The sequence below is a fragment of the Macrotis lagotis genome, chromosome 5 (genome assembly GCF_037893015.1).
Source record: "Macrotis lagotis isolate mMagLag1 chromosome 5, bilby.v1.9.chrom.fasta, whole genome shotgun sequence".
NCBI classification, from domain to species: domain Eukaryota; kingdom Metazoa; phylum Chordata; class Mammalia; order Peramelemorphia; family Peramelidae; genus Macrotis; species Macrotis lagotis.
In genome coordinates, this window is record NC_133662.1 from 2,501,374 (window position 1) to 2,738,794 (window position 237,421).

The 237,421-nt window shown below is 36.4% G+C and overlaps 1 protein-coding gene across 8 annotated transcripts; it reads left to right on the forward strand.

Annotated features, from left to right (window-relative positions):
• Nucleotides 1-6,721: 6,721 nt before the first annotated feature.
• FKBP5 (FKBP prolyl isomerase 5) lies at nucleotides 6,722-216,410 on the forward strand. Of its 8 annotated transcripts, none has more exons than XM_074236453.1 (13): nucleotides 44,581-44,677; nucleotides 45,276-45,368; nucleotides 94,647-94,674; nucleotides 122,438-122,563; nucleotides 127,967-128,111; nucleotides 160,575-160,717; nucleotides 165,427-165,541; nucleotides 191,613-191,769; nucleotides 193,594-193,684; nucleotides 195,157-195,240; nucleotides 208,193-208,378; nucleotides 209,723-209,962; nucleotides 211,228-216,410. In XM_074236453.1, exons 4-13 carry the CDS (start codon nucleotides 122,459-122,461, stop codon nucleotides 211,339-211,341), a joined length of 1,380 nt encoding a protein of 459 aa, XP_074092554.1. In that variant the 5' UTR covers nucleotides 44,581-44,677; nucleotides 45,276-45,368; nucleotides 94,647-94,674; nucleotides 122,438-122,458; the 3' UTR covers nucleotides 211,342-216,410. The 8 variants fall into 8 exon arrangements, with proteins under 8 accessions (XP_074092557.1, XP_074092551.1, XP_074092554.1 ...); XM_074236454.1 differs by lacking the exon at nucleotides 94,647-94,674 and adding an exon at nucleotides 102,592-102,644; XM_074236450.1 differs by lacking the exons at nucleotides 44,581-44,677; nucleotides 94,647-94,674 and adding an exon at nucleotides 6,723-6,937.
• Nucleotides 216,411-237,421: the final 21,011 nt, after the last annotated feature.

Here is a 237,421-nt window from a genome sequence, read left to right on the forward strand (position 1 = left end):
AAGACACATCATATATGTCTAGAACTCTTGGGTCCATATCAATCTTAAGTCTAGGGGACTTCCAGGATTTAGGGGAATGTCAGGTCTGTAGCTGCTTTAGGATTATGTTTTGTCTTTTATGTTATTTATATACTATTTACTTTTTTTGATTCTATACTGAGGAAAACACTATAAGGAACCATTAAGGATGTGTATTTCCTTTGGGGAACTAATTTCATTATGTTAAGGTCATGTGACTAGTCCTAATGAAAGTGTGGTCAAAAGGAGATAGAGTTGGCTAAATGGCTGGAAATCTGGAATTAAATTCTAATTGGTAGATTCTTAAATACACACAGCCCTCGATGACAAATGGTACCACTCTGAAGAGAAATGCCAGAAATGAAGATAGAAAGTCTCAGAGGACTTTCTAATAACCATGAAGAAGGAAACACTTAGCAATTCTTCTATAAAGACAAGCTTGAATCTCCACCTGCCTTTCAGACATCTTGAACTGAACTTAAACTCAATACACAACTGAACTAATTATCTTTTCCCCTAAACCCTATCCCCTGCTACCTTCCCTACTATTGTAGTAGGGAAGGTCCACTCACCTTCCAACCTGGGAGTCATCCTTAACTCCTCCTAATCTCTCATCATCATCCCTCATATCCAATATGTTGTCAAAGTCTGCCAGTCTCACCTTGACAACACCTCTGAACAAACCTCTTTCTTTCCTCTAACAATGCCACCATTCTGGTTCAAGCCCTCATCATCTCACTTCTGTCACAACTTAAATTGCCTGTTGGTGGGTCTGCTTTCCTACAGTCTCTCCCTACTCCAATCTATTCAACCACTAAAGTTCAGATTTGGACTAGTCACCCCTCCTGCTCAATCAACTTCATTGGCTCCCTATTGCTTCCAGGATCAAAATACAAAATTCTCTGTCATTCAAAGCCTTTCATAACCTAGGCCCAAACTACCTTTCCAGCCTTCTCCTCTTGACATATACTTTTCAATCCTGTGCATTGACTTCCTGGCAATTTTACAAACACTCCATCTTTCAGTTCCAGGCATTTTCTCTGCCTATCCCCTATAACTAGAATATAATATCTTTCCCTCCCCCACTTAGACTACAACATCTCTGGTTTTCTTTAAGTCAAAGCTAAAATTCTATTTTCTACAGGAAACTTCTCTCTGATCATTATCCTGTATATAAATTGGTTGCTATATATTCATTTGAGGGTTAGATTATAAGCTCCTTGAGGGCAAGTACTATCTTTTGCCTCTTTTAGTATCCCAAGCACCTAGCAAAATTCCTGGTTTATAGTAGGTGCCCAATAAATGCTTATTGATTGATTGATATACAAACTGCTGGGGGTGAGCATATGATCCCCCACCAAGTAGCCAGCAATACCAACAGGATATTAAACAAACCTGCTAAGAAATTGCCAAAAAGTCCTAGAGAAAGGGGAGTGAAGTTGAGAATTGGAGATTATCTCTGACTTTAAGTTTCCTGATTTGTAAAAAGAAAGTTTGGGGTTAGATGATCTTTAAGCAAAAAAGAACAATAGAGGGGCAGCTAGGTGGCTAAGAAGATAGAGTACTGGTCCTAGAGTCAGGAAGACCTGAGTTCAAATCCAGCCTCAGATACTTGATACTTATTAGCTATGTGACCTCGGACAAGTCACTTAAGTCCATTGCCTTGCCAAAAAAAAAAACAACACAAAACAATGGAGTCAGAGAAGTTCATTGGAACCACAACTCTGCCTGCTGCTGGCTCTCGAGAGATCATAAACAAATCATCTTCTTTGAATTTCATCTGTTAAAAGAAGACATAGGGCTAGATTTGTCTCTGAAGTCCCATCCAACCTGAATAAAAGGACTTTTACAATCCTAAATCTGTGAAAAACATCTGTGATTATTGTGTGTGGAGAGAGGGTCAGAGGAAAAAAAAGGGAGAGATAGTCACATATTTCTATGCTGTCCATTCAGGGTTTGATACCCAGATCAAATATAATTACCATCCTTGCTGAGGAGGAGGAGGGGGGAGGGAGAACACAGTACATAGCCAGGCTCAGGGGCCAAAGGTGAGATAAAGCCTTTCCATAGTCTCTGAAAATTGTCCTTCCTCCAGTCCCACCCTTTGAGGCCCACAAACAAGGCAGCACCTTTCCTGGAACTCAGGGAGCCCCTCCCTATCCAGCCTTGGCACCTCGCTGGGTACAGCATGTCCCCTGGGGCACCCTGCAGACACCCTAGCAGGTCTAGGTGTATCATAGGGCAGTTTCTTCCTCCTTATCCTTCTGTCTGCCTATGTGTGTCCTTGGCCTTGCCTTTGGCAGCTGAAAGGTTCCTCTCTAGTAGCTTCTTACCCCCTTGTTATGTTCAAAATGGTTCTGTCCTCCTGCCAGACCACAGAGAACTCCAGGGGCTGAGGGTGAGGGGAGGAGGGAAGTAACAATATGAATGTCCTTTGGGGTGTCACAATTCTTAGGCTCTTCATGCGCCTTTGCAAGGGACCATGGACAAGTCAAAATAGTAGTGTCTGAGTTCTACAACACTCTTTCTCCCCTCAAGAAGAATCCACAAACTACGGGGCCCTGAGGAAGGGCAGACATTCTAAGCCAAGTGTATTCAGAAGACTGGAAGAGTGGGGAGATAGAGACGCAGTCTCCTGCAGCTGGGATTCTTGCCCTTTTCTTTAAAAAGCATTAAGCACAATCCCACCCAACCGACCATACCATTCCCATGCCATTACCCGGAGAAACCCTTCTTTGTTGCCCTACATCTACCTCTTTTTCTTTTCCCAAAAGAGTGAACTGTGTGTTCCTCTCCTCCCAGGCTCTGTGATTCTGCCCACTACCCACTATTAACCTCTCCAGGCAAACCCAGCCCAACTCTAATTGATTCAAGGAGACCCCCCCAATACCATTTCGGCCTTGGGGTCCCAAAGCTGCGGATGGGCTGGGCTAGTCCGCAGGAGAGGTGAGGAGCGGTGTGGGGGGGAGCTCGAGCGGGGAGTGGGGGACCATGGCCTGCTTTTCTCTGCTTTCCAGCTGGGTGTGGGCGCTTCTCCTCTCAGGTAGGGAGTACTGTACATGCCTGAGGTATGGTAGGTACATACTCTTCTAGCGGAGAATGTGGGCGGGGGCGGGGAAGGAGCTGTCCCGGAGGCGTGGAGCGAGCCCGGGTGGGGAGGGAGAGACGAGCCCCGGCGGGGCGGGAGCGGGGGGCCCGGCAGTGCCGGCCCGGAGCGCAGGGCGGAGGCTCCGGGGGGCTCAGGATCCGGTCCCCGCCGGCTCCGCCCGGGAGTGCTGGGCGAGGGCTGGGTCTGCGAGCCGACTGACCGCAGGCTGCAGGAGCGGTTTATCTGGTGAGCGAGCACCCCCGCTTCCCCAGCTGCTGAGTCAGGCTGTTCTAGCACTCGCTCCCGGCTCGGGACATTGTGTTCCAGCCCTGGCTCCCTGGCCCCGAGCCCAGCTGCTCACATCAGCTTCTCACTTGTTTGTGTTCGCAGCTTGCACTGGGCCTGGCTCAGAGTACAGCCGCCCCCACTGCACGGAGCCCCGGCGGGGGGAGGGGGAGGGGAGGAGTGGCGGGAGACAGGAGAGGGGAGCCTGGGCGCTGGGCCCACAAGGAAACTCTAACCCTGGCAGAGCAGTCCTGCCAGCCTTGTCCCAGCGCCAGTTTGGGGAGGGGTAGATGAGAATTCCAGGAGGGTGCCCCACTTCTCTCCTACCCCTTTGACCTCAAGTTCTAGACTCTCTGGGAGATTCCCTTCCCCCCAACTCCTTTCCTACTCTCAGGTGGCTAGTGGGGGCCAAACGCCTGTTTGTATTAGATTAACGCTGTCTGTAGGCTGTGAGCGTAGCTTGGGGCAAGAACAGATGGGCCACAGCAGACCCACGGAGGGAGGAAGACTGGGGTGTAGGGGCTTCGCTTCTAAGCCTGGCTCCCCTTGTTTGCAATTAATCTGCATTGACCATGGATCTTTGCTTCTGGGCCTCAGTTTCCTCATCTGTAATACACAAGGGTTGTGATAGATCAGTGGTTCTTAACCTTTTTTTGACCCACTGACCTCTGGCAGTCTGGTGAAACCTATGGACTCCTCAGAATAATACTTAAATGTGTTTTTTAAAAATACATAGGATTACAAAGGAAATTAATTACTTAAAAAAATGTCAAATTCTTTTTAAAAAAGAAAGAAAAACAATTTCACAGACAGCAGGTTAAGAACCCTTAACCTTAGATATCTTTCAGGTCCATTTCAGCTTTATTATTCCCTGAATCTATAAAGGCTGCTTCCTTCCACTCATTCCCAACTCTCCCTTATGAATATGGGGAAGGCATTGGAGAGGTTGGGGGAAGGGGAGGACTATTGGGAGTTCTTCAGCTCTGGGCTGAGGAGCTCTGGAATAATAGGGCACAACAATATGACATGATAAGTCAGACTGGGCAGAAATAGAGGGTAGAATGATCCATCTCTAGACCTCTAATTTCTTTCATTACCATTCCTAAAATTCCCTTCTATAGGGTCAATGTCTTCAGTACAAATCAAAATCTTGGGTTTCACATGGGCAGAAGTTTGGAGAAGTGTCTGGCAGTCCAGATTCAGGTCCCTTTAGAAAGATTTAGGGACACTCCCTCTCCTCTATCACTGGTCAGAAAAACTGGCAATTTTCATGGCTATAGAAAGGCTACTGTAAATACAGCTATGCTACTTACAATAGTCCCCACGTCCACATACACTACTACCCCCAACCTCCCCACCACCACCACCACTCAATGCCTCCAGTTCACATGGGCATTCCTAAAAACCAAGATAAATCCATGGAGAGATGCAGGACCAAGTTTTTTCCGCTTTCCCTAGGCTCTGAGCCAGAAAGTCTGTGGCAGAGGCAGGGAGGAGGGAGAAGATGGTGTTGAACAAGAACTCAGTAATTAGGGGAAGAGTGCCCAGGACTTGGACCTCTTCAGAGTTCATTTGTTCCAAACCAAGAAAATAAATCGGTATCAATTAAACCCCAAACCATGTGACCACCATTGCATAAGATAATGTGGGGATGCAGATTCAGGGTTCCTGCCTTCAGGAAGTTCATGGTCTACTGGAAGAGAGAAACATATATGTAAAAAGAGAAGGGGATACCAGATAGGTTTATAGAAGCACAAAAGAGGTAGGTCAGAAAAGGCTTCTGAGAAAAGATGAGCTAGATCATGAAAAAGATAGGATGGATTCAGTTAGGTTGAATGATTCCAGTGACTAGCCCCACAGATTTCAGCTCAAGCACCTACTTGGAGCCTCTATCCTGCTTCCTGCACTATATATTCACAGTAGATAGCATTGCCCCATGTGTCTAGATTACCCAAATCTAGGTTTTTCTGACTCTAAGGGACCTTAGAAATCATCTAATTGAATCCTAATTTCACAGAAAAAGAAACTGGAACCCCCAAAGGGAAAGTAATTTGGCTAAAGTTACATATAGCACATGGTAAAGGCAGAATTCAAACAATTCTTTTTGGAACAGTTCCCCTTAACTCTGGTGTGGGAAAGACCCCCTTACTCTGACTCTGAAGACAGGGGAGCTCTCATTTTTCTCCTATTTGCTCAGTATTCCCAGTACCTTCCAGGGTACTATGGCTATATATTAGTTTTTGGCATCATGATATTTTAAGGAAGAAAGAAAAAAATAAACATGTAATAAATTCTTGCCAATATGCCAGGCATTTTACAAATTTGATCTCATTTGATCCTTACAACTTTGGAAGGTGCCATTATTATCTTTCTTTTAGAGTTAAGAAAACTGAGGCAAACGATAGTTAAGTGGCATAGCTGGTAAGCATCTAAGACCAGATTTGAGTCCAAGTCCAGTGCTCTATTCAGTCTAATCTAACTCATTGTCAAATAAGAAGTCCCTCTGCATTATCCCTGAAAAGTGGTCATCAAAACTGATCAAACACATCCAGTAACTGAGAATAAATCAATCAGTCAACAGCTATTAAGAACCTACTATATAAATAGACACTATGCAAAGAGTGAAACAATCTTTTCTTTCAAGAAGCTTACATTTTAATGACTGAGACAGGTGCATATTTAAATATATTCAATAGAAATATAAGGAAAATAAAAATAAGCATCTACAAAGTAATTACATACAAGATAATTTGGGGTGGAGAATTGGCAGTTGGGAGGATCAAAAAAAGCTTCATGTAGAAAGCAGTACATGAACTTGAGTTTCTCTGTTATTTGATTTTGGTTGTTTGTCCATTCTCAAAAGGAATAGTTACAACAGGGAGGTGATGTCAAGACATGCAAGTGAATTGGTTTAAGTGGGGGAGGGGTGCAAAGTCACAAGCCTCACTTTCTCCTCTGGAGCCATCTGGGTCCAGTGACCAAATATGGGTCATGACTACTGGAGATGGCCCTGGAAGTAGTAGGAGACCTTTTTAAGCTAAGGTCTTTCCCAACTCTCAGTTTGAGGCAACGCCCTTTCTGTGTCTAGGCTAGGTAAGAAAGAAATGAGGGAAAGAATGGTCTCTTTTACCTAGTCAAAGAAAAAAGATTCACCTGGGATTGGCCAAAATAGAAACAATTGTTATTTACTTTCAAGAAAGATTTTATTGATTTTGAGTTTTACAATTTTCCCCCCATTCTTGCTTCCCTCCCCCCCACCCCCCACGGAAGGTTAGTGTTTACATTGTTTCCATGTTATACATGCTATTTACTTTCACTCTGAGTCAATGAGGGTAAAGGAATAGAGACTTCGAGGCAGAGGTAAGGAAGGCAGAGGAGAAAAATTAGGGTACCTGTTCTCAGTTAGTAAATCGACATAATACACCAGAGTAAGGGGGATTAATCTAAGATTTGGGTAAGAGTTAAGGCTAGCCAATACAAAGCCTGTGCAAGAGGCTGATCTGACAAATAAACCCAGCCCGATCTGCTTTTGGACAGCTCTCGTTAGTAAGTATTTTGAATTTCATTGGCCCTTGATGCTATTTCCTCGCTTTTCCCTTTCTCCATGAAGCACGAGTCTGCCTCCACCACCTAGTTCGTGATTTGTATGAATGCTGTAGGGAACCTCAGGAGCCCGAATATTCGAGAGTGAACTAGGGGAATGAGGGAAGAAGGAGAAGCGAACACATTTTCCGTGCTTCAGAAAGGAACAGAAAAAAGAACTGCTTGCTCTGCCTAGACCTGGGGGGGGGGGGGGGGCGGGGAGAGAAGTCTCAAGCCATCCTAGCAAGAACCCCTGCTCACCGGCCACCCTGATCCAGTCCTCCCAGCCCTGGAAAAGACTGGTACAGTTTGTTATGCTGGGGCCGGAATGTACTTTGTGTTTCATATGGCGCCTGTCCAGTGCTGTGCCGGCCTCTTTATATTTATCCTTTCCCAGCTCTAGACTCCATGGCATCCTGCTGTCAATCAGTTAAACTTTCATCTGCCTACTATGGACCTGAGTCCCAAGCCTAAAACAGGCAGGAATAGCTATTCATTTCTCATGATTCTCCATTCTCAGTAGCAGTGAAGTATAGGAAAAGGCTGCCAAAGTGGGTGCACTTCCTCACTCTCCCCCATCCCTCTCTACTTCCAACCTAGGAGTCCAGCTTCAAAAGTTCACAAAATCTGGAACCTTTTCTCACTACCTACCTTGTATAGAACCAGCTTCTGGACTATCCCTAAACCACCTAAAGATTACTCTGGGCTTTTGGGAGTGGCATCTCCAGCAAGTAGAGTGTTTGGACTAGGAAATGGGAAGACTTGAGTTTAAATTCTATCTCAGATTTATCTAAATAAGCCACTTAACCTCCCAGCCTCAGTTTCCCCATCTGTAAAATAAAGGTGAGAATAGCAGCTACTTCAAACAGTTGTTATAAAAATCAGATGAGATGTTATATAAAGCTCTATACTAGCTATAACAACTATGATCATTACTGTTCTTTTTCAATGAATATAACATTTTATTTTGAATGTGATTTTATGGCAGGTAGAAATAATTTTACATCTGAGAAGGCAGAGAGTAGTGACAAGAAATCTAGAAAAGGTAGCATCACAGAGATTTATAGAAAAGTGGCAAAAGGGAGGGGTAGCTAGGTGGCACAGTGGATAAAGCACCAGCCCTGGAGTCTGGAGTACCTGGGTTCAAATCCGGTCTCAGACACTTAATAATTACCTAGCTGTGTGGCCTTGGGCAAGCCACTTAACCCCATTAGCCTTGCAAAAAAAAAAAAAACTAAAGAAAAAAGTGGCAAAAGGTAGGAGCAGAGTTGTTTTTAGCACTGAGGGGGGAGGTGAAGAAGGAGGAAATGGGTAGGAGGTTGGGGGGAGATAGGAATCCAAGCTATCTGAGTCATGAGACTTCCCATTAGAATGGAAACTCCTTGGGGGCAGGTATTGCTTTTGTTTGTATTTCTATCAGCAATTAGAAATGGGTCTGCCACCTACTGAGCCCTTAATAAATTCTTCTTACTTGAATGATTATAGAGTACTGATTCCACCCATGGTGACCAATGTCCTCACATTTTAACCTTCAAAGTACACAAGTCCCAGCTATCACTATCACCCCTAAAGTCTCCCGTGTTGGAACATCTCTTTCCCTTATTTTGCATTGTCTTTTTCCAAGCCAAGATCACCTAAATCGAACTGAATTTGCCCAAAGCACAGTTATGCTGTCTCTTATGTCTTTTAGCTCAGATGTGTTGTCTCTTAGGTCTCTTAGCTCATTTTCTAGCCCTTCTTAGGGGCTGGAAGTACCTGGACCAACCCTAGACAAAGAATACAGAAGCTTAAGCAAGCATTATTTAAATCACCCCTGAAAGTGATTTAAAAGTCACTGTACCTGGGAAACCAGGTAAGATCTACTCATCCCAAGTGCAGTCACATATTCATTCCAGTTTGTGGTCTGAAAGCTGATTCAGCTACATTTGTAATGCTTTTATAAATTACGCCCTGCTGCTATCTCTAGAAGTTTGTGTTTATTCTTGACCAGATCAGGTAGATATTCACAAATGGATGAATTTCTTCTCCTGCTTTTACTACCAAATCTGGGAGTAGAGAGCACCTCATGTTCATTTTCCAGGACCAAAAGATTAATTTTTCCCTTATTTCACCCTACTCAACCTCTAATTTCCACAGGATCTTTTTTTCCAGGAATTTTTTTTTCTATATCAGCAAAAAGAGAAGGGAGGTGAATAGTCATTTGCCCATCATCCCATTTCACATCTTAAGAGTATGAGGTCTGTAGTAATTAAATAACCCATATTCACAGTGCCAGTGGTAGAACTACTCTGTTCTGGCCTTTTAAGTATCTTTACCCAAGTTGGCCTTTGTTCTAATCCCAGATAGCTTGGATTCCTATCTCCCCCCAACCTCCTACCCATTTCCTCCTTCTTCACCTCCCCCCTTACCTCTCACCCAGAAACAAACTTTGCCTCCCTCATGATATTGATCTAGGACTGTGATGCCAGAAATCTGATGTACGTGGGTGGGGAGGCTAAGCCTGTTCACAGTGCCACATTCACAAGCTTGTCGGTAGCTCCAGAGTTACAGGGACATCCAGGCGCATGAGAGTGAAAGTAATATTATCAAATAGTTCTTAAATTTATATAACACTTTATATTTCTCTTTTTTTTCAGGATTAAAAATATATATACAGAGGTAGCAAAGTGGCAGAGTAGATAGAGTACCAGCCCTAGAGTCAGAAGGACCTGGGTATAAATCTTGCCTCAGGCACTTACTACTTGCTTAGCTGTGTGACCTTGGGCAAGTCACTTATCCCTATTGCCTTGCAAAACCTCAAAAACATATATATATATATGTATATATATGTACATATGTGTCATTGTTGAAAACATATACATATATGTTGCTGATACAGAAACTGAGGTAAATAGGATAAAGTGATTTACTCAGGGTTATATAGTCAAAGGTCAGATTAGAACTCAGGATGAGTCTTCCAGACTCCAGGACCAGTACTCTATCCATTGGACTACCTACCTGCCCTCATTTCTGTATTTGTGTGAGTTTACATATACATGTGCATGTGTATATATGTATATGTCTACGTATATAATATGTATATACATATATATTTATAGAATATTTTTAGCTTTTACATAACCTTCATTTCCAAATAAGAGGCTATTCTCTGCCTTATTTCTTGACTAATCTTAATCACTGAATGGGATTGCCTAAATCAAACTGAAACCTATTAAAGACCTTAGTTTAAAAAGATCTCCCAATCATGCAGGGTCATCTCCAGTCATCCTGATCTATATTTGATCAGTGGACCCATATCTCCAGAGGAAAAGTGAGACTGGTGAATTTGCAGTCTTCCCTCACTTAAATCCAATTAACTTGCATGTCATGGCATCACCTCCCTGAGGTCTTCTTTGAGAACAAACAACAGCATTTCCAAATATGTCCTTTTTCCTCTCTTGCCAAAAGAGCTACTGCACCTTGAGACAAAGATTAAGAAAGGAAGAAAGAGAAAAAAATCAGTTCAGCAAAACTAATAAATCTAATAACTCAACCGAATCTGACAATATTTATTTTTTTCTGCATCCAAGGCATACAAAGAAGAGAAGATCTTCTCATCTCTTCTTTCGGATCAATGCTGGTGATTTAAAATAATGAAGCATTCAGTTTTTATTTTGTTTTTTCATTCTTTCCATTTACATTTCTGTAGTCATATACTATCTTCCTGAATCTGCTTATTTCACTCAGTATCAATTCATATTTCTTCTCAGGCTTATAAGCATTCTTCATATTCATTATTTCTATGGAAGACACAGTAATATTCCATCACAAATTTGTTTAGTAATGCCTCTTAAAAGAGCATCTACTTTATTTCTGTTTCTTTGCTACTACAAAAGCACTTTATGCTTTTCCTATTTATATTCATAATCTCATTTGATCCTCATAATATCCCTCTAGTTGGGGTAGATTCAAAGGATCACATATCTAGAACTGGAAGGGACCTCACAGGTTATTTAATCATCCAACTTCTCATTTAAAAAAAAAGAAGAAACTGGAGTGGCAGCTTACCTAGCTGTGAGATCTTGGGTAAGCCACTTAACCCCTTTGCCATGTTAAAAAAAAAAAAACAAAAAGAAACTGAGGTTCAGTGAGTTTTCCAAAACAATTTATATAATAAGTATCAGGGGAGGATTTTAACTCAGTACCTCTAACTCTAGAGAGGGCAATAAGGTGATACAGTGGCTAGAATGCAGGGCCTGGGGTTGAGAAGACTCATTTTCCTATGATATAAAAATCCAGCCTCAGACACCTACTAGCTGTATGATCCTGGACAAGTCACTTAACCTGTTTCCCTCAGTTTCTTCATCTGTAAAATGAGCTGGAAAAGGAAATGGCAAAGCACACCAATATCTTTGGTACCAAAACTCCAAAACAGGTCACAAAGAGATGGACACTACTTAAAAATGACTGAACACCACCAAAACTCTTAGAGTAAATCTCTTTTCCATTGGATCATTCCTGCCTCCTACTCTTCTAAACTAAACTTAAACTTAACCACACCAAGAGGATATGGAGTAAGGTCAGTAGACATCCTGTATTAGGCAAGACAGACCTAGATTTTAATTTCCTGTCCTTCTAAGTCTTTCATTTTGTCCCCACTGAGATATGGTTCCTTTCCCTCTCTTCTTTTTTCCCTATTTCCTCCTCTCAGCTGGTAATGTTTTTGTATCTTGTTTCTCCCCTTCCATTTTTCAGTCTTTTTTAGTTTCTAGAGAAATTGCCAATTGTACCAATCAGTTAATAGTTTTTCTATAGAAAGAACATGTGCCTTCTAGCAATGCAATTAAGAACATGCTTTCAATGTATATATAGTCTTAGAGAGTTGCCAAGGCCATTAAGAGCTCATGTGACCTAAAGAGTTAGTTTTTGTTGGAGGACATATACTAACTTTCTGGCAAGACTATGAGTCTAGCTGCCTCTATGTCATATGATAATAGGCCTCTCTATCCACCATCCAACCTTAGTAAAACTAACCTTGACAATTAATCTGTAGGAAACAATTCAAACCCTAAAGTCCAGCTTCTGGCTCCAGGTACATCATGTTTATCTCCAGTATCTTACACTGGCCCCTGAAACTTGGTCACTTTGATGGTCATTAGGCTACAAAATATGTAAAAACAAGTCCCTTCCTTTCATGGGACTTCATATGTAAGATGATGGGGCTGAATAAAGTATGTGCTTTCTATTGCAAAATGGCTGAAAAAATTATAAGAATATAATGGATTAGTATTGTATAATAGGAATGAAGAATATGAGGAATTCAGAGGTTTTGCATGAACTGATGCAAACTGTTCTTATGCAAAGCAGAACAAAGAGAATAATCTATATAGTGACTACATCAATACAATTGAAAAGATTACCAAAAAAGGAAGTAAAACTGAGTTATAAAAACCTAACAAAAATGCTGGAGAAGATATAATGAAGCATCTATTCTTTTTTCATGGGAGAGAAATGAGGCATTACTGGAACAGAATATTGTCTACATTGTTAAACAAGGTAGCTGTTCAATTGGCATTTCAAACTGGGTCTCAGGGTGGAAAATGGCTGATGTGACGTTCAAAGAAATCAGTAAAATGAATTTTTTAAAAAAGAAAACAAAATAAGCAGGCATGGGCTGAATCATTGGTTTTGATGGAAGTTGTTCTATTCTTTTTACTTGCTTGGTGCCCTCCCAAATAGATAATTTCCATTATATGAAATTTAAAAACACTAGCAAAATCCATGCAACTAGAAAAAGAAAGGAGGAAGTTGATTGGGAAAAGACATTTGTATCAAATATCCTTATTAAGACATCTAAGATATCTGTGTGTGTGTGTGTGTGTGTGTGTGTGTGTGTGTGTGTGTGTATATGTATCTATATGTGTATACCCATATCTAAGATGTATGCAGCATAAGATGTATGTAGACATACAGTATAAGAAATATACAAGTCGTTACCCAAAAGATGTGATCAAAAGAATTACAAGCTATTAACAACCAAATTAAAGACTGTTTTAAATCATAAATAAGATGAAAAATGTATATCAAAACAACTTTTAAATTTCGCATCACATTCAACAAATTGGCAAAAAATGATAAAAGATGGGAATAATCAATATTTGAGGAGTTATGGAAAGACAATAATTAATCCATTATTGGTAGAATTTAGGCTAACCATTATAGAAAACAATTTGAAATTATGATAGAAAGGGACTAAAATGCCTGAGTCCATTAATTATCATATTCAGTGTCCAAAATAAACATACAGGTGGACCAACTATATAAATTATATAGCCATTCCATTTTATTGGTAAAGGAACTGAATTTGGGATTTTATTAGCATAAGGAACTGTGAGGTAAGGAAAGTCCATCTGCCAATTGTAGGCAAGGACCTTCTTTACAATTGTTTTTGTTTTGTTTTGCAAGGCAAAACCTTGTCCAAGGTCATATTGCCAGGTAATTATTAAGTGTCTGAGGCTGAATTTGAACTCAAGTCCTCCTGACTCCAAGGCCAGTGCTCTCTCTATACACTGTGCCACTTAGCTGCCCCCAATATTTTTTTTAGTTTTTGCAAGGCAATGGGGGTTAAGTGACTTGCCCAAGTTCATACAGCTAAGTAAATATTAACTATCTGAGATTGGATTTGAACTCAGGTCCTCCTGACTTCAGGGCCCATGCTCTATCCACTGCACCATCTAGCTACCCCACAATTTAATCTTACAATTCCAAAAGACTCATGATAAAAAATGCTATTCACATCCAAAGAAAGAAATGATGGAGTCTAAATAAAGATCAAAAGAATAATATTTTCACTTTATTTTTTCATTTTTTTCTTTCCTTTTTCTTTTTTTTATAACATTACTAATAGGGAAATATTCTACATGATTGCATATATACATACATACATAAATACATATATAAATATATATAAAACTTTACATCAAATTACATACCATCTTTGGGAGGACGGAGGGGAGAGAGGAAGAAAATTTGGAACTCAAAATTTTAATAAAAGAATGTTTTTTTACATGTAATTGGAAGGGGCGGCTAGGTGGCACAGTGAATAGAGCACCAGCCTTGGAGTCAGGAGGACCTGGGTTCAAATCCGAACTCAGACTCTTAATAATTAGCTAGCCATGTGGCCTTGGGCAAGCTACTTAACCCCATTGCCTTGAAAAATCTAAAAAAAAAATTTCCTCTACATGTAATTGGAAAAAATAAAATACTATTTAATAGAAAAACAAATTTATTGTCCTAGAGTACTTAGAGGATAAGTGACTAGGATCACACAACCAGTATTTGTTGGAGGCAGGACTTGAATTTAGATCTTACTGGCTTTGAGGTCAGGCTTACCATCCAGTCTGTCAGTCAGTAAACAAGTTATCTACTTAAGTACCAATAGATGTGCAAACTGTCTTTCAACTCATATAATACAATAGACATTCTTCATCCATTTGACTTTTCAGTGTAATAATGTAGGTTCAAAAACATGATGTCCCTAGGATCATGCAGATTTTATGAAGCAGTTTCAGAATTTAGAAGCACACATTTGGAAGGAAACTTAAAGGTCACCAAGTTGTTTATTTTACAAGTAAGAAAAATGAGGCCCAAAGAAGTAAAGTGACTTGTCCAAGGTTATATAAGTAGGATTTGAACCTAGGGGTTCTTATTCTAAATTCATTTTCCTTTTACTGTAACCCCATATCTTTTTGCTCAAGATAATAGTGGTCACACAATGGGGACAGCTACTTTCAATGTAATCTGGCTGTGGTGCTTCGAGCATAGTGTTTGACATGTTGGTTTTTTGTTTTTGTTTTTTTACTTTTTACAAGGCAGTGGGGATTAAGTGACTTGCCCAAGGTCATACAGCTAGACAATTATTATGTGTCTAAGATGGGATTTGAACTCAGGTCCTCAGGGTGGAGCCAAGATGGCAACAAGAGAGGATCCTGTTTTAGGCACTCTCTCATAAAATTTATAAAATAAGGACTCTAACTAAATTTTCGCAAGACAGAACTCACAGAGGGACCTAATGAGGCAGTTCTCCTACTCAAGGTAACCTAGAAAAGAGCAGAAAGGCTCTGCTCCCCGGGGTTGGAGGGGCGGCCTGCCAGAGGGGTGGCCTGCCAGAGGGGTGGCCTGCCAGAGCAAAAGAACTTCAGCCTCCCGGAGGCAGTCCCAGGGTACTGGGAGCTATGGCTCACAGCAGCAGGGGAGTTACCTGACCTATGCCCTGGGGAGCACCGGGAACAAATTGGGGGAACAGCTGGGGGACCTCTGCCAGAGTGAACACGTGGAGCCCAGCCCTCAGAGCACACAGCCAGCAGCATGGTCAAGGCAGTCCAGATCCAGGAACCAGAAGCAGGCAGAGCCCCCAGGGCATGAACCCATTGAACCTAGGGAGACAAGTGAAGAGAGAGAGAGACTGCAGAGCTCTGCCCCTGGAACAGGACTCTGGGATTCTGACTACATTCAGATCTTGATCGCAGTCTAGGCCCCCCCCATAGAACAGCAGCCCCCCCCCAACTCAGCCCCATGGCAGAGGGGGGTGCTTATGGTCATTCACAGACCAGGAGGGAGCACAAAGCCTCATACACTGAGACCCTTGTGGAAGTGTCCCAAAAGCTCAGGAAGCACCCCCAAAACAGGCTTAGGCTGGGGAAATGAGCAAGCAGAGAAAAAAGAGGAATGCCATTGAGAAATATTTTGCCTGTGAGCCCAAGAAGGATCAAAACACTCAGTCTGAAGATGAGGAAGCACAAGCTCCTGCATCTAAAGACTCCAAGAAAAACAGAAATTGGGCTCAGGCTATGACAGAGCTCAAAAAAAGACTTTGAAAATCAAATGAGGGTGTTAGAATAAAAACGGGGAAATGAAATGAGAGAGATGCAGGAAAAACATGAAAATGAAGTCAGCAGCTTAGTCAAGGAGATCCAAAAAATGCTGAAAAAATAGCATGCTAAAAACCAGCTGAGGTCAAATGGCTAAGACAGTTCAAAAAGTTATTGAGGAAAAGAATGCTTTAAAAAGCAGAATTGGCCAGATGGAAAAAGAGATAAGAAAGCTCTCTGAGGAAAACAAATCCTTCAGACAAAAAACAGAACTCAGGGAGATTGCTGAAATTATGAGAAATCAGGACTCATTACTTCAAAACCAAAAGAATGAAAAATTAGAAGAAGATATGAAACATCTCATTGAAAAAATAAGTGATATGGAAAACATATTTAGGAAAGATAACTTAAAAATTATTGGAATACCTGAAAGTCATTACCAGGAAATGAGCCTTGACATCATTTTCAAAGAATTACTACAAGAAAACTGCCCTGATATCCTAAAAGGAGAGGGCAAAAATAGAAATTGAGAGAATCCGCCAATCTCCCCAAGAAAGAGATAAAAAAAAACAACCCCCAGGAATATCATAGTCAAGTTCCAGAACTCCCAAGTCAAAGAGAAAATATTACAAGCAGCCAGAAGGACACAGTTCAAATATCGTGGAGCTGCAGTCAGGATCACACAGGACTTAGCAGCAACTACATTGGAAGCTCGCAGGGCTTGGAATACAATATACCAGAAGGCAAAAGAGCTTGGAATGCAACCGAGAATCAACTACCCTGCAAGGCTGAATGTCCTCTTCCAGGGAAAAAAGATGGACTTTCAATGAACCAGGGGAATTTCAAATGTTCCTTATGGAATGGCCAGAGCTGAACAGAAGGTTTGATCTTCAAATACAGGACTCAGGTGAAGCATAGAGACTGGAGGAGAAGGGGAAAATATGAGGGACTTAATGATGATGAACTGCATGTATTCCCATATGGAAAAATGACACTGATAATACTCATATGAACCTTCTCAATTAACAGAGCAGGTAGAAGGAGCTTTTATAGATGAAGCACAGGAGAGAGCTGAATTTGAAGATAAAATATGGTGTAAAAATGGAGTCAATAGAAAAAAAAGGAAATGTAATGGGAGAAAGATATTTCATATAATAAGACTTTTCTTTATTACAATGAGCTATTGCTCATTCAAAGGGGGGAAGGCAAGGGGGAATGAGGGAATCTTTGCTCTCATCAGAGGTGGCTAGGAGAGAAAACAGCATAGATATTCAATGGGGTATAGACATCTGGAGTAAGGAGAGAAGGGGGAAGGGGTGGAGATGTGAATAAAGGAGGAGAGGATGGACCATGGGGGGAGAGTGGTTAGATATAACACATTTTCTTTTTTACTTCTTGCAAGGGGCTGGGATTGGATGGCCTATCCAGGATCATAGGGCCAGGTGGAAGCTGGGCCTAAGGGGTGGTATGGGGGCTCAGGGCCTCTTGGCCCCAGGGCCAGGGATCTGTCTACTGCGCCACTCAGCTACCCTACAACAGAGTCAGTGAGAGAGAAAATATAGTACATGGTAATGGAGAAATATAAATGGAGGGAGTTGCAATCAGCAATGGCAATGGTGGAAAAATATGGAAGTAACTTTTGTGATGGACTTATCATAAAGAATGTGATCCACCCACAACAGAGTTGTTGGTGTTGGAACACAGACTGAAGCACATTTTTTATTATTATTATTATTATTTTGGGGGGGGTGCAGGGCAAATGGGGCTGAGTGGTCTGCCTGGGGCCACGTAGCAGGGTGATTGTTGGGTGTCTGAGGCCGGATTTGGACCTCGGTGCTCCTGGCTCAAGGGCCAGTGCTCTGTCCGCCACCCAGCCACCCCTACTATTATTACTATTTTATTTCATTTTAGGTCTTTTTTTTTCTTTTTATGGTTTTTGCAGGGCAGTGGGGTTGGGGTGGCTTGCATGTCACACAGCTGGGTGATTGGCCAGATATGGGCTCAGGTGCTCCTGGCTCCAGGGCTGGTGCTCTGTCCACTGTACCACCTGGCCATACCTACAATTATTACTATTATTTTTTTTTTAATTTTAATTTTAATTTTTTTCTGTCCCCTTTATTTTATCACTCAAGCAAGTCTATATGTTTGGTGGCGAGAGGCTATTTTCTTTACTCTGAACTCAGGTCCTCCTTACTCCAGGGCAGGTGCTCTATCCGCTGCATCACTTAGCTGCCCCCTGTGATAGCATACTTGCATGGGTTCTGAATAATGGACAATGCTTTCAAGCCTTTCCAGTCACCAAGGGAATGAAGGGCTATGTGCTTTTTCCCATACTTTTTAGCACGTCAGATGACAACACGCGTTCAATGAGATGAAAACAGTATCGAGGTCAGTTATCACACTGACACTAAGTTATTTAACTTGAAAAGGCTATAAGCCAAGACTAAAGTGAAGGGAAAGTTGGTACATGATTCTTTGTTTGCAGATGATTATATATTCAATGTGACTTCTGAGTTTGAAAGGCAAGGGAGTATGGATTGATTCTCTATGACTTGTCCTAATTTTGGCCTATCAATTAACACTAAAAGACCCAGATTCTCCATCAACCAAGTATCACACCATCTATACATGGAACCTTTGGGGATAGCAAATGGAGAAATATTGAATGCTGTAAATGAGTTCATTTTCCTTGGCAGTTCAATTTCACAATTCATTTTCATTTGAATTGTCTTAGAAAGATTCTGATGACCTGGCAAGATACAGTACTAGACACTGAGGTCCTTTCTCAATCTGAAGTGCCAAGCATTCAAACTCTAATGCAGAAAGTGCAATTCCAGTGGGTTGGTCCTATTTCTCGTCTCCCACACTTTTTTTCAGAGCCTCCCAAACTAGTTCTGGTAACATGTGGATCAACTTCATAATCTATGTAGTCATGCTGTTTGAATGCCAAATGTACATTTTTCTAAGAGATTTACAAAGAACTCACACAAGGCAGATGCTTACATGGAGGTCAAAAGCAGCAATAAAAAGGCACTCTCAAAGTCTTTCTGAAGAACTTTGGAACTGATTGCATGACATATTAGACACTGGCACAGGACTGCCCAGGATGGTGTGCCCACATCAAAAAAAGTGATGACTATGAGTGAAGCAGCTCAAAAGAAATGTGAGTTTTGCAAGTTGTGCACCACTCCGAAAAATAGTCATATAGTCACATAGACTATTTTTGCCCAACCTTTGATAAAGTCTCAAGCTGACATTGGTCTGATCAGTCAGGGTCAAACACATTGTACCTTGACTCCAAATAATTATATCATTTTGGTCCCCTTCAAGAATGAAAGACAACAGTCATCTTGTCCCTTCTCTTCCTTTTTTTCTCTTCTTTCCTTCCTTCTTTAATTCTTTTCCCCCTGCTTCTTTCCTTCTTGTTATTAATGAAGAGTCCCAGACAGACTATATGTATTCATGCATCATCAGAGGTAGTCAGGGTGCCAATTACATCTATGTTGCTGGGGCTAGCCATCTCTTTGGTATGCTGAATCACACATCTAGAGCTCCAGGGCTCTATTTACCCTACTTGAACAGTTTTGTCTTTTTTTTTCCCAGTCTTTTTTTAATTTGGTGCTAGCTAAATATTTATTGGATTGAATGGGCTTAAACTGGTTCAGGCAATAAATTCAGAGGAGAGAAAGATCACAGTGAGTAGCTATAGTTAAATAGGTCTCCTCCCTTTTTTCCCCTTCCTTGTCCTTCCTCCCTCCCTCTCCCTTTCTGTCATCTTGTTCAGTATGAATCATATTTACATGTTGAATTATTTTCCTTACATTTCCAATTTCCAGGAAAATTTCTTAGCTGTCTTGCCTGCCCCTCCAAAGGAAGGACCTCACAATCTGGTTGAAGGAGATATACACACTTAAGAAGGGACTCAATAATACATAGTTGTGTATGAAAAGCTGGTCCAGAAAGAGTAGGGCTGAAGTCCCTGTGGGCTGAAGTCATCAGCAATGGTTTCATGGAAGAAGTGGGAAGACTCATGGAGATGGACACTCTCTCCACTTCTTTCCCCCTCAGTTAGCTCTCCTCTAGGAGACAGAGATCCCCCTCCCCATTCTGGCCCCTGCCCCCACAACTGCTAGAGCTTCCTGAATGGAACTCCTCCCACAACCCACATGATCCTGAGACACACCCAGGATAGCCAGCTGCCCTATCTAGAGTGACTGTAGTAGAGACCCACCCCCACCGTACTTTGGATTTCTATATATCCCATTCACTTCCTACCCTTTTCCCTCCTCCCTTCCCTTCCTCTCCTCCAACTGCTGAATTGCTTTTAGATTTAAAGAAAAACATCTGAGCCTCTCTTCCTCCTCCTTTCATTGCAGCTCTAGCAACTCTGTTGTTGCTGCTGTGACTGCTGCCTGGAGCTATTTTTAGCTGGGATGCAAAGGAGGCACATTTCTTTTTAACTTTCACTGGGGACACCAGCCCTAAGAGCCAAGACTCAGCTGGAGAAGCAAGGCCATAGACTATCCTCTCCTTCTTCCCCCCTATATATCCAGCCTCTCAGATAGGCGAGCTGGGTTGGTTTGTTTTCTGCTCTAGAAACAATTTAATTTAGACCTTATTGATTAGAAATTACCATTCCACCATCAGAAGGTTCCAGAATGAGGCTCTGACCCCTAATCACTACACCCTTACCTTCCTGAGATTAAATCTCTCCCTAGAGAAAGGATAGGTCTCTGTGAATCATAGGGGTGCTCAAAATATAGCACAAGACTCACTTCAGGTGGTATAGTGCCATATAAAGAGGACTGGCTGGGGAGGTAGAAGGACATGGATCTGAATTCTGAGCAGTTTAAACTCTGGCAAAGCATCCAACTTCCTGGGATCTTAGTTCTTCCCTTAGCTTTTCCCCAGAGCTAGCTCGGTCACAAAGAGTAGGGAATATATTCAGATATGATTCCATTTCCTTAAGGAAAGAAGAGGGGTCAGTCACAGGGACAGAAGAAGCTGCTGGGTTTTCCCCCTCCTTCTGGGCTGTTGCAAGTTTTACCTGCCTCTGGACCCTCTCTGCTAGGTTCTAGAGATTGACAGGTTTGTGAAGGTTGTCAGGAAGACTTGAACCTAGAACCTTGAACCTAGAACTAGCACCTCTTTTGTGTTAGAAGAGTGTTTACTCCTAGCATTTGAAGACCTCCCCCAATGGAATGGGAAGAAGTGAATAATTTGTTCCAATGTCATGAAGATGACTGAAACAGATGCCCCGGTGCACTTAGAGCTTGGTTACAAAGTTGAAGATGCCAAGGTCATCATCCATTGATCATCCTAGTTCCTCACTGTTGTTTTGATTGTGTCTTGACACTGGACTCCAGTGACTGGAAGAGAAAGTGAGGCTAATGACTTCAGGTAAGTCTGTCTCACTCATATCTAATTAACACAAGAATCAAGACATAGCCCTGTGATGTCACTGATCCTTTTAAAAAACAAAGTACAAATAACAACAAACAGATCAATTCAGTTTAGTTCAATTACATTTCACAAATGCTTATTCAGTACCTACTGTGTTTGAGGAATTAGATCGGATTCTGCAGGAGAAATTATAAACATAAATCAGTCATGAATTTAAAGATGGAAGGGACCTCACAGTTCTAAATTCCTCATTTTTCAGATGAGGAAAATGAAGGAGAACTCTGCTGTCAAAGAGCTTCAGTTTCAGGTCTATGGTTTTATCTACTAACAGATAGTCACTTGTCTGTAACTTATGTTCTTAGAAGAATTATGTGGGCTACTGAGAGATTAAATGACTTGACTGGGGGCACACAGTTCCTTTACTGTCAGAGGCAAGACTTCATTAAACTTAGTTCTTCCTGATTTCAAGATTGGCTTTTAGAATCCACTCTACCTGGATTGCTTCTAATATAAACTAGTGTATAATAAATGCATAAGAGAGTATGAATAAAGCTCTCTCAGGGGTCTAAAGGTCACTAAGGGAAAGATGGAAGGTAAGGAAGTAGAACAGGAGCAGCCCCACCAACCTGCTCTCAGTCAGAATGAAGAGTCAAAGAAACTCATCTAATCAATTCCCCAGAGAAGGTACTCACCACAAAGCCAGGGACTTCATACATATTCACAAGTTTACTCACTTATTCAACCAATAACTATTTTCCATGTACCAGACACTATGCTATACACTGGATACTAAAAGAAGCAAAAGACAGTCCCAGTCCCCAAGGAGCTCCCAGTCTAATGGGGGAGACAACAAACATAAAAATATGTACAAACAAGCAATGTATAGAATTAATAGGAAATAATTATCAGAGGGAAGGTACTGTTGAAGAAAGCTTTCTATTGGAAGTGGAATTTTAACAGGGACTTAAAGGAAACCAGGAAAGTTAGGAGGTGGAGATGAGGAGAAAATTCCAGGCTTGGAGGATGGCCAGAGAAAGTGCCTGTAGCTGGGTGACTGGAGGGTCTTGTTTTGGGGAACAGCCTGGAAATCAGTGTCACTGAATTGAAAAATATGTGGCAGGAAATGAGGTGCAAGAAGACTGGAAAGATAGGAGGGGGTCCATTTATGAAAGGCTTTGAATGCCAAACAAAGCATTTTGTGTTTAATCCTGGATACAATAGGAAGTCATTGGAGTTTATTGACACCTATTAGTAGGACCTGGTAGCACCATCCCTAACCCTTAAACACTTAAAACAGTGCACTCTAAATACTTAAAAATGCCTAAGCTACTCACCTCCATATTTTCCATGTCCATATCTACTCTTGTTCCTCCCCACCCCAACTCTTCCCATACTTTGATGTAGCTGTGGGGCCTTTCCTTTGGCTTCAAGACTAGATCAGTTTTACTCTCACTCTCTAGTATGGCCCAGTCCCGTCATAAGCAGAGAGGCAAAAGGAGAGAGTTAGGGTGGGTAGGGCAGGCAGGTGAACTGAGGACGCTGTCTCAGCTACTGGCTTCCTGGCTCCTCAAGCTTTGCGTCAAAGCTGGGCTTTTTGTATTAATTTCCTTTGCTAATGGCCCCACGGGAAGGAGAGAAAGCCCTGAAAGATCTGCTGGTAGCTGGTCAGGCACTGTATATTCTCCTTGCTATAGCTAGCTGGCAGGCAGGAAGGGGTGGGGATATTCAGGGAGACTATAGGGTGGGGCACAATAAGGTAGGGGAACAGGATGGGGATTCCATTGGCCCCTTGGGGGGATAATGTTTCCAAGGAATTACCATGTTAATAGAACCTCTAGATAGGGACTATTCCTGTCTGCATCTGAGTTGTCAACCCCTACTCCACCTCCCCCAGTAGCCACAAGAATCTCATTTCCCTTCCTTCATTCTTGGCACAGGAAGTAAAGAGTAGAAGAAATCATTCTCAAGGGACCATAGGGCAAAAATTCGGTAGGTGACTAGAAATAATGGGCAGCCTGACTCTGCTGAGATAGCTATTTTGACTCCTGGCCTGGGAGAGTATAAAGGAATGGTTGAGAGCAGTGACTTGATCTACTTGTTGGAAAAAGACCCAGTCAGTCAAGAGATCTAGTTCTAGGCCTATCCTATAGAAGATATGTGGGCACTGGATAAATAGTTGGTACCTAGGTCCTCAGTTTCTCTATATCTCACAAATTTTTTCACTCCCTATTCTTATGATCTCTTTTCCTCTACTTCCCCCTTTCCAACCTCAATCTAATCATAGATTATTAGAGCCAAGAGGGAAGGGTTCTCTTGGGCATGGGGGTCTTCCCCCCAAAATATCTGAATCTAGGGAATGCTCAGTGCAAGCATCCCTTTTTTTTTAAATTCTGTGATTCAGAAGGGGAACTAAAGATGTTGTATGCTTTAAGGTCAAAATTAGTCAGTAGCTTCACTTGTCAGTTTTCACTTCTTCACCTGGCTCAGTAGTTGTAACCGAAAAGAAAGGGTCTCTTTACTAGATCAGAAATTTCATTTTTTCATTCATTCTCTTTAGTTTTCATGATCTTTTCTTTTATGCCATTCTATCTGCCCCATTCTCCTCCTCATTTAATAATAAATTCTTAGAGCCAAGAGTTGAAGGAGAATTTCTTGGGTGTGGGGGTCTTCATGTCATTGGAGATCATTTTGTTTAACACCTCATTTCATTTTTATTTTTAAAGAGTTTAATCAAAGATTTTTTAAAATTATCACAATTTTCTCTGTTCCGTACTACTACCACTGATTAAACCAAACCCTTCCTCATAACAAAATAATTAAGAAAAAAAAAGTAACAGAATCTGATAACATGCAACCTTCTACACCCATTGATAGGTGTACCTCTCTATTGAGAAGAGGGGTTTGATCTTTTTTTTTCTGAGACCAAGATTTAACCCCTTTATTTTAAAAGTCAGGTTCTAGGAGAGAAATTACCTATTCAAGGTCACAAAGAAATTAATGGTATATTAAGGAAACCTAGGTCTCCTGACTCCTAGTGTATTTACAACTATTTGTTATTCTATTATTTATTTATTTAACTTTTTTTATTCCTCAGCCCAAGACAACTTGAGAATATAACTATTGTAAATTTTTTTTCCCCACTGCTTAAGCTTCCTGTGAGTTTTACCTGTGAATTTAGAAAAGTACATAATATATAGAGTTGCCCTGTCTGCCATGGTCATGGGTCCTAGTTTTGTGCTGGTGAACTTAGGGAGATCTGAGATTCCATATAAGGGCTATTTTAATCTATCTGTAGAGACATGAGAGGAGAGAACTAGTCTCCACAGAGAAATACTAAATTGTGACCAAATGGCAATTAGGAATAAGTGTTGGGCTAGGCAAGTTAGTTTGGGTCCCCTAGGTACCTTTTTTTTTGTTTTAATTTTCCTGATCATAGGTGACTAAACATTGATCCTAAAGTGAACATGACTAGTCTTGGAGGCCACCACATTAGTCTGAGAGGTTAGAGATCCTGAGTCTGTCAGTAGGAGTTGACAGAAAGCAAGGAGAGTTGTTGCATAAGAAAATGAACATTAACAGGATGAGCTCAGACTCTAGTCTGGCTTGTGAGAAGTCTTTTATCTTAAGGGAATTGTTTAGACCATATGCAGAAGTGAGGTGAAATTTAAAAAAAAAGTGAAAAAAGTTTATTCAGCAGTTCCATTAAATGCTTTAAGTTTTTATGGTTTTAATTCTCAACCTTCTAGAAGACTATATAGCTATTAGTTTGTTCTTGCTACCTATCTGTCAGCTCCTAATAGTGACATTGCTATCAGAATATCTGCTCTGTGGACAAAAATGGTTATGGAACCCTAGTATAAAGAATACTACTGAAGAATAATATAAGCAGAAAAAGAAATTGACAGTCATGTACCACAAGGTTGGAATAACCTGTAATCAGAGAGTGTACTCTACTGGGTAGATTTCCTGTGCAGTACTTACAGGAGAATTTGACAAGAGCAAGCTAGATGGAGAAGATAGACCTGGAAGGGAATTTAGAAGTCATTGAAGTACAACCCCATCTTTTTACAAATCAGGAGACTGGGTTCCCAAAACTTGTCTAAGGTTACACAGTAAGTGGCAAAAAGCAGGACTGAAATCCAAGTCTTCTGCTTCCAAATCTAGTGGTCTTTTCTTTTTTTTTACAACTTTTTTTTAGGTTTTTGAAAGGCAAATGGGGTTAAGTGGCTTGCCCAAGACCACACAGCTAGATAATTATTAAGTGTCTGAGACTGGATTTGAACCCAGGTACTCCTGACTCCAAGGCCGGTGCTTTATCCACTCCGCCACCTAGCCTCCCCCCTAGTGGTCTTTTCATTGCACTACACTGGACCTGCATCTTTAGAGGGATTACCCACATGAATGAGAATACAATGAATCTGAATTCATCAAACTATCCAAGAATTCATTAATATTTTTGTCATTTTCAATAATATTAACTTTATCTAGCATGAATCTTTTCCCCCAACTTGGCTAATTCATCACTTAACACTTTACCTGAACTCTAATTATATCCCTAACTTTAAATATTAACCAACAAATATTTATATTTATTCTGGTTAAGTCACTTAACCCTGTTTAGCTCAGTTTCCTCAAGTGAAAAATAACCTGGAGAAGGAAATGGCAAAATATTCCAGTATTCTTTACCAAGAAAACCCCAAATGGGCTCATAAAGTCAGACACAACCAAAAATGACTGAACAACAACAATATTAATTTTGATACAATACTAATAACCTATATTTAAATAGTTTACTATTTTAAAAGGGTTTCCTCCTAACAACCCTGTGAATAAGGTAATATAAATATTACTATTCCCAATTTACAGATAAGGGACCTCAGAGCAGTGACGTGACTGACTCTTTGCTAGCAAACAGAATAAAAGCAAGTGCTTAGGATATGGTACACCATTTCACCACCACAGCCAGCTGCTCTGTTATGTCCTTAATCCTATGAATCGAGGTCCTTGAGACCAAGGCGGTATGTCTTACAGTTCCTTTTATGTCACTTGATCTTGTGCCTTGGTCAAAATAACTGCCTCATATAGTCTAAATATGAGCCTTAGTTTTAAATTTTTAATTTTATTTTAAAATAAACTCATTCTCACAGATGCTGCATCAGGACAGACCTTTCTAGAGAACCAGGGGGAAAATCTTACCAAGGAGAGCTGCTTTCCTTCCAATGGGGCTTTGTTGGTTAGAGGCTCATCAGGAATTCAATCCATTGTGTCCATGGGACTAAACAAGCAGCTACATCATTTCTCTTCCCTAATTCCTTCCCTGCCCCTCCACTCCCATCCCTATTCCCTCCTGGGCCACTAACACCACAGCTTGCAAAGATCGGGTAATCAAATAATTAATTGTTGGTTATCACAAGAGGGGAAATAGTCAGGAGATATTCTGAAAGATAACTCCTCTTTGGACAAAAATCTGTTCCATTAAAACAGAGTTGTCAAACATGCCACCAAACAAGCAACATATTGCCAGTAAACTCCCACTCAAATCAGATTAAAATGTAATTGGGAAATATTTAAGGAAATAAATTAAAATACAGTAAAACACAGGTAATGTTAATATGTGGTTTCCTATTGACTTAGATATGTGGTTTAGTGGTCCTGGCTTCTACTTGAGTTTGATACCACTGCCTTACCACAAAGGAACACTTCTGTAGAGTTTTTATCTTGCAAAAGAATAAATCTGAATTCTTATCCCTTCTTTATTAATAATTGGTTTTGTTCTTGGGTAAAATCATAGCTCTAGAAATGGAAGGGCCCTTAGAGACCATTTAGTCCAACATACTCATTTTACAGATGAAGAAACTGAGGAAGGTTGCAACTTGTCCAAGGTATTGTAGATAGGCATAGGTAGAATTTTAACTCTATACGTATTAAGCAGAAAAAGTGAGGTTTTAAAGGATTTTTTTTTGGGGGGGGGAGGAAAACTCAGTACTCCATTTACTTCTTTTATTGTCTTAACTTCATCCTTTCTACTTGCAGATCTGTAGTCCCTTCCTCAGATTCTCTTCTCCAATTCGTTTCAGTGTATCAAAGAATCCTAACCTTATCCATATGGATAGTGTTTCCATTATTTTATAACATGCTAGAAAAGTTGGAGAGGAAAGGTCCTCATGACAAGTTGAGTCTGTCTGAATAAGCAATCTACCTGAATATAGAGAGGCTGGTCACTAGTAAGTCAGGTACTAAGTGATTTTATTTTTGTCCTTGGAAAAATTCTGTCTTTATCAAAATCTTACTTCAAAGGGGTGGCTAAGGTGGTACAGTCGATAGAGCACCAGCCCTGGAGTCAGGAGTACCTGAGTTCAAATCCAACCTCAGACACTTGATACTTACTAGCTGTGTGACCCTGGGCAAGTCACTTAACCCCATTGCCTAGCAAAAACCTAAAAAAAAAAATCTTACTTCAGATCTCTCATTTATATTACCGTGCAAATGACAGCTAAAAGCTATTTTTACTATTCCCAGGGGGATATTTACATTTTAGTTAGTCAAATAATAATTCCTTTAACTAAAAGAATGAATGTTTGAAATAGAATTTTAAATTTCTTTCAGAGAATAGGGATTCTTTTAGGCATGAGTCTTTTCTGATGTGTTCCAAATCACACCACCTATATTTAAAGATGAAATTATACCTATCTTTAATTACTTTTGACTCATTTCAGAGCTTGGAGAGTTAATTGATCTCCTGCGGTTATGTTTATGTTTTAAATTTAATTTTAAAAATTTCATTTTTAGTTCCAAATTCTTTCCTTCCCTCTTATATCCCCCACCTATTGAAAAAGCAAGAAAAAACCCCCATTATATATATATATATATATATATGGACATTCATGCAAAACAAAATTTTACATTAGCCATGTTTTAAAAACCAAAAAAAGAAAATATGCTTCAGTTTGCATTATCCATCAGTCTAGAGTTGGATAGTATGTTTCTTCATAAGTTGTTTGGAATTCTGGTTGATCATGATGTAGTTCAGGGTTGCTAAATGTTTTGATCAGAGTTGCTAAATCTTTCAAAGTTTATTATCTTTACAATATTGCTATTATCATACAAGTTGTTCTCCTTGTTTTGTTCACTTCATTTTGCATCAATTAATAAGTCTTCCCAAATTTTTCTGAAACCATCCTCTTCATCAATTTTTATATATAGCACAATAGTATTCCATCACATTTATAAATAACTTGTTCACTCATTCTCCAAATGATGAACATCCTATTGATTTCCATTTCTTTGCTACCACAAAAAGAGCTACTATAAATAGTTTTGTTCATTCTTCTTTCTTTTATCTCTTGGGTTATAGGCCTAATGCTGCTAACAAGGGGTCAAAGAATGTACAATTTGATACCTTTTTGGGCATGGTTACAAATTGCTTTCCAGAATAGTTAGACCAGTTCATAGTTCCTCCCACAATGCATTAGAGTACCTCTTTTCCCATAGCCCCTCCAGAATTTATCATTTTTTTTTGTCAATTTAGCTAAACTGATGTGAATGAGGGAGTATCTTAGAACTCTTTTGTTATTTCTCTAGTTATTAGTGATTTGGAGCATTTTTTTCATATCTATCAATAGCTTGGGTTTCTTCCTTTGAAAACTACCTGTTTATATCCTTAGAGTATTTGTCATTGAGGCCTGAATTTTATTCTTATAAATTTGATCCAGTTCCCTGTATGAGTTTTATCAGAAAAACATACTGTAAATATACGCCCCACCCAAATTTTTTGCCTCTAAGGGCCCTTCCAATTTTAATTATATTGATTTTACTTGTATAAAAACTTCTTAATTTTCTATAATCAAAATGGTCAATTTTATCACCTCATTGACTTTTCCATTTCTTCTTTGCTCATGAATTTTGAGCTTTTCTTAGCATATAGTATAAAATTAGTCTTTACCTCATTTCTGTTCATTTTACTTTCCAATTTTCCTAACAGTTTTTGCCAAAGAATAAGCTTTTGTTGCAATAGATGTCATTTTGGGGTTTATCAAACACTAGGCTACTATGTGCATTTACTTCTATATATTTATAAAAAGGGCTGCTAGGTGGCTTAGTGGACAGAATTTGCATTTAGGAAGACCTGAGTTCAAATTTGCCTCAGATACTTATTAGTTGGGTGACCCTGACCATGTCTTTTAACCCTATTTGCTTCAGTTTCCTCTATCAAATGAGCTGAAGGAGGAAATGGCAAACCACTCCAGGATCTTTGTCAAGGAAACTTCAAATTGAGTCATGAAGAATTGGACATTTTTGAAACAATTGAACAACAATAAATAATGTATAACTAATATGTTCCAATGATTAACTGTTTATTACCCAGTACTAAACTGTTTTGATGATTATCATTTTAGCCTGAAATCTTGTTCTACTAGGCCCCCTTACCTTCTCTGCTCCTTTTTATTGATCCCCTTGATATTCTTGACTTTTTCTTTAATTTTATTAAACATTTATTTTCTTATTTTTTCTATCTCTATAAAGTAATCCTTTAGTAGTTTGATTGGTATGGCATGGAGTGAACAAATTAATTTAGGTATTATTATTAGTTTTGTTATATTTTCTTGGCCTACCAACTGTTATTTCTCCAATTCTTTAGATCAGTTTTAGTGTGAAGAATGTTTTATCATTATGTTCATATAGTTCCCTTGAGAATGTCTTGGCACACACAGACTCCTAAGTATTTTACGTTGTTCATAGTTATTCTGAATGGTAATTCTTATCTCTTTCTGCTGAATTTTGTTAGTAATAAATAAAAATGCTGAGATTTATATGGGTTTATTATTTCATATTATGCAACTATGCTGAAGTTTTAAATTGCTTTGAATTTTTTTTTTAGCTAACTCTCTAGGATTCTCTAAGTAAACTTTGTCATCTGCAAAAAAAAATGATTGTTTTGTTTCCTCTTTGCCTCTGCTTATTCCATCAATTTCTTTTTTTCTTCATGCTATAGCTATCATTTCTAATATAATAGTGAATTGTAATGGTAATAATGGACATAGTTGTTTCATTCCTGATTTGTTAAAAAGACTTCTAGCTTATACTCATAATAGATAATTTAAGCTCTTGATTTTATACATTATTTTATGGAAACTGTACTTTCAAGTGTTTTTTTATATTTAATATTTATTTATTCTCATTTTGTACAAATAATGTCTTTCATACATTAATAAAATATTCTTGTTTAAGAGTAAACAGAATACCCCCTCCCCACAAAAAATATAGACTCGCTTGAGCGATAAAGAGGAGAGAAAAAAATTAAAATTAAAAAAATAATAGTAATAATTGTAGGTATGGCCAGGTGGCACAATGGATGGAGCATCAGCCCTGGAGCCAGGAGCACCTGAGCCCATATCTGGCCCCATACACCAAACAATCATCCAGCTGTGTGACATGCAAGCCACCCCAACCCCACTGCCCTGCAAAAAACCAAAAAAAAGAAAAGAAAAAAAAGACCCAAAATAAAATAAAATAGTAATAATAGTAGGGGTGGCTGGGTAGCGGACAGAGCATTGGCCCTTGAGGCAGCACCCGGGTCCAAATCCAGCCTCAGACACCCAACATCACCCTGCTATGCAGCCCCAGGCAGACCACTCAGCCCCATTTGCCCTGCACCCCCTCAAAATAATAATAATAATAATAATAATAAATGTGCTTCAGTCTTTGTTCCAACACCAAAAACTCTGTTGTGGGTGGATCACATTCTTTATGATAAGTCCATCGCAAAAGTTACTTCCATATTTTTCCACCGTTGCTTTTGCTGATCACAACTCCCTCCATTTGTATTTCTCCACTACCATGTACTATCTTTTCTCTCTCCTTTCACTCTGACTCTGCTGTAGGGTAGCTGAGTGGCCCAGCAGACAGTTCCCTGGCCCTGGGGCCAAGAGGCCCCGAGCTCCCCTACCACCCCTTAGGCCCAGCATCCACCTGGCCCTATGGTCCCAGACAGGCCATCCAATCCCAGCCCCTTGCAATAGGGTAAAAAAGAAAATGTGTTATATCTGACCACTCTCCCCACCATAGTCCATCCTCTCCTCCATCACTCACATCCTTCCCCCTGTCCCCCTTCCTCTCAGTCTTACTCCAGATGTCTATACCCCATTGAGTATATATGCTGTTTCCTCTCCTAGCCACCTCTGATGAGATCGAAGATTCCCTCATTCCCCCTCGCCTTTCCCTCTTCCATATCATTGCAATAGCTCATTGTAATAAAGGAAAAAATCTTATTATATGAGATATCTTGGCCTATTCCCCCTCTCCTTTTTCTTTGTCCCATTACATTTCCCTTTTTTCTATTGACTCCATTTTTACACCATATTTTATCTTCAAATTCAGCTTTCTCCTGTGCTTCAACTATAAAAGCTCCCTCTACCTGCTCTATTAACTGAGAAGGTTCAGTATGAGTATTATCAGTGTCATTTTTCTATACAGGAATACATGCAGTTCATCATCAAGTGCCTCATATTTTCCACTTCTCCTGAGTCCTGTATCTGAAGATCAAACCTGTTCAGCTCTGGCCATTCCAACAGGAACAATTGAAATTCCCCTGGTTCATTGAAAGTCCATCTTTTTCCCTGGAAGGGGACATTCAGTTTTGCTAGGTAGTTGATTCTCAGTTGCATTCCAAGCGCTTTTGCCTTCCAGTATATTGTATTCCAAGCCCTCTGAGTTTTTAATGTAGTTGCTGCTAAGTCCTGTGTGATCCTGACTGCAACTCCACGATATTTGAATTGTGTCCTTCTGGCTGCTTGTAATATTTTCTCTTTGACTTGGGAGCTCTGGAACTTGGCTATAATATTCCTAATGGGTTGGTTTTTTGGGATCTCTTTCTCGGGGGGATGGGTGGATTCTCTCCATTTCTATTTTGCCCTCTGCTTCTAGGATATCAGGGCAATTTTCCTGTAGTAATTCTTTGAAAATGATGTCAAGGCTCTTTTCCTGATCATGACTTTCAGGTATTCCAATAATTTTTAAATTATCTTTCTTAAGTCTGTTTTCCATATCAATTGTTTTTTCAATGAGATTTTTCACATTTTATTCTAATTTTTCATTTTTTTTTGTTTTGAAGTATTGATTCCTGATTTCTGGTAAATTCATCAATCTCCTGGAGTTCCATTCTTTGTCTGAAGGATTTGTTCTCCTCAAAGAGTTTTCTTATCTCTTTCCAACTGGCCAATTTTGCTTTTTAAAGCATTATTCTCCTCAATAACTTTTTGAACTATTTTATCCATTTGACCTAAAGCTGGTTTTTAGCATGATATTTTCTTCAGCATTTTTTTGGATCTCCTTGACTAGGCTGCTGACTTCATTTTCATGTTTTTCCTGCATCTCTCTCCTTTATTTCCCCAGTTTTTCTTCTAACTCCCTCATTTGATTTTCCAAGTCTTTTTTGAGCTCTGTCATAGCCTGAGCCCAATTTCTATTTTTTCTTGGAGTCTTTAGATGCAGGAGCTTGTGCTTCCTCATCTTCAGACTGAGTATATTGATCCTTCCTCGGTTCATAGATAATGTATTTCTCAATGGTGTTCCTCTTGTTTCTCTGCTTGCTCATTTTCCCAGCCTAAGCCTGTTTTGGGGGTGCTTCCTGAGCTTTTGGGACACTCCCACAAGGATCTCAGTGTGTGAGGCTCTGTCCTCCCTCCTGGTCTGTTAATGACCACAAACTCCGCTCTCTGCCATGGGGCTGAGGTGGGAGTTGGCCCTGCTGTTCTATGGGGGGCTTAGACTGTTGACAGGATCTGTATGTGTTCAGAGCCCCAGAGTCCTGTTCCAGGGGCAGAGCTCTGCAGTCTCTCTCTCTTCACTCCCCTCCCTAGGTTCAATGGGCTCATGCCCTGGGGGCTCCTGCTTATGGGCACCACCTGCTTCTGGTGTTCTGCAGGGTGTAGGTCAGGAAACTGCTCCCGCTGCTGTGAGCTGTGGCTCCCAGCACCCTGGGGCTGCTTCTGGGTGGCTGAAGTTCTTTCACTCTGGCGAGTCACCCCTCTGGTGGGCCCTCCAACCCCGGGGAGCAGAGCCTTTCTGCTCTTTTGCAGGTTACCTTGAGTAGGAGAACTGCCTCACTGGGTACCTCTGTGGGTTCTGTCTCTGGAAAATTTAGTTAGAGTCCTTAGTTTCAAAGATTTATGAGAGAGGGCCTAGGACAGGATTCACTCTTGTTGCCATCTTGGCTCCCCCAAGTGTTTTTTTTTTTAGATAGGAATGGATATTGTATTTTGTTGAAAGTCTTTTCTATATCTATTAAAACAATCATGTTTTTTTATTTTTGCTATTAATATGGTTATTCATGTTTATAGTTTGCTAAAAATTGAATTAGTCTTCATTCCTGGTATAAATACAACCTAGTCAGAGTGTATGATTTGTTTGATATATGACTGTAGTTTTCTTACGAATACTTTATTTAAAATTTTGCACTAATATTCATTAAGGAAATTGGTCTACAGTTTTCTTTCAGTTTTTTTCTGTGTTTTTATTCTTCCTGATTTAGTTATCAAGACCATATTTGTGTCAAAGAAGTCATTTGGTGGAACTCCTTATACCCATTTTGTCAAACAGTTTTTTGCAGTATTGGATAGATTGTTCTTAAATTTTAAATGGAAAAAAAAATTTTTTTTAGGTTTTTGCATGGCTAATGGGGTTAAGTGGCTTGCCCAAGGCCACACAGCTAGGTAATTATTAAGTGTCTGAAGTCAGATTCGAACTCAGGTACACCTGACTCCAGGACTAGTACTCTGTCCATTGCGCCATCTAGCAGCCCCAATAGATTGTTCTTAAATATTTGGTAGAATTTGCTTGTAAATCCATCTGGTCCTGATTTTTTGCTTTTTTTGTTTTATTAATTAGCTCATTTATGACATTCAATTCTTTTTTTTTATAAAGTAGGATTATTTAAGTATTCTATTTCTTGTTCTTTTAGTCTGGGTAATTTATATTTTTCTAAATAGTCATCCATTTAATTTAGATTGTCAGTTTCATTAGCATAGAGTTAGGCAAAATAGCTCCTAATAATATAGTTTCATCCCACAAATTATGTTGTCATTGCCTTTAATGTCAATGCCTTTAATGAAACTACTGAATATTTCTATATAGTTTTCCTTTGACTTGCCCATTCTTTAGGATTAAGTTATGTAGTTTTTCATCTTTATTTCAAAGGTCCTTTCTATTTTTGTGTACAAAATAATGTTAGACTCTGATTTCTAATTATTTCTACTATCTTCTGTTTTAGGAGTAAGTATATTCCATTAATAGTCACAATTACTATGTGTTTTCCTCTATCCTATTCTTTTAAATTTTTCTTTTATTTCCCGCTCTGTTCCCATTTTGGCTTCTGAATAATGTCTTCCTCAATCTACCCTCCTTTTCTGTTGCCTTTTCCTTTAATTCTTTTATCTCCTATTTTTCTTCTTGGGTAAGAAGTATTTTTGTAACCAGTTCTGCATGTATATTCATTGCACCACTTAGCCACCCCACTTCTAGACTCTTTGACTAAATAGTCTTCCTCATAACTTCTAATGATGATAGAGTTATAGAGACTATATGTGTCATCTTCTCATGTAAGAATATAAATAATAGGGCAGCTAAATGATGCAGTAGGTAAAGCACTGGCCCTGGAGACAGGAGGACCTGAGTTTGAATCTGACCTCAGACACTGAATAAATACCTAGCTGTGGGACCTTGTGTAAATCACTTAACCCCACTGCCTTGCAAAAACAACAAAAAAAATGTAAATGGTTTAACTTTGCTTAGTCCCAAATGCTTTCTTATTTGTGCTTGTCTTTTGATACTTCTCTTGACTCCCATATTTGAATGTCAGATTTTCTACTTGGCTCTGGTCTTTTCATCAGAGCTACTTGGAAGTCTTCTATTTCATTATTAATTTCTTTTCCCTGTAAGATTATACTTAGTTTTACTGGGTAGATTATTTTTAGCTGTAAGCTTAGGGCCTTTACCTTCTGGAATATCATATTCCAAGTTTTTTGTTCTTTTAAAATGGTGACTTCTAAATCTTGTGTGATCTTAACTGTGGCTGCTCCATATTTGAATGTTTTCTTTCTGGCTGCTTACTTACAGAATATTTTCCCTTAACCTCAGAGCTCTGGATTTTGGCTATAATATTCCTAGAAGTTTTCTTTTTTTTTAAACCTTAAATGGTGAATAGAGGATTCTTTCTTTCAATTTCTATGTGTTTCTAAGATATAATGGCTAGTTCTTTTTTATGATTTTTTTAGATTTTTTGATGTCTAGGATCCCTTTTTTTATGACTTTCAGGTAGTAAAATGATTTTTATATTATTTCTCCATGATTGTTTCCCAAGTTAGTTGTTGTTTCAAAGAGATATTTCACTTTTTCTTCTATTTTTCAGTCTTTTGTCTTTATTATTTCTTGATACCTCATGGAGTCATTAGCTTCTATTTATCCCTTTCTAATTTTCAATTTATTTTCTTTGGTAAGATTTTCTTATCTCATTTTTCTAAGCTGTTAATTTTCTTTTCATATTTTTCTTCCTTAGCTTTCACTTCTTTGTCCAATTTTCTTCTATCATTCTCATTTGATTTTTAAAATAAATTTTTAGCCTAAACATACAAATACACACACACACACATACCCCAAACTCTTCTTTTTACTCTTTTAGGAATTCTTATTGGACTTGTGTTCAAGCTGCATTTTTCTTTTTTTGCAAGGCAAATGGGGTTAAGTGGCTTGCCCAAGGCCACACAGCTAGGTAATTATTAAGTGTCTGAGAACAGATTTGAACCCAGGTACTCCTGACTCCAGGGCCTGTGCTTTATCCACTGTGCCACCTAGCTACCCCTAAAGCTGCATTTTTCTTTGAATTTGTAGATGTTCTCTATTTATTCTCTTTTAGGACTTATAAAATGCTTATTTATTTTTAGTTTTTCTACCCCAGCAACATGCAAAAATGAATTTCAACATTTACTTATAAAACCTTGATTTCCAAATTCTCTCTCTTCATCCCACCTCATTCCTCCTAAGAAAGCAAGTTACTTGCTATAGGTCAAAAATGTGTAGTCATGAAAAACATTATTACAGGGGCAGCTAGGTGGCCCAGTGGATAGAGCCCTGGCCCTGGAGTCAGGAGGACCTGAGTTCAAACCTGAACTCAGATTCTTAATGCTTACTTAGCTGTGTGTGACCTTGGGCAAGTCACAACCCCAATGTTTTACAAAACAAAATAGAAAAAAAGAAAAACATTATTATAATAGTCATGTCATAAAAGCAAACACAATCCCTCCACAAAAAGAAAAAAGAAAAAAACAAAGTGGGGAAAAATGTATGCTTCAATCTGAATTTAGTCACTATCAGTTGTCTTTGGAATGGATAGCATTCTTTATCATAAGTCTTTCAGAGTTCTCTTAAGTCACAGCATTGCATTATTCTCCTCTTTTATATTTATATCTTGAGTTTTCCTATTGCTATGAACCCTTTATGGTTTATTCTTTTTTAATTGCTAATTCTTCCAGCCTTCTTCTTGACTTTAAGACTTTGTTAGTGCTAGGCTTCTTGCACTTCTGGGAGATGTGAGGCATGAGCTGCTATTCTCTTATATTCTTCTGCTTCTTTCACACAGCTTATTATAGAAACCTTCAAGTTTTCAGTGCTCCCAAAGTGGTATGATCTACTGTGAAGTCTGTTCTCTGCACTTCTAGTCTTGGTTTTCTTAACATTTAGTAGCAAATGCTTTCTAAATGAATAATTATATAAAAAGCACTAGCAGGTTCTGGTTGAGTTTTGACATTTAGTAGCAAATGCTTTCTGTTCCATCAAAAAACGTAAAAGAATAACCTAGCATCTAACTTACACATTCAAGTATGTTGTTTTGAAGAATGTAATCCCAAGGAGAAGCATAAAGGTGTTGAGCTGACTGCCACTAACATTTCTCTTGGACCTGCAATGAATCTTCATGTCTAATTCAACTCACATGTTTGTAGAGGGCAATTGTCAGTGAATCTTCAGCAGCAGTTCTCTTCAGTAGAATGAATTTTCCACAGAGTGATTTGAAGCTGAGTTTTCTTATTTATCAGATTTTTTAACTTCAATCTGGCCTCAAAGGTTTAGGGTACAGACCAGGATACATGTTGCTGAACTCGTGTATATAATCTTTCTGAACTCATGATTGAATTTTTCAGCTGTTCACACTCGGCATAAATTCAACACTCTCATTGATCTTAGACACAGGTAACTATTATGTAGATGGAAAGCTTGTACTGGACAGTTTTTCTTTCTTTTTTTTTTTTTTTGGCAAGGCAATGGGGTTAAGTGACTTGCCCAAGGCCACACAGCTAGGTTATTATTAAGTGCCTGAGGCTGGATTTGAACTGAGGTCCTCCTGACTCCAGGACCAGTGCTTTATCTACTGTGCCACCTAGCTGCCCCTTGGACAGTTTTTCATAATTAGCCTAAAAATGCTACAAATCCAATAAATTTTGGCAGTGGTTGTGATCTCAAGGAGGGAAATTTATAAGTGCAAGTTCTAATGATTCTTGGGAATGACCTTGGAAGAAGTTATTATCTAAGGGGAAAGAGGAAAGAATCTAAAGCCAATATAGTAATGCTTCTTGCAAATGAAATGTTACAAAGAGGAGGAAAAAGAAATCTCTCAAACTTATCAGTCAAGCTAATGGATTTACAAATAGTTATGATCTACTTCAAGGAAACTTTATTTCAACATAAGCAGAAAAAGTTACATTTAATACAAGTATTTCTTCTACTTAGGAAAGTATGTTTCCAAAAGGGGATTAGAGTAATAGTTTCAATTCACAAAAGGTTATGTCTGGATCCAATCCTACACAAGGACTTGATCCATCTCTTAGCCTTACTTTTAGAAATTAATATATCAATGACACTTCAAATAGAGAATTGGGTCACAACATGAACTGACCAATAAAAAAACTACCCAGAATGTCATTCTAGGTTTCTTGTTTTTTTCATTTTTAATATGGAGACAATAATCAATGTGGTAAAGCCTGAAGTCAAAAGAATGGATCAGGTCCAGGTGTTCCTCAGAAGAAGAAAAATCTAGGTGTCATTAGTTCCCAGGCAGTGAAAAAAAAAGAGCCACACATTGTGGTTCACCCTAACATCTGGTTAAGAGATTAATGTTTGCAAGATATTTCTTGTCCTAAAAAATTTTTATTCACTACAAGAAATGAAAAGATGATACTGCATATCAAACTTGAAGATAAGCAAGCATATATTATATCACAAACATATACTATCACATTCTGATTTCTCATTCATCCAGAGAGCACAGATAAAAGTAATTCTTTATTATTTTCCTAGTCAGAATTATTTGATCTAGTCAAATGGTGGAACTTATTTTTAAATTTTTGTTAATGTCTTTTTAATAATGCTGCCTTCTCCTACTTAACTTCTTTTAATGAAGAAAAAGTTAATTGATCCTGTTTGGTAAAATAGGCAACATTCTATGTTCATTTGTGCACACGCACACCTCATAGGAAGAGAAGTATATATATATATATATATATATATATATATATATATATATTTTAGGTTTTTGCAAGGCAAATGGGGTTAAGTGGCTTGCCCAAGGCCACACAGCTAGGTAATTATTAAGTGTCTGAGACCAGATTTGAACCCAGGTACTTCTGACTCCAGGGCTCGTGCTTTATCCACTGTGCCACCTAGCCGCCCCAAGAAGGGAAGTATATTTTAATCATCTTTTCATGTAAGTGGTTATTTGCAAGTCCAAATGAAGTACACATGTAAAACTTTGTTTTGCAAAGCTTCCAAGAAGTGACAAAACACATTAAAGGTATAAATTATTTGTATTGCTCAATAAGATACCTAGCTATATATCAGTTAATAACAACAAAAAATTACCACAGGCAGTTTCTGAACTAAGTCTTGTAAATAACACATTGTAATCCTCAGTTGAATGATAAAATTTCATAGGGCTTCAATAATCCTAAGTGGTTCTATTGCCTCTAGATCCTTGAGATTTTCAAAAGCCTAAGTAGTTTCCAAGTAGTTGCTAATAATTGTAAGTATTTATGGACTTAATATCAGGCAGAATGGACTACAGTGATCAGAGGAACAGAGGGACTCATAGGTTTAGCCTTTCCTTCTTTCTTGGAGACACAGGGAGGGGTCAGGAAATCTTTTTATTTAGTTATAGCCCAGGCTAGGGTAGGGTTCTTCAGCATATGCAGGGACAAGCAATCAAAGAAAACATATTCGGTAGAAAAGTATAGGTCACCCTACCCCTCTACCAAGTATGATGGAAAAAAAGAGGAACATTCCAACATTGTGGTGTGTACAACTAGAAAACAGCAACAAAAGCAGCAGGCAAGAATTTCTGGTGTGCATTTGACAAAGATCTCAAAATCTTTGACCTAGAATGGATATGAGAGAACCTTTTGATTTTACAAGTGAAGAGCAACTATATAGTAGAGTGGCTAAAGTGGCTAAAGTTCGAGACTGAAGTTTGAGTTGAAAAGACCTGAGTTTAAATGCTATCTCAGTCACTGAATAGTTGGGTTATCTTGAATAAGTCTCCATCTTAATTTCCTCATCTCTAACAAGAAGGGTAAGACCTGATGGCCTCTGCAGTCCTTTTCAATTTTAAATCTATGATCATATGACCCAGAGATTCCAAATGACTTCTCCAAAGTTTTATGGCTAGGTAGTAGTAGAATTGGAACCTGGGTCTCCTAGTTCCTATCCTGCTGTTCTGAAGAGACCATTTATAAAATAATGGTTTCTGGCTGTGGCAAGTAAGAAGTGATGGTTGTTTAACTGTGTGAGGTTTTGCAAACAGCAATTGTAGCTACAGTTCAAAGAACAGCCTTTCCATACATGTAAAGGATTGCTCATCACACATTGGTTTTTCTTTAGCTATAATCACATGTCACTTACTGGGTTGCGGACAATAGTGGATATTACAAATACATGTGTTCAGATGCAGCTGTGGGTGGTGTAGTAGTCAGGATTATTGTCTGCATATGCTGCCATTGGGCTTGCCCCATTCTTTTTCACAGAAAATGTCTCAGCAAAACTTGTTTGTGCCTGGAGGGTCTGCCTTGTGGCCCAATCTCCAAATGGTTGAATGTGCATTTATTTCCTGAGCTTTCCCAGATGTTCCTTTGAATTCTTGGGTTCCTTCCATTTTATAGGTTCTGTACCTTCTCAACAAGTAATCATTCAACTCACTTTGAAAACCTTCAGGGGACAGGGAACCAACTCCATTTGAGACTGACCCTCAGCTTATGATTTGGCAATATATTTCCAAAGACCTTATTTTGTCCTTAATGAATCCAAAACAGAACCTATCATCTACCCTTTCCTCCTATTCCAAATTTTCTCCTCTATATTATAATTTATTGTATTTCTTCTATCCCTAGTAGGGTGTATATTACCTTAAGGTCAGGAATTGTTCTAGTTTGCCTTTATATTTCCAACACCTAGCACAGTGCTTGGCACATATTAATAAGTGTTTGTGCAATTATATGAAATCCCTAACTTCCCTGTTCCTGTCAAGAACACCACCTTTTTTTTTTAAGTCACTGAGGCTTGAAAGATCAATGTCATTCTTGTCTTCTCTCTCTTTCTCATTATTATCATCCAAACAGATGCCAAGTCCTGTCAAGGCTTTCAATAGAATATGTGTTTTATTCTTCCCAATCTGTGCCCTTTTTTCCACAGCCACCACCCTAGATCAGTCCTTCATTCTTCCTTTTTAAATTTTCCTTAGCTCTAAGTTTTCTCCATTGTAGTTCATACTGCACACCATTTGTAGATTATTCATAAGATTTAGCTGGAAGGGATCTTAGAGTCATACAGCTAATGCCCCCATGTTATAATTAAGGAGGTTCTAGAGAGTTTAACAGAGAAGTTAGGAATTTTTATTTAATTGCACAATTACACAAGTAGCAAGTAGCAGAGTCAATATTTGAACCCAAGTGTTCTGATTCCAAAATTATACTATGCTAGATATAATGAGAATAACAGATTTGGACTCAGAGGACTCAGGTTCAAATCTCATTTCTGCCATTTACTACATGTGTAACATTGGGCAAGTCACTTAACTTCTGAAATCGCCAGGCTCTGATCTGTAAAATATACTGGCTGAACTAGGTGGCTTCTAAGGTCTCTTCCAGATCTGGGTCCAGGATCAATGATCCCATGTCCTTTTCCATCTTCCTTATAGCAGCAACTTTGAAATTTTCTCATATGACCTTAAAAATGAAAGGGTTCTCTTAAGGCAAGCTCCTGCCCTAATATAGATATCCTTTTTATAACCTTCCCAAGATGTGGTTATGCACCTTATTTATTATTACATACATGTCTAGGACCTGAACTCAAGTCTCTCCCTTGATATTTATTAGCAAATTCTAATGACCTGTGTTGATTCTGACCTAGTCACTAAACCTAAATGACTCTCAGTTTCCTTATCTATAAAATGAGAAATCACCAGGATTGTTGTGACAAAAGCACCCTCAGAAACCTTGAGGAGTTCCCTCATGTCTTCTGAATTAAGTTTAATCTCCATCCAGGACTTGGTCTTTGAGATCACTTGCTGTCCATCTTTCCAGCTTTTTCAATACTCTTTTTCATGTCCCCTACTCAAGAGCCAAAGTAGCCATGACATCAGTATCATCAACTAATTCACTCATTGAGCATTTATTAAGTGCCTGATCTTATATATCAGGCATTGTACTAGGTCCTAGGGATACAAAGACAGTTCCTACCCTCAAGGATTGTTTCTCAATTTTCTCATCTGAAAATGAAGAGGTTGGACTGCATGACCTGTAAGGTCCTCTCTAGCTCTAAATTGATTCCATGATCCATATGTGTATATCAACACATCAAAATATGTACAAAGTAAATAGAAAATGATTTGTGAATGGGGGAAACTCCAGTAACTAGGGCAACAGGTCTCTTGGAGGAAGAGGCATCTGAGGGCAGTTGTGAAGGAAGCTTGGAAATCTAAAGGGGGAGCAGGGTAGGTAATGAGAAAGAGTTCATTCTAGGTCAACCATGGCAAAGGCGTGTAGATTGACAGTCGTTTTGACTGGACCATGGGGGATGTGAAGGGAAGTAATGTGCAATAAAGTTGTAAATTTAACCTAGAGCCAGGTTGTGAAGACTTTTAAATAAATATTGAAGGTGTTTACATTATATCCTAGATGAAACAGGGAACTACTGGAGTTTCTGGATCAGAGAGTGACCTGGTGCTTTAGGAATCTCAATTTGTCAGCAGTGTGGAAAATGGATTGGAAACAAGAGATTGGGGGCAGGGGCAGTAATTAGCAAGTTAAAGCAATAGTTCAGGTGAGAGGTGAATAAGGGTGGTGTCCACATCTGTTCCTTTGTGATATTTCTAATGCCTAGAACATCTTCCTTATCTTGGGCAGATTCCTTTTAAATAACCTTTCCTTCAAGGTCAACTCAAATATGATCTTCCTCCATGAATCCTTAGCAAAACATCTTTATGTGGAAAACTGGCTAGCTGTCAGGCCTAGATTTAGGAAGAGTTTATATTTTCCAGAGTTTATATCTGGCCTCAGACATTTACTAGTTTTGTAAATTATGTTTGCCTTGGTTTCCTCATCTGTAAAATGAGCTGGAGAAGAAAAATGGGAAATCGCTTCAGTATCTTTGACAAGAAACCCCAAATAGAGTCATGAAGAGTGGAACATGACTGAACAACAGCAAATGTCTTTAGCCAGAAGAAATCAATAATCAATTATTAAGCATCTACTACATGCTAGACATTGAACACTTAGGATACCAAAAGAGGCCCTCCATGAACTCAGAATTCAATACAATTCTTTCATCTTCCCCTTATGGCCCTTGGGGCATGCCTCTTTTATGAATTGATCACATTTCATTTTCTCTTCTATTTATTGCTATAAATTCCTTCATATGACTGTGGTAGAGTAGCAATTGTGTAGAACTAGGGGAATCAAGAAATTCAGGTTCTAATCCCAGGTCTACCTTATTCTACCTTATCACATTCATCTTTGCTACATGCAGGGTCAATTCTCACTGGAGATTGAATTTAAAACTTTTTTCATGTTTTCAGCCTGTAATCTCTCTTAGACATATTAACTTCCCAAGTTTACAATTTATTTTATAAAGGAGGACTTCCTTTTACTGGCTAAACCTATCTCTTTCAAGCTTTTAATTCTTAGATGTGGGTATCTGAACAACTTCATGTAATTTTATGGACTTTGATCTTGTGCTCCCTTATCTCCTATCTTTTTACTCTGGTGAATCCTAATTCTTTCCTAATTCTCATGTGAAAGTTTTTGCGGCAGTTACTCAGTGGTAAAGTGCGAAATTCCTGGAGAGCAAAGATCTTCCTGGTTTCTTACTTCTCGCGTCCCTTCCAAGATTGTAGTAATCTCCCTCGCGTGTGTCAGCTGCTCCAATAAATACCTGTTGTTTGATTGACAGGCTGTGGCAGAAACAAGCAGGGAGCTTTCCTAGGGTCCGAAGAGGTGGCTTCGAGTGTCTGCTGCAACCTGGATGCCATTTCTTGTTTGATTTGGGGCCAACCGTTGAAGGTCGTTAGGTTTCATGGTCTCGGTGCGGCCTGGGGCTAGTCCTTCCTTCTACTCTCTGCCGGGACCGCCGGGCGGAAGGCAGGTCCGGTGCCCGCGGGCTGCGTTTGGCGGGGTCACAAAGCTCAGCAGAAAGTTCTTGGCAGTCATGGGCGGATAAGGTCCTTGCTGCTGGGCCGGCCCGATCCAGTTACCCAGGGATTTGCAGAGCGCCCGCCGGCCCGGCTCCGGGAGGCAGAGGGCGGCTTCTCCGCCCTGACTCTCCGGAGTGGCCGTCTCGGGGCGGACCAGTCCTTCCGAGCCTGCCCCAGCCCTCCCGTCCGCCGGGCAGCTCTCGGAGCCTGCAGGGGCTGAAGGAGGGAGGGCCACCCCGCGGGGACACGGTGCGCGGCGTGCAGCCGAGCCCCCCGGGGGGCCGGGGGCGTCCAGGGCTGCCGCCTCCTCCCTGCGCTGCTGGGGGTGGCGGCGGGGTCCGGAGGAGAAGACACGTGGGCTGCAGGGGCTTGGGCGAGGGGAGAGTCCGGGGAGGGAGCGGGAGAAGGGGAGGAGGCGGCGCCTTATTTGCATGGGCCGCGCACCGGCCGCCAATCGGAAGAGGCGGGGCGGTGGCCCGCGCGCCTTTCGGGAGGAGACTGACGGCTCAGCGGACCTCTCCGCGTCCGGTCCTGCGGCTGCTGGGGGCGGGGCATCTCCCCGCGCGGCCCGGGCTGAGTGGGGGGGGAGGGGGGAGGAGGTGGGAGGGGTGAGGGACTCGGGCCGGCTCTCGGGCTCTGCCAGTCAACGGCGGCGGCGCACCGGCGCGCGGGCTAGCGGTTGGGTACGGGGGCGAGCGGGCGAGCGAGAAGGAAAGAGCGCCGCGGCAGGTAGCGCCCCTGGGCCGGAGGCGTGGGGATGGGCCCGCGGGAGGCGGTGGAGGCGGCAGCTGCGGCCGCGGCGGAGCTTGGGGCCGGGGCCGGGCACCGCCTCCCGTGCCCCCCCCATGCCGCCTCTCTGCGGGCCCGGGGGAGGAAAGCGGGTCGTGCCGCGTGGAGCCGGGGCTGGGAGCTGGGCGCGCCGCGTGTGAGTGTCGGTACACCTCGTGCGCGCGCGCGCGCGCGTGTGTGTGTTGTATGTGTGTGTTGTACATGTGTGTGTGTGCACGCGCGCGTGCCCTGCCTTGCTCCCCTGCGCCTGGCGCCCGGGTGGCCCTGGGCGGGCTGGAGGAGCCTGGGACCCCGCGCGCCCTGAGGCCAGCACCTTGGGAAGCCCTGGCCCCCGCCTCGCATCTCCCTGGTGCACGGCCCTGCGCCCTTCCCAAAGGCGGTTTTTTTATTCGGGGGACACTTGGGGGGACTCACTCTGCCCTTTTCTTCCCCCCCCCCCAAGCCAATGACAGGTTGCTCCAGTTTGATTCTTTCTGCCTTTTGTGTCTTCCTCTCCTTCGGTTCCAAGCGTGTCTTTCTTCTCTTCCCCCCGTTGCAGGAATTTGCCTCTTCTGGAGGACCAATGTCCAGTGTTGTTGTCTGTCCAGTCAGAGGCTGGGGGAAGGATATTATCAGATCAAAACTCCGAGAGGTAATGTGTCTGAAGTTCGAGCGTAAGACTTATTATCTCTTCCCGAAGCTGGAAAAGAAAACTCCACTTTCCTGTTTAATTGCGCTTGAGAGACAAGAAAAGTTGGGGACTTTAGCCTGGAATTGAGAAATATACTGGTAACTAGTGACAACTATAATTTAGGATTTCCTCACCTTCATTGATTTCTTCTACTGTGTCAGTGTTCGAGTAATTTTCTTGAAGTTAGCCAAGAGCTTTGAGCTCTCAGTCCTACATCTGCTCCTTGTCTCTCTTTTGTCTCCGTAGCCTAACAAGGATCCCTTTTGGTTTAGAGTTTCCATAGAATGTGAGGTAGCTTTTTTAATTATTATTTCACCTGTCTTTGGTAAATGCTACCACCCTTTTTTAACAGTGATGGAAAAAATCAATGCTGTTTGAATGTTTAAATGATGTTGAAAAGTGCTGCACTCATGTTTTTAGTACTCTAATAATGGTAGAAGAGAATTGAGAAATGACTGCACTGCACTACTATATTACAATAGTAGTTTAAAGATGTTCTAAGGTTACTCAGTCTGAAATAAAATTATACAAAAAACCTCTATTTTTAATTGGGCAATGGCAATTTAGCCTTTAATTGTGTGAAGGGTTATATAATACGCCTTTTGGAAAATCGAACATAACCAGAACTTAAAGTTCTATCCTCTGTAAGTAGATCTAATCAGGGAACATTTAGCTGGGAGGTCTACTTTTTAGGAGAATGCTTGTAACTAAATCATTCTATTTCTTGAAGATTGATTTAAAGAGGAAATGCTGTGGGAAATCATTTTGTATTTGGGACAAGTTCCTATGTATATTTTGTGACTTTAGCAAAATAAAAAGCATTTAGCTTTTAATTGAATTCTATTTCATGTTTTCAGCAGAACTTGGAATTTTTTCTCAATTTTGGGTTTTCAGAATGTTCAAATTATTTGCATTGAAGAACCCCCCCCCCCCCCCATCTGATTAGGTTGCTTTGCTTCTTTAAGGGAAGACCTACAAGAATCATTATTATACTTAACTTCCAAAAATTCTTCTTGAAGTAATATAGTACTTTGCCCTTTTTAAAAATCTTGATATGGATTATTACAAAGAAACCAGTATAGCTGTTTAAGAGTGGTATGGCATAGAAAGGAATGGTGGGGGTAGGGTTAAGACAAAGTATCTAGAAAATAACATTATATTGATGAGAAACCAGTTACTGTTTCTATATTTTGTCTTGTTGAACAGTATACTATACCATATGTAAGTATGCATGAAAAATTAAGTATATGTGTGGAAATAGTAAGAGATTAAAAAATCTTTGGGAAGTAATAGGGTGAATTTTATTTAAATTACTTATCAAGAAGACCTGAATGTATTCACATTTCTTAAAACTGCCTTGTTTACATATATGTTCCTTAGTCAGATATGTTTCAATTTTAGAAAGGATACTTTGAAAGTAGTTTTTAATTTTGATCTTTTTTCTGTTTAAAATATAACTTATGTCACACAATTGGATGAGTATTTAATTTCCCCCCCCTTAACTTGAATTGGTCATTTACAAAGTAATGAGATAGTTTTAAAATAGCCCGAGTTTTTGAAGGATCCTTGTGAATAATCATTCAAAGTAAATATATTTTTCCAGCTTTCTCTTATTTAAACATTATGCTTCTCTGTTATGATTCTTTTCTTTTATCCAGAAAATCAGTCATTTAAAAAATTCAAATATATCTCTATTTGAATTTTTTCTCTATCTTGGTTATATATTAGGGATTTAAAAAATAAATATACTATTTCAGCCAGACCAATTTAAGAAACTCAAAATAATGTGATTATTTATGCACTAATCCATTTATTCATAGACTGCTTTCTTTTTCCTTTGCAAGATACCAAGGTCACACAACTGATGTGTCAGTTGTCTGAGTTGAGATTTGAACTCAGGTCCTTCTGAGTCCAGGGCGAATAATCTTATCCACTACACCATCTACCTGCTTTTTTAATTTTTTTAAATAACCCATAAGGAACCTATGGGAGCCTCATCATCTTAGGCCATTAATATTGTCCATTGTTTTCCATTTGTATTTTCTTGATTTTTTTCCCACCTTGTTAGTATATCATATATAGTTATCAATCATATATCAAATTCAAAATTAAGTACATGTTTAATTATTTTAACATCACATATTTCATAAACATTTCTAATTTTAAATAAATTAATTTTTAACCAATATTCTTTTTGAACTTGTCTCTACTTTTTTTTGAGTTATTGGTCAGCAACCTTTCATTTCATCTGTATCTTTTTATTCATTTTTTAATTTTTTTTTGCAAGGCAGTGGGTTTAAGTGACTTGCCCAAGATCACACAGCTAGGTAATTATTAATGCTGGATTTGAACTCAGGTCCTTCTGACTCCAGGGCTGGTGCTCGTTCTGCTGTGCCACCTAGCTGCCTCTTCATCTATATCTCTCTCTCTCTCTCTCTCTCTTTTTTTTTTTTTTAGGTTTTTGCAAGGCAAATGGGGTTAAGTGGCTTGCCCAAGGCCACACAGCTAGGTAATTATTAAATGTCTGAGACCAGATTTGAACCCAGGTACTCCTGACTCCAAGGCCGGTGCTTTATCCACTATGCCACCTAGCCGCCCCATCTATATCTCTTAAGGAAATTCCACAGGTAGTTTTGCATTGGATTGTCTTAATAAAGTTGTAGCTCAGAGAGATTAAGGGTCATACAGTTTACTTCAGAGGTGACACTTGAAAACCCAGAGATTCTCAAATTCTACTACAAAATGCTGCCCTTAAAGATAGAAATATATGCTAGAAAATAAGATCTTATAGTGAAGATGCTAAATAAGGGATAAAAAACAATTATTGTCTGTTAGATGATTCTTAAGAGCAGGAACCATATCTTATTTATCTTTATATCTCTAGGAGCTTCATTGGAAAATTAGAATAATATAATTTTAGTTTTAGAGTTTAGGGATACTATGGTGGCCATTTAGTCTAATCTCCTTGTTTTACTCATGAGGACACTGAAGCCTACCCAGTGGGACATACATGTTGAACCCTTCCTATAAGTCCCTTCAACATAAATTTTATTATTTCTAAAAAGATGTACTTTTATTACTTAACTGCTTACTTATAAAAACAATTTATCAGGAAATAATTTAATCTTTTGAGTTTATGATACTACAGAAATTGTATACATTTTATAATCTAACTGAATTTTATATTTGTAATATTGGTTATGTTTGGCTTTCTTATGTTGTGATAAGTTTTTAGTATATATCCAAATTGAAGAGTATAAATTAGTAACAGGCCAAAAATTCTTAAGTCTAGTGCTTAGTTGATTTGCTTATTCTGTGCTGAAATTATTTTTCCAGACATCATATTTATAAAAGCATAAGGAAACTTAAATTTTTTATAGGGAGAGGTCATTGACTTGTAAATTGTTATAACTATATAAGAACACAAGTCCTATTCAGACTTTTCTCCTATCAAAGGTCAATGTCATTTACAGAGAGAACAATTTTTAAAACTTTTCAGAAGTGTAAGACCAGTCCTGCCCAAATGATATAGGCTATATAATTCACAGCATTATAACTTGTCTTTTTTTTTTTTTTTACGAAGCCCTAGGGGATAGTCTGCTTATTTAAAGCAGTGTTTGTATAAAATTCAAGTACTACAAAAGAATTTAAATTGATTCTAACTCAAATTTAATTGCAATCTATTTCATAATACATTTAGGCTTTTAACTTTCAGGTTTTTTTTTTAAACTGAAACCTCATTCTTCTGTTGTAATTTGTGATCAGTTAGGTTAAAAACAATAGAAGATGAAAATTTTTTTCCATAATTTTTTTTTGTCTTTTCCAAAAATATCTAGCCTTCTGAATACTTTTGATCAGAATATAGGACCACAAGGGGGAGTTTATATAACTGCAGGTTTTATGTCTACTTTTTTATAATTGAGATAGAGGGGGAGGAAAAGGTTTTAAAAAATAGTAATAGAAATTGAATTCAGTATTTTAAGGAAAGAAAGAAGAAAATAATGAAGAGTTAGAAATTGTTCTGACTCCTTTTGAGCTATGGAGTGAAATATTGAGTTATAAGGAAGCAATCATACATGTGCAAGTTTGTTAAGCGACACAAAAGGGCTTAGATTATGTTGAGTCCAAGAATGTATAGCCAGATGAAATTGTGGCTTAATTTTCTTAAGTTTCCCAAATTATTCATCAATAGAGAATAAACAAAGAACATATTTGGGTTTTTTTAAATGAACATAAATTTCTAAAGGAAAGATGATAAACTTCTAGACTTATGGGTAACATTCTGTTTCAGGTCTTACAATTAGCATTTATTAAGCACTTGCTGTGTCCCTGGCTCTTTGCTTAGTAAGACAGACAAAAATGAAATAAATTCCTACTTTCAAGCTACTCACATTCTGTCAAAGCAACATGTATATTTAATATATACAAGGTATTAGATAGTAATTAGAAAGTAGTTGGGAGAGAAATTAGTAACAGCTGGGATGTTAAAGAAAGGCATAGATGACTCCTGATCTAAATTCTAAAAATCCCAAGGAGTTCTAAGAGGTGAGGAGGAGGTGCATTTTAGGAGAGAGGAATAGCTAATGCAAAAGCATTTAGACAGGAGCTAGAATTTCATTTCATTTCAACAGCATGAAGGCAAGTTTATCAGAAGCATAGAGTACATGGGGTGGCTAGGTGGCACAGTGGATAAAGCACCAGCCCTGGAGTCAGGAGTACCTGAGTTCAAATCCAGGTCTCAGATACTTAATAATTACCTAGCTGTGTGGCCTTGGGCAAGCCACATAACCCCATTTGCCTTGCAAAAACCTTAAAAAAAAAAGTATAGAGTACATGGACAGGAATTATGTATAATGAGCCTTGGAAAAGTAGTTTGAAACCAAATCTGAAAGGACTCTTAAATGCCTAATAGAGGAGTTAACAATTCATGAGAAAGATAGAGAAAAGACCACTCCCTTTTTCCTGGAAATGGTCAAAACTGGGCTGAATTTTTCAAATTAATCTACTTCCAAAATTATATATCTGCTTTTATTTATCCATCTGTGCATAATAGAAAGCCAGTTGAGATATAAGCTCAAAATTAAAGACTGAAAGTGTTTCTGCTTCAAGTTTTAAAATATTGTTACTGTTGGGAAGGGGGAGTCCCAAAGATTATTGATGCTTTTAGCATCAGGTATGTGCTAAGTGAGGATGGAATGTTCTTTTATGTATGTTAAATATTAAGCAATAAAATGATTTCCATGTTTAACTTTTAAAATAAGACACAACAAAAGCGTATTATATTTTAACATACAACATTGGCTTGTAATTTTTGGCTCCAATTCAGAAAATCACTCATGCACTAGGATGGCAGTAATTCATTGATAAATGTTGAAATTTTTCTTGAAGGGAGTCAGCATGATGTGGTGTAAAGAGATCTGGACTTGGGAGGAAGGAGAATTGGACACTAGTCTCACTGTACCACTGACTGTGTGGCCTGGGACAGATCACCACACCTCTCTGGACCTGAGTTTGCTCATCTGAACTGTTCAAGAAGAGGGCTAGGCTAGATAATGATGTTCAAGATCATAGTCAGCTCTCTTCAACATATGGTGCTATGGTTTTGTGAATTGTACATTTTATCAAAGCAGATCTGGGGAAATTACCTGAGGAAAAACTTTGTTGTATAGAAATACATTAGGAATTGCCCATGTACTACGTGTAAGATTATCTTTTCCAACATTCTTTAAGGTTGAAAAACCTTACTTTTCAAGTGAAAAATAGAACATTGATACATACAGGAGTTAAAAAAATAAAGTCCCTGATGTGGCTAGCTAGGTGGTGCTGTGGATAGATCACTTGCCCTGTAGGCAGGAGAACCTGAGTTCAAATTTGACCTTAGACACTTACCAGCCATGTGACTGGGCAAATCACTTAATCTCAATTGTCTACAAAGACCACAAACCAAAACCTAAACAAGACTCTCTAAATTCTGAAATGAAAAAAGAATGATACTCTTCTATCAGATGCTAACCTGTCTTTCTGGACTCTTTGTCCCCACTCCTTAGCTGTTTGTAGTTATGCCACTTTGCTTTGAAATTTGATGGAAAATTTTTTGGCTAGGAATATAGTTTGACCCAAGGCAGAATTGACCCAAGGCAGAACTGACAGATAAACTCTTTTTTCTCTCTTTCAAATCCTAGTTATGTCATCTGGGAAATGAGATTGCTATCTGGCACCAGCTTTCTGGGAATTGAAAGTGATTATTACTTATAAATAATTATGCACCTACAGTGTGTATTAAGTGCAGTACAAGCATGAACAGTCCCTTCTGTCATGAATCTTCCAGACAAAAGAGATCAGATAAATATGTCACTAGTTGAATTTTCTGGGTGGTTCTGTTTATCCTGCTTCAGTTGGAAAAGTTGGTACTTGTAAACTATATTGATTTAGGGCAGTACTAAAGTAATAATTATGGCAGTCTAATTTTGTTTATGCATAAGAACAGAGGAATATTCTTGCTTAGATATCTGAGATCATTTAATTATGGTTCACCCCATGGTCTAAAGTAGAGTAAATAAATTTCATTGTACAACTTAGAAAAAATTACATCATAAAAGAAATAACTAAACAGAGAGCATTAAATTTAATATATTTTTCTAAACAAGTTAAGTTCTTGATATTCTTTACAACCGAAGCAAAATAATTTATTTAATTTTTCAGATTAATTTTGCAGCTATCTTAAAAACTAATTTGGTTATTGATATACCACTATAAATTAGAGTATATGTTGTTGAAGTTATTGGAAAGACAATTGTCCTTAATTAAACAGATTAATCAAGGTTACTTGGGAAATGTTTTTTTCCACCTATATTGATTGGAAGAGCTTCATAGATCTATAAAACTGCTTTATTTGGGATTTATTTCTTCAGTACTTCGATTGGTCAGTAACTATAGATTCTATGAACAACTCAATAGAGTAAAGTGATAATTTATACTTCAATCTGTAACAGAAAAGATTACATGCTGTGCAGATTTTTAATTTGGTCAGCTTGAATCTACTACAATGACTCTCTTAAGTCTTTAAATGAGAATTTAATGATTAATGTACACATAACCCAAAATTATTATACTTATAACTCAAGATAATACACAATTACATATATGAGTTATAACCCAAAATTAATATACTTTTAACCCCAAAGGTATACTATTATAAATATTCATGTATATTAAGAAAAACATCAGAATAAATAAAATGAAAGATGAGCAATATTCTGGCTGGCTGGGAAAGTCTAGTCACAACACAGCTTCCAAGGTCTTGATTGGAAAAGTCCCTTTGATAGAGTGTCTTCACCGAAGAGGGTGACTTCCAAAGCCCACATTCCCAAGTAAGATATTTATAGAATTCACACAAAAATGGCACATGTCTAAGGGTTTACAAGACTAACCTCAGTGAACAATGAGTTGTCTCAATCCAACTCAATGATCCATAAGTTTTGGCCAAAACACCCTCAGATCCTGAGTACAGTCACTTTTTCCAATTGTCTTGAAGTAAAACACCCAGGGAAGGGCCAAGTCCCCAGGTTTGGACCCCAAAATATGTTTACTAGGAATGTTCCCCCAGCACTCTGTGCTGTGCAACATGCTTTGGTCAACATGCTTCAGTTCAGTGTGCTTAGGAAGTTCTCCTTGGACCAAGAGGGCTGATAGGGAAGATCTCAACCCTTCACCCTTCACGGAAAAAGAGATTGTTTTACTTTGTTTTAGACAGTGTGTGTGTGTGTGTGTGTGTGTGTGTATATATATATATATATATATGTATATATACACTGCTTTAAGATCATTGACCGTTTTTTCCCCCACATATGACAATAACATTTGTAATTTGAATGTTAAACTCTTTTTTTTTAGGTTTTTTCAAGGCAAATGGGGTTAAGTGGCTTGCCCAAGGCCACACAGCTAGGTAATTATTAAGTGTCTGAGACCAGATTTGAACCCAGGTACTCCTGACTCCAGGGCCGGTGCTTTATCCACTGCACCACCTAGCCGCCCCTTGAATCTTAAACTCTTAGAAGCATTGTATAAGTTGAATTATTATCCTTATTACTTCACAAAAAAGCAAATTTCATGAGATCTAGCCAAATCCATTTGAAATATTTGTATTTATAATTATTTTGTTAAGATGCAGACTTGAATCCAACAATACATATCTTTGTTTGCTTTAGTATTGATAGCATTAAGATAACTTGTGCAGATAGCTAATCGAAACATTTCACTTTGGTCAAATATTGGGCATTACTGCTACTTGTTTTCAACTTCTTCCTCTTAATTCATATCCTGAAAAAAAAATTTTTGCTTACTTATTTTATAATTAATTATTTATTGCAAAGAATTTAGAGAAAGAACAGTTGCTTTTGAAAGCTTTTTTTTTTCAGTAGTGACTGGGTGTTTAAACTTTCACTAGTTTAAGATCATAGAATCATGGATTTAGAATTGAAAGGTATTTTAGAGGTCATTGAATCCAATCTCATGAGGCTCAGGGAGGTTGTCCTAGTAAATGTCTATGCAGGATTTGACCTCAGGTCTTAGTAGATTACACTGCATTTCACATTTTTTTGTGCTTAAAATTCTACTGTAGTGCTTCATGATGGTATAGAAATGAGCCTAGATTTTAAAAGACTGTATTATAAGAGTGTAAGACCTAGAAGATCCTACCAAACAAGAATAACTTTGAGAACAAGTACTGACTGATAGCTCTATCTTCATGTGTTCATTGCCTGAGAACCAGACTAAGTTGAGTTGAGAAAGGCTTTTATATAGAAGATTGGCCACTTGATGATAGTTTTTCTTTTCAACCAGGGCATCTAATAAAGACCATTTGATAAAGTATCTGTTGACTGGAGTACCAAAGTAATGATTCTTGAAATACTGAAATACATTTCATCAGAAAACAACCAGCTTATTTAAAAAATGCTTTTGTAATTGTATGCCTTCCTTGTAAAGGATCTGTAATGTCTCTCTTGGCCTGTTGATAATATAGTAGTTAAGTTTCTCATAGTTGTTTGAAGAGAAAAATAAAGTAATTTGTCTAAGGTCATATAAGTTTAATGTTAGAAACTTGAATTGAATTCTGAACTTCCTAATTCTAAGTCTAACATTGACCAGTACCCCAGCTGCTTCTATAACTTGCAACATAATCAGTTAGTAAATAAGCACTTAGCAAATGTTTGTTTAATTGAATTGTTGAAAAAATAGCTGGTAAACCTTATTTTGAAGGAATTATTGAAGGATGCTTTTGATGTAGCTATAAGCTTGCTTCTAGCAATTTAAAGATTTTTCTCTGATACCCTTCTTTTTTTAAATGGATTTTTATTTGTATCTTTTGTTTTATATCACTCAGATTCCATGTGTCTCTGATCCTAAGCATTCCTAGAAAACCTAAGAATATAGCAAAAGTTTTTTTTAAGAGGAAGAAAAGAAAAAAATCAGCAAAATCAATCAACATTCAGAAAAAAAAATATGATACTATATGAAAGTTCCATGCAGGTGGATCCCCACCTTTGCAGAAAAGGAGAGCTGTTTTCTCACATCTCTCCATAGAGGCCAAACTTGATCTTTATATTTTTCAACATTCAGTTTTGACTGTGTTGTGGTTGTTGTTTCTTTCACTTTTATTCTTTTATCATGTTTGTTGTTTTTTCTGGCTGTGCTTATTTTATCAAGCTTCCATAAGTTTCTTTTCAGTATTTTCATTGATCATTTATCATATTTATCATTCCTTCAGCACAGTAATATTCCATTTCATCCATGTGCCTCAGTTTGCTTAGTTAACTTCCAATGGTTCATCAGCTATTTTGTTTCTAGTTTGCTTATACAAAAAGTTTTGTTGTTGATCTCTATAATCCTTTCTGTTTGTTGCCTACCTTGATGTATATACCTTGCAGTGTTATATCTCTGACTTATGGATATTGTAATCACATTATTTGCCTAATTCCAAATGGTTGTCCCAAATACACAACTCCTCTTCCATCTGTAGATTAGTATGTCTCATTTCAACTCTTCCAACTCTGACTATTCCTGCTTTTTGTAATCTTTGCTGATTTGCTGGATGTGAGAAGAAACCTCAGACTTGTTTGATTTCTATTTATCTTATTATATAGCCTTAGAACATTGTTTTATATGATTGTTATTAATTTGCATTTCAGATTTTGAGAACTGTTCACACCTCCTGATTATTACTGAAATGACATTTTATATATCCTGCATTAATTTGTTGTTAACATTTTTTAATTTCATGCACTCAGAATTTCTATTTTATTTTTATTTATTTATTTTGTTTAGATTTTTCAAGGCAGTGGGGTTAAGTGGCTTGCCCAAGGCCACACAGCTACGCAATTATTAAGTGTCTGAGGCCGGATTTGAACTCAGGTACTCCTGACTCCAAGGCCGGTGCTCTATCCACTGCGCCACCTAGCCACCCCTATTTTATCTTTTGTTATTTTCTCTATTCCTTGTTTGATAAGTCATACCTCACTTAAATCCAATTCACTGGCAGGTCATGGCATCATCTTCTTGATATCATAGTCCTTTTAGAGAATGAAGGGCAAATAACATCCTTAATCCTAACTCTGAAAGATAGATGATCTGCTTCACTTCTAACATTTTGAGGCTAGATCTTTAATATTTGAGTCACCTATACATTTTGAATCTATTGTGGAATGGAAAAAGATTTGTTCTTATTTTTAAGGTACAGAGAATAATCTTATTTTGGGGTATTCAACTGTCACTTCTATGAAGATACTAAATCTATAGCTAGAATATTGATGATTTTTAAACTTCAAGTCTCAATTTTCTAATTGACATTTCTAAGCCAAATTCTGCTAGCACCTCAAATTAAATGAGTTTGAACCTGTTTATCTCTCCTCCCATTTCCCTCCTCCAGAATTAAGAAGGAATTTGGTTCTTTTGGTTCTCATTTCTCTGTATCAGTGACACTATTATTCCCCTAATTTCTCAGGTTTGAGACCTTTGTTATCTTTTACTTTTTCCTTACCTCCTAGATCTAGCCAATCCCCAATGAATTTTATATATACATATATATATATATATATATCCTATTTCCATTTTAATGTCATTATTCTGCTTCATGTATTTATATCCAGAAGATTTTCACAGATCACCATTATATTTTTGAACTTTTATATAAGACAACATTATGAAATCAAGATGCTTTTGGGGGTGGCTAGGTGGCGCAGTAAATAGAGCACCAGCCCTGGAGTCAGTAGTATCTGAATTCAAATCCAGCCTCAGACACTTAATAATTGCGTAGCTGTGTGGCCTTGGGCAAGCCACTTAACGCCATTGCCTTGCAAAAACCTTTAAAAAAAAAGATACTTATGGCATAGTGGGAAAAAGCATTGGAGATAATATAAAAAAGTGATTCAGCTATATAAGAAGAGCTGAGCAATTCCCTAACAGAAAAATGGTCAAAGGCAATGAATAGTTTTTAGAGGAAGAAATCTAAATTATCAAATGAGGAAAAAAAAACTATCCCAAATCACCTTTAATTAGAGAAATGCAAAACCACCCTGCTATTCCACCTCATGCCCATCAAATTGGCAAAGATGACAGAAGAGGAAAATGACCATTGGAAGGATACTAGAGCTATAAATTGAAACAGTCATTCCACAAAACAATTTGAAACTATGCCTCAAAATAACTAAACAAATAATATACAAAATAAGATATATATATGTATATGATAAATTGAAGATAACTAAGATTTTATTTGGAATTTAAAGGAAACCAGGAATACTATGAGAAAATATTGGACAGCTAGAGAAAAGAAATGTCCAGAGTGAAGAAATGAAGTGTCTTGTTTGTGGAATAGCCTGGAGGTCAGTGTCACCAAATTGAAGGGTATATTTTGGAGATTAAGGTATAAGATGTCTGGAAAGGTAGGAGGGGGCTAGATTTTAAAGATCTTGGAATGCCAAACAGAACATTTTGTTTTATCTGCTCTGCTTTTGTAGACATCTTCATGATTCAACTATTTATTTGAACATATTGTTGATCAACTTTGAAAGATTTGAGTGGCAGCTAGGTGGTACAATGGATAGAGCACTGGCCTTTGAAGTCAGGAGGACCTGAGTTCAAATATGGCCTCACACACTTAACCTAGTTGTGTTGGGCAAGTCTCTGAACCTCATTGTCTTGCCAAAAAAAAAAAAAGAAAAAGACTTGAGAACTGATCAATGTAGTAACCAAGCATTTATTCTATTCAGAGATAGCCACTTTCAGTTACATTTGACAGACCTATTGGCATATTGTTTTTGAAGGATTTTACTATAGCTTTTTGAAGGGGATGTCTTCTTGTTCTAGAAGTAGTTTGATTTTTTTTGTCGGAGTTAAATGATTTGCCCAAGGTCACACAACTAATAAGTGAATTTAAAACTCAGTTTTTCCTGACTCCAAGGCCAGTGTTCTATTCTTTTGGACTAGCTGCCCCTGTATTTCAGAAGTTTTTAACCTTTTCATCATGTACTCTGAGAATACCTATCAATCATCATCTACAGAGAACCTTTCATAAATCTTTAATCTGGTGCCTTCTCTCTGTTATTTCCTATTTACTTTCTGTATAAATTCCATGATCATAGTTGTTCCTATGGTTTCTCCTTTTTGAGGGGGGAAGTATCTTTCGCCTTTCTTTGTATCCCTAGTGCTAAACATAGTGTCTGCCATATAATAGGAGTTTTAAAAATGCTTATTAATCTTTCCTATGGTTGTTTTGGGTTGGTGACTCTGCAATAGTATTCTATGGGGATTTGTTTGGATGTTTTCTAAGTTTATTTTCATCTTTATTGCATGTAATTAAAGTGGCAAAGCTTAGGTGTTAAATATTTGAATAGGTTCTTCCCAGTAAGCTTTGACTTCAGAATGCCATTAAGTCTTTTGATATATAGAGCCACAGCTTTCTTCTGGATAGCATCTTCCTGAATTTAAATCTGGCCTCAGACATAAGTGTGTGACCCTGGGCAAGTCACTTTACCCTGTTTGCTTCAGTTTCTTCATCTGTATAATAAACTGGAGAAGAAACTGCAAACCATTCCTGTGTCTTTGCCAAGAAAACCCCAAATAATGTCATGGAGCGTCAGACATGACCAAAAAATTATTGAAGAACAAAAAAAGTGATTAGTTCTATAGAGGACACTGAAAGCAGTATTGCTTTATTTTGATTTTCTTCTAAATGTTCATGTTTTTCTTCTCAAACTCAACCACTACTCCCAAATTTCCAGAAATTTAGTACCTTTAATCTTCAAGGGATAAAGTAAGCTAACAGTTTTTTGTTTGTTTTAATAAATTCCTCTAAAGAAATATTTTTTCAGCATCTAGAGACTATATACTTTCCCCCACCTCTACCAGCTATTTTTTTATACTGCTGATTTACTGAAATATACCATGTGGAGGGTGCAAGGTTTCCTCATTTGTAAACTGAGAGTACTAATAGCAAAAGAATGAAGGCAATGTTATTTGACCTTTACCAATTCATCTGTAGTATAACCTGACTTTTTTTTCTTTACCTCTTTGTAAGTCTTCTATTTAGTAACCTGGTAGCCAGATAATATTAGTATAAAGTTGCTAGAGGGTTATTATTTACTGTTCTTGGTGGGGGGGGGGGAGTTTGCTTTTTACCTCTCAAGTTATTTTGCATACCATGGTTTTAGGAGGAAAAAATGGTGGAGGAAATAGAGAAATACCTGGGTGTTGAGAATTAGCTCAATTTTTGGCACTGTGCCAGGAACCTGGATAACAAAGCTTGGACTGTACTTGCCCTGTCAATTTCATGGGATTATGTTGATGGAGAAAAGCATAATAATTATTTGATAAAGGAAAAATACAGTATGAATCATAATACAGTTACCATTACCATTAAGGACAAATTCCTATAATAGTTATATGTATTTCTTTAGTGAAATCAGTATTTACAAAGTGTTTTTATTGATATAATTTGTTTTCATATAATTTTATTTCTAAATGTATCTCCTTCTTAGCCTAATGAGTCATCCCTGATAAAAAAGATAAAATTGAAAAAAAGTGAATAAAACCATGTCTAATATTCTGTATGTAACATGTCAAGCCTGACAGTTTATACAGTGTTCTATATTCATAGTCCCAGAGGGAATGCATTTTTCTCAACTCTTCTCTGAGGCTATGCTTGACCTTTATAATTACATAACATTGTTTTGTCTTTTTTAAAAATTTAAAAATGGGCAGCTAGGTGGCACAGTGGATAGAGCACCAGCCTTGGAGTCAGGAGTACCTGGGTTCAAATCTGACCTCAGACACTTAATAATTACCTAGCCATGTGGCCTTGGGCATGCCACTTAACCCCAATTGCCTTGCAAAATCTTAAAAAAAATTTTTTTTAAAAAGATAAAAATTTAAAAATTTTATTTCCATGTACATTGTGGTAGTTACTGTATATATTTTCCTGATTCTGCTTATTTTATTTTCCATATTATGCAAAGTTCTTCCTTTGCTCAGAATTCTTCGTAGTAATTATTTTTTGCAGCACAATAATTTTCTATTACCTTCAAATACTGCTATTTGTTAAGTTATTCCCTAGTTGATGAGCATCTACAGTTCTTTTATTGTGAAAGTAGGGCTGGCTTCTGTCTGAAGCTATTTTTCTTTAGGTATGCAAATTTACTAAGGGCTTGGAAATGTCTGGGAGAGAGGAAGCTGACAACATGGTTCAAGGACCTGGGAGCTGGGGACAGAAGCAAGAACAGGAAGAGAGACACATGGGGCAGACCCAGTCTGAGAAGAAGAAAACTCAGTGGGGCAGACATATGAAAGTTGGATAAGGACACAGGCCAGAGAGGATAGGCGACTCATGGGCACCAGGGACAGGTGTGTAGTACTTGAGTTGTAGATGGATGAAAAACAGGAAGACACAAGGAAGCAAACACACAAGCATGGTAGGTTGCAAACCAAGTCGTTTTCATTTGAAGGGCTGTTTTCTTTTTTTTCTTTTGAGAGAGAAAAATGAAGGAGCACAATACTTTTTAGTGAAGTTAACATGGGTGTTTTTTTGATAGGTGAATTTCTTTTAGAATTTTTTATGCAAAGTTAAATTTGCATAACAGGAGAACTGTTGGTCTGTACTTTGCAATTATTTACTGGGACAAAAAATTGTTTCTGTGAATATTTTGGTGAATTATGGTACTTTTCTTTCTTTGGCTTTTTTGAGGTATAGGTATAAGGGTAGGGATATTTAGTTTCTTAGGTTTTTAATAGGTCTTAAAATTTCTTTACAGAGTGGTTATACTAATTCATAGTCCATGCTGTCATGAATTAAACTGAGGAAACAAAGATTTGAACTTCGGAGCAAAACAGTTTATTAGCCAGGCAAGCAGTTGCCAATCAGTCAGGTCTAAGACCTCCTCAGAGGGTACAAAGGATACCATTTGACAGTTAATAAGGCTTTCTGATAGTCAATAATAAAGAACCAATCAATTTACCAATCTTGAATAACATGGACAGTCTCTCTTTCTGATTGGCCAGCATTTTACAGATCTTGTGGTTATTTCAAGAATATCCTGGTACATTCTGTGGTTATTATAAAAACATACCACAAGATGTACGGAACATCTTGTGGTCAGCACCTACTACCCCAATTTCCCAGAATTATATCAACATCTCAATTTCCTCATAATCATATGATTTACAGCAAAGCAAGGACCAACTCACAAAATGGAAGTCAATCACAAAATGGAAAAAACTAAATGAAATGGAATTAGTTTTGGATTCAACTGTGTATTAGTGTGCTTTTCTTTAAGAAATCTTCCAGCATTGATTATTTACATCCTTTGTCAACCTTGTCAATTGGCTGGCTTTTTGAAGCAAACCCCAGAGTTATTTTGATTTACATTTCTCTTTTTACTGGTTTGGAGCCATCTTTCATATGTTAATTGTTTCTATTCTATTTTTGGAAATTATAATTTCAAGTTGTTCTTGTCTTGTGGTCACTTACCTATTGGGGAATGGCTCTTGATCTGGTATTTTTCTGTTCTTTATCCATCTTGGATTAAGAAACTTTACACAGAAATTTGAAGCAGATTTTTTCCAGTTTTTTCTTTTCTTGGGTATACCAATTTTGTTAGCACAAAAGCTTTTCAATTTCATGTAATCAAGGTTACTTATTTTGTGATTATTACATTCCTTTGATTAATAACCATACCTATGAAAGATATTTGATCTCATTTTCTTTTAATTGTTAAAAATGATGTGACATTCAAATCACATTCATTTTGAGGTAGTTGAGTTCCAAAGTGGAATGTGAAGGTCTAAACCTAATTTTAGCCACTGGCTTTCCAGTTTTCTAAACAATGTGAACATTGGGTTATTGAGTTTCATTATTTCTGATTCTTCAGTTCTTCCTTGTTTAATGTGTATCTCTGATTTGCTTTAAAAAATTTTAACTCTTCTGTTTTCTATCTTTTAAAAAATTTTATTTATTTACGACAATGGGGTTAAGTGACTTGGCCAAGGTCACGCAGCTAGGCAATTATTAAGTGTCTCAGTCCGGATTTGAATTTAGGTTCTCCTGACTCCAGGGCTGGTCCTCTATTCACTGCACTACCTAGCTGCCCCCTAGAGAATAATAATCTTAACACGGAGTTGTTGTAAGGATCATATGAAATAACATGTATAGCACTTTATAAAGTGTTTTACAACCACTATTATATGCCAAATTACTTTGATAATTATTGCAATATATTATAATTTCAGGTCAGTAAGTGCTATTTTGCCTTTATTACTACTTGTTTTCATTATTTTCTTTCTGATTCTGGACCATATATTTTTTCAAATGAATTTTGTTTTATGCAGCTCTGTAAAGTGCTACTTCCTTGGTAGTTTGATTGGTATAGTACTAAATCTTTAATTTAATTTAGGTAGCTTTATAATATATATATATATATATAATGTCAGCCATAAGCAAAGAATATTACTAAATTGCTGTCTTTAATATTTTAAAAATGTATTCTAATTGTATCCATGTGAAGCTTAAAATATGCCTTGATAGACTGAGTCCTAGCTATTATATGCATTTGTTGTATTTCTCTTTTTATTATTTTCTTTCAGATTTTGTTACTGCTATATAGTAAAGCTTTTGATTTTGTAGATTCATTTTCTGTCTTGCTATTTTTTTAAAACTATTGTTTAAATTAGTTTCTTTTTTTCTCAGTTTCTTTATTTGCTGATGTTTTCTAAGTAAACCATCATGTCATCAACTATTAGGAATGACTTTTCTTTGTTAATATTATCACTTTATTTCTTATCTTACTGCTATTAACTTTTCTAGAACTATGTTTGGTAGAGGGAACTTTTTTGATTTATTCCTGAATTTATTGGAAAAACTTTTGGTGTTTCTCTGTTGCAAATAATGCTCGTTCTTTGTTTTAGATACACATTTTTATCATATTAGAAATGACCCTTCAATACTATGCTTTGAAGATTTTTTACTTTTTATTTTATTTTGGCATGAATGAATATTGTGCTTTTTCTGATCTTTGGATATAATATGTTTTTTGGATATTTGTTCATTCATTCATTCATTTGGCTTTTTTTTAAGGCAGTGGATTAAGTTATATGCCCAAGATCACACAAATTGGTAATTATTAAGTGTCTGAGGCCATATTTGAACTGAGGTCCTCCTGACTCCAGGGCTGGTGCTCTATCTACTTGCCACCTAGCTGCCCCTGGATATTTAAAAAAAATGGTTAAATGTTCATTGTTTTCCTGATTTTTAGTTATCACTTGCAGAAATCTAATTTGATCATAGTGCATAATTTTTTTACTGTGTTATTGAAATCTTAGAATTTCTGGAAAATTTGATACAGATTTACATTATTCCTTCTTGACTTTCTTTTCATTTTTTTCTGTAGGGCTTGTACCCACCAATAGAGTTGGTCTATAGCTGCCTCACTTTCTAAGTGAAAAACCTCCAGCAAAAGGACAGCTTCCCTTTTATAGGTTTTGGGGAGTACAGTACCCAAAGAGCAGAACAGGGTAGGTGAGGAAATAATAAAAGTGATTTTTGGTTTGGTGATACTATGGGATTGAAGACAAAATGACTGAGGTGTGAAAAGCAATATGATTGGTTGGAAGTTGAGAATAAGGGACTACCAACAATACCTTCTTTCTCTTTTATGACTCATTGTTTGAGTTCACCTGCAAGGTCAGAGTTGGTGGGCCATATATCCTTGAAGAATAGTTTGGTGGTGTATAGATACTAAGCAGAGTCCCTGGTGGTAACTTTCATTCCCCCAAAGATAAATGATTTCCTTGAGGTAATAATAATCAACAGAACTGGATTTCTAAACTTAACTCATTACAGGCCCACTGAACTTTTTCACCAAGTTTTACAGAGACTGATGACTGTCCTTTGTTCTCGAAGAAGACCATGACATCAGAGAGGTGATGGCTATGACAAGTATATGAATTGAATTTGAGTGAGGTGGTGCTGTGCTAAGTCATCAGTCTTGCTTTCTCCTCTTAGATCTAGTGGCCAGATATGAATCAGGATGACTGGAGATGGTCCTGGATGTAGGACAGTCAGGGTTGAGAGACTTGCACAGAGTCACACAACTGGTTTCATGTCATATGTCTGAGGCTGGATTCAAATTCTCATCCTCCTGACTGGCGCAGTGGGTAGAGCACTGGCTGTGGAGTCAGGAGGTTCAGAGACTAAGTCAGAGACAAAATCAATTAACTTAAATGATCCATAAAAAAGTTACAGATTCAATGTAAGTTTTTCAGTATTCCCTGTCCCCCTATTTTTTATTGTACATTAGGAAATATTTTTCTTTTGAGGTCCTTTAACTGTTTTCTAAAATTCACAATTTACAATGGTTTTATTTGATACTAATTCAGTGATTTGCTTTTTGATTCATTGATTACTCAAGATACCATTATTAAGTTTTCTTTTAGATATGCATATTTTGCTTATTACTTTTACTTGAGCTAATTTGACATTTCATTCTCCTTTATTCCCTTCTCTACTAAACACAAATAAAAAGTAGGCTTCTAGATCAAGTTCAAGCTTTGCTCAAAATTACGTGTAATTTTGCTTCCCTTAATATTTTTATTATGAAGGACAATTCACAGTATCTTGTAACATAGTGAATTGGTTATTTTGTCATCAAATTTAAACATTTTTTAATATGTTAAATGTACTGTATGTGTTTTTGTGCTTGTGTATGCTAAATTGAGGAGGTTCCCTGGTACTTGCCTGTGTGCTTTGTACTGATTGCATATTTTATTGTCTTTAAAGGATATTTTTAATATTTCTGCTTTTTTATATTTAGTTGTAATTTCTCTGAGACTTAGCATATAATCATTTTTGAAAAGATATCTTAAATATGATGCAGAAGTCCTAAATAAAATACTAACAAGGAGACTACAACAATATAGCACAAAGATTACATATTGTGACTAAGTGATGTTTATACCAGAAATGCAGGAAAACCATATCAATAACAAAAATAATTGATTATGTCAATAGATGCAGAAAAAGCTTTTGGTTAACTGCAATATTCTAGAATTTAAAAACACTTAAAAGCATAGGTATAAACAAATTTTCCCTAAAATGGTAAGAAGCAGCTACCTAAAACCATTAATAAGCATTATTTCTTGTTGTTTTAATTTTATTTTTTCCAATCACATGCAAAGATAGTTTTCGCCATTTATCCTTTTGTGAGTTCCACATTTCTCTATCACCCTCTCTTGCCCCCTCCCTATGTCAGCAAGTAATATATGGTCATATTTAAATATTTCCATATCATATTGTAAAAGAAGAATTAGAACTAACAGGGGAAAAGCCCATGAGACATAAAAAACATTAAAAGTGAACATAGTATGCTTTGCTCTGCATTCAGACTCCATATTTTTTTTCCCCATGACAAGTCTTTTGAGATTGTCTCTAATCACTGAATTGCTCAGAGGAATTGTATCCACCATAGTTGCTCATCTCACAGTGTCTTCTGAGATGCTGTTATTGTATACACTGTTCTCAGTTCACTCAGCATCAGTTCATGCAAGTTGTTCCAGGTTTTTCTGAAATCAGGTCACTTGCAATTTTCTTACAGAAAAATAGTGTTCCCTTAGCATTCATATACCATAATTTGTTCAGGCATTCCCCAATTGATGGGCATCCCTTCAAATTCCAGCTCTTTAGTTGGAGCTGCTATAAATATTTTTGAACCTGTGAGTTTTCCCCCTTTTTTATTATCTCTTTGGGATATAGACCTAGTAGTGATATTACTGGAATATTGACATAACTCAAAGATTATGCCCTTTAAGCAGAGTTCCAAATTATTCTCTAGAAGGGTTAGATCAGTTCACAACTAAATAGTGGCCCAGCTTTCTCACATCCTCTCCAACATTGATCATTTTCCATTTTTGTCATTTTAGTCAACCTGATAGGTGTGAGGTGGTACCTCAGAGTTGTTTTAATTTGAATTTCTCTAATCAGTAATGATTTGGAGCATTTTTTCAGATAACTAAAAATGGCTTTAATATATTCATCTGAAAACTGCCTGTTCATATCCTTTGACCATTTGTCATTTGGAGAATAACTTGTATCCTTCTAATTTGTTTCAATTCTCTATCTATTTTAGAAATTAGTCCTTTATCAGAAATACTAGCTGTGAAAATTGTTTCCCAGCTTTCTGCATTCCTTCTAATCTCCGTTGTATTGGTTTTATTTGAGTAAAACTTTTTTCTTTTTATTTTAATATTTATTTATTCTCTTTTTGTACAAATAATTTTTTATACATTAATAAAATATTCTTGTTTAAGAGTAAACAGAATACCCCTGCCCCCCAAAATATAGACTCGCTTGAGCGATAAAGTAAAGGGGAGAGAAAAAAATTAAAATTAAAAAAATAATAGTAATAATTGTAGGTATGTCCAGGTGGCGCAATGGACGGAGCCCCAGCCCTGGAGCCAGGAGCACCCGAGCCCATATCCAGCGCCATGCACCCAACAATCATCCAGCTGTGTGACATACAAGCCACCCCAACCTCACTACCCTGCTAAAACCGAAAAAAGAATAAAAAAGACCCCAAATAAAATAAAATAGTAATAATAGTGGGGGTGGCTGGGTGGCGGACAGAGCATTGGCCCTTGAGCCAGGAGCACCCGGGTCCAAATTCGTCCTCAGACACCCAAAGATCACCGTGCTATGCAGCCCCAGGCAGGCCACACAGCCCCATTTGCCCTGTACCCCCCCCCAAATAATAATGATAAAAAATGTGCTTCAGTCTTTGTTCCAACACCAACAACTCTGTCGCAGGTAGATCACATTCTTTATGGTAAGTCCATCACAAAAGTTACTTTCATATTTTTCCACCATTGCCATTGCTGATCACAACTCCCTCCTTTCATATTTCTCCACTACCATGTATTATATTTTTACTCTCCTTTCACTCTGACTCTGCTGTAGGGTATCTGAGTGGCACAACAGACAGATCCCTGGTCCTGGGGCCAAGAGGCCCTGAGTCCCCATACCACCCCTTAGGCCCAGAGTCCACCTGGCCCTATGGTCCTGGACAGGCCATCCAATCTCAGCCCCTTGCAAGAAGTAAAAAGGAAAATGTGTTATATCTGACCACTCTCCCCCCATGGTCCATCCTCTCTTCCATCACTCACATCCCCCCCTTCCCCCCTGTCACCCCCCCTTCTTACTCCAGATGCCTGTACCCCATTGAGTATATATGCTGTTTCCTCTCCTAGCCACCTCTGATGAGAGCAAAGACTCCCTCATTTCCCCTTGTCGGCTCCCCTTCCATATCATTGCAATAGCTCATTGTAATAAAGAATAAACTTATTATATGAGATATCTTGGTCTATTCCCCCCTCTCCTTTTTCTTTCTCCCATTACATTTCCCTTTTTTTCTATTGACTCCATATTTACACCATATTTTATCTTCAAATTCAGCTTTCTCCTGTGCTTCAACTATAAAAGCTCCTTCTACCTGCTCTATTAACTGAGAAGGTTCATATGAGTATTATCAGTGTCATTTTTCTATGCAGGAATACATGCAGTTCATCAAGTCCCTCATATTTCCCCCCTCTCCTTCAATCTCCATGATTCACCTGAGTCTTGTATCTGAAGATCAAACCTTCTGTTCAGCTCTGGCCATTCTAACAGGAACATTTGAAATTCCCCTGGTTCATTGAAAGTCCATCTTTTTCCCTGGAAGAGGACAGACATTCAGCCTTGCTGGGTAGTTGATTCTTGGTTGCATTCTAAGCTCTTTTGCCTTCCAGTATATTATATTCTAAGACCTATGAACTTCCAATGTAGTTGCTGCTAAGTCCTGTGTGATCCTGACTGCAGCTCCACAATATTTGAACTGTGTCCTTCTGGCTGCTTGTAATATTTTCTCTTTGACTTGGGAGTTCTGGAACTTGGCTATAATATTCCTAGGGGTTGGTTTTTTGGGATCTCTTTCTCGGGGGGATTGGTGGATTCTCTCCATTTCTATTTTGCCCTCTGCTTCTAAAATATCACGACAATTTTCCTGTAGTAATTCTTTGAAAATGATGTCAAGGCTCTTTTCCTGATCATGACTTTCAGGTATTCCAATAATTTTTAAATTATCTTTCTTAAGTCTGTTTTCCATATCAATTGTTTTTTCAATGAGATTTTTCACATTTTATTCTAATTTTTCATTTTTTTTTTTTGTTTTGAAGTATTGATTCCTGATTTCTGGTAAATTCATCAATCTCCCGGAGTTCCATTCTTTGTCTGAAGGATTTGTTCTCCTCAGAGAGTTTTCTTATCTCTTTTTCCATCTGGCCAATTTTGCTTTTTAAAGCATTTTTCTCCTCAATAACTTTTTGAACTGTTTTATCCATTTGACCTAAGCTGGTTTTTAGCATGCTATTTTTTTCAGCGTTTTTTTGGATTTCCCTGACTAAGCTGCTGACTTCATTTTCATGTTTTTCCTGCATCTCTTTCATTTCTTTTCCCAGTTTTTCTTCTATCTCCCTCATTTGATTTTCAGTCTTTTTTGAGCTCTGTCATAGCCTGAGCCCAAATTCTGTTTTTCTTGGGGTCTTTAGATGCAGGAGCTTTTGCTTCCTCATCTTCAGACTGAGTATTTTGATCTTTCTTGGGGTCATGAGCCTGGTTTTGGGGTGCTTCCTGAGCTTTTGGGACACTCACACAAGGGTCTCAGTGTGTGAGGCTCTGTCCTCCCTCCTGGTCTGTGAATGACCATAAGAGCCCCCCCTCTATCACGGGGCTGAGGTGGGGGGGCTGCTGTTCTGTGGGGGGGCCTAGACTGTGATCAGGATCTGAATGTGCTCAGAGCCCCAGAGTCCTGTTCCAGGGGCAGAGGGCAGAGCTCTGCAGTCTCTCTCTCTTCACTCCCCTCCCTAGGTTCAATGGGCTCATGCCCTGGGGGCTCCTGCTTACTGCTCTGCCTGCTTCTGTTCCTGGATCTGGGCTGCCGAAAGACCATGTTGCTCGCTGTGTGCCCTGAGGGCTGGGCTCCATGTGCTTGCTCTGGCAGAGGTTCCCCCCCCCCCGTTCCCCAAATTTGTGCCTGGTGCTCCTCAGGGTGTAGCTCAGGAAACTCCCCTGCTGCTGTGAGCCCAGGCTCCCAGCACCCTGGGGCTGCCTCCGGGAGGCTGAAGTTCTTTTGCTCTGATGGGCCACCCCTCTGATGGGCTGCCCCTCCGACCCCAGGGAGCAGAGCTTTTCTGCTCTTTTCCAGGTTACCTTGAGTATGAGAACTGCCTCACTGGGTCCCTCTGTGGGTTCTGTCTCTCAAAAGTTTAGTTAGAGTCCTTAGTATGGAAGTTTTATGAGAGAGCTTCTAAGAGCTGTTGCTCTCTTGTGGCCATCTTTGTTCTGCCTCTGAGTAAAACTTTTTAAATTTGATTTGTAAAAATTAACTATTTTGCAATTTATAATCTTCTCTCTCTTGTTTGGTCATAAACTCTTGCCCTCTCCATAAATCAGACAGATTTGTTCTCCTAATTGACTTATGGTATCACCCTTTATGTCTAAATACTCTACTCCTTTCAATCTTATCTTCGTATAAGGGTATGGTCTATGCCTAATTTCTGCCATACCATTTTCCAGTTTTCTCAGAAGTTTTTGTTAAATAATGAGTTCTTATCCCAGAAGCTTGAGTCTTTCTCTGCTTCTTAGCCATTTTCAGACAGTTTCGATGAGTGCTACTTTATATTATAGTTTTAGATCTGGGATGGCTAGATCACTTTCCTTTGTTTTTTTTTTTCATTAATTCCTTTAATATTCTTGACCTTTTGTTAGCAGTGCATTATTTGTTTCTTAGCAGGCTTGGCAAAACCTTTCCAGTACGTAAGGAATAGAGCAAGGATTCCCACTATCACCAGTGTTATTCAATATTGTATTAGAAAAGACATTCACTTAATTTCCAATTTTTTTGCTACCACAAACAGGGGTGCTATAAATCTGTACGAGTGATGTTTTTACCCTTTTTCATCATCTCTTCAGGGTATAGACCCAGAAGTGGTATTGCTGTGTTAAAGGGTATCCACATTTTTGTTGCCCTTTGAACATAATCCCAAATTGCTCTCCAGAAAGGTTGGATGAGTTCACAGCTCCACCAACAATGTATTAGTGTCCCAGATTTCCCATATCCCTTCCAACATTGATCATTGTCTTTTCTGGTCATATTGGCCAGTCTGAGAGGTGTGAGGTGATATCTCAGAGATGTTTTAATTTGCACTTCTCTAATAAGTAATGATTTGGAGCAATTTTTCATATGACTGTGGATCACTTTGATTTCCTCATCTGTAAATTGCCTTTGCATATCCTTTGACCATTTGTCAGTTGGGAAATGGCTTCCTTTTTTTTTTTTGAAAATTTGATTCAGTCCTCTGTATGTTTTACAAATGAGTCCTTTGTCAGAAATACTAGTTGCAATAATTATTTCCCAATTTACTACATTTCTTTTAATCTTGGTTACAGTGATTTTTGTCTGTGCAAAAGCTTTTTTAATTTATTGTAGTCAAAATTATCTAGTTTGTTTTGAATGATGTTCTCTATCTCTTCCTTGGTCATAAACTGTTTCCCTTTCCATAGATCTGACAGGTAAACTACTCCTTGATCTTCTAGTTTGCTTATAATATTGTTTTTTAAGTCAAAATCCTGTATCCATTTGGATCTTTTCTTGGTATAGGTGTTGGTCTTATCTAAGTCTCTTCCATGCTACCTTCCAATTTTTCTAGCAGTTTTTATTGAAGAGAGAGTTTTTATCCTAATAGCTGGACTCTTTGGATTTATCAAACAGCAGATTATTATTATCATTTCCTGCTATTGCACCTAGTCTATTCCACTGATCCATGACTCTGTTTCTTAGCCAATACCAGGCAGTTTTGAGGACTGATGCTTTATAATATAATTTTAGATCTGAATATAATTTTAGATCTGGTAAGACTAAACCGCCTTCTTTTGTACTTTTTTTCAATGAATCCCTGGAAATTCTTGACTTTTTATTTCTCCATATAAATTTACTTAAACTTTTTTCTAACTCATTAATGTAATTTTTGGGAATTTTGATTGGTAGGGCACTAAACAAGTCATTTAGTTGGTAGAATTGTCATGTTTATTATATTAGCTTGACTTATCCATGAACAGTTGATGTTTGCCCAGGTATTTAAATCTGATTCTATTTGCATGAGAAGAGTTTTGTAATTTTTTTCAAAAAGTTTTTGAGTCTGCCTTGGCAGGTAGAGTCCCAGGTATTTTATTTTGTCTAAGGTTAACTTTTTTTTTTTAGGTTTTTGCAAGGCAAATGGGGTTAAGTGGCTTGCCCAAGGTCACACAGCTAGGTAATTATTAAGTGTCTGAGACTGGATTTGAACCCAGGTACTCCTGACTCCAAGGCCGATGCTTTATCCACTACTCTACCTAGCCGCCCCCTGAGGTTAACTTTCAATGGGATTTCTCTTTCTAGCTCTTTCTGCTATATCTTGCTAGTCATATATAGAAATGTTGAGGATTTATGAGGGTTTATTTTATATCCTGTTGCTCTGCTAGAGTTGTTAATTATTTCTAGTAGTTTTTTAGGTGACTTTTTGGGATTCTCTAGGTATACCATCATGTCATCTGCAAAGAGAGTTTTGTTTCCTCCTTCCCTATTTTAATTCCTTCAATTGCTTTTTCTTCTCTTATTGCTGAAGCTAATATTTCTAATACAATATTGAATAGTAGTGGTGATAATGAACCTCCTTGTTTCACCCCTGATTTTACTGGGCATGCCTCAAGCCTATCCCCATTGCATATAAGGCTTGTTGATGGTTTCAAATAGATACTGCTTATTATTCTAAGGAACAGCCCATTCATTCCTATACTCTCTAGTGTTTTTAGTAGGAATGGGTGCTGTGTTTTGTCAGAAGCTTTTTCAGCATCTATTGATATGATCATATGATTTCTGGTAGGTATGTTATTGATATAATTAATTATACTAATAGTTTTCCTAATATTGAACCAACCCTGCATTCCTGGGATAAATCCTACTTGATCACAATGTATTATCCTAGTGATAACTTGTTGTAATCATTTTGCTAAGATTTTATTTTATTTAAGATTTTTGCATCTATATTCATCAGGGAGATAGGTCTATAATTTTCTTTTTCTGGTTTAGGTATCATCACCATATTGATGTCATAGAAAGAGTTAGGCAGAGTTCCATCTTCACCTATTTTTCCAAAGAGTTTATATAGAATTGGAACCAATTGTTCCTTACATGTTAGAATTTGCTTGTGAATTCATCTGGCCCTGGAGATTTTTTCTTAGGGAGTTCAGTAATGACTTGTTGAATTTCTTTTTCTGAGATAGGATTATTTAGGTTTTTAATTTCCTCTTCATTTAATCTAGGCAACTTATATTTTTGTAAATATTTGTCCCTTTCACTTGGATTGTCAAATTTATTGGCATAGAGTTGGGCAAAATAATTCCAAATGATTACTTTAATTTTTTTCCTCATTGGTGGTGAAGGAACCCATTTATTTTAAATAACATTTTCCTCCAGTGACATGTAAAAACAATTTAGCACTTTTTATACAAATGTAGTTATTTAAATGATGGCTGTCCAACCTTACTTTTAAGTATTTATATCGAAACAATAGACAATATATTTTGATTTGCCATTTTAGTGAGAGCTTTGCAGCAACTTGACTTCATTCACTAAAACATTTAGAAAACTCATAATGCATAAAATCGCACGCTAGTTATATTTGGACAGTTCTGATTTAAATAATTGGACAAATACTAATTGTTTATGAATAGACAGAACCAATATAACAAAAATGACAATCCTAGACTTTCAATTTTATTTATTTCCTACCATCCCTATTAAGTTACCAAAAACATTTTATTGAACTTGAAAAAATAATAATAAAATTCATTAGGAAGAGCAAAAGTTCAAGAATACCAAAGGAATTTTAATGGAAAAAAACATAAAGGAAGGAGGTTTAGCAGTACCAAATTTTATAGTAGGTTATGAGGCAATAATTATCAAATCTATCGGGTACTGGCTAAGAAGTAGTAAGGTGGAATAGAGTAGACTTATAGTTCACAGTAGAAAATGATTATAGTATACATGTGTTTAATAAATGTAAAACTTTGGGGGTAAAGCATTCACTAGTTAGGGCAGCTAGGTGGCATAGTGGATAAAGCACCGGCCCTGGAGTCAGGAGTACCTGGGTTCAGATCCGGTCTCAGACACTTAATAATTACCTAGTTGTGTGGCCTTGGGCAAGCCACTTAACCCCGTTTGCCTTGCAAAAAAAAAAAAAGAATTCACTAGTTAGTAAAAAAGTGTTGGGAAAACTGAAATGCAGTCTGGCCAAAATTGGGTATAGACCAATATCTTATACCATTTACCAAGATAAAGTCCAAATGTTATATAGCCTAGATATAAAGGAAAACCCAAATAAATTAGAAAAATATATTACCTATCAGTCTTATGGATAGGAGATGAATATAGGAATAAACAAGAGATGGAGAACATTTTGAGATGTGAAATAGATACTTTAGTTACATCAATTAAAATATTTTTTGTTCAAATAAAAGCAATGTAAATAAAATTAGAAGCAAAGTAGAATGATGAGCAGGTTGATTTTAGAAAACATGGAAAGACCAAATAATGAAGAATGAAAATGAGTAGAAATGAGAATGTTGTATACATTATTCTGATTATTATAATTATTCAAATCAACTTCAAAGGATGATGGAGGAAGATGAAATTCATTCCAAAGAAAGAAGTATGCATAGTATGATTTTACATTGTGTGTGTGTGTGTGTGTGTGTGTGTGTGTGTGTGTGTGTGTGTGTGTTTTCAGTGATGGCTTCTTGACTATAAGATTGAGGGAGAAAGTTCAGAACTTGTAATAAAAAAATAAACAAAAGGAAAGGTATATCTTACAGAAAATATATATATTTTTCCTCTTCAGGAAATGCCATAAATATTTCAACTTTAAAGTTCTCCAGTGTTTTGCTCAGTTTTATATTTTCTTCTTTGATTATCTTTCTGTGAGATATGTTCATCTCTGAGAGAGGAAATGTTAAAATCTATAGTTGTTATTTTATCTTTTTGTATTTGGGTATTTTGTTTTGTTTCCCTTATGTATGTTTCCCTGTTTATGTCATTTGATTATATGAATTTTTATTTTTTATTTGATAGCATGATTGCCTCTCTAGACGTTTTGCATAAGTTCGTACCATCTATTTTCATCTTGTATGAGTTTTGGGGGTTTTTTTTTTTTAGGTTTTTGCTAGGCAATGGGCTTAAGTGGCTTGTCCAAGGCCACACAGCTAGGTAATTATTAAGTGTCTGAGGCCAGATTTGAACTCAAGTACTCCTGACTCCAGGGTCAGTGCTCTATCCATTGTGCCACCTAGCCTCCCCCATTGTTGAGTTTTTTAAAAGATTTTTCTTTCATATAACAGGTTTATAGGGTTTTATTTTCTTATCTCTTTTGCTATGGACTCAATCCTTTTCTAAAATCATCATAAGGAAAGAAAAGTCTAACAAAAGATAGATTCTCCAGTATTAAAATTTCAGAACTCAGTTTTTAAATTTTGAAAAGACAAATTACCAGGGAGTCAGGGTCTTAACTTCCTTGAAGACATTTCATTCCCCTTTATTCCTTTCTTATGAAAAACCAATAAAAAGTAAGTTTGTATGATAAGATTTAAGCTTTATTATAAATTATATTTTATCTTCCATTTATATTTTTGTTATAAAGCACAATTCAAATTAGCTTATAGCCTAATGGATTTTTTTTGTTATTAGTAAATATCTATTAATATGTTTGGTATTTTGTATATTTGTGTTTGTGCATGCTAAGATGAGGAGATATACTTGGTTCCTTAGTGACTGTCTTTTAAGGGGCTTATGGTCCAGCTTAGGAGCTTGACTTATACTTAAAAAAATAAATGACAATTTAAGGTAGTTATAGCAGCTATCACTTACATCACACATGATATATTTCTTTAAATCTTTTTTTATTTTTATAAAAAGGTGACTTAAGTGACTTGCCCAAAGTCACCCAGCTAGGCAATTATTAAGTGTCTGAGGCTGGATTTGAATTCAGGTCCTCCTGACTCCATGGCAGCTCTAGCTGCCCCTTGCATGATTCTTTTCAAACATGATCTTATTTGATCGTCATTTACATTGTAATAAGTACTAGTAAGCAATACAGAACTGAAATGTCACTTGACTTTGAAGGAGGAAAAGATTGCTTTGATTTCAAACAACTGGAAAAGGCTTTTGGGAGGACCTTGAAGGATATAGAACTAATATAGATATGTGTGGATTGCCTATTCCAGGCATAGGGAAGAGGTGGGAAAATTAAGATGAAAACAAAAGAAGAAGAAAGCAACAAGAAATTTTCATGTAGTGACGTTGATGGAAATTAGAGTTGGGTTACATTGTGGAATGCCTTGAATATAAAACTAAAGATTTTGGACTTTATATGTCATGTAAAGACAGAAGGTTTATTCTGAGGGTGGGAGTAAATGTGCACTTATTAAAAAAGTACAATATAAATTGTACACAAATTATTTCTAAATTTGTATTTCTAGCCTTGATTACTTAACTGGTTCTTTCCCCATTTCTCTACTTGATTTGAACATCTCCCTTAGGAACACTTAGGAATTTTACCTAAGCAATTTGCTCTTTTCCATGAGGGCATCAGAAGACCTGGTTAAGACCCAGCTCTCACTGTTTGGTAAATAAATCACTCAGCAGACACATGCTTTGCTTTTCTTGACCCCAGTTTTCTCATTTGTAAAAATTAAGGGGGGTTGTACTCAGTGATAACTTGTTGCCCTGACCTTCTGCCCATCATCAAATTCTCAAGGTTTGTAACCTTCGAGTTCAGTTTTATTCCTTGCTCTTTTTTGACCTTCACTATATCCTGTTGATTATAGCTTTGTGGAAGAAAGAATGCTTTTTTGCCATCAGGGGTTTTGGGTTCTAATTCTTGCTCTACTATGTACAAACTATGATTTTGTACAAATCTCTTTAATCTCTTTGGATCTGAGATTGTGTATATTAAGTATTCTGTAAACACTAGTGCAAAGCATAAATGTGAATTTCTAATTCTAGTATCACTACTTTTTCTCTTCAGCAAATTTTTTAGGAGCCAATTATGAACAGACCACCATGCTAGAGGATACAGAGATAAGAGGGAAAATGGTCCTTTCAAGAAGCTTGTATTCTACTTGAGTTGTTGTTCATCCTTTGTTCTTGAAGAGACCAATGATATGTCCCTTGGGAAGTATTCCTGATAGAGAAATAAGAGGTAACTTGGACAGAGGCAATTCTTAGGAGGGAGAACCTAATCTTGGAAGGAGGTTAAGGATCCTAAGAGGCTGAACTGAGAAGGAAGTGCATTCCAGGCATAAGGGACAGCCTGTTCTAAGGAACAGAGATGAGATGGAATGCTGAGTTTTAAGGAACAACTCATGGACCAGTTTGGCTGGAACATAAAGTTCTTAGGCAATAATATGAAATAGGAAAGGTAAGTTAGAACCAGATTGTGGTGAGTCTTAAATAAGTTTCTGTTTTATCTTAGAGTCTTTTAAGAAGTCTCTGAAAGTTTTGTTTTTTTTTTAATGGGGAACTGGGATGGTTTGGCCTATGCCTTATGATTATTATTTTGGCACCAGTGTGGAGAGCAGATTAGAGAAAGGGAAGAATGAAAACAGGAAAGTTAATTGAGACTATTATAACAACATGGACATAAGATTTGTGGGATCTGAGTGACTATATAAAGAAAGAGATAAGAGATGGAGGTATGAGTGACAACACTTAGCAACTGATTAATAAAGGGAAGAGATTGATAGAAGGAAGTCAGTGATAAATGACTGGATGTACCTTCTGTAGAAATGGAGATTAGAGGAGGGATAGGTTTAAGAAAGAAGTGAATTCAGTTTCTTATATATGTTGAATATTGAGGTGTTAATTTGCCAAGGTTCAGCAGGCATTTGGAAATCTAAAATTAGGCTTGAAAATGGGAAATATCTGTCTAGAAATAATTGAATGCATGAGGAAAACATGAGCGAGGTGGTAGAGAGCAGAGGACCCAGGAAAGAGCCTTGAAGCTTACATGTTGGGAGGGAGATGGAGGATGGTCAAGAGAAGTAGTTTGAGAAGGAGAAATAGGAGAAAACAGTATGAGGGCAGATATTGAGGGGCTGGATTGGATTTAGCAATTAATAGATTATTTGTAACTATGGAGATAATGTTTTATGCTACATCTCACATCTTTGCTTTATTATTTGTGTCCCATAATTTTTTATCTTTATGTTGTCTGTTTTCTTTTATTCCCTCTTCTAAAAATCTTTTAATATAAAAGGCAATAACCACATCAAAGATAGTTAAATGAATTTGCATCTGTAAGGAATAAAATTATCCATGAAACCTCTAGTATTTAATCACTTTATCCTTGACATTTTGAAGTCCTACCTTTGACTTTGTTGTTTTTTAAAAAGTATGGTACAGTTCATGTTTATACACTTCTGATTTTCTTGATCTTGATTTCTATTACTTTTTATGGATTTGTGTCATAGTTTAATATAGGTACATCCTCAAAGAATCTGTCATTTCTTCAGGGTTAACTGGGAATTCCCTTCACCCACTCATAATGCAGTGGTCTGTGATTTGCTGTAAACTAGTTTGTCATTTAATTAGCATTTAGTTTCCCTTGTTGTTGATGATAACAAAATCAACAATAACAACAACACCCCCCCCCGGCAGATTTTAATTTTTAAAATTCAATTTCATTTTTATTTTCAGTTCCAAATCAACTAGCATTTGTTATGTGCCAGGCACAAAGTGAAGTACTGAGGTTACAAAGAAAGACAAGAGGCAGTCTTTGATCTCAGAGAGCCCCCAACCTAATGGTTGCAGACAACTATGTACAAGCAAGATCTAGACAGATAATGAACAGAGTGTTCCTGAGGAGCACATGGAGATTAAATGACTCGTGTAGTTTTTTCTTTTTATCCTATATATTTTATGTATTCAAAAACATTCTATTTTTGAATATTTTATTTTTTCCCAGTTATATATAAAAACAATTTTTATCATTCATTTATTAAAATTTTGAGTACAAATTCTTCCTCTTCCTCCCTCTTCCCCTTCCTGAGACAGTAAGCAATTTGATATAGATTATATATGTGCAGTCATTCAAAATATATTTCTATATTAGTCATGTTGCCAAAGAAAAAACTGACTGAAAAAATTCCACAAAAAAAAATAAAGTGATAAATAGTATGTCTGGATTTCCATTCAGACTTGATCAGTTCTTTCTCTGAATGTAAGTAGCATTTATCATCATGAATCCTTTGGAATTGTCTTGGATCATTGTATTACAGAGGATAACTTAAGACATTCACGGTTGATCATACAATATTGCTATTAATGTGTACAATGTTCTCTTGATTCTGCTCACTTCACTTTCCATTAGTTTATGTAAGTCTTTCAGGTTTTTCTGAAATCATTCTGCTTATTTCTTATAAAACAATAGTATTTCTTCTATTCAGATATATATATATATATATATATGAATGTATATATGTATGTATATGTGTGTAATGGTAGCCATCTCTAGGGTGGGGGTCTGGAAGAGGAAAAAAATTTACTTGATAATTTATATATATATATATATATATATATATATAAAAGGAATAGCAAGTTGTGCACAGAAGATTTGCAGATTCATATACCATCATCTTTTTTATTATACTATGTTAATAGAAATTCTTGTTTTATTCCATAAATTAAAAATAAAGTATTCCTTTATAATCATAGTGCCACAGCTTGTTTACCACTCTTCAATTGTAAGGCATTTCCTTAGTTTCCAATTACTTGCCACCACAAAAAGAGTTGCTATAAATATTTTTATACATGTAAGTCCTTTTCTCTTTTAAAAAAATCTCTTTGGGATACAAAACCTAGTAGTGGTATTGCTGGATCAAAGAGTACAATCAAGTTTTATAGACCTTTGGCTATAGTTCAAAAAATGCCCTTTTTAATGGTTGATTCAGTTCACAACTTCAGCATTAATATTCTAATTTTTCCATATCTCTAATATTGATCATTTTCCTTTTTTTGTCCTATTGGCCAATCTGATAGGTGTGAGGTGATACTTCAGATGGTGCTTTGTTTTAATTTGCATTTCTTTAATCAGTGATTTAAAACATTTTTCATGTGACTATGAATAGCTTTAATTTCTTCATCTGAAACTTGCCTATACTCATATACCTTGATTATTATCAATTGGGGAATGAATTATATTCTTATAAATTTAACTGAGTTCTCTATATATTTTAGAAACAGGGCCTTTATCAGAGATATTTGCTATAAAAGTTGTTTCCCATCAAACTGCTTTCTTTTTTCTTTTTGGTGGAAGGTATCTTTTATTTAATTTAATTTAATTTTTTTAAAATTTTTTGCAAGGCAGTGGAGTTAAGTGGCTTGCCCAAGGCCACACAGCTAGGTAATTAAGTGTGTGAGGCGGATTTGAACTCAGGTACTGCTGACTCCAGGGTTGGTGCTCTATCCACTGTACCACCTAGCGGCCCCAATTTAATTTTTTTTATTAAAGATTTTATTTATTTTGAGTTTTACAATTTTCCCCCCAATCTTATTTCCCTCTCCCCATCCCCCTCCACAGAAAGCAATTTGTCAATCTTTACTTTGTTTCCATGTTGTATATTGATCCAAATTGAGTGTGATGAGAGAGAAATCATATCCTTAAGGAAGAAACAAAAAGTATAAGAGATAACAAGATCAGACAATAAGATATCTGTTTTTTTTTTTTCTAAAGGGAATAGTCCTTGAACTTTGTTTGATCTTCATTGGTTCTTTATCTAGATACAGATGGTATTCTCCATTGCAGAGAGCTCAAAATTGTCCCTGATTGTTGTACTGATGGAATGAGCATGACCATCAAGGTTGATCATCACCCCCATGTTGCTGTTAGGGTGTACAGTGTTTTTCTGGTTCTGTTCATCTCACTCAGCATCAGTTCATGCAATTCCCTCCAGGCTTCCCTGAATTCCCATCCCTCCTGGTTTCTAATAGAACAAAAGTGTTCCATGACATACATATACCACAATTTGCTAAGCCATTCCCCAATTGAAGGACATTTATTTGATTTCCAGTTCTTTGCCACCACAAACAGGGCTGCTATGAATATTTTTGTACAAGTGATGTTTTTACCCTTTTTCATCATCTCTTCAGGGTATAGACCCAGTATTGGTATTGCTGGATCAAAGGGTATGCATATTTTTGTTGCTCTTTGGGTGTCGTTCCAAATTGCTCTCCAGAAAGGTTGGATGAGCTCACAGCTCCACCAACAGTATAATAGTGTCCCAGATTTCCCACATCCCTTCCAACAATGATCATTATGCTTTCTGGTCATATTGGTCAGTCTGAGAGGTGTGAGGTGGTACCTCAGAGAAGCTTTAATTTGCATTTCTCTAATAATTAATGATTTAGAGCAATTTTTCATATGACTATGGATTGCTTTGATCTCATCTGTAAATTGCCTTTGCATATCCTTTCACCATTTGTCAACTGGGGAATGGCTTTTTTTTTAAATATGACTCAGTTCTCTGTATATTTTAGAAATGAGTCCTTTGTCAGAATCATTAGTTGTAAAGATTGTTTCCCAGTTTACTACATTTCTTTTCATCTTGGTTACAGTGGTTTTGTCTGTGTAAAAGCTTTTTAATTTAATGTAATCGAAATCATCTAGTTTGTTTTTGGTGATGCTCTCCATCTCTTCCTTAGTCATAAACTGCTCCCCTTTCCATAGATCTGACTGGTAAACTAGTCCTTGATCTTCTAATTTGCTTATAGTATTGTTTTTTATGTCTAAATCCTGTATCCATTTGGATTATCTTGGTAAAGGGTGTGAGGTGTTGGTCTAATCTAAGTTTCTTCCATAATTGGTTTTCATTTTTTCATACTTTCCATTAAAATTCACAGTTAAACTGTACATTTAAGGATGATATTTTCCCTTAATACAATGAGCATTTTTTTTACTAACATCATTATTAAAATTAACCATTTTAATTTCCTTTAACTTGTTTTTTGGTATAATTCCCACAAAAATCACTCTTTTTTTTTTGCAAGGCAAATGGGGTTAAGTGGCTTGCCCAAGGCCACACAGCTAGTCAATTATTAAGTGTCTGAGGTCGGATTTGAACTCAGGTACTCCTGACTCCAGGGCCGGTGCTCTATCCACTGCGCCACCTAGCCACCCCCAAAAGTCACTCTTGGAGAATAAAATTATAAACATTGTCCTCCTTTTCAGAATATTTCCCCCAATTTACCCAGCTACCAGTTTTGAAACAACACTATTTACAAACCTAGTTACTTGTATATATTTTGACTTTTTATTATCTAGTTTCTAAGTGATAATTTAATGATAACCATTTTATTATTTTCATCTATTGATAAACTGAATACTGTATATATTTTTACATATCTTTCTTTTGTTATAAAAATTTGTTTTGGTACATTTCTTTTCCTCATTTTAAAAATATGGATTTTATATACCTATAACTAGAATGTGTTTTTTGCTACTTTATTTCCTAATATGAGTTCCTTCTCGTACTGTTCTATTCATTTACTCTTTTCATTAAAGTTTCCCATTTTTCTCTTGTCAAGTCTTAATTTTTTATAGCCTAAAAATTGATATTTACTTGGTACTATTTCTTATATACTGTTATAAAGATGTATAAAATTTGATTTGTCCAAATATATTTTCCATTCTGATTCTAAATGTATTATGTTTTTCTTTTGAAACAACTTTGTCAAATCGGTTAACTATAGTAATTATCAATTAGGTAATTATCAAAAAATTGATCCTTTTATTCCTAATATGTCTGATTTATAGTTTTCCATTTTGAGCCTTGTAAAATTGGTTATTTATTTAAAATTATAAATGGGATCAATTGGCTGATAAGGAAAACTCTTTATAAAGGGAGAAAATAAAACTTGAGAGCTTAAGTGTCCCTTATACCTGCTTAAATTGGGCTAACAGATTACTTTATGGTTATATGAGTAAGGCTGTTTAAATCGCTGATTATTTTAATGTCCTTTGTTTTCCCTTATTTGTATGCAGATTTCAACTTTTGTTTTCCCTTTAAGTATATCATGATCATATTACTGTAGTATTACTTATAAACTGAAGTGTAGTGGTATTTGACAGTTTTGCCTATTCATTGATAATGCAATGGCAGAAATACTATGAAATACCATGATGTGTCTGTTTATGCATTACTCTAGAGATTGTGACCACTGACCAATGGGAAACTGAAAGCTAAAAGTTCAGGAAATGTATTTCAACTGTGAAGGGAAATAAACTTATGTACATATCTCTTTCTCTAATTCTCCACACAAAAATCACAAATAGATGTATATTTATAGATATAGCTGTACATGTTTACATGTATTCGTGTGTACATACTTTATATGATAGTAAATTCTGCCATCTATGGATATTGAAGACTTCAGTTTTTGTAGGTAGTCAGGAAATTAAAAGGTTAAAGATTCTTATAGTTACATTTATTTTTCAGATGCTTAAATATAATACCTTAATAGATTCAGTATGTGTAATGTAGGCCAGGAAAATTGAGCAATAGTTTAAAAAATGCTGCACATTACTGTATGTGTTCAGATGCCCTGCTTTCAAGAAATAAAACAGCTAGCATCTAAACTAAGTTGCCCAAAGATTTTTTCTTATTTTAATAGTCATTAAATTAAATGGTGATTATATAGGCCAATTCCTTCTGTAACATCTGTGACTAGTGATCATTTAGTCTCTTCTTGAATATTTCCAGTGATGGTGAGCTCACTACTTTATAAGGCAGCGCATTCCATTGTTGGGCATCTGTGATTGTTAGAATTCTTCCTTCTGTGGAACTAAGTGTACTTAACTGTTGATGTTGGAGAGAGGTTGCAGGGGAATAGAGAAAAATTAAAATGTTTGCTCAAAGTGTTAATGGCATTTTAAAAAAATTATCTATTTTAAGGTAATGGGGTTAAGAGTGACTTGCCCAAGGTCACACTGCTAGGCAATTGTTAAGTGTCTGAGGCTGCAGTTGAACTCGGGTCCTCCTGACTCCAGGGCTGATGCTCTTTCCACTGCACCACCTAGCTGCCCCAAGCTAATGGCATTTTAAATTAGTATGTGGTAAAACTCTTACCATAAATGTTAATTTTTCTAGTTTTTAAATTTTTTTATTTTACTAAACGGGATACTGTATAGGTCTAATGTATAGGCATATGAGTTCCAGCTCTTTTTATGCTTAAATCTTTTAACAGTTTATAGTTAGTATAGGTTTAAAATTTGCATTTAAATGTTTTATAAACATGTTGTTGGTATCAAATGAAATATTATGTAAAGAGTTTAGTAAATCTTGAAGCACCACATAAACACTATGTCTACTATCCACTTGAAATTTAGTAGGTAACAGAATTATTATACATTATGCTTTGTGAACCTTCAAGTGCTAAAGATAGCAACTAAACCTGTGACTTCATTTATATAAACAATGCTTAGGTAGGGAAGCTTCCCTCACCAAGGAAGGCTGGCACCTTTTCAGCAACTTTTAAGTCTTAGAGAATTGGCTACAACAGAGCCATAATATTCCTGTATGTGGAGCAGCAAAAGATGAGTCTGCTGGAACCAGATTGAAATGTAATTGGAAAATGTTTAACAATAAATGAAAATATAATATCATAAAATATTGTGTTAATTTGTCATATTCTATATGAAAATGCAGCTTGCATTCCATTGTAAATGGGATAAGTTGACTCTTTATACAAGGGGAGAAAATAAAACTTGAGAGCTTAAGTGACCCCTTGTACATCCTTAAATTGGGCTAACAGATTACTTTATGCTTATATAAATGAGACTGTTTAAATCGCTTATTATTTTAATGTTCTTTGTTCTCATTATTTGTATGCAGACTTATTTTGACATCATTGGTTTATGGTACTGAGAGGTAAATCTTAAAGTGTATATCATTCTTTTCTGTGGGAAAATGAGTGTAAGAATTAGTCTGTTTTCTTTAATGGCAGCCAGGTGCTACCATCAACAGAACTCTCCATCTGTCTTTTGAATTTGATAGCAATAATGAGGACCTAGACTTGGAACATAGAGTAAGTAGCATTATCTTTAGGGTAGTTAAATGGAGGTCAAGCAAAGGCTTAGAGCTGTAAGTTTTACAGTTACATGTCCCCTCTGAAAGTGACTGAACTTCTCATCTCAGTGTAGAAATCTCATCCTGAGATGCTCCCACAACTCCTGTAGTTTTAGAGAATTGCCTGAAGTAGAGTGACTTAGTCATGGTCATACAACTAGTATGTTTGAGTCAGAGGCAGGACTTGAAACCAGATCTCTTGGACTTCAAGGCTTGACCTTCTTATGTGCTATGCTAGAAGGTGGCAATACATTTAATTATATGTGAGATAGTTGAATACTGGATTTAGAATCACAAAGATTTGGATTCAGATTCCATTATTGGGGACAGCTAGGTGGTGCAGTAGATCAGGAGTACCTGGGTCCAAATCAAGTCTCATAATTACCTAGCTGTGTGGCCTTGGACAAGCCACTTAACCCCATTGGCCTTGCAAAAAAAAAAAAGAAACCCAAATTCCATTATTGACATGAAGAATAGGGCAAGACTAATTGACTAAACAACAACAAATGTAATAAGCATTGTACTAAATATTGAATACAAAGACAAAAATGAAACAACTTCTCAAGGAGCTTTCATTCTGTTGAATATGCATACATAAATGATTACTCAAATTATTAGTAGATGAGCCTTAGCAGTGAGCTTTTGTGTTGGAAAGTGTGGGATGAAGTGTGTAGGAGAAGGAAGAGGGACCAGACTATAATATTACAAAACAAAGAGCTGTCAGAGTAGTAAAAGGACAAGCTCAGAAGAAATAAAAATTAGAAAGTAACTATAGGACATCCAGTGTAAATGGGAAATGGGACTGTCATGTAACATTAAGATGCAAAAATGCTCTTTTGAGGTAAATGGAAAAAGAAAAGGGAAGGTAGAGATAAATGATAAACTGTATAACCAGGGAAGTGGAGGGAAGATGGGGACCAATGTCTTCTCCTACACTTGCAGGAATTGCTAGCCTTCCTCCAACTTGCAGAGGATGGCATATTGTTTTTATTGGATGTCTAAAGTGATAAAAATGGAAAAGGAAACATGACTGGAGTTTGGCACCAGTGCTCATTCTATATGTTGCATTCCTTGGCAGACTTAAGTAAACTGGAAGTGGAATTTGGGAGCAAGTGGTGTAGGCAATTATCAAGTAACAGTGTAAGACTTTCCAGTCAAAAATATCTCCTCCATAAATTCCACTGAGTGGAGAATATTTTATTTGAGCTGAGTTTTTCTTTTTTATGTTTTTTTTTTGCAAAGCAATGGGGTTAAATGGCTTGCCCAAGGCCACACAGCTAGGTAATTATTAAGTGTCTGAGGCTGGATTTGAACTCAGGTACTCCTGACTCCAGGACCAGTGCTCTATCCACTGCACCACCTAGCTACCCCAAGACCAAGTTCCTTTTAAAAGAACTCAGCTAGGGACAGGTGGCCCTGGAGTCAGAAGTACCTGAGTTCAAATCTGAACTCAGACACTAGCTGTGTGACCTTGGGCAAGCCATTTAACCCCATTGCCTAGCAAAAACCTAAAAAAAAGGAATTTGGGCCTATTCCCTTCCTTAATAGATTAATCAGATTATTAGGGAGACAGTACAGCATGAAGATCTGTGTATAGATCCCTGCCTCTGAGGCTGTGTTACCTTTGACAAGTCACTTAACCTCTCTGATCCTGTTTCCTTATCTGTAAAAATGGGGTATTGGACTAGATGACTCTAAATTTGATTTGTTTTTGTTTTTTTGTCTTGTCTTTTGCTAGACAGTGGGTTAAGTGACTTGCCCAAGGTCATACAGCTAGGTAATTATTAAGTGCCTGAGGTCAAATTTGAACTTAGGTCCTCCTGACTCCAGGGATGATACTCTATCCACTGCACCACCTAGCTGCCCCTAAATATGATCTTAAGATCCTATGTTTAGATGGCTTCTGAAATTTCTTCCAGCCCTATAATCTTATGATCTTCAGTCATCTAATGTGAACTAATAAAATAAAATAAAACAAGGGGGTCTAGGTGGCGTAGTGGATAAAGCACCGGCCTTGGAGTCAGGAGTACCTGGGTTCAAATCCGGTCTCAGACACTTAATAATTACCTAGCTATGTGGCCTTGGGCAAGCCACTTTAACTCCATTTGCCTTGCAAAAACCTAAAAAGAATAAAATATATATATATATATATATATATATATATATATATATATATATATATATTTCTCTTCCTATGAGGTGTGCACAAATGAACATAGAATGTTGCCTATTTTACCAAACAGGATCAATTAACTAATAAAAAAATAAAATAAAATAAAACTAATAAAAGTTTTGAAAGGGACAATGTGATATTGTACGTGTATAATAACCTGTATCAAATTACTAGCTATCATGGGAGGGAGGAGAGAAGGGAGAGTGGCAGAAAGATGTGGAACTCAAAATCGTACCAAAAAATCAATGATGAAAACCATCTTTACATATAACTTGAAGAAATACATACATACATACATACATATAAATGTGTGTATGTACATATACATAGTGCCTGGGGAATTTAGAAGAAGGAGGTAGAAGGTAAATATATGCACAAAACCACTGGAAGATTGAAGTGATAAGTTATTTTTCATCTTGAGCAGTAGGTTGATACTTGATTCCTAGGCCAGACAAGAAGTTAAAGATGTGAAAACTAAAGAGGGTATAAATTTTAGTTTCTTCAAGATCCAAATTATTGTGTCTCCATCTAGTCCTTGTCCTTTTCCAATAGGTGAAAAAAAAGGAGTCATTGTCTTTCCCCCCCCTTCTGTTATTATAATAGGTACATATTTGTCATTGTATAAAATCAAGCTATGATGGTATTCCTGGTACTCTTTCATATACATTATCCTCCTTGTCCTTTTATTGATATTGTTGATGGCATTCATTGAACTCCCTAAGAAAAAATCTCCAGGGCCTGATGGATTCACAAGTGAATTCTACCAAACATTTAAGGAACAACTGGTTCCAATTCTATATAAACTCTGGAAAAATAGGGAAAGATGGAACTCTGCCTAACTCTTTCTATGACACCAATATGGTGCTGATACCTAAACCAGGAAGAGTTAAAACTGAGAAAGAAAATTATAGACCTATCTTCCTGATGAATATAGATGCAAAAATCTTAAACAAAATCTTAGCAAAACGATTACAAGTTATCACTAGGATAATACATTCTGACCAAGTAGTATTTATCCCAGGAATTGGGGGTTGGTTCAATATTAGGAAAATTTTTAGTATAATTAATTATATCAACAACAAACCTATCAAATTATATGATTATGTCAATAGATGCTGAAAAAACACAGTACCCATTCCTACTAAAAACACTAGAGAATGGAGGAATGAATGGACTGTTCCTTAGACTAATAAGCAGTATCTATCTGAAACCATCAACAAACATATTCAACGGGGGGGGGGGGGGGGGAGGCTAGAGGCATTTCCAGAAAGATCAGGGGTGAAACAAGGATGCCCATTATCACCACTACTATTCAATATTGAAATAGAAATGTTAGCTTCAGCAAATAAGAGAACAAAAAGAAATTGAAGGACTTAGAATTGGGAAGGAAGAGACAAAACTCTCTTTGCAGATGACATGATGGTATACCTAGAGAATCTCAAGAAATCATCCAAAATACTACTGGAAACAATTAGCAACTTTAGCAAAGTTGCAGGATATAAAATAAATCCTCAGCTTTTCTATATATGAGTAGCAGATACAGCAGGAAGAGCTAGAAAGAGAAATCCCATTCAAAGTAACCTCAGGGGGCGCTAGATGGCACAGTGGATAGAGTATCAGCCCTGGAGTCAGGTGTACCCGAGTTCAAAAGCAGTCTCAGACACTTAATAATTTTACCTAGCTGTGTGGCCTTGGGCAAGCCACTTAACCCTAAAAAAAAAAGTAACCTCAGACAATATAAAATACCTGGGAATCTACCTGCTAAGGCAGACTCAGAAACTTTTAGAAAACAATTACAAAACTCACACAAATAAAATCAGATTTAACTAACTGGGCAAACATCAACTGCTCATGGATATTGTTGATGGCATTGACTTTCTTGAAACTTGCTACTTATTTGATTGTGATAATTTTTTCCCCTCTGGCTGCCCTATATCTAACCTCTCTCTTGTCTTCACTGTCTTTTTATTTTTCTTCCATCCTGTAGTTCTTGGCTTTCATTCTTTTCTCTGTTTATTTCTTTGTAGAGGTATGCATGTATATTATCTGAATACTTTCCTTTTGAGCCATTTAAGGTTTTGATATTAATTTCTTTTTAAAAAAATTTTGAAATCGATATTTTATTTAATTTTTCCAATTACATGTTATGAAAGTTTTTCAACATTCATCCATTTGAATTTTTTAATTTTCACTTTTAATATTTAATATTTATTCTCATTTTGTACAAATAATTTTTTATACATTAATAAAATATTCTTGTTTAAGAGTAAACAAAATACCCCCTCCCCTCTAAAAATATAGACTCACTTGAGTGATAAAGGGGAGAGAAAAAATTAAAATAAAAAAATAGTAATAATTGTAGGTATGGCCAGGTGGCGCAGTGGACGGAGCACCAGCCCTGGAGCCAGGAGCACCTGAATGCATATCCAGCCCCATGCACCCAACAATCATCCAGCTGTGTGACATGCAAGCCACCCCAACCCCACTGCCTTGCAAAAACCAAAAAAAAAGAAAAAAGAAAAAAACACCCAAAATAAAATAAAGTAGTAATAATAGTAGGGGTGGCTGGGTGGCGGACAGAGCATTGGCCCTTGAGCCAGAACCCGGGTCCAAATCTGGCCTCAGACACCCAACGATCACCATGCTATGCGGTCCCAGGCAGGTCACCCAGCCCCATTTGCCCTACCCCCCCCCCCAAAAAAAAATAATAATATAAAATGTGCTTCAGTCTGTGTTCCAACACCACCAACTCTGTCATGGGTGGATCACATTCTTTATGGTAAGTCCATCACAAAAGTTATTTCCATATTTTTCCACCATTGCCATTGCTGATCGCAACACCCTCCTTTCATATTTCTCCACTACCATGTATTATATTTTCTCTCTCCTTTCACTCTGACTCTGCTGTAGGGTAGCTGAGTGGTACAGCAGACAGATCCCGAGCCCCCTACCACCCCTTAGGCCCAGCTTCCACCTGGCCCTATGGTCCTGGATAGGCCACCCAATCCCAGCCCCTTGCAAGGAGTAAAAAAAAATGTGTTATATCTGACCACTCTCCCCCCATGGTCCATCCTGTCCTCCATCACTCACATCCCCCCCTTCCCCCTGTCCCCCGCTTCTTACTCCAGATGCCTGTACCCCATTGAGTATATATGCTGTTTCCTCTCCTAGCCACCTCTGATGAGAGCAAAGACTCTCTCATTCCCCCTTGTCATCTCCCCTTCCATATCATTGCAATAGCTCATTGTAATAAAGAAAAATCTTATTATATGAAATATCTTGGCCTATTCCCCCTCTCCTTTTACTTTCTCCCATGACATTTCCCTTTTTTCGTATTGACTCCCATTTTTATACCATATTTTATCTTCAAATTCAGCTTTCTCCTCTGCTTCAACTATAAAAGCTCCTTCTACCTGCTGTATTAACTGAGAAGGTTCATATGAGTATTGTCAGTGTCATTTTTCTATGCAGAAATACATGCAGTTCATCATCATTAAGTCCCTCCTATTTTCCCCTTCTTCTCCAATCTTTATGCTTCACCTCAGTCCTGTATTTGAAGATCAAATCTTCTGTTCAGCTCTGGCCATTTCAACAGGAACATTTGAAATTCCCCTGGTTCATTGAAAGTCCATCTTTTTCCCTGGAAGAGGACATTCAGCCTTGCTGGGTGGTTCATTCTTGGCTATATTCTAAGTTCTTTTGCCTTCCAGTATATTATATTCCAAGCCCTCTGATCTTTTAATGTAGTTGCTGCTAAGTCCTGTGAGATCCTGACTGCAGCTCCATGATATTTGAATTGTGTCCTTCTAGCTGCTGGTAATATTTTCTCTTTGACTTGGGAGTTCTAGAACTTGGCTATAATATTCCTAGGGGTTGGTTTTTTGGGATCTCTTTCTCGGGGGGATTGGTGGATTCTCTCCATTTCTATTTTGCCCTCTGCTTCAGGCAATTTTCCTGTAGTAATTCTTTGAAAATGATGTCAAGGCTTTTTTCCTGATCATGACTTTCAGGTATTCCAATAACTTTTAAATTATCTTTCCTAAATCTGTTTTTCTATAGCAGTTGTTTTTTCAATGAGATTTTTCACATTTTCTTCTAATTTTTCATTTTTTTGGTTTTGAAGTAATGAGTCCTGATTTCTCATAAATTCATCAATCTCCTTGAGTTCTATTCTTTGTCTGAAGGATTTGTTTTCCTCAGAGAGTTTTCTTATCTCTTTTTCCATCTGGCCAATTTTGCTTTTTAAAGCATTCTTCTCCTCAATAACTTTTTGAACTGTTCAATCCATTTGACCTAAGCTGGTTTTTAGCATGCTATTTTCTTCAGTATTTTTTTGGATTTCCTTGACTAGGCTGCTGACTTCATTTTTATGTTTTTCCTGCATATCTCTCATTTCTTTTCCCAGTTTTTCTTCTAACTCCCTCATTTGATTTTCCAAGTCTTTTTTGAGCTCTGTCATAGCCTGATCCCAATTTCTGTTTTTCTTGGAGTCTTTAGATGCAGGAGCTTTTGCTTCCTCATCTTCAGACTGAGTATATTGATCCTTCTTGGGATCATAAATAATGTATTTCTCAATGGTGTTCTTTTTTCTCTGCTTGCTCATTTTCCCAGCCTAAGTCTGTTTTGGGGGTGCTTCCTGAGCTTTTGGGACACTCCCACAAGGGTCTCAGTGTGTGAGGCTCTGTCCTCCCTCCTGGTCTGTGAAAGACCACATGCACCCCCCTCTGCTATGGAGCTGAGGTGGAGGGGGCCCCTGCTGTTCTATGAGGGGGGCCTAGACTGTGATCAGGATCTGAATGTGGTCAGAGCCCCAGAGTCCTGTTCCATGGGCAGAGGACAGAGCTGGGCAGTCTCTCTTCACTCCCCTCCCTCAGCTCAATGGGCTTATGCCCTTGGGGGCTCCTGTTTACCAGCTCTACCTACTTATGTTTCCTGGATCTTGAATGCATGGCCATGCTGCTCCCAGTGCCCTGGGGCTGCCTCCAGGAGGCTGAAGTTCTTCAGCAGGGCCACCCCCTCCACCCCCATGGAGCAGAGCCTTTCTGCTCTTTTCCAGGTTACCTTGAATAGGAGAACTGCCTCACTGGGTCCCTCTGTTCTGTCTCTCAAAAATGTAGTTAAAGTCCTTAGTTTAGAACATTTATGAGAGAGTGCCTAAGACATGATCCGCTCTTGTCACCATCTTGGCTCCGCCCCCCTCCACTTGAACTTTTATAAGTTATATATTTTTTTTACCACCCTACCTTCCTACCTCCTTCCACTTAACAGGGAAGTCTGGTGAAATTTGCACATTTTATATTTTAGTCATTTTGTGTATGAGGAATTAGGACTAAGGAAAAAGAAAGAAAACCCTAATTTAGGAAGGAAAAACATAAGAGAAAAGTGAACATGATATCCTGATTCTGTGGTGTTTTTTCCTCTCTGGATGTGAATGGTATTGTCTGTAACTGGTCTCACAGGGTTGTCCCAGATCTCTGAACTGTTGAAAGGAGTTTCATCCATCCTAGATGATCAACTCACAAGCTTGTTAATGTGTACAATGTTCTCTTGGCTTTACTCCCTTAGCTCAGCATCTGTTTGTGTAATTTTTCCATACTTCTCTAAAGTCTATCCATTCATGGTTACTTAAAGAACAATAGTACTCCATAATATTCACATATCCATTTTATTTATTTATTTATCTGCTTGCCGGCTCATTTAATTATTTATTTGTTTGTTTGTTTGTTTATTTATTTATTTTAGGTTTTTGCAAGGCAAATGGGGTTAAGTGGCTTGCCCAAAGCCACACAGCTAGGTAATTATTAAGTGTCTGAGACTGGATTTGAACCCAGGTACTCCTGACTCCAGGGCCAGTGCTTTATCCACTACGCCACCTAGTTGCCCCCATAATATTCATATATCAAAACTTGTTTAGCTGTTCCTCCATTGATGGACATCCCCTCAATTTCCAATTCTTTGCCACTACAAAAATTGCTGCTACAAATATTTTTGGACATTTTCTCATTTTTTATTATTTCTTTTGCTTTTAGGCATAGTATTGGTATTGGTGAATCAAAGGGGTATGATCAGTTTTATTGCTTTTTGGGCATTGTTTTAGAGACATTAATTTCTAAGTTTGCATCTCTGACACTCATCTAACATGCTAGTCTTTTTTTTTTCTCTTCCATGTATCTTCTAAGATGATTCCCAGTGGTTATCTTGCTATTAATTCATTCTCTGAATTCTTTTTCTTTAGATGTTACTGAAAACATGAGTTTACTAAAATCCTTTTGTATATTATTCATTGAGGCAGTGTGTCTATTAATTCTCCCTACCAAGCTTCCTTTCACTATTTGTTCACTACATTCAGGTAATCTAGGTTTGAAACATTGTTTTCTTTGTTAGTTCTTTCACTTCTCTTTCTAACTTGCTTGTTTCTGTGGAAGGCACCACCATCCTTTCTAAATCACTGAGGTCTGTGATGTTTGAGTCAATCACTCTTTCTCATCTTCCTCCTATTCCAGTCAGTTGCCTTAGTTTTGTCAGTTTGTCCTTCACATCTTACATCCATCCCCCTTCTCTTCTTGTAGGACCACCATGACTTTCTGTCACTTCTCCCTTGGATTACTGGAATAATCTCTGATCTTGTTTGCAGTCTTCTTTTTCTAATCTATCTTTCACACAGCAACCAAAATGATATTTCTGAAGCACAGTCCTTAACATTTTACTCCTCTATTCAAGATATTCCATTATCTTCTAATAACCTCTGGGACCAAATTTTTTTCTCTTCCATGTATCTTCTAAGATGATTCCCAGTGGTTATCTTGCTATTAATTCATTCTCTGAATTCTTTTTCTTTAGATGTTACTGAAAACATGAGTTTACTAAAATCCTTTTGTATATTATTCATTGAGGCAGTGTGTCTATTAATTCTCCCTACCAAGCTTCCTTTCACTATTTGTTCACTACATTCAGGTAATCTAGGTTTGAAACATTGTTTTCTTTGTTAGTTCTTTCACTTCTCTTTCTAACTTGCTTGTTTCTGTGGAAGGCACCACCATCCTTTCTAAATCACTGAGGTCTGTGATGTTTGAGTCAATCACTCTTTCTCATCTTCCTCCTATTCCAGTCAGTTGCCTTAGTTTTGTCAGTTTGTCCTTCACATCTTACATCCATCCCCCTTCTCTTCTTGTAGGACCACCATGACTTTCTGTCACTTCTCCCTTGGATTACTGGAATAATCTCTGATCTTGTTTGCAGTCTTCTTTTTCTAATCTATCTTTCACACAGCAACCAAAATGATATTTCTGAAGCACAGTCCTTAACATTTTACTCCTCTATTCAAGATATTCCATTATCTTCTAATAACCTCTGGGACCAAATACAGAGTTCTCTTTTGGACCTTTAAACCCTTTACATTCTTGTTCTAGTCAGCTTTTCAAATCTTGGTCCACATTAAATCCCTTCATGAATTCTATATACTCTTGCTTGTCTGAAAGATTTCGTCTCCTATCTCTGTGCCTTTTTTTCCCAGACTGTTGCCCATTTCTGGAATGTATTCCTTCTTTACATCTGCATCTTAAAGTCCCTAGGTCCCTATAGATAATTCCCTATAGATTCCCTTTATATAGCATCTCTTTGAAACCTTTCCTGATCTCTCTAGCAATTAATTGTATTGTATTTATCTTGTATATGCTTTATATTTACTTAAATTCATTTTTCCTTGATAAAATGTTAGCTTCTTGAGAACAAGATATTTTTTCTTTTGTTTTTATGTCCCCCTTATCAAGTACATTGCCTGGCACATAGTAGGCACTTCATCAGTATTCCTTGATTGATTCATCTTGTAATAGGTGACCTTTGTAATCTGTTCTTCTTCATTTCTGTAATCATCTCTCTGGTTTAGGCCATGTCACCAGTATCTGTTTTTACAGTATCTCCTTTCTTGGTTAGTATCGCTATGCTCATTTCCTCCCCAACTTAGTTTCTTTTGCCCACATATGCCAGATCAAACTTCTAAAATCAACTTTGGTCATAAACTTTCCTGGCAATCCAAACAAGTTTTTGTGGGTAAAACTTCTGGAAGGTGCCCATTACCTCTATTACAAAACATCAAGTCACTTCAAGACAGGACTTAGCAAACCACCACAGAATTTTCTAGGTTCAAACTATTCAAGCCTGAAATGTCAAGATGAATGGATGAGGTGGCTGGCAAAATCTTCATAATTTGCATGCCATAATTTTTAACCTTATCTCTATTAGCAAAGATTCAGTTTTTAAAAATAATTCTATGTTTTATTTTCAGGACTTTATTTTGGAATTGCACATGGAAGGTGAGGAAAATACCTATATTATTTGATTTTCCCTCATTCAATTTTCTTTCTTAGGAACCCATTTCTCTAAAGGTAACAAATCTCTTGGGGTTGGGGGAGGTTTATGAATAAGTTGATGTCTATGTTTAGCACCTATACAAACAACTCCTTTATTTCCTTTGCTCCTCTCTCTTTTTCCATTTTTGCCTGGTCCTAATCTATCTCATTTTTTTTTTCCTCTTAAAGATTTTATTTCCTTTGAGTTTTACAATTTTTCCCCTAATCTTAGGGAACTCCCCCCACCCCCCCACAGAAGGCAGTTTGCCAATCTTTACACTGTTTCCATGGTATACGTTGTCTATCTCATTTTTTACTTTATAGCTATTGTAGGAATTTGTGTAAAGTTTTAAATTAAAGTACAAGAATTCTGGGGTGGCTAGGTGGCACAGTGGATAGAGCACCAGCCCTTGAGTCAGGAGTACCTGAGTTCAAATCCGACCTCAGACACTTAATAATTACCTAGCTGTGTGGCCTGGGGCAAGTCACTTAACCCCATTTCCTTGCAAAAAAATAAATAAATAAAGTACAAGAATTCAAAGTTCATAAAGTTGCTGTGAACTTAGAATCAATACTGGTGCTGGAATAGAGGTCAGGGAACCTAAAATCTTTAAGCAGGAACTTCTTTTAAAATAGTGAATTGAGGAGTGGCTAGGTGAGGCAGTGGATAAAGCACCGGCCCTGGAGTCAGGAGTACTTGGGTTCAAATCTGGTCTTAGACACTTAATGATTACCTAGCTGTGTGGCCTTGGGCAAGCCACTTAACCCCATTTGACTTGCAAAATAAACCCTAAAAAAAAATAGTGAATTGAGAAAGGCAGAAAAACATGAATTCTATATGTTCAATCTTTGTTATTCCTGTTCTCTAAGGTCATACTTGAACTCAGGTTCTCCTGAAATCCATGGCCAGTGCCCTCTATACACTGGGTCACCTAACTAATCCTATCTTAAAATCTTTTTTTTAATAAGGCAGTGAGGTTAAGTGACTTGCCCAAGGTCAACATAGCTAGGTAATTATTAAGTGTCTGGGGTCAAATATGAACTGAGGTCCTCCTGACTCCAGTGCCCTATCTACTGCACCACCTAGCTGCCCCCCACCCCAAGACAATTTTGATGATGGCTTTGCTGATATGACATTATGAATTTGATAATTGAATAATTCCAAGGAATCTAAGGAAGTTTCTGATTGTCAGAGTTTTTCTGTTAAATTATAATTGTCTTTTTGAGATGTGAAATCATGTAATTTTAATAAATTTTTCCCCCATAAGGCTTAATAAAAGCTTATCTAATATAGAAGGACAAATTGTACATGGCTATACAATTTATACAGAATTATTATTTTTTTTTTAAAAATGAGGGTTATTCAGCTGTTAGCTCTGATTTGAATAGAATCTTAGGAACACTAAACTTTGAAATTGCTAAACCTCAAAGCCCTTTAAAATGTGAATTGTTATTTGTACATTTTCAACTAGAATGATGCTTATTATTCCAGTAGAGTATCAAATATAGTTTTTTTGTGCAACTACTGTATTTTTCTAGTAAATATGAGTTAGAATCTCTTAGCTTGTCCAAGTCAAAGTTTTTCAGTAGTCTATTTTACCAAAACTGGAAAAATAATGGGAGCTCCACTTGAATTTTCATTACTTAATCAACATACAAGAACTTAATTGCATTATGCCCTACTGCTGTTAATTAATTCATATAGTCATACCTTGAAATGACTCATGGAAGTTAATCTGAATAAAATTTGTATATAAGAAATAAGATTAACGGTTTTGAATTCTTTTAATCAGTTTTGAGGGATATCTGCATTAATTCATCTGCTAGAAGCCAAGTTTCTTTATAGTGAAGTAATTAGAAAAATCACCTGAAATTTTGACAAGAGGTAATTTATTATTATTATTATTATTATTATTATTATTTTATTATTGGCTATAGCAGCTCAGAAAGAGAATCTCTTAAAGTATAGTGGGAGTACAATCCTTATCTTTGGAAGGAGTCCCTATTAAATCACATTTTCTTGAAGTACTGCTTTAAGTGTAGAAAAAAAACTTCTATGTTCCTATAAATCAGGTAGAGTGGGGGTGTAATGCAAGTCTTTTCTATATTACAAAAATAAATTAGTCTACTACATTTAATTGTTTATATATAGCAGAGGTAAGCTAGTTTTACAGGACAAAATTGTATTTTCTCTCCTCTTTCTGGGACCTTTTTGTTTGTTTGTTTGTTTGTTTTTGCAAGGCAATGAACTCAGGTCCTTCTGACTCCAGGACTGGTCCTCTAGCCACTGTACCACCTAGCAACCCCTTTCTGGGACCTTTTAATCTTCTCCCTCCTAGGTGCCAAATGCTTTATATTTTACTGTTCTTCAGCTTTCCTTTCAAAGAAATCATGTCATTTATAGGTGTGATTAATTAGTTAATTATAGAATTTAAAATTGTGATACTAAAAGGAAACTAGTGTTTTCAGAGAGAAATGGATTTAACCTACCAAATACTTATATTTTAAATGTTAGCTGGAGTTGTGGAATGAAAAGTTTTATGCTTACAAAATAAATTCAGGCATCAGCAAGTCTTAATTAAAGGTAAACTTGATGTAATCATTATAGTATGACTGGGCATGAGGTAAAAAGGACACTCCTGCTTTGCCTGAAATAGTTAGTTGTTGATGAAGCCTGGGAGCTAGTTGGGGCAAAGAAATTGGTTGGGTGGTTGTTATTTTTCATTACAAAACTGACATTACTATGTTACTGTCAAAGAACACAGACCAATATTAGCTTAGAAGGCTTTACATAATTGGGCACAAATAGTCCATGTGGACATTTGGAATAGAGTGTCTCTAAATTTGTGCATCTCATGTTTCTTTTGAGCTACTGCAATTCTGCTTTGCCCACGGAGCATAGCACATTTTTGATGAGGGCATGCCATGCTGGGCAGTCCTGTGCCAGTGTCTCCTACTTCTTATAATTGATTTCAAAGTTCTTCTGAGAAACCTTGAGTGTCTTTGTATCATTTCTTCTGACCTCCATGTGAGCACTTCCCTTATGTAAGTTTTTCATTAAAATAGTCTTTTAGTCAAACATACATATGGCATTCAAACAATGTGGCCAGCCCATTGGAGTTGTGCTGTGTATACATAGATGCTCACACCTCTTTAAAGAATTGATACTGGCTTAATTATAGCAGTCATGGTAATTAAACTTTTACTAAGGCACAATTAGTGATCCTTAAAGAGCAATTAGATTTTATCAAAGATTTACTATTGTGATAAGTGAAATTATATTCTGGAGTTCTGGAGAATGATGTTCCTATGATCCTGAGACAATGAATGCTCCTGAAGTAGTTTCTGAATCATCAAAGATAGAGGGTAAATTATTTTGGGGAGCAATGTAAGAGTATGATGTAATGAAAAACCACTGAGTCTTAGTCCTGCTAATGCCAGCATATGCTATGTGGGGTAGCTGTTTCATCTTTTTGGACATTAATTTCAATTTCTCTAAAGTGAAGAAGTAGCAGAATTCTCAGACACCTGAGAACACTAAATACAACATTGTTTTCCAATATGAATTATTCAGAATATGAACTTGAAACTTGAAATAAGTGTTTTGTATATTTTTCATTAACTAGAAAATTTGGTTAATAAGGATATCTCATTTGTCTTGTTCTGCTGAATGATAACTTAGGATTTGTACTTACGTGAGTTTCAGAAGAAATAAGTAATTCAAATAATACCTTTTCATATTAACTTGGACATGATATATTTTTTAAAACAGTGATTTGGTTATTTTGTTGCTTCGGTGTTTAAATTATCTTTCCTTTAATCTTTAAATCAACATAGGTCAAAACCATTCAAAATCTTATTTAAATGGGCTTCTGTGAATTGTGTGGCCAAAAAGAAAATTAATCTCTAGCGGTCAACTTTAGGCATGGCCTCAGATGACAGATATAATCTACTTTCTCTGTTCAAGACTCTTAAAAATTTGGTAGGAGCTAACAAATTACACTTTTCAGGTATGCCTTTTGAAAACTCAAGTCATTTCCATGTCATTGTAAACACTTGAGCATTGACTTCATTTACCCAAATTAAATTAAATAAATACAAGATATCATCAATTTACAAATATATACTAATTTTAAAATTATTATTAATTGGAATTTGAAAATGTATATTCTTGTTCTAAATGATAATCTTAGGCTAACCCACAAAGTCTGTTAAAGTCAGTTGAAGTATATACTTACAATGAAAAAAAATCATAGAATGAAATTATTGTAATATTAGCAATTAAAGAAAAAGAAATCATTGACTCATTTAAATAAACAGGTAAATTACAGCAGAATTAAGTGGTAGGGGGAGAGATTGTTTAGATCTCTGAATGTTTTGGATGTTTTAGGGGTTTTTTGGTTTGTTTTTGGTTTTTTTAGATTTTTTTCAAGGCAGTGGGGTTAAGTGGCTTGCCCAAGGCCACATGGCTAGGTAATTATTAAGTGTCTGAGGTCGGATTTGAACCCAGGTATTCCTGACTCCAAGGCCGGTGCTCTATTCACTGCGCCACCTAGCCGCCCTGGATGTTTTAGTTTTAAATATAATATTGATTGTTTTCATAAGTTTGAACCATATTTTCGTCAATCCTGCTTGTGGTCATAATGAATAATTTTTTTGACAGGATTTTGTTTAAAAATTTTTGAGTCAATATTCCTAAATGATGTTAGCTAATAGTCTTCTTTTCTTTTGTTTTTAAAAAATTATTTATTTATTTTTCCAAATACATGCAAAGATAGTTTCAACAACCATTTTTTAAAGGTTTTTTCCTTTCATCTTTTTTCCCTTTTTCCTTTCCCAAGCAATCAATATAGGTAATATGTGTATAACTATGTTAAAAATATCCATATTTATCAAATTTTAAAAAAAAAAAGGAAAAACCATAATGCATAATACAAATTATAAAAATTGAAAATAGTAAGTAGTAAGCTTTGGTCTGCATTCGGATTCCATAGTTCCTTCTCTGGATCTGAATTATCTTTGACTATGGTACTGCTGAGATAAGCAAGTCCATCATAGTTGATCATCACAGTGTTGCAGTTAGTGTGTTCTGGTTCTGTTTCACTTCAGTCAGCATAAGTTCATGCAAATCTTTCCAGGCTTTTCTGAAGCCCCATTCCTCTTGATTTCTTATAGAACAATAGTACTCCATCATACTGATATACCACAGTTTGTTCAGTTATTCCCAATGGACATCCCCTTAATTCAATTCTTGAACACTATGAAAAGAACTGCTATAAATATTTTTATACGTGAACTTTTTGTGATCTCTTTTGGGATACAGACCTCAGACTAATATTGCTGGATCAAAGGGAATGCACTGTTTTGTTACCTATTGGGCAAAGTTCTCAAAAGGCTGAATCAGTGAACAACTCCACCAACAATGCATTAATGTCCCAATTTTACCACATCCCATCCAGTATTGGCCATTTTCCTTTTTTTGTGTTATTGGCCAATCTGATAGGTGTGAGGTGATAACTTAGAATTATTTTAATTTGCATTTATCTAATCAATAATGATCTAGAGAATTTTTTCCTATGACTACAAATATCTTTAGTTTTCTTTATCTGAGAACTGCCTGTACATATCCTTTGGCCATTTGTCAATTTAGGAATGACTTTTTTCATATAAATTTGACTCCATTCTCTATATATTTTAGAAATGGGTCCTTTATAAAAAACATTGGGTATAAAATGTGTTCCCCAATCTACTGCATTCTTTTTAACCTTAGTTGCATTGGTTTTATTTGTTCAAAACCTTTTCAATTTAGTGAAATCAAAATTATCCATTTTGCATTTTATAATGTTCTTTCTTCTTTCATCATAAATCGCTCCCCATTTCATGGAGCTGACAGATAAACTATTCCTTGTTCTCCTAATTGGCTTACAGCATCTTTTTTTATGTCTAAATCCTGTACCAATTTTGACTTTGTTATATTATACTATACTGTATTATACTATACTATATACTTACTATAATTTGGTGTAGTGTGTGAAATATTGGTCTATACCTCATTTCTGCCAAACTATCTTCCAGTTTTCACAGCAGTTTTTAATTAGAGTGTGTTCTTATCCCAGAGGCTGGAGTCTTTGGGTTTATCAAATAGTAGATTAATATAGTCATTCTCTGATATTTCTTTTAAATCTAATCTATTCCACTGATCTGCCACTCTATTTCTTAGCCAGTACCAAGCAGTTTTGATGACTGTTGCTTTAATAATATAATTTTAGATTTGGTATAGCTAAGCCACCTTCCTTTGCATTTTTTTCATTAGTTCCTTTGATTTTCTTGACCTTTTGTTCTTCCATATGATTTTAGTTACTATTTTTTTCTAGCTCAATAAAGTAATTTTTTTGGTAGTTTGATTGTTATGGAACTGAATAATTAAGTTAATTTAGGTAGAATTGTCATTTTTACTCTATTAGCTCAGTCTACCCATGATTTTATTTGTGTGAAAAGTGTTTTATAATTGTTTTCACATAGTTTCTGATTTGTCTTGGCATGTAGATTTCCAAGTATTTTATGTGTTCTATAGGTACTTTATCTCTTGCTGCTGGGCTTTATTGGTAGAATATAGGAATGCTGATGATTTAATGTGGGTTTGTTTATATCCTGCAACTTTGCTCCAGTTGTTAATTGTTTCAAGAAAGCTTTTTTGGTTGATTTTCTAGGATTCTCTAAGTATGCCATCATATCATCTGCAAAGAACGAGAGTTTTGCTTCTTTGTTACATATTCTTATTCTAATTTCTTTTTCTTTTCTTATTGCTTAAACTAACATTTTTAATACAATATTGAATAATAGTGGTGATAGTGGGCATCCTTGTTTTACATCTGATTTTATTGAGAATGCTTCTAGCTTATCCCCATTACATATAATGCTTTTTGATGGTTTTAGATAAATACTATATCCTTTTAAGGAAAATTCAATTTATTCCTATGTTTTCTCATATTTTTAATAGGAATGGATGCTGTATTTTGTCAAAAATTGTCTCAGCATCTATTGAAATAATCATATGATTTCTGCTGGTTTTCTTCAATTATGCTGATATTTTCCTAATATTTGAACCAACCCTGCATTCCTGGTATGAATGCTACCTGATCATAATGTATTATCCTAGGAATGATTTACTGTAATCCCCTTTGCTAATTTTTTATTTAAAATCTTTGCATCAATATTCATTAGGGAAATTTGTTTATAATTTTCTTTCTCTGTTTTGCCTCTTCCTGGTCTAGGTATCAATACCATATTGGTGTGATAGAAGGATTTTGGCAGAACTCCTTCATCTATTTTTTTAATAGTTTACATAGAATTGGAATTAATTATTCTTTGAATTTTAATAGAATTCACTTGTGAATCCATCTGACCCTGGAGTTTTTTCTTTAGGGAGTTCATTGATGGCTTGTTCAATTTCTTTTTCTGAAATGGAGTTATTTCCTCTTCTGTTCATCTGGGCAATTTATATTATTTGTAAATATTCATTTCACTAGGATTGTCAACTGTATTGGCATACAGTTAGGCAAAAGAACTTCAATTTATTACTTTAGTTTCTTCCTCATTGGTAGTGAATTCATCTTTTTAATTTTTGATATTGGTAATTTTTCATTTTCCTGTTTTTAATCAAATTAACTAAAGGTTTATTTTATTGGGGGTTTTTTCCATAACAACCAACCCTAGTTTTATTTATTGGCTCAATAGTTTTCTTACTTTTTATTTTATTAATCTCCTTTGCTTTTCAGTATTTCTAACTTAATATTTAATTGAGGATATTAAGTTTGATCTTTCTCTAGTTTGTTTAGTTGGATGCCCAATTCATTAATGTTTTTCTCTGTTTTTATACAGGTAAACTTTTGGAGATATAAAAATCCCCTAATAGCTACTTTGACTAAATTTTGGTATGTTGTCTTCTTCTTGTCATTGTCTTAGATGAAATTATAAATTATCTCTCCTATTTGTTGTTTGATTCACTAATTCTTTAAAATTGGGTTATTTAGTTTCCAATTTTTAGTCTATCAACAGTCTTCTTTCCATGTATTATTTTACTCTAGCTTAGTAGTTTATGGGCTATTAGTTTTCACTATCTTAGTCTAGTTTAGGTATTATATTAGCTATATTAGACTTATAAAAAAAATTCTAGTAAAGCGTTTTCTTATTCTATTTTTAAGAATAATTTTTGTAATGTGGATGCCAGTTGTTTGGTGTATTAATTCCCCAGAGAATCCATCATCAGGACTGGGTAGTTTTTTTCCCCCCCATTTGATAGTTTACAGCTAGATATATTTCTTTTTCTGAGGTTGAGTTATTTTAAATTTCTGTCTGGTCTTCTGATAGTTTGAGTATTTTATATTTTTGAAGATATACCTCAGTTTCTTAAAAGAATTGCTTAAAATAAATGTTCTTGATTGTGAATTGTGTGCATAAGATAACCTGATTATTCTTTTTTATTTCTACAGGTTTTGTTATTATTTTACCTTGTTAATCTGTTAATTTTATTTTTATTGATTTGATTTTTCTGCTTTTTAATCAGATTACCTAATGAATTATCAATTTTGTTAACTTTTTCAGAGAATTAGTTTTTAGTTTAATATTTCAATTCCGTGGATATTTTTGTTTTAAATTTATTTCTTCTCTAATTTTTAATATTTCTTGTTTTGGGCTTATTATATTTACTGTGCTTATTAATTAATTATCTTTGTAATTTAAAAAAATCAATTAATCCTCTTTTTTCTGTTTTGTTGATGTATATTTGTAGAGGTATAATTTTTCCTCTGAGGACTGCTTTCACTGTCTGCTAGAAATTTTGCTATATGTTTTATCATTTTCTTTTACATAGTTATTATTTCACTGATTTGTTCCTTGACCCACTCACTATTTCTGATTTAATTTTTTAAGTCTGCATTTTGGTCTCTCTTTGTTTGTGGTCCCTGAACCCATGAATGTTTTTATTGCAATTTGATCTGCAAATGATATATTTTATGTTTCTGCCTTTTTAACTAACCTTTGTTTGCAGTATCTCTAAGATGTAGGGCCTGGTCAGTTTTTGTTACCCTTCCATATGGTACTAGAAAATATACTTACATTTTTTATATTTCTTAATTTTTTTTCTTGCTTTCTTGCTTTTTCTTTCTTTTCTTTCCTTTCTCTTTTTTGGGCAGCTAGATGATGTAGTGGATAGACTACCAGCCCTGTGGTGGGAGGACCTGAGTTCAAATATGGCCACAGATTCTTAATAATTACCTGGCTATGTGACCTTGGACAAGTCACTTAACACCATGGCCTTGCAAAAAAAAATAAAGGAAAAGATGCCTTAGGTTTTTTAATTTTTAACTTTTTAAAAGTTAATGTTTTTCTAGAAATTTGTTCAGTTCAATATTTCCCCTTTACTTATTGTTCTTTGTTGTTTTATTGTTTTACTGACATATCCCAAACTGAGAGAGGGATATTGAAGTTTCTTGTTACTATCTGTGTCTTCTTGTAGCTCAGATAATGTTTCCTTTATGAATTTGGATGCACAGGTATTTGGAGTGTAAAAGTTTATTATTTGATGTTGTTTTATTGTCTGTGGTTCTTTCAGTATAATGTAGTTATGTTACTTGTGCCTTTTTATATTTTGAATGTTTATTTTTTCTTTGTCAGATAGCATGATTGCCATTTCTTTTTTTTTTTAACAAGGCAATGGTGTTAAGTGACTTGCCCAAGGTCACACAATTAGGTAATTATTATGTGTCTGAGACCATATTTGAACTCGAAGTCCTCCTGACTCCAGGGTCAGTGCTTTATCCACTACCCTACCTAGCTGCCCCCATTCCTTTATAGTCACTTGATGCATAGTAATTTTTTTATTCCTTCCTTTTTTAAAATGTATGTCTGTTTTTTAAATATGCTCCTTGTAAACAACATTTTGTTTACTTATCCAATCTGTCACTCTTTCATTTTGTGTTGCTTAGTTCATTCACATTTAAAGTTATCAGAATTAGGTTTGTATTTTCTTCTTCCAACTTTGAATTTTTTTCAAGTTATAATGTTTTCCCCTTCTGCTGTAAACTCAGTATTATGTTCCTTCAGTTACTTCACCTTTATCTTTTTGAAGGAGGTCCTGTTCCCAACTGGCTCTCTTTCCCTCCCCCTATCCCTTTTCTCTTTGTTACCCTTTTCCTTTTGGTTATTGGCTCCTTTTTCCTCTCTTGTTTTTATCTAGTTATCTAATTTTTTCCCCTTCCATCTCTGTTTTCTCTTCTCAGTCAAGTAGATTCCTTCTTTTTCTCCTCTGCTTCAGCTAGCATATTACCTGTTATGATATTGATAAGATTGTTCTGAAAAGGTTAAAGATATATTATTTCAAATATAGTGAAATTAAATATTAGAATTCTTATTCTAGTATTAATCACTTTGAGATTGAATGTATTTTAAATTAATTCTTTGCTTTTTATATTTAAAAGAAATAAAAATTAATTTTCCTTTATCTCTTATAATAAAGTAACAGTTTTTTCTTTAAGATTTTGTTTTGTTTAATACTGAATTAAAAGTAAAAGTTAAATTTATTTCAAAAGACTACTATGTTTATAGTTAAACTTGATCTATCCATGAATCTTAAATAGACTAATAGGATTATTTCTTTTGGAGACATTGTTATTGCCTCATTACTTAAAATATACAAAATGGCTTTTTCATGGCTGTTATATTTTTTCCTCACATGAAGTCCTATATTTTCACAATTACAAATATGTAACAGAAGCATTTTATGAAGTCAACCTATCATTTAGTATGCTAGGAACAATAAATTAAAAATTGATAAAGCCTCATTTCTTTGAAAGGGAATATATTTTTCAATGTCTTTTTAAAGCATCCTCTATCCTATGCCCTTCTTTTGGCTTAACAAATTTCACATTCATGTTTAGAGCTGTTTTTGATCCCATTAATGTACTGTCTACATGTATTTAACCATCATTATATTCTTTGCCACTGAAATCTTTAGCTTTTTGTTAATCTCTAAGTTTAAAAACAATTCTTCGGTGATTGAGAAGATATAAGCATGCCTTTGTAATGTCTAATAATGGGAAAGTACAAGCATTCTGTCAGATTTTTTTTATAGAGGTCAAGGGCTTTGCTAGAATGACTCATATATTTTGGTGGTTCCTTGTGTCTAATCAGAGCTTCAAGAGCATTTTCATATCAAGGCATCATGGGAATTGAAAAGAAAACCAAGAAGGATGTGTAGCGAGGTATACACCCATTCTCTGAGGTAGGGAAGACAGAACAGAGTTACCTGATCCCAAAAGGAATCAGGACTAGAGACCCTTTTTGGAGAAAACTATCTCACAGCAACTGCTCTTTGAGACCACCTAAAGAAAGCTATGACAAATTGGAAGAATATGAAGAATAGTGTCTTAGACATATGGCTCTGGTGATCCCTGAAAATACTATTTCTTAAATAATATTAACGATAACTTTGAGGAATGTAGTCTGGAAAGTCGGAATCAAAAGAACACTTAAGAGATAAATTAAGAACTTCATGGGAGGCAATGCAGAAGCTGAGACAGGGAGTGGCTTTGCGACAAGTAACAGCTGTGGAGGCAGAGCTCAAGAGACATTTGGTTTTTGGTAGAGAAGAGGTAGTAAAGCAGTAAGACTGTAGAAGTAGTACTATCAGTTGATTGACAGCAAGAGGAAATAGTCTCATCATCTAGTGACAGCTGAGGAGATAAAGAAGGAATTGCCTGGTAAATTGCTGAAAAAACAGGGAGCCCTTTCCTGTCTTTGGATTGTGACTTTCCCCCCCTTTTGCCCCTCTTCTCCACTGCTGCAAAAGTTTTTGGAAAAACTTATTTTTATTGGTGTATGAGGGTTTAAAAATGATTTTATTGCATGAGTTTTCTTGTGTCTTGTTAATATGGTGCAATTAAATGCTTTGTCATTGGTTTCTTATGATTTGCCTTTTTTTAGTAGAATCTTCACCTTATTCCCCTTTTTTTTTCATATTGAACCCAAAGGTTTCCCCAGGTTAGGTTAGGAGAACCTGCTAAAATTTTTAGCCTATATATTGAATTTGAATCAGAATGTGGGAAGGGCAGTGAGGAAGAAAAAAATTCCAAAGAGCTTACAAGATTCAGAAAACATGAATTTTTACCCTGCCTTGACTTTAAATTATTAATGCAATTTGGACTAGATGATCTTCTGAGATGCCTTCCAGCTTTAAGGTTCTATTTTATATTTTATACTCATTTATTAGGGAATAAATCATTTTATGGTTCCTTAAGTCTCAAACTCTATTTTTAAATTGAAGTAGTATATGATGTGTCAGGTGATAGCATTTAGATGATATCATTGCCTACTAGATGGGATGTAAATATAGATGATATCATTGCCTACTAGATAGATGTAAATATAAAAACAAAACTAGAAGGAAGGAGAATTATTGGTGTTGTGTGAAAGAGAAATCTGGTGAATATTCTTAGGCATCAAAGAAATCCATAATCATGCAAGGTAAATGGAAAACTGATGTCATAGTATAGAAAATAGTTCCTAATATACTACCATGATGAAATGTACTATGTACTTTAACTCTTAACATTGTGGGGTTGGTCATCATTTTATCTTCTTCTAAAGAACTGACCCAATTGAATTTTCTTCTTTGAATATAATTTACTGTAAATTTTTATAATAGATAGAGGTGAAAAAATAGAACTTGCTTTATAAAACTTTGCTTTATGACCAACTTTTTTAGTTCTATATCTTTTTTTTCTATAAGGAAGAAGGATTCCTATATTCACCCAATTGTATATTCAAGTAATTAGAATAGCAATGGTGATAAAGATGAGAAAGAATCATAGTGATAATTTGTGCAAACTACTTTATTTTATAAATGAGAAAATTGAGGGTAGAGAGGGGAAGTGACATGTTTATGGTCACATAATTGATGGCAGAACCAGATCTAAATTTTTGGCTTAATACCCTTTCTACTATATCAGATTCTTATTGCATAGGAGACCATCTATTTAAAAGGTTACATTTCATCAGCTTTACCATAAAATAAATTTACATGTTTAATCAAAAGCTAAAATAATTAACTTTATAATCGATTTCCATAACTTTATATTTTGATGATATTGCATTGATGTGGGTACATCTTTAATAGATTTTAAATTCCTTAAGGGCAGGGACTGTTTCATTTTTATCTTTTATCCTTAGCACCTAATGCAGGGCCTGGTATAGGAGGCACTTAATAAATAAATACATGTTGAATGATGATTCCCTTAACTTTGGCAATATGGTACTAATCATGACTATTTTACTTAAATAGTTTTGTTGCCTCTTAGTTTTGAATTTAGTAACTTTATTGTTGTATACATTGTTTATATTATTAATTTGGCTTTAACTTCATTCAAGTGATTTCCTCAAATTTTTCATATTCCTCATTCCTCCTGATAAAAATTAATTACATTCACATACTATAATTTCTTCAGTCATTTCTTACTCTTTGTTCACATATGTTGCAAATAATATTGTTTAGAACAGTGTTCATTTTCTTTTAGAGAATAACTTTCTTGGAATTGAATTCTGAGTTCCAAGAATTGAATCTCTGAGTCAAAGGGTCTGAACAGCTTAGTAATGTGAATAATTCCAATCGTTCAAGACTAAATAAGAATGAGAAGCAATAAAAACAGTAATCTAGTGTTGAATAAATTTTAGGTATAATTTATTGTGAGAAGAACATCTTACTTGACAAGAACTTCTGGGAAAACTGTAAAGCAATTGGGCAGAAATTAGGATTAGATCAGCATTTTAGACTATGCACTATAAGTGCATATGTATTCTGAATATAAAAAATCAAGTTAAAATAAGGAAATTAAAGTCACCATCTTTTTTTTCCCTTAGGTTTTTGCAAGGCAAACGGGGTTAAGTGGCTTGCCCAAAGCCACACAGCTAGGTAATCTTTAAGTATCTGAGACCGGATTTGAACCCAGGTACTCCTAACTCCATGGCCGGTGCTTTATCCACTGTGCCACCTAGCCGCCCCTTAAAGTCACACTCTTTCACAAATTGGTTAGGAAGATAATTTTTAAAAAAATATTGATAGGTTTTCATTGTAGATTACCTTCATTTTCCAATATCTCCTTTCTCTCCATCCAGAGAACCAGTCCTTCTAACAAATAATAATAAAGAAAGAAAAAGTTAGTTAATTGACATTACATCTAATCTGATGGGACAGGTAGTAGACTATATCTATTGTCTCCCACCTTTTCATAGGTGGGATGGAAGTATATTTTCATATCTTTTCTTCAAGGTAAAATTATGCAGTATCAAGTCAAATCAATTCAACATTCCTTTTTTTTTTTAAGGTTTTTGCAAGGCAAATGGGGTTAAATGGCTTGCCCAAGGCCACAGAGCTAGGTAATTATTAAGTGTCTGAGTATGGATTTGAACTCAGGTACTCCTGACTCCAGGGCTGGTGCTCTATCCACTGGGCCACCTAGCTGCCCCAAGTCATATCAAGTCAAAAAGAATGTATTAATTGCTTGCTATATTCCAAGGTCTGTACTGGAAATACAAATATGAGCAAAAAAGATAGTCAAAGAACTTATATTCAAATGGGAAAGATAGCATATAAAAAGGAAGTTGAAAAGTTAGGAATGATGGTGGAAGGATCATGGTAGAGAGTTCTAAAGGAGTCAGTTAAAAAAACAGGAATGGAGCCCAGAGAGTAATAAAGGAGTGAATATAGCTGACCTCAATACTTCTAAAATGATGGGCCCAGAAGGAACTGAATAATAAGAAAGTGACACAAGGAAGGAGCCATTTTTAGGGTAAGGAAGGTTGTTAGATCATGATGGAGAAAGAATTCTGGAAAACAAGGAGCAGAGCCAAGAAGGATAGCAATTGGCATCTACTTTGTTTCTTATTTTTTGTTACTTCAAAAAGTGCTACTTCGAATATTTTTGGTGTATTTTGGACCTTCCTTTGACTTCCTTTTTTATGCCTAGCATTTGGATTTCTGGGGCAAAGGGAAATGAACATTTAATCTTTTTCTTGGCACAATTCCAAATTGCTTTCCAGAATAGTTGCATCAAATTTACAATTCCACCAGCTGTGTATTTGTGAGCTTGTTTTTCTACAACCACTCAAACATTGACTCTTACCTTTTTGTCTTCTTTGCCAGTTTCATAGATGTGAGGTATAACTTAAGAGTTATTTTCATTTACATTTCTCTCATTAATAATTTAGAGGATTCTCTCATATAGTCATTAATAATTTGGTCTGTGATTTTCTTATTCAGCTTTGTTTCTCTTTGGTTTCAGCTCAATGTTAGTTGATCAACAAGTATTAAGTTCTTACTGAGTTCTAGGCACTGTGCTAAGTGCTAGGGATATAATGAAAAAGTGAAGACATCTATTGTACTTGAGAAACTTATTCTGAAGAGAAAGATAACATACATAAATAAGAATATACTAGATATAGTCTAGATTGAAGGTAAACTTAAGAGGGGGTGGTATTAGTAGTTGGGCAGTTATTTTAGTCTCAAAGAGAAGGGTTTGTAAGTTGTATCATCAAAGCTAATCTTTCCTCAAATATTTGATATAATTTATTTGTAAATTCATCTCAACCAAAGGTTCTTTTTGAGTTATTATTTAAACATCTTTACCTTTCTTAAATTTCTTTTGTCAAATTTACTTCAAAGACTGCCCAATTCTAATTTTCTCAAGTAGTGCTTTGAAGTCTTCCGTTCTGGTAAAATTTCTTTTTGTTCCCTCAATTTTCATGATGTCATTCCAATCTTTTCCTTTCTCACTACTAGTTCTTCTGTGATTCTGATTGAAGTTCTTAGAATGTAATCTCTCTTCATTTGACTGCTTGAAGTATTATTTTGTTTTTGGGGCCTGGAGCTTGACAATCACATTTCTGGATAAGTTAAATCTGAACTTACATACAGAAAATTCTGTGACAGCTGGGTAGTGCACTGGCCTTGGAGTCAGGGCAATAGTTTAAATCTGGCCTCAGATACTTGACACTTGCTAGTTGTGTGACCTTGGGCAAGTCATGCAACCCTGATTACCTCTCATCTAGGGCCATCTCCAGTCACCCTGATTTCATATCAAGTTAGTTACTGGATCCAGATGGCTCTGGAGAATAAAGTAAGACGCAGTACCCCCCTCACTCATATTTAAGTCATGTGTTTGTCATTATATCCCTGATATCATGGTCTTCTTAGAGAAGAAAGGACAAACATCATTATAGGATCATAGATTTAGATCTAGAAAGTAATATAAGAGTTAGTTTTCCAATAGGATTCCAATTTTCCAATTTCCTCATTTTACAGGAGTAGAAATTAAAGTCCAAGAAATTTTGATATTCAAATGCTAAATTCAAATGCTAAAAATTAAAATTAAAAAATAAATATCAAATTTAACTAAATTTAAAAATAAAAGAAAGGGGTAATAGCTCAAAATACTTCTAATACATTCAGATTTAATTAGTTGTAACAGTAGAAATGGGATTACTGTTATACAAAACTTCCACAAGAGTATGCTATGCACACCTGTTTTCCAAGCCCTTCCTTCTATTCTCTCAATACTGCCTAATTATTTGTCTTCCCTTTGATTCAATCTTTGTAGTAGGGCTGATAAGTTTGAACATAGGTGATAAACAAGGCAGCTAAAATCTATCATATCATTGTGACAACTTACTGATGCCATATCTGGTGGAGGATTTATTGTTTTTTCTATGTTTTCGTGCATTTTACCAACCCCCTCTATTCACTGATTAATAATAAGCTTAAATTCTGCCTTCTGTTCTTCTGTTAGGTTTTTATCATTGCAATGTTTTTTTTAACTTTTATGTATACTTATATTCAGTCAGCAAAAACTGCCTCATGTCCCTCTCATAACTGTACCCCCGTTAGAGACTGAAAGAAAAATAAAAGCCTTATAAAAACTTGTATAATCAAGTGTAAAAAAATTTTTATTGACTGTCTCATTCTGTACATCAAATCCTTCACCTAATAGAATGTAAGTAACATGTTAAATCATTAGACTTCAAGAGTATAATGGTGTAGAACACCATGTATTCTCCACTGTTGCCCCTTGTTATAGTCATTGCTTAGAACTTCAAGAAAGGCATATCTATCTACTATTACCTTTTGTAATTTTATGTATGTGTGTGTATGTGTATGTATGTTATAAATGATTTGCATCATTTCAGTAAACGTTGGTCTATATTTACCCAATATTCATGTTTATTCTTTATATCAGCATAATAAATAGGACCTGGAATGGTGATTTTATTAGGCTAAGGAAGTTTTGGAAGAGTAAATTCAACTATAAGTAAGATTAGCATCTTTTCTATAATTTATAGTCTTAGTTGCCTAGTGCATTGGGAGGTTAAATGACTTGTCTAAAGTCATACAACCAGAATATTTTAGAGGTAGAACTAGAACACAAGTTTTTTCTTGCTCTCAGTTCAGCTCTTTAGCCACCACACCATTATATTATTTGACTTTGGTTTCCTTGACCATTTCTCAACCCTTGGGCATTGGTAGGTTTTGTGTGTGTGTGTGTGTGTGTGTCTGTGTCTGTGTGTCTGTGTGTCTGTGTGTCTGTGTGTGTGTCTGTGTGTGTGTACACAGACACATATACTTATATATGACAAATACTAGCTTACAGGTAGATATTCTGTCTTTTTAATTATTTCCTTGGAACAAAGTTTCAGTAAGTGTAATTACTGTGTCAGATTATTTGACCATCTTTATGGCTTTTGTTGCTTAATACAAAAGTTCTCCCCCAAAGATTACAAGTTTTCACTGTCAATAGCAGCAGATGAGTTCTTTACAAAATGTCGAGTTTAGTTTTTGTTTTATTTTTGATACTCTAATGGGTAGAAGATAGAAATTTGCATATCTTTAATTTATGAAAATTAGATTTTTTATCATGTTTGCATTATTTGTTATTTGTGTTATTATATGTTGTGTTGCTTCTCTTTCTAAATTGCCCATTCACATTCTTTGATAATTTGTCTTTCAGAGACTATTTAGGCCCCTAATAATCCCTGCCACATCTAGGTAAGAATCAGTTTATCAAATGAATGGTCATCTTAGAAATGAAGGAAGAAATTTTACTCTGAAGGCATATGTATTAACAATCACTGTAATTTGAGTAAATAATGGCAGAATGATCAAGGAGGCAGAAATTGGGTGCAGAGCAGATTGAATGGTTTCAGTAAACTGATATGAAACAATGAAAACAAACACTCAGCACTCAATTTATACTTCAGTATTTCATCTTTTCTCTCCAGATCTTTCAAATTTGGGGGTTCCTAGGGCTCAGCATCTACATCCCCCCAATTCATTGGTTAAGTTCAGGAAGTCTTGGATGTGTATATGTAGATAGATAGATAGATAAATAGATAGATAGATATGTACAGTGGGAGTGACTACAAATATTTTTGACATATGAGTCTCTTCCCTTAATGGTACTCTCACTGTCTGTGGGGGATAGCTGGATTTCTACCACTTAGCTTAACCATGAAAATAAGGTTGTAAAATGGTATTATCTCATTGTGTTCAAATGTGCAGATTGCTCAAATTTACAGTGAGAGGGAAAAAAGTAGATTCAAATATTGACTGTCTTTTCTGCTTCTTAAAATTACCATATTTGTCAATGAACTAAATAATTATTAACAGCTGCTTTGGAGCCAGGAAGACCTGAGGTTATAGCTGGCCACAGATACTTCCTAGCTATATGTGAACCTAGGCAACTCACAGAACTTCTGTGTGCTTCAGTTTTCTCTGCTGTCAACACCTATATCTTATTATAAGGATTCACTGAGATAATACTTAGCACACAGTACCTGCCATATAATATGCACTTATATAAATGCTTGTTTTCTTCCTTATAGCCCTCTTTTCCTTTCTTCTTCCTTCTTTCCTTTCTTCTTTCCTCCCTTCTCCCTTTCTTCCTTGTACTTTAACATATATATATATATATATATATATATATACATATATATGTATATATATATATTTAATTTGTCTTTTAAGAACAACTTTTGAAGTAGGTAGTTCAAGGTACTCTAGGGATACAAAGAAAGGAAAACTGTACTTACTCTTTTTGTTTGTTTTGTGCAAGGCAATGGAGTTAAGTGACTTGCCCATGGCCACACAGCTGAATAAATTTTAAGTGTCTGAGACTAGATTTGAACTCAGGTCCTGGCTGCCTGGGTACTTACTCTTAAGGAGTTCATATTCTATTGGAAGAGATAGCATGCAAATAACTGTACATTATGTGTGTACATGTATACATATATGTACACACACAACATACAGTGTAAATTATATATATGTGTGTGTATATATATATATATATATATATATATATATATATGCACAGACACTAAGAGAAATGAGAGATAATCTCAGGAGGAAGGCACTAAGAGTTAGTGGCTTGTGCATGGTAGAAGTTAAATGGAGTATTGAAGGAAGCCAGAGAGGCTAGAAGGCATGATGAACAGGCACTGTTCATAGCAGATGAACACTCACACAGAAATGGAATGTCTTGTTGGGAGATGAAGTGTTATGCTCAAGGAATAATAAGAAAGTCAGTGGGTTCTGGATGTAAAATTCTCAAAAGGAGTAAAATATAAGAAACTAGGAAAGGTAGGAAGGAGTCAGATTGTAAGGTCTTTAAAAACCAGAGGATTTTATATTTGATCTTGGTGGTAAATAAGGTATCACAGTTTGTTGAGTAAGGAAATTTATATGCTTATACCTGTGCTTTAGGGAAATCACTTTTCATAGTTAAGTAGAAGATGAACTGGAAGTAGGAAAGAGACTTGAGACAAGAAGACTAAACAGCAGACTTTTATAATCAGGTATGAGGTGATGCGAACCTCAATAGCATGATGGCTTCAGTAGTGGAAAGAAGGGGATGTATGAAAAATATTGTGAACCTAGAAACAACAAGATTGGGCAATGGATGATAGACACTTTACACTAGTTGAAAATATGAGAAAAGTGGTGGTTTAAGGTAAGAGGAAGATAATGAGTTCTGGTTTGACATGTTGAGTTTGAGTTGCCTTTAGAATATCAGTTCAAATGTTCCAGTAGGCCATTAGTACAAGACTGGATGTCAGGAGAGGAATTAGGTATGGGTATATAGATCCAAGAATCATCTGACTACAGATATATATTGATTCAGGTAGTTTGATTTTTGTTTTACAGGTAAGGAAATAAAGGCTTAGAGAGGTAGTAATTTGTCTAGGGTCATATAACTTGTAAGTGACAGGATCATACAGATCTTTTGACCACAGGTATAATGCATTTACCAAACTCTATCACAAATAAACTGAGGTAAATATTCCATAATGGAAATGGGACCAAAATGTAATAACAATACAAAGGAAAATAATTATATTGATTTAAAAAAGATTTAAGGTATTTTTGGTTGGCAAATTCATTTTAAAGGAAACTTCCAGAGCACAGTTGATGAAATTTGAAGAAAATTTTATTTTTCTGTTTTATTTCAGGTGTTTGTTGACCATTACTTTGGAGAATTTGTACTTCCCTGGCACTTAGTATAACAGAACTGTGTGTTCCCTTTCTGTTCTTGGGGTAGCCTATTTTTTCATTTCCTGTGACGTCTTAGCTCAGAAAGCTTTATTGTAGGATTAATATCCATAGCTACATATTGACCAGAATCAAGCTTAGAGTAGGAGGAAAAAGAAGAAAACTTTCCTGCAGATGGTGATTTTTTTCCCCCTGGATGGATTGTAGGTGTTTATATATACTTTTTTGTCTGCTTTTATTCATGCTCTTTAAACACTAGAAGAAGAAAACTCATGGCTTTAATAAAAATCTAGCAGTTCTGAGTTACATGAATTAATTTTGGAGGAAAAAAGTATTCTGTATTTATTAAGCTTGAATCATTTTTCACTTGTTTTTCATTCTTTCAGGAGTTATTTTTTTCATTCTTTCAGGAATTATATTTTCTTTAGTGTTTATTTTAGTGTATATTAGTTTTGCTAATCAACTTTGGCCCAGGTATTTATATTTATCTGAAAACAGAAAGTTCATAAACTCTATGAAAGCTTGTAAGTTTTTTATTTTTTGTAAATTAGCTTTATCACTTAAAATATTTTTAAATTGTCTATGTATTCTTTATTTTAATTTTTTTATTTTATTTTTTCCCAGTTATATATAAAGATAATTTTCAACACTAATTTTTGTAAGATTTTTAAGTTCTCCTTTTTCCAACCTTTTCTGCCTCCCTCCATTCCAGCAAATAATCTGAAATGGGTTATACACTATATATTCTTCATACATAATATTATATATTATACATTTAGCACCTTCTCTGCAATACTTCCCCAACTTGTACACACATTCATAATACTATTCAACTCCAAAGAAAGAACAAAAGAGTCTAAATGTAGATTGAAACTTCCTTTTGCCTTTTTTTCTTTTTTTTGGGGGGGGGGTCTATGTTTTCTTTTGCATTATGGCTAATATGGAAATTTATTTTGCTTGACTGTATATGTATAATCTATATATCAAAGTGCTGCCTTCTCAAAGAATAGGGAAGGGATGGGGGAGGGAATTTAGAACTCAAAAATGATTTTTAAAAAGAATGTTAACACTGATTTTACATGTAACAGAAAAAAATTAAAATAGCCAGTAAATGCTTAGTTTAATGAAGTATTATTCTAAAAACATTTACCAAATATCCCTCATCAATATCTGGTGTGCATTTTTACATAACTTCATATATTATTCATGGGAAGACTATTGTGGTAGTGAAAACCATGTAAGATAAATGCATGGCAAAACCAACCCATAAATACTGTGTAGAGCCTGAAATTTCTTTATTTCATTGTAGTTTCCTCACTCAGCTTCCTTTGGATGTATCACTGAGGTGATGATGGCTATTCATGTTGGTTTCTAGGGTTTGCTCATCTCCATAGCTCAACTCTCATGTCACTGAGGCTAGCTTTCTCTTAACCATGGATTTAGTAAGTCCATTGCTAGTTCACTCATCTGCTGTAAGGTATCCCATTCTTGAAGCTGCTTCCTTCTTTGAATGATTTTTTGTTTCTGGACAAGTTATTGCTAAATCTTATGGGGAGGGGCGGCTAGGTGGCATGGTGGATAAAGCACCAGCCTTGGAGTCAGGAGTACCTGAGTTCAAACCCAGTCTCAGACACTTATTTACCTAGCTGTGTGGCCTTGGGCAAGCCACTTAAGCCTATTTGCCTTGCAAAAAAAAAAAAAACAACTAAATCTTATGGGGAAGGAGAGAGAGAAATCCTCCTTCAGAGAGCTCCATAAATCATTTCTGAGCCAGAATTCCTTCAAACTCTGTAGAGTTTGAACTTTCAAGTTCATGGCTAATTCATTTGTTAAACGAAGGTTTTTTTTTCTTTCTTATTTCCTCTGGCTCAGAGAAGTGTTCATACTTTTTTTTAGTTTTTTGCAAGGCAATGGGGTTAAGTAGCTAGGTAATTATTGCATGCGCAGCTCTTAGGTGAGTGTCTTATAGTGCTCAGCCTCAGTTTCCCCATCTTTATTTTTTATTTTTATTTTTTTAGGTTTTTGCACATGCTTACTACATTACTTAGCCATTCTTTACTTTCTATAAACAACATCATGAGTTCATAAGAAAAGATCATGTCTATTCTCCCACATTTACAAGTATATGTACATATACCTGCCTATTTACACAAACACATATGTGTATATGTATATGGAGGTAATTATTTAAATTACAAAAAAGATTCTTGACCTTATTCATTTTGGATTCCTTTAAAAGAGGAAGACATCATGGTGAGCAAAACAATATTATTTATATTTGGAAGTCCCATTTTGCAAGCATGTGACTCATAAATCTTAAAATCAGCATCATTTCTTTAATAAAATCTAATTTAAATACATACATTTTTAGAGGAACCATATTTGTGATATAAAATGAATTACAATAATACTTTATTTGCTTGGAAATCACTTGCCCAGCAACTCAATTATATTTCAAAATAATAAAAAATAAAATTATATATATTTATATTATACTTCTTTCCAGTTTACAAGTTAACCTTTTTCACAACTGTGAAAATAAGAAAAAAGAAAACAAGCAAAATAAATTTTGCAACATTCAGACACTAAAATTTTTGTATACTTTGCTTCCAGAAGACAGCATTTTACATGTAGATTTAATCATTTAATCTTAAAAAAAAGAAGCAAATCAGAAAGGTAGGGGGTGGTATTTGGGGGGTTCTTAGCAACAGACCTAGCAACAGTAATAAGGTGATAGCCTTATTAGGTGGAAGCCTGATTGTGAGGGAGGGTATGAAAATACTATAAAAATTAGGTACAAGAATTCATAAAATACTACAGCAGTATGAAACTACATAGTGTCAAGAATAGAGGGGAAAAAATATACATTATCTTAATAAAACATAAGAGCCTAACTATTAGAATACAGAATTAATTAATATAATGATAATTCTGAATCATCAATAATAAGTTAAATTATCCTTTAAGAAAGCATCTTATGAGGGGCGGCTAGGTGGCGCAGTGGATAAAGCACCGGCCTTGGAGTCAGGAGTACCCGAGTTCAAATACAGCCTCAGACTCTTAATAATGACCTAGCCGTGTGGCCTTGGGCAAGCCACTTAACCCCACTGCCTTGCAAAAACTTAAAAAAAAAAAAGATTAAGTTATCAAGAAGATGCCAGCCTTTACTGGTATAGGGAATTTTATCATCTATGAATTCTTTTACCTTTGAAATTACAAATCTAGTCCTAGTCTCTGTTCCCTTAGAAGTAACATAAGAATTATTTATTCTTCAAATGTTTGATAGAATTCAGTTAGGAATCCATTGGGGGGAGGCGGCAGCTAGGTGGTGCAGTTGATAGAGCACCGGCCCTGGTGTCAGGAGTACCTGGGTTCAAATCTGGTCTCAGACACTTAATAATTACCTAACTGTGTGGACTTGGGCAAGCCACTTAACCCCATTGCCCTGCAAAAACTTAAAAAAAAACATAAACAAAAGAAATCCATTTGGATTAGAAATTTTTTTCTTTTAGAACTCATTTATGAAGAAAAAGTATATATTCAATTTTCTAGGTAAAATTTGGATATTATATGTCTGTACTCACCATTTTCACTTAAGTTTTGTTTTGTTGACAATTTTTTTCACTCTTTTGTTGTGAATTTTTTCCTGTTTTTGTAATTTTATATCCCTCTTTGTTTATAATATTAGTAATGATTTGTTGATTTTGCTTGCCCTTTTTAAAAAAACTTCTTATTGGGTGGCTAGGTGACTCAGTGGATAGAGCATTAGCCCTGGAGTCAGGAATACCCGAGTTCAAATCTGGCCTCAAACACTTAATAATTACCTAGCTGTGGCCTTAAACATCCACTTAACCCCATTGCCTTGCAAAAAACAAACAAACAAACAAACAAACCTAAAATAACCCTCTTATTTATCTTTGTATAAAAATTGAGACTGAAGATAGAACAATTCTCTTCTCCTTTTCTGTCCAAGATATATAGCAGTGCATCTGTGAATTTTCCCTAGTTCCTATCATATCTCTATCTAAAAGTTATTTGTTCATTCCTCTCCCATGAAATGTTAATTCATAAAGACTGTAGTAAATATTGTAATCTAAAATAAATTTAATACTTTTCCTTTCCTCACGTCCCATCATTTGAACTCTTTGCTCCTTTAAAGTTGCAAAGCTATTTTCTTTTAATAAACTGCAAACAAGTTTGTGAATTTTAGAAAGCAAGATTTGTCTAGTCTAAGAAGCTTGTAAACATTTTTATTCTTTGTCTTCTTTTTGTTGTGTATATTCATTTATTTCTCTTATGTTACTTTAGTTTGAGTTTGTTTATCAAAGCTTCTGTTCCCTTTAGTTTCTTTAAAGAACAACTTAAATTATTCTGTTTTGCTAAAAGTAAATCTTTCAGGGCAGCTAGGTGGTACAGTGAATAAAATATTGGCCTTGGAATAAGAAGGACCTGAGTTCAAAGCCCACTTGAGATTCTTAATTCTTACTGTGTGACCCTGGAAAAGTCACTTGACCCTACTTGCTTCACCAATAACAACAACAAAAACAACAATAATAATATTAACAATTGCACCTTACATTTTTTATTAAGTTCAATTTTAAGAAGATATTTTATTTGGGGTCGGAAATCATCTCATTTCCTTTTGGATAAGTCCTTTATGTAACAAGAAAAACAGTCCAAATTATCCAATATGATTAATATGATTACCTGTAATAGTTGTTTAGCATTGAAATTCTGAAACTTGATTATGGTATTTCTTTTTTTTGATTATGATATTTCTTGATAAATGTGGGGTTTCTTTATTAGCCTATTGTAAATTCCATTAATCTTTATTTTGCCCTTTGCTTCAGATACTTCTAGAATTTCCTAGAGTATGATATTCAGACATTCTAGAAATTTTACTTTTCTAGATAACATGTGAATCTGTATCTTTTATTCTTTCTTTAAGCTCAGCTTTGTCTTGACTAGTAGAGTTTTCATGTATTCTTCCAGTCTTGTTCATCTTTTATTTTATTCTCTAAATTTTTCCTCCACTTCTATCTACACTTTAAAATTCTAAATCTGACATCTTTTTTTCTAGAAGATTTACTGTCTTTGAAAAAAAGTCTTTTCTTCTAAATTCTATACTCGGCTTTTTACCTAGTTTCCATCCTTTTTTTCCCCTTTTGTTTCCCTTGTTGCACTTTAGAGCTATTCTAGGTTCTTGTAATTATTCCATTTTAGTTTCTGGCGTTCCACTAAAGAATTATTATGCTATTTTTCATTAGAGATTTTCAAATCAATTTCTTTCACTATAGCATTTATTATTTGTAATTGAACCTTTTTGGTTTTTGGAATTTTATTTAAGGCAATGGGGTTAAGTGACTTGCCCAAGGTCACACAGCTAGGTAATTATCTGACCTTTTTATTGGTTGTGTACTTCTCTCTTTTAAAAAAAAATCAATCTTTCTATTCATTATTTTGAAAGGTTTTTCCTCTGATGCATTTTTTCCTTTCTTCTCTTTACTTTTTAAAAAATTGCATTTTATTCTGTTTTGAGATGATTGAGAGGTGCTGGCTTTAAATATTACCTTTCATGAAATCATCTTTCCAGAAGTCTTTCCTTGCAAAATTCTAGAATATGTTATTTAATAGATAGTATGCAACTATCCAGAAAGATGTATTGGTAAAAACCCAAGTGCCATTCGGTGTGATTTTATCAAGGACAAGTTATGCCAGTTTTACAAGTTACTAGATTAACATTACTTATTAGAGAAATGCAAATTAAAGCATCTCTGAGATACCAAATCATGCCTCTCAGACTGGCCAATATGACCAGAAAGGACAATGATCAATGTTGGAAGGGACATGGGAAATCTGGGACACTAATACATTATTGGTGGAGCTCTGAACTCATCCAACCGTTCTGGAGAGCAATGGATTATGCCCAGAGGGCAACAAATATGTGCATACCCTTTGACCCAGCAATACCACTACTGGGTCTATACCCAGAAGAGAACATGAAAGAAGGGTACATCACTGTTACAAAAATATTCATAGAAGGACAATTTTAGAATATCTGTAATGGAGAATACCATCTGTATCCAGAGAAAGAATTATGGACTTTGAACAAAGACCAAAGATTATTACCTTCAAATTAGGGGGAAAAAAGTTATTATTATGCAATTTTACTATCTCATACTTTATTTTCCTTCCTTAAGGATATGATTTCTCTGTCATCACATTCAACTGAGATCAATGTATAACATAGAACCAATGTAAAGAATACCTTCTGTGGGGAGTGGGGGAAGGGAAGCAAGAATGGGGGGAAAATTGTAAAACAAAATAAAATCTTTCTTAAAAAAACACATTACTAGATTGAGATGTGGGCAGTGCTGTAGATAAACTTCACCTGAACATTTGATAAAATCTATTATGTTATCCTTATAAGTAAGATAGAGTGATAAACTCTATACTATAATGATCATATACATTAACTCAGAACTATTTGGATGATTAGTCCCAAAGAATAGAAAATACTAACTTTTTTTTTTTTGCAAATTTTCAAATGGGGTTAAGTGGCTTGCCCAAGGCCACACAGCTAGGTAATTATTATTATTATTATTTTATTTTATTTTATTTATTTTATTTTATTTTTTTTAGGTTTTTGCTAGGCAGTGGGGTTAAGGGGCTTGCCTAAGGCCAAACAGCTAGGTAATTATTAAGTGTCTGAGGCTGGATTTGAACTCAGGTACTCCTGACTCCAGGGCCAGTGCTCTATCCACTGTGCCATCTAGCCACCCCAAATAATAACTTTTTGATGTTAACTTGGACTAAAATCTCTAGCGGAATGCCTTGCATAAAGATAAGCATTTAATAAATATTTGTTGATCTTTATTATGTATACCTGAGATATTTCCCTGACCTTTTGTTTATAGAGTATAGTAGAGGGAATTTTTAATTAAATATATTTTGGATTGGATGACCTGAGATAAGTTTTGATTATGTAGTAAAGACTAGTTAGCATGTCTCAGTGAAGAGTCAAGTATTGTCTAGAAACAGGTGAAATGAGTTCATATTTCAGAATTATTTCTGAGCTAAACAATGAAGTAAATGGTTCTTCTAGCTCAAAATATGTTTGTTTCTTCTTAATAGGGATTCTCCTTATAAAAGACAATGACTACTGACGAGACTACCAAGAATGATGGAGACAATCCAGCAATTGCTCTAGCTGAACAGGGAGAAGACATTACTTCCAAAAAAGATCGGGGTGTCCTAAAGGTAAGTCTATACAGAAAAATGTTGGGGGGGGGGAATTGTGTTTTATGTAGCATTTGAGTATGTTTTCCTTAGCCATTTTTATTTGCAAGAAAAGAGTATCCATGGGAACAGGGGAGACATCAGAAAATGTTTATGGTGTTTGCTTTTTTTAAAAAGCACCAGTGAATTTTTTTTAATTATCTAATCACATTTCATATTTTTTGTCTCCCACAAAAATAAAATTTTCTTAAGATTTTTCCTTGGGAAGCAAAAGTTATTATCCCCTTTGAGAATTATATAAGCTTAACAAAGTTATTAAAAAACACAAGTTTCAAACAAAATTTATTTTAAAAGGAAAAAAAATTAGCCAAATTCAAAATCAGTGAACTTCAATATTTCCACATGTTATGTTCCTCTGTGGAATGAGTTCTTGATATTCTATCAAATAATCAACTTTGATTGCCTTCTCCCATTCCACCCTATATTTATCATCCTAACTTATATTTAATATTATCTGATCTTCTACAGTTCTTTTAGGTTTTTTTTGCAAGGCAAATGGGGTTAAGTGGCTTGCCCAAGGCCACACGGCTAGGTAATTATTAAGTGTCTGAGACTGCATTTGAACCCAGGTACTCCAAGGCCGGTGCTCTATCCACTCCGCCACCTAGCCGCCCCTACAGTGTTTTGTAATTTAAAAATTTTTGTACATAATCCCATTTGAAACTCACAATAGCAGTTTGCTGTAGATATTATCTTCATCTTATAGACAAGAAACTGAGGGGACATAAGAACTTTTTATGATTATATGATTAAAATATTGTTAACAGTGGTGAAGCTGCATTTAGAATATAGTCTTTTACCTAGGTAATTTTCTGTCTAGTACTCCACTGTTATGTAGTTACTTCACTTCACAAAATTGAATTGATTTTCTCATTTATTTTGCTGATAATTAGCCTCTACTTCATTCACTTGGTTAAAGCTTGATTTTCTTGTCTTCAGTCATAGCAAATGGAGATCTTTCTGAACAAATTTTGTCCAGTTTTATTAATTTCTTAACTCTCTTCCCAGATATACATACATATATATATATATATATATGTATATGTGTGTGTATTTGTGTATGTGTATGTATGTGTGTGAATGTGAGTGCGTGTGTGGGTGTGCATTTGTGTATTGCAATTAATTTGGGCAAAAACAAATTTTGGAGATTGATAAGGACTGTATGTGGATAAAGGCTAAATGCCCAGACTTTTGTCAATATTATCTTTCTGGGGCAGTTAGGTGGCGCAGTGGATAGAGCACCAGCCAGGAGTATTTGAATTCAAATCTGGCCTCAGACACTTAATAATTACCTAGCCGTGTGGCCTTGGGCAAGCCATTTAACCCCATTTGCCTTGCAAAAACCTAAAAAAAAAGGTTAGCTTCAACAATAAGAGAAGAAAAAGAAATTGAAGGAATCAGAATTGGGAAGGAAGAGACAAAACTCACTCTGCAGATGAAATAATGGTATACAAAGAGAATCCCAAAAAATCATCTAAAAAACTACTAGAAACAATTAGCAACTTTAGCAAAGTTGCAGTATATAGAATAGACCCTTATAAATCCTCAGCATTTTTATATATGACTAGTAAAATACAGCAGAATGAGCTAGAAAGAGAAATCCCATTCATCTTCAGATAATATAAAATACCTAGGCATCTACCTGCTAAGGCAGACTCAGAAACTTTTTGAAAGTAGTTGCAAAACACTTCTCGCACAAATAAAATCAGATTTAAATAACTGGGCAAATATCAACTGCTCATGGATAGGTTGAGCTAATATAATAAAAATGACAATTCTAGCTAAATTAACTACTTATTTAATGCCCTCCCAATCAAAATTCCAAAAATTTACTTTAATGAGTTAGAAAAAATTACAATAAAATTCATATAGAGAAATAAAAAGTAAAGAATTTCCAGGGATTTAATGGAAAAAAAAGGTAAAAGAAAGTGGCTTAGCCTTACCAGATTTAAAATTATATTATAAAGCATCAGTCATCAAAACTGTCTGGTATTGCCTAAGAAATAGAGCAGTGGACCAGTGGAATAGATTAAGTGCAATAGCAGGAAATGATTATAGTAATCTGCTGTTTGATAAACCCAAAGAGTCCAGCTTTCGGGATAAAAAGCTCTATCTTCAATAAAAGCTTTTGGGAAAATGGAAGTTATTATGGCAGAAACTTAGATTAGACCAACACCTTACACCCTATATCAAGATAAGGTCAAAATGGATACAGGATTTAGACATAAAAGACAATATTATAAGCAAACTTAGGAGATCAAGGAATAGTTTACCTGTCAATCTATGGAAAGAGAAGCAGTTTATGACCAAGGAAGAGATGGAGAACATCATTAAAAATAAACTAGATGATTTTGATCACATTAAATTAAAAAGCTTTTGCACAGACAAAATCATTCTAACCAAGATCAAAAGAAATGTAGCAAATTGGAAAGCAATTTATACAACTAGTATTTCTGACAAAGGACTAATTTCTAAAATATACAGATAACTGAGTCAAATTTTTTAAAAAGAAGCCATTCCCTAATTGACAAATGGTCAAGGGATATGCAAAGGCAATTTACATTTGAGGAAATGAAAGCAATCCATAGTCATATGAAAAATTGCCCCCAAATCACTACTGATTAGAGAAATGCAAATTAAAGCATCTTTGAGGTACCACCTCACACTTCTCAGACTGGCCAATGTGACCAGAAAGGACAATAAATGTTGGAAGGGATGTGGGAAATCTGAGACACTAATACATTGTTGGTGGAGCTATGAACTCACCCAACCTCATCCAACTCATCCAATCCATAGATTATGCCCAAAGAGCAACAAAAATGTACATATCCTTTGACCCAGCAATACCACTACTGGGTCTATACCCTGAAGAGAACATGAAAAAGGGTACATCACTGATACAAAAATATTCATAGGAGCCCTTGTTTGTAGTGGCAAAGAATTGGAAATTGAGTGAATGTCCATTGGTTGGGGAATGGCTGAACAAATTGGTATATGTGTGTTGTGGAACACTATTGTTCTATTAGAAACCAGGAGGGATGGGAATTCAGAGAAGCCTGGAAGAATTTGTATGAACTGATGCGGAGCAAGATGATCAGAACCAGAAGAACATTGTACACTATAAGAGCAACATGGGGGTGATGTGATGATCAACCTTAATGGACTTGCTCATTCCATCAGTGCAACAATCAGGCACAATTTTGGGATATCTGTGATGGAGAATATCATCTGTATCCAGAGAAAGAATTGTGGAATTTGAACAAAGACCAAAGACTATTACCTTTAATTTTGAAAAAAAAAAAAACCTTATCTTATTATGTAATTTTGCTATCTCTTATACTTTATTTGTTTTCCTTAAGAATATGATTTCTCAGGGGCAGCTAGGTGGCGCAGTGGATAGAGCACCGGCCTTGGAGTCAGGATTACCTGGGTTCAAATCCGACCTCAGACACTTAGTAATTACCTAGCCATGTGGCCTTGGGCAAGCCACTTAACCCCATTGCCTTAAAAAATTAAAAAAAAAAAAGAATATGATTTCTCTCTCATCACATTCAACTTAGATCAGTGTACACCATGGAAACAATGTAAAGACTGCCTTCTGTTGGAGGTGGGAGAAGAGAAGTGAGATTAGGGGGGAAAATTGTAAAATTAAAGTACAAAAATTAAATTAAAAAATTTGAAGTTTCAGATTAGGAATACTTATTTATCCTGCTGCTTCATAATCCACAATTATGTAGAGTTTCAAATTCAAATAGGAACAGGACTTCTAAACTCGTTCATAAGGATCCCGGCTGGTTGCATATTGACTTAAAAAAAAAAACAAGTATTAACATTATCCAGTCTTTTATATTTTTAATTTATTTTGTTAAATATTTCCCAATTATATTTTACCTGAATTTGCTCTCTACTTCAAAGTTTTTGACACACCTCTGCTATTGATAACTAGGTATAGGATCATATGGTCATAAACTTAGAGATTCAAATACTCCCAGGATAACATTTAACTGACATTAAATATTTAAGATTATATCAAATTTTTCCTTCTGAATTGTAAGTCTTTGTACATGATGAGTAGATTGGGCAGGTTAATACGATGATGTTTTTCCCCATAAATTCTCCTTCCAGAATCTTAAAGATCTTGAACTGGGAAATTTGCAGATCAGAGTCTTCTGTTCTTGCTTCAGAAAAAAAAATAATTAAAGCTATATCACTAAATTAACAGATAATTCTACTTCTCAGAAAAGATATGATAAAAAAAAGATATGAGCCAATGTGTTATCTTCATTATCTTCAGTTATTTTTCAGTCATGTTTGATTCTTTATGATCCCATTTGGAGTTTTCTTAGCAAAGACACTATAATAGTTCTCAATTTCCTTTTTCTGACATTTTCCAGATTAGAAAACTAAAGCAAACAAGATAATGATTGATGATGGATAATAATGATATTTTACATGGGATCACATAGCTAATAAAAGTCTGAGACCAGGTTCCAACATAGGACTGATTTAAGACCTAGTGCTCTATCTACCTTGCCACATAAGGTGTCCTATAAAGTGTTCTCAATTATAGAATAATTAATTTTGCATACATGATTGAAAGAAGAAGCTATACTACCAACAGCTGGAATTGAATTTTTTCCCCAAAACTGACCCAAAACATTAGCAGTCTCTTCTACCAAATACGAAACAAATAAACACATGGATTTTATGATTACTAATATTTTTTGAGTCCTTTTGGCATTTCTTTTACTAGAAAACAAGTTGTTCAGTTCTGTTAATCTTTTGTACACTTTATGTGTGTATTATTCAAATAATGTGAAGTATAACCAGGTGTACCAGGAAATAGTATTTTCTGAAATTTTAAACCTACTGGAAGAATCTTCAGTCAAAAACTTTTGTGTTTGGGCTGGTGGAAGATGTAAAGAGAAGTAAGTATGCAATAAGACTTTTTTTTAGGTATTTCTTGGAAGTTCTTGAACCGAGCTTTATGGCTCAGATTTTATAGAAACCAACTCTCTAGTCCTTTGATTTGAGGGGGATTTTATTTTGAGAAAGGAGGAAATGAGTCCAGTAGAGCTTGAAGGATTGATGATTTTTCTTTGAAATAATAGTATAAGCTAAATAAGCTAAAACTGAAACATAAGGATTTAAATTGACTATAAGGAAGAATTTCCTGATAGCCAGGATTGTTTGGCAAGGTTGTGGTAAAAGCTATTAAAAATAGGACAGATACTCATCTCTGATGTGGTTTAATTATAATTTTCTATAAAGGATGAAAAAAGAACAAGGTTATCTTTCTTTCTAACCCTTATTAATGACTAGAAATAGAAAAACTTATTATTTCTTGATGTCTATATTTTATAGATTGTCAAAAGAGTGGGGAATAATGAGGAAACACCGATGATTGGAGACAAGGTTTATGTCCATTACAAAGGAAAATTGTCCAATGGAAAAAAGTTTGATTCCAGTCATGATAGAAATGAACCATTTGTCTTCAGTCTTGGCAAAGGTAAGAGGTCATTCATCTGAATCAATTTTTTGCTGATGATTTGGGGAGAAGGAGGAATAGAGAGAGAGAGAGATTAATCTTATTTAAAGCAGGATTATTTTAGGATCTTGGACACGATAGTTATTGTTTTCTCTTCAGATACCTTAATGTAATCAATTGATGAATTCTCATTTTTCTTCCCACAAGAAGAGGGAAAACTTCATAGAGTAAGGCTAGCTTTCCTTTTAGTAAAGCTAGTGTTCTATTGATATTATTTTTATTATTTTGATTCCTTCTTTCTATAGGCTGAACTAGTTGTTTTTCCCCTAAGAAGTCCATTGAACTTATTTCCCAGATCCGGTGTGGTAGGGGGAAAAAAAGAATTCTCATAGCTACCATCATTTCATTATTGAGTTTCATTATTGCCCTTCATTCCCCTAAGTACCTAGAATTTGTATTTTAAGGACTTCATCACAAGAATAGCTAAACTCCAGGCTGAGTATTGAGATAACCTAATCTTACCTAAAGAATAAATTTCTAAATAAAAAACTGATCGATTGAAACCCTCGCTGGCACCAGGAAGCATAGTCTTGTGACTTCTTCCATCTCCAGGCTAATTCTTCCCTTCTAATTGCCTTTGATAAATCTTTTTGCACTTTCTATATCTTGTGCTTTTATTGCCTTCTGTTTGTAGAATTGGGTGCTTCATAAGTGCTTCTTGTGAGATTAATCTTTTTGTTATGTACTTATGCCTGAATGACATGTCAGCCAAGGTGTAATAAAAAAGAGTGACTGATTGCTTATTTAATTTAACAGGTTTTTCTTAGGAAAAGAAAATAATAATATATTCTTATATGTTTAGCATAGTTATACATGTATGGCTTAGATTGCTTTCTGTTGGGGGTGGAGAGAAGGGAACAGAGGGAGGGAGAAAAATGTAAAATTCAAAACCTTGCAAAAAATGATTGTTGAAAACTAGGTAATTGTATGTAGTTGAAAAAATGAATATCCTTTTCAGAAATTTTATTACAATATATTCAATTTCTACTTACTAACTACAATTATCAAATTTATATCTTGTTTCATTTTGCTTCTTGTAAACATGGATATGTTTCTTAATTTATAGAACCATAAACTTTTATCATAAAGTCTTATCTTTTTGTGTTTTGTTTCTGTGTATCTCTTCTTTCCATAGAACTTGTTTCTTCAGGGAGGTAAACATAATTAAAGTAGTTATATCACAGGACCATTGGGATTAAAGCTTAAAGTCAAGAGGCACTTTAATGGTCATCTTGGTCAGTCCATTTACTTTGCAGATGAGGAAATTGAGGATCAACAAGGAGTGATGAATTCATCAAAGTTATGCAGGTAGTAAGTGTCAGAGCCAGAATTTGAAGCTAAGTTCTCTTGTCTCCAAATACAGAATTTTTCTACTTTAGAAGTTCCTTTTAATGGCTAAAGTCTTAACAAGTAAAGTACATAAATTCTATTTTCTTTCTTTCCTTTCCATATTCCCCAAGAAAATGCTATACATTTACTAATAAAGATAATCCCTTATCTCTAAAGATTTAACAAATGGAATTATTTTTCTGAGTAATCCTTTTAAAGATGTTAATTAGACGATAAAGGAAATATTTACTTGTCCCAAAATTCTGAATTATAGTGTTAAGATTCTGATTGAAAATTGGAACCTGGGTTTTAATTCTCATTTTGTCAATATCTTTATGTGTAACATTGAGCAAATAGCCTTATTTCTTTGGACTTTATTTTTCTTATCTGTAAAATGGAAGATTATCTGAGACCTATTCTAGCTCTAACCTCTATGATTCTTTTAAAGACATAAGAATGTCTTTTAATCTCTTTTAAAGACATAAGAATGAAAATGTACAAAGAAGCAAACCTCCCTTTCCTCTTTCCAATAGACAGACCTGTATATAACTCATAATCTCAAATATCCTAGGATCTAGTATACCTCAGATGAACTTCACCACCATTGATTACCAGAAAATATATATTTCCCTACCACAGTAACATCCATTTGTTTAAAAAAGAAAGAAATTTAGACTATGCCATATTTTAACACATAGATTTGTTTTGCATTAAAATTTTTACTATATCCATCATCCTCACTGGCTTTTGTCCTTTCTTCCCTTTCTCAGCAAAATTCTTTGCAAAACTTGTCTATATAATTGATGCTTTTCCTTCCTCTTCTCTCATTTTCTTCTTAACCCCATGCAGCCTAGTTTCTGATCTTAGCACTCACTTTAAAACACTCTCAAGTCAATAGTGATCTCCTAATTGAGAAATCTAATAACCTATTTTCCAAATAATTTTTATTCCTTTACTTCTCTTCAGTATTTGACACTGTTGAACACTTCCTCCCCTGGATAGTCATTACCTTCTTTGAATTTTTTGAAACCATTTTCCTCTTAGTTCTCCTCTTACCTCCAGCACCACACCTTAGTCTCTTTTTCTCATTCATTATCCATGTCATACACCTAATTGTTGTAATTAATTCAGTCTTGACACTGAGATTAACCAGTTCAAATTTACAATATCCTCAAAGCTCTATTCTGACCCCTTTTCTTCCTACACTCTTCTCACTTGGTGTCCTTATCAGTTATCTCTATACAAAGGACTTCCAGATATATGCACCCAACTATATTCTATTTCCTAACCTCTAGTCCTGTATACCAATTGCAAGTTGGATGTTTGAAACTAGATTTCCTAGGAATATCACAAATTCAGCCTTAGACAAAGCTCATTACCCAATTCCCAAACATCTATTGTCCGAATTTCCTCATTGCAGTCAAGAGTACTATATCTTTCCAGTCATCTGAGTTCTCAACCTTATTACCATGCCAACTTTGTTCATTCCTTCCACTTTGCCCTCTGGAATTCCCATTCCACAATTTCCAAATTTTCCTACTTTCTGAACTTCTTTCTCTTATTCCTTTCATCAACTTCTAACTGACTAGCTTCTGCCAAATGATACTCTGTCTTTCACTGTCCTTTCCAGCATTGGTTATATCTCTTCTCATAATCTCCATCTTACTTATCCTAAAGGGGGAGTTGGGATACTACTTGGTCCTACCTACCACTTCCAGACTTTCTAGGTGATTTTATCATACAGTTAACTGCTCCTTCTTTGAAGTTGATTCTTTTGAAATCTTTTGCCCAATATAGCTCATGGTGAATTTTGTCTGCTTCCCTTTTTGGTTACCTTCCCTTAAGGAGTTCAGTATTTGACTCACTGTCTTTCTTTTTGCCCTAATTTTTGTATTTTTATTGATTTTTCTTTCAAACCCTTTAGATTCCAAGTTCCTCAGTCTCCTCAGATTCTTATTTCTGCACAAGGTGGTCACATAGTCACCATTACCATATGTGATTTTAAAACTAACTCTGTTATCCCTCTAAGCATAACTTCCTACCATTCCATCTACTTTATTGTTATTCAGTCATTTCATTCTTGAATGACTCTTTATATCCCTATTTGAAGTTTTCTTGGCAAAAATATAGGAGTGGTTTGCTATTTCCCTCTCTAGCTCATTTTGGAGATGGAAAAAACTGAGATTAACAGGGTGAAGTGACTTGCCCATGATCATATAGCTACTAAGTGTGTGAGGCTGGATTTGAACTCAGGAACATCTACTCTGCCCCCTAGTTGTCCTATACTTACCTCCTAAATTTTTTTTCCTCTCATTGATATATCCCATCAGTATCTCCCCATCAGTATTTTTTCAGATCATTATGCCTGTTCTGACTTCACTTTTCTCCATTCATAGTCTTCCATTTTCAAAACCTTCATCTTCTTGCTTTGTATTTCTTATCTCATGCCAAGCCTCATTATTCAAACTCTGTATTAGTTTAACATCTACCAGTTCTATTCCTATTAATCTGCTGCTAAATGGAATTGAAGAAGTCATATACCAAATATTTATTGTTATCTCACTGTAACAGGGCAGTCTTTTTATTCCTTGCAAATTGATTCTCTGTCTCCTCAAAGAACCTTTCATATCTTGTCTCCTCAAAGTTCACATACTTCCTCACTTCCACTTTCTCAAAGGAAAACATTACCTCTCTGTTTCTGCTATTCTCTTCCTTTCAAAATTCCTTATCATTACCCCCATTTCTCTCCCTTTCCAATCCCTCTATTTTTGCTTGATCTCATCTGCTTCTCTCTTCTCTAGAAGATTTACCTCTCAATCATCTTCTTTTTCTGTCTCTTATTCAGTCTCTCTCTATCCAACATTCCCTTCTCTTCTAACTTCAGATATGCACAAGTACACCCCATTCTTATTTCTAACTTTATTGCTAGGCTTTCATGACACTACTTTATCTTGGTTCTCCTACTTTTCTGATTTCTTCTTCTTTTTTTTAAATTTAAAGTAATGGGGTTGTGACTTGCCCAAGGTCACACAGCTAGGCAATTATTAAGTGTCTGAAGCCAGAGAAGAACTCAGGTCCTCCTTACTCCAGGGCCAGTGCTCTATCCACTGTGCTGCCTAGCTGCCCTGTGATTTATCCTTCTTAATCTTATTTGTGTGTTCATCCATATCACATCCCCTAATTGTGATGTGTACCCTCAAAACTATTCTGAACACTTTTGTTTCTCTTTTCTTTATCAGTCACCTCATCAGTTCTCAAAGATTTAATGAGCATTTCAGAACAGATGATTCCTAAATCTATATATAAATATAGGTGAAGGATCAATCCCAAGATCTAGGCTTATATCAGCACCTGCCTCTTGAACTTTCCAAACCGGAAATGCTACAAAAATTTCAAACACCACATATCCTAAGAAAATTTCATTTTCTTTTCTCCAAAAAACACTCTTCTTCTAGACTACCCTAAGGAAGGACAGATTTAGACAAAGGTGTGAAAATGGAGATGTTTTAGGATGAAAATGATCCCAGATGCCCGAAACATAATTTCATAGTGGTTATTTATACACCAGTTTACTAGAAGATAGAATCACTTCTGGATTCCCTCAGCCACCAAGAGAATATACAGAGGGAATCTCCTCAGAATTCTGCAACATGGATAGGAAGCTAGGGCATGTGTCATTCTGGGAGCCTTTGGAGCAATTCCAACACTCACTGCTTGAGCTTGGCAGGACACAGGGATGAAGAAAAGTGACTGTGGTTTGGGACAGTTCAGCCCAGCATTTCCTACATGGACCAAATAGTGGGGAAGCCCAAAGCCTTCCCCAGTTTCTGTCTGACACTGACTGGAGGGAGAGCAGTTATAAGGCATTTTGGATGATCCAGCATAATCCTCCTAGCAGAAAGAGCATTGGAAGATAGGGTCCCAAAGCTGAGAAAGACCTTAGGCAAAATACAGGGCAAAACTTCCCTGAAACCTGTGGCAGGGACTTGCTTGAGAGTAGCCCCTGAAACAGTAGTAGGATAAGGCCCTACTTCCACTTGCATTTATGGAGTTTGGACAAAATGCAGGTCACCTCCTAATCTCTCCACTAAAGAAAACCAAGAAAAATTCCAAGCACCAAGCAAAAATTCTTGGTTTGAGAGACTTCTAAGGATAAGTCTTTTAAGTCCTGAAGAAGACAGTGATCACTGGACAAAAAGTCCAGGTTAAACCTGAGGACTTCAGGAATGCCTAGAGAAAATGAAGGGAAATGGAGAATGGAAAATCTGGGAAGAAAAGTATCTCGAGGAAATTTGACACTTTAGAATAGATGGTGAAAAACTTCACTACAGAACTGAATACGTTGAAAAGTTCAATGGATCTGGATAGGATATGACTGAATAAAACAAACAAAAATATCAAAAGAAAATCAAAAAGATTAGAATTAAAGGAAATAACTGATATATTGTATAACTGGCCTAGAAACTTAGGTCAAGGAGAGAAATAATCTAAGAATTATCCACTAACTGAAAACTGATCAGGGAAATAAAAGTTTGGGAAATGATTGAAAACTGCTGAGAAATCTTTGAACAAAGAAAGCAAAGTAAAAATAGAATCTACCAGGGATGGAGCCAAGATGATGGGAGAACAGACTGTCTTAGGTACTCTCTCCAAAAATATTTCAAAAACCTTAAAATTATGACTCCAAATTTTGGGAGACAAAACCCACAAAAAGATCCAGTGAGGCAATACTCCAGCCCAAGGTAACCTGGAAAATAGTGGGAAGGCTCTGTTCCCATGGGGTTGGAGGGGTGTCAGCACTCTGAAGTAAAGGAGCTTCAATCTTCAGGGAACAGTTCCAGGGCATCTGGCACCAGAAGCAATTTCCTGACCTGCCACCCCAAGGAGCACCAAGCACAACTGCCAGCTCCTAACTCTGGGACCTCTGCCAGAGTGAGTGCAAAGGCCAGCCCAGCATGGCCCTCTGCAGCCCTTAGCACAGCTCAGATCCCAGGAAATGGAAGCAGGCCTGTGGAGCCTCCCAGCAGGTGCCACCTGGCAGCTGCTCCCTGATTGCTCAACTCATGGAAGGTAAGGGAGTGAAGGGAGACCACTGAGGTCTGTCCACTGTCCTTGGCACAGGACTCCGGGGTTTTGACCACATTCAGACCCTGGTCTCAGTTTGGGACCCCAGGGGAGTGAGCTTGTGGCCATTCAGCAGACCAGGAGAGTCTGATAGTCAGAGCCTCACATACTGAGGTTCTTGCACAGGAGTGTCCAAATAATACTCAAAAGAGGAAGTACCTCAAAACCAGGAACAGGCTGGTTCCCTTGCAAGAACAAAATACACAATCTGAAGATGAGAAAGTCCACACTTCTGTATCTAAAGACTTCAAGAAATACAGAAGTTGAACTCAGGCTATGACAGAGCTCAAAAAAGATTTTGAAAATCAAGTAAGGGAGGTAGAAGAAAAATTTGGAAAAGAAATGAGAGAGATGCAGGAAAAACATGAAAATAGAATCTACCTATAACTTCCAGAAAGAATATCCAAAATGAAAATTCCAGAGTTTTTAACTCAGAAAAAAAAATTATAAGGAGTTCAAATGCAAAGAAGTCACAATGAAAATTACAAAAGACTTGGCAGTTTCTATTATAAAAGAGAGAAGAACTTGGAATATGAGTTACTCCAAGAGGCAAGAGATAAAGGTTTACAATTAAGGATAACTTGTATGACAAAGCTATGTATAATCAGACTACAGGAGGAATGAATGTATTTTTAACTGAAAAGAGGATTTCCAAGCATACCTAATGAAAGTCACAGAATTGAGTAAATATTTTGAACTGGGAAGGGGAAATAAGCATTTCTATAGTACCTACTATATGCTAGACAGTATGCTGAGAGCTTTCTAAATATCTTATTTGATCTTCACAACAATTCCATTTTACAGTTGGGGAAATTATTTTACATTTTACAGTTGAGGAATCAGAGACAAAAGTTAAATGATTTGTCCAGAGTCAGTCAGCTAGATTTGAAGTCTGCTCCTCTTGACTCCAGGCTGTGTGCTACATCCACTGTACCAACTAGTTGTCTCAAATGGAAACACAGGTGCTAAGAGAGAAGCATAAAAAAGAACATATATTTGTTTAATTGAAATATAATATGTAGGGGCAGCTAGATGGCGCAGTGGATAAAGCACCGGCCCTGGAGTCAGGAGTGCATGGATTCAAATCTGGTCCAACACACTTGGTAATGACCTAGCTGTGTGGCCTTGGGCAAGCCACTTAACCCCATTTGCCTTGCAAAAAAAAAAAAACCCTAATTAAAAAAAAGAAATATAATATGTGAGGATGAATTGTTTACATGTTAAGAGAAGGCTAAGACACATGTCTTCTCAGAATCTTGTTATCTTTAAGTCATAGAGAAAGGTTAAATTGACAGGATCTGGGTGGCTTTGTTTTGTTTATTGTTCTTAGAAGAAGATAAAAAAATCAGGGTACTATACTGGGAGGAAAGGAAGAAGAGACAGGAAATCACTATAGAATATTAAGTCATAAGATAGAGTATAGTAAGGGAGAAAGGAGTGAAGGTAATAGGCATCACATGAACCTCTTTTTCATCTGAATTGAGTAAAGGAATAGAAATGCATTTAAAATCAGGAAAAGAAGGGAGAAAGAAGGGGCAAAACCAAGTTGAATGTTGGAGAGAGTAACTTGAAGGGAAGATTAAAAGGAAAAGGGGAAGGGAAATTCTTTCATTCTCTTCCATCTCTTTATTTGTAAAGAATGAGGTGAGAGGAAAAATCACAGAAGGACAGGATGAGGAAAAATATACAAAAAAAGTCAAAATTATGAAACTGAATGGAAAGAATTCTTACATAAAACTGAGGAAGGTGACATGGTGAATTAGAAAGAGAATCTTACTATGTGTTATTCATAAGAAGCACACATGAAATGCAAAAATTCACTTAGAGTTAAAATGAAGGACTGAAGCAAAATCAGCTGAACCCAGAAAAGCAATTCTCTCAATTAATTCTCCCATAAATATAGATAAGATCAAAAGAGATAAGCAGGGGGGCAACTGGATAGAGCAGTGGCTAGAACACCAGCCCTGGAATAAGGGCTTCATAATAAGAGTTCAAATCCAGAATCAGACACTTAATGTGACCCTGGTGAAGTCATTTAACTCCCAATTGCCTCCTCCCCCCAAAAAAGAACTATAAGCCAAGAAGTTACTATATGTTGTCCATAGATAACAAATCAAAATTAATATTTTATATGTGCAAGTAATAAAATTAATTATGCATGATAATCTAAATGAATTTATATATCTCTCAGGTTTACCAGCTTTTCAAAAAATTAATGATATAATGAAACAAAAACACCTCACTAAAAATATAGAAAATTAGACAAAGTAGACATAATAAACACATCATTTACAGATCATGATGAATAAAACCTGTTTTCATTAAAGTATCCTTTAAAAAAGAATTTAAAAGTAATTGGAGATTAACATAATTCTAAAAAACTAGTAGATCAAAAAGTTAAACATTAGAAAATTTGATTAAATAAAATAATAGACAACATACCCAAACTTATGACATGTGGCTTAAGTAGATGAGGAGAAAATTAAATCCCTACACAAAAATCTTAACACTTTTATCAACAGAAAAGAGGAAAAATAAATCAATGAATTGGGTATACAGTTTTAAAAAAAAACTTGAACGATCACAAATCAGGAATTTCCGATTAAATTACAAAGTAGATATTATGAATTAGATTAAAGAAAAAATTAGCAAGAATTGAAAACAAAACCCCCTCGAATTAATAAAAGTAGAAACTTTTTTTAAATTACTTTTTCAAAATTTTTTTTAAGGCAATGGGGGTTGAATGATTTGCCCAAGGTCACACAGCTAGTCAATTATTTAAGTGTCTAAGGCCAGATTTGAAGTCAGGTACTCCTGACTCCAGGGCCAGTGCTTTATCTACTGTACCACCTAGCTGCCCCTTAAAAATTACTTTTAAACAAAGTTGTTGATAATAAAAATAGCAACTGAAGAAGAAATAAAGGAAGTTTTTAAAATATTAGAATATTTTTTCAATTAAATGCTAACCAACTAATAACTTAGATTGAGGAAATAGATGTATATTTGAAAAATATAAAATACCCAGATTATAAAATAAGAAAGACTATTTAATTTTATTTAAGGCAATGAGTTTAAGTGACTTACTCAAGGTCACACAGCTAGGCAATTATTAAGTGTCTGAGGTCAGATTTGAACTGAAGTTGTCCTGACTCCAGGGCTGGCACTGCCCAAGAAAGACTATTTAAACTTATTATCTGAAAAAAGAAACTGAATAAGCCATTGATCAATTTCCAAAGGAAAAAATATCCCAAATTTCAGGTGAGATAAATTTACAAGTAAATTCTATTAGTTTTGAAAGAGAAATTAAAACTATTACTATTTTCAGTGAGGAGATAAGACACCCTTCTAGTCTCTTTTCAGCAATACAAATGTGATCTTTGTGCCTAAACTAGGGAGAGACAAAAAAGAGAAAGAAAACTAACAGGCCAATATTTCTAATGAATATTGGGCAGAAATAAGTAAAATGTTAGCATGTAGACCAGCATTTTTAAAAAATTATCTATGATAACCATGTTGAATTTATATCAGTAATGAAGAATTAATTCTACACAAGTCCAGAAAATATTAGACTTTATTGATAACATAATTAACAAAAACCATGTGAATATATCTATATTTTTATTATGAAAGCTAGTAAATAGTATTTTTTAAAATTCAGTAACAAATATTGTATGAAATGGAGAAAATAGATACCTTTTCACTAAGAATGGGGGGATAAAATAAGAATTTTAACTTTTTTTTACATTTATATTTAATTCCCACATGAAAATTTTATATTAGAAATACAAGCTTTAGCAATAAAGAAAAAATAATTTGAAAGCATAAGTATAGGGGTGGAGCCAAGATGGCTACAAGAGAGGATCATGTCTTAGGTGCTCTCTCATAAAACTTATAAAATAAGGACTCTAACTAAATTTTCAAGAGACAGAACCCACAAAGGGACCCAGTGAGGCAGTTCTACTCAAGGTAACCTGGAAAAGAGCAGAAAGGCTCTGCTCCCTGGGGTTGGAGGGGCAGCCCGCCAGAGGGGTGGCCCAGCAGAGTGAAAGAACTTCAGCCTCCCGGAGGCAGTCCCAAGGCTCTGGGAGCCACAAAGCACACAGCAGCAGGGGAGTTTCCTGACCTATGCCATGGGGAGTACAGGGCACAAATTGGGGGAACAGCTGGGGGAGAGTGGTTAGATATAACACATTTTCTTTTTTACTTCTTGCAAGGGGCTAGGATTGGATGGGCTGTCCCGGACCATAGGGCCAGGTGGATGCTAGACCTCAGGGGTGGTATGGGGCCTCGGGGCCTCTTGGCCCCAGGGCCAGGGATCTGTCTGCTGCGCCACTCAGCTACCCTACAGCAGAGTAAGTGAAAGGAGAGAGAAAATACAGTACATGGGAGTGGAGAAGTATGAAGTAGGGAGTTGCGATCAACAATGGCAACAGTGGAAAAATATTGGAAGTAACTTTTGTGATGGACTTATAAAGAATATGATCCACCCACGACAGAGTTGGTGGTGTTGGAACACAGACTGAAGCACATTTTATATTATTATTATTTTGGTGGGGGGGCAGTGCAGGGTAAATGGGGCTGGGTGGCCTACCTGGGACCACATAGCATGGTGATCGTTGGGTGTCTGAGGCTGGATTCGGACCTGGATGCTCCTGGCTCAAGGGCCAGTGCTCTGTCCACCACCCAGCCACCCCTACTATTATTACTATTTTATTTTATGTTAGGTCTTTTTTTTCTTTTTTGGGGGGGGGGGGTTTATGCAGGGTAATGGGGTTGGGGTGGCTTGCATGTCACACAGCTGGGTTACTGTTGGGTGCACGGGCCGGATATGGGCTCGGGTACTCCTGCCTCCAGGGCTGGTGCTCCGTCCACTGCGCCACCTGGCCATACCTACAATTATTACTATTATTTTTTTAATTTTAATTTTAATTTTTTTCTTTCTCCTTTATCGCTCAAGTGAGTCTATATTTTTGGAGGACGGGGGTATTTTGTTTACTCTTAAACAAGAATATTTTTATTAATGTATAAAAAATTGTACAAAATGAGAATAAATAAATAAATATTAAATAAATTTTTGAGAAATTATAAAAATATATTCATAGCAGCTCTGTGGCAGAGAATTAGAAATTGAGTGAATATCCATCAATTGGGGAATGGCTGAACAAATTGTGGTATATGTACATTATGGAACACTATTGTTCTATTAGAAACCAGGAGAGATGGAAATCCAGAGAAGCCTGGAAGGATTTACATGAACTGATGCTGAGGGAAGTGAGCAGAACCAGAAAAACACTGAACACCCTAACAGCAACATGGGGTTGATGATCAATCTTAATGGACTTGCTCATTTCATCTGTGCAAGAATCTGGGACAATTTTAAGGTATCTGCGATGGAGAATTCCATCTGTATCCAAAGAAAGAATTGTGGAGTTTAAACAAAGACCAAAGACCTTTAATTTAATAAAGTTATTATGTAAAAAAAAAAAAGAATAAGTATATACAAAAAAAGAAACAAAATTGCTGCTTTTTGCTGATGATATAATGGTGTATTTACAGAACCATAAAGAGTCAATCAACTAAAGATTAATTTAAATGATAACATCAGCAGTTTCAGGACATAAAATAAAAACACATAAATCCATCTTTTTAAATACAGCATAACCAATGAAACCCAAAAGGAAGTGCTCATAAAATAAATTTTATTCAAAATAACTACAGAACTATAACATATTGAGGAGTCTATCCAATAAGATTTTACTCTGAGCCTCTATGAATCCAAGTATAAAACACTGGAGAAGTAGACATAAATAATTGGAAAAACATTAATTATTTATGGGTAGATTAAACCAATATAATAAAAACTATAATGTTAAATAAGTGAACTTATTCAGTGCTGTTCAAATCAAACTTGTAAAAGAATATTGTATAAATAGAGAAGAAATAATAACAGAATTCATGTAAAGGAACAACAAGTTAAGAATCACAAGCCTAATTGTAAGAGTAGAATAGAAGGGGATTTTTCAATGCCAGACCTTAAATGGTACTATTAAAGAAGTAATTATTTTTTTAAATTTATTTTTTATTCTCATTTTGTACAAATTTTTTTTACATTAATAAAATATACTTGTTTACAAGTAAACAAAATACCCCTCCCCCCATGAATATAGATACATTTGCTTGGGCGAAAAAGTAAAGGGGAGAGGAAAAAAAATTAAAATTAAAAAAATAATAGTAATAATTGTAGGTATGGCCAGGTGGCGCAATGGACGAAGCACCAGCCCTGGAGCCAGGAGCACCCAAGTCCATATCCAGCCTCGTAAACCCAATAATCACCCAGCCATGTGACATGCAAGCCACCTGATCCCCACTGCCCTGCAAAAACCAAAAAGAAGAAAAAAAAAGACCCAAAATAAAATAAAATAGTAATAATAGTAGGGATGGCTGGGTGGGAGACAGAGCATTGGCCCTAGAGCCAGGAGCACCCGGGTCCAAATCCAGCCCCAGACACCCAAAGATCACCATGCTATGTGGCCACCCAGCCCCATCTGCCCTGCACCCTCCCCAAAATAATAATAACAAAAAATGTGCTTCAGTCTTTGTTCCAACACCATCAACTCTGTAGTGAGTGGATCACATTCTTTATGATAAGTACATCACAAAAGTTACTTCCATATTTTTCTAACGTTGCCATTGCTGATCACAACTCCCTCCTTTCTTATTTCTCCACTACCATGTACTATATTTTCTCTCTCCTTTCACTCTGACTCTGCTGTAGGGTTGCTGAGTGGTGCAGCAGACAGATCCCTGGTCCTGGGGCCAAGAAGCCCTGAGCCCCCATACCACCCCTTAGGCCCAGAATCCACCTGGCCCTATGGTCCTCGGCAGGCCATCCAATCCCAGCCCCTTGCAAGAAGTAAAAAAGAAAATGTGTTATATCTGACCACTGTCCCCCCATGGTCCATCTTCTCCTCCTTTATTCACATCCCCACCCCTTCCCCCTGCTCCCCCTTCCTTCTTACTCCAGTTGTCTATACCCCATTGAGTATATTTGCTGTTTCCTCTCCTAGCCATCTCTGATAAGAGCAAAGGTTCCCTCATTCCCCCTTGCCTCCCCCCTTCCATATCATTGCAATAGCTCATTGTAATAAAAAAAAAATCTTATGTGAAATATCTTGGACTATTCCCCCCTCTCCTTTATCTTTCTCCCATTACATTTCCCTTTTTTCCCCTATTGACTCCATTTTTACACCATATTTTATCTTCGAATTCAGCTTTCTCCTGTGCTTCAACTATAAAAGCTCCCTCTACCTGCTCTATTAACTGAGATGGTTTATATGAATATTATCAGTATCATTTTTCTATACATGCAGTTCATCCTCATTAAGTCCCTCATATTCCCCCCCCCCCTCCAATCTCCATGCTTCACCTGAGTCCTGTATCTGAAGATCAAACCTTCTGTTCAGCTCTGGCCATTCCAAAAGGAACATTTGAAATTCCCCTGGTTCATTGTAAGTCCATCTTTTTCCCTGGAAGAGGACATTCAGCCTTGCTGGGTGGTTCATTCTTGGCTGCATTCTAAGCTCTTTTGCTTTCTGGTATATTGTATTCCAAGCCCTACGAGCTTCCAATGTAGTTGCTGCTAAGTCCTGTGTGATCCTGACTGCAGCTCCACGATATTTGAACTGTGTCCTTCTGGCTGCTTGTAATATTTTCTCTTTGACTTGGGAGTTCTGGAACTTGGCCATGATATTCCTAGGGGTTGGTTTTTTGAAATCTCTTTCTTGGGGGGATCGGTGGATTCTCTCCATTTCTATTTTGCCCTCTGCTTCTAGAATATCATGGCAATTTTCCTGTAGTAATTCTTTGAAAATGATGTCAAGGCTCTTTTCCTGATCATGACTTTCAGGTATTCCAATAATTTTCAAATTATCTTTCCTAAGTCTGTTTTCCATATCAGTTATTTTTTCAATGAGATATTTCACACTTTCTTCTAATTTTTCATTTTTTTGGTTTTGAAGTATTGATTCCTGATTTCTGGTAAATTCATCAATCTCCCTGAATTCTATTCTTTGTCTGAAGGATTTGTTCTCCTCAGAGAGTTTTCTTATCTGTTTTTCCATCTGGCCAATTTTGCTTTTTAAAGCATTCTTCTCCTCAATAACTTTTTGAACTGTTTTATCCATTTGACCTAAGCTGGTTTTTAGCATGCTATTTTCTTCAGCATTTTTTTGGATTTCCTTGACTAAGCTGCTGACTTCATTTTCACGTTTTTCCTGCATCTCTCCTTTCTTTTCCCAGTTTTTCTTCCAACTCCCTCATTTGATTTTCAAAGTCTTTTTTTGAGCTCTGTCATAGCCTGAGCCCAATTTCTGTTTTTCTTGGAGTCTTTAGATGCAGGAGCTTGTGTTTCCTCATCTTCAGACTGAGTATTTTGATCCTTCTTGGGCTCATTTGCAAAATATTTCTCAATGGTCTTCCTCTTGTTTCTTTGCTTGTTCATTTTCCCAGCCTAAGCCTGTTTTGGGGGGTGCTTCCTGAGTCTCAGTGTGTGAGGCTCTGTCCTCCCTCCTGGTCTGTGAATGAACATAAGCACCCCCCTCTGCCACGGGGCCGAGGTGGGGGGGCCCTGTTGTTCTATGGGGGGGCCTAGACTGGGATCAGGATCTGAATGTGGTCAGAGCCCCAGAGTCCTGTTCCAGGGGCAGAGGACAGAACTCGGCAGTCTCTCACTCTCTTCACTCCCCTCCCTCAGCTCAATGGGCTCATGCCCTGGAGGCTCCTGCTTACAGGCTCCACCTGCTTCTGTTTCCAGGTCTAGGCTGGGAAAGACCAAGCTGCTTGCTGTGTGCCCTGAGGGCTGGGCTCCATGTGCTCACTCTGGCAGAGGTCCCCCACTTTGTGCCCAGTGCTCCCTGGGGTGCAGCTCAGGAGACTCCCCGGCTGCTGTGAGCTGCGGTTCCCACTCCGGGAGGCTGAAGTTCTTTGGTTCTGGCAGGCTGCCCCTCCGACCCCGGGGAGCAGAGCCTTTCTGCTCTTTTCCAGGTTACCTTGAGTAGGAGAACTGCCTCAATGGGTCCCTTTATGGGTTCTGTCTCTCGAAAGTTTAGTTAGAGTCCTTAGCTGATGAGTTTTATCAGAGAGCTCCTAAAACTCGATCCCTTCTTTGTCGCCATCTTGGCTCTGCCCCCTAAAGAAGTAATTATTAAAATGGTTTGGTATGAGAAAGAGAGAAAGGTGTCAATCATCAGTGGAATATATTAGGTATACAACAAACAGAGAAAAAAGCAACTACAGCAGCATAGTTTTTGATGAGTCCAGAGACTACAATTGTGGAAGGAACGACTTAGTATTTGACAAAAAACTACTGAAAAAACTGGCAGAAATGGACCATACACTTAGTCAATGAGAGTTCTGAAGTCTTTCAGTTTTCTATGTTGTGATGATTGTATAAATTTTCACTTGTCACTTTATATCACAAAAAAACCTCTCCATTCCCTCTGAAATTGTTCATTTCATAATTTATGATATGATAATATTCTATTTATATATACAATTTAATTCCCCAATACCCTCTTAATTTCTAATTTTTCACCAGAAAACAAAACCAGGAAAAAAGACTGTTATTTTTGTACACATAGGTCTATTTTCTCTTATTTGATTTCTTTGAGGAATTAGTCATATATTATAAACCTTAGTCTATATTATTAACTTTCAGACACTCTTCAGTCTAGCCAAAAAGACCAGCTTCTCACAAGCTCTCCATCCTGTGTACCCTTGAACAAAGTGTCTCTTATTCCTGCAATGTATTCCTTCCTTCCCTCCTTGGAATTCCTGATTTCCAGTTTTCTGTATCTGATCTTCCTTCTTTTCTCCCTCAATAAATTGTTAGTACCTCTACCCTAAAAGTACCATTTATTTATTTTTGACTTATTTCTATCTGGAGGTGTGTGTAGCATGTTTGATCATGAATCTTTTGGAATTGTTTGGTTATTGTGATAATCAGAGCTCCTAAGTCTTTCAAAGTTGTTTGAGTTTATAATACCAAGTATACCTTGGAGATATAACAAATTCAATTCCAGACCACCACAATAAAGCAAATAAATATCTTAGTAAATCAAGTTATAGGATTTGTTTTGGTTTCTCAGTGCATATAAAAGTTACATTTATACTGTACTATAATCTATTAAGTATATAATGGTATTATGTCTAAAGGACACATATACCTTAATTTAAAAGTACTTTATTGCTAAAAGTATTAACCATCTTCTGAGCCTTTGGTGTATCACTATCTTTTTGCTGGTCTTACCTCAATGTTGATGGTTGCTGAGTGATCAGGGTGGTGGTTGCTGAAGATTGGGGTGACTGGCAATTTCTTAAAATCAGACAACAGTGAAATTTGAGACATCAATTGTCCTAGTGCTTTCATTTAATTGTCCAATTGTCCAATTTCTTAAAATCAGACAACAATGAAATTTGAGACATCAGTTGTCCACTTGGTTTCATTTAAAAATTAAAGGCCATTGTAGGGTTATTAATTGGCCTAATCTCAATATTGTTAAGTCTCAAGGAGAAGAAAAGACTAGAATAGAAGGAGACAGATGCAGCAATCAGAACAGACACAATATTTATTAAATTTGCTGTCTTATATGAATGCACTCATTACACGCAAAAAAATTACAGTATAGACATTAAAGATCACAGATCACCATAACAAATATAATAATAATAGTGAAAAGGTTTGAAATATTGTGAGAATTATTACCATGTGACACAGAAGCATGATGTGATATGACCACATTCTGTGGAAAATATGATACTAATAACTTTGCTTGACCCAGGGTTGCCACAAACCTTCAATTTGTGGGGTAAAAAAACAAAAACACAACATAGTATCTTCCAAGTATAGGAAAACTACGTGCCTCTATTGTTGGTTCATCTGGTTCTACTCACCTGTCACTTTGTATCAATTCATATAAGTCTTCCCAGGTTTCTCTGAAATTATACTCTTCATAATTTCTTACAGTTCTCTGATAGTAGCATCATAATTATATGCCATAATTGTTCAGCTATTCCTCATTCAATAAATACTCTCTTGGTTTCCATTTTCTTGCTAACTCAAAAAAAAGTGCTGTAAATTTTTTTGTGTATCCTTTGTTTTGCTTAGGATTAATCATTCCCTTAATTTTCCCTCTCTTTTTCCCTTCTTTCTCATCATTGGGTCCTATTTCCCTTTTTGAGTTAAATGTATTTTTGTACCCAGCTGTTTATATTTTTCCAGTATAAATTAAAATGAGGTTCAAGTCTCACCTGTTTTCCAGATCAAGTTGTTTTTGTTATGAGGTACATCATTTGTTTCTACTTTTTTTTTCAGTCTTTTGACCTATTTTAATGTTTTTATTGTTGTTTGAAGTCTTTTCTTTTTCCATTTGGTCAGTCTGACTTTCAGGGAATTTCATGTTTAGGTGAGGTTTTGTACTTTTATGCCAAGTTGTTATTTCTTTTTTCAATTTTTTTTCTTACATAACTCTCATTTCTTTTCCATTTTTTCCTCCATTGCCCTCATTTCATTTAAAAAAAATTTTTAACTCCTGCTTTATCTTTTCTAGGAATTCTAGTTGAACTTTTGCCAAATTGTGCTTTTATTTGAGGCTTTACTTGCATATGTTTTGTAATAGTCTTTTCTTATGGGGTTGTGTTGTGTTCTTCCCCATTACAATACCTTTTTGTGATTGGATTCTTCCTTTATTTAGTCATTCTTCTTAGGTTACTTCCTGATTTGGACTAAGGTAGTGTTGGCCCTATCTACCTTTGGTCTGGGTGGATGCTGCTGATATTTTATTGGGGGTATTGAGGACTGTGTTATTATTGGATCTGAGTGGACAGTTCAAGCTTTGTGGCTACTGTATTCTGAGCAATATTGATCTTTGTCTTTCTATTCAGAACTTTGCAAATTTCTGATCTTTGTTTGGGTCTGTGGACTTGCCCTCTTTGCAGTTTCAGTAGACTGCTTCTAGAGCTAGCCACAGCTGGAAAGTTCTTTTGATTCAATGACAAAACTGCATGTTCTTCTATGTTTTGACATTCCTGCCCACGTTATTTTGCTGTAAGCTTTAAGCTGTGCTAGAAGCTGCAATTGAGACACAGCCCACCCTCCTCCCTGCCCCTGGTAACTCTCCTTTAATCCTGAGGTTAGAGCTACACACATAACTGCTTGCTTCTTAACTTGTTCTTTGCTCAGTATTCAGCCTAGAGCTGAATTCAGTGCCCTGCAATACCATCCCTAAGCATGGATCTCCTCCTCAATATGTTATGGATCTGTGACTTGATAGTAAATGAGAGCTGCCAGATGACTGCTATGCCTTACACAAATTAAAGCCCCTCTGTGGGACTTAGAACCTTTACTTGACCTAATACACAACTTCTCCTTGCACTAAAGTACTTGGCAGAGAAAATCCAGGATTTTCCTATGCTAGCCTAGGCTGAAAATATAACTCACTGTGATTTTTTTTTTCTTGGATTTCCAAATGAAGTGGGGATTCAGCTGTACTTCTTTCTACTTCTCCACTATTTTGTCCCTGCCTTTCTCCATAATGCCTTTTAAAAAGAAAATAAAACATGGTATAATAGAGCATTGAATTTGAAGTCAGAAGATAAGGGATTGATTACTAGATTTTATTATTACCTGAGTATCATTAGGCTTCAGTTTCCTCATCTGTAAAATGAGAGGCTTTTAAAACCTGACAATGAGGACCTTTCTGTCTTTAAAATCTATAAGCCTTTCTATGCTTTTCATCAAGCATGTTTTGAATTGTTGCTTTGTGATATTAGATTTAAGGTACTTGTTTAGATTGTTTCTTGCCATATATTTTATGTCTTTATTTAGTTTGTCACATTTTTATTTAATTAATTTCAAATAACATTTATTGAGGATTTGTCATGAGAAAAGTACTGTGCCATTTATTGAAAATACTAGAAAAAAACTGAACAGTACCTGTCTCCATGGTCCTAATGTTTTAGAGAAGACTGCAGAATCAGAAACATACAACAGCTGAGCAAGTTGAATACAAATAATTATATTCCCCAATAATGCCTTAGTCACTTTTGCATACATAGTTCTTTATTAGCAAATATTTACTGAAGATCAATTCTTTGTCTAGTAATTAGAAACTTGTGAATTAATCAGCTAACCAACTTATAGTGATGGTGATTATTTGTTTCAGTCTTGTCCAACTCATCATGACCCCATTTTGAGGTTTTCTTGGCAAAGATATTGGAATGATTTGCCATTTCCTTCTTCATCTCATTGTACAAATGAGAAACTGAGGCAAACAGGATAAAGTGATAACTAGTAAGTGTCAGAGGTTGGATTTAATAAGTCTTCCTGACTACAGACCCAGCACTATACACCATGCCAGCGGCCTGTTCATTACCCAGTACTTGGTGATATTCAGAGACTCGGTAAACTAATAAAATGAAGTATTTTGCTGAGCATATAAGCAGAAAGTAGTCAGATTTTGATGATCTTTAAGGGCAACTCTATTGTAACATTGCTGCTGCCAAGTCTTGCTTTCATATTTATTGGTAATTGTTAAGAATAATTCTGCTTCTATGGTTGTTGCATGTTGAAAAACTGGAAAAATATCAAAATATCTGGAAAACTATCAAAAATATTTAGTATCTTTAAAAAAAGAAAAAACAAAAAATAATTCTGCTTCATGGCAAGATAAGCATGAACTGATGATGCAGAACCATAAGAACACTAAAAATTTACAACAATATTGTGAGTTGATCAACTATAATGGATGCAACTCTCTCAGCAGTTCAGAGATCAAGGACAATCCTGAGAAACCTGCTATGTGGACAACATCATGTATATCCAGAGGGGAAAATACTCTGGAATCTGAATGCAGAGCAAAGTATACTATGTTCACTTTTTAAAAAACTTCTTATGTTTTTCCTTTCTTTCTCAAATTTTTTCTTTCCCCTTAGTTCTAATTCCTCTTTCACAACATAACTAATATGGAAATATATTAAATGCAATTGTATATGAATAACTTACCAGACTGTTCCCTGCCATGGGAGGGGGGAGGGAAAAGAGGAGGGAAGGGAGGATGGTAGAAAAATATGGAATTCATAAATTTGTAAATGTTTAAAAACTACTTTTGCATGTTATTGGAAAAATAAAATGAAATGTCAGTTGAAACAAAAAAGAATAATTCTGCTTCTTTTCAGCAGAAAAGCAACATAATTATAGTTTCAAGAGGATAAGAAATATGCCTACCTCATAGGTCCTATCACATTTTTTCTTCTGTAAAAGTCCTACTTCGATTTCTTAGGTGTTGAGGGGACCCTGTTCTCTCTTTCCATGGCACTGAAGCATAAGCTTTGCCAGGCACTACCAAACTAACTTCATGTATAGCCAAGAAACAAAGTATTCATTTATTATCTGAAGCCCAGGCAAGTGTTGTTATGAGGTTGATCACAAAGTAATGAATTTTTACCCCAGCAACTCTTAAATATACTACAAGTCATAGAGTAGTTAAATTTTATCTTAGTAAAAGGCATACTCATAGTAGTGTAAGCTTAGATCATTGAGGTATTGAAGTTTTGGAGAGAAAAACAAACTTTTCATTTCATACTGATAACTTTCATGTTTGGGCATCATTTTCATTTTCAAATATAGTCCCTCTCCTTCTCTTCCTGAAAGAGCCATCCCTAAGAACCAAAAATAAAAGAAAGAAGGAAAAAAAGTTTGTGTGCAGTCCCACATCCATCATCTTTTTTTTATCATCATCAACTTTTATCAAAGAAAGCCTTGATTGAAATGATTTGCTCTTCAACATATCAATCAGCAAAGAATTGAGTTATAACTGGCTTACACTAGATCTATTTTTGATACCCAAACTCCCAGTTTTTTTACCTTGTAGACAGAGAAGCACTTTGAAACCAAAACACTTAACTTCTCTTCCTCTAGGGAAAACTTGAAAGTCAAATCTGAAAGATTGTGGTCTGGTGCCAATATCAAGTGGGTTGTAGGGAGGAGTTTCAAAGAAGATAAAACAGGAAACTGGACCATTTCCCAGTTCTCCTGAACCAAGATTTCATAGTATAGTTCCATCTATTTATTTTGAAGTAAATTCCAAGAATATCAGTCATACCCATATTCAAAACTAAAAAACACATCCCAAAGGCCAAATAGGAATGATTTATGTTGATTATATTTACTCATATAAGTGTTCTCATTCTTCTCCTCCAACTACTTATTTTCCTTCAGACTGGTGTTTTATCACTGGAGAGAGACAGACAGAGAAAGAGAGAGAGCCCTTATTAAGCACTTACCATGTTCCAGATACTATGCTAAATGCTGAAAATAAAAATTCAAGCAATTAGAATACCTACCCTCAGAAAACTTACATTATAATGGAATATAATAAACAACATATATAAAGGAGCTGGAAAGTGAGAGAAGGTCCTTAAAGGAAAGGGTACCCTGGCAGTGACAAAGTGATGATAATTGAAGCGGTATGAATGAAACTTGGCCCTCTTCCTTGATTTCCAGTGCTTGGATTAAATCTTTCTTGGTATTCCTAATGGTGCTGACACCTTGGAGGAAGAACTATGTGAAGACCTCAAATCTCTATGAAGGCAGGAACCTTGAACACAAAAGTTTCCATTGTTTTTGAAATTTTACAGAAATACTCAACTAGATATTTGATCTCCTCAGTATGCCAGCAATAGTGCTGTTTAAGTCTTTCATGCCTGCTAACATTATGTACATCTTGTCCATGTCTTCCCCTAAGTTCACAGAGAGCCTGCCCAGTGTGTCCTCATTTTCTCTTGACATCAGGAAGAGCAAATGAGTTGGACATTTCATTTTTCACTCTTACTACATAATCAGGCCATTTTCTTTTTCATACATACATGTCTTTGATGAAGACTTTCACTTTAGTTCTTCTTTATAGTACCTTATTTGTTTTTGTTACAACCAAGTTAAAACCATCACATACCCTCTAAATGAGCTTCAGTTTTAAAAATTTATCTTTTGTATGTAATTTTACTATCTCTTATACTTTATTTTTTTTCTTAAGGATATGATTTTTCTCTCATCACATTCAACTTAGATCAGTGCATACCATGGAAACAATGTAAAGACTAACAGACTGCCTTCTGTGGGGGTGGGGGGAGGGAAGCAAGATTAGGGGGAAAATTGTAAACCTCAAAATAAGTAAAATCTTTCTTGAATAAAAAAATAAAAAATAAATGAGCTTCCATTTCTCAAGAGACTATAGTGTTCCATAACTTGCTATAAAACCACACAAATAGGATATTGGTATTAAAAATAGGAGTCTATATAACAGCAGAAGCTTGGAGTCATCAAATACATACCCACGTGTTTATATCTATATAGAAATATATGTATGAACAATATGCACACACTGATTGATGAGCTATCTGGGTTGTACATCATAATCTGAATACATGACATTTATCTGCTTCATCTTTCTTGTAAGGTTTGTTAAGCCATACTCTTAAGTGTTGTCATTATGAATCTTTTCTATGAAACATTGTATGGTTCTGGGTCTTGGTGTGCATGTACAATGTCAGGAAGACTTCATCATTGAAAGGGAATTTCTCTTCAGTGTAAATACCCTGTTGGACCTCCCTTTTGACAGTGGTAAATATCTTGATGAGAGTACATCTCCTGTTTTATGCTTTGCCTGATGATAATTATGGCAAAGTCATTGAAATAAGATTATCTCTTTTGTTGTAACTTTAAAAGATTATTGCATAATTTTGATTTATGTAACATTTTATTGGAAGACAGACCTTGAAGGATGAAATATGAAGATATTTTTTAAAAATAATAAACAATAAGTACAGTATGATTTTTTTATTCTTTATATTTTTCAGGCACTTGTATAATGGTGAAGATTTGTTGTACTAAAGAATATTATTTGTGAAAACCCATCTGTTTCCTACAAATAATTTCATCAAAAATGCTCTTAATTAGTATGTATATTTTTAATTCCATACTCATGATCTTGTTGGCTTAGGTAATTCCCAGTGAGGAAACTCTCTCTACCTATTTAGATCATTAATAGCTCTACAACTTAAAATCTTTTTTTAAGATTGTTTTTATTTACTTAAGTAATGGGGTTAAGTGACTTGCCCAAGGACACATAGCTAGGCAGTTATTAAGTGATGATGTCAAATTTGAACTCAGATTCTCCTGACTCCAGGGCCAGTGCTCTATCTGCTGTGCCACCTAGCTGCCCCACAACTTATCTTTTTTGTTTGTTTGTTTTTTTGCAAGGCAAATGGGGTTAAGTGGCTTGCGCAAGACCACACAGCTAGGCAATTATTAAGTGTCTGAGGCTGGATTTCAGCTCAAGTACTCCTGACTCCAGGGCCAGTGCTCTATCCACTGTGCCACCTAGCCACCCCCACAATTTATAACTCTTAAAGAGCTGCTTATAAGACTGAAAAGTTTAGTGATTTGCTCAATTAAACAATATATGTTTACCAGAAACAGGATGTGACCCTAGGTCTTGCTGACTCTTTAAGTTGGCTTTTTGGGCACTTTACAATGCAGTCTCTTACTATATATTAGTCTTACATTTGTATGTAAGCATGTAAGTTAGATGTTTTTCTCTTAATTCTCTTTTTTTGGTTATTAAAATAATACAAAATTACTCTCTCTCTCTCTCTCTCTCCCATACTCCTCTTTGGTATCTGCCTTCCTCAGGTACCTTATTAAGCTTTTATATATAAGACAGCTAGGTAGTGCAGTAGATGGAGCACCAGCCTTGGAGTCAGGAGGATGGGATTTTTAATCCAGCCTCAAACACTTGCTATTTACTAGCTATGTGACCTTGGACAAGTCCCTTAACCCTGATTGCCACCCATCCAGGGCTATCTATAGTTCTTATTCATATCTGACCACTGGATCCATATGATCTTAGAAGAGAAAGTTAGGCTGGTGATTTGGCATAACACCCCCTCACTCAAATCCAATTCACATGTTCATCATGGCATGACCTTCCTGATGTCATGGTCTTCTTCAAAAATGAAGGATAAACATCAAATATTTGAGCTTATATCTTGGTGCCATTGCAATTGTATCATAGCATGAATCATCTCTAGGTGCACATAATTTAATCCAGTCACCTTTACTATCATTGTTATTTCTACCTTCTTTGTAAACTCATTAGGAATTATCATATTCAAATCTAAGGGTGATGACTACATTCTTTTATGGTGAAAAGAGTTTGGTGTAAAGAAGCTTTGCAAAAATTTACCATCTTTTGTTTGTCATCCTTCCAATTTTAGATATCAGTATTTTCAGGGTGATTTTGCTTAGTTGGATTTCTTTTTTTTTTTTTTAGGTTTTTTTGCAAGGCAAATGGGGTTAAGTGGCTTGCCCAAGACCACACAGCTAGATAATTATTAAGTGTCTGAGTATGGATTTGAACTCAGGTATGCCTGACTCTAGGGCCAGTGCTCTTTCCACTGTGCCACCTAGCTGCCCCACTTAGTTGGATTTCTTGCCAAACTTTCATCAAATTGATTTTACCCTAGATCTCTTTTTCTTTTATGAGGTAATCTACCAGGTCTTTTGGTTAAAATTGTTTCATTCTTTGTATTTTGTGTCCCTAGCACCAATACAATGCCTGACACATAGGAGGTGCTTAACAAATTCTACTGATTAATAAGCATTCTTTATAAAATTTTCAGTAATGTGGTAGGACTCCTTCAACCAGGAGAAAGGTTAGCTACTGCACTGATGGAATATTTAACTTGAAAAGGCTGAAGTGGAGGGAGAGTTGGTGTGTTATTTTTTTTTTTGGCAGATAAGACTGAGATACTACAAAGTATGGATCAATTTTCTACTGTTACTACTAATTTTGGTCTGATAATTACAGGAAAACAGAGTTTCTTCCCCAGCCAACACTATGCCATCCATATGTACAGCCATCAGTTACAGCAAATGGAGAAATTTTGAATGATGTGGATGAGTTCATTTACTTTAGCAGTATACTTTCCAGGGATGTACACAAATGAGGTTGATGCATATGTTGCCTGAATTAGCTCAGTTTTTGAGAAGCTCCAAAAGAAAGTGTGGGAGAGAAGAGCTATTGGGCTGCCAACAAACTGAAAAAATGCAGAGTTGTTGTGCTGACCTCATTTTTGCATGACTATAAAAATTAACAGTCTACCAGGACAGGAGTAAAAAATTGAATCACTTCCATTTGAATTGTCTTAAGAAGATTCTGAAGTTCACCTGGCAAGTTAAAGTAGACTGAGTTCCATTCTCAAGCTGAACCGCCAAACATTCAAACTCTACGGCAGAGATCACAATTCCAATGGACTGGCCACATGGTTTGAATGACAAACATACACTTGTCTAAAAGACTATTTTACGGAGAACTCACACAAGACAAATGCTCACATGGAAGCCAGAAGAAACAATACAATGACAGTCTTAAGGTCTCACTAATGAACTTTGGAAATGATTATGAGACTTGGGAGACACAGGCATAGGACAGTTGCTTATGGTGTGTCCATATCAAAGAAGGCATTGTGCTCTCTCAAAGAAACTTGAGGTGTGAAAGTTTAAGAGATATCTCCGCTCCAAATGTTCACATGGACCAAAAACTTGTGCCTAACCTGTAGGAGAGTCTTCCAAACTTATATCTGTCTGACCAGCCATAGTATGGCCCATTTTACATTGACCTTTACAATGTGATGCACTTTTAGACCTCTCTGAGTACAAATGACAACAAATGAACAATTTCTGTTCCAATTTGTTGTTTCCTTTGATGAGATTCAAGTTTTTTTTCCTGTTCTGTTGATTATTTCTGATAAGTATACCCTTGATTCTACTTTCACAAATTATTTCTTTTTTAAAGCATTCCAGATTATTCCTGTGGTTTGGTGATCTCTGTGGGAATTTGCAGAATCCTCTGGGTGCTATTGATTTTCCTTTGTCTTATAATATTTGTTCAAAGAAATTTAGACTTGGTCAGCTAATTTGTTGACCATATTGTCTTCTATTAGTAATAACTTCTCTGTTGCTTATGCTTAAGGTTTTTAATTGAGTTTTTCCCTCCTCAGGTATTTGGTAATTTATGGTTTTTTTCTTAATTATTTTTACCTACTGTTCACTTTCTGACTCTTTCTCCTTTTACGTTAGTTCCCCCAACAAGCTGTCTCATTCTCCCTCCTGCACTTGGGAATTTATGTTTCATTAGACATTTGTAATTCATTAGACTTTGTAATTTCTAGAGGGAACAATAGAACTGGTCCCCCCTGGATCTGGGCTTTACCTCAGGCTTAGTGAAGTTCCATAAAGCTGCAGAAGTTGTTGTTCTGTCCTAGTTCCCTCTTCCTCAGAATTCTGTTGCAATACAGAATTCTGCCAAGCTGCAGGCCTAGCCAGAGCAAGCTTCTGCCTTTTGATTTTCTGTGACACAGGGGAAGAGGGATGGGGAGAGGGAAAACCAGTGTGTTAGCCTATGTAGCCCTGCCAGAGCATGGTTGTTGCATGAGGAGGGGATGCTATTAGGAATTAGGTGTTAGGGATTAGATATATATTAGATTTTTCTCCTGTTAATTCATGGATTTTTATCCATTTAGAGTTCTTGATGCCATGGACACAACTAAAATTTTTTATCTCCTTTATAAAATTCCTAATTTGGAGAGATTTGAGAAGTTGTTGGTAGTATAGAAGATAATTCTTCTGCCATTTTGTTAGTCACCTGTCCCAGAATATACAGACTAAAACAACATAAATGAAGTTGAACTTGGAGTAAATGAAAAACATGAAAGTCCTGGACAGAAAATGATGAAATTTTATCTCTCCTCTCTAGACAGGGAGATAGATGACTATCAGAATAGGAGTAGTGGATGTGAACACTATATGAATTGTTTTTCTTTGTCAAAAGAAAGGATTCAATGTTAGGGGATGACTTTGAGATAACAACAAAAGACATCAAAATGCTTATTTTTAAAGTGAAAGTAGATTGCATATAACTTAGGACTATTAAGTAATTAAAAAATTTTAAATTTAATTTAATTTTTTTTTAATTTCATAATTGTCATTATCAAGAATTCATCACTTGGGGGCAGAGCCAAGATTGTGGCATGAAGGCAGCATTTCCCAGGAATTCCTTCCCCAAAAAACTCCAAAAGCCATCAAATTATGACTCTAGTCAAAATTTAGAGGAACAGAACCCACAGAAAGACTGAGTGATACAATTTCCCAGTCCAAGATAACTTAGAAGTTCCATGGGAAAGGGGTGTTTCACTGGGACTAGGGAGTTAGAAAAGAGTTGCAGCCACAATGCAGTCCAGAGAGACCACTAGGAATAGCTTGAAGGGGTGGTGAGAGAATTCTGCTGCACCAGAGTGAGTGCAGAGTGAGGAACCTTGGCTTCAGAGCAGCCCTGCAAGTGAGAACCTGCAGCTGGAATCGGGGAAGCCAACCTGCACCTCCAGAACACAGCCCACAGATGGTAAGGGGTTCAGGGAAGACTGCAGAAATCGCTCTGCTCTCCCTGGGGCAGAACTCTGCTGTTTGCCTCCACTCAGATCCAGGTTGCACTTTGGGCTTCCATACTAAGATAGCCGAGCAGGACTCCTCCTTACAGCTCCAGGGCAGAGGGGACGGCCTGTGTTCATCCACATACCAAAGCATAGGCAAGAGAGCTTAAGACCTTGGAGGAATAAAGGTCCCAGTGGGGTGTCTGAAAAAAACCCAAAGCCTTGGAAGTACAGTAAATTAGTCTTAGGATGAGGAAATGAGCAAAGAAAAGAAAAAGAAGAACCTGACCATAGAATATTACTTTGGTCCTATGGAAGATTCAGAAGATGACAAATTTGAAGCTTCTGTATCCAAAGCCTCTAAAAGAAATAGAAAATGGGCTCAGGCTATGGATGAGCTCAAAAAAAAAAAAGACTTTGAAAAGCAGTTAAGGGAGGTGGAAGAAATATTGGGAAGAGAAATGAGAGCAATGCAGATAAATCATGAAAAGCAAATCAACTTGATGAAAGAAATACAAAAACAATTGAAGAAAATAATATGTTAAAAACCAGTTTAGGCCAAATGGAAAAAGCAAAAGGCAAATGAGGAGAAGAATGCATTAAAAAGCAGAATTGGCCAGCTGGAAAAGGAGATTTAAAAAGCTCTCTGAAGAAAATAACTACTTCAAATGCAGAATAAAACTAAAGGAAGCTGATGACTTTCAGGAAGAAATAAAACTATTCCAGAAAAACAAAAAATTAGAAGAAAATGTGAAATATCTCATTGGAAAAACAACTGACCTTAAAAGCAGATTTCAGGGGAGATAATTTAAAAATTATTGGGTTATCTGAAAGTACCAGGAAAAGAACCTAGACGTCATTTTCCAAGAAATAATACAGCAAAATCGTCTTGAGATCCTAGAAGCAGAGGGTAAACTAAAAATTGAGAGAATTCACTGAAAGATTCCAAAAGAAAAACTTCCAGGAATATTATAGCCAAATTCCAAAACTCCCTAGTCAAAGAGAAAATACTAAAAGCTGCCAGAAACAAACAATTCAACTACCATGGCTCTATAGTCAGGATTACACAGGATCTGGCAGCATCTACATTAAAGGCTCATAGGGGTTGGAATATGATATACTGGAAGGCAAAAGATCTTAGTTTATTACTGAGAAGCAACTACCCAGCAAAACTGAACGTCCTCTTTCAGGGGGAAAGATGGACTTTCAATGAAACAGGGGACTTTCAAACTTTCCTATTGAAACAACCAGAGCTGAACAGAAAGTTTGGTCTTCAAGTACAGGACTCTGGTGGACCAAAGAGGGGGTGGATGAAAAGGACTAACTATGAGGAACTTAATGATGTTGGACTGTTTGTATTTCTACATGGGAAGAAGATAATGATAACTTATATGAACTTTCTCATTTATAAGAGTTGTTAGACAGGGCACAGGAAGGAGTGGAATGTAATGGTATAATATAGTAAAAGATGGAGTCAATGAACAATAAAGGAAAGTACTAGGAGGAAGATAAAGGAGAGGAAGAAAGGGCTAAGATTTTACATAAGAGTCAAGAAAAAGCTTTTTCAATGGGGTGGAATGGGGGAAGGTGAGGGGGAATGAGTTGAGCCTTCATTCTCATCAGAAATGGCTCAAAGAGGAAATAACACACACACACACACACACACACACTAGGGTATAGAAATCTAACCCTAGAGAAAAATGAGAAGAAAGGGATGGGAAAGGGAGAATGGGGGAGGGAAGGGGAGAATAAGTGATAGAGGAGAGGGAAGATTGTGGGAGAGGATACACAGATACAACACACTTCTGAACAGGGACAGGATGAAAGGAGAGAGAATAGAATAAATGAGAGTGGGGAGAAATAGAGTGGAGGAAAATACAACTAGTAATAGCATCTGTGGGAAAAATACTGAAGCAACTTCTCTGGTGGACTTATGATAAAGAAAGCAACTCATCCCAGAGACAGAGCCATTGGAATCTGAACACTGAAGTACATTCTTTTCTCTCTCACTATTCTTGAGGTTTCTCATCTTCTTGGGAGGGGGATTTATGTTTACTCTTATAACAAGATTATTGTAATAATATAAAATAAATAAGCCAAAAAAAGAAAATAAAAGAATTCATCACTTTGTGGCCAGTAGTTGAGCCTCTGTACTTCACTCAGATAGAAACTGAGTCTTTGAAAACAACTCAGTCTTTATTTAGAACCATTCTTTCTAGCATAATTGAACTTATCAGAGCCTCCAATATATATTAGCTATAGATTTTCAACAGTTAGGACTTTGTGAACTGATAATTGGTTACCTTAATACTATCCATGACTGTTTAGTTCATCTCTAATGATTTGTCTGCTCATACTTAGAATTTTGACCCACTTAGAATATTGTCCAGCTCCCTCTCTGTCAACTCATACCTATTCCTTTCCTTTAAAACAGTGCTTCCAAAAAAAGTCAACAAAACTTAGGACAAATACAGTGGAAACCATTGATACTATCAAAGTTGAGGCATCAGTGTTTTTTTTTTTTTAACAAGTGGTAAACCCTCAAAGAAGAAATTAAATCAGTTGCACTATTGGTTATATTACCATTGAAATTCTGCAATTAATATTGTATATACTTTGCACACACTTAGAGGTACATGTGTTGTTTTTCCTAATTGAATGTAAGTTACTTTAAAGCAGGAACTACCATACTTTAACATATAGTAGGCACTTAAATAAATGCTTGTTAATTGATTAAAATTAGGTTTACATAATTGTTCTTAAAATAACATACTTTGTAGGAGTGTTGTCTGGACAATAGGAGGTTTGTGTTATGTCAAAACAAAACATATCCCAAAAAACTTTTTTTAGTTGTTTCAACTTCAGCAAGAAGTTTACTTATCCCACACTCCTCAGTTTTGTATTGCACAGAACTTAAATAACTTGTAATCTGTGTTTCTAACTTTATTGTATTCTCTAGTTGTAGATTTGACTTTTATCCCTCCATCTAGGTTTTAAGCTGCTTTGTAAGAGAGTCTCTGTTTTCTACTGCTTTTATATCTTCTTATCCTTCCCAATTTTTAACCTTCTCCTTTCATATTTAATATTTTGTTGTACACTGTGCATGCTTATTGCTGAACCAAGTATATAAGAAGATATGATAACTGACTTCAATAAATATTTATTTGAATGTAAGGTGTTGAAGTCTATACAAAAATAAATAAACCCTGGTCTCTACTCATTGAGTCACAAAGTATAATAGAAAGAGACAGCTCAAAAAAAGTAGATAAATTGGGGCATCTAGGTGGCACAACAGATAGAACACTGGTCCTGGAGTCATGAGGACCTGAGTTCAAATATGGCCTCAGACACTTAATATTTAGCCGTGTGACCTTGGGCAAGTTATGTAATCCCATTGACCTGCAAAGAAAATTAGGTTAATCACATTTATCTATGAATATATTATATTCATCTGAATAAATAGCACAAGGTTTTATATGAGATAGCTATAGCTAGTAGACAGCATCACATTGGATAAAGCAGACCTCACCCAGAGTCATGAAAGGTTTGAATCCTGCTTCTGATAAACCATCAGATTGTAGACCTCTTAGAGCCTTAGTAATCTAAAAGTGTAAATTATAGAAAAGGGATGAATTTCTATAGCTAGAAAGTTCCACATTGTAACTTTCTACACCAATGAAATACCAGGTCAAATAAAGGTAAACCATGGGAGCATCTAGGTGGTGCAGTGCATAGAGTGCTAGCCCTTGGGTCAGGAGGACCCAAGTTCAAACTCAGCCTCAGATACTCACTAGTTATATGACCCTGGGCAAGTCACTTAATCCTGATCACCTCCCAAAAAAAAGCAAACAAAACAAAACACCTTAAAACACAGACACACACACACACACACACACACACACACACAATCACACAAAATCACACACAATAAATAGTAAAAAATAATAATAATAATAATTGTGAAACTATAGCTTCATTTCTTTACCAGTGGTTGAAAAATGATCTGAAGCTGATCTAGACCTGAAAGCAACAAAACTGTATTTCTACTAAGAATACACATTATTTACCACTGATGAACAATGATCCTCATTAGTGGGTTGAAGTTTATAAATTCCCTTGAGACTGAGTTAGATGCCCCAAGGTAGCTAGCAATAAGTTTGGGAATTTGAGTATCTACTTTAATCTTTCTTCATCCAAGAATGTATTTGATCTTTTCATTTTGTGGGTAACTTATAAAAATCCTTATAGCCATGTTCTGTCTTTCTCACACTGACCCCTAATATAAGTAAATTTCACTGATGTGATTGTTTTACAGTCTTATTGCATACTTCCTATGTATGTGTTAGTGTGTATTTGGTGTTCTAAGAACCAAAAATATCTTAATAAGTAAAAGTATACAACTTTCAATAACCTTCTTTTTTCTCTTAGGCCAGGTTATCAAGGCATGGGACATTGGAGTTGCCACCATGAAGAAGGGAGAGATCTGCCATTTACTGTGTAAACCAGAATACGCATATGGCTCTGCTGGCAGCGTCCCCAAAATTCCCTCGAATGCTACTCTCTTTTTCGAGGCAAGTATACACTATGTTGCTGTGTCAGCTTTAGTGTCTGCCTCGCTTCAGTACTGGCTTTGAAGCAATAGGCAGTGGGAAAAAGCTAGGCTTGCTGTTCAGATCAAATCCAACTTATTTATTTTGGAGCATGGATTCTTGAATTGATTCCCACAAACCTAAGGGGTGTGTGCCAGTGCTTTCTTAGAAATGTGTATCTGGCACAGAAAGGTTATACCCAAACAAAAACAAAAGATACCAGACCTAGAAACAAGGATTTTAGTTAGTTGTAATCATGGAGCAGACTCCCATTTGACTGGGAGACTGAAATGAAAGAAACGTCTTCTTGTTATCTATATTATAATAATATTTTTAAATATCAATGCCAATTCAAAAAATATTTTCACATTATAAAAATTCATTCATGCAACAGACCTAACTCTTGTGGATTTGAATATGTATATCCCTATGCATAGCAAACCTGAAAATTAAGCAAAAATAGCCGCATAATTCTAACCAAAAGAAATATATTTTTGTAGAGTTCTATAGAAAAAGAAAATATATAAATTGAAGTTGATAAAACAATTAGATAAGGACCCCCCTACTCAACAAGAAATGTTGACAAAATAAAGAAAAAATTTTACAGAAATAGTTTTTGACTAACATCTTACTATTACAATAGATTCCAAGTAGACAGGCAACCAAAATATATAATAACCCTCTCACCTCTCCCCTATTTTGAGCCTTGTAGCAAAGAAGAAAAAAAGAAAGGTGGGGGGAAACATTTTAGCAAAACCAACCAACATCATAACCAAGTGTGATAATCTCTACTTCCCATCTTTTCAGGGAAGGTAAGGAAAAAAGAATTTCCCCAACTTTTTTCCATGTCAAACTTGGTCTTTTATAATTATATGACATTCAATTTTGAAACTTTTCCCAGTTATATATATTTTTCTGCTTATACCTCTCTTCATGAATCATATGTGTTTCCATGTTTATCTTATTTTTTCAGTCATTTCTTATACCACAGTGATATCTTATTATATTCATATATCTCAAATTTTCCTATTTCCCTAGCAATAGAAGTCAACCAGAAATTTGTTAAGTGCCTACTCTGTGTCAGACACTGAGCTAAACTTTGTTTTCCAGGAAAAGTCCCTTGCCCTCAAAGAGCTTACATTCTAATGAGGGAGACAACATGGCAAACAATTATGTACAAGCAAGTTTTACAAGATAAATTGGAACTAATCAACAGAGGGAAGACCCCAGAATGAAAAGGAAACAGGAAAAGCTTTTTGTAGAAGGTGAGATTTGAGCTGAGACTTGAAGAAAGCCAGGAAGGAGAGAATTTCAAGCATGAGAGAAAGAGATTGAGTTGGAGAAAATGCACAGGGTCAAGAGATAGAGTATTTTTTTAAGGGACAGTAAAGAGATCATTGTCACTGAGTTGCATAGTTCGTGCAGGTTGGTATAATAAGATGGAAGAAGCCTGGAAAAATAGTAAGGGCCTAAGTTATGAAGGGTATAAAAGCCAAACAGAGGATTTTTATTTTAATATTAGAAGTAATAGAGAGCTACTGAATTTTACTGAATGGAGGAAGGGAAGAAGGAGCTGTGGTTTAGTATGGTCACATCTGCACCTTAGGAAGATCAGTTTGATTTTCTCTGAGCTGAGTGGTGAATGGAATATAGCAGGGAGAAAATATATATATACATACATACAACAGATATTTTGTAGGAGAATCCACAGGATTTGGCAGTATGTTAGATAAGAGGGGTAAAAGAAAGTGAGAAGTTGGGATAATGAAACCCTCAAGAGTAATAGGGAAGTTTGGAAAGAAGAATTTGAGGGAGGACAAAAGATAATGGGTTCAATTTTGGACATCTATGGGGCATCCAGTTTGAGATGTCCATTTAGTCAGTTGGAGAACTGAAAATCAGGAAAGAAGTTTGATCTGGATCTGAAAATCATCTTCATAAAAATGATAATTAAATCCATGGGTGCTGATGGGAGGGAGAAGAAAAGGCTCAATCCAGATCCTTCATCCAGGATAAATCTTGGAGGAATGCCCACAGTTCATGGACTTGAGAAAAATGAGTAATCAGACAAAATGGCTATCTAGAGATAGCAATGTCATGAAAACCTGGAGAAAAACCATTAAAGAAAAGAAGTCGATAGTGTTAAAGGTCAAGAAGAATGTGGACAGAGAAAAGACCATTAAATTTAACATTTAAGAGCTGAAGAGAGCAGTTCAATAGTAATAATTTCTAATTTTTATCTTTGCCAGTTTATTGGATGGAATGTGAAACTACTGGATTCTTCTGATTTGCATTTCACTTCTTAGTGATCTGTATTGATTTTTTTGAATACTTTGTAATTCTTTTGGGAAGTTTGGTCCTGTCCTCTTACCAGTTATTGGGGGGGGGGGGGATTCCTCAACAAGGGATAGATTATAAAATTATAAATTATAAAATTAAATTTTAAAAATTTTGCTCAGACAAAAATCAATGTACCTAGAATATTCTTAGTAGTAGGCTACTGAATAAGGAAAAAATTTTACAGCAAATATCACAGATAAAGGTCTGAGGCAGGAATAAATTTCCAAAAACATATAGTAGTTAACAGGAAAAGCATAGGAAATTTTCAGAAAAAGAAATCAAATTATCAACAATCATATGAAAGAATGCTACAGATCACTAGTTATTACAAATTAAAACAACTTTGAGGTTTCACTTGTAGCCATCAGATTGTAAAATATGAAAAAAAAGTTGGGGTGGGGGCATCTGTTGAAAGACAGGAACATTTCTATTTAGTGGAGCTGTGAATTGTTCCAATCCTTCTATAAAAACAATTTGGAACTATACTAGAAAAGCCACTAAATCTTTGACCCTATGATACCAGTACTGGGAACATACTCCAAGGAGATCAAAGATTGAAATGTCCTATATGTACACAAAAATAGAGTAGCACTTTTGTGGCTACAAAAGATATATTGAAGTATTCAGGCAAACTTGTGGCATTTATGAACTAATAATGAAATAGGCAGAATCAAGAGAAAATCTGCATAGTGCCACAATAATGTGAAAGAAAATAGCTTTGAAAAATTCTAGAATTCTAGGCTAAACAAATTGTGGTTTATGAATATAATGGAACATTAATATTTTATGAAACAAAAGTGATCATTTCAGAGAATACTAGGTAGTGTAAAATGATGTAAAGTGAAGGGAGCAGAACCAGAAGAACAATTTATATAAGGACAGTAGTATTATAAAGAAAAAACCTTAAAAGACATAAATTTTGATCAATTAAATAACTATACAAAAGACTTAAGATGAATTTTACTCTTATTTACTCTTGAGAGCGAGGTGATATAGTCAGAGTGCAGAAAGACAATCATTTTTGGATATAGCTATGCAATGTATTTGTTTTTCTTGATTATGCAAATTTATTACAAAGGGTAATTTTTTAAAATTTTCTCCATTTTCTTATGGGAGGAAGATGCTAAAGGAAGGGCACTTTATTATAGTGATTTTAAAAAAACTTCAGAAATATTTTTAAGGCACAGAAGAAAAAAGTTCAGAAGAAAGCACAGTTAAGAAATTTGAAAATAATGGAATTTATTACATACTTTTTTAAAGTGAATTATATGAAATATAGTTTCATGGTTTTTACATGTTCTCTATATATAGAAGGCTTTTTTGATATTTAAGTTCAAAATTCAAAATAAATACATTAATTTTAAGAAGAAGAATAGAACTGGGCTCAATACTGAATAATATCGACCAGAGAATTTATAGTAAAATATATTTCTTTTTATTTGATAGAAATAGTAGACTGGTATGACAGATACTGCTATATGTGGACAATGTGATGATTTATTTAAAGAAGGGGTATAGTAAATAAATCCAGAAAGAATCATTAGAAAGTGACAGTAACATAAAAATGTTTCAAAACATTTATAAATTTTTTTAAGAAAGCTGCTGAGAGGGGCAACTAGGTGGCACAGTGAGTGCCACTCTGGCCCTAGAGTCAGGTGTTCAAATCTGGCCTCAAACATTTAATAATTACCTAGCTGTGTGACCATTGCCTAGCAAACCCCTCCCAAAAAAATGAATGTTGAATGCTATCTTTATATGTAATTAGAAAAAAAGAAAAGAAAAGAAAGCTGCTTAGAATAACAGCTACCTCAGGGGCGGCTAGGTGGAGAAGTAAATAGAGCACTGGCCTTGGGGTCAGGAGTACCTGGGTTCAAATCTGACCTCAGACACTTAATAATTACCTAGCCGTGTGGCCTTGGGCAAGCCACTTAACCCCATTGCCTTGAAAAATCTAAAAAAAAAAAAAAAAAGAATAACAGCTACCTGACTATTGAGTAGAAAGGGTTGGGTTATTTAGAAACAGATTAAAATAGTTTTGTGCCAACATTTCATAGTTTTGGCATTTTGCCCATAAAGCAGTTTTCATAGCATTTCCTGGCAGTCTTTGTATCATGGCCACACAGGATGTAGTCTTAGACGTTATCAGTGCTTTCCAGGTATTGGAATGTGTGGTGTTTTGTTTTTTCTATTCTTCTAATAAATAAACTAGACGTCTAGATAAACTTATAATCATATCAACTGGATAGTTTTCGTTTTGATAACTGAAATGATCTGGATTGCCTTGCCCTCTACCTGTGTCACTAGATTTTGCTCTTTTTTTCAACCAAATCCCTTTTGTTTCTTCTTTCTAGATTGAACTACTTGATTTCAAAGGAGAAGATTTATTTGAAGATGGAGGCATTATCCGTAGAATCAAGCAGAAAGGAGAAGGTTACTCAAATCCAAATGAAGGTGCAACAGTAGAAAGTAAGTCTACAGATTTAGAATGGTAATTCAGAACAATTTAGGGCCTGGGAGTAGGGAAAGGTGAGAGTTAATAGTTTATTCATTAAGCCCTGGGGAACCACTGAAGGTTTTTGAATCAAAGAATTAGATGTTCAGAATTATGTATTAAGAATTTTAATCAGTGTTAAAGATATATTGGGAAGAGGAAAATGTAGAAGCAAAAAAAAAATAATTTGGATAGTGTCTAGGTGAGAAAAGATGAGAAGATGAGAAGAGACTATATTCAGGAGTTGTTGAGGAAGGATTTAGTTGGATATGTGTGTAGGATAAGAGAAAGAGGAATCACATGATCTGAATGCCTTAAGAAGATAGTGATAGAACCACAGAAACTGATACTTTATATTCAGGTTTTGTTTGTTTTAGTTTTGGGGGTTTTACAAAGCAATGGGGTTAAATGACTTGCCCAAGGTCACACAGCTAGGTAATTATTGTCTGAGGTCACATTTGAACTCATGTCCTCCTGACTCCAAGCCTAGTGCTCTATCCACTGTGCCACCTAGCTGTCCCTGATAGCTCAGTTTTGAACGAAATTGAAATGTCAGTGAGACATCTAAGCAAGTATAGGACTGGAACTTTTAAAGAATGGAGATATATTTGGCCGCATCCCATACATTCTGGTATTGTCTCATTGTTGTCATTCTCTTTAATTAAATTATTGATTATTTCTCTATCCTTTGGCTCCCATTCCTTAGGTTACATTAGTTTCCAATTTAATTTTGATCTAGCTTGCTTTTCTGCATCTGGTTGCAAGTTGTTTATGCCCTAATACATGGTCAATATTTGTTTAGGTACTGTGAGCCACTGAGAAAATGGTCTATTTCTTTCTATTCCCATTCATTTTTCTCCAGAGGTCTATCAAAGCTAACTTTTCTAAAATTCTAACATTTTATTCACCTTCTTAAAACTCCTTTATTGTTTATTTTATGCTTAGATTTATCTAGTTCTGAGACAGTTGAGATCCCCCACTAGTATAATTTTACTATTTCCTTCTGTAATTTAACTTCTTAAAATATTTGAATGCTGTACTATTTAATGCATATATGTTTAGTATTGATACTTCCTTATTGTCTATCATACTTTTTTAGCAAGATGTAATTTCCTTCCTTATATCTCTCTCTATTTTTTCCTTTTTGGTTTTTGGATTTTATGGGGCAATGAGGTTAAGTGACTTGCTCAAGGTCACACAGCTAATAGCTATCAAGTCTGAGGCTTGGTTTTGAACTCAAATATTTCTGACTCCAAGGCCAGTACTCTATCCACTGCACCATCTAGGTAGCTGCCCCACCTTATGTCTTTTAATTGATGTGTTTTTGCTCTTGCTTTGTCTGAGATCATGATTGCTACTCCTGCTTTTATTTTTTAACTTCAGTTGAGGCATAATTGAATCTGTTCCAGTCTCTTACATTTTCTCTGTGCTTCTCTCTGCTTCAAATATGTTTCTTATAAACTACATATACAGGATTCTGCTATTTGTTTTCTTTTACATTTCTTTCACATTCACAATTATGACAACTGTATAATTCTCTATTCTAATTTTCCCTAATTTATACTTATTTCTTTCTCTTTTCACCCTACTCCTCCTCATCAGTATTTTGCTTCTGGCTACATCTTCCCCAATCTGCCCTCTCCTCTATCAATTTCACTACCTTTCTCTTATCCCCCTTCCATCCTACTTCCCTATAGGATAAGATAGATTTCTATATCCAACTGAGTATATTTTTGAGCCAATTCTGATAAGAGTAAGGTTCAAATGTTGCCTACACTACCCTTCATCTTCCTCTCTACTGTTATAGCTCTTTCACGTCTCTTTATGTGACATAATTTACCCATTCAGCTTCTACTTTCCTCCTTTTTCCAATGCATCCTTCTTTCTCACCCTTTGATTTTTTTTGATATCTCTTCATAGTCAATTTACCCCTAAGATCTCTTTCTATTTGTATTCCTTCCAACTGCCCTAATAAGAATTACAAATACCATCTTCTAATGTAGAGATATAAACAAATAGCCTTATCAAATCCCTTGTGTTTTCTCTTTCCTATTTTATTTTTTGCCTTTTTATTCTTCTCTTGAGTCTTGTGTTTGAAAATCAGATTTTTTTGTTCAGCTCTGGTCTTTTCATCAGAAATGTTTTAAAGTCTTCTCTTTCATTAAATATTCATTTTCCCCCCAGAAGGATTATACTCAGTTTCACTGGATAGGTAGTTCTTGGTTGTAAACAGCTCATTTGCCTTCCAGAATAGCATATTCTAAGCTATCTGATCCTTTAATATAGAAGTTTCTAAATTCTGTGTAATCCTCACTATGGTTTCATGATATTTGAGTTGTTTCTTTGTAGTTTTGAAATTCAGTTATAATAAATCTGGAATTTTTCATTTGGGGATCTCTTTCAGGTGGTGATCAATGGATTCTTTCAATTTTTATTTTGTCCCCTGGTTCTAGGTAGTTTTCCTTGATAATATTTTTCTTTAATTTTAAGAAAAGTTATTTTTCCCCCAATTACATATCATAAAAATTTTGAGTTCCTGAGGCAGCTTGGTGCCCTGGAGTCAGGAGGACTTGAGTTCAAATATGACCTCAGACATTTAAAAATTATCTGTGTGACCTTGAAAAGTCACTTAACCCCACTGCCTTGCAAAAAAAACAAAAAAAAAAAGATTTTGAGTTACAAATTTTTCCCTTCCCTCCCCTCTTCTTAAAATAGTGGGAGTTTTATTATAGTTTATACATGTAAGACCTATTTCCATATTAGTCTCAGTTGTGGAAAAGAAACAGATCAAGTAATTCAAAGTAATTGAAAAAAAAACTTTGATCTACATTTAAAGTCCATCAATTCTTTATCTAAGTATGAGTAGCATTTTCCTTTGTACTTATCTTACATCATTGTATTTCTGAGAAGAGCTGAATTGTTCAAAATTGATCATCACACAATATTGCTGATGTTTTCCTGATTCTGCTCATTTCACTTGGCATTAGTTCATATAAGTCTTTCCAAGTTTTTCTGAAATCTGCCTGTTCATATAATAATATTTCATTCCATTATATATCCCAGCTTGTTCAGCCATTTCCCAATTGATGGGCATCAATTTCCAACATTTTACCACCATGGAAAGGGCTGCTATAAATATTTTTGCACACGTAAGTCCTTTTCCCTATTTCATGATCTCTTTGGTATAGCTGGACCAAAGGGAATATGCATTTTTGGCTGTCCTCTTAAGCATAGTTTTAAATTGCTCTCCAGTATGGTTAGATTCCTTGATAATTTCTTATTGTTTTGGCACTTGATCATGGCTTCCAGATAAGCCACTTAAATTATCTCTCCTTTCTCTATTTTCCAGGTCAGTAATTTTTCCAATGAAAAATTTCACATTTTCTTCTTTTTTTCATTCTTTTCATTTTGTTTTGTTGGTTCTAAGGTCTCATAGAATCATTAATTTCCATTTGTCCAATACTAATTGTTAAATTATTTTCTTAGGGCAGCTATGTGGCACAGTGTATAAAGTACTGGCCCTGGAGTCAGGAGGACTTGAGTTCAAATTCAGCCTCAAACAATTAATAATTACCTAGCTGTTTGACCTTGGGCAAGTCACTTAACCCCATTGTGTAAAAAAAAGAGTATTTTCTTAAATGGATTTTTGTATCTACTTTTCCTCTTGAACTGATTCTTTTTTTTCTTCTACTTTTCTATTTTTTCTACCATTCTACTTTTTAAGGAGTTGTTTTCTTCAGTAAATTTTTGTACAACTTTTTCCATTTTTTTGGTGCTTTCTTTACCAAGCTGTTGACTTTTTTCATGATTCTCTTTTATCACTCTCATTTCTTTTCCCAGTTTTTTTCCCTACCTCTCTTATTTGATTTATGAACAAAAAAAAATTTTTTTTGATCTCTTTTAGGAGTTCTTTTTGGCCCTGACACCAATTCACATTTTTCTTTGAGGCTTTGACTATAGGCATTTTGATATCGTTGTCTTCTGAATTTGTGTTTTGATCTTCTCTGTTATACCACAGTATACAGACTCCTATTGTTTTATTTTGTTTTTGTTCATTTTTCCAAATGATTTATTGACTTAACTTTGTTAAAGTTGGGCTGTGCTGCTGCTGTTGTGGAGAGAACACTGTCCTCAAAACTTCAGGTTTTTTGTGCTACTGTTTTCAGAGCTTTTTCTGGGAACCTGTAAGTTTTCAGTTCTTCCAAGGTTATCCAAGGAAAAAGGTGGTCACTGCTCTAGGTGTCTGTCCTGTGGTCCATGAGCAGCCACAAGTACTCTTTTCTGTCATGGACCCATGCCCAGGATGTATACATCCCAGGGGAGCAAGGATCCTGGGCATAGGTCCATGAGGAGAAGCACTATGCTCCTCCTCACCCTAGGACTGTGAATGGATTTGTGACTCAGATCCCTGTTTGGGCAATACAACAGAACCTAGCAAAGTGTCCCCCGTAATCTTTCTCAACACTTGTCTGTCTCCCTTACCATCTATGGTTAAGAATGCCAGAAGTTACTGTTGTTGATTCAGTTGCTCCCAAGGCCTTGACAGACTTACTGGGATAGAGCCTCACCACTAGCTTAGGTGGATATGCGGAACCTCACAGCTGCCTTGCCTGGGACATGACCTGCTATGGGCTTGCCCAGGTCACGTTAGCTAGACTTTGTGAGACAGACGTTCCCTATCAATCTTTTAAGTTGTCTGAGACTGGAAAATTGTTTCATTGTATCCTTTAGTTGGTTCTGCTGCTCCACAATTTATATTGAGACATTATTTTAAAGTGTTTTGGAGGGGGGATTTGGGAGTGCTCTGGCAAGGTCCTGCCTTACTTTTCAATCTTGGCTCTGCCTCTGGAGATATATTTGGGAATCATTTGAATATAAGTAATAGCTGATGTCCTGGTGATAAAATAGCTTACTAAATGAGATCAAGAAGGAAAAAAAGAACTAAAGACAAAATTTTTATAAATACTTATATTGAAAGCTGAAGAGCAGGATGAGGAACCAGCAAAAGAGAAAGGAACATAGAGAAAGAAGGGAGATAATCAGAACTATGAGAGTACAGTGTCATAGTGGAGAGGGTGCTTCATAGGGTAGGATGCTATAGTAGTCAAAATAGAAGATAATAGAAAAAAGACTATTGGATATTGACCTTGAAGGGATCAACTTGGGGAGAATGGTAAAGAAAGAAGCCAGGATTGGGAGTCATAGAAGGATACAGAGGAAATATCTAAAGGATTGTATTTGAAGATCAGGGAAATTTGGGGTGGGTGTTTGGTTTTGGTTTTTGTTTTTACAAGGCAATGGGGTGACTTGCCCAAGGTCACACAGCTAGTTGATTAAGTGTCTGAGGCTGGATTTGAACTCAGGTCTTCCTGACTCCAGGGCTGGTGCTTTATCCACTGTGCCACCTGGCTGCCCCCCAACTTTTTTTTTTAATTTGGGAGGCCTTAGCAAATTTGCAGTCTAGCCAGTAGATACATGACAATGAGAAATCAAGCAGTCAGTAAGAATTTACCAAGTGTGGTGCACTGGAAATAAAAGATAAAAATCAAATAAAAATCCATGCTTTGAAGGAAACTATCATTCTAGTGGAGGAGATAGCATGCATGTATAGATATATACAAATAAGATACAAAACAAATACATGGAAACTTTGGATTAAAGGAAAGCAATACCAACTTGGAGACCTGAGTCTTATGCAGAAAGCAGTGTCTTGAAGGAAACTAAGTTCCTAAGAGGTAGAGATATGGAGGAAGAGTAATCTTGACACAGATGAATGCAAAGACAAAAGAATAGGGCCACACAGTTCCTCTTGTCATTAAGATCTCATCGGTATGATAAGACTTTTATACAAATAGAATCTGATATGTGCATATGTATAAGATTTCTCCATGAAATCTTCCCCAAATCTCCCACCTGCCTCTCAAACATTAGAAGTGAGTGACAGGGGCGGCTAGGTGGCACAGTGGATAAAGCACCAGCCTTGAAGTCAGGAGTACCTGGGTTCAAATCCAGTCTCAGACACCTAATAATTACCTAGCTGTGTGGCCTTGGGCAAGCCACTTAACCCCATTTGCCTTGCAAAAACCTAAAAAAAAAAAAAGAAGTGAGTGACATTTGAAGATGCAGAATTTCAACTGTCAGAGACTGATGGCTAGAGCGAAGGGTAAAGGAATGAAAAGGATATTCCATATGTAGATGGACTGATTAGTTGGTTGGTTCTTGTCCTTCATTATCTAAGAAGAACAAAATGTCATCACTATGTTAGAGACAAGTTACAGTATGTCCAGCTGTGTGTCCACACACACACACACACACACACACACAAGCCCAGAATGCTCTACCACAAGTCAGGCACAAATAGTCCATGTGAACACCTGAGGTGAGTTCTCTAAACTTGCATATCTCATGTTTACTATGAGCTGCTTCAATTCTGCCTAATGTTGGGTGGTCCTTAAGAGAAACCTTAATAGTATCCTTGCTTTTTTCTGCTCCCCCTGTGAACACTTGTCCTGTGTGAATTCTTCATAAAAGAACTTTTTACAAGCTTATATTTGGCATTCAAATAATGTGGCCAACCCACTGTACTTGTGCTCTCTGTAGTAATGTTTGAAGACCTGACAGTTTAGCTTGAGAAAGGACCTCAATGTCTGATATCTTCTTCTGCCAGGTGATCTTCAGAATCTTCCTAAGACAATTTAAATGGAAGCAATTCAGTTTCCTGACATGGTGCTGGTTTCACAGGCATATAGCAATGAGGTCATCCCAGTGGTTCTCTAGACCTTCAGTTTGGTCTAATTCTCTTCTCTCCCATGCAGAATGGATGACTTGATCAACTGCGTACAAACCAGAATTACTATGTACGTGAAATAAAATAATATGAAAGAATTCTGAAAAATTAAGTTAAAGCTAGATTGAATGCCACATTAAGGAATTTGGATTTGATGAAATATTAATTGTTAACCATTTATCTTTGAACAACACATAGGTAGTTTAGGATAGATTTGAAGAGAGGAATTAGATGAATTAGAAAACCCCTATAATACTAATTGTCTAGGTCATATTAATAAGAAACTTCACTGGGGTAATGGGAATGGGAGGGCACAGTTGATTTTTTCTGTCAGTTTTGAATCTGTATATATGAACAGTGCTACAAAGAAGGCGAACAAGATGAGACTGGGAGAATTTAGAAAGGGGAGACATGTTCTCTAGTTTTTGTTACTTATGTAGTGCTGAGGAGAAACCAGTGTAGATTCAGCAGTCATTCATGTGAGGGTCCAATCAGTTAACAAATATTTACTAAATACCTACAAAAACCCTATTCTTTGTGCTGAGGATAAAAGCACAATGCCTAAAATTTCTATACATGAAGGAAGGGAAAAACAAGAAGCATATATACTCTATAAAAATGAAGAGCTGAGAAATTTTTTAAATGCTATGCATATTTCTTTTTTGTTGGATTTCTTCTGAATTCCATAAATTTCAAAACCCACAATATTTATTGAATGCGTTGGTATTGAAGTTCCAAGAAGGGAAGTTAAAATATTATAAATAAGTCTAAAAAGAAGTGCCAGAAATAAAACACTTCTTAAATCAAGAGGTTTTTAAGACTTCAGGAAGTGAGTGTGCTAATTCTAGGTCTATAAATGCATCCAGGGGATGACATATAAGGAATTTTCCAGAGTACAAGAAAATACTGGTTTTATTTCTTAATGTGGCCAGCATATCATCCTTCTGCTGCTTATAGGCCTATCAAAATATGTTATACAGACTGATTGTCACATGCAAATTAAAACAACTGGTGGCACAGTGGTTAGAGTTCTAGGTCTTTGAGACAGGAAAACCTGAGTTCAATTGTGGTCTCAGACATCACTTAACCTCTATTTGCCTCATTTTCTTCAACTGTAAAATGGGGATAACCCACCCATTATGGTGAAGATCATCACATGAGATGATGTCTGTTAAAAAGAAGTACTCAGCACAGGGCCCAGCACATAGTGTTTGTATGTATCTGTGTCACACACACACACACACACACACACACACACACACACACACAAACATTTTTCCTTCTCCTTTCAGCAACGCATCTCTGATTATTTTCCTTTTCCCACATAGTTATTACTCAAGATATACAGAAACCTAATAAAAGGTTGACTAAAAGATTTCCATCCTTTATTTTTATATTTTCATTTTATATAATATTTCCCTCAAAATTATTATATAAAAATATTCACCTTATCCTAAAATCTATGCTAGAATGACACTATTGTCATAATATAAATAACTGGGAGAATATTTATTTTAAATTAAGGAGAACTTCCCATTTTAATATAAATATAATTTAAATTATTTTAGTCAAACTGCTTATGATCCTATGTTTTTGTTATAAAATTAATATCTTTTAAAGAAATGGCAGGAGTGGATGTAAATTCTTTTAATATCTATATGATTATAAATATTTTTATATACAGAGAACTTTTCCTATTTTATCTCTTTTGGATATATATTATACAGTTAGATTAAGGGACATATGCTATTTAATAATTTGTTGTGTATAATTGCAAATTGTTTACCAGAATAGTTATTGTCTTACACCAATAGTGTGTCAGTATGCCAGTTTACCCTCAGCCCTCAATATTTATAATTTTCTTTTTTATCATCTTTGTTATTCTGATGGATTTCAAATAGAATCTTATAAGTACTTAAATTTGCATTTTTCTGATGATAAAGCCATTAAAATTACTTTTTTCATATGATCTTATGAAATACCATGTTTCATTTTTCATTTGAAAAGGTTTCTTCCCTTGAAGAATGCCTGCCTGTAGCCTTAGATAATTTATGAATTAGTAAATAACTCTTACTCTTTTAAATTTGAATCAGTTTCTTATATATCCTAGCAATAAGATCTTTATCAGAGAAACTTGTTGCAAAGATTTTTCCCAGTTGTTTCCTTTTTAACCCTGGCTTCAATGGATTTGTTTATATAAATTTTTAAAGGGGGCAGTTAGGTGGCACATTGGATAGAGCACTGGCCCTAGAGTCAGGAGGACTTGAGTCCAAATCTGGCCTCAGACACATAATAATTGCCTAGCTGTGTGGCCTTGGGCAAGCCACTTTAACCCCATTTGCCTTGAAAAAAAAAACTAAACTAAAAAAACTAAACTAAATTTTTGAAGAATTTTAGATAATCACAATTATTCATCTTACTTTCTGTGATCCTCTCCATTCCTGCTCGGTCATAAACTTTTCTCCTATCTGTCAATCTGATGGATAATTTTTTCCCATATTTCCTTTACTTATTTATGTTGTGATTTTTTATATCTATGGCAAGTACCTGTTTGGAATTTATTTTTATTTAAGGTGTGAGATCTTGTATAAATATGTTTAAGATAATTTCTAATTTTTCCTTACTGCTGCCCAAGCAGTTTTTGTCAACTAATGATTCCTTATTCCAGGAGCTATATAATAAATTTATATAATAAATACAAAAATATTTGTAGCAGCTCTTTCTGTGATGTCAAATAACTTGAAACTAAGGGAATACTCATCAATGATTGAATAAATTTTGATTTATGAATGTGATAGAATACTCTTTTGCTCTAAGAGAGAAGGAATTAGGTGATTTTAAAGACATGGAAATTACTAAGTGAGTAGGACCAGAAAAATGATTTACACTGCAACATCGATATTATAAAAATGAGTAATTTTGAAGACTTTTATAAACTAATGAAAAGTGAAATGAGCAGAACCAGAACAATTTATAACAACACTGTAAAAAACAGACAACTTTGAAAACTGTAAGAACTATGAGTACTATAATGACCATTCATGAATCTCCAGGACTAATAAATGATATATATTATCCCTAGAAGTTCTAAATGAGACATATATATTTTTTTCCTTCAGAGAATTTATCTTCTTTGAATATGCCTATTTGTTCCAAGGCATTTGTTTTTTGTTTCCTTTTTTTTTAGTGGAGTATGTGTTATGGGAAGGAGAGGAAATAGATTTCAATTAATTTTTTTTAAGGTTTTTTTCAAGGCAAATGGGGTTAAGTGGCTTACCCAAGGCCACACAGCTAGTTAATTATTAAGTGTATGAGGCCGGATTTGAACTCAGGTACTCCTGATTCCAGGACCAGTGCTCTATCCACTGCACTACCTAGCCCCCTCTCAGTTAATTTTTTTAAAAAGTGTTGGCTGCTATAAATGTTGCAGGTTTTATTTTAGATGAGATCACTATTATTCTCAATAAATGGGTATAATCTATAAATATTTGTAATGTAAAAACAAAATACATCAATAAGACATTCTTTTCATTTATACAATATCTTTGTGATTAAAATGTAAAATTAATCTTATAGTTTTTTTAATAGTGTCTTAGGGTTGAGAAAAGTCATTTTTGGGGGATTCTTCTTTAATTATTCCTGAGAGTCAACTATTATCTTCTCAGTTTTTGCAAAAATCAGATTACATTTCCTTAGTTATAAGAGAACTTATTTAACATAGAACATATAAAAGGCAATATTAGTGTAATGGAGAGAGACTTCATCTTGAAGCCAGTAATATGTGGATTCAAGTCCCACAACTGACACAGCCTCTGTGAACCTAGGCAAGTTATTAGTGGTCTAGGCCAGAGATAACACACACTCTGGAGTACAGCCTGAACCAAATCAAAATGTCATTGGAAAAGAGCAAGCCACAGGCCAGTATATGCACAGTATTTTGTTATAGAGCTAAGAATATAAATCTTCTATTTTCTCCAGCTATTCTAATCTAGGTATTATAATGCCAGTTTCCAGAGCCTTACCTTATACTTCATTGTTATTCCTTAAATCATTTTCTTTTTCTCTCTTGAATTTCCTCCAAATCCCAATGAAAACTAAATACAACCTTTTTAATGAAATCTTGACCAATGCTAGATACAGAGGAGGAATTCCTTCTTCCTGCATGATGCAACAAATACAATCTAATATCTTGCTCACTTTTTTTAAAAAAAGTCAATTTATGGAAGTCTACCTGCCAAGGCAGACTCAGAAACTGAAAACAACTACAAAACACTTCTCTCACAAATAAAATCAGATTTAAAAAACTGGGCAAGTATCAACTGCTCGTGGACAGGCTGAGCTAATATAATAAAAATTACAATTCTACCTAAATTAGCTACTTATTTAGTATCCTACCAATCAAAATTCCAAAAATGAGTTAGAAAAAATTGTAAGTAAATTCATATGGAGAAATAAAAAGTCAAGAATTTCCAGGGATTTAATGAAAAAAAGTGCAAAAGAAGGTGGCTTAGACCTACCAGATCTAAAATTATATTATAAAGCATCAGTCATCAAAAGTGTCTGGTATTGACTAAGAAATAGAGTCATGGGTCAGTGGAATAGACTAGGTGCAAAAGAGATAGCTGCTGTTTGATAAACCTAGAGTCCAACTTTTGGGATAAAAAAATCTCTCTTCAATAAAAACTGTTGGGAAAATTGGAAGTTAGTATGGCAGAAACTTGAATTAGACCAACATATCACACCCTATACCAAGATAAGATCAAAATGGGTATAGGATTTAGACATAAAAGACATTATTATTATAAGCAAACTAGGAGATCAAGGAAGAGTTTATGTATCAAACTATGGAAAGGGAAGCAGTTTATGACCAAGGAAGAGGTAGAGAACATCATTAAAAACAAACTAGAGGGGTGTCTAGGTGGTGTAGTGGATAGATCACCTGGGGCAGGAGTACCTGAGTTCAAATGCGGCCTCAGACACTTAATGATTACCTAGCTGTGTGGCCTTGGACAAGCTACTTAACCCCATTGCCTTGCAAAAAAAAAAAAAAAGCAAAACAAAAGTAGATAATTTTGATTACATTAAATTAAAAAGCTTTTGCACAAATAAAATCACTGTAACCAAGATCAAAAAAAAAATGTAGTAAATTGGAAAACAATTTTTACAACTGGTATTTCTGGCAAAGGACTCATTTCTAAAATATATAGAGAATGGAGTCAAATTTATAAAAAAAAAACAAACCAAGCATTCCCCAATTGACAAATGGTCAAAGGATATGCAGAAGCAATTTACAGATTAGGAAATCAAAGCCATCCATAGTCATATGAAAAATTGCTCTAAATCATTACTGATTTACTAAATGATTACTAAATCATTACTGCAAATTAAAGCATCTCTGAGGTAATACAACCTCATACCACTCAGATTGGCCAATATAACCAGAAAGGACAATGATCAATGTTGGAAGGGATGTGGGAAATCTGGGACACTAATGCATTGTTGGTGGAGCTGTGAACTCATCCAGTTCTGGAGAGCAATTTGGAATTAAGCCCAAAGGGAATTTGTTTGATCCAGCAATACCACTACTGGGTCTATACTCTGAAGAGATCATGAAAAAGGATAAAAACATCACTTGTACAAAAATATTCATAGAAGCTCAGTTTGTGGTGGCAAAGAATTGGAAATTGAATGAATGTACATCAATTGAGGAATGGCTGAACAAATTGTTTGTGTGTGTGTGTGTGTCTGTGTGTCTGTGTGTCTGTGTGTCTGTGTGTGTTATGGAACACTATTGTTCTATTAGAAACCAGGAGGGATGAATTCCGAGAAGCCTGGGAGCATTTGCATGACCTGATTGATGCTGAGTGAGATGAGCAGAACCAGAAGAACATTGTACACCCTAAATAACAACCTGGAGTTGATGATCAATCTTAATGGACTTGCTCATTTCATCAGTGCAACAATCAGTGACAATTTTAGCATATCTGTAATGGAGAATACCATCTGTATCCAGAGAAAGAATTATGGAGCTTAAACAAAGAACAAAGACTATTACATTTAATTTTTTTTTAAAAAAAACCATTATCGGGCAGCTAGATGGCACAGTGGAAAAAGCACTGGCCCTGGAGTCAGGAGTACCTGGGTTCAAATCCGGTCTCAGACACTTAATAATTACCTAGCTATGTGACCTTGGGCAAGCCACTTAACCTCATTTGCCTTGCAAAAACCTTAAAAAAAACCATTATCTTATTAAGTAATTTTGCCATCTCTTATATTTTATTTTTTCCTTAAGGATATGATTTCTCTCTCAACATATTCAAATTTGATCAATGTATAGCATGGAAACAGTATATTGCAATTATGTAAAGTCATTGTGTCTCCCTTTCTTGATATGCAATCCATTTTTCCTCTCTCCAATGAATTAATATGAATAGACATAGGAACTATGATCTCATATGAGAACTCCCAGATGAGGAAATTCCATCAACCAAGTTTCTCAGGCCGGATTCTAACTCCTGTCCCGCTGACTTCTAAGCCAGTGTTCTACAATGACAACATCATAAAGAGAAAATAACTTTGAAACACTTTAGAACTCTGATCAGTAGAATGATAAATTATCCAATTCAGAAGATTAAAGAAGAAATATATTACTTCCTGCCTAAGAACGATAAAACTAAAAATACAGAGAGGCATCTATTTTTAGGTATGCCAAAACTGAGAATTTGGTTTTTTTACTGTTCCAATTGATGATAAAAGTTTTTTTTCTTTTTTCTTTATTGATTTGGAGGGAGTAAAGGGTAGTGGGAGGGACAAATTACAAATATGTGCAAAAATAAATATTTTTGGTGGATACATAATAGCTTTCATCAGATATTTGGAAGCCCTCAACTAAAGAGTAACTAAACTCCTGGTTGTCTCCAGCAATAGATGCACTGAGCAGAAGTTGTAAAGATTTTGATAGAGGTCCAAACACCTAACAGTGAAATGGTTTCAGGTTTAGGGTTTAATGGTTACTTTTTACTCCAGGTCTTCAGATATATGTTAAATGATGACTTGTCAATTATACTATAATAGGGAATTTTTTTTCATCTTCAGGTTTCTGTGTGCTTCCTTGTACCACTCTTATACACTTAGCAGCAGGAGCTCTATTCTGATACTGAATCTTGACCTCAGAAGAACCTGAGTGACTTTCAGCTCTCTGATATTCCTTCTTATACCATTTCCCTTATCTTTCACCCTCTTATACCCTCTAATTTGATGGTTTGAACATGTAGAGGCTGTGAAGAGCTGGTACATTCCAATAGTCCATAAAATCTTGGAGTACCACTGCTCTTGAAAATGAATCATTTTAGCAGTTTTTGAATACTGCATTTCATAAGTTGTTTGTTTTTCTTTTTCCAGACAGGGAAATTGTATAAGCAATTCAGAAATTTAGAGGAGGGCTATTGGATTTTTATTGACTTTAGGATGAAATATCAAATCCTCTGTACTAAGTATGTCATGTCAAGGTAATAGCATAGCACTTGGTATATGCTGAGCAGTGTTTTCATTCATTTGTTTAGTTTAAGTTTAAAAAGTACTTTTCCTTTAAAAAAAATTATCAACTAGGACCTCAATTTAATTAGATTCTGTAACACAAATTAAAATTTTTTTCTCTTAAAACTCTAGCCATTGATTCACATTTTAAAACAATAACAAATATAATATAAAATTTCTAGTTAAGATTGAAGAAGATAAAATAATGTAGAATTTGAAGTATATTTTTGCCTTCCACAATCAGTGTTGAAGCTGTGTATATTCAAATAGTTCTGTGGGGGTTTTATTTAACTCTCAGTTCTTACAGATTTTTCTATATTTCTTTAATGCATTTATGGGATAGCTATCCTCCATAAAAGGAATTTGAGAGAGTTAATTTAACATCATATTGAGTTGGGGAGTAGAGACCAATGAGGGAATAGTTTAGGATGGCTGATTTATTTACCCCCATGTCTGATGGAAGCAATGTCTGTCATATGTCCTCTGTGCTATATAGAAATGCTCTGTTCTGGTAAGTCTTTCAGAGAGGTAACAGATATTAAAAGTATGTCTTCCTTTCTCTGAATTACAATGGCAAAAAGCCTTGTTAGGCATGAAATAGAAATAAAAGAAACTTATTTGGCATAAATAAAGCAGTAGGGAAAAACCCTGACTGAGTGGGAATAGTCTGTGATAACCTAGTACTCTCAGGCCAGATAACCAATATTGTCCAATAGCAAAGTCATTTTACAACATTCTCATTCAAGTTCCAGTGACTTGGGAATAAGTGCAAAGATACTAGACATCACCACAATAATTAGAAAGGAAAAAATATATACTTACCAGAACTAAGTACATCTTTAGTGCTATTTGAGTTATGGAACCCCTTTCACTCTCTTTCTGCCTAAAACAAGCTGTACAATATTTGGATTCTTGCATTTCAGCTTTTGTTACTGCCACTCCTTTCCTTCCCTCGTTTTAATAGGAGTACAAATTGCTGTCTGCACATCCAATTCATCTGCTGGCCACATTCAGAACAGGGTGTTCTGTACTCTTCTAAACCAAATTGCTTTAGGCAGTGAGAGAACAATAAATCAGTACTTTAGCTTAAGTGACATTTTGTAGGCAATCTGAATTTACTTTCTGCAGTGAAACTTGAATAATCCATACAGAATCTAGTAATTTGGGTCCCTTTCAATTTGTGGGGATTTGGGAGCTATTGGAGGAAGACTTTTTTTCCCCTTTAAGATATATGCAGTCTGGAGAAGAAAGGTGAGGGATGTAGGGTGGTATGGAACTTTTTTTAATATGTATTTTTTCTCTACTAAAGAAAAATAATTTGGAAGCCCCCTGCTCTATGTCTTTATTTTCTGAGTATATCATGGTTTATTTATTCTGATAAGTAGTTGGCCAAGTTTAACATCATTTTTTTTTTCAAGGCAATAGGGTTAATTATTAAGTGTCCGAGGTCGGATTTGAACCCAGGTACTCCTGACTCCAGGGCCGGTGCTTTATCCACTGTGCCACCTAGCCACCCCGGGATCTTTTGATAATAGGAAGTCTCTGATGGTGGTAGTGAGCATTTGCACACCTAACATTGTAGATGCTAAGAATCAGTGGGTTTGAGCCTGACCAAGCACTTTAAAGTGTACAGGGCAAATTACAACTTGCCTATAGAGTTAATAAAGGCCTAAGTCCAATACTTTTATTGTCTGCATTGTGCTGCCTTCCCTTATTCTGGCTTTGAAATTTCAGACACTGTCAGTGCTCAATTTTAAAAATTATATTATTGATGCATTTTCATTTTTATATCATAGTCTTTTTAGGGGAAGAAAACAATTCTTCCTTCCTTCTCCCAGATTGAAGCCTCCCTTATTAGGAAATAAAGAAGACACATCCTACAGTGTAATTGTGTAATCATATACAGCATTCTATCCTGATAGTCCTTTTTTATTTTTTTTCAGTTACTGTGTTTGACTTCTTTTTAGTGATCTCACTTATGTTACTGTGGCACTGTGTATATTCATGTAGTTCTGTGAGGTTTTCTTTAACTCTCAATCAGTTCCTACAGATTTTTCTGTTTCTTTAATTCTCAAGATTCAACATTTCCTATTTAACATATAATACTACGTTATATTGAGGATCAAATGGCTAGATAACCTCATGGAAGCAACCGACCTGAGCTTGGACAGACTTCAGGAGATGAGGACCCTGGGGGGTGCTGTGGCCCAAATCAACAATATTGATATCCTCCATTTGTGCATTTATTCAGTGATTGATAGATACCCGTTCTTTGTCTTTTTATTCCTTGCATACAATAGGTTTTCAATTGTTTGCTGATTGGCTATGAACTAGCATGAAGAGCACTACTTTGAATAATTTTATATACAGGCAGTTCTGCTAGGACACAGCATATGCATACCTTAAAATCACCATACCATACTATACAATAAAAAGCCACAACACTTATGGGGAAAATGAGGCTAGGAGCACAACATTCAATTTTATACATGTTAAAACAGCTAAAAAAATTGTATACAGTGGTTTTTTCTGTGACCTAGCTCTATTATTCTGTTTCTGTAAGGTCAAACTGGCAAAGGTGGCTGCTATTAGAAAAATAGACAGTTTCAAAACAAATATTATAGCAGAATTGACTGTACATTAGACTTCTATTAATGTCTTTGACATCCTTGGAATATATGCCTGGTATAAAATTTCATAATTCATTGTCCTAGGTTCTAGGTAAAGAGTGGTTCAGGTCCATGTCAGAAAAGTGAGATCTGCTCTCAATTGAGATTTTAGAGACTGTCTTTTTTGATGTCTGTTTGTATTAGCTACTATCAGATTTTTACTTTTTTTCCCCCTTTTAGGCAATTATGAACACTGAGTTGGTTCTCACAATTAATTGAGAGAAATTAGTCACAAGAGGATTTTTTAAAATTTCTTAAATTCTTCCTGTAGCAGTTCTTTGTTATTATCTGACTTTAAAAGTGCCTTTATTTTGTTTATTTCAAAGAATCTTGCTAATTGACAGTCAATAAGCATTAATTAAGAATCTGCTATATCCCAGACACTATGCTAAGTGCTGAGAATACAAAGAAAGGGTAAAAGACAGTTCCTAAATTCAAAGAATTCATTCTAATGCAGGAGACAATGTGCAAATAACTATGTGCAAATAAGATGCATAAAGAATAAATTGGGGGCCACTAGGTAAAGCACTGGATAAAGCACCGGCCTTGGAGTCTGGAGTACCTGGGTTCAAATCTGGTCTCAGACAATAATTACCTAGCTGTGTGGCCTTGGACAAGCCACTTAACCCCATTTGCCTTGCAAAAACCTTAAAAAAAAAAAAAAGAAGAAGAAATTGGAACTAATCAATAGAGGGAAAGATTAGAATTAAGGAGGTTTAGGAAAAGCTTCTTGTGTAAAGTAGAATTTGAACTGAGGCTTGAAAGAAACTAGAAAAAGAGAAGGTGGGGGGAGCATTCCAGGCATTGGAGACAGGCAGGGGAGTACTGAGGTTATGAGATAAAATGTCTTGTTTGAAGAACAGAGTACAGTACAGAGGGAGGTAAAAAGGGGTGGTATAAGGTTTAAAAAAGACTGGAAAAGTGTGGGGCGGACTCTGAAGGGCTTTGGATGCCAAAGAGAGGAGATTATATTTGACCCTGGAGGTGATAGGTAGCTACTGGAATTTATTGAGTGGTAGAATGACGTGGCAGACTTGTGCTTTTGGCAGCTAAGGGCAGGACAGATTAGAGTGGGTGAAGATGTGGGACAGGGAAATAAATCAGTTTGCAACAGTTTGGCATGAAATGATAAGGGCCTGAATGAGGGTAATGATAGTGGCAGGGGAGAGAAGAGGTCTTATTTGAGAGATGTTTCAAAGGTAAAAATCAGCAAACTTTGGCAACAGATTGGATATGACAAGTGAAGATGACACTTAGGTTGCAAGTCTTGGTGATAGAATGAGAGTGAAATTGGAAAGAGGGAGGTTAGTGAAGTTGGAGAGGGACATTTAGGGGGAAAGATAATGAATTCAGTTTTGGACATCAGTTTTTTGAGGTTAGGATATCCACAGAAATCATCAGTACAAAAATAATAATTGAATCCACTGGAGCTAATGAGATGACCAAGTGAAATAGCATAAAGGAAGAAGAGAAGGGAACCTAGGAACCTAAACCCTATGGGACTTCACCTAGAGTTAGTGGGCATGGCGTGGATGAAGATCCATCAGAGGAGACTAAGAAGCAATGGTCATATTGGTAGGAAGACAACCAGGAGAAAATAGCATCATGAAAACTTAGAGAATTATAAGTGTCAAGGAGATCAGAATAGACAATGTCAAAGAGACCTCTGTAGGAAAGTAACTTTAGAGAGAACAGTTTGGGTGGAATGATGGACTCAGAAGTCAGACTGTAGAGAATTAAGAAGAGTTTAAGAAGAAAAGAAGTAGAGGCACCTATTACAGTTTTTCCATAAAAGGGAAGGAGGGGGAGGACAATTGCTAGTGATGATCAAGAGAGGATGGGAAGATAGGGGCATGTTTGTAGGCAGTAGGACAGCAGCTAGTAGATAAGGAGAAATTAAAGATAAGTGAGAATGAAAATAATAGAGTGTCCTCTAAACAATATGGTGGAGAAGACAAGATGAATTGAGATCACCTGCACATATAAAAAGGTATGTCTTGGCAGGTGAAAGAGCCACCTCATAAGTGAGACAGGGATGAAGATGAAGATAGTGACAGAAGACATCTAGGAAATGTAAATTGGGAAGGAAAGAAGAGGATGCACTCAGTGAATGGACTCAGTTTTTTTCAGTGAAATAAATACAAGGCAAGGTCCTCATCTAAGACAAGGAGCCATGAAAGATTTGAGGAAGGATGAAAATGTTTGGAAAAGTTGTATTAAGTTAGGGAGGTATAAAAGAATTGCTTTACTACAGCAAAGACACAGCTATGGTTGTGTAGCATAAATTTATAGTGTATCCAATCAGCTTATTTTTATGATTTTTCTCTAGTTTTGTGTGGTGCAGCACATATGTAGGAGCAAAGGTAGCAGATGGTTGAAGTTTGGACTGAGGCTTGGCAAGGCAAGATCAGCACTGGGATAAGGGAACAAGATCCTCATGGACAACAGAGTTGAACGGGTTCACCCAGGGATCAAAATGGAGAACGAGACTACTGAGTGATGCATTGAGCATTGAGCTTGGAAGTGACAATGGGGAACTACCAGTATTCCAGCTTCCAACCTTAATAAATAGGTATAACTAGTGCTGGAGAGAGTGACCAGTGAGAGCCAGATGAAAGGAATGAGAAAGAAAAAAATAAAATTTGTTACATACAGAGCATCTATTCCAGAGAACACAGTGGAAAGAATGAGTTGCTTTAGAGTGCAACATTAGGGGAGTTGGATTGAGGCAGGTGGAATAAGGGAATGGTCAAGGGAGGATGAAGAACAGTTTTGTGTAGAGACAGTAGGGAGTTTAGGAGCACTGGAATGGAGAGAATATAATTGGGTAGAAGTAAGTTCATTTTTGATGAATGGAGTTGGGAGTTTTTACTATAAGTAAAGATTCATCCCTAGGGTGTTACAGAGTTTAGATAAGACCAATACAAGGAGTTGATGGTGTAGCTGCTGGCTTACTTGAGTTCGGTTCTGCCTATGAGGAATCAATATTCAGACCCGGGAAAGCAAGGATGGAAATAAAATAAAAATGTATTAAGATAAGTTACAACACATAAGAAAATGGTAGGTAAAGAGAGACAGAGACAGAAGAGCTGTCAAGCAGAGTTGATTGGGTCAGAAAGTTAAAGGTGACTCAGGCAACTCAGCAGAGGTCCCATCCAGATTTTTATGGTCCTGCCCCTTATCCAGAGGGCAAAAGGTGAATTTCCTCTCCCCTTGTAGACCAGGAATTAGGTAGAAGGTGAAGCCTAAGGAGATCAGGATACAAATTTTACATTAAGATTACAAATTTTGTTTCTGTTGATTCATAATTCTTGTCAATTTACTTCTCAAGAGTAGGAAACTTTCACCCAATTTATCAAGATAGTTCCCAATTCTCTATGTCTCTTGCCTGCATCAATAGGATTGTGTTTCTGTCCTGTCCATGCAAGCAAGCCATGCTATTAGACAGGTACAAGGAGCAGGGAGAAATAGCATCTCCTGGCCAATATCACACATAGAGGACTTCTGTTGGCAGGAAAGTTCCCCCATTGATGAAAAGGGACCAGCACTTGATAGGATAGCATCATTCTAATTCCATTCTTCCAGATTAGACCAACAGGGAGAACTGCCTCTGCTATGGAATGGGATCTCTCTGAATCCCTTCTTGGTGGGAAGGGGCCAGATCACTAGACCATCTTGAAACGTGGAAATTCAGAGGAAGGGTCCTCTGCATGCAGGAAGAAACTATTGTATTTCCCCATGTATAAACTGCACCCTTTTTCAAAACATTTGAGGTCTAAAAACTGGGGTCCTCTTACACACAGTGGTTGTAGATTTTTTTACTTGCATTTTCTGCTTTTTCGCACTTGTTGTCTCTGCACTCATTGTTTCATATTTGTTACTAGTATATTAGGTCACATTTTGCCACATTCTGCCCAGAAATAACTCAGAAAAGATTTTCATACAGTGCTGAATTCAAGTTAAAAGTGAATGGAGGGGCGGCTAGGTGGTGCAGTGGCTAAAGCACCGGCCCTGGAGTCAGGAGTACCTGGGTTCAAATCCAGTCTCAGACATTTAATAATTACCTAGCTGTGTGGCCTTGGGCAAGCCACTTGACCCCATTTGCCTTGCAAAAACCTAAAAAAAAAAAGTGAATGGAAATCATGCTGCTGAATCTAAGCTTGTCCTCCATATGAGAAAACAATCCGAGACTGGCTATAAGAAGAAGAAACCCTAATAAAAGAGCAGAAGAAGGCCATGAGAGGCAAATCAGCCAAATGGCCTGAATTAGAGAGGGAATTGACGGTATGGATTGAAAAGCAAAGGGTGATTGGAATTCCCGTGTCCACAAAGATGGTTCAACAGGAGGCCAGAAGAGTTGCTGATTAAAAGAAAGAAGTGACTGATTTTAAAGGAGGACTAAATTGGTGCTTCAGATTATTGAAACAGAATGCACTAAGCATATGTCCACATACCAGACTTGCCCCCCCGGAGAGCTTGTGGTCAACCCCATACCAGAGCACGGGCAGGAAAGCAGTCAGAACTTCTCCTAAGATAGTGATGAAGAGTTTTATGAATTTAAAGATGAATAAAATTTGAGTTCAATAACTTTATGTAATACTTTTTTTCAAATTTCAGGCCCCAAAATTAAGCTGCATCTTATACATGGGGAAATACAATAGGTTCCTAGACTAGCATACTATGTGTGAAAATATTATACTTTATTTATTTTATTTTTTAGGTATTTGCAAGGCAAATGGGGTCAAGTGGCTTGCCCAAGGCCACCCAGCTAGGTAATTATTAAGTGTCTGAGGTTGGATTTGAACTCAGGGTACTCCTGACTCCAGGGCCGGTGCTTTATCCACTGTGCCACCTAGCTGCCCCTACTTTGTTTTTTAAAACATTTTTCTTTTCCCTTCTATTGGCATTTGTTACTATATCTTTACTGAATATGTGGGTGGATTATGATATTTAGAGAACATATCTATGTGTATATATACATATAATTATATAATTAATTATTATTAATTTTATTACACATATAATTTTTAATGCCTCAGTTTCCTCATCTATAAAATGAGAATAATAACATCTATTGCCTAAGGGTCATTGTGAGGATAAAATGAGATTAATTTTTTAGGGGGTTTTTTTTGCAAGGCAATGGGGTTAAGTGGCTTGCCCAAGGCCACACAGCTAGGCAATTATTAAGTGTCTGAGACCGGATTTGAACTCAGGTACTCCCGACTCCAGGGCCGGTGCTCTATCCACTGCGCCACCTAGCCGCCCCCAAAATGAGATTAACTGTTAAGAGTTTTTATAAGCCTTAAAACCTATATAAATGCTATCAATTATTATTATTATTAATGAATTAAATCATAGTGTCAAACTGAAAAAGAGACTATATCAATGTGTAATTCAGGATCATTTTGAAAATCCCTTCATTTTCTGTTTTCAAACGAGATCAACTTTATAAGCTTCACTTGTAGCTAATACTATTAGTAAGCAATAAGAGAAAGTAATGTGTTTATAATCTTATGAAATACTTCTAGAACTTACAACCTCATAAATTAAGTTTCCATTAGTCTAATTAATTGAAATTCCTCTACCCTTAGCAAGCCTTTTCAAAAATAGGACTATATTATAGGGTGTTTTTTTTTTTTTAATTTCTGTTTTGGGGCAGCTAGGTGGCGCAGTGGGTAGAGCACCGGCCCCTGGAGTCGGGAGGACCTGAGTTCAAATCCGGTCTCAGACACTTAATAATTGCCTGTGTGGCCTTGTGCAAGTCACTTAACCTCATTGCCTTAAATAAGTAAGATTTAAATATATAAAATATATATTTCTTTTTTAAATGTTCAAAATATTTAGGTAAGCAAACTTTTTCCTCAAAATGTTTCCTTGGAAACATCAGTTCAGTAAATTAATAATGAAAAGGGATTTATTATGTGTCAGCCACTAATAACCATAGAGACAAATATAAAAGCTGACCTCCAGGAGCTTACATTCCAGAGGAGTGGTAGTCTAGGAAGTCTTAAGAGGTGAGTGGAACAGTAAGGACAGTCAATTAGTAAGCCCTTTCCAGAATCAGTAGTAGTGTTGACTTGATTACTTGCAGTTTTTGATGGAAAGGTAGAAGGGAGGAAAACAAGTTAAGGAAAAAAAGATAAGAATCTCTGTTCCCACAGAGGTCAGAGCTTAGTGTCACAATTTCTCTTAATACATGGTTTCTAGAGATATAATCTGGAAGATGGAAAAGCAGTAGTGCATCAAGACAAAGTTATGGTCAGGACCTGTAACAATAACTTAAAGGTTTATGGGATTCTAGGCTCTAGAACCAGAAAGGATGATAGTGATAATCTGATCAAACTCTTATATTTTATAAATGAGAAAATTGAGGTTGAAAGGCCAAGTGCCCAAGAATACCCAGTTACATGAATTTTTGTTTGTTTTAGGTTGGGGTTTTTTTTGGCAAGGTTAAGTGACTTACCTAAGGTCACGCAGCTAGGTAAATATTATGTATCTGAGAGCACATTTGAACTCAGGTCCTCCTGACTCCAGGGTCAGTGCTCTATCCACTGCGCCACCTAGCTGCCCTGATACATGGATTTAAACTGAGGTTTTCTGATTCCAAGTCAACTCTACAAATTTAATGTTTTCTTCTTTAAAAACCTTATGAGATAGTATTAAGTATCATTATTCCCATTTTAGAGATGTGGAAGCTAAAATTAAATGACTGTGGTCACATAGATTGTGGGTAGTTGAGCTGGAATTTGAAACTAGATCTTCTTATATAGTCTAGAAATACCAGTACCCTAAGATCATTTCGAAACCAGTTTGTTTACAGTAAGGACTTGAAAATTATTTTACTAACTTTCTTCCAAAATGACTACCTAAATAGCAAAACCTTGAAGTTCATATTAAATTGAATAATGATCAAGAAATTCAATGAGAAGTTACAGTAAATAACTTCTACCAACTGCACAAAAGTCATCTAGAATCCCATAAATAATAGAAAAGGGAACCCCTTTAACAAATTTAGCATCAACAATACTGGCAAAGAGGGGCTAGGTGGCGCAGTGGATAGAGCACTGGCCTTGGAGTCAGGAGGACCTGAGTTCAAATCCAGCCTCAGACACTTAATAATTACATAGCCATGTGGCCTTGGGCAAGCCACTTAACCCCATTGCCTTGAAAAATCTAAAGGAAAAAAAAGAGGGAAACAATACTGGCAAAAAGACAGAACATGTAAAATTCAGGGTCCAGAGGTAGCAAGAATAAAGTTTCCCCAAGAAAATCTCATGGTAAGAACCTTGAAAGCCTTAAAAGAAGTAGCTGCATTCAGGAACCAGCAGCCAATGCTCAGGATACCACACGGCTCAGGATACCACAGGGCTCAAACTAAGACATTGGTCCCAGGGATTCTGAAGTGTCCCTAACAATCTGTCCTGAGATTCCAAAGAAAGAGCCCTGAAAAATCAGTTTCCAACCTCAACCTTAATAGAGGACTAGAGGCAGAGGTTCATATCAGAACCCAGAGTAAAAACCAAACTAGAATGACCAAAAGCTCAGCAGCGGATGGAGCCTGACCCTGACACAAAGTCTTAGGTCAGGAAAGATAAGCACCATTATCAAATAAAAATCTCCCAAAAGAAAGACTGAATAACTCCAAAACACATGTAAGCAGAAACCCAAAGGAAAAAATCAATTTTCTACAAGATCTACATGAAAGAAGAAATGAAGCAGCAGAGATAAGAATTGAAAGGATAATATTTAGCTTAGAAGAGACCACAGTAAGCTTTCTGGTAATTCTCCGGCATTTATCAAAATTTCTGGAATGCAACAGGTACCTAATAATTTTTTTTATTATTCATTCGTTCATTCATTCAGTTGGATATAAATTTTTTTTCTTAAAGGATAGCTATGTAAGGAAAAATGTCTGCTTCCAAATTACAATACCTTGAATTAACTCTTTTCTCATAGTACTTCTAAGATTAGATCAATATGGCCAATATTTGTTTTTTGGACCTTAAAAACATTCTAGTTCTATCCTATTTAGAAAATATTGAGCCAAATTCTAGTTTTTCATTGCTGTAAAAAAAAGTCACTAATCTAATTCTACTTATGATCTCTTTGGTACTACCCAACTGTAAACTTCTTTGATTTCATGATCTAACCCTGTAAGAGAGTCCTAGCCTTCAAGAAGTTTACATTATTAAAAAAAAAAAAAGACAACAAGTAATGGGGAGTATTTTAAATAGAAGTCAAAAATAGTGATTGGAGAAATAGGGCAATCTGTTGCTAGGAATATTAATATTAATTATATTATTGCTTTCAAAGCTATAGATTTTTAATGACATGGTACAGAGATGGTCATGAAGTGGTTTCAAGGGCTAAGACTAGGTGATATGATAATTAGTCAGAATCCAGTATTACAAGGGGTAGGATCTTTAGTTCCAGGCATTTTTATAATACAGTTTTATCAACCATCTTTTACTAATGAAAAACATATAGAGATTGAATGAGTTGTCCACAGTCACAAAATTAGTCAATTTATAGCCCCTTTTCAGTTTATCTTTTTACCTTCCCAATCTAACGATCAATTCATAAAACTCTGAACTTGAGCAGAAAGAACAGTGGTAAACAGTAAGAATTTAATAATTGAGGAAACTGAAATTTGAAAAGCTGTAGTAAATATTTACTTAATAAACAGAGAAAGAGCCAGTGAGTAGGTATATGCCTTTAAGCCCAAATACCAGGGAAACTGAGGGTTGGTGGTTCTCTGGAGCTTGGGAGTTGTGCTACAGAGGTCTAAGTCAATCAAATGCTACACTAAATCAAGGATCAATGTGATAAACCCCATATGTTAGAATTAGAGTAACTCAAAGCTTCCATGCTTATTAATAGTGAGATCAGGCCCATTAGCAGTCCTGTATTTTTAGTTTGGACAATATAGGGAAAATCACTTTTAAAAAAATACATAATAGATATATAGATATAGATATAGATATACCCAGACCCCAAGGAGGATAATTTTCTGCTTTTTGCTCACTTTAATGACTTTTCTCTCTTTCCTTTCAGTCCATCTGAAAGGTTCCTGTGGTAACAGGACATTTGATTGCAGAGATGTAGTATTTGTTGTTGGAGAAGGTGAAGACCATGACATTCCCATAGGAATTGACAAAGCCCTAGAGAAAATGCAGAGAGAAGAACATTGTATGCTGTATCTTGGACCAAGGTACGTAACATGCCTGATGAGTATATTACAGTGAGATCATCTGAAATGCAAAACCACTCTCATTTTCCTAAACTTTAGATTGTTCTCAACTTAAATTGACATTAACAGTTAAAACAATTAATTTAAGATTACTGGAGACCTTGGAATGAAGTTAATAAGTTTGATATTATCTTCATCCATGTTGTGAATTCTGAGCACATTTAATTAAAGTAACAGTGTGATATGTAGTGGAAAAGAATATTGAACTTAGAGTCAAGAGATCTGGTTTTGAATTCCACCTCTGACCTTTACAGGCTGTGTGAAGGGACAAATAATCTTTCTCTGCTTCAGTATCTTCATCTGAAAAATGAGAGTAATTAATATTGTGATGATCAAATGAGATGGCATACATAAAACACTTTGAAAGCCTCATAGTGCTATATAGATGTAAATTATTATTAATAATAATTTTTTGACTTATATGTTTGCTTTCATAGGCAGCACTTACAGAATAGGGTGTCTTTTTCCTTTATTCTATATAGGCATTGACAGAAGGACTTAGAATATAGCTTCCATCATTTTCTTCCTTCTTTGCTAAATATAGTACAGTCATGGTAGGATAAGGGGCCCATAGTTGATTTACTACCCACTTAAATATGTGCTACCCGTTCTAATATTGGCCTCTGTAAGAAAGTATGTACTTCCTGGATTTAAAGGCAGTAACCAGGAGATGACTCATTTTTGCCTACATTTTTCCCAGCACAAGTTGATCCATTAGCACTTCTAAGCTTAAAACTATTGGAGACTTAGACAGTCTCTTAGGGAAACATTTTTTTGTAACTTATTACCCTTTGTCTATCATTTTAGTAACAGTGATCCAGATGCCACTCACTCATCTAACTTGACAAATTTTTCCCAATTTATATGGTAACCTCCTCCAAGACTATTAACATTATACCAACATAACCATAGAACTATATGGTGAGATATATTGTGAAGGGGATCTAGAGTTGAATAACAATAACAAGATTAGGGGGATGGCTAGGTGGCGCAGTGGATAAAGCACCGGCCCTGGAGTCAGGAGGACCTGGGTTCAAATCCGGTCTCAGACACTTAATTACCTAGCTGTGTGGCCTTGGGCAAGCCACTTAACCCCATTTGCCTTGCAAAAAACCTAAAAAAAAAAAACAATAACAAGATTAGGCAGTTTTATTTATTTTTATAGGAAATATGCTTTTGTAGGAGGATTTGATTCTATTTTGGAAAATGTCTCTGTGTTAAAATGTGTCAGTTCAAATAAATAAAAAAGATAGAAATATCTTCCAAAGCTTGCAGCTTTGGTTATTTGTATTATCTGTGATTCCCATTAAAAAAAAAACAAACTTGAAGAAATACAAGGACATATTTCCCCTTCTGAAATATGAGCCATGTTTTCATTGATCCAGTTGAAAGTGACAATTCCTTGGAAATGGCTTTTAAAATACATTTCTGCCAAACAACCAGTCCAGCTCTAATAATGATTCTGATTTGCTCTAGCAATCTTTTTGATAAAACTCATAAAAGACTTCTCCCACAAGGATAACTATTCTTTATTAATGAAAAGGTAAATGTCACTCTAATTAAACAGCATTTAAGATCACATTGAATAATTCCCCCCCCCCTAAATAGTAAGGGTGAGAATAAAATAACACGAACTTGATTCCAGTAGTCAATATCTAACTTGTCACTGATGTTGGTAGCTTTCAGATTAATAACTCTATTGGGTGATACCTTAGAAGAAGATTCAACAAGGTCCCCAAAAGTACCCTGATTCCTTAAAGTCCTAGTTTCTGTTCTCTATTTCAGATATGGCTTTGGAGAGGCTGGGAAACCAGAATTTGGCATTGAGCCTAATGCTGAACTTGTATATGAAGTTATTCTCAAGAGCTTCGAAAAGGTAAAAATATAAAAACTTCAAACTGATAGAATTTTTCCCCATGTCCCCCAAGCAGTAGTTTATGTTAGTAGTTAGATATCTGTGTTTGTTGGCATTATGTTTGCTACTTTAGTGTTTATAGTTTTTGCATATCAATAACAGTGCAACATAGCTAATATACCAACCCGGGCCTTCACTGCTCTTGTTTTGTTGGTGTGTGTCAGCCTATTTCACTGTTTTTTGGGTGAAATCCAAGACTTGTTCCTTTATTTGTTCCTAGACTTGTTCTTTCTGTACTTTTTTCTGGGTTGAGGACAAAAAGGTTCATACTCTGCCAAGCACTTCCATAGGGAGAGCACTTTTTCAGTTCTGAACAGATTGTACCCTTTGCAGGAATCTTGAGATTGGGGCCTACAGGAAAGAGCCCCACACCATTAGCTAACATACCAAGCAGCATGGGTTATACTATGTTCTAAACTCGGCTTTTTATATTCTGGACCACCAAAGACTGATAAGCCTTCTCACTATGGAATCTTCATTTCATCTGCTCAAGTGAGGAAGAAAAAAGAGAATGTTTTTATAGCTTACTGTGAACTCCACAACTTTCATACTTACTCAGACCTAGTTTTTGACTCCCAAAAAAAGTGATGTTATAAGACCTGCAACTTCTAGAGAAAACATCAGATCTTTCTTCAATCTCTAAAGGGCAAGATATTATGTTAAGTCTTTTTTCATTCTCCACCCTTCAAGGCCTCTCTACAGCATTTTATACTATTGACCACCCTTCACCTTTCCATTTTCCTTATATATCCTTTCTCTATGATCCATTAAAACTTTCTGCTCTTTATTCACAGTACTGATTCTCTTTTCTCTTTACTTTTTACTGGACATTCCCCATGCATAGAATGTACTCACATCTACCATATAGAATTCCTTCCTTTAACACTCAGTGGAGGGGCAGCTAGTGACACAGTGGGTAGAGCACAGGTCCTGGAGTCAGGAGGACCTGAGTTAAAATTCAACTTCAGATACTTAATAATTACCTAGCTATGTGGTCTTAGGCAAGTCATTTAACTGCATTGCCTTGCAAAAAAAAAAAGACTCACTACAAAGACACCTTTCTATATAAAACCTGTCTATACAAATTGCCCCCCAAAGGCCTTCCTTCCCAAAACTTCCTTGTATTAATTTTATATTTATATTCTATCTGAGTAAGATGTAATCTCCTTGTCTTTGTATGACTAGCAACTAGCATATAACTAACTGGCCTGTTGGTTCATTGGTTTATTAACCATGGAGAGTTAATTCTTCAAATAATGTTAAAAACATTAGCCAGATGTAGAATTTCAGAAGTGGCAATCAAATTTAAGCTGTAAATTTTAAAGTCTGTATTATTCTTTAAAGGTTTCTGTTGGTTAAAGGGGTAGAGGAGCCTCTGGCTTATGCTATTATCCATGCTACTATCTAATTATTATTAAAAATGTTGTCTACAGGCCAAAGAATCCTGGGAGATGGACACCAAAGAAAAACTTGAACAGGCTGCTATTGTGAAAGAGAAGGGAACAGTGTACTTCAAGGTATGTGAATCAAAGTGTTTTCTTTTCAAAGTATCCCTTTTGAGAAAAATTGGAACCTTTATAAAATGAAAGAACTTTAATCACTTCCATTATCCTCAATAAGAGTTGATGAATAAGATTGGAGAAAGAATATCTGAAGACAATCCAACTGCTCTTTTCAGCTACCTTTTAAAATAAGTAAATAACAAGAATATATAGCAAACTGTAAACTTTATTAGTAAAAATTTGCTATCCCTGAACACCATCTGTATCCAGAGAAAGAATTGTGGACTTCAAACAAAGACCAAAGACTATTACTTTCAAATAGAAAAAAAAAAGTTACCTTATTATGTAATGTTGTTGTCTCATACTTTATTTTTCTTCCTTACGGATATGATTTCTCTCTCATCGCATTCAACTGAGATCATTGTATAACATGGAACCAATGTAAAGACTAATAGAAGGCCTTCTGTGGAGGGGGGGGGGACAAGAATGGGGGGAAAATTGTAAAACTCAAAATAAATAAAATCTTTCTAAAAAAAATTGGACAACTGGTTAAAAAAAAAAGAAATTTGCTCTCCCTTCTCCTTTATATGTTTTTACTATGCCAGGCAAAGGAAAGGAAAACACTCCCTAATTTTATAGGAGAGAGCTAAGAGGAGTTACATGTGAATTTCTGTAAGTTCAGATCATCTCTGCTCTCCCTTTTTGAGAATATTCAAAAGTTTCTGAGAGTCATGGCATGTGGTATTAAGTTAAAGTCATTAGTTTGTTTTGAAATCTCCTGCCTATTTTCTAGTATACTATTTTACTATAGGAGATAATAAATCCCAAAGCTACCAAAGTATGGTGAAATAACATTTAGTTCAAATACTTTTCCCCAAAGAAAATGTTTTTCCTTAGAGGAAGTTGGAAGTAACTCTTTTTCCCCCCTATATTTAGCAGTTGAGTATTGTTAGACTAGGAAGAGGGCCATTGTATATACGGAAGTCTGTCTGTCTGTGTCCCTCTCCTTACTATTTGACGATGATTTGGGATTAGATAGGTTCATCAAACATACCTAAAAAAATATAATCCATGTATAGAGTGAGAAATTATCTTCCAGGGACAGATAGGTGGTACAGTGGATAGAGCACCAGCTGTGGAGTCAGGTGAACATCTTCCAGCAAAACCCAAATAATTAAAAATTAAATTCAAGAGATATTTAATAAACACAGCCTTGTGCCTATTTTTGATAGCATTGCCTATAGATCAGAAATATGAGAAATGTGAGGGACAGATAAGATCATTTTTGCTTTTAAGCTCTGAAGGAAGAAACTTAGTCAAGAAATAAATTTAATTCTATATGATAAATAATCACATTCTAAAAGACATCAAAAGAAAAAATTTTTTAAATATCCTAAAGCTATTAATGGAAAGACTTCATTTTGCGCAAGACTACAAATCAGATTCTATAGTCTGGTCTCAGCTCTATCACTGATAATGTGATTTTAGGCTCCTCTGTAGGCTTTTGTGTTTTTCTTCATCTGTGAAAAATGAAGGGTTGGATAAGATGAACTGTAAGATCCCTTCTAACTGTAAAATCCCCTTCTTGTCAAGGAAGTTTATAATATTACATCCTATTTTCTGATCAAGACATGATCCATGCTTTCCAACCACTTAATTGAAATTAAAAATAATCTGACTCCTTTAATTTGATCCTTATGTAAGGTAGGAAGAACTTTTCCTATATAATTCCCTAAGAATACTTGTCCCAGTCCCCAGAGTATCATTGTTTACTCTGTTAATCAGGTCCCCTAAATATACTTTAATAATTACTCAGTCCCTCTAATTGCTTATTATTTCAATAAATTGATAGTTTATCAGAAATTCATTTCAATAAATTAAGCTCTATTTGGAGAAAAACAAAGATAAATTAAGATATAGTCTTTACCCTCAGGAAACTTATAATCTAGTAGAAAGGATAGGATATGTACGAAGTTAAATATTACAAAATAGAAGCATAGTACCATAAAAGACTACATGCAGATTTCCAAAAGTATGAATATATTCCATTATACATGTTCTCTTATAGATAATCAAAAGAGCTTAAAGAATAAAGTAATGGATTTGAAGTCAGGCTTACCTGAGTTTGAATACTACCTAGGTTCCTAGTTATATGATCCAGGGTAAGCTTCTATAAGATCTTTAAGCCTCAGTTTGGTCATCTATAAATAGGAGATAATGTGTTATAAGGATCAAATAAATTTAAAAATTTAAAGCCCATTGCAAATGTTAAAACACTATATAAATAGTGTTTTTATTTATTATTAGTAGTAGATTTTTAAGGTAAGTCTAATTTTGTCCCTGCATTTTCATAGTCCCTATTTCAAGAAGATATTTAATTTGTCCTATATTTTAAGACCTCTGTCTTGTCCTTTCAAGGTGAAAGTCTAGAAATGATAGTAAAATTAAAAATGTAGATGAAAATCTAGCATTTTAAGTCAAAGTATTTTGTAAATGTGAAAGCATTTTATAAGTGGCACCTATTATTATCATCATTATTATGTGGGGGCAGCTAGGTGGCACAGTGAAAAGAGCACCAGCCCTAGAGACAGGAGGACCTGAATTCAAATCCAGTATCAGATACTTAATAACTGCCTGTGTAACCTTGGGCAAGTCACTTAACCCCATTTGCCTTGCAAAAGCAAAAAAAAAGCAAACTTATTCAAATGTTTCTTTTGATGGTCACTAAATTTAGAATTTTTAAAACTATGGTCTTGGGGAGAAATTGGGTTGTGTTAACTATTTCAATATAAGAATAGAGTTTTACCTGAAGTCCAGTTATTGTTGTTGTTTGTCCTTTGTCCTTTATTCTCAAAGAGTGATGGCATGACATGCAAGTGAATTGGATCTAAGTGAGGGAAGACTGCAGAGTCACCAGCTTCACTTCTTGCAGAACCATCTAGGTTCCATTAGTGGTCAGATATGGATCTGGACCACTAGAGATGACCCTGGATGCAGTAGGAAACCTTGGTCTTTTCAAGCTAAGGTTTTAATTGATCTCAGTTTGACTGGGACAACACCCATTCAGTATTTAAGTCTAGGTAAGAAAGAAATGAGGTAGAGATTGGGTTCTTTACACTAGTCAAAAAAAAAAAAAAATCAGCCTAGGAGAGGAAGACACTCAGGGTTTTTGGCCAAAAAGAAACAATTGCTATTTACCAATTTGCCAATCTGGACACAATGACCAAGGATTAATCAATCACCAAACTTTAATAAAGAGCCTTCCATATTAGAATTCAACATTAGGATACAAAGAAAAAGTAAACTGAGCGCTGCTCTCCAGGACTTATTTTCTAATTTTTAAAATGTGTATATAAATAAGTACATAAAAGATACATACAGAGTTGCTGAAAGGTCCTCATAGAGGTGAAGGCACTAGCACGTGGGGAAAGCAGAGAAAGGTCTTCCTAATGAGATAGAATTTTTAGCTAAGTTTTAAAGAAAACCTGGGAGTCTAAAAGGTAGGGGTCCATTGTTCTTTCTTCTATGTCATCCTGCCTTCAGTGCTGATTTACATAACTCTTTAATGTGCAGTTTTATAAATAAACAACATATCCCTTCCAGATTTATAATTGGATTGTTTTTGGTATTTCTTTGCAGTTAGTCCTCTTTTCACTTTATATTTTTTCTTGCTGTTTACATTTTATTTGTGAGGCATTATATATGTCATAAACTATTTTCATCATCAAAGACAGAATCACCATAATTCATCTATCACAGTATTGGATGTGCTTGTAGGAGAGATAGATATGATAATAAAGAGAAAAAAATAGGGAAAACAGCTTGACTGGGACAAGTATTTATAAGAAACAGTAGTTTTAAACCTCATATTTGTGAATACTTTTAGCATTCTGATAGCTATATTTGAATATAATTTGTTTCCTTATAATCCTATATATGTATTGTGAATTTTAAAACATTTTTCAGAGAAGGAACTTCACTACTCTTCCAAAAGTTTCCATGCATTAAAAATGGTAAGAACCAGAAGCAATAACATTGTGAGAGTTATGAGTCATTAAATTCACAAGATATCTGAAAGAAATGAAAGAGGGGAAAAATCATACTGAACAAATGACAACAAAAGTGCTTTTAGAAAAGGTAGAAGATGAAATTTTAATTGGGAAGCCAGGAAAGGTTAGTAATCAAAGCAGAGGAGAGAGTGTATTCTGGGCATGGGAGAAAAGACAGAGTATTTTATTATTTATGCAATAGACCAATGTCACTGGTTCAGAGAGTACATGTCAGGAAGTAAGGTGTAAGAAGACTGGAAAGGTTTCGGGGGACTAGGTCATGAAGGGCTTTGAATTCAAGACAGCATTTTATATTTGAGCCTGGAGGTGTTAGGGAGCCATAGAACTTGGGGGGGACTGGGGGGACAAAATGTAGCATAATGGGACCTGCACTTTAGGATGGACTAAAGGACCTACCTGAACTTTGTAGACTGAAGGGAGGGTCCATTGGAGTGGGGGTGGGGTTGAAGATTAGAATCTGACTTGACTCAACCTTGGGCTATTTCAATAATCAATGTGTGAGGTAATGAGGACTGCCCTAGAATGGTGGCAGAGTCAGAGTTAAAGAGGAGATGAATATGAGAAATGTTGCAAAGGTGAAATCTAAGGTCTTGGCAACAGCTTGGAAAAAGGGAAAGGATATGAAAGATAGTGAGAATCCAGGATGACTTCTGAGTTGTAAGCTTGAAGGGACTGAGAGAATGGTGTTGCCCTCTACAATGATAGAATAGGTAGGAAGGGCTGGGTTTAAGGAGAGAGATAATGAGTTCTGTTTTGGACATACTGAGTTTAAGATGTCTACTGGATATCCAATTCAAAAATGTCATTTGGAGATTTCATATTGAAGGTCAACAGAGAGTTTGGGGCAGGAAAGAGATTGGAAAATAATCATCTTACAGATAGTAATTAAAGCCATGGGAACTTACCAAGTGACATAGTACAGAGTAGAAAGGAAAAGAAAGCTTGGGCCAGAATCCTGAGGAACATCTACGGTTACAAGGTATGATCTAAAAGTGAATCCAACAAAGGAGACAGGGATGGAGTGATAATCAAGGTAGGAGGAAAACCAGAGAGAGAATGGTCAACAGTGTTGAAGACAGCAGAGAGGTCAAGGAAAATGATGGTTGAGAAACGGCCATTGAATTTGGCCTTTTGGTATTCTTAGAGGAAGCAATTTTGGTAAAATGATAAAGTTGGAAGGCAGTTTGTAAGAGGGTAAGAAAAGAGAGAAAATGAAGGCATTTATTGTGGGGACTTTTTCAAGGAGTTTAGCTTCAATGGGTAAAAGAAAATAATAACAGAGATAGATGGTGGGGGGGGTATAGTTATGTTTATAGGTAATAGGAAATGAGCCAGGAGAGAAATTGAAAATAAGGAAAAGAATGGGGATGCCATGGGGAGCAATCTGTTGAAGGAGACAGGATTGAATGGGATCAGTTGCTAAGGAATAATCATGTGAAATAGACTTGTGAGAGTTGCAGAAAGCATGAATGATAGGAAAAGAGATAGAAGGGAAAAGAGGTCAAAGCTAATGGCCTCAATTTTTTTCTGTAAAATAAAAAAAGTTCTATAGAGTTTGTCCATTTGTGTATCTTTATGGGACAGTAGAAATGGCTTGTGGGTTGGTGTCAGGATTAAATAGAAGGAAAGAGGGGGGTTGAATTTCCCTAAGGAAATCAAAGGTCTTTTAATGCCCCCAGACTTCTGGAAACAAAACACTAAAATTCTACCAGTTTTGTATGGCCCCAAGACATAGAACATCAGTCTACAAGGAATTGAAAACATTAATTTGACCCAGAGAGAAGATGAGAGGCATAAGATGGATGTGAACAAGCCACAACATATAATTTTGAAGAACAGGAATAAAAAATATGTGATGGGAAGAGAAGACAGACTATTCATTTGATTAGAAGAAAATAACAGTTTGAATGCTTCACTGGTATCCTTAAGATGCAATGAGAAATTGAGGAAGGTATTTAGCAATGGCCTCTTAACATGTCAAAGACCCTCCCTCAAGCCCACCCCCCACCATTGCAAACCTAGATCTCTTCTGTACTCCTATCATATTCAGTCTTTATCCTTAGGAAGTGTACATGTTGTGTCACACACACACACACACACACACACACTCCCTCCACCCCACAGAGCAGGACCTAGCAGTGCCTTTGATGTGAAAAGTACAGTCTGCTATGATTTTGACATATATCTAAAAATTACTGTACTATATAAAATCATATAATAAAAAGCACACGACTTCCCTGGGGGGGATGAGGTTAGGGACACAACATTGAAAAATCCCATCAATGGCACATAAATAGATAGGAATCTTAACAAAAATAGTAGCACAATATTTAAGAAATACATACTACAATAAATAGGAGGTGCTGTTTGACTTGTGCCATGGTTTCCATAGATACTGCACTGGCAAAGTCAGCAAGAGGACAATGTTGGGGGGCCACCACTTCAGGAAGGGGTCCAAGAAAATTTGACCAAAGCAGAAGGTGGAGGATCTGTACCAGAAGATACATATACTCTATGACATGTTTGGGGTGTTGAATGGATTTTTTTTAATATAGAAAAGTTAATAAATACAGAAGAATAGGAAAATACAACCTTCCAGGATAATAGATACCATTATTTGAGGTACCTGGTAGATGTTTGAGGTATTTTGTATGTTCCCTCCAACTCAGTTCAACTGAGTACAGTTTTTTTTTGTATTCTCACTGTTTGTTGCAGATGAAATCATGTATATAAGCAAATGAAAAATTCTCATTGTGTTCAAATTGTTCCCTAATATGTCAATTGCATTGGAACAAATTGACATTTTCATAACAAGTGTTGTGGCAGAACTGAGTGTACTTTAATGAATACAAGGTTTTCCAGAGGCCTTAGTGCAATTTAATAACTTAAATAGCTTAAACTTTAGTAGCTTAAAACTGCAGCAAGACCTTTGGGACGCTTTATTTATTTAAATTAATTAATTGCATAACAATAAATGGTATTCTTGTCTCATCAGTCTTGCTTCACCATTCTCTAACTGGGCACTTGAGTTATTTGCAGGATTTTGTTTTGGTCCATTTTAAATAGAATTATAAATATCTTGGTACAAATAGATCTTTTTAAAATTTAGTCTATATTCCCAGTAGAGAGATTATTGGGTCAAAGGTTTCATTCCATGCTTCCTGAACCACTGAGTTTTTATTTTAACTTTTGTAAATAACTGAAAACTCACTTGTACTCTTTAGTTTTCATTTGGTATTTTCAGATAATATTTATGTCCTTGGTATTGTACAAGTAAGTCAAACAATTGAGGCTCCTTCTGTAAAGACTGTACAGGGTATTGCCATTCCTTATTTTAAAAATATAAGATTATCAGTGATAAGGGACCATCAATTGAAGACTTTGATGTGCTCTTGCAGACCTTGTCTGTATGCATTGTAGTCTGGTGCCCCCTAGTGTTGATCTTAAGAAAAAATCAGATGGTTTTTTTTTTTTTTGATCTTTCTCTAGCCCAAGAGTTCTCAAACTTTTTGGTCTCAGGACTCCTGTAAACGTAAAAAAATTATTGAGGACACTAAAAGAGCTTTTGTTCATGTGGGGGGGGTGAATATGTATGTATTTGCTATGTTAAAATTAAACCTGTTTAATTTTTTAGATATTTGTTAATTTTAAAATAATAATAATAAACCCATTTATAACATAAATAACTTTTTATGAAAAACAACTTTTCCAAAAGAAAAAAATTAGTGAAAAGATTTGCATTGTTTTACAAATTTAAACTTTTTTCAGATCTCTTACGTTTGGCATTATAGAAAGACAATTATATTTTCCTATCTCCCTTAATATCTGTTGATATATGTTGTCCTAGTTATAATATATATGAAGAAAATCCAACCTTACACAGAAAGGTAGTTGGAAGAGGGAGGAGCATTTTAATCCAACAAATAGCACTTTTGAGAGAATAGAAACTGATGTACTATTTACTGCTCCCTGCGCAGCCTTGCCAATCTAATTTATAACGATAATTTATAGTATTGAGACTAAGAAATGAGTATAGTTATAGTTTGGAATAACAAGAAATAGAAGCCATTGAAAACTACTTGCAAGAAATGAGAATCAGTGGGGTGGCTAGGTGGCGCAATGGACAGAGCACCGGCCCTGGAGTCAGGAATACCTGAGTTCAAATCCAGACTCAGACATTTAATAATTACCTAGCTGTGTGGCCTTGGGCAAGCCACTTAACCCCATTGCCTTGTAAAAAAAAAATGAGAATGAAGTTCATCAAAAGGAAGACTCCAACATCCTTTGTTCTCTGGAAGAAAAAGTTTAAATTACTAGATATTTAATAAGGCTATTATTTCTGAAGCATTCTAAGTTTTCCATTTCCCTTCATCTATTGAAATACTTGGTTCTCAGGGGGCAGTTAGACGATGAAGTGGATAGAGTACCAGTCCTGGAGTTAGGAGGACCTGAATTCAAATCCAGCTTCAGACACTTAATAATTACCCAGCTGTGTCACTTAACCCCACTGCCTTGCAAAAACAAAAACAAAAAACCCAAAACCAGAAATACTTGTTTCTCTAAGTATAGTTCTACCCTAAAAGGAAAGATTGGAGAATTTAATTCATTGATAAAATGGAGTAGTATTAAAGTAATATTGTAGGATGGAGTAATATTAAAGTAGTGTAGATGACTAGATAAAAAAAACTCAGTATCTGTTCAAAGAATTCATCCTAAAACTGGGAAAGTTTAAGATTGTGACCCTGATTAACACCTGCTACTGTTCAAGAATCTTGTCTATACAAAAGCATTCCTCTTCTTTTCTCTAGTGTTTGTAGATGTTGTCTTGTTTTCCTCACCTTCCAGTTCTCCAAATTAGGAAAGAAACAGAAACTCATTTGTTTGACTCTTAAATTATGTTCCATGAACTTAAGTAATAAATCACATTTATTATATAGTACTCTAGAGTTTCTCCTCTTCTCACAGCACTGCGAGGCATATAAGGCAAATATTGGTTATAACCATTTGATGTAAATGTTGTTAGCAACAAAAGACTGACTAGGAGTTCTTTATTCTACCTCCCCTTGATAGTGGTAAATGAATTGACTATATAGGATAAGAGACAACTCTTTGGATAAATCAGGGCCCACAGAACAGGGACTGTCTTTGAATTGTACCTAGTACCTGTCATAGTACTCCATAACAAAAAAAAATGCTTTTTTATATAATAATGGAATAAATGAATGATGGTTGCTAAAAATGCTATTGGAATTTCAAAAAGTAGGAGAATCAAAATCCTAGCAGGTATGCTTTTAGATAGAGGAATCAGTTTATGAATAGGTCTCTGGCCTATTCCCTACCCTAGCAAAAGAGTTTCTGTCAACCTCACCATTTGCTAATCTAGAAAGAAGAAACCGACTTGTCTGAAGAACTGTACTTGGCCCAGGAAAGAGGCCTGTCTCTTTTTTTTTCTTTTTTTTTTTTTTGCCTTTTAACATTTTATTTGTTTTCCAATTATATACAATAGTAATATGTACCTATCATTTTTTGTAAGGTTTTGAATTTTACAGTTTTCCCCACCCTCCCTAACTTCCCCCTTCAGAAGGCTGTCTGATAGTCTCTACATTGGTGTAATTTGAATTTGTTATGAGTAAACATAAACCCCCCCTCCCCCCAAGTAGATGAGAAACCTCAAGAATAAAGAGAGAGAAAAAAAATTGTACTTCAGACTGTGTTCAGATTCCAATGTCTCTGTCTCTGGGGTGAGTTGCTTTCTTTATCATAAATCAACCAGAGAAGTTGCTTCAATATTTTTCCCACAGTTGCTATCACTAGCTGTACCTCCATTCTGTTTCTCCTCACTCTCATTTATTCTATTCTCTCTCTCCTTTAATCCTGGCCCTGTCCAAAAGTGTGTTGAATTTGAGTGCTCTCTCCCTCAATCTTCCCTCTCTTCTATCACCTATTCCCCCCATACCCCCTTATTCTATCCCTTGCTTCTTATTTTTCTCTAGGGTAAGATACATTTCCTCACCCTGTTAAGTGTGTAAGTTATTTTCTCTCTGACATTTCTCACTCATTCCCCCTTGCCTTTCCCCTTTCCACTCCATTGAAAAAGCTTTTTCTTAACTCTAATATGAAATTTCTTAGCTTCTTCATCTCCTTTTCCTTCTTCCCAGTACTTTCCTTTATCACCCATTGACTCCATCTTTTTACTAAATTATACCATTATATTCCTCTCCTTTCTATGTCCTGTCTATATATATGCTCCTTCTAACAACTCTTATAAATGAGAAAGTTCATATGAGTTATCAATGTCTTCTTCCCATGCAGGAATACAAACAGTTCAGTATCATTAAGTTCCTCATAGGTAGTCCTTCTCTTCCACTCCCTCTGTGGTTCACCAGAGTCCTGTACTTGAAGATCAAACTTTCTGTTCAACTCTGGTTGTTTCACTAGGAAAGTTTGAAAGTCCCCTGTTTCATTGAAAGTCCATCTTTTCCCCTGAAAGAGGGTGTTCAGTTTTTCTGGGCAGTTGATTCTCATTTGTAAACCAAGATCTTTTGCCTTCTAGAATATCATTTTCCAATCCCTTCAAGCCCTTAATGTAGATGCTGCCAGATCCTGTGTAATCCTGACTATGGAGCCTCGGTAGTTGAATTGTTTGTTTCTGGCAGCTTTTAGAATTTTCTCTTTGATTTGAGAGTTTGGGGATTTAGCTATTCTTGGAAGTTTTTCTTTTTGGGATCTCTTTCAGGAGGTGACCTGTGAATTCTCTCGATTTCTATTTTACCCTCTGCTTCTAGGATCTCAGGGCAATTTTGTTATATTATTTCTGGAAAAATGAAGTCTAGGCTCTTCTCCTGGCTGTGGCTTTCAAATAGCCCAATAATTTTTAAGTTTTTTTTTCTGGATCTATTTTTGAGGTCAGTTGTTTTTCCAATGAGATATTTCACATTTTCCTCTAATTTTTGGCTTTTTTGGAAGAAAACTTCCTGATTTCTTGCAAAGTCATCAGCTTCCTTTAGTTCCATTTTGCATTTGAAGGAGTTACTTTCTTCAGAAAGCTTTTTTTATCTCCTTTTCCAGCTGGCCAATTCTGCTTTTTAAGGCATTCTTCTCTTCATTTGCCTTTTGTTTTGCTTTTTTTTCCTTTAGGCCTAAACTGGTTTTTAACATATTATTTTCTTCAATATTTTTTTGTATATCTTTGACCAAGCTTTTGATTTGGTTTTCATGATTTTTCTGCATCACTCTCATTTCTCCTTCCAATTTTTTCTCCATCTCCCTTAATTGCTCTTCCATAAAAGCTCTTCCATGGTCTGAGCCCATTTTCTATTTCTCTTGGAGGTTTTGGATGTGGAAGCTTCGATTTTGTCATCATCTGAGTATGTGTTTTGATCTTCCATGGGACTAAAGTAATTCTTTATGGTCAGATTCTTCTTTTTTTGTTGTTTACTCATTTCCTTAGCCCAAGACAGCTCTTCCAAGACTTTAGGTTTTGGGTGGGGGGGTTGGGACATCCCACTGGGACCTTTATTTCTCCAAGGTCTTATGCTCTCTAGCCTGTGCTTTGATATGTAGATGCACCCCACCCACTTCCCTCTGCCCTGGGGCTATAAGGAGGATTCTGCTATCTTAGTATGGAAGCCCAAACAGCAACCTGGATCTGAGTGTAGGCAAACAGCAGAGTCCTGCCCCAGGGAGAGCAGAGAAATTTCTGAAGACTTCCCTTACTGTCTCTGGTGGTGCAGGCTGCTTTCTCCAGATTCTCACTGCAGATTCTGTGGCTGGTGCTCCTCACTCCATACTCATTCTGGTGCAGCAGAGTTCTCTCACCACCCCTTCAAGCTATTGTCAGTGATCTCTGGGCTGGGCTGCACTGTGCTGCCACTGGCTTTTTTCCCAACCCCTGGTCCTGGTGAAGCACACCTTTCCTGCAGAACTTCTAAGTTATCTTGGACTGGGAAAATGTATCACTCAGTCTTTCTATGGGTTCTGCCCCTCTAAATTTTGGCTAGAGTCATCATTTGTTTGTTTTTTGGAGTTTGGGGGTAAGGAGTTCCCAGGAAATGCTGCCTTCATGTTGCCATCTTGGCTCTGCCCCCCACCCCGCCTGTCTCTTAAAACCTCCTTTAGAGAGTTTCTCTATATAATAGCATAATGCCATTCCTCTCTCCAATCATACTTTGTTTATTAAGAGAAAATGGTTTGAGGGCGGCTAAGTGACCCAGTGGATAGAGCACCAGTCCTGGAGTCAGGAGTACCTGAGTTCAAATCCGACCTCAGACACTTAATAATTACCTAGCTGTGTGACCTTGGGCAAGCCACTTAACCTCATTGCCTTGCAAAAACCTTAAAAAAAAAGAAGCTAACACAGAGTTAGTCTAGATAGTGCAGTGAATAATAACATTTAATAACATTTTAAAAAAAGAGAAAATGATTTGAAAGTGCTAGCCATAAAAATAATAACAAAAAACTTCTGTGATCTCAAATGATCCTTGTGAGGAAGAAAGGAAGGAATCACCTAAAGAAAGCATCCTTTCAAGTCTATATTCTATCTGTAACCTTTTAGCATTATTAAGGTACCCATTTTTAGTTTAAAAATCTTTATTGGAGCGGCTAGGTGGCACAGTGGATAGAGCACTGGCCCTGGAGTCAGGAGTACCTGAGTTCAAATCCAGCCTCAGACACTTAATAATTACCTAGCTGTGTGGCCTTGGGCAAGCCACTTAACCCCATTGTCTTGCAAAAAAAAACCTTTATGTTTACTCTGCATTAAGGTTAACAATTGTTTCATTTATATCTACCTTGTCTACCCAATTAGCTTAGCTTCAGTCTTAGACAGTATCTTAAATTTCTTTTGTATCTTCCTCCTCAAATACCATAACAAATACTTAATGATTCTCTTTTCCTAGGGAGGCAAATACTTGCAGGCCGTGATTCAATATGGAAAGATTGTATCCTGGTTAGAGATGGAATATGGTTTATCAGAAAAGGAATCTAAAGCATCTGAATCCTTCCTGTTAGCAGCTTTCCTTAACCTGGCCATGTGCTACCTAAAGCTTCGGGAATATGCCAAAGCTGTTGAATGCTGTGATAAGGTAAAAATAGGGTCAACACAAAGGTTGAACTTATAATGTTCCAAGTCTCCTTTTACCCCTCCTCAGTCTACCTAGACTTCCATTGTCCACTTTCAAAATTGTCCTTGAATATGAACAATGATATTAGTATAAAATGTATTTTTTTCATCGATATCTTTTCCATATTAAACCAAAGCATCTGTTATTTCATGCCAAGTTAAACATAAATTTCTTTGGGTTCAGTCAAATGACCTGACCTTCAGACCTGATTGTGTTCTTTGTTTTGTGCCTTTCTAATGAACTTGTTATAGTGACAGTATCTTCTCCCCTATCATCCAAAGATCCCTGTAAGGGGCAGAGATGTCTTAGCTTAATGTTTGTCTCACTTAGCACCTAGCCCAGTGTTCAGCACAGTCAGTGAAGACTTCATGGATGTTTGTACAATTTAAAAGAAAGAACCGAATCAACTTTAAGCCTCCAAGGAGGTTAGTCCTATTTAGTATAGTACTACTCATATTATGCTATATATATATATATATAAAGTTCATTTGCAAAACAATTCAGTTCAGGAAACATTTAAGTTCCTGCTCTGTACCAGGCATGATACTACTTTAGGTATGAGGGACAGATGCAGAGAAAAAGGAAACAGAATCTGCCCCAAAATTTACCTCCTGTATACATATGTATTACCCTGTGGGTGTGGGTGTGGGTGTGGGTGTATGTGTATACATGCTACAGACAAATGCAAAAGGATTTAAATTCACAAAAGTTTTCAGCAATCATGTCTTTTGTTGCAAATTGTTTTTGTTTTCTGAGCTGAGCTATTATGTTGATGGCTTATTATGATATTTATTACCCTTTGCTTAAGGTAGCCATCAGCTCAAGTGCATGCTATAGTTTTTATGAACTGCCCTAGAATGCTCTGTACCATTGTTTTACAGTAAGACCTGATATGTAAAGATATCTTTTTGAAAATGCATGAAGAAATAAGAACCAAGTAAGAACAGGTTCTTCATACACTCTACAAAGTCATACCTTTGGTTTTCAGTTTTAAATATTAGACCCATCACACTTGTCTCAGGATTTGATTGAGAAGAGAATATTATCATTTATTATATTTTGATATGTGTGTAAAAATTAACCAGCACTACCTTACATATCCTTATAAATCAGAAAATGTTCCCATTCCTTATTCCAATTCCCCAGTCAAATCATTTTAGGGAGTGGGAGTGGAGGTGGGAATACAATTAAATGATGAAGTTCTTTTTTTCCATCAGAGTTCTTCCCTAAATATACACCCCCCAAAAAAAAAAGTTAAGAGAGTTACTATCTCATCATGCTAAATTGGAAGCTCTCTGTTTGCAGGCACTTGGACTGGATAGTACTAATGAGAAGGGCCTGTACAGGAGAGGTGAAGCCCAGCTGCTTATGAACGAGTTTGAATCAGCCAAAGGTGACTTTGAGAGAGTACTAGAAGTCAATCCCCAGAACAAGGCTGCAAAACTGCAGATCTCCATGTGCCAGAAGAAAGCCAAGGAGCATAATGAGCGGGATCGCAGGATATATGCCAACATGTTTGAGAAGTTTGCAGAGAGAGATGCAAAGGTGTGCATGGAATGAATTCTCAGTCAAATGTAGGAAACAGCCTTTTCATCTGAGTTTTTATTGGAGAAGTTTTAAGTAAAAAATGAATAAGCAACCCTCAAGCCCATTTTCTGATATTCACAAAATCCAATTACTTCAAACCTTCCCCCTACTAGTTTTATAGATGTAATACATTTTATTAATCCATATCCATGGTAGAAGAATAAAGTCAGGTGATAAATTCCCTTGAACATTTTTCACCTAGCAAACTTGTTGTCGAGATTCCTATTTGGGGGGCAACTAGGTGGTGCTGTGGATAGAACACCAGCCGAGTCAGGAGGGCCTGAGTTCAAATCCAACCTTAGACATTTTATACTTAATAGCAATGTGGCCTTGGGCAAGTCACTTAACCCCATTGCCCCAGAGACTGCTGATTTTCCCAGGAAGGCAGATTATTGAGGTAGTTACACCATTTGACCTTTTCTTTTCTTTGAGGTTATGAATATATTTCAGGAACTGGTTTTCACTCCTTGCAGCATAGTTTTATATTGGCCTGGATTTCCCTAGACATCTAAGGATCCTCCTTTATGAATTGTAGGTAACAATACTAATAACTTCACATTTATATACATTAGGCAAGTAGGTGACATAGTGGGTAGAGCACTAGACTTAAAGTTCAAATATGACCTCAAACACATACTAACTGTGACCTTGGTCAAGTCACAGTTGTTTCCTGAATTGTAAAAAAGGGATAATAGTACCTATCTTCCAGGATTGTTGTCATCATGTCTTTAGCATAGTGCCTGGCTATATAAATATTAGCTACTACTGTTATGTAACATTTTATAGTTTATAACCCCTATGAAATAGGTAGTATAAGTACTATTATTATGGACAAGGAAACTGAGGCTGGAAAAGTGCTGTGCCAGAAAATGGCAGAACCATGACTATACTATATACCTGCCCTGATCACATTTTTACCAGGAAAACGGAATGTATCCCTCAGGCTTTGGGGGGAGTCCAAGTTGAGCTGGATGAACCACACCATACCTTTCAGTGCTAAGATTTGGCATATCATTTCATAATGCACGGACCAAATGTTTTTAAAAGGACAACAAAAAACACAATACAACAAAATAAAACCAAAAAAAAAAAAAAAACCCACAATGCAAGGGTCGTGTATGCCTGTATCAGAGTTAATGAAAGAGCTGGGAAGAGGCAGGGATCAAAACTTTTCTTCCTTCTCTTATCCCTGATCCCCTTGTACATTTTTTTCCCTTGCACAGGAAGAGGCTGGTAAGACAGTAGGTGATAAGATTCCTGAAGGGGTCCCCTCTCAGAAGATCCAACCTGTAGAAGAGCCAATAATGGAAGACAAGGACTCCGAAGGCCATGTATGACAGAGTACAAAAGAGGGAAAGGGAATCCTAATGAATTCAGCCCCCTCCTCATTGACTTCTACAGAACTCAGGACTAAGCAATGTTTCTTGTCAAGTTTGTTATAGTCTATGTGATTCTGGACACAAGCAGACAAACTCGTAGCTTCCCAGAAAATAACCCCCTGCTGCTGCCTATTACCTTCTCCAAAAGGGTCACACGTGGGACCACTGCAGGTGGTACAAAAAAAAAAATAGATGCAGCTGTTGGGGTAAGGAAGTTGGACCAGCAGCTTGAGTCCAGCTCATTTCAGTTCATGTCCCAACTTTTTATATCCAAGTTAGAGTACTCCAAGACCCTAGCAATTTGGAGCTATGTGTATGGATCAAAAATCTGGTGATCAGACTTTAGTTATATTGTAGAGCGGCTTAGAATCATTTAGAGACTCTCTCCATTTTTTGGGCTATGATCTGCATCTTTGGAAAGAGCTCCCAAACCAGTGAGATCACAAAACCAGGAGACTGGGTTTGTTTTTTGAAATAACTGAATGATTGAGGTACTTAGCAATATAACCCTGTTGTTTTAACAAAGAGAACAAATATGAAGGAAATAGTCTGAGATCACCTTGTGTAAACATTGTTAACAGACCTGAAAGTGCAGCCTGCAGGGCCACCTGCTCTTTTAGAGTCTTATTTGCTCTCAAGCAGTCAGCAAACTGTTAAGGTTAGACTGTCACCATTTGTCATTTGTGAACACCCTCTCAACTGCCACAGTGAGTAGCAGACAGAGCTTGGGTGTTGGTTTTTCCCTTTCTTGGAAAAAGTCCTGAGATACTGAAATGTGAAGGAAAAAAGTCATAGCAGTTTCTCTTTCTCTTTTTTTTTCTTACTTTAAAAAAGTCATGCAGAAATACAATACCTCCTGCTAGCACTGCTACTGTTCAGTTCCTTATTTCCATTCTAATCCACATTTTTAAAAACTTAAAATTTGTTCTTATATTTTAGACCTGGAGTGGATTTATTTACATATCCATATAGAATCGATGCAGCTTTTTTTGGTTTTGTTATTTAAAAGATTACCAGAGCATAAAGAGATATATTGGATTTTTAAGAGTTTCATTTACTCTCTTGTGAGGAAAAAAAATTTGCTACTTTGAAAAAAATTGATATTCTATTATTTAGTTTTTAAAAACAAGCCTGTGGGATTTGGAAAGCAATTACTTTTCCACTTAAAATATTTACATATTTTACATATGGTTTACATATGTCATCATTTTCTTTTCTAATTTTGATGGTTTCTCTTTTCTGAACTGGGTCATGAGCAACATGCTATGGCTAGTGACCCTGGGGAGGTCCTTTAGCATCTAAGTACAGAATTAAGTACTATGAGTCCACTGTTTTTTTAAAATACTTCTAGAATTGAATTTTAGCTTTTTTGATCTAAATGAGATGATATGATTCAGTAGGACCCCACCTCACAAATCTCTAGCCATTATCATTAATAGTGTGAATACTGTTATTGAGTAATTTAGAACAAGTCAACATTTAATAAGCACCTATTATGTGCATAAAATTTTGAAGAAAAGTAAAAAATAAGAATGCCTCCTACCAGTATAGAAGATGGGAGAGAAGTATGAGGGTGGTGAAGTATATCCATGCCAGTAGCCACAGTGCAGAACACAGAGGCACAAAGAGAAGTAGTAGAAGAATTTCCAGCTTGGAAAATTCATCCCAACTGGAGTCTCTAGGGAAGCTTAACAGTCCAGGTTTCATTCAACCTTCAAAGTTATTTATGTCACTTTTTAAAATCTTAAGGCAACACTGTCAGCTATTTTTTAAAAATACTTTTTTATTCTTATCCTTTTTTAAAATACCAAAGCAAGTCACCTCTTGGCTATTGGTTTCTAAAATCTGAAAATCAAACTTCTTTTCCTATAAAATTTATTCTCCATTTTGATCAAATATAGTAAATTCTTGCCTGAGGTGTTCTGTTCTGATGATAACCAAAGCCATACTGATCATTTCTCACTTGCTTTTTTGTATCTTCACCAAATATTTCTTTAAGATACCCCAAAATCATTTGAGAAAAATGATTTATTTTGCTCATTGGCATAGTTGGTTGTCCTGGTGAGCTCAACAGATTATAGCATAGTGCTAAGAAGACCAGAGCTAAGAATTTGTTTCCATACAATCTAACTCTTCAGAAAGAGAAATTTTTTTCTGAAGCAAGACCAACATCAGCCAACTGTTTCCTAAGCTGTGCTTCTAGTTTACAAAGAGAACTGGGTAAGTTTGTAAGTTTGTAAAGGGTTAAGAACAAACCAACATTATTGGAGACCCATTCCTACTACTGGAGAGTAGTTCAAATATCTGGCAGAATCAGTAATGTTGTCTTTAAATGCCAAGGACAGCAGATTTTATTTATAAATAAAGTAGAAATCATTGAAGCATCTTTCTATAGATGGAGTACAGAGTGATAAGTTTACTTCTTACATACAGGAAATTATTTTATAGATTTTAATATCCCTTTTTACAATTGAATTTAATAGAATAAACATTGTTCTTATAACTTGAATTTTGGCAAACTTCACAAGAGAAAGTGTTTTCTCAAATTTTGTTCTGTGTCCCTCCCCCAAAAAAACTGATAAAGAGGAAGGAAGGAGGGAAGATAATGGAATAATATCAACAGAATAATTCATGTTTAAAAAAGTAAATTGGAATATATTCTATTTTTATTCCAATTTTAAAGTAGGCCCATTGAGGGAAAAAAAAAGTTTCAATGACTGTCACTTAAATGAATTTGTTGTTATTGGTATAACTATCTGATATGCCAATCTCATACACCCTGTGGTGAAATGGGAAAATGACAGGATTTGAAGTCAGGACCTGTATTCAAATCCCATCAGAGCCTCAGTTTCCTCATTTGTAAAATGGTGTTGGACTAAATAAACTCCTCTAAAGTTCCTTCCAGCTCAAAATTTATGAACTTATATTAGCCTATTTTTATCAAAATCTATATGCATCCCTACTAACTCAGAAAGCCCAATATGTGGGAAATATAATTCACTATGTATATAAGAAAGATTGAGCCTTGCCGGAGAGCACAGTTCCATAATCTTCCTTCTTTTACAGTGAATGTCCCAAAGATCCTAGAGCACAATTTCATTGGTTTAGGGTCTCTGAATCCCTTGATTCTCTGGATTTTAAATCCTAACTTCTTGTTGTGAAGTGATTTTTATAGTACTTCCTTAAATTTGCATATTTTTATTGAATAAATATAGTTTATACCCTGGGAGTCCTGCTGGACTTTTCAGTTCTTTTATCCTAATAGTATTTTTTTCAATTACATGTTAAGATAGTTTTCAGCATTCATTTTGTAAAATTTTCTCTCTCCCTCCCTTTTCCCCCTCCCCAAGACAGCAAGCAATCTGATATAAGTTCTACATTGGATTTTTCAGTTTTGCTGATATTAGAAGGATGAAAATACTTACCATTTTATGATGTCAGCTACTTGAAAACATAGACCAACTCATTACCCTTCAAACAGCAGTAGCAGCTGCAAAGATATTAAACTTTCTCTATATCTGTTTTACCACCTGCCAGCATAGGGAGCTTCTTGAAGTTTATTTCTTCCCTGCTAAGATTACCAGCTTTGAGACTAACTCCTGCTAAGAAATGGTGATGAATTAAAGTCACTTTTTTTCGATCCTCTGAGAAATACTTTGAATTGGTGGATAGAGAATTGTCCCAAATGCTAAGAAGACCCAAAGTCAAACTATCCCTCTGAGGCCACACAATTAACACAACCCAATGTCCCCAAGCAACTCTTAAAAACTACTAGATGCAGAAGAGTTGCCAACATTGGCGGAGGGAATTTTCTACCCAGGAGTTTCCTACACAATGAAATCACAATTCAGATTTTAAAAAGTTATCATGCCAGGACCATTTTTGTGACAAAATGGACTGAATATCAAACTCTCAAAAACATCCCCCACTGGCTGATTTTTTTTAAATAGTTAATTCTTGCATTTAAATCTCACAAAAGATCAAAAGAAAAAGAGGCTCAGATAAACTGAGAAATATCTTTTTCATTAACCTGGCAAAAGTTTCTGCAGACCATCTCCCAACCTACTTTCAATATGTTTATTTTATATGTTTCATATGAGGGGTTTGGATTAAAGCAATATGAGAGAGTAGGAACTGTTGAATTGTATTGAGAAGAAATAGAGGAACAATAAACTTATATGACTAGACAGTAAGGCTTATGTATATTATAGGCAAATACCTGTGAGGCTTTCCCAACACAACCATATATAACTCTCGGAAAAGTTCTAAAAAACTTCACCTCATCTCTCTTTGCTATTATATATATATATATATATATATATATATATCTTCCTAATTAGAATACACAGGTTCCCCATGACTCTTGGGTATGAAGAATCTTAGAATGTCTGAGGTGGAAGGAACATTAAGACTTATCTAGCTCAATTTCTTTACTTTGAAAATGAAGCTTAGATTCAAAGAGATTTCCCTAAGATAACAACAGCAGGATCCAGTTTTGACTTAACGAGTTTCTCTTATTCCAAATCTCATGCTTTGTCTATTAAAGCATTAAAGATCTTCAAGCAGGGACTGGAGGGGATTTCCACTTTTAGCCATTATTTGGACTCAGCTGCTTTGAAGTCCCTTCCAGATTTTGGCATTCATGAACCTGATGGCCCAATCCAATACTACTTATGCAATGTCACAAAGCCAAAATTTTGCCAACCTAGGCAGTAAGCATTTGACTTGACATAGAAAGTCCAAATATTTCCATGTGTAAGGTTTTCACTAAAATGGAGAATAAACATTGAATATGCAATCAAGAATTGGGATTAGAATGCCTTGTAACAAAGTTATGGGCCATGACCACCTCTGGTTTGGTCAACAGATATTTCTTTTGCCCTTACTCTATGCAAGACACAAAAATGAAAACTGTTGATATCAAAGAACTTGTACTGAAGCGATTCCTCATCTGTGCCATGGAGATGAGCATAGAGCCTGGTATGCACTAATACCGTTTAAAGTACAATAAAGACATATAAATATCATGTATGTACATTTATGTAGGTACATAGTGCCAGTTATTATTACCAAAATGTTATGTCCTCACTAGGATAGAAATAACACTAGATCTATCTGCTTCCCACTCTCCTTGTTAGGTTTCCATTCAAAGCATGAGGATAATGGTACGATTTTGGTTGTGTTCCTGCTTTTAAAACTATATTAGGGGGCAACTAGGTGGCACAGTAGATAGAGCACCAACCCTAGAGTCAGGAAGACATGAGTTCAAATAGAGCCTCAAACACTTAATAATTACCTAGCTGTGTGACTTTGGGCAAGTCACTTAACCCATTGCCTTGCAAAAACAAAAACAACAAAAAAGAAGGAATGATAATTGTAGGATTTTATTTTTTTGAAGAAATCTCAAGTCATCTACTAAACCACTGAAACTGCAAGAAACCTAAAGGGGCCTACTATGGGCCAGGCACAGTCCTGGTGTTAGGAATACAAGACAAAAAATAATGAGTCTTTGAGGAGCCTACAGTCTAGCCAAAAGCTTGGAGACAAATACCTGAGTTCCAGTCCAGCTTCAGACACTAGCTTGGGCATCCTGGACAAGTCATTTAATTGAGGCAGAAGCCCCAATTTCCTCATCTGTAAAAAGAGTGATACTTGCAAGGTTGTTATGAACATCAAATGTAATGCTTTGCAAACTTGAAAGTCCATATAAATGGTAGACATGTGCAGAGGAAGAGGCAGATTTGAGGAAAAGAGTTCTAGAAGCTGGAGAGAGAAGGGGAAAGTCTATATATGAATATGAGATTCTCACAGACAGAGCTGAGGAGGTAACACTTGACAGGCAGTGCAAAGGCACAAAGACTGTAGATAAGGAACATAAGAAAACTAGTTGTAGTGAGAGAGGGAGAGCACTGTAGAATAAGGTACAAGAGTTGAAGGACTTTAAATAGGCTTCCAATTGGGGAGCCTATATTGTATCCTAGAGATCATTGGAAGCCATTGGAATTTGAATAGGTGAGTATCATACCCAAAACTGGACTTTAGGAGAATTTCTTCAATGATGGTGTGGCAGATGGACAAAAAGGAAAAAAAAGGGTGTGAGGCAAGACCAGTTAGGAGGCTGTTCCTATTGTTCAAATGATGGGGTCCTAAGTTTGAATAGTAGCTGTGCTAGAGGAAAGAGTGGATTGAAAAATAGCAAGATTGGGCAACTGAGGGGCAGCTAGGTGCCACAGTGGATGGAGCACCAGCCCTGGAGTCAGGAGTACCTGAGTTCAAATCTGGCCTCAGACACTTAATAATTACCTAGCTGTGTGGCCTTGGGCAAGCCACTTGCAAAAAAAAAAAAAAAGATTGTGCAACTGAGTAGATAAATATGGTGAGGAGGTTCAAGAAGTTGAGGATAACACTGAAGTATCAATCCTAGACAATTGGGAGGATAGTGGGGCCCCTAATAGAGATAACTTTATTGCGAAGAGAGTTAAGATTCAGGAGAGAAAAAACAACAGAATTCTTTTGAACATGATGTTTGAATTGGCTGTCAGAATTTCCAGTAGGTATTTAGTGATGCCAGATCAGCAACAGGAAAGAAAATAAAACTTGAGTACATAGATCTGGGAAAGATATAATAAAAACATGCATAAATACAGTTAAACCCTTATGAACTGATAAGGTCACAGAGTATAGAACAAGCCTTGGGAGTACCCCCACTAACTGATATGGGGCATGATAAGACAGTGGAAGAGTATGAGGAGAGGGAATAGGTAAGTCAAGAGAAGCAGCAGCAGAGAACAGTGAAGTATTACAAAGAGTGAAATGTTTACAATAACCATAGAGCCCAGTCTCATCCATTCAGGTTGCCCAGCCTCTGGATGGGGAGAGAACTCTTGCTTAATCTCTGCAAATCTGTATCTATCTACCCCCTGACTCCTAGTTCTTCTCTGTAAACTCAAACAGAACAGGTTTAATCTATTTTCAGTAAACATGAAGCACCTACTGTGAGCAAGGCAGTGGCCATCCAAAAATGAAAAGTCCTTGCCTCCAGGGAGGTTGTTCTTCCACAGGACACCAGCACATTTTCTTCAGTTGTGGTTCCTCCCCACCCCCACCCCCAAGGATCATTTAATCTGATACCAAAGATAACAGATAACAGTTCAAATGATATCAGTTCTAGATTTGGACTCAAATTCTGCCTTAACTAGCTATGTAACTCCAAGAAAGTCATTTAACAAATGTGTTTTCTAGTCTGGAAAATGTGCATCAGAGGAATCAGGTTACTTTGAGAATCAAATGAAATAATAGTTGTGAAGCACTTTGCAAAACCTTGCTACCTAAACACCAGATCAGAATATCCTGGTCATCCTCTTCTAGGCATTCTCCTGCTTGACATTGACTGTACTAAAATATGTCCACAACCAAATACAATACTCTAGATGTGGTTTGCTAAGGAGTGTCAGATCTCACAATCTGCTCATCCTACAAAGATCAAGTAAGCAAACATTTAAGGTTCTCAAGTGCTATGCTTGGTCTGGGAATACAAAGACAAAAGACTCCAAAAAGCTTCAGACCTTCCATTCTCTTCAGACCTTCCATTCTATCTAATGAATCAAAAGCCATGTGTGTGTATGTTATGATGAGATATTGAAATAGAGATCTGTGTTCTGTAATAGGTGGTAAAAAATTTTACTTTTACTATGGATGGCCAGATCACTTAAGGCAAAAACAAAAACCCTATACAAGGAGTCTACCCAGTATTTTAATTGTTAGTGGAATGATAATTATCCCTTTCAACAATTTGATAAGGTAATTGGGTTTAGGAACTGAACTGCTCACCTCCAGTCATTGAAGAATTCTTCCTAGGTTCCTAAGATCCCTAGTAAATAGGGTGAAGTGGGGTGTCATTCACTTATCACACATTCATACTAACTTCATCTTGGGTCACCAATCCTGACTTCAGCAAGGGGGCATCAGTCTAGTTTGTGCCAGAGACACCCTCTTACCCATCTCCTGACATGGAATACCCTTGGAGATGAGGTAGCCAGGATATTGACTGTCCTGAGAGGCTAAGTCTTTGGGGAGGCACAGCATGGATGACAAGGAGAATAGAGGGGGGTAGGAAAGGGTAGTGCATCAGTCCATCTCTGAATCTTGGATTTCAGAAAGTGTTATGTTGCCACTAGGCTTTAGTTTCCTCATCTTTGAAATGAGGGGATTAGATTGCATGGTCTCTAAGCTCTCAGCCAGCTATCAATGTCACAAAAGGTGTCAAAGAGGAGAGTATATACTCAGAAATGAAAGAAACCTTAAAAGTCATGAATCCAACTAACATTTTTTCAGTGGGAAAAAAAAGGTAAAATAATTTGTCTAGGATCACACAACTAAAGAATACAGCAGTATTTGTGCCTGGGGCTACCTTCTCCACTGCACCTAACTACCTCTTGATAAAAACATTCCACCTCAAGTATGGGCCTGAGGAAGTTGAGGCAATGAAAGTCAGTGATAATTAACCAAAGGCAAATAGAGTCTAAACAGGACCAGCCAGCCTATCATCCAGTACCAAAAGATTTGATTCAACCTAGACATTATAGTCCAGTTCTGTATATAATCCCCAATCAAGTCCAGCAGACCCCACCCCTCTCTACTCTTATAGGTTAAAGGTAAGAAGGAGCCATAGAAATGGGGAAAAGAAATAGAGAAAATAGCCCCAATTATTCTCTCCTTGAAAGGGGCACAGAGGACATAACTGTAGATTTCAAAAGCTTAGGAACTGGCCCCTAATGCCCAAAGGTTCACCAAATAATTCCTTAGTCATCTAGGGTTCCTGATCTTTAAAAAAAAAAATTAGGGGCAGCTAGGTGGCATGGTGGATAAAGCACTGGCCTTGGAGTCTGGAGTACCTGGGTTCAAAACCAACCTCAGACACTTAATAATTACCTAGCTGTGTGGTCTTGGGCAAGCCACTTAACCCCATTTACCTTGCAAAAACCTAAAAGAATAGAAATTAACTCTATAGAGAATTGATTTTCTTTGTAGACCTATGTAATTCGTGCATTTAAAAGCATTGTCCTGAGAAGGCTTCACCAAAGGAAATTCATGATTAAGAACATCCCTTTTCTTGATATTTTCATTAAATTCTATGTGGCGGTATGAAAGCAGAGAAGAGAGTATCTGTCCTTCCAAAAAAAGAAAAATGTGTCAAGCATATTTAAAATACATAGCAGAAGGAGAAGGGAGTTTAAAAAGATATAGGGAAATGTTTATATAACCATGTTAAATTTATATCCTTTTAAAAAAAGATGCATGTTGTAGAAATACGAGGTTTTATGTGCAATCACCTTTTTTTTCTATTTTGTATATGGAAGTTTGAAAAAGTTCACAAGAAAAAGAAAACAAATGTTTATCAATTTATATTTTTACTGACTATCAAAGTGGGTATATCTATATATAGCCTAGGATACCCTCTTCCTTTTATCTCTTTGACAGTGTCCCTAGCTAAGGTGTCCTGTATTTTTTGTATTTTTTGTCTGTATCTACCATATAGCCTTAATTATGATCAAATTATTTGCACCTGTCATAGTAGAAAAATTCTTCCACAATATACACCAGAAACGATTGAAAAATATACAGACCAAGACTTTGTTTCAAAAAGAAGAAAATCTCTAAGTGATAGTGTTTAGCTGTGAGAACTCAGTGCCAGATGGATCCCAAAGATGGATGAGAAGCTAGAAAAGGGTTCAGCAGGCCTTTCCACCAGAGGCACTTAGTCTTCCCTGAACACCCTCCATACACACCTCTTCAAAAATGAAGGTCTATTAAAAAAGGAGAATACAAAGCTCCCATAATTAAGTAATAGAGCTAATATCTAGTCCAACCCATGACCAAAAAGATCCTCACCAAGATATAGGCTCTGCCTAAAGACCTCTGAGATCAGCCTCTTGTAGAGTCTTCATTGATAGGAAGCTTTTCTTGACATTAAACTTAACCTCTTTTTGTAGCTTTTGTCATTGCTGTTCCTTATGTCCTGTGGAGCCACACAAACTCAATCCCTCTTCAGTAGTGCAGTCAAGCTTAAACTACCTGTCTGCTTTTGAGTCTTGCCTTCTCCAAGCAAAATATCCCCAATTCATTTCACAGTCTGCCTGCAAAAAATGCCTGTCTCCATCAAAAGTCCTACACTTGATTCATCTATTAGTTATCCTCCCATATTTCTCATCTTTTGTAGATAAAACTCTTTGAGAAAGCCATTTATTATAAAGTGCTGTTTCTCTCATTTTAAATCTCTATAGATTGGCTTGTGCCCTCATCATTCAACTAAAATTACTCTTCAAAAGTACTAGTGATCGGGGTGGCTAGGTGGCACAGTGGATAGAGCACCAGCCCTGGAGTCAGGAGTACCTGGGTTCAAATCTGGTCTCAGACACTTAATAATGACCTAGCTGTGTGGCCTTGGGCAAACCACTTAACCCCATTTGCCTTGCAAAAACCTAAAAAAAAAAAAGTACTAGTGATCTCTTAATTGCCACATCCAGTGGTCTTTTCTAATCCTCACTCTTCTCGATACCTTTGCCACTATCAATCATCCTTTTCTCCTTGATACACTCTCCTGTCCAGGTTTTGAGGACACCACTCCCAGGTGTCATCCTAACTATCTGACTGCTCCTCTCACTTGTTGAGAGGTCACGTCCATTAATTTTTGGGTGTCCTATGGGCTTCAGCCATGACCCTCCTCTGCTCTCTCACTACACTCTTTCATTTGATGATCCCATCACTACATTTATCATCTTTATCTTCATGCCAATGATCCTCAGATCTCCTTATTCAGCTCTAACCTCTCTGCTGACCTCTAGTCATACCTCTCCAATATGCTTAACTTCAATATGCTTAAAACGAAACACTATCTTTCCCCACCAAACTCTCCGCTCTCCCTAACTTCCTTATTACTGTTGAGGACACGGACTATCCTCCCAGTCATCCTCCTGTCACTGTGTCATACTTGACTCCTCATTCTCTCTCCTTATATCCAGTTTTTGCCAAGCCCCACCAGTTTTACCTGAATAGGTAAGATCCCCTTCTCTCCCTTGACACTGCCACCAACCTGGTGGAGGTCCTCACCATCTCATACCTGGACAGTTGCAGGGGCCTGCTAGTTTATCTTCCCACCACAAGTCTCTACCCACTCCATTCTGCCCTCCACTCACCAAAGTGATCTTTCTAAAGCACAAGTCTATCTATGTCAACTACAGTGACTCCCTGTCACCTCCAGGATCCTCTATTGAACATTCAAAGCGTTTCCTACCCTGCTACATGCTCACACATGCATCTACACACACACACCGCACATACAACCCCATCCCCACTCAACATACACATTATAAACATACACACCATACACACACACACACACACACACACACACACACACACACACACACAGAGTCTGTGATCCAGTGACATTGCCTCTTTGCCATTCCTCTAAGAAGACACTCCAGCTCCCCAGCCCTTCATTTTCATTGTCCGATTTGCCTCCCCAACCCCTCCAGCCCATTTGTGGAACTTTGGTTCTCCTGTCCTCCATCTCCTGGCTTCCTTCAAGTCCCAGTTAAAGCCCCAGTATCTTTCAGAAGCCTTTCCTGATTCTCCTCAGTGCAAGTGCCTTCCTTCCCTCAGTGGATTTTCTCCAGTTTATCTTGTCTGAATCCCATTTGTACAGTTGTTTGCACATGTCTCCTCCATTAGAGGGTGAGCTCCCTGAGAGTGCGCTAAGACACAGTGCCTAGTGCACACAGTGGGTACTTAATAATGGCTTAATGACCATTTCTAGTCTGGTTGACACCAGACTGTGTAGGAGCTCCAGGACTCTGACTGTCCTGGTAGTCCTTCTCTGGACACTCCCCAAGTTACAAGTGTCTTTTCTAAATTTTGGTGTTCAGGATCAAGCACAATTCTTCAAAATGTGGCCTGACCAGAGCAGGACATGAAGGAGCTGTTGACTGCACCCCCTTGTTCCTAGAAGCTGTACCTCCTGAGGACCCTTCCAGCTCTGGAGCCAGGCTCCTACAATGTTGGTGCAGCCCACCAGAAGCATTAGCTTTCTTGGTCACTCCATCTCACTTCTGCATCATATGAAGTCCACTAAGACCCTTGAATTTTTTATTTCAGACAAACAGTTGTCCAACCTTACCCCCCCCATCTTGTTCTTTGCAAGTTTGGGAGGGAGGGAGTTTAACCTAAACATAAAACTTTACATTTATCTCTATCACAACCATTATCCAATTTAATATAGTGATAATACTTATCAATATCTAATAATATAGGAAACCATTCCAGAGACCAAAGTTGAAGCTCATTTCAAGGTTTTCTCTAGGAGGAGCTAGCTATCTGGGGACACCCTCTACCAGACTAAGCCCAGGTGGTCTCATCACCCAGGATTCAGGAAGCTCTCCACACCAGAAAGATAGCTCTAGAGGCTCATGCTGAGCATCATGTTCAGGCCAGGCTGCAGCAGATCTATGGGCATCCCTGCCCTCCTTCCCCAAGCCATGGGGACACTAGTATGCAATGTAATCATCTTGTTCTTTATCAATCTTGAATGGGTTTGTTTTGTACCTTTCATTATTTCTCAAGTGAGAGGTATCCCTCTCTTGGGTTTTAAGAGCCTCTTCAGGGGTGGCTAGGTGGTGCAGTGGATAGAGTACTGTCCTTGAAGTGAGGAGTACCTGAGTTCAAATCTGGCCTCAGACACTTAGTAATTACCTAGCCCTGTGGCCTTGGGCAAGCCACTTAACCCCATTGCCTTGCAAAATCTTAAAAAAAAAAGTCTTCTTTTGTAGTAGTGAAAGCCCTAGATTGAAGTGGAAGGAGGCCTTGATTTTACATTCAAACGACCTGGGTTCAAATCCTGATTCTGTTACTGTGCAAACCTTACCAAGTTCCTTAACTTTCTTGTACCTCAGTTTCCTCATTTGTAAAAGAGGGGAGTTGGACTCCATTACCTCAGAGATCTTTTTCAGCTCTAAATCCATGATCCTATGAACCCAAATCACTTAATGTCTATTTTGAGTTTAAGGCAAATCACTCTTGGTTTCAGTTTCCTCATCTATAAAATGGAGGTAATCACATATAGACTCCCTACTTCTTGGGGTTGTAAGAATCAAATACAATGATGGAGACATAAGTATTTAATAACCTATAAAAATATATACTAATATAAGTTACTATAACATGGCCCTATGTTTCAGAAATTTATAATCTACTTGGGGAAACTAAAATACATTTGACAAAGGTAAGTGACAATGTAATTTGTGATAAGCACTCCCAATTTACAAAAGAGGTAAATCAACATGAGATGAAGTCAATCTGAGAATGCCTCAGGAGGAGGTGTGGAACTGGAACTGAATGGTGAAGGAAGATCAGGATTGAGTGGGGGTAGCATGTGATTGTGGAAAGCACCCTAAACCTGCACTTGGGAGAAACTGGAGGGCAAATCTTGTTTCTGCTATTTGATAGCTCAGCCACCATGAGCAGAGCACTGAGCCTAAAGGTCCCTATCTGTAAAATGGTCCTACCTCCCAGGATGGTTATATGGCTCAAATGGAATAATGTACATGGAAGCTTTGTAAACCTTAAAGTCAACTTATTATCATCTATTACAAGGACAGAGACTTGTGTTTTATATAAACTTTGTAACTCCCTCAGGCCTAACCAGTGCCCTGAACAAGGCAGATGATTAATAAATGTTTGTTGGTTTTAATTGAGTTTAATTACAGCAATAAAGTTTCATCAAGTTTGAAAGCTGACTCCTCCCTTGCCTGTTTATTGATACCCAGCCCAACACCCTGCCCCGATGTTATCTAGTAATTGTCTCCTTGTGACTCTCAAGGTGGGACCCTCTCCCATGAAGCATTGCATTTTAAATAAATAAGACATGGCAAATAAATAAAGACTTGGCATGCCATCTTCTTGAAGTGTTGCCAACCCTTATGCTATAGCCAAGATGTGGTGAATTAGAAGGAGTCTTGACTTGGAATCGAGAAATGACTTGGTCTCCCAATCCTCAGTTTCCTTATCCTGTAAAAGGAGAGGTTTGGACTTGACCAGTCAAGTACTCATCAAATCTTTATTAGATGCTTTCTTTGTGCACAGCACTTAGCTAAGCATTGGAAAAAACATAAAGTTTATCTACATCCTCACAGAGCTCATAGTTTAGAAGGATAACAAGAAGAATTCTGAGAACTGTGCGACTAAACTATATGACATGAGAAAGTGCATGGGAATGGGGGAAGAGAAGTCAGTCAATAAATATGCATTAAATGCCTTCTATGTGCAAAGAACTGGTAGAAATACAAAAGAGAAAAAAGACAGTTCCTGACCTCGAGAAGCTTACAATCAGTGGGGAAAGAACATCCACAAGAAAGCTGAAGATGGAGGGGAGAGAGGGAGAGGGAATGAGGGAGAATGGGGAAGTGCAGCCAGGTGAGAAATGAAGATGAATGGCCTGGTACCCTTCTTAAAATGGGGGCTGGCTGGGGAGGAGCTCTTCTTTCTGCTGGCCAATCACAAGAGGAAGTTTGAAGGCTTCTTGTGGGGTCTACAGAGAAAAGTTACAAAAACCAATGGGAAGGGAGAAGCTTAATATTTGGAGTCAGGGAGGTACCCGGTTTCATAGAGGAGGTAGCATTGTTGTGCTTTACGGTAGCAGGAGCTTGAGGGAGAGGGAAGATACAACAGTCACAGAGAGCAGGGTGAAAAAGGTAAAAGAAAGGAATGAAATCATTTGAACTAGAGCTTAGAGTTCATAGAAGGAAGCTATATGAGTTAATGAACCGTCGATGCTTACTCCAGTATCTTTTGCCAAGAAAATCCCAAATGGGGTCACAGAGAATCAGTTATGACTGAAACAACTCAACAACAGCAACAGAACAGTGTTGATTTTGCCTCAGGCTTCATATTAGGATCTGAGATGCAAGGAAAAAGACAAGCAGGCCATGCTTTTGAGGACTATACATTCTAAAATAAAATACATCATAGGGAAGCAGCTTTGTGTGAGATGGAAAGCAACCTATCTGGATTCAAATCTTGCCTCTGATGAATGAAAACTTGAATGAATGAACCATTTATTAAGTGCTTACTACTGAGCAATTACTAAGCCCTGGGGATACAAACAGAGAAATAAGATGGTCCCTTCCTTCAAGGAGCTCACAGTCTAACGAAATTTAATCTAACACATAAGAAAGGTTTCAAGGGGCAGCTAGGTGGCGTAGTGGATAAAGCACCAGCGTTGGAGTCAGAAGTACCTGGGTTCAAATCTGGTCTCAGACACTTAATAATTACCTAGCTGTGTGGCCTTGGGCAAGCCACTTAACCCCATTTACCTTGCAAAACCCTAAAAAAAAAAAAAAAAAAAAAAGGTTTCAGTTGCAAATCAAATGAAAATATCCTATGAGACATTTAGGATGCAACCTTAGGATGCAGCAGCAAAGCTGGTGGTAATTCTTCTTCTTTAGTATCATCTTCCCTGGCAAAATCCTGTTTCTGATGTTGACCCTTTTGTCAGGGTCTTGGACTTTGGTTGTGGAACCTGCAGGAAGTAGGGGTCAGACTGTATCTCCCAGTTACTTCCCTGGATAATGATAAAGAGTAATGGGTACTTTCCAAGGCTATTAGGTCCAAGGATCCTGGGCTGTCTCCATCAGTATCCGCGGGAAGATGGTGATGGAGTGGGAAGTAGGGTTGACTTGCCCCATACTGTCTCCCATCTCTCCCTCAGGGTACTTACTTGCCTAGCCTTGAGTGGCAGAGGGTTGGCAGGGGTGGGGATGGTTGTTCCCCTCTCCATAGTAGTTACTGCCTGGGTGGTGACTATGAGGACTGGACTATAAAATAAGAGCAGTGGTCTGGGTGTGCGGTCACTCCAAGGGCTCCTATGCTACTCTGTCTCTTGGTGGCTCCTGGTGGTGATGAGAAAGAAAGGCCTCTTCTCCACAGTGATTTCTCTTCCCAATGATGACTTCAATGGATAGGCTAGAAGAAGGTCTAGTGGACTGGAAAGCATTGCTATTCCCCAAGGCTCTTGGACTATCTCCATCAGGGTTCAAGGACCTCCATTTAGATTAGTCATAATAAAGAAGGGTCAGACTTCTTTCTCATAGATCTTTTGTGGTTGCCCAGAAAAATCTAGAACCCCATGGTAAAATTACTTTGACTTAGGTTTGCCTAGTGTATCCCCTAAGAGAAAAGTATAAAAGTTTCTCAATGTACAATAAGGAACAACTTTTTATTTCTTCTACCAAAAAAAGAAGGGAATATTTAACACAAATGACTCTCACAAGAATGCATTAATGAACAAGTAACAGGAATAACTAGTTATACTGTGTGTATGTATATATATATATATAATATATATATATACTGAATATATATATGAAGGTTAAGACTAAAATGATCAAAATACAAAGCACTTGAACTACTTAATAAATAATCTATTCACTGTCCAAACAATTCCATGTATTCTAGGCCAGCGCTTGGGCTCATCTTCTTTGAAATTATAGTCATCACAGAAACAGAAATTTCCTTTTCTACCAGCTCCTGTTAGCGCTATTAGAGGGACCCAAGAATTCCAACTTCTTGAACTCAAAATTGCCAACAAGATTGAATACAATATATCTTAGGATCACTAATCACCTGCAATGAGTAAAGAAAAATAAAACATAAAAGACAACCAGAAGTCATCTAATTGAATCCCTGCCTCCAGTGTAAAAAAAACAAAACAGTAATTTTTCTCCTGGGTTCTTCTAGCTATAGACTCAAATAACTCTGATAACATCTGCAGAGAAGAAAGGGGAGAGTAGGGGGAGTGACTCCCTTTTAAAGACCTCCTGAGTCACCTACTCTTCCTGCTCAGTAGCCAGTGAGGGAATTGCTTCATTATTTCAGAGTACAACTCCTTCATCAATGAGTAACACGTGTCCCTGTAGCTCCCAGAATTTTCCAGGGAAGCTCCTGGAATGGCCCCCTATAGGCTCTTTCTACATATGCTCTCTTGGGTTCAACTTTCAATTCCACTCCTGCTCAATATATAATATCTGTGTGACCTTAGGCGAATCTCTGAGTCTTATGTTTTTCATCTGTATAATCATTGAATAAAACTAGGTGACATATAAAATTCCTCAGACTCCAAGATGTATGCTAATAGATAATTATACAATAGGAATTAAGAAATTAGGCAATTGAGGAAGGAAGAAAAGGTAAGACAGACAGACAGACATATAGACAGACAAACAGCTAGATAGATGGATAGATGGATAAGATAAATAAATGATGTAACAGCTCTCTTCTGGCAAAGCTGAGCTAATGCCTTCCAGGAGTATTAAGTCACTAAAGACCCTGATTATTATAATTCTTCTGAACTGAGGACAGAGGGCTCTTTTCTTTTCAAAGGATCAGGACAAGAAGATGGCAGTTTGAAAAACTCTCTGGAAAAGAACATGAGGAGAATCAGAAAGGGAGTTCAGGTCACTGGCAGATGGATGACTCTCCCTGCAAGACAGAAGTTTCTTACCTATAGAGGTTTTTCCTTTTCCTGTTTCACAATTCTTATTAAGACAATTCAGTGGGGAATGAGCAAATTCTGGCTTCTAGGAAAAAGCTTATGGAACAATGGTGTATCTACTCTTTCTCCTTTTTGTGTCATTGCCAAATTAATGGGTGACAAAATTAATCACTAAGGGTTGTTTTGATAATTTAAATGTTTTTGCCTGCTAGTTGTTTTTTTTAAATAATGGTGCAATACAAATAAAATAACTTTTGTAGCTACATAAGTCTATGTTTTGTTATAGAAACTGTGAGAGGAAAACCTATGGACATTTGATTGCTAAATTCATCTGGTTGAAAGAACACCATCAGGCAACAGATATGGGGATCAAGAAGCAACTTATGAATGCTACTTGTAACTTATAATTTTTTTTTAGATTTGCAGAGAAAGAAACCCACTGGGAACTGGGACCTTTGCCCTAGACTAAAACCCTCATGAGTTAACTTCATTGTTGCCAAGCAGACTGGATCCTTTGTGCTAAATGCTCCCCTTTTTTTCTCCACCCACTAGAGACTGGGAGAGGGGAGGTCATGTCTTGAGTCAGCCACACTGACCCTCTGATGGGTTATATATGTTTATGTATGAGGCACTGTGCTAAGCACTAGGGTTACCAATGAAAATATGCTGAACAGTTACTACTATCAAAGAATCATTGATGACTCAGGTCAGATCAGGAACTGGATGCCTGGGTTCTAGAGCAGGCCCTTGAGTTCCTTTCCAAATGCTCAGTTTGGGTGCAGCTAGGTGGTACAGTGGATAGAGCACAGGCCCTAGAGTCAGGAGTACTTGAGTTCAATTCCGGCCTCAGACACTTAATAATTACCTAGCTGTGTGGCCTTGGGCAAGCCACTTAACTCTATTTGCCTTGCAAAAACCTAAAAACAAAACAAAAAAAAACAACAAATGCTCAGTTTGGCTGCAAGTGAAATATCAAAGCATTTATTAATTGCCTACTGTGTGCTAGACACTGTGATAAGCCCTGAGTATACAAAGAAAAGCAAAAGGAAGGTGGAGCCAGAAAGAAGTGCAGCCAGTCTCCCAGCTATATAGGTCAAACAGGTCAATTCCTGGGCTGGGAAATTCAAGAAAAAAAAATCACTGTGAGTCTTTTTTTTTTCCCAACTCTGATCAGCATAGAAAGACAGAAAGGTCTGAGGATATTGAGCAGGGATCTGGGCACAAATGACTCATAGTGTATTCCAGCACAGGGAAAGGCAATGCACCAGAACAAGAGAAAGTCTCAAATCCAACCCAGAGGGATTACAGGAAGAGGCATGACCTGGCATCCCAGTTTCAGAGCACAGGTCCAGGGCTGAGTGAGGAAGACACTTGTATCTATTGTGTTCCTGGGTGAAGGATCCTAGGATTAAGGATCCTAGACTGTGAACTGAGCAAGGAACTAGTAAGCAGCAGCATCTATTTGGCTCAAACCTCAGTAGTGGAGGAGACTCTCAGCTCTAGGTTCTTGCCCAGTCTGAAGCCTGCCACTGAAGAACCAAAGGAAGACTCATGGACCAAAGGGGAGCCTGCAATTCCTTCACTCTGAATCAGTAGAACTTTCTAGCTGTCAGATAGTGGTTGAATTCAGAAACTATCAGCTGGAATTCCAAATCAGACAAGACTTGGAAAGCACGATTAATAATTTTGAGGTTGGACTAGGAAGGCAGAACTCAGACTTTATCCTTGATCAGCCCACTGTGGAAATACTGAAAGCTTGCAGGCCCCAAGACTGAGCTGTCCCTAAGATTCTGGAATAACACAATAATCAATACCCCACCCCAAAATAGCAGCAGAACTAGCCCAGACATTCCCTCTAGATTACAAAGCCCTAACAGTGCCCAATGTCAGGCTGGAAGCAGCACCAAACAAAAACTAATCCCACCATTAAAAGCTGTTATGATGATAAGAGCACTCAAGAAACAAACCTCTAAAAAGATTATTCCAAAACACCTACACGCAAAACCTCAAAGAAAAATAGATTTTAGGCACAAATTCAACTAGAATTTCTAGAAGAAACAGCAAAAGGTTTTTAACAAACAATTTCAGTGTTTTTATATATGAAATAAAAATGCCAGATTTTTAAAAATAAGAAAAGAAATGAGAGTTATGGAAGAAAGAATATGGCATCCACTTCTGGGTCTATATGACTAGTTTCCATTCCCTTCTCCATTCTATCCACCCTCTCAACTTCCTTTAGATGCTTTTTGTCTTTAATAAAACATCATATAGATAACTGAACATTAGTGCTTAGAGGATCATAAACCTAGAACTAGAGAAGACTAGAGGCCATTCAGTCCTTTCTTATTTTTGTAGTTGAAGAAACTGAAACCCAGGGAAGTTAAGTGACTAGCTTAAGGTCACACAGGTAAACAAGTATCAGATAAAGGATTTGAACCAGATCCTTTGACTTGAGGATCACTGCCCTTTTGCTTGTATCATGCTTGCCAGGACAGAAAACAGTGGGACTATCTTTCCCCCATTCTGGATCCAATGCTCCTCAATTCAGACTAAAATCCCATTTAAGTCAATTATACTATATGTCAGCTAACAAAGACGAGGGCACTGACTCCAGAGAGCCCTTGCTGAAATGCATCCCCAGATGATGGAGGGGGTTTTTAGGAATATATACATATGTATATGAATACACACACTCACACACACACACACACATATATATATATATAATATATATATGTATAAATGTCAAATACATTTGGTTTAAAAATAAAAGATAATAAAACTAAAAATGGAAGAATATATGAAATAAAAATGTGTTAACTGAGAAAGAGAGGAAGGAACTCTGGTGACCCTGTTGTGGAGACAAGGGGAAGGAGACCTTTTCTTCCCATCCTTGTCTATTACCTCCTCAAAGTTAATTAAATTATTGGCACTGGAGGAAATCCAGAGTTTGAGAACAATTCTTCAATCTGTAGGCATATAAACATGTGTGTGCATGTATGAGTATGTGTGTTTATATTGAAGGTAGGGGTGGGTTAAAGGCAGAAAGAGTAGAGACAGCTCCAGAGAACATCTTTGTTAGTCATCTCAAATCTTTCTTTTATGGGAAAATTGCCTTTGACTCTGAAGACTCCTACCCTTCCTTGCCTTCACATCCAAATGGCTTTAGCACCATGTCCAAGAATGGGTCTTATGTGTGTGCAGAGTGTCACCTGCTGGTGAATCTAAGTCTGCACACTTGGACTAGGAAGTCCAAGAAGGGTCTATTCTCGTGTTTCAACCTTCTCAAAGCTGACTAGGACAGAACACGGTAGAACTACCCCCCCACCCCGATTTGGACACAATGCCCTTCAATGCAGACTAAAATCCCATTAGAGTCAATATGCAATTTTAGCCAACAAAGAAAGATAAGGGCATTATTTCTAGTGTAATCTTCTCTACGATTAATGAGGGGGGTAATAGGCAAGGGTTAGGGGAAAGGTTGCCCAACCTACAATCAGGTCACCAGAGTACTTCCTTCTTCTTCCCAGCTAACCTGTATTTTATTTCCTATATTCATTCATTTTTAGTTTTATTGTTATTTTTTGTTTTAAAACCAACCATATTTGATATAGATATAGATATTTTCCCCTAAAGATTCCAAAGTTGTTAGAGGCCTCAGAGGTCTGGTCCATGAGACTTTATCTTCTCCAGCAACTAACAACTAATAGTCTCCAGAGGAACATCATGCAAAAAGTTTGATATAATAGAAAAGAGTTCTGGTGTCACATTCAGAGGATCTAGGTTCAAATCCCGACTATCATTATGCTACCTTATACAAATTATTTATCCACTCTGAGTCTCTATAGCCTCATCTGTAAAATGAGATGAATTAAGTGACCCCTAAACTTTCTTCCAACTCTATGTTAGATTGCTCTACTCTGGGGGAAAGTTGTTCCCTGTATTTAACTGTAATCTTGCCCCCTATAACCTCCACCCACTGGTCCTAGTTCTGCCTTCTGCTGCCAAGCAGAAAATGTATATATGATCTAAGCACTAACTGATATCCTTCCCTTCCCTCTGCTTCCAGCTCCCACTAGGGCTGAACAGTACCAGACCAGACCAAAGGGAGTCCTTCCTCTCTTCCACACACCCCCAACCATCCCATCACCTATGGTAACAAATTATTTTCAAATCCTTACAGCATCTCCTTCTCCCTACACAGTCATTGTCCTCCTTCCTTTCATGCTCAGGGTCCCCCACAAAGACTGACCTTACTGGGCAGGGACTCTTTCTCCATTACTTGAACTCACCACATCTTTGTTAGTATACTGGATCAAAAACTGCCTTGGATTGAATCAGGAAGACCTGAGTTCAAATTTTGCTTCTGACATGTATTCTACTGACTGTGAAAGCCTGGGCAAACCATTTAATATCCCAGAAGTGTAAAGAAGTCTTTGAAGACTATAAATTGGGGGTGGCTAGGTGGCACAGTGGATAGAGCACCGGCCCTGAAGTCAGGAGTACCTGAGTTCAAATCCAGCCTCAGACACTTAATAATCACCTAGCTGTGTGGCCTTGGGCAAGCCACTTAACCCCATTGCCTAGCAAAAACCTAAAAAAAAAAAAAAAAAAAAGAGAGAGAGAGAGAGAGAGACTATAAATTGTAAAATGTGTCTAACTACAGTAGGAAAAGGAGTTTCCTCATCTGAAAGTTCACCATATTGATGAATTTACAGGTTCAGTCCCAATTGTGTTTTGTTTTCTAGGGAAATGGGGAATTAATTCAGCTAATAAGCATTTGCTAACAGCCTCTAATATCAATGACATTGTAGAGAGGCAAAGATTAATATTTATAAGCAGAAAAGGCTTTTAATTGCCATTCTGAACAGTCATCATTTCCCATTATAGGAAGAGGTACTTAGGCAGTTTGCTTAGGCAACCCAAACTCTCTATCAATCAATCAATCAATCAGGAATCCTCTATAGCCACATTCCTACAGAATTCCTTGGATGATCTCTAGTTCCTCTTCCCAGAGAGGCTAAAAGAGGGAAGAAGGAAAAAGAGATTTGCCTTACAAGGAAATATATATATATTTATAACCCAGAAAATAGAACCATTCAAGTCAGCTCCCAGTTCATCCCCAAAGTTTTATTTTGTTTAAATAATAATAACATGTAACAGGCAACCAGGTAGATAGAGCTCTGACCCTGAAGTCAGAAGAACCTGAGTTCAAATCAGGTCTCATATACTTAAAAGTTGTGTGACCCCAGGCAAGTCACTTAACCCTGATTGCCTCCAATGATGATGATGATGATGATGATGATTCTTAGAAAATCCTTTTATTCTAACAGATCTAAAAGAAAGGTCATATATGTAGTCCATGTAAGCTCAAGGCCCTTATGCCAAATCATGTTTTGCTTTGTTTTTGCAAAGCAATGGGGTTAAGTGTCCAAGGTCATATTTGAACTCAGGTCCTCCTGACTCCAGGATCAGTACTCTATCCACTGTGCCACTTACCTGCCCCTCCCAACTCATATTTAAAATGTAAAATTATAACTCTGCCCTCTCTACATGGACCTTTGGGTACTCCGCCAACAGCTTGAGTCCCTAGCTTTCACAAAGGGATATTTATTGAAAAGCTATAGCAAGAAAAAAAGTATAATTCATTTTCCTCAAATTCAAAGGGGCACACTCTCACCTATAACAACTTGGTCATGGAAGAGTAAGATTCAAACTTTAAGTGACTTACTATGAACATTTGCCCCAAAATTTCACTTCTAAATTCAATTTAGCCACTAAACAAACAAGTCACTCCCTTGCAGCAGGACAAAACAGTGTCTTAGATCAATCCATAGTTGGACTATGTCCCACAGTTTGCTCTTCAGGGAGTGACTGGTTCAACTTCACCAGTCTGGGGCACAGACACTTGTCCTCTGACCTTTCAAATCTCTCAAGGCTATTCCATTTTCAATAAATCGTTGTTGGCCAAAGGGAAGAGACAGAGACAAAGGGGCATAAAACAGAGACATTTGCTGGGCAGATATTGAGCTGGGTAGGGAGGAACAGCCCAGGGCTTTCCCAAAAACTTTAGGAAGAGCAATGCCTCCAGCCATCATCTTGGAAAATAACCCCTGGAGATATAGCCTAACAATTGGACCTACAAGTGAAACAGCTATATTTAATGAAGATCCAGAAAAGAATGATTTTTGTCATGAAAGTCTTTAGCATTGTCGAATAGTTCAGCATTAGAGGTGATATGATTTATAAGCAGAAATGATGCTGAAGATGAAGCATCACTATCTGCTTGGCTGCTGCCCCCAAAGGACCATCTGACTTGAAGGTGAAACCTTCTCTATGTGTTGTTTCTGGCATTTGAATGTAAACTCCATAAGAGGAGGAACTGTGTTTGGATCACTAGCATTTGGGGAGGTTCAGTAATCAGACTGTTGTTGTTGCTGTTGTTGAATTGTCTGATGCTTTGTGACATCATTTGGATTTTCTTAGCAAAGATCCTGGAGTGGTTTACCATTTCCTTCTCCAGCTCAGTGTATAGATGAGGAAACTGAGTCAGAGCAATGGGACTTGCCCAGCTCATAAGTGCCTGAGACCAGATTTGAATTCAGGAAGAGAAATCTTCCTGACTCCAGACCTAGAACCACCTCATAATAACCCCTTCATTAATTCATGCATTCATTCCCTACCCAGAGATTTATAACATTTGTAACACACTCAAATCAGAGAGGGTAGAAGGAGGCATATTTGTCTGCCTCTCAGTTCTAGTTCATCAGCAAAAAGATAAGCATCCGAAACACTTAATGGAAGAGCAAATCCCTTCTATTACTGTCATCAATGCTTCTGGAAGCAGGCTCTTCCACATGGACAGGCCTTCAATGGGACTCCCATTGACAGCCCTCCTACTTCATAGAAATATTACCACTCCCATTTTATAGGTGATTTAATTTAATTTAATAGGTTATATTCCACTGAAACTTGAGAGGTAGAAATTATATAACTAGAAAGGAAAGAATAGGGATTTGAAACCAAATACACTCCTTATTTCAATACAACACCTTAATTCTTATCTTAACTCAGTTTCCCTTGTTCTAGCCATAGCCCTAATCACAATGCTAATCTACTTTCTCTCCTTTTTAGTAGTACTCATCATACTTTAATGGTCATACATTAATGGTCTTCCTTACTATCAGTCAATATTCATTAAGTGCCTATTTTGTTGTAGCCACTGTACTAAGGAATGGGAATACAAAATTAGGCACAAGATAACCCCTGCCTTCAGGGAGCTTACTATATAAGAGTTAGGATAGGCAGGCTGGTGTCATAAGAAGAGCACCAGACCTAGAGTCAGCAAAGACCTGTGCTCAAATCCCACAAGCTGTTTGACCACAAACAAAGCTCTTCTCTAAGACTCAGGCTCACTATCTGTAAAATGGGGATGATAATTTTTTTTTATCTATATCACTAGGAAATGAGGAAGGGATAAGCTAAAAGAAGTAAAATACTTTTCAAATCTCATAATACAATATATATTAGTTGTCAATGGTGGCAGAAATAATCCAAGAAAAGGAAGGAAAAGATCTGAATTTAAATTCTAGCTGGTCTCAAACAAAACATTTAATGTGCCCAAGAACTTGTATGGGATCTTGGACTGTCTTTTTTCTCTTGAGGTTTCAGTTTCCTAATCTAAAGAATGGGAATAATACTTGCCCTGCCTATCTCACATCCTGTTGGGAGGATAAAATGAGGTCATCAATTCATAGAATCTTAGGGCTAGCAGAAGCTGTAGAATTTCTCTCATCCAAATCCATCATTGTACCACTGGGGAAACTGAGAGCTGAGCAAATCAAGTGACGACCTTCCCAAAGTTTTTGCAAATTTAAAATTGCCAGTCAAACATAAAGTGGGATTATTACCAAGTCTTACCAATTCTTTCCCCACATTTGTCTTTTGGTCCCATTCCAGTCCCAATGAAGCCTCCATAAACTAGGTCATATCACTTCATGTCTGAGTCATCACAAAAGTTTCTTAAATGGGTGATCCTGCCTCCAGGTCATTCCTGTTTCTATCCTCCTTGTATGAATGTTCCATCCAGAGTCATCCTCTTTTAAAGAACACCTCCATCATGAAAGATTCGGTGTGGTGTAGGACAAGGAATGCTGGACTTGGAGTCAGAAGATCCTTGGTTTAAACATCTGGTAACAGCTTAGATGGAGAGAGACAGTCTAAAGTCATGAAGACCTGATTTCAATTTTTTTTTAATTTTATTTTTATTTAAGGCAAGGCGTTAAGAGTGACTTACCCAAGGTCACACAGTTAGGCAATTATTAAGTGTCTGAGATCGGATTTGAATTCAGGTCATCCTGATCCAGGGCTAGTGCTCTATCCACTATGCCACCTAGCTGCCTCCCTCCCTGAGTTCAAATTTGACCTCAGATGTTAGACTGATGGCAAGCCACTTAACCCTGTTTGCCTCAGTTTTCTCAACTGTAAAACAGG

What these genes read in the sequence shown, in the direction of transcription:
- FKBP5 (XM_074236456.1), top strand. Translation starts at nt 122,459, where the DNA reads ATGACTACTGACGAGACTACCAAGAATGATGGAGACAATCCAGCAATT. An exon ending in TTCTCAAGAGCTTCGAAAAG is followed by an intron (nt 193,685 to 195,156) that starts GTAAAAATATAA and finishes TGTTGTCTACAG; the next exon opens with GCCAAAGAATCCTGGGAGAT. An exon ending in AGGGAACAGTGTACTTCAAG is followed by an intron (nt 195,241 to 208,192) that starts GTATGTGAATCA and finishes CTCTTTTCCTAG; the next exon opens with GGAGGCAAATACTTGCAGGC.